At 52.7% G+C, this 243,793-nt stretch overlaps 13 protein-coding genes and 1 long non-coding RNA gene across 34 annotated transcripts; 8 read left to right on the top strand and 6 right to left on the bottom strand.

Moving 5' to 3' along the window:
- Positions 1 to 280: 280 nt before the first annotated feature.
- On the bottom strand, positions 281 to 24,802 carry HAUS8 (HAUS augmin like complex subunit 8). The gene is made up of 11 exons (XM_047776685.1): positions 24,561 to 24,802; positions 19,208 to 19,272; positions 15,201 to 15,256; positions 9,215 to 9,296; positions 7,164 to 7,256; positions 5,817 to 5,911; positions 5,137 to 5,202; positions 4,878 to 5,036; positions 3,466 to 3,610; positions 2,320 to 2,461; positions 281 to 715 (listed from the first exon to the last, which is right to left on the bottom strand). The coding sequence occupies exons 1-11, from the start codon at positions 24,587 to 24,589 to the stop codon at positions 523 to 525; spliced, it is 1,125 nt and encodes a 374-aa protein (XP_047632641.1). The 5' UTR covers positions 24,590 to 24,802; the 3' UTR covers positions 281 to 522.
- An 82-nt stretch (positions 24,803 to 24,884) lies between these two features.
- MYO9B (myosin IXB) lies at positions 24,885 to 136,615 on the top strand. Of its 10 annotated transcripts, none has more exons than XM_047776674.1 (42): positions 24,885 to 25,014; positions 45,297 to 46,204; positions 80,171 to 80,265; positions 89,141 to 89,203; positions 89,707 to 89,806; positions 90,071 to 90,171; positions 94,951 to 95,080; positions 96,838 to 96,927; positions 98,574 to 98,690; positions 99,744 to 99,878; positions 102,188 to 102,309; positions 105,118 to 105,259; positions 105,747 to 105,951; positions 107,402 to 107,480; positions 108,760 to 108,849; positions 110,172 to 110,285; positions 112,193 to 112,232; positions 113,304 to 113,426; positions 114,853 to 114,933; positions 115,999 to 116,109; positions 117,543 to 117,665; positions 120,020 to 120,169; positions 120,254 to 120,420; positions 121,132 to 122,019; positions 122,631 to 122,703; positions 123,419 to 123,540; positions 125,064 to 125,197; positions 125,466 to 125,656; positions 127,843 to 127,941; positions 128,057 to 128,230; positions 128,339 to 128,380; positions 128,612 to 128,723; positions 129,874 to 129,947; positions 130,310 to 130,502; positions 130,634 to 130,762; positions 131,008 to 131,113; positions 131,348 to 131,479; positions 132,951 to 133,074; positions 133,568 to 133,615; positions 133,961 to 134,103; positions 134,945 to 135,072; positions 135,193 to 136,615. In XM_047776674.1, the coding sequence occupies exons 2-42, from the start codon at positions 45,353 to 45,355 to the stop codon at positions 135,606 to 135,608; spliced, it is 6,558 nt and encodes a 2,185-aa protein (XP_047632630.1). In that variant the 5' UTR covers positions 24,885 to 25,014; positions 45,297 to 45,352; the 3' UTR covers positions 135,609 to 136,615. The 10 variants fall into 10 exon arrangements, with proteins under 10 accessions (XP_047632630.1, XP_047632631.1, XP_047632629.1 ...); XM_047776675.1 differs by having other exon boundaries at positions 107,399 to 107,480; positions 128,342 to 128,380; XM_047776673.1 differs by having other exon boundaries at positions 107,399 to 107,480.
- LOC125125523 (uncharacterized) lies at positions 112,154 to 115,192 on the bottom strand. Its single transcript, XR_007134427.1, has 2 exons — positions 114,767 to 115,192; positions 112,154 to 112,373 (listed from the first exon to the last, which is right to left on the bottom strand). It is a non-coding gene; the product is annotated as an uncharacterized LOC125125523 (long non-coding RNA).
- Positions 136,616 to 136,740: 125 nt separating the features above from the next.
- Positions 136,741 to 141,808, top strand: USE1 (unconventional SNARE in the ER 1). Its single transcript, XM_047776684.1, has 8 exons — positions 136,741 to 138,330; positions 138,639 to 138,688; positions 138,829 to 138,907; positions 138,994 to 139,146; positions 140,261 to 140,273; positions 140,693 to 140,720; positions 141,194 to 141,368; positions 141,609 to 141,808. Exons 1-8 carry the CDS (start codon positions 138,190 to 138,192, stop codon positions 141,789 to 141,791), a joined length of 822 nt encoding a protein of 273 aa, XP_047632640.1. The 5' UTR covers positions 136,741 to 138,189; the 3' UTR covers positions 141,792 to 141,808.
- Positions 141,809 to 147,428: 5,620 nt separating this feature from the next.
- OCEL1 (occludin/ELL domain containing 1) lies at positions 147,429 to 150,238 on the top strand. Of its 4 annotated transcripts, none has more exons than XM_047776671.1 (6): positions 147,429 to 147,549; positions 147,922 to 148,098; positions 148,228 to 148,415; positions 149,166 to 149,331; positions 149,561 to 149,614; positions 149,707 to 150,238. In XM_047776671.1, exons 1-6 carry the CDS (start codon positions 147,481 to 147,483, stop codon positions 149,782 to 149,784), a joined length of 732 nt encoding a protein of 243 aa, XP_047632627.1. In that variant the 5' UTR covers positions 147,429 to 147,480; the 3' UTR covers positions 149,785 to 150,238. The 4 variants fall into 4 exon arrangements, with proteins under 4 accessions (XP_047632627.1, XP_047632625.1, XP_047632626.1 ...); XM_047776669.1 differs by having other exon boundaries at positions 147,430 to 147,549; positions 149,837 to 150,238; XM_047776670.1 differs by lacking the exon at positions 147,429 to 147,549 and having other exon boundaries at positions 147,805 to 148,098.
- A 4,011-nt stretch (positions 150,239 to 154,249) lies between these two features.
- On the bottom strand, positions 154,250 to 166,075 carry NR2F6 (nuclear receptor subfamily 2 group F member 6). Its single transcript, XM_047776667.1, has 4 exons — positions 165,098 to 166,075; positions 161,388 to 161,482; positions 156,458 to 157,042; positions 154,250 to 154,997 (listed from the first exon to the last, which is right to left on the bottom strand). The coding sequence occupies exons 1-4, from the start codon at positions 165,382 to 165,384 to the stop codon at positions 154,723 to 154,725; spliced, it is 1,242 nt and encodes a 413-aa protein (XP_047632623.1). The 5' UTR covers positions 165,385 to 166,075; the 3' UTR covers positions 154,250 to 154,722.
- Positions 166,076 to 169,879: 3,804 nt separating this feature from the next.
- USHBP1 (USH1 protein network component harmonin binding protein 1) lies at positions 169,880 to 181,447 on the bottom strand. The gene is made up of 12 exons (XM_047776665.1): positions 180,926 to 181,447; positions 180,683 to 180,831; positions 180,014 to 180,452; positions 176,536 to 176,661; positions 176,069 to 176,190; positions 175,759 to 175,899; positions 175,010 to 175,183; positions 174,178 to 174,421; positions 172,013 to 172,231; positions 170,730 to 170,836; positions 170,402 to 170,524; positions 169,880 to 170,145 (listed from the first exon to the last, which is right to left on the bottom strand). The coding sequence occupies exons 1-12, from the start codon at positions 181,085 to 181,087 to the stop codon at positions 169,956 to 169,958; spliced, it is 2,196 nt and encodes a 731-aa protein (XP_047632621.1). The 5' UTR covers positions 181,088 to 181,447; the 3' UTR covers positions 169,880 to 169,955.
- Positions 181,448 to 185,387: 3,940 nt separating this feature from the next.
- Positions 185,388 to 194,541, top strand: BABAM1 (BRISC and BRCA1 A complex member 1). 2 transcript variants are annotated; one of them, XM_047776663.1, is made up of 9 exons: positions 185,388 to 185,529; positions 186,408 to 186,752; positions 188,548 to 188,606; positions 189,224 to 189,344; positions 189,427 to 189,505; positions 190,632 to 190,656; positions 192,635 to 192,764; positions 193,215 to 193,301; positions 194,056 to 194,541. In XM_047776663.1, the coding sequence occupies exons 2-9, from the start codon at positions 186,459 to 186,461 to the stop codon at positions 194,257 to 194,259; spliced, it is 999 nt and encodes a 332-aa protein (XP_047632619.1). In that variant the 5' UTR covers positions 185,388 to 185,529; positions 186,408 to 186,458; the 3' UTR covers positions 194,260 to 194,541. The 2 variants fall into 2 exon arrangements, with proteins under 2 accessions (XP_047632619.1, XP_047632620.1); XM_047776664.1 differs by having other exon boundaries at positions 185,450 to 185,529; positions 186,446 to 186,752.
- A 1,389-nt stretch (positions 194,542 to 195,930) lies between these two features.
- Positions 195,931 to 200,947, top strand: ANKLE1 (ankyrin repeat and LEM domain containing 1). Of its 2 annotated transcripts, none has more exons than XM_047776662.1 (9): positions 195,931 to 196,148; positions 196,472 to 196,624; positions 197,047 to 197,152; positions 197,257 to 197,395; positions 197,795 to 198,526; positions 198,669 to 198,846; positions 199,690 to 199,849; positions 199,963 to 200,092; positions 200,338 to 200,947. In XM_047776662.1, exons 2-9 carry the CDS (start codon positions 196,539 to 196,541, stop codon positions 200,556 to 200,558), a joined length of 1,752 nt encoding a protein of 583 aa, XP_047632618.1. In that variant the 5' UTR covers positions 195,931 to 196,148; positions 196,472 to 196,538; the 3' UTR covers positions 200,559 to 200,947. The 2 variants fall into 2 exon arrangements, with proteins under 2 accessions (XP_047632618.1, XP_047632617.1); XM_047776661.1 differs by lacking the exon at positions 195,931 to 196,148 and adding an exon at positions 196,169 to 196,394.
- Positions 200,948 to 203,726: 2,779 nt separating this feature from the next.
- On the bottom strand, positions 203,727 to 211,679 carry ABHD8 (abhydrolase domain containing 8). Its single transcript, XM_047776660.1, has 5 exons — positions 211,469 to 211,679; positions 209,590 to 210,337; positions 206,720 to 206,890; positions 206,367 to 206,583; positions 203,727 to 204,429 (listed from the first exon to the last, which is right to left on the bottom strand). The coding sequence occupies exons 2-5, from the start codon at positions 210,327 to 210,329 to the stop codon at positions 204,259 to 204,261; spliced, it is 1,299 nt and encodes a 432-aa protein (XP_047632616.1). The 5' UTR covers positions 210,330 to 210,337; positions 211,469 to 211,679; the 3' UTR covers positions 203,727 to 204,258.
- Positions 211,680 to 213,428: 1,749 nt separating this feature from the next.
- Positions 213,429 to 214,471, top strand: MRPL34 (mitochondrial ribosomal protein L34). Its single transcript, XM_047776659.1, has 2 exons — positions 213,429 to 213,635; positions 213,819 to 214,471. The coding sequence occupies exons 1-2, from the start codon at positions 213,562 to 213,564 to the stop codon at positions 214,030 to 214,032; spliced, it is 288 nt and encodes a 95-aa protein (XP_047632615.1). The 5' UTR covers positions 213,429 to 213,561; the 3' UTR covers positions 214,033 to 214,471.
- Positions 214,472 to 215,413: 942 nt separating this feature from the next.
- Positions 215,414 to 223,116, top strand: DDA1 (DET1 and DDB1 associated 1). The gene is made up of 5 exons (XM_047776657.1): positions 215,414 to 215,533; positions 220,074 to 220,154; positions 220,324 to 220,375; positions 221,207 to 221,268; positions 222,451 to 223,116. The coding sequence occupies exons 1-5, from the start codon at positions 215,531 to 215,533 to the stop codon at positions 222,559 to 222,561; spliced, it is 309 nt and encodes a 102-aa protein (XP_047632613.1). The 5' UTR covers positions 215,414 to 215,530; the 3' UTR covers positions 222,562 to 223,116.
- Positions 223,117 to 225,099: 1,983 nt separating this feature from the next.
- On the bottom strand, positions 225,100 to 234,778 carry ANO8 (anoctamin 8). 5 transcript variants are annotated; one of them, XM_047776652.1, is made up of 18 exons: positions 234,470 to 234,778; positions 233,590 to 233,700; positions 233,345 to 233,477; positions 233,024 to 233,162; positions 232,847 to 232,943; positions 232,093 to 232,209; positions 231,888 to 232,015; positions 231,628 to 231,789; positions 231,146 to 231,298; positions 230,912 to 231,038; positions 230,732 to 230,787; positions 230,554 to 230,628; positions 228,992 to 229,804; positions 228,557 to 228,748; positions 228,324 to 228,455; positions 228,133 to 228,243; positions 226,635 to 227,301; positions 225,100 to 225,804 (listed from the first exon to the last, which is right to left on the bottom strand). In XM_047776652.1, exons 1-18 carry the CDS (start codon positions 234,573 to 234,575, stop codon positions 225,419 to 225,421), a joined length of 3,705 nt encoding a protein of 1,234 aa, XP_047632608.1. In that variant the 5' UTR covers positions 234,576 to 234,778; the 3' UTR covers positions 225,100 to 225,418. The 5 variants fall into 5 exon arrangements, with proteins under 5 accessions (XP_047632608.1, XP_047632609.1, XP_047632611.1 ...); XM_047776653.1 differs by having other exon boundaries at positions 234,524 to 234,778; XM_047776655.1 differs by lacking the exon at positions 233,345 to 233,477 and having other exon boundaries at positions 234,524 to 234,653.
- Positions 234,779 to 236,001: 1,223 nt separating this feature from the next.
- On the top strand, positions 236,002 to 240,016 carry GTPBP3 (GTP binding protein 3, mitochondrial). 3 transcript variants are annotated; one of them, XM_047776650.1, is made up of 9 exons: positions 236,002 to 236,790; positions 237,130 to 237,383; positions 237,494 to 237,580; positions 237,674 to 237,876; positions 238,028 to 238,100; positions 238,193 to 238,336; positions 238,488 to 238,653; positions 238,947 to 239,162; positions 239,335 to 240,016. In XM_047776650.1, exons 1-9 carry the CDS (start codon positions 236,738 to 236,740, stop codon positions 239,558 to 239,560), a joined length of 1,422 nt encoding a protein of 473 aa, XP_047632606.1. In that variant the 5' UTR covers positions 236,002 to 236,737; the 3' UTR covers positions 239,561 to 240,016. The 3 variants fall into 3 exon arrangements, with proteins under 3 accessions (XP_047632606.1, XP_047632605.1, XP_047632607.1); XM_047776649.1 differs by having other exon boundaries at positions 238,884 to 239,162; XM_047776651.1 differs by lacking the exon at positions 237,674 to 237,876 and having other exon boundaries at positions 237,494 to 237,555; positions 238,884 to 239,162.
- The last annotated feature ends 3,777 nt before the right edge of the window (positions 240,017 to 243,793 follow it).

Raw genomic sequence — 243,793 nt, 5'->3', positions numbered from 1 at the left:
TGTGCGGTTGAAAATCGGCAGAGACCTTATAGTCAGCCCTCAGAATGTACAGTTCCGAATTATGGATTCAACCAACCTCGGATTATGTAAGGCTCTAGTATTTACTATCAAAAAACATCCACGTATAAGTGGACCCACAGTTCAAACCCACGGTGTTCAAGGGACGGTTGTTCTTATCACGTCTTGGAGGTTCCAAGGCTCAGTACCAACTGTTCGGAATAAGAGGGGACAACATGCGCCTACTCCTGCCCCTCATGCAGAAAAAACTGCAAAACAGGTGCAACTGCAGAATAGTTTTATTTGTTAAATTACCAAGGTTCAACTGCAAAACTGTTTTGTTAAATAGCAAATGAGATTATCATACAAAAACAGCTATACAACTAGACTAAGTACATAAAGTGCTTAAGTTTCCAGAATATTACACGTGGGTCACTGCAGGTTCCCCACCCCCACCCCCAACAGGAGGCACAGCATGGGCTCCCCCCCCGCCCATTCCCAGGGGGACATGGCTTGCAGGTGGATTCACAGCTCATCGTGGCCCGGGAGGAGTAGGCTCCCAGGCTCACCTCGAGTTTCCCCACCGGTGGCCTCTTCGGGATTGAAATACCACTGGCTGGAGGCCTTGGAGCCCTGGGCCTCTTCCCAGACCTCCTGGTTGATTAAGGCTGCTTCTTTACTCGCCTGGGCGGAGAGTTCCAGAACCTGGGCAAAGCTCCTGTGCAAAGAAGAGGATGATGACAGATTTTTTTACCCTCCATCCCTGGGCACCTGGCATAGCCCAAGCCCCATCACAGCTGCCACGTGATGGAGGCAGGTTCAGGGTGACCTTCCCTGGACTCGTGGGGAAGCAGCAGTGGTGGATAAGCTTTGTCTGAACAGAAGTCAACGAAGGAAACCCTGACAGCAGGACAGGGAAGGTGTGAAAGAAAAGAATCCTTTACTCAACAAATATTTACGACGTATCAACACCTCTCTCCAGGAACTATCCCAGGAGTGGGAGACAGAACCATGAACGGGGAGTGGCCTGGTGCTCATACAACATAAAGGAAGGTAGAAAATCAGCACAAAACAACACTTTTCCCCATCTGCACCTGTGACCCTGGCCACCTAGCAGCCTTTGGTGTGTCCTGATTTCATCCCGGGGCACAGAGAAATGGAGATGCCATTACACTTGTGTCCATCACGAGGACTTTTCCAACCTTTCAGGCCCTTCAGGAAGGACATTTGGCCTCATAAGAGAGAAGAGAACTAGGAGTTCCCGTTGTGGCTTAGTGGGTTAAGAAGCCGACTAGTATCCATAAGGACGCAGGTTCAATCCCTGGCCTCACTCGGTGGGTTAAGGATCCAGCATTGCTGTGAGCTGTGGTGTAGGTCAAAGACTTGGCTTGGAGCCTGCGTTGCTGTAGCTGTGGCATAGGCCAGTGTCTACAGCTCTAACTGGACCCCTAGCCTGGGAACCTCCATATGCCACTAGTGTGGCTCTAAAAAGACAAAAAACAAACAAACAAACAAAAACCCACCAAAAAACCAAAAAAAGCAAAGGAGAAGAAAACTAAATTCTTTTTTGGAAGATGTGGAGGAACGCCCCATGGTTAGAAATGTCCTGGATGAGGGAGAAGGGGGCAGGGTGGCTTTGGGGGGCCAGCCTTGGGCTACATGGACCTGGGCATAGGTTACACAGGGTGCCTGTCATGAAAGCCATCAAGAGGCATTATTACAATCTGAGGCTTTTCTATATTATTTACACATCAATAAGAAGTTCTAAGACCTCCTAGAGCCCCAACCCTGAAAAATATTGAGAGCATGAATAGACCAATCCAAGGGCCCCTGGTCTGTGTTACTCTGAGGAACTGATACACCTCTTTCTATTTTCTCACCAGGGTTCTGGTTGGTTGAAGGCATCCTGCCCATTCCCCTCCCCCTGCCTTGCTGGACCTGATACCCTCGGCCTCTGATAAACACTGGAGCTGCCCACCCTCTGGAAGGCAGCACACCCTCCACAGTGTAGCTGCCAATAGCTCATCTCTGCCCAACAGTTGCAGGAAAGAAGACTATCTTTTTCTTTTCTTTTTTTTTTCTTTTAAGGGCCACACTCGTGGCATATGGAAGTTCCCAAGCTAGGGGTCAAAATAGAGCCACAGCAACCACAGATCTGAGCCACACCTGTGATCTACACCACAGCTCATGGCAACATCGGATCCTTAACCCACTGAGTGAGGCCAGGGATTGAACCTTACTCCTCAAGGATACTAGTCGGGTTCTTAACCTGCTGAGCCACAGAGGGAACTCTTCTTTTTCTTACAATATTTTCTGCAGTACCTTCGGAGCTCCAGATCCTTCATCTGGGTCACTTCCTTGAGTTCGCTCAGCAGGTCCAAAGCCTTCACGTTTTCCTCTGAGCTGCCGATGCCAAGTTCTCCCAGCAGATGGCGCGTGGTCATCAATTCTGGCTGCAATTCATCTGGAGGGGAAAAGGGGTGTCAGCCATGGTTTCAAGGCACCCCAAACAACAGATGCATAAGCTTGGTGGCCAACTAGATTTTTCTTTTTTAAAAAAAAATTTTTTATGAACACACCCACAGCATATGGAGCCAGGGATGGAATCCAAGCTGCAGCCACAACCTGCACCGCAGTTCCAGCAACATCAAATCCTTTTAACCCACTGTGCCGGGTCGGGGATCAAAAACGCGTCTCTGCAGGAACCACAGCCACTATAGTTGGATTCTTAACATTCGTGCACTGGTATCGCCTCTGTGCCCCCTTGCCTGAGATCACTGGGGCATGAGACAGTGGCTCAGGCATGTTTGCGTACAGTCGGTCACAGGAACACAACTGGAATGCCATGTTAGTGTCCTCGACAGAAACAAATCTATGAGTTCCTACTGTGGCTCAGTGGAAACGAACCTGATCAGTATCTGTGAGGATGCGGGTTCGATCCCTGGCTTCGATCAGTGGATTAAGGATCCCGTGTTGCTATAAGCTGTGGTGTAGGTTACAGATATAGTTTGGATCCCTCATTGCTATGGCTGTGGCATAGGCTGGTACCTGCAGCTCTGATTCGAGCCCTAGCCTGGGAACTTCCATATACTACAGGTGTGGTCCCAAAAAGAAAAAAAAAGTGAAGAAGGCAGGACAGATGGCCCTGTCAACCCCCATACCTCCCAGGCACCAAAGCACTTCTGTAGACCTGCCCAAGGAACCCCCCCAGGATGCTTTCCAGCAGGAGAAGTCACGGGCAGGTCCTGCAGACCTGGGTTCTAATCCCAACACAGTCCTTACTCAGGGCACCACCCTGGACAAACTGCAGCCATGCCAGCCCCCCAGGTCCTCGGCCATTTGATGGGGGACACGCCATCTGAGAGGAGGCCTGTGACATGACACCAAGGGATAAAGGTGCCCAGCACACAGGAGACACCAGCACACAGTCGGCGGTTTGCCCCACCCCTTGCCCAGCCCATTTCCTACCCAAGAGCCGCTGCCCGTCTCCATCTTTCAGGTGGATCGATCTCACAGGCAGTTCGTGCCTCGTAGTGTCCAGGGCGGTGGCAAACGTCTTGTACTGCTCCTTGAAGCGGCTGGCCACGGCCTCAAAGGGGCTGAGCATCTCGATCTGCAGGAGGGGCGGGGAAGGGGCCTGTGAGGCAGAGACCCTGCACTCACCTCCCAGGAAGCTTAATGGGCAGCATGGGTGAGGTTCAGATGCAGTCTGCCACATGTCCTAGGGAATCTTCCCAGAAGCTTCAAAGGTGCAGCTCAGGAGCAAGTTTGCCCAGGCCTCCTCATCAGGAACGTGTGTCAGCGTTCCAGTACATTCCAGGGCCGGGCCCTCAACTGGGATCACAGTGGACCGGGGAAAGTCAGAGAACTGAGCTGACATGCCTGCCCTCCACCATGGCCATGCCCGGCCACCGACTTTTCCCTTGTACATGGTGCCTGGGGGGTATAACAAATCACTGATTTATTTAATTGCCTTTTCTTTCCCTTCTACTGTGAGTTCCATGACGACAGGGACCCGACTCTCAGCTCGGGGCCTGGCCACGGGGTGAGCTCACATGCATGTGCTGCATGTTAAGGGCTGAATTGTGTCCTCACAAATCCCTCCGTTGACATCCCAACCCCCAGTGCCTCAGAATGTGATCTGATCTGGAGATTTTGCAGAGACTGTATCCAGTTAAGGTGGGATTATTAAGGTGGGCCCTGATCAGTATGACTGGTGTGCTTACAAAAGGGGGAAATGTGGAGACAGGGGCCCGTGGGGAGAGGGCCTGGTGAAGAGATGGAGGAGAAAACGGCCATCTACAGGCCAAAGGGAGGGACCGGGATACCACAGCCTCCTGGCCCTGGGAAGGAACCAACCTGGCCCACACCTTGACCTCAGACTTAGAGCCTCCAGAACTGAGAGAAAATACATGTTAATTGTTTAAGCCACTGCCCAGCCTGGGGTCCTTCGTTACAGCGGCCCCAGGACTCACACCTACCAGATGAGGAGCCCTATTCCCTGATTGGCCCTTTCTAGATTCCCGGGGTTCACTGTGACCTTCCCTGGACACCCCTATCCCAGCACTGACCACACCAGCACCGAGTCTCCCACCAGCTCCCCGGTCCACCTGGGCAGGCCCAGAGAGCGTCTCTGTGTCACTGGGCACAAGGCCTGGGTGCCTGAAGAATTTGGGTCTGTGTGTACTGAAAGGACACACATCCTCTGGGAAACTGTCCCACGGTAACGCTCATGGTATCAGAAGCCAGGCACGGGGTTAGCGCAGGTGAAGAGGGACACCCACCATCCACATAAGGGCTCCCTCCAAACTGCACCCCTTCCGCCCTGGTGGATGGATGCTGCCAGGACACGTGGCTCAGAGGCCATGGTCACCCCTGACCTGTGCGTCTAGGACATCCGTCAGCTCCCGCTTCCTCTGACAGAGGAGAAGTTTGCGCTTCAGCTCATGGGTCTTTTTCTGTAGCTTCTCCTTCTCTTTGCACATTAGTAATAGATTCTTCTCTGCCTTTTCTTCGAATGCTGCAAGACCATTCTCCATCTAGGAAGCAAAAAACAAAAGCTCAGGCCAGAGGGGACTGAGCGGCCGAGAGTGGCTGCCCTTCCACCTGCAACAGGCATGAAAGAGGCTCTGCCCTCACCTTCAAGGCCAGTAGACTCAGGAGCAGTGTCTGGGATTCCACCATTTCCATCGCTTGGGAAAGATCCTTAAGGAGAAGAAAAAGATACTCCTGGTTCCCCATGAACTGGTATAAATCCAGCTCTCTCCCCCGGGGAGGGGCAGAACCCTAACCCACAGGTACTTTCTTTAAATCTGTCATTCAGCAATTCTTGACTGTGCATCAATACGTTCATTGTTTCTATTTTTTCATTTAGTCTTTTGGGACCTCTGAAAAGGATGAGGATGGTTTGGTCTCTTCCTGGTGGCTGGGCAGTCAAGCACCAGCTGGTGGCACCCACCAACTGGATACCTCACCAGAACCAGGACTTGGGATCCCACCTGTTGAGCCACAGCCCAGCTGTCCTCCCTACCAGGGACAGGGCTTGGCCTAGAGCTTCCTTTGCCAAGGCACCAGCAAACAAGGCCCCAATCTCATTTTTCACATGATCCTGCATTTCTATCTCCTCCTGTACGTGTACTTGGGGAAGCTGAAGCTCTGAGAATCCCCTTAGAACATGTGCTGTTTTTATTCTAAAAGGCATGGCTGGCTTGTCCGCTCTTGGAGCTCCAGGTCCTCGAGAGGTACCTGGTTCGGGACAGGAGTTAGATCACAGTTAGCCGGCCTGCTATAGTGGCTTCCCTCTCATTTCAGACACTTACTGGGCTCTTTTTCTTCAAGGCAGAAAATGATGAAGACTCAGTTTTCTGTAACATCGTTTTTTCTAATTGTGGAGTCTTTCGAACCATACTTTTGTCTAAGATCAAAAAAAGCATTTCATCTATAAGTTGAAAAGATACATGCACCCCAATGTTCACTGCAGCACTATGTACAACAGCTAAGACATGGAAGCAACCTAAGTGTCCATCATCAAAGGAATGGATAAAGAAGATATGGTACACATACACAATGGAATATTATTCAGCCATAAAAAAGAATGAAATGCCATTTGCTGCAACATGGATGGACCTAGAGATTACCACGCTAAGTGAAATAAAGCAGCCAGTGAAAGACAAATATCATATGACGTTGCTTTTATGTGGAATCTAAAAAGAAAAGGATACAAAACAGAAATAGAATCACAGACATAGGAAATAAACTTACTTGTGATAGAACATGATGGAAGATAATATGAGAAAAAGAATGTGTATACATGTACGGCTAGGTCACTGCTGTACAGCAGAAATTGACAGAACATTGTAAATCGACTATCCTCTAATAAAAAACATTTTTAATAAAATAAAATGTAAATATAACCATACAAAGAAAAAAAGAAAAGAAAAAGAAAATAAATTTATGGTTACCAAAGGGGAAAGGGGCAGGGCGGGATAAATTAGGAATTTGGGATTAACGAATACACACTACTATATATAAAACAGATAACCATCAAGGACCTACTGTATAGCATAGGGAACTATATTCAATATTTTGTAATAGCCTATATAGAAAAAGAATCTAAAAAAGAATATATACATATATTCACATGATCCTACATTTCTCTCTCTTCCTGTACTTGGGGAAACTGAAGCTCTGCAAATCCTCTTAGAACGTGTGCAGTTTTTATACATACATACACATATATCTATGCAAATATATATATAAAAAACTGAATCACTTTGCTGTACACCTGAAACTAACACAAGATTGTAAATCAACTATAATTCAATTTAAAAAGAAAGAAAAGAGGCGTTCCCATCGTGGCGCAGCGGAAATGAACCCGACTAGGAACTATGAGGTCATGGCCTCGCTCAGTGGGTTGAGGATCTGGCGTTGTTGTGAGCTGTGGTATAGATCACAGACGTGTGGCTTGGATCTGATGTTGTTGTGGCTGTGGCGTAGGCCAGCAGCTGTAGCTCCAATTGGACCCCTAGACTGGGAACCTCCATATGCTGCAAGTGTGGCCCTAAAAAAGCAAGCATTTTTAAGGTGAGGAGAGCCTATCTCAGGAGACTTTAAAAATGCATTGCAACCCCCAGCTGGGGAAAAGATGGGTACAGCAAATGACTTACCATTAATGGCCGAGAGATCCAGGTCAGGCGGGGCAGTGCCGTGCCCTTCCAGCAAGGTGGACTGCAGGTCACCCTTGCCAATTCCACTGCTATCTGTGGGCCCAATGAGAACCCTGGAAGTCATCACAGTAGCAAGATGCTCTATACCTAAGCAAGTGACTTTCCTATACAGCACCACTTGTTCCCCAAAACTCAGTTTCTTATGAGGGGGCGGTACAGAAGGTTGAAAAACCTCTGGAAATTCCTAGTCAACAACCTGACTATATGTTAAAATAGAACGAGAAAAGAGAGGTATTCTTTAGAACGGAAAGGTACAAATAAGCTTTTTTGCTTAAACAAAAGATCTTAAATCTTTAAATAAAAAATGCTGTGTACAAATGAACTTATTTACAAAACAGAAATAGACCCACAGACATAGAAAACACACATATAATTACCAAAGGGGGAAGGGATAAACTGGGAATTTGTGATTAACAGATACACACTACTATATATAAAATAGATAACCAACAAGGGCCTACTTTAAAACACAGGGACCTATACTCAATATTTTGTAATAACCTATAAAAGAATCTGAAAAAGGGATATATATGTGTGTGTGCATAACTAACTCACTGTGCTATATATTGAAACTAACACAATGTTTGGTATTCCCATCATGGCTCAGGAGAAACAAATCTGACTAGCATCCATGAGGACGCAGATTCGATTCCTGGCCTCGTTCAGTGGGTCAAGGATCCAGCATTGCCATGGACTGCAGTGTAGTTTGCACATGCGGATCGGATCCTACGTTGCTATGGCTGTGACGAAGGCCAGTAGCTACAGCTCCAATCCGACCCCTTGTCTGGGAACCTCCATATGCCATGGATGCTCCCTAAAGACCAAAAAAAAAAGGAAAAAAAACAAAAAAAGAAAGAAAAGGAAACTAACATAACATTGTAACTCAACTATACTTCAATAAAATAAAATAGGGAGTTCCCTTGTGACATGGTGAGTTAAGGAATCGGCACTGTCACTGCAGCAGCTCAGGTTGCTGCTATAGTTCAACTTTGATCCCTGGCCCAGGAATTTTTGCATGCTGTGGATGCAGCCAAAAATAATAATAAAAAAAAGTTTTAAATAAAAATGAAAAAATGAAAAGATGTTGTGTTTCAGGATATAAGAACCTGTTAAGATGTGATATACTCGTTCTGCCCTCTGCTCTTTCCCTCTTTCTCCTGTAGCTTCTGGACTGTTCATCTTCCCTGAGAGCTCCCTTCATCTTTTAGCCTCTATTTAAAAATGTGAAATTATGGCTTATACCATCTAAAATGGGCACCTGGTGTACTGCATGCTTCAATTAAGCCAAGGTTCCAGAAGGCTGTGGAACAAGCAAAGGTATGTAAAATACACTGTCATGTTAGCAAGTCAACAAAAAACTATTTAATGAACAACTATACAGTTGAAGTAGTAAATATGTGGAAACGAAAAGGGTGAAGTCACAAAAGTGTAGGTTATGGTACCCATTTGTGTTAGCATTTTTAGTTTTTGGCTGCACCTGCAGCACATGGAAGTTTCCCGGCCAGGGATTGAATCTGAGCTGAAGCTGTGACTTACAGAGCTGTAGCAGTACCAGATCCTTAACCCACTGTGCCAGGCCAGGGATGGAACCTGAGCCTCAGTGTCAACCCCAGCCATTGCAGAGATAATGCTGGACCCTTAACCTGTTGTGCCACAGTGGGAACTCCTATGCTAGCATTTTAAAAAAATTCTAGATAGATAAACAAAAATCTATCAAGAGTGGTTGCCTCCTAGATGAGAAGTGGTAACTTGAGATGGGAGATGGTGACTTTTCTTGTATTTGCACTGGTCAAACGTTTTGTCATTTGCACATATGGCATTTAAAGTAATTTCTGGAGTTCCCTCAAAAAAAAGTAATTTCCTATGACACCATACAATGGAACGCAGACTCCTTCTAAATGATCACAGCTGAGTTTAAATTATGGTTTCTTAATGCTCGTCACTTCCTAAGCCTCAGAGCTGTTTCACAGCCTCCCTCCATCTTTATGCACCTTTGCTCTTCTGGAGGAGGTTGGGTTTTCTTCCACCTTCAGGCATCTTCCCACTGTTCTTTAACGTATCTGCTGCAGGAGCCTGTCAGGAGAAAACAGGACATTCAGGGGACAAGACACCTCCCCTTCATGAGAAGGGGTTCTCTGCAATCTTAGAGTTCTGCATGTGCTCTTACTTTGAGGCAAAGAACAGACTTAAAGCATTCTGATATTTAATTGCATGTATACAGGACAAACTAATTTTGTCAAAAAGGATACTCTCACATGCACGGAACACAGGAAATCACCAAAATGTTGGCTGGTGATGATGTGAGAAATGGCAGGTTACAGATGACTGACTTTCTGTATACCTTTTAGCACTGGCCAGTTTTATAGAGAGAACATATTAATTTGGTCATCAGAAAAAACAAAGCTTTTGTACAGGTATTAACATTCAAAACATACAAAAAAGCAAGCAATGCATGGAGCTAGCAAGCTGTTATAATATAATAATATAAAAGCAAAAAAAAAAAAACTGTTGAAGAGTGAGAACGTTTCCATGTACAGACACCACGCCTATTCAACCTCCCACTGGAGGTGTGAGAATAAGAAATAAAAGACAAATGGGTTGCAAAAGAAGAAATAAAACTCTCTTCTACAGAGACAATTCTTCACATAGAGAAATCCCAAAACATACTAAAAAACACTACTAAAACTATTAAGTTTAGAAAGGTTGCAGGATATAGGGTCAATATAAAAAGATATTTCTAGCAATGAACAACTTCCAAATTAAAATTAAAGGACAGGAGTTCCTGTCGTGGAGCAGTGTTTAACGAATCCAACTAGGAACCATGAGGTTGTGGGTTCGATCCCTGGCCTTGCTCAGTGGGTTAAGGATCCGACATTGCCGTGAGCTGTGGTGTAGGTTGCAGACACGGCTTGGATTCCGCGTTGCTGTGGCTCTGGCGTAGGCCGGTGGCTACAGCTCTGATTCGACCCCTAGCCTGGGAACCTCCATATGCCGAGGAAGCGGCCCAAGAAATGGCAGAAAAAAGACACACAAAAAAAAAAAAAAAAAAAAATTAAAGGACAGTACAAAGGAAAAGTTCTCAGCAAAGAAAAAAATTTTTATAACTATGTGGTGATGGATGTTAACTCTATTTATTGTGATCGTTTTGCAATATACACAAATATCAAATCATCATATTGTATACCTAAAACTAACACGTTATATGTGAATTTCTTAATTTAAAAAAAATTTCGGGAGTTCCCATCATGGAGCAGAGGAAATGAATCTGACTAGGAACCATGAGGTTGGGGGCTCAATCCCTGGCCTTGCTCAGTGGGTTAAGGATCTGGCATTGCCGTGAGCTGTGGTGTAGGTTGCAGAAGCAGCTCGTATCTGGCATTGCTGTGGCACAGGTGAGCAGCTGTAGCTCTGATTCGACCCCTAGCCTGGGAACCTCTATATGCCGCAGGTGTGGCCCTAAAAAGCAAAAAAAAAAAAAAAAAAAAATTCATCACAAAAAGGAAGAAAGGAAACAGAAAGAGAAGATCTTGTAAAACAGCACAAAAAAAACACCAAATACTTAAGTGTAACCCTAACCAAACGTGAGGAAGGTCTGTCGTACAGCTGGAAATTACAAAACACTGCTGAAAAAAATCTGAGAAGAGCAAATAAATGGAGAGGTGTACCATGTTCACGGATTGAAAGATTTGGTGTTTTTATGATGTTTTTCTCCCCTAAACTGATGCACAGATTCGATACAATTCAAATCCCAGAAGTTTTGGTGGGAAATAGCAAGCTAATTCTAAAACTTATATAAAAAGGCAAAGGAACTAGAAGAGTCAGTTGGAAAAAAATAGAGTGGGATAATTCACACTACCCAATTTTAAGACTTAATACAAAGCTACAGTAATCTGGGCAATGTGGAAATGGCCTAACGATAAACATGTAGAGCAATGGAAAAGAACAGAGTCCATAAATGATATGTACATACAGTCAATTGCTTTGCAACAAAGGTAATGAGACAATACAATAGGGAAAGGAGAGTTGCCGTGAGCTTCAGTACACTGATCACGTATGCAGCTCGGATCTGGTGTTGCTGCAGCTGTGGCACAGGCTAGTAGCTGCAGCTCCGATTCAACCCTTAGCCTGGGAACTTCCATTCGCCACAGGTGTGGCCTAAAAACAAACAAAAACAAAACAAAACAACAAATGGTGTTGGAACAAGAAGACATCCATATACTTAAAACTGATTTCATCATCACACTAGATACAAAGATTAATTCAAAATGTATCACAGACCTAAATATAAAACCTAAAACTATAAAACTCAGGAGAAAATCTTTATGATCTTCAGTTAGGCAAAGTTATTTGTTTTTTTTTTTTTTTTGCTTTTTAGGGCCACCCCGACTCCTAGTTCCCAAGCTAGGGGTCAAATCAGAGCTACAGCTGCTGGCCTACACTGCAGTCACAGCAACATGAGATCTGAGCCAAGTGTGCAACCTACACCACAGCTCACAGCAACACTGGATCCTTAGCCCACTGAATGAGGCCAGGGATTGAACCCACATCCTCATGGATACTAGTTGGGTTTGTAACCCACTGAGCCACAATGGGAACTCCAAAGGTTTCTTAGATAAGACAACAAAAGCACATTCTATAAAAGCAGAATAAACTGGACCTCATCAAAATCAAGAAATTCTGTTCTTCACAAGATACTTAAGAGAATGAAAAGCCAAGCCACACACTGGGAGAAAATATTTGCAGATCACCAGAAAGGGTTGGTATCTAGGATATAGAAAGAACTCTCAGAGTTCATACTGTGGCACAGTGGGTTAAGAATCCGACTGCAGTGGCTTGAGTTGTTGTGGAAGTGCAGGTTCAATCCCAAACCTGGCACAGTGGGTTAAAGGATCCAGTGTTGCTGCAGCTCAAATTCAATCCCTGGTCTGGAAACTTGCATATGCTGCAGGCGCAGCCATAAAATGTAAAAAATAAAGAGAAAAAGAGGTCTCAAAACTCAATAATCAGATTGTTATGATCATTATACAACTACAGATGTGATAAATTCATTTGAGTAATAAAAAAAGATCTGTACCTTGGTATAAGCTTAAATATAACTTAATATTTCCAGATTGGAAGGAGAGAATGAAAAAAAAAAAACTTAATAATGAGAAAACAACCCAATTTTTTTAAATGGGCAAAAGATCTGAAAGGACAGCTCTCCAAAGGTATTGGAATGGCCAATAAGCACATGAAAAGATGATCGATATCATTAGCTGTTATGGAAGAGCAAGTTAAAATCACCATGAGCAGTTCCCGTCATGGCTCAGTGGAAACAAATCTAACTAGCACCCATGAGGATGCAGGATCAATCCCTGGCCTTGCTCGGTGGGTTAAGGATCCTCGTTGCCGTGAGCTGTGGTGTAGGTCACAGATTCGGCTCAGATCCCACGTTGCTGTGGCTTTGGCGTAGGCCGGTGGCTACAGCTCTGATTGCCCCTAGCCTGGGAACCTCCATATGCTGCAGGGTGCAGCCCTAAAAAGACAAAAAACATATATACATACATAAATAAATTAAATAAATAAAACAAATCACCATGAGATACCACTTTACACCCACTAGAATGATGTCGATCTTAAAGTACTGACTCTCCACTGGAGAGGGGGGCAGTTTCTTACAAAGTCAAACATACATTTACTTCCAATTCCCCTCCTGGGAGAAACAAAAACATATCCACATGGAATCCAGAAGGAATATTTAAGGTGGCTTCATTCCAAATTACCAAAACCAGGAAACAAACCAAATGTCCTTTGTCAGGGAATGGCTGAGCACAGCGTGGTTCATCCATGCTGTGTAATATTCTTCAGCCATTAGAAGGAATCAGCACTAACTGTAACAGGCAAGGGCAGGGAGAGAACTTTATGTGAAAGCAACCAGACTGCAAGAGGCTACATCCTGTGCGCCATCTTTTCAATGACCTTCTGGAAAGGCAAAGCCACAGGGACAGAAAGCAGATCTTGGATGCCTGGGGTGGGAAGGGGCTGGTTCCTTTGGAGCACAAGAGGATTTGGGCAGAGGGAGGTGGTGGTGACAGACTGTTCTCTTTCTTGTGGCGGGTCTGGGGCTAGATGTGTTTGTCAAAACTCACAGAACTGTATGCCGAAAAGAATGATGCTTCTTCTATGTAAATTACACCTTAATTTAAAACATGAAAAAAAAAAAAAAAAGAAGAAAAGAAAACAGAAGGTCTTACAGAGCTAAAATCCTGGAGTTCCCGTTGTGGCTCAACTGTTTAAGAAACCAACATAGTCTCCTTGAGAATTCAGGTTCAATCCCTGGATTAAGGATCCAATGCTGTCCTGACCCTCAGCTGCAGCTGTGGTGTAGCCCTCAGCTGCAGCTCCCATTCAACCCCTGGTCCAGGAACTTCCATATGCTGTAGGTGTGGCTGTAAAAAAGGAAAAAGAAAAAGATCTGAAATCCTATGTAGCATGCAGACACATGGGGGTCGTATAAGCAAGTTTGCCAGGCAACATTCAAATTATGAAGTACAGCAGCAGTGAAAGCACTGACCCTAATCACTAGGCCACCAGGAAACTCCAAGAACCATTGTTTTAATGCAAAAGCTTTTGGAGACTCAAAGGGTTTTAAGAGAGGCTCATAGCAATGTCGGATCTTTAACCCACTGAACAAGGCCAGGGATCGAACCCACAACCTCACGGTTCCTAATCGGATTCGTTTCCACTGCACCACAATGGGAACTCCTAATGACTGTTTTCATTAAACACCACACAGAGCAGCCTCTCAAGTAGTTCAGTGTTTCCTGCTATCACTGTCAATAGTTTCATTATTTTCATGGTGTGGCTAGAGGGTAGGTCACTAAATTCTTCCTCTAGGAGTTTCCTGGTAGCCTAGCAGTTAAGGATCTGGCATGGTCACTGCTGTGGCTTGAGACACTGCTATGGCATGGGTTCAATCCCTGGCCCCAGAACTTCCCCATGCCACAGGCACGGCCAAAACAAACAAACAAACACCTCCTTCTCTAATACTGCATGACTCAGGCATGTAGCTTTTCTTCCCCCGTAGTCTTTCTCTAAAAACCTACAGATATTTTTAAAATACCAGCCAAGGAGTTCCCATCATGGCTCAGTGGTTAACTAATCCGACTAGGAACCATGAGGTTGTGGGTTCGATCCCTGGCCTTGCTCGATGGGTTAAGGATCCAGCATTGCCGTGATCTGTGCTGTGGGTCACAGAAGCAGCTCAGATGCTGCAGTGCTGTGGGTCACAGAAGCAGCTCAGATGCTGCACTGCTGTGGCTCTGGCATAGGTGGGCGACTGCAGCTCCGATTAGACCCCTAGCCTGGGAACCTCCATATGCCATGGGTGCAGCCATAGATAAGGCAAAAAGACAAAAAAACAAAACAAAACAAAAAAAACAGCCAAGGTGCAGCGGAAATGAATCTGACTAGTATGTATGAGGATGCAGGTCAGAACCCTGGCTTCACTCAGTGGGTCAGGAATCCAGCGTTGCCATGAGCTGTGGTGCAGTTCACAGATATAGCTCGAATCTGGCATGGCTGTGGCTGTGGTGTAGGCCAGGGGCTGCAGCTCCAATTATACCCCTAGCCTGGGAACTTCCATATGCTGTGGGTACATCCCTAAAAAGCAAAAAAATAAAGTAAAATACCAGCCAAGGCCAGGGAACTGTGTGCCAGGCATTAGACAGAATTGCTTCAGGACAGGATTGAGATGGAATTATCTGATTGAAAGACAGGAATAAGTTTATGATTCACCAGTGATCAAGGCTTTGCAAAAAAGGGATTCTCAAAGTAATCACCCACGACAGAGATCCATGCTTTGGCATAAAGGGAATGATAGTCTCAAAGGCAGTGTTTCCAAAATGCTTCCTTCAAGACCAAGTTGTACCTGCCTCAGAATTTCGAGTTTGTTGGAACTCTGTCCCAAACTGTTTCAAATGTACACTGTAGTGTTACCTTTTTGGTGGCTTCCTTCTCATATTGCAAGTACCGGGACTCCACCACTCTTCCACCTGTGGGGGATACACTGTGGTTTATAACAAAACTACAACATGGGAGCATGAGGACCCACCATGCACCCAGGATTCCCAGCCGCCCACCAGAGAGCTGGGTGCTATCAGTCCTCCCTGCTTATCCTCAAGCAAGTATGAGATACCTACTGTATGCAAGAACATTATAGGAGCCCCGACTGTAAGCAAGAACATATATGGTATACCTACCGAATGCAAGAACATTTATGGCACAACTACTGTATGCAAGAACACTTATGGGACACCTGCTATATACAAGCCCTTGGGCTAGAAGCAGAAACAGATCCACAGGAGCTAGTATCAAGGAAGATCAGAAATATGTGCCAAACGTCAAAGCAGAAAGTGGGCTCGGCACAGGGCAGGGAAAGAAAGAACAATCTTCCAGAGATGGCTACCTGCTTGCCTCCTTCTCCCTCCCCAAATCACTCCCTATGGTCGTGACCCCAACCAATCGTCTCCCACCCAAGTCCATCTATGACCCACTCATGGAACTGCCTTTTACGGTCCCCACCCCCTTCGCCCACTTAGGACTGCTCCCCTGAGACACGTCTGACACAGTGCTTTTCTAGGACACAGCTGTGTCCCTGCCGACAGTCCAGCCCCAGGTCCCCTTCTAAGCCTGCCCCTGGGACACTGAAGGCAGATGGAGGAAACACACGTGTTCCTCTGATCTCCAAGGGCTCTAGCGGCAGCCCCAGTGACTACTCACAGTGCTCTGCTCTGCTCCTCCACCCCCTCTCCTAAACCCTCCCACCAGCCTTCCACTGGACCCATCCCTCGGGTCAGCAGGTCAGGTGGGGACCTGTTTCCTATTTCACTGGTAAGACAAAGACCCTCCCACCTGGAGATCAAGCTGCCTCCCAAGCTCAGGGCCATATCCCGGGCTCCCCTACATGGAGAGACCTCTGTGCTTTGGCATAAAGCAAAGCACCCCCTCACTCAGGGTGCTAGTGCCCAGCCCTCACCCCATTAGGAAACTGTCCTGGCAACCCCTCTTCCCCCACCCTACCCTGCACCTTCCCACTTCCTCTCTCCAATGGTCACACTGTTCATTCTCCCCTGACCCAGCTCCTCTCCCTCCACCCCCGCTCACCCGTTCCCCACTTCTCTGTTCCTTTTCACAATGCTACCTCCTCTTCCTCTTCTACCTCCTTCCCTCGAATCCCCCCACTCCCCAGCCTGGCTCTCACAGTCACCACAGCACCAAAGAACCTCCTTTCAGCCAGACCACTGAGATCTCCCTGCTCCAAAGCCCACCGGCCCATTCTCAGTCCCCGTCCTGAGCCAGCAGCGGTACTGGGCACCACGCTCACTGCACTTCCTCCTTGAAACACTATGTCCTCCAGGCTGGCTGCTCCTCTGGTGGCTGCGACAGGCTGTCCTGTGGGTCTATTAGCTGGTGAAGGTTGGATGCCTCCAGGCACCTTGCAGGTCTTGCCTCACCTGTTCCTCCAGCCAGCGGGCACACATCACCCCTGCCTGCCTTCACAGCTCTGCGCCACCTAGCCCCTCCCTCGGACCAGAAGCTAACCCCCATCGTGCTGTTTTATCCGCAGCAACTGTTACTGCCCAACACACCCTGTGTCTCTTTGTGTCTCCTTTCACCTGTGTCCTGGATGACAAGCTTCCCGGGGGCAAGGACTCTAGTCCTTTTTGCTCATTGCTGTGTTCCACCACCACGCAGGGAGCAGGTGCTCAGCAAGCAGTCAAATGCATGATTCCGCACTTATCCTAGATGTCCCCAGAGCTCAGGTGTCTCCCATTTCACCAGGAAGAGTGACATGGTCAGTGTCACCCTGCTTGACAATTTGGTTGAGACTGTGATTTCAACTGTCTTATCTTTTATTTATTTATTTATTTTTCTCTTTTTAGGGTAGCACCAAAGACATATGGAAGTTCCCAGGCTAGGGGGTAGAATTGGAGCTACAGCTGTCAGCCTACACCACAGCCACAGCAACACCAGATCCTTAACCCACTGAGTGAGGCCAGGGATCAAACTCGCATCCTCGGAGTTCCCATTGTGGTGCAGTGGTTAACGTATCCGACTAGGAACCACATGGTTGCGAGTTCGATCCCTGGCCTTGCTCAGTGGGTTGAGGACCTGGCATTGCCATGAGCTGTGGTATAGGTTGCAGACATGGCTTGGATCCTGCGTTGCTGTGGCTCTGGTGTAGGCCGGTGGCTACGGCTCCGATTCAACCCCTAGCCTGGGAACCTCCATATGCCCTGTGGGAGCAGCCCTAGAAAAAGGCAAAGAGACCAAAAAAAACAAAAAACAAAAAACAAAAACCCCGCATCCTCATGAATACTAGTCGGGTTCTTAACCCATTGAGCCACAATGGGCACTCCACAACTTCATTATCTTCACGCCTTCATTATCTTCCTTTGGACAGAGGTGGCAACTGCAAGCTTGAGCGGAAAGCAACTGCGAGCCTGAGCCATGGTTAACAGGGCACCTGGAGCTGGATGCGGAGCTGGTGGTGGTCCCAGGCATGCCCCAGGTAGGGAAGCACTATATCTGCATGGCGAGTGGGCTCAGACTGTCAAGAAGGAGGCCTCTAAAAGTGGAAGCAAGACACCCCATTTCCAAGCAAAGGAGACCACCTGCCTTAAATGTAGTATCATCAAGAGTTTGCTTCATCTAGGACAGATCTGAGGCTCTGAGTTCCTTGCACAGTTGAAAAGCAGTTTTAAGGAGTTCGGGGCATGGCTCGGTGGTTAACAAACCTGACCCACAATCCATGAGGATGCAGATTTGATCCCTGGCCTCGCTAGTGGGTTAAGGATCCGGCGTTGCCGTGAGCTGTGGGGTAGGCCTCACACTCCACTTGGATCCCACGTTGCTGTGGCTGTGGCATAGGCCGGTGGCTATAGCTCCGATTCGACCCCTAGCCTGGGAACCTCCACATGCTGTGGATGTGGCCCTAAAAAAAAAAAAAAAAAGCTGTTTTGAGTTTCCGAAAAAAAACCAGAATGCACCTGTTTGTTTTAAACAGTGGTGGAGTTCCCACGGAAGCAATGTTATGGTGACGGATATAATTTGTGTCCAAGAACTGCACCATGTGTAAACATAAGAGATGTTACAGATCAGATCATCCAGCAATGCTGTAGGTAGAAACCTCCAGTCCTTTGGAACTAGAATTCTGGAAGTTCTCTTGAGACCTACACTGGCCCACAGCATAAGAAAATACTTCATCCTAACAGAGGCTTGAGCTCCAACGTGGGAGATCCCTGAGTCTACCACTCAAACTGGGCGCTGCTAAGAGTTGAGGGGGGCACTGCTGACAGTGACCCCAGTCCTTTGGATGGACATCAGACGTGTGGGCAAGCCCTAGTCTGGAAACCTCCATATGCCACAAGTGTGGCCAAGGGACTGACAGGATTAGCGAGAAGAAACAGACTTTGATGCTTTTTGGTTTTGTTTTTTTCTTTTTTGGCAGCCCTGCAGCATGTGGAGTTCTCACATCAAGGATCAGATCCAAGCCACAGTTGTGACCTATGCCCACAGCTGCGGCAACACCAGGTCCTTTACTGTATTGTGCCAGTCAGGGATCGAACCTACATCCTGGCACTGCAGATGCCACTGATCCTGTTGCGCCACAGCAGGGACCCAGACTTTGATATTTGATGATGAATTAGGATCACACTCTCCTCACCCATACTTCTGAGTGACAAGTTCTGGGCACAACCTGCCACCTCCAAGGCCAGAGGGCCCATGGCCCTAGATGACCCCCACTGGGTCCTGCCGCACCCCTGGCTACAGGGCTGGGTGACCAGACTCCGGATCCCCAAAGGTGTGACTACACAGAAGTAAAGCCCCAGCTCCCCTGGTCTCACCTGTTTGTTCTTCCTTGAAAGCACTTATTGGGGAGAAAAAAAAAAAAATCACTTTTTATTTCAGTGGCTCAAGAGACAGACTGCAATTCTCCTCACCTTGTGTTCTTCTCCCTCTCGTCTTAGCACCACTAGGAGTACTGGGACCCCCTGAGGAAGGCTTCCTAAAAGACAGAGACGGGGGTCTTGTTAATGCAGTTTGGATAAGATGCTCAAGGAAGCCAGCCAGGAGCCCGGGCTTCCTCGGGACAGCCCAGCCCCAGCCCCCACCCCCAACACCTGAGCCACAAGAGCGAGTATTTTTGCAGAGCCTCAAGACCCCATCCTAGAGTTCCCATTGTTGCTCAGTGGGTTAAGAACCCAACTAGTATTCATGAGGATGCAGGTTCAATCTCTGGCTTCATTCAGCATTGCTGCAAGCTGTGTTGTAGGTTACAGGTGCAGCTCGGATATGGTATTGTTGTGGCGTAGGCAGGCAGCTGCTGCTATGATTCAACCCCTAGTCTGGGAACCTCCATATGCCACAGGTGTGGCCATAAAAAGCAAAATAAAATAAAAAATCAATCTCATTAATTCACCAGGCATGCATGTGCCTACTGTGTGCCACTGGGGATACGCGGTGAACAAGCAACAAAGCTCCTTCCAGGAGAGGGATGGCCAGCATTTTCCTATCAGGCAAGTGAGAAGACAGGTAAAGGGATGGGGGTGGGAGGTTGGAAGGTGAGTGACAAACCATCATTTGCTCAGGGACACAAGGACGGACGTTCCCAGACAAGGATCAACAGGACCAAGGGCACCGGGACAGAGGAGAATGATGTGGAGACTGGAAATGATCAGCCCTGTGGCTCAGCTGGAGAAGAATGACAGAGGATGCGGGATGGGGGAGGAGAGAACGCTGAGCCTGGCTGACAAGATTTCTGAATTCTCAGCTTAAGGGCTCAGACTATTCCCAGAGCCCAGGGTGTAGTGATCTCTTCCTGTAAAGGGCCAGACAGCAAATATTTTCATCTCTATGAGCCACAGGCTGGCATTTGCAACTACTCAACGTTGCCATCCCAGCATGAAACAGCCTCGGACGATACACAAAGGAACAGGCATGGTTATGTTCTAATAAAACTTGGTTGACATGTGACATTGGAATTTCATGCAATTTTCAAGAGTCAAAATGTCATTCTCATTATGAACCCCCCTAAACTGCTGGTAGAAATGTACATTAATACAGCCATTACGAAGAACAGAATGGAGGGTCCCTAAAAAAACTAAAAATAGAACTACCATATGATCCTGCAATCCCACTCCTGGGCATATATCCAGAGAAAACTATAATTGGAAAAGAGACATGCACCCCAGTGTTTGCTGCGGCACTAGTCACAACAGCCAAGATAATGGAAGGAACCTAAATGTTCATCAACAGAGGAATGGATAAAAATGTGGGCTATATATTCAATGGAATATTACTTGGCCATAAAAAGAATGAAATAATGCTTTTTGCAGCATGGTTAAACCAGATTATCCTACTAGGTGAAATAAGCCAGAGAAAGACAAGTATCATAGGATATCATTTATATGTGGAATCTAAAAAAAAAAAAGATACAAATGAATTTACATACAAACAGAAAAAATCTTACAAGACAAAGCAAACCTGTGGTTATCAAAGGGGAGAGGGGTGGGGAGGGATATATTAGGAGTTTGGGATTAACATATACACACTATTATATATAAAGCAGATAACTAACAAGGGCCTATTGTATGGCACAGGGAACTATACTTAATGTTTTGTAATAACCTATAAGGGAAAAAAATCTGAAAAAGAAAAAAATTTATATATATATATGTATAACTGAATAGTTTGCTGTACACCTGAAATGAACACAATATTATAAATCAACCATACTTCAATTTTATTTTTTTTATTTATTTTTTTTTCATACTTCAGTTTTTAAAAATTATTCTTTTGATTTTTCTTTTTAGCCTCACCCACAGCATGCAGGAGTTCCTAGGCCAGGGATAGAACCCACACCACAGCTGTAACCAGAGCCACAGCAGTGATGACACTGGATCTTTAATCCACTGAGCCACAAGGGAACTCCCTTTTGATTTTTTTTTTTTTTGGTCTTTTTAAGGCTGTACTCACAGCATACAGATGTTCCCGGACAAAGGGTCAAATTGGACCTGAAGCTGGTGGCCACAGCCACAGCATACCAGATCCAAGATGTGTCTGCGACCTACACTCAGCTCATGGCAATGCCAGATCTTAACCCACTGAACAAGGCCAGGGATCTAACCCGCGTCCTCATGGGTACTAGCCGGGTTAGTTACCACTGAGCCACAACGGGAACTCCCCCTTTTGATTTTTTTTTAATAACCATTTAAAAATGTGCAAACCACTCTTAGCTCACTAAGCCATGCAAAAAAGGGGGCATTCTGGCTGTAGCCTGTGGAGAACCACTACATATAGCAGGAGATGGACACTGTCAGAGAACGACCACCAGCAGCCGGGAGGAAGAGAGGCTCTGAGGTTGCAGAAGGACAGGGACCACATCTGCTCCTCACTGTTCCCTAGCACCTGTGGGTTCACTGCTCGAGCTGCCATCACAAAATTTGAGACTGGGTGGCTTAAACAACAGACCTTCATTTCTCATGGTTCCGGTGGCTAGAAGCCTAAGATGAAGGTGCAGGCAAGGTGGGCAGCCACTTTCTTACTGTCTTTGTGTGCAAGTGGAGAGAGCCGGCGTGCAAGCTGTCTACAGTTTCTTCTCTTTTTTGTCTTTTTAGGGCCATACCTGCAGCATATGAAAGTTCCTAGGCTAGGGGTTGAACTGCAGCTGCAGCTGCTGGCCCCACAGCCATAGCAATGCTGAGCCACATCCCAGAGCTATGCCACAGCTCAGGGCAATGCCAGATCTTTAAGCCACTGAGCGAGGCCAGGGATCGAACCCACATCTTCATGGATATTAGTCAGGTTCTTAACCTGCTGAGCCAAAAGGGGGACCCCCTACAGTCTTTTCTTATGACACCAGTCCTACTAGATTAGGGCCCCATCTTTATGACCACACTTAACCTTAACTTCCTTAGAGGTGACATCTATAAATACAGTCAGGGGGTGAGGGCTTCAACATAAGAATCTGAGAAGGGGGTGAGGGATGATACAAACATTCAGCCCCTGGAGTTCCCGTTGTGGCTCAGTGGTTAACGAACCCCACTAGCATCTATGAGGATGAGGGTTGGGTCCCTGGTCCTGCTCAGTGGGTTAAGGATCCGGCATTGCTGTGAGCTGTGTGTGGTGTAGGTTGCAGACTCGGCTCGGATCCAAAGTTGCTGTGGCTGTGGCATAGGCCGGCAGCTAGAGCTCCGATTGGACCCCTAGCCTGGGAACCTCCATTTGCCATGGGTGTGGCCCTGAAAAGACAAAAAAATAAATAAATAAACCCAAAAAACAAACAAAAAAAAAATTCAGCCCTTAACAGCCTGGGAGGCAGGAGGCACTTGATAAATATCTGTCAGACAAATCACTCAGGGGTGCTCACTGGAGGGCAATTCTGACTCCTGGGAGACATTTGGAAACCTGTGAAGACATCTGCGATTGTCACAACAGAGGGAGCAGCTATCAGCCTAGTGGGTGGAGACCAGGGATGCTGCTCAACACCCTATAATGCATAGGGCGCCCCCATCCCAGAGATGACCTTGCCCCATATGACAGCACTTGAGGTTGCGGATCTGCTGTCATGGAGAATGAGTGATGGGGCGCAGGGGACAGAAGTCTGCTGCAAAACTCCTGTCAAGAAATAATGAACCCTGAATATTATTCAGCCCTAAGAAGGAATGAAGTGCTGATATATGCTGAAAAAGATGAATCTCAAAAATGTTACCCTGGGTCAAAGAAGCCAAGCACATAAGGCTTGTATGATTCCCCTGATGTGAAATGTCCAAAAGAGGCAAATCCATAGAGACAGAAACACAGATTGGTGGTTCTAAAATGTTCTAAAATTAGGTTGTTGGGAGTTTCCATTGTGGCGCAGTGGAAACGAATCCGACTAGGAACCATGAGATGGAGGGTTTGGGCCTTGCTCAGTGGGTTAAGGATCTGGTGTTGCTGTGGCTGTGGTGTAGGCTGGCAGCTACAGCTCTGATTCAACCCCTAGCCTGGGAACCTCCATATGCCACAGGCGGGGCCCTAAAAAGACAAAAAAATGAAAATAAAAAAAGAACAAAGCCCGATGTGATAGGGGACTGGGTTCCATGAAGTTAAGAATCACTGACTAATTAGTTGGCAGGTATGGGAGAGCTGGGTCCAGTTTGGGCAAGTGGATGCCAGGCAGGAGCCTGGATGCTGTAAATCCTGCTGATGTTACACGACAGGCTCCACTGGTGACAGCAGTGGTGGTCCCCGTGCTCAGCTCACTGCAGCCTCCTTCTGTGTAGTAGGCTCTGGGGACACCAAAGTGAGACCCAGGCCATGGTGGGGGATGCCTCCAGGCACAGCAGAGAGAAGCAACTTTAACAAATGCTGGCTGGGTGCCACCTGCTCTGCTCCTTCCTTGGAATCCTCCCAACCCTAAAAATACCTAACTGTTGACCTGCTTTATCTTCATTTTCCAGACAAGGACTATAGGTTTATACAGGTCATATAAACTTTGTGCCTGTTTTCTCAGGCTTTGCCTCCTTGAAATATTCTTGCTTTCAATCGATGCAAGAATTAGGGCGATTTTGCTTCTAGCATCCAGCTGGTCTAGGGGCTAGGATTCCTGGTTTTCACCCAGGCTGCCCAAGTTCAATTCCTGAGCAGTTAAGATCTAACTTCAAGTCATTAGTCACTCCTGTCTCTCCGAGATCAGGTGGAGGAAACAAAAGTGATTTCACATGGCCTACTCAATTTTAATTCACACAGGCACAAAAAACATTGTGGAATGAACAAATAAACACAGCCCTGGAATCATGCCTGGCACCAGGGAAATGTTACCTAACCCTAACCCTTGCTCTTGCTGTGTGGGCCTGAGCAAATGACCTTCCCTCCCTAAAACTCCATCATCTCCTTTGTCCACTGCAAAATGATAACTGCAATAACAAAGGACCACTTTTAGGGTCCAGTCACTGTTTTAAACGCTTTGAAGCCACCCACTAAGCCTACAAGGTTGAGCGGTAGCGTCATCAGCCCGCGGAGGAAAGCGAGGCAAAGAAGTTTAAGCCACTCGCCAGAGATGACCCAGGATCTAGCAGGCTTGACCAGGGACTTGAACTCAACCTCTGGTCCTGAGCCCACGCTGCAGGGCATGCGCATGGGCTGCATCCCACCTCCCAGAACCTACGCATCCTCCATAGTTCTCGGACGGGTCAGATCCGGACTCCCCCCGAGGACCCTCGCTCCCCAACTCTGCTGCCCTTCTGTCCCTAGCGCTCGACCATGGCCCTCCACTGGCACCCACAAATCCAGACGCGCGGCATCTCAACTCACCCGGCGCCACGCCCCGAGGTATCCGCCATTTTCCCGCCTTCAACTCAAAGGCCTGCTCTTCAAGTCCGCGCCCGCGCCCCCGCCCCCACCTCGACCAGGCCACATTGAGACGCCTCAGGAGGGGTTGCCGCGGGCCGTGACGACTGTGGCTGTAAGCAGAGCGGGCGACTCCTCCGCGCGCGCCTCTCTGCCTTCCCCTCACACTTGGTTTCGCCCACCAGTGGCAGGGGGCGGTGGCAGGGGCCGGGTCGGAAGTGATGGGCGTGGTTTATGGGTCCCCGCCCCCTAGCGCGCTGGCGTCACGCCCCCCGGACCCCGCCCCTCCGGAACCCGGAAGCGGGAGCGCGCGGGGGAGCCGCGGGCGCGGCGGGGCGGAGCGGCCCGAGGAGCAGCGGGCTGGCTGCCGGGCTGGGACCCGGCCCGGGACCGGCGGCGCGCGGCGGCCGAGGCCCAGGTGAGTGCCGGGCGGCTGCGGGTTGAGTGTTCGATCTTGAAGCTCTCATCGGCGGGCTGCCTTGTGGAGGGACGGATCTGAGGGTTACTGGGGGGGCGCGAAGGCAGGGGTCTAGGGGGCGGGAACGAGCGTGGGTGTCGCAGAGGGTTTGCAGGAGACGGAGTGGGAATGGGAGGATGAAGGAAAGTTGATGTGATGGGCCTGGTGAAGGAGTTTTTGGGCGGGTGTGGAGGCAGATCTTGTGGCTTTGAGCAGCTTCTCTGTGGAGGACGTGGCTTAAGTGGTAGTTGGAGGGTCGCAGGAAATGGGGCTGGGAGGGGGAGAGGCAAAGAGGCGGGGTTGAGAGGCCCAAGCTGGGGGTTGAGAGGAGCGAGGCCGCTGGGGGAACAGTCGGGGTGCGATTGGGGGGGAAGGGGTGCAGGGCGGCCTGGGGGCGTCTTCCTGCGGTTGAAGAGGTAGAGGAATAGTGCCTGAGGGAGGGCAGTGCCTAGGACTCAGTGGTTGCTCAATAAACGCGAGGGGTTCTGAACCCAGTGGTACGGTGGCTGGCCGAATTGGTAAGAGGAGAAATGGGGGAGGGGAGGAGAGGCAGAAGCGGGGGTAGAAGTCAAGGCAAGAAAGAGCTGAGGTCCGGTCCAGGGAGCGCCTGGGGAGGAGGGGAGGAAGGAAAAGACTAAAGGAAATGAAAGGACTAAAGTGGCCCGGTTCCGATGTTGGGGTGCAGCCCATGGAGATTCGAGGGCCTTCCTGTCCCCCTCTTGATTCATCTTATTCCTGACTTTGCCCCCAACTGCTGGGTGAGCCAGGCTAGTCCCAGCGCCTTCTGGGTGGTATTCAGGACTTGAAAACCCAACACTCTCCTCCTAAGACAGGGCTGGCCAGAGCCCGAGGGTTCTAGAAAGCAAGGAAGGTGCTATTGGGCCCGCTATGGGACCGGAACTGGGTTTCAGCGGGGAGGGGGGTGGGTGTGCACAGAACCCGCATGTGCTAAGCTGTCACCACCTCCTCCGAGTTGCATCCTTGGACTTAAATGGGTAAAACGACATACAGGAAATCTGTCCCCCAGCGGCTCTGAGCTTGCTCAGCCTGGGAGAGGCACAGCAGCCAGCAGGCGCCCTATAGGCCAGAGGTCTTTAAGGGAAAGCCTCTCCTGTACCTCTTTGTCTGAGGTGGGAGCTGGTGGGAAGATTGTGCCTTACACTTGGTGGGTACCCGCTCCTTTCTTCCTGAGGTATATTCTGGTCTTGGAGTCTCCAGACTCTTTAGGCATCCAGGAGCAGTGGGAGGTGACATGGGCAGCCAGAAAGTTGTGTCCGATATGCCTGGGTCTGGTGGGGGCCTTGCACTAAATAGTTTTGATCAGCATTAATTTCCTAACCCTGTGAATCCTTGTCTGGGATCTGCAAGAAGGGCCAAGGAGCCTGGGTTTTTAACACATTCGGGACATGAATCTGGATAGCTTCAGATTCTGAATGTAAAGAGGGCCACAGAAAGATAACCACCCCTTTCACTTCCAGAATGTTCTGGCCCTTATGGAACCTTCCATAAGCGAGGCTCCCAGCCTCACTTGGCCAGAACCCATGATTAGAGCCCCAGCCGTGCCTCCTGCAGGTTTTGAGTATGGGCTTGCCTTGGCCAGGACTCTCCCCCGCTCCCCCCTCCCCTCCCCAAACCAGACCAGAATCTTCTGGTTCCACAGCCCTGTAGTCGTTTCCTCCTTGCACCAGGAGCATAGCCAGGCAGGCTCTCATGGAGGGTCCTGTGTTGGCGGTCCTAACTTTGGTCAAGTCTCTTTGTTTCTTGCAAAACAAACAGATTGGCCTAATCATTGTTTCTCAACTCTGAAACCCAACCTCGGCATCTCCAGCACACAGCCCCCTCTAATTTTATACAGTCCCCAACAGGGGAATCCCCACTGCAGTGATTTCCCCCTTTTGTTCAGCTTTCCATCCTACAGTTTATATCTGAAAACAGTTATCTTACTGCTCCTTTATCTTCCATATAGAAAATCAGCAGTGCCAAAATGTGCTTTTACACATCATACCTGTTTCCAAAGTTTCCGCTATGTCCTTCTGATTGGAAATCCCTGGGTAAGATCCTCTCTCAGGTCCAGGCCTGTGACTCAGAGAAGCAGGTGGGGACTTGGGATTCTCCCCTTTCTGTTTCACTGAGGGACCCATTTTCATTCCTCAAAGGGGCTTGTTAACTTAATGCTTCCCTTTCCTTATTTCTCTGAAGTCATGTGTCTCGGGTGGGCCTGGAGTTCTGTTAAGTGAGGGATGATTGTGCCAAGCTCTGCGGGCTGGGTCCCAGGGACAGAGATGAGCCCTTGTACCTAGAGGAGGGACATTCTAGTGGGCCACTCCCCCACAGGAATAATGGAGTTCAGAGTAGTTGGTTATTGCACCAACAGGTGACAAGAAGTTGTGGGAACAGAATCAGGAACAACCAGTGCAAGCCTTGGGGCATGGGGGATTCTGACAACTTTCCTTAGAAGGAGTGGCTGGCCCCAAGCCAAGTCTTGAAGGATATGGAGATGTTAAGCCAAGCCCAAAGAGGGAGCCACGTAAGCACATCCCTGCACAGCTCTTTTATTGAGCATCTTCTGCGATAGACGCTTTTATACCCAACTCTTTTATTTTGCCAACCAGCAGACAGCAAGGGGATCCTGGTCCCTGTTTGTTCAATATGGAAACTGAGGTTCAGCCAGGTAATGACATCAGAGATGGCTCCTCATGCTTTCTAGAAACATGAAGGATCATTAATGACTTCAAACTCTAGAGAAGATTGCTAGAGCAGTAGTTTCTCAACTACAGCACTGCTAATATCTGGCACTGGGTCATACTTTACTGTGGGGGCTGCCCTGTACACTATGGGATGTTGAGCAGCATCCCTGGCCCTCACACACGAGATGCCAGTGGTACACACTCACCTCACTTTGTGATAACCAGAAGTGTCTCTAGATGTGGCTGTGTGTCCCCTGGGGGACAGGAACCACTGCTCCGTAGTAAAATCTGATTCCTGCCCCAGACCCACCATTGCGTCAGTGGGTCTTTAGTATTTGTTGGGTTCCTGGTGAATTGCTGCCAAGGGCAGGCGTGGGGAAAAGAGGCCAGCAATTGAATTCTGCCATCTGTGAGGTTCTGAATCTAGAGTCCTGATTAAAAAAAAAGAAAAAAAAAAGGATGCACCATGAGGAATGGATCAGGGTGTGGGGGAAGTTAGGCAGTGCGCCCCAAGAATGTTCAGCAGAGGAGGAACAGGAGGTGAGCTGGGGCCGGCCTCACTCTCTGGCACAGCAGATGCTATTGTCTTTCTCTTCTTTGTCTTCCAACTGACCTGGATTTCTGTAGGAACCGTCCTTGTCTTAGAACAAATTGTTGCTTTTTGTCCAAGATTAGAAGTATTACGTTTTCTTCTCAAAGAGGTAGCTCCAGATCACTGTGGCTCTTGAGTCCCCATTATCTTCTCCCCATTTTCTCTCTTTGGCTCCAGATGTCGGTCCATCCTCAAGCACAGACGGCCTAACTTTTGCTCTTTGCCTAGTCCCCTCTGCTTGATCCCCAACCATGACTTTGCCACTTTCACTCCAGGGGAGCAAACGACACATTCTGGGGCTGGCCGACCCCTTCCTGGATGCTGCCCTCCCCCTGAGTCCCCATCCACCAGCCTTTTGTGCACCCAGCATCCCAGCCAACTGTGCCAGGCAGCCCCTGCTCGGCCTCCCTACCGAGCAAGACAGGCCCTTCTCTCTGCCCTCATCCCGGAGACGGAGGAACAGAACAAAGGGCTCTGTCTGAGCACTGCCGGGGCCCCCAACGAGTGAGCCTACTGCTGGCTGCGGGGCAGAGCCCATCACTTCGCCTCTTGTCTTTCTCCATTTGAGCCCAGAAAGGGCCTTGGAGATTAGGCACGTCTCAGAAACATAGCCGATGAGTTTGGGTTCTACTCATTTCCTCGTTGAGACTCTTGAGCCCAAGCCCGATGATAAATAAAGTAGTGATTCAAGGGTTCAGCCTGTGGCTTAGTCGGAGCAGTGAATATTAGTCGGAGCAGTGAATAAGCCGTCCTGGTCTGACTCATTCGTTTACATCCCAGCTCTGCCCTGTTTCTCCGAATTGTGTGTGCTCGAGGGAAGCCAGCTCCAAGCGTTTCATGACTGTCACTGCCAGGCGTGTGAGTTCCCTGGGGCCACCGTGGCAAAGTAGCCCACAGGCTGGGTGGCTTAAGCAACAGAAATATATTGTCTCCTGGATCCCAGCCTTGGGGGGGGGGGGGCAAAGTCCAAATCAAGGTGTGGGCAGAATCGGATCCTTCCAAGGTCCACGAGGGTAGCATGCATTCAGGCCTCCCTCCTTGGCTTGTTGTCGGCGGCTTCTCCCTGAGTCTTCACCTCATCTCGCTTCTGTGCAGGTCCGTGTCCAGTTGACCCCCTTGGATCAGGACCCACCCTAATGACCTCATTTTAACTGAGCCACATCTTTGAAGGCCCTGTCTCCAAATACGGTCACATTCTGAGATCCTGGGTAGTAGGACTTCAGTTGGGTGGGGGTGGGGGTGGGGACCACCACTCAGGCCATAACACTGGGTAAGAGACAGCTTTCATTTTTATTTCATAAGGGAATTGGGGATAAATAATTGTGCCAGTAGAGAATAAGCCCGTTTTGTTTTGTCTCATTCGTTTAAATAAACATCTTAGGGGAGATGCGCAGGTTTGGCCACATCAACTTTGGAAGTGCCCTCTTAGGGAATTTCCTAGATCTTGAACATGTCCTTATACGTGGGGTGACTATAGAGAGGCAAGAACAAGACTCGGGGCGGGGGGGGGCGGGGAGCAGATCTTGGGGGACTTGACAAGGAGTGTATTTAGAGCCAGGCCTGGAAGGCAGTGTATACCCGCCTGGGGCCAGCCAAGGTTTATAATTGAGGCATACAAGGGGTCCCTTTCCTCGGTATTGCCTGGGTCAGGAGGAGGTGGTCCAAAAACAACTCCTTTCATGGAACAAAGTGACTTCGTGACCAGCTGCTGCCACAGGTGATCAGACAAAAAGAAGTTTCTGAAAGAGCTGAAAGTCATTCTGAAAAAAGTGTTAACAAAGCCAGGTACAGATTTGGCTCTCAGGGATACTGAGGAAGTGGCAGCAGCCCTCGTCTCTCTGCCCAGAGCACAGACACCCAGCCAGCAGTCATGCCCACGGAAGTCAGATTACCAGCACGGTGAGGCCTGCGAGGTGCCCAAGGCCAGGAGAGCTTCTCATGGGAGCCTGGGTCTGGCTTGAGCTGGCTGATGGAGGAGGACAGAGAGAGCTTGAGAGCACTGACGAGGTGGTCTCCCCCAGGACCTCTGCCACTACTTCCTCTCAAATGAAATCGGGACAGCATTAGCATCAGGACCACCCCCAGGGCTTTGGGGGTATCTTCCGGCTCATCTCAGAGCCTCTCCATCCCATTCTAGGGCAGAGAGAACCTGGGATGCTGAGGGGAGACTTTGAGATTTTGATTCTCAGGGACACACCCGGGGTTTTCATTTCCTGGAGAGTGTGCCAGGGTCTGAGGCCACTACTCAGGAAGATCCCTGGGGTCCTCAGCTGACCCATGGAAATGCTGTTATTGGAATGGGTGCCACAGAGAAAGTGTAAGAGCCTAGCCCAGCCTGTAGACCCTTAGAGAACTGGTCCCTTTCCTCCTGGCGGTCCCTGGATGAAGATGGAGAAGCTGAGGGACAGGTGTCTAGAGTGGATAAAGTGGCCTGACCAGGTGGTTCTAGGCCTCAGCAGCTGGTGCAGTCACCTCACAGGACCAGCTCCTCTCTTACTCCTTTGTAAATATTGTATAGTCAGGTGAACATGGGCTCAGAATCATGCTAACACCTTGTGTGCCTGTGAGCCCTTGGGGAGACCCTAAAGTATGCAAACATCGTTTTTCTTACTGATTTAAAGAATGATTTCTCAGCCTTGGCATTGGTAGCGTCTGGAGCTGGATCATGCTCTGTGGTGGGGGCCTTCCTACCCATTGGAAGCTGAGCAGCATTCCAGGCTTCCACCCCCCAGATTCCAGTAGCAGCCATCTCCCCAGTTACGACAGCCAAAAACATCTCCAGACACTGCCAGGTAGCCCCTGGGTGAAGAGTCGAGTCCAGTCCCCTGTGATAGTCCCCAGAGCCCTACCTGGGGTCCACGAGAATCTGAGTTGCCTTTAAAAGCAATGTAGGAGTTCCTTTTGTGGTTCAGCAAGTTAAGAACCCAACATAGTATCCGTGAAGATGTGGGTTCAATCCCTGGCCTTGCTCAGTGAGTTAAGGATCCAGCATTGCCACAGCTGCAGCGTAGGTTGCAGATGCAGCTCAGATCCAGAGTTGCCATGGCTGTGGTGTAGGCCAACAGCTGCAGCTCCGACTTGACTCCTGACCCAGGAACTTCCATATGCCTCGGGTGTGGCCATAAAAAGAAAAGAAATAATTGAAAGCAATGTAATGTTCCCTTATACTCTGGGAGCTACCTGGCCTTGTCTCAAGCCAGGGCTTTTGTGTGTTGTCACCGCGGCTCTGCCTGTATTAGGTTCTCAAGGTAGCTTTCCACTGGAGCATGATGGAAAGGTGAGTTGTATGATTGGAGTGAGGGCTCCCAAAGGGTTCTCTGCCCATCCACACCTATTTCCCAGGCAGCCTTCCATGTCTTTATAAGCCTTGCTGGTCGACCAGAAAGAACCTGGAGCCCAGCCCCACAAAGGGCTTTGTAGGTCTGCCTTCCCCTTGTAATCAGAACCCTTGTGTCCCATGGGTCTGACCCAAGCCACCATCATTCCCCCTGATACCCACACTTGCAGAAGCCGATGACTGCCTCCCTCCCCCAACCCCAGTCTGCCTGGCACTCTAGGCCTGGCTGATCCCTTCCTGATGTCACTCACGTCTGGATACTCCCTGCCTCCAACCAGCCAGACTTGCTCCCCATCAGACTTGCATGAAAATCCAGACTCCTTCCCACGTTCGCAAGGCCCTGCGGGATCTGACCTTCCTGACCTCGGCCCCTCCCCCTCCAGCCTCGGCCCTGCTGGCCACACTAGTCCCCTTGTTCTGAGGCCAGCCCTGGCTGCCCCTGCCCTTGGCACTCACCGCCCTCGCTTGGGCTGCCATCGCCAAGTGCAGCGCATCCGCCCCCTTTTCACTGCACAGGCCTCAGCAACTCATTCCTCTGAGCGCTTCTCTGCCTCCTGGTTAGTCCAAAATGACCACCCGCTCTGGTCAGTTTCTTCCCTATGGCAGCACCACTGACATCCGGGGCCAGATCATTCTCTGTCATGGGGACTGTCCTGCGCCTTGTAGGGTATTGAGCAGCATCCCTGGCCTCCGCCCACCAGATGCCAGAAGTACCTCCCCTCCCCACAGTGGTGACAACCAAAAATGTCTCCAGCCATTGCCAAGTGTCCCCAGGGGGGGCAGGCAGAATGACCTCCAGGGTTGAAAGCTGCTGCTCTGACGCACTGCAGCACTCTTGCTATTGGAAATGCCCCATCACTGGTGGGTTGATTTGTCAAGTTCCCTGAAAGCCAGACACCACCAGGGTCTCACTCTCGCTTTTGCCGGCTGCCAGCCCCCGGGGTGGAAGTGGAGAAGCATTAGTTGACTGTATGGATGTTGAAAGAAGACAGCCTTGTTGGAGATGTCACCGCAGACCCCAGAGAGAAGCTCAGCTCAGGGAGATGGATTGGTCCTGGCTGCCCCAGCATATCCTTGTCAAAGGGCCTTTCCCCAGGGCTTAGACTGGTTGGGCCAGACTGGAAGGCCTAGGGGGACAAATTAAGGAAGAAAAGGACAGTCTTGAGAAGGAGTTTGGGAGGGGCTTCTCCAGGGATATTTAAATAAAGAAGAAAAGAAGTGGTGGCCCTCCCCGAAGGTGGCTTCACTGGGAGCACCCAGTATGTTCTGCATCAGACACCTGGACTCGTGTTCTGGGGCTGCTGTAAACTGGTACCAGAAACTGAGTGGCTTAAGCAGTAGCAATTGACTCCCTCGCAGTTCCCCAATGGCTCAGGAAATTAAGGGTCCGGCGTCATTGCTGTGGCTCTGGCTACTGCTGTGGCACAGGTTCAGTCCCTGGCCCCAGAACCAATGCATGCTGAGAGCGTGGCCAAAATGAAAAAAGAAAAGGAAAAAAAATTAGTTCCTTTGCAGTTCTGGAGGCCAGAAGTCCAAACCCTAGGCATCAGCAGTGCCGTGACTCTCTCTAAAGGCTCCAGGGGTGAAGGGGTCTTTCCTTGTCTCTCCTAGCTTCTGAGGGCCCCCAGGAGTTCCCTAAGTTTTCCTCCAGCCCTGAGCTGCTGAGGCTTCTTTCGTAGCCGTTTCTCAGTGTGCTCCTCTTTCCCGTAACTTAGCGTGATGGTTTCTTCTTTTAAAAAACTCCCAACGGGAGTTCCTGTTGTGGCTCAGTGGTTAACGAATCCGCTAGGAACCGTGAGGTTTCAGATTCGATCCCTGGCCTCGCTCAGTGGGTTAAGGATCTGGTGTTGCCGTGAGCTGTGGTATAGGTCGAAAACATGGCTCAGATCTGACATTGCTGTGAGCTGTGGTTGCAGAGTCAGCTCGGATCCCTCATTGCTGTGGCTCTGGTGTAGGCCGGTGGCTACAGCTCTGGTTAGACCCCTAGCCTGGGAACCTCTATATGCCGTGAGTGCTGCCCTAGAAAAGACAAAAAGAAAGAAAAAAAGCCTCCCAACAGCATCATGCGTGGAAGGGTGGAAATGCACTGACTCCTAAATGGTGTTTCCTAACTAATTTCTGCTGCAACGCCAGCCTTCTCCTTTTAGCTTGAGGATGATTTCATCCGATAAACATGTGGCTTCAAATTATGGCCTTATATAAACGAAGCAGCTATGCTACACTTTCTGGAGGCCCCCGGCCGCCTTATTTTCCGATCAATTCCGAATTGTTCCCTAAGCTAATAGGCAGAACCTGGCTTTTTCGTGCTGGAGGTCTTGGCCAGGCCTTGGGAGTGGCTTATTCACTTTTATCCACTCGCCCCCAGCACTGAATTTTTGGTGGCCTCCCCCTCTTCCCCACACCTTCTTTCTCTGAGAGCAAGAGAGAAAGGCCCTGAATCAAGGTTCATGTCTCAGAGGGCGGCAAGGATACCAGTGTGGTGTTTGCAAAAAGTCTTTTAATTTTTCACTGTTCAGATTTTTCATTGGGAATTCTTTTCATTGTGCACAGAAGATTGGCTGTTAGTAACATGGAGTAAATTCACAGTGATGTGCAACCACCACCTCTGTCTAGTTCTGAAACATTTCCAGTACCCCAGAAGGAGACCCTGTGTCCATAAGCTATCACTCCCTACCCCCTCACCCAGCTCCTGCAGCCACTCATCTGCTTTTTGTCTCTGTGGATTTGCCTGCCTCCGGACCTTTTATATCAATGGGATCATACTTCATGTATGGCTTCTGTAACTCAGCATGATGTTTTGGAGGTTTGTCCACATTGTAGCATGTGTCAGGGCCTCACACTTTTTTATGACTGAGTAATATTCCACCATGTAGATGGATCACATGTTATTTATCTACTCATCCTTTTTTTTTTTTTTTTTTTGTATAGCCACACCTGTGGCACATGGAAGTTCCTGGGCCAGGGGTAGAATCAGAGCTGCAGCTGCCAGCCTACACCACAGCTACAGCAATGCCAGATCCGAGCTGCATCTGCAGCATACGCCACAGCTTGCAGCAAGGGGGGCGATCCTAACCCACTGAGCAAGGCCAGGGACTGAACCCGTATCCTCATAGGTACTAGTTGGGTTCTTAACCTCTGAGCCACAGTGGGAACTCCTATCTACTTATCCCTTGATGAGCGTTTTGTTTCCACCATTTTGGCCCTTTCATTCAGGAATTTTATAGTCTGCCAGTTTGATTTCCGTTTAGTGACAAGGGCATAGTTCTCCTGTGAACTCTGGGTAGACAGATTCTCTTGGTTTAGGGATGGGTTTTGCTTCCTGTTCACAGTGTGCGTGCTTCCCTGAGCATTAGTCAGAAGGCAGAACAGGCATTTAACTTCAGGGCATTTGGAGAGGCGGCTTGGCTCCAGCACAGACACGCAGGTTTTCAGTACCTGCTGCCGCCAAGACAGGGCTACAGCCAGCAATTGCCGTTTTGCAGAGCTGTTCCCCCCCGCCCCACCGCCCCATCACCCCACCCTGGGGACCCAGGGCCCCGGTTCCTCAGCCCCAGACCTGCTTCCCTTCATTCCAGGCCTAGTTTGGGGATTCTTGGGGTGCAGGTTTCACATCCACTTGTGGCAGGGACCTTAAGCCACAGCGTGACTGACTTCCAGGCCTCAGGTTCTGTTAGGATTCTGTGAGAAAGGCGTGCTTGGAAAGCCAGAGAAAACAGCTGAGCCCCTCCAAAAGAAATGTCACTCTTTAAGGTCATCCCTTAAGCTGTGGTAATCACAGCAGCATGGCACCGCATAGGTGTCAGCAGCGAAGAGGCAGACCCGTGTGTGTGTGTGTGTGTGTGTGTGTGTGTGTGTGTGTGTGTGTGTGTGTGTGTGTGTGTGTGTGTGATGTAATGGATGATTTTTAACAAAGGAGGCTCCCTGGTCTGGGCAGAGATGGAGACTTTAATAAGAAACATTATGAGGAGTTCCCATTGTGGCTCAGTAGGTTAAGAACTGGACTAATGTCTGAGGATGTGGGTTCGATCCCAGGCCTCGCTCAGTGGGCTAAGGATCTGACATTCCCTCCAGCTGCAGTGTAGGTAACAGCTGCAGCTCAGATCCACGTTGCTGCAGCTGCAGTGTAGGCCAGCAGCTGCAGCTCCAATTTGACCCCTAGCCTAGGAACTTCCATATGTCACTGTGAAGCCATAAAAAGCAAAAAAATAAAAAACATGGAGTTCCCGCTATTGGGCAGCAGTTAATGAACCCAACTCAGATCCATGAGGATGCAGGTTCAATCCCTGGCCACACCCAGTAGGTCAAGGATCTGGCGTTGCCATGAGCTATGGTGTAGGACACAGACATGGCTAGGATCCTGCGTTGCTGTGGCTGTGGTGTAGGCGGGCAGCTGTAGCTCAGATTCAACCCCTAGCCTGGGAACTTCCATATGCCAAGAGTGCAGCCCTAAAAAGCAAAAATAAATAAATAAATAATTTTTAAAAACTACAAACACAGGAGTGTCCGTTGTGGCTCAGCAGGTTAAGAACCCAACATAGTGTCTGTGAGGATGCAGGTTTGATTCCAGGCCTCGCTTAGGGTGTTAAGGACCCAATGTTGCCTCAAGCTATGGCGTAGGTGGAAGATGCGGCTCGGATCTGGTGTTGGTGTGGCTGTGGCACAGGCTGGCAGCTGCAGCTCTTATTCAACCTATAGGCCACAGGTGTAGCGGTTGACAAAAAATTACAAACAAAAAACCATTAAAACAATTGATTCACTCTTTGGAGACCATCTGGATCATCTTCTCTGTTTTTTGGCTGCACTTGCGGCCTGTGGAAGTTCCCTGCGAAGGACTGAACCCACAACAGCCATAGCCTGAGCCACAGCTGTGACAATCCTGGATCCTTAACCCACTAAGCCACTAGGAAACTCCTAGATCCTCCTTTCACTTTCCACACTGTACTGGGTCGACAAGTGTCCCTTGAAGTTCATGTCTGCTCAGAACTTTAGAGTGTGACCTTGATTGGAAGTAAGGTCTTTGCAGATGTGATTAAAGGTCTCAAAGCGACTTCATCCTGAATCCAATAACTGGTGTCTTTATATGAGGAAGAGAGGACACAGAGACAGTGAACGCTACCGTGTGCTGTTGGGAAATGAAATCAGAGGGGTGTACATCTACGAGCCAAGGAGCAGTGAGGGTCCCCCGAAGCTGGAGAGGCACGGGACCCTGTCTCCCTCCGAGCCTCCGAAGGGAGCCATCCTCACCCCCACCTTGAGTTTGCATTCATCCCGAAACCCGAGACAGTGTATTTCTCTTGTTTTAAGCCACCTGGTTTGTGGTACTTTGTTAGAGCAGCCCTAGCAAACTCTTACCCCCCCCCCCCGCCCCTGCCAGTATAACTTCCAGATGGATAAAGGCTTAAATGTAAGAAGTCCAGGGAGGGAGAGGAATGCAGAGGTGATTCCATGTTCATCAGATCTGGGAGAGGAGTGGGCGGCAGACATCATGAAATGACCCACAGATCCAGCTGCTGGGGAATACAGTATTTGTATCCAAAAACACCATACTTAGAAGTAAACTGGGGAGTTCCCCTTGTGGAGCTGTGGAAACAATCCGACTAAGAACCATGCGGGTTTGATCCCTGCCCTCGCTCAGTGGGTTAAGGATCCAGTGTTGCCGTGAGCTGTGGAATAGGTCACAGATGCGGCTCACATCCCATGTTTATGTGGCTCTGGCGTAGGCTGGCGGCTACAGCTCCAGTTCTACCCCTAGCCTGGGAACCTTTATATGCCGCGGGTGTGACCCTAAAAGGACAAAAGACAAAAGACAAAAAAAAGTAAAAATTTAAAAAAAAGGTAAACTGGTTTGAATTAGGTTCATCAAACGATGCCAAGAGCATCCTATACAAAGAGCTCCTCCAAAACAATAAATTAGGTAGGCATGGTTCAGTGGGGCGGTGGGGGAATGCAACCAACATGAACAACTTCCAGAAACAGAAAAATGGTTACTGAATCCACTTAATTCTCAAAAAAAACTCAGCCTGACCGTCAGAGGATTAAAAGTGACAAAGTGCTCTTTCAGGCCCACTGATGGCCATGGATTGAGAAAACAGTTAACTCTTAGCGCCAGCGAGGATGCTTGGAGGTGGCACCTCTCAGGCTGCTCCAGGCAGGATCTCTCCCTTGGGTGGACCTCTCTGGAAGTCATTTTTGCAGAACAGGTCGGGGGCCTTTGTAGTAAGGATGTAGAGGGGATCGGGTCAGCCCCAGGGCTTAGGTTAAAATGGTGCCACCAGAGTTTCCACTGTGGTGCAATGGAATCAGCGGCGTCTTGGGAGTGCTCAGATGCTGGTTCAGTCCCTGGCCCGCCACAGTGGCTTAAGGATCTGGCGTTGCCACAGCTGCAGCTTAGGTCAAGACTACTGCTCAGATCTGACCCCTGGCCCACAGCTCCATGTACTGCGAGGCAGCCAAAAATGGAAAAAAAAGAAAACAGTGCCTCCCCGTAGAATGAGGCAACTCTGAGTCTAAGAGGGTACATCTGTATTGGGAGCAGAACTGCCTTTGGTGGGGGGCTTCGAGGGGCGTACCAACCTGAGGGTGAGGACAAGGGACAAGGATGGCACCAGAAGGAGGCAGCAGGGTGGGGCCAGTTCCCGTCTGAGTTGCAGGGGCAGTGTCTCTTGGAGATGAAGCCCAAGCTGAAGGAACCAGACTTCCCACTGAGAGTTGGGGGCTTTGGGCAACTTCTTTGCGACTGGGCTGGAGGGACCCTGCGAGGTCTGGCCTGCGAGCCTGGGCCTGGCTGGGTGGGAGCAGCCAGAATGCGTCTGAGAACCGCTTCCTGCAGCAGCAGATCTACCAAAGCGGGGCTGTGCTGTATGGGGCTTGAGGGCCAGGGGCTTGGGGCTGGTCACGGGGGTGCCCCTGGGGGCTCTGTGCTGGGACACCCACATCTAGACCGATGCTTCCAGGTACTCTCCTGCAGTGACCCAGAGGATGGAGGCGGGGGGCCCTTGGGGGCCCTCCTGACCTCCCGATGAGAAGAGAAGGCTGTTCCGGGGACAGCAGACAGGATGTGGTCAGTGGGAGGAGCAAGGGACAAACACCCTGGGTGTTGAGGGGTGGAGGTGGGGTGAGCGTCCATGAACATGAACTTGGCCCCTGAGGGGGCACAACAGAATGGATGTTGGTTCTAGGTGCAAAGCCTGGGGATCAGGGCAGGAGAGGGTCCCCTACACAGTGGCAGGTCCGGATGACCCCAGGGTCCCAGGGCTGCAGAGTAAGTAAGCAGGACCTAGAGAGGCCGCTGACCAGCAGGTCTGACTGGCAGGAGTCTGATGGCACCTTTGGGGTGGGTAACAGTGGTTTCTGTGGCATGGGAGTGGGGGTGTGGGCCGAGGGGCATGTGGGAGCAGGAAGGGCTGGCTCCAGGCTACAGGGAAGCAGGGAAGGACCTCTACCCTAGGCTGGAGAAGGATTTGCAGGTGTCTCTGGTTTTAAGACACATGAGCTGTTTTAATAGGAGGGTCCTCCCGCTGGGAAGCTGAGAAAGGGAGCTGCTCTGGGAGGAAAGTGTAGGCTCCCTGCAGAGCTGGCCCAGGAGAGGCTGGCTGGGTGGGGAGGTCCAGGATGGAGGAGTTTCCAGGTACAGGTGTGGTGGGCCTGAGTGGGCTACGATGGCTGGGGGGGCAACTGCTATAGGGCAGGTCAGCTGGTCCCTGTGGGGACTCCTGCAAGGGCCTTTGGCTGGTATCTGCCCTGCTCCGCGCCTTCTCTTTGGCTAACCACCCCCTCTACAGCCCCAGTGGTCAGGGTGGTCAGCAGACGCCTTGAGCAAGCCTTATCTACTTCCTCCTGGCCTGGGGGTGGGGTGTGCCTTGACTGGACCTGTGACTGCCCCCATGGCCCCCAGTCTCTGAGCATGGGGTCTCCTGCTACCCCCACCAAGGAACCCAGAGCTGTCAAAGTCCCCTCTGTGGCCGTGCAAGTGCCTCTTGATCAGCTGGCCCTGGAGGATGTTGGAGGGCACAGAGCCTCAGCCTATCTAAGCGTCAGCAAGACCTTCCTCAAAGCAGGTGACAGAGGCCCTGGGAGCAGGAGCAAGGTCATAGGATTGAATCCTGATGGCCTCTCAGCTCGGTGTCTGCTGGGAGAATGCAGGCACATCCATGGGGTCTTTCGGCCACCTACCTCCAGGCAGCTTCAGTGTGAGACCAACTAAAGCCCCCAGTCCTTGAGCTGGATTGCGCCCCCAAAAGTTGTGGTGCATGTTAGCTGTGTCGTATGTGACACAGAGGGATGGGCTCTGCATGAAGCCCTGGGTCTGTATAAGTGCGTGTATGCACATGTCTGTGCTGTGTATATTTGTATGAACATGAAGTCCGTGTGCGTGTGTCCCTGTGTGTATGTGCGGGAGCATGCACGTGTGTGAGTGTGGGTGTGTTCATATGAGACTCATCGTTTCCTGTAGGGCTGTCAGGTGTGTGGCACCACCTGGCACCTCTGAGCATAGACACACATGCTCACAGATTCCCAGCTGTCTCCCTGCGGTGGCGCCTGTGAAACTTGGTGATCGGGCTTGAGGATTGGACATTTTGAAAAGAAAACAAGAAGTTTTATAAAATTGCACATACTTTCGTAATCCACGTACTTTTTTGGCAGGAGAGCTGCACCTGGGGCATGTGGAAGTTCCCAGGCTAGGCGTCAAATCGGAGCTACAGCTGCCGGCCCACACCACAGCCACAGCAACATGAGATCCAAGCCACGTCTGCAACCTACACCACAGCTCACGGCAATTCCAGATCCTTAACCCACTGAGCAAGGCCAGGGATCAAACCCACATCCTCATGGATCCTAGTCGGGTTCATTAACCACTGAGCCATGAAGGGAACTTCTAATCCACAAACTTTTTTAAAAATGGCTTTATTGGGTGTAACTGGTACACTATAAAGGACACTTATTTGAAGTGTGTGGTTGGATGAGTTGTGACACATGCCAACACCCACGAACCGACGCAGGAGATCCCATTGTGGCTCTGCAATAACAAACCCAGCTAGTATCCATGAGGACACAGGTTTGATCCCTGGCCTCGCTCAGTGGGTTAAGGATCCAGTGTTGCTATGAGCTGTGGCATGGGTCAAAGACTCCACTTGGATCCTGCATTGCTGTGGCTGTGGTGTAGGTCGGCAGCTACAGTTCTGATTTGTCCCCTAGCCTGGGAACCTCCACCTGCCACAGGTGCGGCCTTGAAAAGCAAAAAAAAAAAAAAAAAAAAAAAAAAAAAAAAAGATAGCATATCACCCGAAAATTCTCCCCAGCTCCTTTGTCCTCCCTCCCACCCTGTTCCCTTCACCTAAACAGCCAAGGATCAGCTTTCTGTCTATAGATTCATTTGAATTTTGTTTGTTTATCTATTCTTTATATATTTTCTATCTGCTAATCCCAAACCCCCAATCCATCCCTCTCCACCACCCTCTCCCCCCTTTGCAACCACAGGTTTGTTCTCCTTGTCCCTGCATCTCTTTGTTTTGTAGATAGGTTCATTTGTGTCATATTTTAGATTCCACATGTGTGTGATATCATATGAATTTTCTAGAAAGGTACATGCAGGAGTTCCCATCGTGGCTCAGTGGTTAATGAATCCAACTAGGAACCATGAAGTTGTGGGTTCGATCCCTGGCCTTGCTCAGTGGGTTAAGGATCTGGCCTTGCTGTGAGCTGTGGTGTAGGTTGCAGATGTGGCTCGGATCCTGCGTTGCTGTGGCTCTGGCGTAGGCCAATGGCAACAGCTCCGATTTGACCCCTAGCCTGGGAACCTCCATATGCCACGGGAACAGCCCGAGAAATGGCAGAAAGACAAAAAAAAATTTAAAAAAAGAAATGGGGGAGTTCCCATCATGGCGCAGTGGTTAACGAATCCGACTAGGAACCATGAGGTTGCGGGTTTGGTCCCTGCCCTTGCTCAGTGGGTTAACGATCCGGCGTTGCCATGAGCTGTGGTGTAGGTTGCAGACGCGGCTCGGATCCCACGTTGCTGTGGCTCTGGCATAGGCTGGTGGCTACAGCTCCGATTCGACCCCTAGCCTGGGAACCTCCATATGGAGTGGCCCAAGAAATAGCAAAAAAACAAAAAAAAAAAAAAAGAAAGAAATGTACATGCAGCTGACCCTTGAACAACCTGGGGGGTTAAAGATACCAACCCTCATATACACATCAAAAATCCCATGCGCAGCTTTACAGTCAGCCCTCCTTATCTATGGCTCTTCATCCTGGGATTCAGCCAACCATAGATCATGTCGTACTATAATACATATTAGGGAAAGAAATCCAAGTATATGCGGATTCATTGAGTTCAAACCCACTTCGTTCAAGGGTAAGCTCTCTGTGGAATCATATGATATGTATGTGTTTTATTAAATTTTTTTATTGAGGTGAAATTTGTATATCATTAAATTAAGCATCTAAAGTGATAGTTCAGTGGCCTTTAGAGCATGCATGATGTTGGCAATCATCACCTCTCTTTAGCCCTAGAACATTTCCATCACCCCAAAAGGAAACCATGTGTCCATTAGCAGTCACTCCCCATCACCCAACCTCTTCACACACACACACTCCTAGCCCCTGGCCACCACTAGTCTACTTTCTATTTCTATGGATTTGCCTGTTCTGAACATTTTGTATCAGTGGGTTCATACAACATGTGACCTTTGCTATCTGGCTTCTTTCATTCAGCTTAATGTTTTCAGGGTTCATCCACACTGTAGCATAAATCAGGGCTTCCTGTTTTTTATGGCTGAGTAATATTCCATTGTATGGATGGACCACACTCTGTTCATCTATTCATGAAATTTGTCTTTTTTCTACCTTCTTGGCAAATGTGAGTAGAGTTGCTATTGAACCTGTGTGTACAAATATCTGTTTGAATCCCTGTCCTTAAGTCTTTTGAGTCCATGCTGAGGAGTGGAATTGCTGGGTCTTTTTCGTCTTCCATCTTTCACTCAGCACACAGATTCTGAGGTTGTTCCATGTTATTCCATACTGTTGTGAGGATCCAAGGCTGGTCCCTTCTCCCAACTGAGTAGTGTTCCATTGTGTGGCCAGTTTGCTCAACCGTTCAGTTCATGTTTCTGGTCTGGGGCTTTTACAAACAATGCCACCAAGAACATTCGTTTACAGTCTCCGTATGAACATCTGCTTCATTTCTCTTAAGTAATTCCTAGGAGTGGAACTTCTGGGTCACATGCTAGGCATATAATTAACTTTTTAAAGAAACTGCTCAAGTGTTTCCAGAGCAGATGAGCCCCATTGTTTATAATACAGTTTTTCTGCAGGATATTGTAGCTTTTGGAATAAGGACACTTAACAATGTTTACATTGACTTATCTGCTAATTCTCTGTGGATGAACTGATCCCAAGGAGATGCTCAGAGTTGGACACGAAGATGTGTGTTCAAAAACTCAGAAGTCGTGTTCCAAAGTGTATTTCGTGACACAGAGGAATGTTTGCATGTACCAACATATTGCATTAAGAGCAATTCAGGTTTTATGAAAACATGTGACATCTGGAGTCCGTTGTGGTTAGCGGGTTAAGAACCCAGCATGGTGTCCATGAGATGCAGCTTCAACCCCTAACCCCTCAGTGGGTTAAGGATCTGGCGTTGCCACAAGCTGCCGTGTAGGTCGCAGACGTGGCTCAGATCTGGCATTGCTGTGTCCATGGTGTAGGCTGACAGCTGCAGCTCCAGTTCAACCCCTGGGAACTTCCATATGCTGAAGGAGCAGCCATAAAAAGAAAAAAAAAAAAAGGAATAATCAAACAAATAATATATATGTAATTTATTTATATATATAAAACATCTATTAATCTAAAAGGAAATATACCAAAGTTACTTAATAATTTAGGGGAAAGTTTAAAAAATTAATACTCATTTCCCCCAACCTTCCTACCTGTTGTCACTACCTACCTACCTGTTTATAGCAGCTTTGTAATGTCTGATCTTGTTCAACCCCACCCATCCCCTGCCCGCCCGCGCCCCCCCAACATGTTGCGGGACTCAGTTTCCCAGAGGCCAGATCATCTCAGCCTCATGCTGAGTCGTGCTTCTATCCAGAGCAGAGGTCGGTATGCCATTTCTATAAGGACTGGAAAATAAGTATGTTCACCTTTCCAGGACATAAGGTTACTGCCTCTGTCACGACTGTCCAGTTATGCTGATGTAACAAAGACAGCCGTGGACAGTATGTATGTGGACGGGCACTGCTTTGTTGCAGTGAAACTTTTTACAAAAGCAGGTGGTGGACCTAACCACACTCCTCTCCCTCCTTTTGCCTTCCTGTCGAACAAACTCCTCTTCATCCTTCAGAACCCCTCTTAGATGTTGCCACTCCCCTAAAGCCTTCTCCAGCTCTCAGGGACAGTAGCTTCTCACGCTCATGATTGATATTTTCTCACATTTGTTTGCATATCAGCTTCTCTCTCTGGGCTTTGAGCCAAGGTCTGGTTCATCTTTGTATCTTTAGCCACACTTGGGTGGCACACAGTGCATTTCTGTCTCTTGTTTCAAGACACAGAATGAGCTATTGCCAACTCATTGGCAATATTTGCTGCCTTTTCTCTCTTTCCCAAAATGACTTCAGGAGCAAATGCATTTTTTTTTCCCCCTCAAATACATTTTCTCTGCTGGAGTCCTTTTAGGTTTACAGAAAAACTGCAGGGACCAAACAGGGAGTCCCCCCATACCCTTCACCCATATTCCCCGAATGTGAACATCTTACATTATCAGGGCGCATTTGTTCAACCAAGAAATTGACACCGAGGCACTGCTCTCAACCAACCACCTGACGTTATTCAGATGTCACCAGGTCTTTCATATGTGTCCTCTCTCTGGTCCGGGACCCCCTGTAGAAAATCCTTTTGCATTAAGTTGTCACATCTCCCCAGTCTCCTCCACCTGGGATGGACTCTCGGTCTTTCCTTGTCGCTCATGACCTTCATGGTCTTGGGGAGGCCTGGTCGGGAGTCCCACAGGATGCCCCAGATCTGGGTCTGTCTGACGTTCTTATTGTGATTAAAATGAGGTTGTGGGTTCTAGAAGCAAGTGCACTCTGAGCAGTTCTTGAGTGAGTTTTGGAGGTTGTCTCTGACTTTGTTCTTCTTGGTGGAGGTCCCTGAGTTTGGGGGCAGGCTCGGACCTGCTCATTCCAACACACCCCTCACTGCCCCTTGTATATCTGAGGGACATAACCAAGGTCCATGGGGCCGAGTGTTTGTCCACCTGGGAGCTGCCAGGGGAGGTTTTGTCAGAGAGGAGAAGCCAGGCAGGGCTGAGCTGAGAGATAGTCATGGCCATTGGACTTGAGAGTTGAGAGGCTGACTCTGGGTGGGGAGGGATAGGGCCTGGGCTGGAACAAACTCCAAGAGAAGGGTTTGATCTTGTGGGGAGGGGCCCCTATATCACTCTGCAAGAGCCACAGACCTTAGGTCAGGGCTTAAGGACAGACAAGGCTCTTCTGCCCTTCTGGCTCTTTGCAAGAGCCCATCGATTCAGGCTGTGTGTCTGAGGCTGTCTGTCCAGTGGTGGGTGTCCGTGTCCCCCCACCTAGCCCTACCCTCTATCCCTCTAACCGTGCCACCCCCTCCCTTCCAGCTCCAGGACGTGCGCCCCGAGCCCGGGAGGCATGCTGAGGCCAGGCCGCCGGCAGGATGAGTGTGAACGAGGCGGGCAGCTCCAGCCGCCGGGGGCAGGCGGCCTACCACCTGCACATCTACCCGCGGCTGGCCACCAGCGAGAGCCAGGCCCCGTGCCAGGCCTCATGCCGCGTGACGGCCACCAAGGACAGCACCACGTCCGACGTCATCCAGGACGCCATTGCCAGTCTGCAGCTGGATGGCAGCAAGCGCTACGTGCTAGTGGAGGTCAAGGAGACAGGCGGGGAGGAGTGGGTGCTGGATGCCAACGACTCGCCTGTGCACCGCGTGCTGCTATGGCCACGGCGGGCACAGGACGAGCACCCCCAGGAGGACGGCTACTACTTCCTGCTGCAGGAGCGCGACGTGGATGGGACCATCAAGTATGTGCACATGCAGCTGGTGTCCCAGGCCACGGCCGCCCGGCGCCTGGTGGAACGTGGCCTTCTGCCCCGGCCACAGGCGGACTTTGACGACCTGTGCAACCTCCCCGAGCTGACAGAGGAGAACCTCCTGAAGAACCTCAAGCATCGTTTCCTGCAGCAGAAGATCTACACATATGCCGGGAGCATCCTCGTGGCCGTCAACCCCTTCAAGTTCCTCCCCATCTACAACCCCAAGTACGTAAAGATGTACGAGAACCAGCAGCTGGGCAAGCTGGAGCCGCACGTGTTCGCACTGGCCGACGTCGCCTACTATGCCATGCTCCGGAAGCATGTCAACCAGTGCATCGTCATCTCGGGCGAGAGCGGCTCGGGCAAGACCCAGAGCACCAACTTCCTGATCCACTGCCTCACCGCCCTGAGCCAGAAGGGCTACGCCAGCGGCGTTGAGAGGACCATCCTCGGTGCTGGTCCCGTGCTGGAGGTGAGCAGGGCCGGTTGGTGGGAGGAGAATGAACGCATGGGTTTGATTACTGTTCAGCCACGGGGAGGTGATGGCCTTTGGCCATAAAGAAGACAGTTATGTAAAGTCACAGCAGGTGAAAGATCCAAGGTTGTCGTTGCAGAGGCTCGGGCCTCTGCTGTGGTGCAGCTTCAGTCCCTGGCCTGGGAACTTCCACACGCCAAGAGTGCAGCCAAAAAAAGAAGACAGTTGTATGCAGTGTTCCCTAGCAACAGGAGGCTCAGCGTGCCGTGAAGGGCCTTGCAGGGAGGCACCAGGTCTTGTCAAGAAGCAGCGGGAGCCAGGGGAAGGTGTGGGCAGGAATCTGTCTTGGTTTTCATGGGAAAGGTCTGGTGAGGCAGGGTAAATGGATTTAGGATTGGCTAGTTGGATAATTTCAGAATTTGGGGGCATAGGGGCTCCCTTGATTGTCTGGTACTTGGCCCTGGGGTGATCAGGGCGGAGAGAGAGTGGCCCTAAGTACGAGAATGTAATAACAAAGGGAGGGGGTATAGCCTCTGTAATGGTTGGTTTGTATTTGGAAGGTGTGCTGATAGGAGCACATGCAGCTGGTGTCCCAGGCCACAGGATTGAAGCTGCTCTGTCTAGGAATTAGCCAGCCCTGGCAGGGGCAGCGCCTGCTGGGTCAGCCAGGCCCCAGATGTCAAAGCATCAGAATATAGAAAATAACAAGCCTTGATTAAAGTACTCTTGAACTCTGGAGGGGCACCAGTGTGCAGTTGGACTCTGGCGTGTCCAAACTGAATAGCTCGTGGTGGGGTGTTTCTGGTGGGGCAGGGCTGGGGCAGCAGCAGAGATGGGGGGCAGTGCGCTGTGGGATTGAAGGAAGCCAGCAAAGTGTAGTGCAGGCCTGGGGGCTGGGGGTAGTCTAGAGGAGGGGCCACCTGACAGCACAAGGGGAGGAAATGCCCCAGCCTCCTGCTCCCTCTCCCATGTCCCCTTTGGCCAGATCCCACAGGAGTCATGGATGTGTCACTGTGGGTGAGCCTTCTGGACATGGAGGCAGTAGAAGTGACCGCAGTGGCCCTCACTCTCAGAGTCTTAGAACAAGATGCATCAGAACATAGCTTAACCATTGTCACCTGGTAAGGGCTGGGGCCACATATTCCCCAGGGGTCTGCACCTCTGGGTTTGGCCAGAGCTTGCTTGCTTTCTGTTTTTAATAAGATTCAACAATGATTAGATTTTAAATAAGTAACTTAATCTTAACTTGTTAAGCTTTATTAAATATAAAGACAAATAATTCGGTTTCTTAGAGAGCAGCTTTAGGCTTCATAGAAATACTCAGCAGATGTAAAAAGAATGTGTGTGTGTGTGTGTGTGTGTGTGTGTGTGTGTAACTGAATCACTGTGCTGTACACCTGAAATTGATATAACATTGTAAATCAATTATACTTCAATTAAAAAACAAATATTGGGAGTTCTCCTTGTCACTCAGTGGGTTAAGAACCCATCTAGTCTCTGTGAGGTTGTGGGTTCCATCCCTGGCCTCGCTCAGTGGGTTAAGGATCCAGCATTGCCATGAACTGTGGTATAGGTTGCAGATGCAGCTCAGATCCCACATGGCTATGGCTGTGGCGTAGGCCAGCGGCTGCAGCTCCGATTCAATGCCAAGCCTGGGAACTTCCATATGCCACACGCGGGTGCAGCCCTAAAGAGACCAAAAAAAAAAAAAATACTGAGCAGATAGTACAAAAAGTTCCCATATTCTCCCTCCACCCTCCTCCCCGCAGTTTCCTGCATCATTAACGTATGGTATTAGTCTGGTGTATTTGTTAACGATGGATGAGCCAATATTGACACATTATTATTAATTAAATTCCAAGGTTTGCATTAGGGTTTACTGCTGAGTGCTGCGGGTTTGGACGAACGCGCAATGTCACGTATTCCCCATGAGTATCATACAGAATAGGTCCGCTGCGCTCAAAATCCCCCAAGCTCTGCCTCTTCATCCCTCCCTCCCTCCAGCGGCTGGAAACCACCAATCCTTTTACTGTCTCCATAGTTTTCCCTTTTCCAGAACACCGGATAGCTGGAATCATCCCATCTGTCGCCTTTTCAGACCAGCTTCTTTCACATAGTAACATGCACTGAAGGTTCCTCCATGTCTTTTCTCAGCAATGTCTTCATGTTGCTGAGTAATACCCCCTGGGTGTGCTGCAGTCTCTCCATCTGCAGAACCCCAGACCCTCTATCTGAGGAATGGGGAGCAGGGTTCAGACCCATTCCCCCCCACCCCACCCCACCCTCGCCTTGGAGGGTTGACCTTCGGCTTCTTAGCATTTTATCCACCATGAGGGCCTAATGCAGTGGCCTCAGAGGGCTGCTGTGTAAATTCACTGAATCCCACCTAGGTTGCTCTGCCTGCTGAATACATTTCAGTTCCTCTTCCTCTCTGATGATATCTTGAGATCATCAGCAAGAAGTTAGCTGGGGAGTTCCCATTCATGGCTCAGCAGTTAACAAAGCTAACTAGGATCCATGAGAATGAAGGTTCGATCCTTGGCCTCACGCAGGGGATCCTGCGTTGTGGCTGTGGCGTAGGTTGGCAGCTACAGCTCTTATTCGACTCCTAGCCTGGGAACCTCCATATGTGGCAGGTACGGCCCTAAAAAAAAAAAAACCATGTTAGCTGGGGCTGTACAGCATGGCCCCATGCCAACACACATGGCCTGTTTTTGCCCTCTCCTATACATGTAACGTAAAGATTCATTGTTCTTTTTTGCACAAACATTTTAAAAACTACTGAGTGATCTGGCCACACAGCAGATGTTTTTCCCTTTGACACAGTGTCCCCTGTGTTGGTTTCTTCCTCTGATGTACTTGTGCATTCATTCTGCAAATATTCCACATTCAGGCAACGTTCTAGGCACTGGGCTCTGCCATGGCCAAAATCGACACAAAGGCCCGCCCACAGGGAGCTGCCGCCCAGGGACAAGGAGGCAGACAGAGAGACAAACAGCTGGCCTTGCATGCGCGCTTAGAGCCGATAAGGAAAGTGAGCAGGCCTGAGAAAGAAGGGGTGAGAGGGCAGGCAGCTCGAAGGTGATGCTGAGCCAGGCCTGGAAGGGGGTGGGGTGAGCGACTCAGGGTCTGGGAGAAAGACTCGGCCAGTACAGAGGCCGGAAGGCTAGACTGTGCTTGGTGTGTTGGAGGAAAGTCAGAGGCCCTGGAGCACACAGGAAGGGGCCATAGTGGGCTGAGCAAGGGGCAGGGCACTGTGTTGGACATTCAGCCTAAGATAAAACGGTGCAGGCTGTCAATAACTTTAGAAATCGGGAACATGGGAGTTCTCTGGCAGCCTAGCAGTTAAGGACTCGGTATTGTCGCTGCTGCAGCTCAGGTTATTACTGTGGCTTGGGTTCGATCTCTGGCCCAGGAACTTCCACATGCTGCAGGTGCAGCCAAAAAAAGAAAAAAAGAAAAGAAATTGGGGAGGCGAACAAGAGGGCAGACCCAGCGTTTATGGACAGGGGTGTTTTGCCAAGTGGGCCATTCACCCCTCACAGAAGCAGGCAGGCAGGGCGCATGTGCCCACACTTGAAGAGGGCACCGAGCCCCAAGGCCTTAAAGCAGCAGAGTGAGGAGGCAGGATTGGCACCATGGCACTCCTTCCTTTTCTAGCTGCAGACCACCAAGAGCACCCAGATGAGGTTCCTGGGGCTGCCGTAACAAAGCACCACAGACTGGGTGGCATCAAAGAGAGGGACCTACTCCCTCTCACAGTTCTGGAGCCCTGGAGTCTGAAATCCAGGTGTTGGCCGGACCATGGTCCCTCTGAAGGCCCTAGGAGGCTTCCTGGCCTCTTCCTGCCTCTGGGGGCTCCATGCGGTCCTGGGCTTGTGGTTACATCACTCCCATCCCCATCTCTGTCATCACCTTGCCTTCTCTTCTTATAAAGACACTAGTCTTTGGGTTTGGGGCCCGCCCGAATCCAGGATGACCTCATCCTAGCTAATTACGTCAGCAAAGACCTATTTCCTAATAAGGCCACGTTCACGAGTTTCAGCATCAGGCACAGGCCTCCGGGGGACACAAGTCCGCCCACAGCAGCCCCCACTGAGTGACAGCTGGCGGTATCTGGTACCTTCTTCCCCAAGGGCTGCCACCGGTGATCCTGGGGGCCTGTCATTCCTCCTCCCTGGTAGTTGCCCCAGAGGGATTCTGGCGCATTCTGCAAGGGCTGTTAGTCACCCCCATGGCAGGGTGTCTGCACCCAGTGAGTCAGATGCCTCTGACCTCACCCGGCTGCCTCCTCGCGCCTCAAGTGTGAGCCGGCAAGGCCGAATTTCCCCAGGGGTTAGGAGCTGCTGGAGGGCGGTGCCCATGCCAGCTTCCAAAACAGGCTTGAGCCAAATCCACCTCATGGCTGTGAATGTGCTTCCTGAGGCGACCATTTGGAGAGGGAGAAGGTTGTTTTAGCTTAGAGCCGGGCCTGGCAGCCAGAGTACTGCTGACGTCTGGGGCAGGTCATTCTCTGTGTTGTGAGGGCCGTCCTGTGCACCACGGGGTGTTGAGAAGCACTCTGGCCTCCACCCACCTGATGCCAGTAGCGTCCCCTCCCTCCAAGCGGTAACAACCAAAAAATGTCCCCAGACATCACCAAGTGTCCCCTGGGAGCAGAATCTACCCCCTGGGTGAGAACAGCTGCCTTAGACAGTTTGTGATCCCACAAGACCCAGTCACCATTTCCTTTAGTGCCGACTGTTTAGAAACTGTCCACTTTCTAACACCAAGAATAATTCGTTCTTATGCTCTTGGGCCAACGGGGTATCAGCCCTTGGGTGCCACAGTTTTCATTTGTCATCGTTCTGAGGCCTCAGAAAAAGCTCTGCTCATTTTAAAGATGAGGAAACAGAGCCCCAGGAGGTGAGCTGATGTGATGTGCAAATGTCCTGGGGCTGCCATCACAGCTATAAATTGGGCAGACAGAAGGGAAGGATCTTAAGGTGAGATCATCTTGACAGTGGGCAGGGGGGGGTGGGGGGGCTTTAAACAACAGGAGTTGTTTCTCTCATAGTTCTGGGGGCCAGAAGTCTGAAATCAAGGTGTGGGCAGAGTTAGCTCCTTCTGGAGGCTCCAAGGGAGCATCTGTTACATGCCTCTCTCCTGGCTTCCGGTGGCTGCCAGCAACCTTTGGCTTCCTTAGTGTGTGGCCACATCACTCCAGGCTCTGCCTTCATCTCCATATGGCCTTCCCCGTCCGTCTCTGTATCTCAGATCTCCTTTCTTTAATGAGAACACTGTCAAGATGATCTCACCTTAAGATCCTTCCCTTCTGTCTGCAAAGACCCTATTTCTAAAGAAGATCCCGTTCATAGGTTCCAGGTGGTCAGGACTTGGACAAGTCATTTTGAGGGACCCAAGTCAACCCAGTACAGTCTGGGTAGCCACAGCCTGGTTAGAACCCGGCCTGAGCCTGAGTTCACGGCACCCCTCTGCATCTCCGTGAAAGATTTCCTTTCTCAGCTCAGCTGGGGCCGCAGAAAGCCAATCGGGACTTTTTCTCAGCTCCCCAAAAGAAGAAGTTGAGTTGTTTTGAGGTTTGGGTGTCGCCGGGTGCCCCCCCACAGGCGTGGGTTGCAAACTTGCTGTGCAATTCTGACCAGAAAACAGGAAGGGGGCACTGTGGAAAGCCGGTTCCAATCAGCTGATCTGCCCGCCCACTGCAGTTAACTATTACCGGGTTCACACGATGTCGCTTGGCTGCGCTGCATGCAGCCTGCCCTCGGAACCTCCCCCAGAAACACGACATTTGCACAAGACCAGCTTAGCTCAGAAATACTGAGGGTGCAGAAGGCAGACTCCCCAGGGCCATGCAGTCTGGCGTCCACTGCCCATGCCTGGCGCCCTCTGAGAACCTGGCACCTCTGTGATCAGAGCCCCCACCCACATCAGCCACTGGGCTGCCCGACAAAGCACACCCAGGACATCCCCTCACCCTCGGCATCAGGGCCAGGGTGGGGGCTCTTAGGCTTGGGTTCTCTTTGTCCTTCCTAAACTGGAACAAACCCCACTGATGTTCACCAAGGCGTCCACGGTTTTAATTTCGAAAGCAGAAATGAAATAAGGATCCTCGCTAGCTGGGCCATTTTCCCAAGCGGCCAGAGGCTGGGATTTCAGCGCGGCCCTGTAGCCATGGTGGCCTGGCCCATGTAGAGAGAGAGCCTGAAAGATGGAGACGCCTGAAAGTGCTGGGCGCACGGACAGGAGGCCTGTGGCTGGGACCACGAGGGTCCTGGAGCTCTCTACTGTCCCTGACCCACCTCTGGGGGCCCCAAAGGAGCCTGTCCTGAGACTAGGATCTGTGTCAACCCCGGTCCTGAGCACCAGCCCTTCCTTAGCACCCCACAGACCCAGTCTTAGCTCAGACTCCCCCAGCCCCCCTCCACCCATTGGGCCACTGAGTCTGTTCCCGCTACCCCTGCCCCCACCCTGTCAGCACCAGCCGGCCTGCCCAGACAGGTCACCCTGAACCAGCATGCCATCATCCACCTTGACCTTAACCCACAGGGACACCTACCCAGACCATGTCCTTTCTTCCCACAGGGCAGGGACGGGCCAGCCTCTCCCCAGCATTGGGAACACACAGGCAAAGCCACTCAGCTGAAGTGACAGAAGGTTCCAGAGCCAGGGATGTGTCTCTGCAGTTCCGTTTAAGAGCTTTATTGAGATATAAATCACCCATTTCAAATGAACAATTCAGTATTTTTTAGCAGATTCACAATGTTGTGCAACCTTTACCTCTATCTAGTACCAGAACATTTTCATCACCCGCAAAGGAAACCCTATGAGCAGTCACTCCCCATCTCCCCTCCCCCAGCCCCTGGCAACCACTCATCTGCCTTCCATCTGTGTAGATTTTCCACTTCAGGCCATAGCGTGGGATCATACAAATTGTCACCTTTTGTGTCTGGTGACATACTCAGCTTTTTCCCAGGTTCATCCACACTATAACCTGTGTTGGTGCTTCATTCCTTTTCATGGCTGAGTAACATTCTCCTGTATGGATAAGACCTTGTTTTGGGGATTCCCGCTATGGCTTAGGGGTCAAGAACCCAACTGGTTGGCATCCATGAGGATGCAGTTCGATCCCTGGCCACACTCGGTGGGTTAAGGATCCTGTGTTGCTGTGGCTGTGGTGTGGGCTGGTGGCTGCAGCTCCGATTCAACCCCTAGCCTGGGAACTGCTGTATGCTACAGGTGTGGCCCTAAAGGGAGAAAAAAAACAAAAACAAACAAGAAGGCCCCGTTTTGTTTATCTTTCACCAGTTTTCTCAGACTTTCATTCCTTTGTATGGCTGAGTCAGCAGTTGAGTTTTCTCCTCAGGCCAGCCTCTGCCGTTCCCGCATCAGTACCCCCTTTGCCTCCATCAGTAGCAGGTGGGTGGAAGGTGCCAGGCAGTTGCGAAAGTGATCCCACTGGAGACTCTCGGGGTTGACTGAGCCAAGCCCTGGCCAGCAGCCTGCTCCAGGTGTATGGAGCACTCCCTGGCACACCATGGGCTGGGCAGGAGGCAGGCAGACGCACCTAGGTCCGTCTGTCTGTGTCACCCATCTGCATGTGCCTCCCACACCTGCTAAGACGCTGGTGGCCAGAAGGCGGCTCGCACTCGGGAGCAGAAGGAAGGGAGCTGTGGGAAGTAAACATGTGGGACAGGCCACCCGGGACCTTGAAAAGCAGGCCAGCTCCCCAGCCAGAGCCCAGGTATCAGATTGGAGCAGACAGAGTCAGAAGGGAGGAGGAGGTGGGGTCGGAGATGGCTGCACAGGGCTGCGGGGAGCTGCTTCCTGGGCCGCCAGTGAGGACTGTGGTCTAGGGTGCTCTGTCCAAGGGAGAACTGAGTGCCAGCAGCACAAAGATCCCCTTGACCCTAGTGCCTGTCAGGCCTTAGAGGTCCTCTAGTCACACAGGGGCAGGTGGCAAGCTGGGGCGCCTCCCAGCCCTGCTCGTTGGCTGTAGGAGGAGGTGAGTTTGCCAGGAGGAGGGAATTTTGAGAAAGGGGCATGTGGCCACGGACAGGCCTCTGGGGGCCATTTTCAGGGCATGGGCCACAGCAGCAAGGAGGCTCAGGATCAGGACGGAAAGAAAAAAGTCACTTGGGTCACCGCACCCCCACCACCCCCACCCTGCCAGCCAGCAGAGGAGGCCAGGGCATTCACAGCTCCCAGGAGAATGGGCCTCGTTAGGGTGACAGGGAAGGATGGAGGAGAGGGTGCCGAAGAGCCTGGAGGCTGAGCTACTGAGAGCCTGTGAGGGAGGCCCCACCCAGGCAGCTGCAGGGATCGAGGAATAGAATATCTGGTGGCTTCTCCAGGATGTTTGGGGAAGTAGTTGGGGGCCCTGGTTTGGCAGAGCAGCCCCAGGGAGGCCGGAACCCAGGGTGGGGGGCGGACAGCAGCAGGGCAGAGGACAGAGGGTGAATAGGCCTCGGTGTAGGGTCAGCTTCCAGTCTCACAGACAGAAAAGCGTGGGGAACCAAGGCTGTGCTTCCGAATTGCTGATATCTAGGGCCGGGTCCTTCTCTGGGGTGGGGCGTCCTGTGTGCTGTAGGAGCTTGAGCATCGTCCCTGGCCTCCACCCGCTTGATGCCAGTCGCACCCTGTCCCCCAGTCAGGTCAGTCAGAAATGTCCCCAGACCTCAGCAAGTGTCCCCTGAGGGGCAGAATCACCCCAGTTGAGAATTTTTAGGCCTACTTTGAGCAAAGAATGATTGAGCGTAAATGCTGTCTTATGCCTAACTAGCTTCAGATTTTTTGAGGGTAACATCTTACTGCCGTAGTTACATGTCAGCCCAACTGTGTATTCAGTTTTGTCTCATCGTTTCAACAAGGAGGGGTGGCTGGCAGGCAAAGATGCAGTTTCTGGCTGGCAATATGACCTGTTCCCGGGAATCGGTGATTGGTGGTGTTTCCCACCCTTCGGCCAGAGCCACAGCCAGGACAACGATCACTGTCCACCCACCACCAGAAATCTCATGTCTTTCTCACCAACAACAAAGCATACTCAGAGGCAGGAGTCAGGTTTTCCATCTAAGTTTGGTCTTCCAGGTGCACTTTAAGCAAAGACTTAAGATGTTATTTTTAAAAGTGCTCATCAATGCAAAAAAAAAAAAATGCAGTCACTCATTCCGTCACCCCCAGAAATGAGAGGTAACACGATCCCTGCAGGATTTCCTGCAGGCAAACGTCGTGAAAGCGCTTGGGCAGATTTCTGATGCAGTTAGTGCTCATTCCTAGGCACTGGAATTTGGTCACCCCTCCACCCCTGTCCTCTTGGGGGTGACTTGGCTGAACCTCATGCCAGGTGTTAACTGTGGTTCAACTCTTCTCTTTTAAGTGTCTCCCCAACAGGAAGCAAACCACGGCTGCCGTGGTGGTTTTTGCTGCCTGGGAACGTGCATGATTATCTGCCCCACTTGGGCAAAGTTGTGACGTGTTTTATTAGTTTTGGGTTTCACCTCAGTGCTTTTCTTTGCTTTTTTTCATATAATGCTTCATTTTTGTAGTGTCTCTTCCCTTATTTGAGGTATAATTTCCTCTTGTATGTACCAGGGATTGGCAAACTCCAGTCCACTGGCTAAATCTGCAGGTGCTTGTTTTCTGCACATAAAGTTTTATTGGCACATAGCTATACCTGCTAATTTGCATAGCGTCAGTGACATCTTTCGAGGCAGAGTGGGGCACTTGTGACAGAGGCACTGCATGGCCTGAAGAGCCAAAAATAGTGAACACCTGGCCCTTTAGAAGAAAGGTTTGCCTACTCCCTGTCTAGAACGTTCTAGAACATTCCTGTTACTTTCTCTATGCACATTTCTGGCTTCTGCTTGGCTCTCCCTTCCCAAAAGGAGAAAACCAGGTTCCCACCCGGGTTCCAGGTGAATCCTACCACCAACTCACATCTTTCTGCATTGGCCTGTGCCATATATACTCATATATTTATAAACATATATCTACCCACAGGGGAGTCTTAAAGCTGTCTCAGGGTGGGAGGAGGTGGGGGTCCAAAAAGAAGGTCTTGGATCCATATGTCCAAGAAGTTCATCTCCCAGCTCTGACACTCCCATTCACGTGCTCTGTGTCCCACGGGAGGCTGGGAGCGCCTGTGCAGCCAGGGTGTTTGAGCTCTGGCGGAGGGCGGTCAGCCTGTGTGGGGCCCCGACCGATCCTGAATTTCACAGAGGGCCGTTGGAGGGTTTCCAGTCACACCCTGGGCCCTGAGGCCACCTGCAAACTGCCTGCTCAGCAACATGGTCTGCCAGAGCCACAGTAGGACAAGGACACTGAGCAAGACCCCAGTGCCTCCTGGACCCTCCATGAGCTGCCAGGAGAGGCAGCATGAGCTCACCGGGGCTGATGGGCCAGGCCAGAGTGCACACTCGGGCACAGCACCCCTGGAAGAGGCTAGCGCTGCGGTGCCAGATGTGCACCCAGAAGGAAGCGCTGGAGGGTTCCCCTCACAGCAGGGGGTTAATTCAGCCAGAGAGATGAGTATTAAAGACAAGCTGCCCACCTCCCAGGGTTGGGGTGGCTGTGTGCCCAGCTCTGGTGCTTCGTACAAGCTGTCCGTTGGTATTCTCAGCTCACCACAAGGATGTCGAGAGTTGCGGAAAATGGCAGGAGCTGCTGCAAGGAGCCCCCTAGATCAGAAGGAGGGAATGGAGGCAGAGTGACAGACAGCCCAGACACTGCCCAGCTGAGAAGTAGGTCATACCTGAGCAGGAGGCGGGTACAGAAGGAGGAGAGGTAGTTTTGGGGAGTGTGGGGAGGATTGGGCATCCTATAGCCATGTGTGCTTAGGTCTTTTTATTTTAAATGGCCACACCCATGGTATATGGAAGCTCCCAGGCCAGGGATCAAATCCAAGCCATGGCTACAACCAGTGCCACAGCTGCAGCAACTCCTGATCCTTTAACCCACTGTACCAGGCCAGGGATGGAACACGCACCTTGCCTCTGCAGCAACCCACGCCGCTGCAGTCAGGTTCTTAACCCACTGACCCACAGCGGGAACTCCTATGCTTAAGCCTTTGATCAAGGGGCCCTGGGAAGCATTAGGCAGAGGACACAGCCACCTGGAAGGCGTGACCCTCTGGCACTCTCTGCCCCTCTGTGCCCAACAGACCTGTGAGGCTGCCTTTCTGGCCTGCTGCCTAAAAATGTGGAGCCCTGACACACTGCAGTAATCTAAGGCTATTTTAGGCCAAAGTGGAAGTTATATTTTTGGGAACACTGTGTCTAGGAGAAGAGTGAAATTATGGGTGTATTTTAAGCACCCAAAAAAGCCTCCTTGGAATTTGCAGAAAGAGTTGATTAAAAGGCAAAGCTTGGCTCAGGCCTGGGACACCCCTGCCATGGCCGCCGCCCTTTCCAAATTTTCTGGTTATTTGGCTGCACCACGGCTGGGTAGGAGTTAGGGGTGTCCATCTGTCTATCAGCTACATCTGTCTCGCTGTTAGGGGCAGGGCTATGGCCAGGTGTCTGGCAGCCAGTTTGTTTCCTAGCAATCACCCAGGATGGAGTGGCTTCAGGGCCCTGTCCCCAGCAGCCCAGGGGGGCCACCCTCTGAAGTTTCCTCCTGTGTCCTTCAGTTACTGGCCACAGCCAGCTTCCAAGGTCAGGCCCAGTGAGACCCGGTACCTGAGGCCCTTGGAAGTGACCTGTCTTTTGGAAAGGCCAGAAGGTCAAGCCCAAGGCTCTTGGTCAGCTGCCTCGTCACAGACCAGCCCTGTGACTCACCCTACCCCCCACCCCCACCTCCTCCTGGGTGGAGGGGAAAATGGCATCCCCAGAGGTGGTTAGGCACCTTGGCCCAAAGCCAGGCCTCCATGGTGCGGGCTCTTAGGAAATGCTAGATGGCATCATCACCTTTTTTTTTTTTTTTTTAACTTTTTAGGGCCACACCCATGGCATATGGAAGTTCCCAGCCTTGGGGTTGAACCGGAGCTACAGCTGCAGCAATGCAGGATCCAAGCTTTTCTTCAACCTATACCACAGCTCATGGTAATACCTGATCCTTAACCCACTGAGCAAGGCCAGGGATTGAACCCATGTCCTCATGGATACTAGTTGGATTCGTTTCCACTGCCCACAATGGGAACTCCTAATCATCCCTTTAAGAGAGAGTAAATCATGGCAGCCAGTGAGAATTTACCCAGTTCCACTTAGCCCGTCCTGAGAGCCCAGTGATGTCCAGGGTGACTGATTTTTTAACCGAGTCTAAGGCTGGCTTCTCACCCAGGGTTGAGTCTGCCCCAGGGGACATTTGGCAATATCTGGAGATGTTTTCTGGTTGGCCCGGAATGCTGTTCAGTATCCTACCATGCAAGAACAGCCCTTCTGCAAAGAATGCTTGCGGCCCAAAGGACGAGAAACCCACTTTCAGGGCCTTCAGGATGTGCATTTGAAAGTTAAGCCTAGGGCTCCTGGAGTTCCCGCTGTGGCACAGTGGGCTAAGAATCAGACTGTAGCTGCTCAAGTTGCTGCAGAGGCACGCATTCATTCTCTGGCCCAGCATAGCGGACTAAGGATCTGACATTGCTGCAGCTGTGGCACAGGTTTGCAGCTGCAGCTCAGATATGGTCCCTGGCTTAGGAACTTCCATATGCCCTGCGTATTGCCACCCCCCCACCCCACCCCCCGCAAAAAAAAAGAGAGAGAAAAGAAAATCAAGCCCGGGGCTCTGGACAGGGACTGCAGGGAGCCTTACGGATCCAGGAGCCACTGCCTAGATAGCGCTGGGCTTGTTGGAGGTGTGAATGTTGGTGAGATTGTTGGGTGGGGGGAGAAAATGACAAGGACGTGCAGCCCCCAAGGGATTTCTCCACTTCTGCCAAAGTGCCTGGACCAGTTCTTTCCCCTGGGCAGGTGACTGACCCCCTCCCCTTGGAATTTACCACCTCCCAGTCTTTGGTCCTCCATGCCCAGCTCAGCTGTGCGTGTGCTGTGTGACCTACAGTAAGTTGACCTCTCTGCTCTACCTCCTAATCTCTCCTGCCCCAGGGCCTTCACACATGCTGCACCCTCCTGCACCAACATCTAGCTAAGTCCACTCTGAGGCCTCCTAGGAAAAACAGAAGAGAACTCCAAAAGGTCACGAGGCCAGCAGAGCCCTAGCACGGAGCCAGCACAGTGTGGCTCCCCACCCCACAGCCTGAGGCTCTGAGAGACCATTTGGTGTTCAGGACCCATTTGTTTCCTGCCAGAGCTAGTCTAGCTCAGCAGCCCCAGATTTCAGCTGTGGAAGAGCAGGGAGTGAGCGAGCACTGGGTCATTCCCGGTCACAGTGATGCTGACATTGGGGGGACCCCTCATGGGGGTCCTGGGGCAGCCTTCTGTCCCACTAAGAAGATAGGAGATGAGGAGTTCCCGTCGTGGCTCAGTGGTTAACGAACCTGACTAGTATCCATCAGGACGCAGGTTTGATCCCTGGCCTCATTCAGTGAGTTAAGGATCCAGCATTGCCATGAGCTATGGTATAGGTTCCAGACACAGCTTGGATCCCGTGTTGCTGTGGCTGTGGCATAGGATGGCAGCTGTAGCTCCGATTTGACCCCTAGCCTGGGAGCTTCCATATGCCGGGAGTGCAGCCTTAAAAGACAACAACAAAAAAAAGAGAGAGAGAGAGAGAAGAAGAAGATGGGAGACGCTGGGGAGGGGCCCCTACAAGAGAATTGAAGGCTGGAGCAGGCCTGTGATGGAAGGTTGAAGGGAGGAGCACATCCACCTGAAAAAGAGGTGACTGGAAGCCCTTTACCCCTGGGGGTATTGAAGGACCTTTGGATCCAGTGGTCCTCCTGGACTCAAGTCAGCACTAGCCATGGCTTCCCAAGAACCAAGGAAGACAGAGTGACCCACCAAGGCAGGCCTGGCTGTTGCTCCTACTGCCCTTTTTCAAAGCACAGTGAATACAATGGAGGTTACTCAGCCATAAAAAGGAATGAAGCCCTGGTGTTCCTGCTGTGGCGCGACAGGATCAACAGCATCTCTGGAGCACTGGGGCACAGGTTCAATCCCCGTCCCAACACAGTGGGTTAGGGAGCCAGTGTTGCTGCACCTGTAGTGTGGGTCGCAACTGCGGCTCAGATCAGATTCCCTGGCCCAGGAACTCCATGTGCCATGGGGCAGCAAAAAAAGAGGAAAAAAAAAAAAAGGAATGAAGCCCTGGCACATGGTACAGTATGGATAAACCTCGAAAACATCATGCTGGGAGTTCCCTGGTGGCTCAGTGGGTTAAGGATGCAGCATTGTCACTGTGGTGGCTTGGGTCACTGCTGTGGAACGGGTTTTCTCCCTGGCCCAGGAACTTTTACGTGCCATAGGCATGGCAAAAACAAAAACAAAAAACATCACTCTGGGTAAAAGAAGCCAGACACAAAAGGCCACGCATTTATGATCCTATCTACATAAAGTGTCCAGAACAGGCAAATCCAAGGAGACAGACAACAGATTAGTGGTTGCCGGTGGCGGGATTGATTGGAGTGGGCATTGGTGAGGAATGACTGCTCGTGGAGACAAGCTTTCCCTCTGGGGTGATGAAATGTTCTGGAACTTGATAGAGGTGACAGTTGCACAACATAGTGAACATGCCAAATGCCACTGAAATCGTACATCAAAATGGTGAGTTTGATGTTGTATGAATTTTATCACAATTAAAATGGAAATGCAGGAGTTCCCGTTGTGGCTCAATGGGTTAAGAACCTGTCACAGTGTCCATGAGGATGTGGGTTTGATCCTGGCTTCCCTCAGTGGGGCAAGGATCCAGTGTTGCCACAAGCTGCAGCATAGGTCACAGAGGCAGCTTGGGTGTGGTGTGGCTGTGGCATAGGCCTCAGCTGCAGCTCTGATTCAACCCCTTAGCCTGGAACTTCCGTATGCTGCAGGTGTGACCTTACAAAGGAAATTCAGGGAGTCCCCATCATGACTCAGTGGTTAATGAATCCAACTAGGAACCATGAGATTGCGGGTTCGATCCCTGGCCTTGCTCAGTGGGTTACTGTGGCTGTGGTGTAGGCCGGCGGCTACAGCTCCAATTAGACCCCTAGCCTGGGAAGCTCCCTATGCCGGGGGAGCGGCCCTAGAAATGCCAAAAAGACAAAAAAAAAAAGTAAATGAAATGCAGAACCAGCTTTACACATCTGGAATGCTCCCAATCAGGTCCCACCAAATCCACCTCTCAGATTCCTTCCAGCCAGGTCTGGCCTCTGATGGCCCCAGATGCACCTGAGCTTCATCCCCTGGGGCCCCACCTAAGCCCCTGCTTCAGCAGCAGCACTTGAGACTGGCTCAAGGTCAGACCCGAGCCCCATCCCTAAGGTGGCATCTCTCAGACAAGTGTGGAAAGCAGCCCCCAAATGTTTTATCCAACCACTTAATATTGAACATCACCATTTCCACTCACAGAAGTTCACGTGGAACATTCAATGTGCTAATTAGTGAAACTCCACCAAAGCTGAGTGATGATAAAACTGGCCCGAGGGGGGGTGTAGTGGCCGCTCCTGTGGAATGTATCCTGGATTAGCCGTTAAAGCTTAAGCCCTAGGAGTGACTGTTGTGGCTCTTAGATCAAGAACCTGACTAGTATCCAGGAGATTGTGGGTTCAATCCCAGGCCTCACTCGGTGGGTTAAAGATCTAGCATAGGCCGGCAGCTGCAGCTCCAATTCAACCCCCTAGCCTGAGAACTTCCATATGCCACAGGTGCAGCCATAAAAAGAAAAAAAAGTAAATAAGAATTTTTTTTTAAATTAAGCTTAAGGGAGTTCCTGTCATGGCGCAGTGGTTAACGAATCCAACCAGGAACCATGAGGTTGCAGGTTCGATCCCTGGCCTTGCTCAGTGGGTTAAGGATTCCGCATTGCCGTGAGCTGTGGTGTAGGCTGCAGATGCGGCTCGGATCCCGCGTTGCTGTGGCTCTGGCATAGGCCGATGGCTACAGCTCTGATTAGACCCCTAGCCTGGGAACCTCCATGTGCCGCGGGAAGCGGCCCTAGAAAAGGCAAAAAGACCAAAAAAAAAAAAAAAGAAGAAAAAAAAAATTAAGCTTAAGCCCTGACCTAGTAGTTTACGCCAGAGATCTGCAAACTTTCTGTAAAGGGCAACGGTAGCTCTTCTGCATTTTAGGGCCACTTGCTCTCTGTCGCAACTACTTAGCTTGCAACTACCCACTCTGCTACACACTCCAAGTATAGGCGGCCACAGGCAATACGTAAACGAATGGGTGGGGTTGATGACAATGAAACTTCATTTACAAAAAACAGGCAGAGGGAGAGAAGCATCAGACAGACCCAGATTGAAGAACATTCTGCAGTAAACTCAACCAGCCCTCCTTAAAACTGTCAAGGTCAGAGTTTCCATCGTGGCTCAGCAGAAACGAATTAACTGGTATCCACGAGAACGCCGTTTCAATCCCTGGTCTCACTCAGTGGGTTAAGGAGCCGGGGTTGCCGTGAGCTGTGGTGTAGGTCACAGACACGGACTCCAATCCTGCGTTGCTGTGGCTGAGGTGTAGGCCGGCAGCTGTAGCTCTGATTAGACCCCTAGCCTGGGAACCTCCAAAAAAAAAAAAAAAAACACTGTCAATGTCTCCGAAGCAAGGAAAATCTGAGAAACTTGGACTTGGTGTGGAGGCATCCAGGAGATGTGAGACTGAATGTTAACGTGGGATCCTGAGACAGAAGGGGGACTTTAGTGGGAAAATGAGGACATCCAAATGAAATGGGAACTTAGTTCATAATATCACTCAATATTGGTTCATTAGTTGTGACAAATGTGCCAGCACAGTATTAATAGTAGGGGAAACTGAGTGTGAAGTACATGGGAATTCTCTATGATATTTTTAGAACTTTCCTGTAAATCTAGAACTATTCTAAAGGGAGTTCCCATTGTGGCTCAGTGGTAGCAAACCTGGCTAGTATCCATGAGGACTCAGGTTTGATTCCTGGCCTTGCTCAGTAGGTTAAGGATCCAGAGTTGCTATGAGCTGTGGTGTGGGCCAACAGCTACAGCTCCTTTTCGACCCCTAGCCTGTGAACTTTCACATGCCAAGGCCCTAAAAATAGCAAAAAAAAAAAAATTCTAAAAAGGTTATTAAAGAAAAAAAGAGGAGTTCCCATTGTAATTCACTGGGTTAAGGACCTGGCATTGTCTCCATGAAGATATGGGTTCGATCCCTGATCTCAATGAGTGGGTTAAGGATCTGGCATTGCCTCAAGCTGCAGCATAGGTTGCAGACGCGGCTCAGGTCCCATTGTTGCTGTGGCTGTGGCATAGGTTGCAGCTGCAGCTCCAAGTTAACCCCTAGCCCAGGAACTTTCATATGCTGCGGGTGCAGTCATATAAAGAAAAAAAAGAAACCAAGCCAGATGTTGCTGATGGGGTATAATCTGTGGACCCCAAGCTCCCCTTCTTAGACAGGCTTCCACCACCTCCACCGACATGTACAAAACAAATCTCAGGTAAGGTCCTGGCCAACTGAACTTTGACCTCACGCACCTCCACCCTCTCCCACTTCCCCATTTCGGTCAGCTGCGCCATCACCAGTGATCTTTGGTGCTTTCCTCTGTCGCGTGCATGCTCACTGTCACCATATCCTGTTGTCTCTTCCTCTGAAATGTTTCCCACCACTGCCTGGGCACTGGCCACAGTGGCCCCGCTGGTGTGTGCAGGTGACAGCATCCGGCAGCTGGATTGATGTCCAGAGGAGTGGCTTCCCAGCAGAGCCTCCATCAGGACAAAGCACAATCCCTTGCCAGGACTAAAGCCAAGTCACTGAACTCAGTTTCCCAAATAATTCCTTGCCTCTCAGGGTTATGAGGAATGAGAGCTGGGAGGTGGCTCTCGAAAATGATTTTTCTAGGAGTTCCTTTTGTGGCTCAGCGGGTAACGAACCCAACTAGTATCCATGAGGATGCAGGTTCCATCCCTGGCCTCACTCAGTGGGTTGAGGATCTGGTGTCGCCGTGAGCTATGGCAAAGGTTGGTGGCTCAGATCCCGCCTTGCTGTGGCTGTGGTGTAGGCCAGCGGCTACAGCTCCGATTAGACCCCTAGCCTGGGAACCTCCATATGCCGCAGGAGCGGCCCTAGAAAAGGGAAAAAAAAAAGATTGCTTGTCTCTTGGGACTAAGGGTTAAAAAAACAGTCATTAAACTAAGTGTACGAGCACGAAGCTCTTTGCTCTGTCCCACTCTTAACAATGAAGACCCCATACTCCAGATGTTCACAGAAGAAGGAGGGGTGTAAGCCAATGTCCTCTTGCTCTGTTTCTCCCTAGAGATACTTCATTGTTATAGTAAACCATAGAGCAGTAGTTTTCACCCTTCCAGGAATCAGAATACCCTCAGGCTCTGGTTTAAGAATTTAGGCTCCTTTGCCTTTCCAGAAATTCCACAGGTCTGGGATGGGGCCCAAGACTATATTTTTAACAAGCCCATACAGCCCATACTTGGCTTCTCAATCTTTTCTCTCCCTCAGCCCAACCTGCAGAGCAGTAAGGTATTGGTGACTCATATGAGAGGGTGGGGGGAATCTTGGCAATTCTGATTCTCCTTCCACACTGTTATAAGCTCAGGAGCCCCAGGATGACAGGTTTGTTCACCCCAGGTATGAAGGGTGGACCCAAGGGGAGCCTGGGACCCCAAGGGGCAGTCCCCTCCGTGAGGGTGAGGAGAGACCTGCACCTGCAGGGAGGGTAGAGGGACACTCTGGAGACCACAGAGCGCTCTGGGAGCTCACCTTTCCTGGTAAGTGCAAATGCTTAGTTTTGATGCACAGAAAGTGTCCTGTGTCCTTGCTGCCCTTGTCATCAGCAACATGCACTTTGGAAATTGCGTTAGGAAGCAAACATGATCCCAAGATGAAACCTGTAGTGAGCCACCCACTTGCAGGACAAGCCCCCCACCCACACTCCTCGCTCAGCCCAGCCTAAGTATGGCTCCTTCCAGTTCACCAGGCCTGATGGGTCCTCTTTCCCAGATCCATCCCCATATGCAAATGCAAAACAAATCAGTTGCAAAGTGAGGTTGAAAAATCTTGCAAAAAGTGCCAGATTTAGGAAGTCATCAAAAGTGACCTAGAGGATTGCTCTGATCTTTAGTCACTCAGCCACACCCACAAACAGCAGATGGGGAAGAGAGCTAATGATGGAAGTCTGAGCTTCAGGAGGTAGTCAGTCCATAGTGCTGCTAAATTTAAATGGGTCACTGGAGTTCCTACTCTGGCTCAGTGGGTTAAGAACTGACTAGTGGGAGTTCCTGTTGTGGCACAATGGAAACAAATCCGACTACCCATGAGGATGCGGGTTTGATCCCCGCCCTCACTCAGTGTGTTGGGAATCTGGCATTGCCGTGAGCTGTGGTGAAGGTTGCAGATGCAGCTCGGATCCTGTGTTGCTATGGCCATGGTGTAGGCCAGCAGCTGTAGCTCTTATTCAACCCCTAGGCTGGGAACTATGCCATAGGTGCAGCCCTAAAAAGCAAAAAGAAAAAAAAGAATCTGACTAGTATCTATGAGGATGCAAGTTTGATCCCTGGCCTCGCTCAGTGGGTTAAAGGATCTGGCATTGCCACAAGTTGCAGCATAGGTCACAGATGCAGCTGGGATGTGGAGTTGCTGTGGCCTAGGCCAGCAGCTGCAGCCCTCATTCAACCCCTAGCCTGGGAACTTCCATATGCTACAGTGTGGCCCTAAAAAGCAAAGTAAATGAATAAATAAATAGGTGCACCCTGTCTAAAGGAAGAGAATTTCCAGCTTGACTCACAAAGCAAAGCTCAACTCCATGCTCTATGAACAAGACACACCTAAACCAAAGTGGTTCAGGAAGCTAAAAATAAAGGGACCAGGGACAGATGTAGCAGGCAGATAGAATAGAACATAGCTGCAATTCCTGTATGTAAAAGCTACAGCTCAGACCTCTGAACATTACATGTGATGGAGAGTCATCATAATGCCAAAATCCTCAATTGACCCTCATAATAATTGTCAATAACTGTGTACCACACAACACAGCCCCTGCATTTATGACGCAGAAATTTTAAAAGATACTGGGAGAAATAGATAGAAACCAGAATAAGAATGGTTGAGTGGGCAGCAAATATGGATGTAAGATGCCCAACTCATGCATTTAGGCAGATCTTATGATATTGCAAACCCTTCACTCCAATATGGGAATAAATCTTAAGTATTCATGAACTGTTCACCAAACTGACTTCTATATCAGGTCACAGAGAAAGCATCTAGGACTTCTAAAAGTAGAAATATTACAATCAGCTCTCTTAGTACAGTAAAACTAGAATCAGTATTACTAGATCATAATATTGAAATATTATAATGAAAGCTCCTAATGCAATAAAACTTTTTTTTTTGTCTTTTTTGTCTTTTTAGGGCTGCACCCATGGCATATGGGGGTTCCCAGGCTAGGGGTCTAACTGGAGCTACTACTGCTGGTCTACACCACAACTGCAGCAACTCGATCCAAGCCGTGTCTTCAACCTACACCACAGCTCATGGCAACACTGGATCCTTAACCCACTGAGCAAGGCCAAGGATTGAACCTGAGTCCTCATGGATGCTAGTCAGATTGATTTCCACCGAGCCATGACAAGAACTCCAATGCAATAAAACTTTAATGCAATAAAAGCAGAAATATTATAGTCAGGGCTCTTAAAGCAATAAAACTAGCATTTATGCTCTTAATGCATAAAACTAATGCAATAAAATATTCTCTGAAAGGCCCTTCCATATGGGAATTTTTTAAAAGAAAAAGTAGCCTTCTGTTAACTCTTGGATGAAAGGGATCTATAAACCAAAATTACAGATTTTCTAAAAATCAGTGACCAGGAGTTCTCCATCGTGGCTCAGCAGTTAATGAATCCGACTAGGAACCATGAGGTTGTGGGGTCTATCCCTGGCCTTGCTTAAGGATCTGGCGTTGCCATGAGCTGTGGTGTAGGTTGCAGACGCAGCTCGGATCCCGCGTTGCTGTGGCTCTGGCATAGGCTGGCAGCTACAGCTCTGATTCAACTCCTAGCCTGGAACATCCATATGCTGTGGAAGCAGCCCAAGGAATGGCAAAAAGACAAAAAAATAAAAAATAAAAATCAGTGACCAGAAACAGTGATTCTCTATATTTTCAGAATCCATTGGATATATTTAAAGCAGTAATGAGGGGACAATTCATAGCCATAAACACTTTATGTCCATAAATAGGAATGTAAGTGATTTCCCAACTCAAAAACCTGAGAACAAAAAAAAAAAAAAAAAAATTTAAGGAGTTCCTGTCATGGCTCAGTGGTTAACAAATCCGACTAGGAACCATGAGGTTGAGGGTTCGATCCGTGGCCTTGCTCAGTGGGTTAAGGATCCGGCGTTGCCGTGAGCTGTGGTGTAGTTGCAGATGCAGCTTGGATCTGGCGTTGCTGTGGCTGTGGTGTAGGCGGGTGGCTATAGCGCCAATTAGACCCCCTAGCCTGGCAACATCCATATGCCGAGGGAGCGGCCCTAGAAAAGACCAAACAAAAACAAAAAACCTGAGAAAAAGAACTGACCCCAGAGAGAATGATTTGGATGTCAAATGGATAAGATGAGCCCTCAGGGATCTTGATGAATTTCTCAACTTTTTTTTTTTTTTTTTGGTCTTTTTAGCTATTTCTAAATAGGGCCGCTCCTGCGGCATATGGAGGTTCCCAGGCTAGGGGTCAAATCGGAGCTGTAGCCACCGGCCTACGCCAGAGCCACAGCAACGCGGGATCTGAGCCGCGTCTGCAACCTACACCACAGCTCACAGCAACGCCAGATCCTTAACCCACTGAGCAAGGCCAGGGATAGACCCCACAACCTCATGGTTCCTAGTTGGATTCGTTAACCACTGCGCCACGACGGGAACTCCTTCTCAACTATTTTTAGTATAGGAAGAACTAAGCAATACCCTTGCCTATCAAAGCTTAATCTGTTCTTAAAATCTTTCTGTGATCTAGCACATGGTTTCATTTATAACCTAAACCAAAATTCAGTGAGATAGGAGTTACAAGAACTTGTTTCATATTTCGTTTCTTTTTTTTTTTTTTGCTTTTTTAGGGCCGCACCCACAGCATATAGAGGTTCCCAAGCCAGGGGTCGAATCAGAGCTACAGCTGCCAGCCTACACCACAACCACAGCAACTCGGGATCCAAGCCTCGTCTTTGACCTACACCGCAGCTCATGGCAACACCAGATCCTTAACCCACTGCACAAGACCAGGGATCAAACCTGCAACCTCGTGGTTCCTAGTCAGATTCATTTCCACTGCACCATGATGGAATTCCCTCTTTTTTCTTTTTTTTTTCTAAGATTCTATCACCCCACGTCCCCACTATCCCCTCCAAGGCAGTTTGCTGTAAAACTTCAGCCCTTGTTAGGAATCTGTCCATTTCAAAGGGCTTCTTCCTGGCCCCAGAAGCCTTTGCTATATTTTCAGCGTTTCTCTCCACATCTGTGACTGACAATCAGTGCCCTTCCAGATAAGAGTCACAGATCCTGTTGAACCGAGATCATGGAGTTGGAATGAGAGTCATTGTCCATCAGCACTCGGCTCTCTATACATCCCCGCCTGCCATCCATCCATCCACCCATCCATCCAGCAGCTGGATGGAGAGAGCCTGCTGGGTGTCCCAAGCCCCATGGGCAACAGGAAGAGAAAAGAATCCAAGCTGAGGCTGGATTCAGCCAAGTCCTGAAAAGCCTCCACTTCTTCATCTGTGAGTTGGGAAGCCATGAGGTTGGGGTTGATTCCTCCACTTCCTGCCCCACACCCTCAGGCCCAGTGAGCCTGCACCTGTAACTAAATGGCCTGGCAGGGGGTCAGGGATCCCATCTCCTGCCCCAGAGTCACTGTCATTATCTCCACCCCCTTCTCATCCTCATCCTTGTCCTCAACCTTCCTGGATGCAGCACCTTCTTCCAACCTCACTGCTCCTTCCGGCTGTTCCCTGCACATCAGCTCTGTGGAAATTGCATCAGCCAGGCTTCTCCCTTCCCCACCTCCCACCGCCTCTGCTCCGAACTCCCAGGAAGCAGGCTTCTCTGTCTCTCCAACCATTCCCTCCAGGCCTGTGACTCTGCTGGCTTATTTTTCCTCCATGCTTCCTGGTACTGCTTCTCGCATCCCTGCTGCATCTTGGAGGGAGACCAGTCAACCCAGGTGACAGTCACCCCCTCTCATGCTCACGCATCACATTTCTGAATGTCAGAGCCTTCTCCTGGACCCTGTAGGGAGGAGGGGACATTTAACTAAGAGCCCCTAGAACAGTGGCTGGCACACCTTTCCCGTAAAGGGCCTAAGGGTCAGTATTTTCAGTTCTGCTGGGCCAGCCTCCATCACCACAATTCAACTCTGCCATGGTCTGAAAGCAGACATAGACCATTCATAAACAGACATGGCTATGTGCCAACAGAACTTTATTCCTGGACGCTGAAAGTTGAATTTTGGGAGTTCCTGTCATGGCTCAGTAGAAACAAAGCTGACTAGTATCCATGAGGATGCAGGTTCAATCCCTGGCCTCTCTCAGTGGGTTAGGGATCCGGTGTTGCCATGAGCTGTGCTGTAGGTCAAAGACATGGCTCAGATCCCATGTTGCTGTGGCTGTGGTGTAGACCGGTGGCTAGAGCTCTGAATCGACCCCCAGCTTGGGAAACTCCATATGCTGCCATTAAAAAAAAAAGAAAGAAAGAAAGTTGGATTTCGTATCATTATCATGTGTCATGAAATATTCTTTTTTTTTTTCTTTTTTTTTAAGGTCCGTACCAGCAGCATTTGGGAATCCAGGGCCAGGGATTGACTCCGAGCCATAGCTGCAGCAACGCCAGATCCTTTAACCCACTGTGCTGGGCCAGAGATTGAACTTGTGCCTCCGCAGCACCTGAGCCTCTGCAGTCTGATTCTTAACCCACTGTGCCACAGTGGCAACTCCTGATTATTTTTTCAAGTGTTCAAAAATGTGACCACTGGAGTTCCCTGTTGGCCTAGCAGTTAAGGACCCAGCATTGTCATTGCTGTGGTGCTCGTTCAATCCCTGGCCCAGGAACTTCTGCATGCCATGGGTGCAGCAAAAACAAAACCAAAACATGCGATGACCCTTCTTACCTCAAAGACCACACATAAACAGGTGGCTGGCTGCAATTTGCTGACCCCAGCAGAGGTCAAAATCTAAGCCCCAACCCCTGTCCCACCTCGGGCATCAAGTAGGTGCCCTCCCCATGGCCACGTCCTTTAGTGTACAGATCTCCCATGGCCACTTCATGCTGGACCAGCAGAGTTGATTCGTTGCAGTGGAGCCCAAAATATTTATTTGCTGGCCTTTCGCAGAACAAGTGAACCCCTGGTTCACACAGTCTCATTTCGTCCTGAAACAACCCGAGAAGGCAGGGGGTTGCCCCCTCATTTTACAGGAGCGGAACTTGAAACTCAAGCAGCCAACAAATGTGTCCTTCTTGGCACAGCCCCCCCTCCACCTAAGGCCATGAGGACCCACTGGAATCCCCTGCCGATGCAGGGCACCTCCAGAAATAGCCCTCCACCCCCACACACACCCAGGGGTTGTTTTCTTGGCATTTCCACCCAGGAAAGTCCCAGCCTGAGTGTATGCCCTGGGGCTGTTTGCACAGCAGACACAGAAGAGCCAACCTTCCTGGGCTCCTCGCCCTGCGGGTCTGACAGTCACCTGTGTCCCCAGTTGGACATGATCCGAGCATAACCTGAGTGCTGTTGCATTTAGAAAGGTACGCCTGGAACTTGGAGAGCACTTGGGGAAAATAAATAAATAACTTGGGTTCCCAGAAGTGGAGACGTCGGGTGTCACTTTCTCCACCCCCACCCATGGCTGGAACCAGGGGACTCCTGCAGGCTGGCGGTTGGAGGCAGCCTCTTTCAGCCCCATCTTTAGGCTTGATGGTGGCCTCATATTTGCTGGTGTTCTTTTACCCATCACTTCCTCTCTTGGCAATACCAGTCACTCTATCTTGGTGGCTTGGCCTTGAGACACAAGAGATTCGGAAGTTTTATACGGCGTGGCTTGTGGTCCTGTACAGGGAACAGAGGCTCTGCCCAGACATGATATGGCAGGGGGAGGGGCTGCATCAAGGTCATGAGAGGCAGGCAGTGGGCAGCCCACCCTGCCTGGGCAGGTTGGGGAGACTTGCAGATATGGTCATCTCTAAGCCAGAGCCAAGGTGGATGAGTGGAGCATCCTGGTTGGAGCCCCACCAGGGACGGGGGGTGTCTCAGGCCAGAATGGTGTCAAGCACACAGCAGCCGACCAATAAATTGTTGTCAAGGGAATGAATGAAATTATATGTATATACTACTCAGCCATACAAAAGAGCAAAATAATACCATTTGCAGCAACATGGATGGAACTAGAGACTAGAAGTCAGTCAGAGAGAGAAAGACAAATACTATGTGATATCACTTATATCTGGAATCTAATATATTGCACAAATGAACCTATAAGAACAGACTTGTAGTTGCCAAGGGGAAGGGAGAGGGATTGGGATGGATTGGGAGTTTGGGGTTAGTAGATGCAAACCATTGCATTTGGAGTGGATAAGCAATGAGATCCTGCTGTATAGCACAGGGAACTATATCTAATCACTTGTGATGGAACATGGAGAATAATGTGAGAAAAAGAGTGTGTGTGTATATCTGTACAGCAGAACATTGTAAATCAACAATACTAAAAAAAAAAAAAAAAAATTCTTTTAGAAAATAAATCACATGTGCAAAAGCACCATCAACACTTGGGAAGGGAGGTCCCTGTGGCTAGACCAGGAAGACAGAGAAGGGCAACCCCACAACCAAGACGAAGTTTCCCCTGTAAGCGACTTAGCGACCAAGGACAGCTGCAGTGTTACCTGGGGGCAGTGGAATTATCCCAGTTCAGGCGACCTCCGCCTGGCCAGAAGGACCACCGCCCTCTAAGCTGAGGCTGGGGGTCTTTTCTCCCAGGGAACCCCGACTCCGGGCTCACCTGTCAACACAGGAGACGGGCAAGCTTGCTTGCCTTGGTGAGCTCACTCCACGGGGTTTTGGGTTTTGCCATCTGAAAACAAAACACTATTTGCCTAACTCAATCTGTCTCTAGATTGTCCAATTTCTGTGTGGGATGCGCAAAAGCCCAGGTGTGAATTCAGGGCTCCGGAATCTGCCTGCCTAGCTGCCAGGCCCCTGGGTGAAATGCTTCTGGCCAGGGTGGGCACACACCCAGAAAGTCCCAGGCCCGTTTGCCTGGCTCTCAGTGCTGAGAACCAGTCTGGACCAGAGACTGAGGGATGACAGGCAAGGTGTGGGCTAGAAGCAGGGCTTTCAACCCAGGGTCATGTCAACCACCTGCTTTTAGACCTTGAGGAGGTCAGCTGACCTCTCTGCACCTGTTCTCTCATCTGAAATGGGGAAGACAGGTCTGTCCCTTAGATGAATTTGAGCAAAAGAAAGAGTCACAAGGGAGTTCCCATTGTGGCTCAGCAGGTTAAGGACTTGATGAGGATTCAGGTTTGATCCTTGGCCTCGATTAGTGGGTTAAGGATCCAGCATTGCTGCAAGCTGTGGTGTAGGTCACAGATGCAGCTTGGATCTGGTGTTGCTGTGGCTGTGGCGTAGGCCACAGCTGCAGCTCTGATTCCACCCCTATCCTGAGAACTTCCATATGCCACAGGTATAACTGTAAAAAGAAAAAAAAAAAGAGTCACAAGCCTGCAGCCTGGCACGGGGCTGGCACACACCACAGGTCATTCTTTGATGTTATATCACCTTTCCTCCTAAAATAATTACGGTGCATCCAACAGAGAAAAGAGCCATCCTGTTAGATAGAAAATACACCTTTTAACTACTTCTGACTAAGTAGGCTGCTCAACCAAGAATGACTTTGATTTAAAAAACCATTTTCAAGGATTTCCCATTGTGACTCAGCGGGTTAAGAACCCAACAGTGTCCATAAGTATGTGGGTTCGATCCCTGGCCTTGCTAAATGGGTTAGGGATCTGGCGTTGCTGCAAGCTGTGGTGTAGATTGCAGACATGGCTTGAATCCCAAGTTGCTGTGGCTGTGGTGTAGGCCCACAGCCACAGCTCTGATTCGATCCCTACCTAGCCTGAGAACTTCCATATGCTGCAGCTGTGGCCCTAAAAATAAAAGGAAAAAAAAAATCTTTTGCAGGGAGTTCCCTGTTGGCTCAGCAGGTTAAAGACCTGGTGTTGGAGTTCCCATCGTGGCACAAAGGAAACAAATACAACTAGGAACCATGAGGTTGAGGGTTCAATCCCTGGCCTGGCTCAGTGGGTTAAGGACCCGGCATTGCCATGAGCTGTGGTGTAGATCGCAGATGTGGCTCGGATCTGGCGTTGCTGTGGCTGTGGCGAAGGCCGGTGGCTACAGCTCCGATTCGACCCCTAGCCTGGGAACCTCCATATACTGCGGGTGTGGCCCTAAAAAGACAAACAAACAAAAAAGACCTGGTGTTGTCACTCCTGTGTCACAGGTTCAGTCTCTGGTCAGGGAACTTTTGCAGGCCACAGGTGTGGCCAAGAAAATTTTAAAAGGTAAAAGAAAGAACTTTTTGTGTGTGTGTCTTTTTAGGGCTGCACCTGCGACATATGGAAGTTCCCAGGCTAGGGGTAGAATCGGAGCTGTTACAGCAACGCCAGATCCAAGCCACATCTGCAACCTAAGACACAGCTGATGGCAATGCCAGATTGCTGACCCACTGAGCAATGCCAGGGATCGAACCTGCATCTTCATGGGTAATAGTCAGATTTGTTTCCGCTGAGTCAGGACGGTAACTCCAGAAAAAACTTTTTTCAGTCTCCCAAAAGAAGAACCTCAAAGGCAGGGGCAATTGGAAGAGAGCCAGACATCCCTCAGTGCTCTTGGCATCTTTGGCAGAGTGGGGGAGCCACCTGGGGGTATCAGAAGAGGAAAGTGCTTCTTCTTTGTTCATTTTACCTAGAAACCATAACTGGGGGCGGAGGTGAATTATAGGGTCATCTCTTTATGGTTTTTTCCTTTTGCTGGGTAAACTTGTAGTGTGGCTCTGTATCTTTTTTTCCAAAGCATGTAACTTGTGTTAGAAACATGTCTTTTATATCAAAAAAAAAAAAAAAAAAAGGCAGGAGGAACATTTCTGAGCAAGCCAGAGGCCCTTCCCAAATAGCGCTTTGCCAGGGCTGTGGCTTTTCTGTGTGTGATGAGAAGACAGCACGAGCACGTGGCCTCCCCGCCCCAGTGCCAGATCACATCACACCGCTGCTGGCACCAGTGTCCCACTTCCTCCTCTCCCATCCATCCTCAGCCCCACATGACCCACCAGCCACACCAGCCACCCTGGAGCTTGGAGGCCACACACACCCCTGGCTACACAATAGCTCTCCTCGCTTCGCTTCAAGCGCCAGGCCAGCATTTCCTTTCCTCTGACGGACAGACGTATAATAGCACCAACCGGATATTTTTAGATCAGCTTTGAAAAGTCTCAGTGTGTGGAGACCGCATACCAGACGCATGAGGTCACTGGGCCCCCGCGCTGGTAATCGCAGAACCAGAGAGCTGGTGGGCTCTCACATCCCAAAGACATTCCCTCTTGTCCCCAGGATCCCAGGCCTGGCTATTGCTTTAGAAATCGCCACAGCGGCTTGTCCTGAATTCGGAAGGAACTGCTATGGTTCTTCCGGATGTGAACATGCATTTCTGGGGTGTCTCCACGGCAGGCCTGGAACCCCAGGCACTTCAAGGACTGAGCACTGGCCCCTGGAGAGAGCCCGCATTGGGTGGGACGTCCCTTCGCCATCTGTTTGTAGTTAGGACAGCCAGGACGTCACATGCTCGTTTGTGGGTGCTCCTTTTATCACAGAGCAGTCCTGCCCTCGGCTCAGCCATCACCCTGCAGGATCTGGAAGGAAAGGAGGAGACAGATCTGCTGTCTGCTTTTCCCAGTGCAGCAGCTCAAGAGCCAGAAGCTAGCTTCACCCCAGAAGCTAAAACTAGCAAAAGTAGGAGATTAAACCTGAAAGGAGTTCCCGTTGTGGCTCAGTGGGTTAAGGATCTAGTGTTGCCTCATGCTGCAGCGTAGGTTGCAGATATGGCTGGGATCTGGCCTTGCTGTGGCTGTGGTGTAGGCCTCAGCTGCAGCTCCGATTCAGCCCCTAGCCCAGGAACTTCCATATGCCACAGGTACGGCCATAAAAAGAAAAAGGAAACCTGGAAAGACAGTTTTCTTCCCCCAGTGTACCCCTCAGTGCCTGCAACTCACATGGGGGCCCTCATTATAGGAGGGGGCCTGAGACCACCCAACCCTGCAAATCCCTCTTACCCCTGTCTGTACATTAGCAGAGCTTCTCAACCCTGGCAATTTGGCTATCACTGGGGACATTTGGGGTTGTCAGAGATGCCACTGGCATCTGGTGTGTTGAGGCCAGGGATGCTGCTCAAAACCCTGCAGTGCCAAGAACGGCCCCTCCCCAGAGATTGATCCGACCCCAAGTGGCAGCTGTGCTGAGGCCGGGAACCCTGCACCAGGTTCCCCAGACACTTGGGAGAACAGGGCAGACCGAGGCCCAGCCCCCAGCAGCTGGCCAGTATCTCAGTCACACCAGGTCCTGGTGAAGATGAAGGAGTGTGGGCTCAAGTCTGGGTTCTGTCTCCATAAGGCCATGTGGAGACACCGCACCCCGCTCCCCCCCCCCCCGGAATGTACGCCCTTTTGCAGTTGGGCCGGGTTGCCTCTCCGAGGCCTCCTCTTCTTGGCAATTTGGTAATTCGTTCAGATTTTACAGTGAGGCCCATTTCTGGCATTTGGAGCCTCAGGGGCAGCAGAGCAGGAAGTCACTCATCCTATGACCTGATCAGCAGGGAGCATGAGCAACGCGTGGGCCCAAGCAGGGCCACTGCCCTGATCTTGAGCCCTTGCTAAGTGGAGCCATTTTCTGAAAGTATCCCAGGCCTGCCAGCAGGCCCTTTGTTCATGGGGCTTTGATGGGGCTTCTGCCTTCAAGAGGTCACACCAGAAGCTCTGATCAGTGATCTACCCACACCCGTCCCCCCTGCTGAATAAGGGCTTCAAGAAAACCCCGGCTCCTCTAATCTCTCTCGTCCTGACTCCCCTGAGAGCCTGGCCACCTCTCTCCACCCAGCCCTTGTCCCCCACCCCAACAGACCCACAGACACACACACACACATCCCGCAGCAGACCTTGGCAATGGCCTTCCCACCTCCTCCCAGCTGCAGCCTCCTTCCTCCCAGCCCTCCCTGTATGGCTCAGCCTCCTCAAACAAGCACATCAAAACAACACAGCCTAGAGTTCCCGTTGTGGCTCAGTGGGTTACGAACCCAACTAGCATCCATCAGGATGCAGGTTCAATCCCTGGCCTCATTCAGTGGGTTAAGTATCTGGCGTTGCCACAAGCTGTGGATAGGTTGCAAACATGGCTCAGATCCAGCGTTGCTGTGGCATAGACCAGCAACTACTTCTCCAATTCAACCCCTAGCCTGGCAACTAGCATATGCCATAGGTGTAGCCCTGAAAAGCAAAACAAATAAGCAAACAAACAAAACATGAGCCTGACACCCTTTTCGATGCTGCTAGGCTTCCCTTTCCACGTGTGACTTTTCACCCTGCCATGCCATCTCTGCCTGTCCCCTCATTGCCCAGCCTCACCACTGGCCTGCTACTCCCCAACACAGGGAACCCCACTCCCTGGGCACCTTTCCAACCCTAAGTTCCCCCAAGGCACCACTGCACGTTCTCCCTGTCTGGGTACCACATGGGAATCGGGGAATCCCAGGAACTGGGAAGCAGGCAGAGGGTGTTCCCTGTCATAATCTGGATGGTGACCCCAGGGGGGACCCCATCAAGCCATAGGCTCTGCGCACTACATGGACATTCCTCTGGGTATTGGGAATGAAACCCTACTTCACACCACAACATGGACAAACCCCAAAAACATCATGTCGAGTGAAAGAAGCCAGACATGAAAGGCTGCCTAGTGTGTGCCTCCACTTCTGTGAGACGTCTAGGGCAGGCAAATCCACAGAGACAGAAAGCAGAAGAGTGGTTGCCAGGGGCTGGGGAGTGGCTGCTCATGGGGCTGGGGCTTCCTTTGGGGGGATGGAGATGTTCCGGCACTGGATAGAGGTGATGGTTGCACAGCGTTGTGAATGCACTCAATGCCACTGAGTTGTTCATTTTAAAATGCTTGGGTTTAAAGTTCCCATCGTGGCTCAGCAGTAACGAACCCAGCTGATATCCGTGAGGATGCGGGTTCCATCCCTGGCCTCACTCAGTGGGTTAAGGAATCCGGTGTTGCCGTGAGCTGTGGTGTAGGTTGAAGATGCAGCTCAGACCCCCCTGTTGCTGTGGCTGTGGTGTAGGCTGGCAGGTGCAGCTCCGAGTCAACCCCTAGCCTGGGAACTTCCATATGTCTCGGGCGCAGCCCTAAGAAGACAAGATAAAATAAAATGCTTGGTTTTATGTTATGCCCATATTAGTCCAATTTTTTAAAATCTGGCTGTGAACCAACTTGTCATCCCATGGAATTGTAAGACCCTTTCCAGGATGGGACCTGTCCCCAGGCTGGTGCCTGGCCTGGAGCCTGGAGCCCGTGTCAACCAAAGGGCCTTGCAAACTCTTGGCAAGTAAATACTGTGGATACTAAATACTTTCAGCTTTACGGGCCAGACAGGCTCTGTCACAGCCACCCTGCCGTCACAGCACAAAAGCCATCATGGCCGATCAGTAAATGAACAGGCCTGGCTGTGTGCCAATACACTTCATTTACGGACACTGAAACGTGAATAGAATTTTCACATGTCAGGAAATATTACTTTTCTTGGGGTTGTTTTCTTGTAAAAAACCATTTACAAATGTGAAAACCACTCTGGGCTCACGGGCAGTAGAAAAACATGTAGTGGACTGGATCTGGCCCACAGGCTGGGGTTTGCTCCATGAAAACAGTTATTACTGAAAAACAGTTCCTACAATTGACATTGCTAACGTCCAAGACTTAAAACTCGAGCCCCTCCCACAACCCACATACAAAGATAAAGAATCAGTCCACGATTGTTCATTAGGTTGGCAGCAGAGGGACAGAAGGAAATATAAAGCGAGGTATATCTGCAGATGTGCTCCTATTTATATTTTGATGGAAACCATTAATGTGTGTACGTTTCTTTTGGCTGTGCTATAAGAATACATTGTTAAGTAATTCAGTACAGCATTACCTCCTTCCTAATACCTTAATAGTTTAGATTCCATAATGAATCCTCAAAGAAGCATTATACTTTGTATACTCTGTGGCTTTTTGTTGTTTGGTTCGGTTTTTTTATGGCCACACCCACCACATATGGATATTCCTGGGCCAGGGATTGAAGCCAAGCTGCAACTGCAACCTACACAGCAGCTGTGGCAACACCAGATCCTTTAACCCACTGCACCAGGCAGGGATTGAACCTGTGCCTCTGAAGCAACCTGAGCCACTGCAGTGAGATTCTTTTTCTTTTTCTTTTTTTTTTTGTCTTTTTGCCATTTCTAGGGCTGCTTCTGCGGCATATGGAGGTTCCCAGGCTAGGGATCTAATCGGAGCTGTAGCCACCGGCCTACACCAGAGCCGCAACAACTCGGGATCCGAGCCGCATCTGCAACCTACACCACAGCTCACGGCAACGCCGGATCCCCAACCCACTGAGCAAGGCCAGGGATCCAACCTGCAACCTCATAGTTCCTAGTTGGATTCGTTAACCACTGAGCCATGACGGGAACTCCTGCAGTGAGATTCTTAACCCACTTTGCCACATCAGGAACTCCAGGAATGTAGGGGTTTTTGGGGGGTTTTTGTTTTGTTTGTTTTTTTTTTTTTTTTTTTGCTTTTTAAGGCTGCACCCGTGGCATGTGGAAGTTCCCAGTCTAGGGCTCTAATCAGAGCTGTAGCTGCCAGCCTACGCCACAGCCACAGCAACGTCAGATCCGAGCCACATCTGGGACCTACACACCACAGCTCGCGGCAACACCGGATCCTTAACTCACTGAGCGAGGCCAGGGATTGAACCCACAACCTCATGGTTCCTAGTCAGATTCGTTTCCGCTGAGCCATAACAGGAACTCCCAAGAATGTAATATTTTAATCATAACTCTGCCAGTATCTTTATCTGGGGACCCGCTGCTATTTTTGTCTTTTATGAAATTTTTGTCACCAAAAAAGGCAGGATTACATTTTTTCCCTTCCCTATTGAGTTTGTATAGTTATTCTTAGTTATCAAAATAAATTACTCATATTGCTTTGAGACTTTGAAATGGTAAATATTCATGATGCATGAAAAAGCATGACAGGTAACTGTATGATCTTAATTACATAAAAATGGATACTTCATTGTGTAGATACACAAACGAGACCTATAAACTGCTTGTGATTTTCGATAACTTTTTTTTTGCTTCCTATTTGCTTGTGTTTTTTGGTTTCCTATTATACATGTTAGCTTGGAAAGCTTAGAAATGAATGTTGCTTCAGAGTTCCCGTGGTGGCTCAGCAGTAACGAACCCAGCTAGTATCCATGAGGATACATGTTCGATCCCTGGCCTTGCTCAGTGGGTTAAGGATCCAGCATTGCTACACCTGTGGCATAAGTCCCAGCTCCAGCTCAGATTCAGTCCCCTGGCCCGGGAACTTCCAAATGCCACAAGTGCAGCTGAAAAAGAAACAAACAAAAAAAAAAGCTTAAAAAAAAAAAGTAAGTACATTGGATGCGCTACCTACCTTTGTATTTTCTGGGTCTCACCTAGAGTCACTTGAGTGGACTTCCAGGCAAGCCAGGGTCCCCAATACCCAGAGGGATCCCCACCCCCACCCCAAAGCTCCAGGCTAAGGCCTCTAGAAATTCCATCCCCACAATCTGAAAACCTACTTTTGTTTTCCTCACAGGCCTTCGGAAATGCTAAAACAGCCCACAACAACAATTCTAGCCGATTTGGGAAATTCATCCAGGTCAACTATCTGGAGAGTGGCATCGTAAGAGGGTGAGTTGTCAGCCGCCCACCCTGCACACTCCGCCCTCAGTCTAGGGTTCTGAACTTCCCTGCAGCGTGGAGCCAGGACTGAGCCAGCAGGGAGCTGGGTGCTGAAACCATGGCCTTGCAGGCACTAGTGAATTGTACAGGGAAGCAAGTGTACTTTTCAGCCATTGATGTGAAAGTGTGAGGTGGGAAGAGTCACTGGGAAAGGGGCAGCACCTTGGAAATCAACCCTACCTACCCAAGGCATCCCTTGGGGCACTGACCGTAGGCCCAGGGACCCACGGAGTAAGTACAGTGAGCATGGCATCATGGTCCTGACATGGTGGGGTTTGCAAAGGGCAGGCAAGGGTACACCAACCTATTTCCTGGTCTTGATGTTTCTAATTCAGTGGGTCTAGGGATGCCACAAGGAGAGTTGATGTAGACTCTGGCATTTGACAGAAGTGCCCCTTTAGTCAAAAGGAGATATGATGCCAGGTAGCAAAGTGAGGAAGTTGTCTGGGGAAGTACTAAAATGAGGTGTTGTGTGGAAAGGAGGGAGGATAGATACATTGATGGATGGATGGATTTGTGGGTGGGTAAGTGAATTCATTCATGGATGGATGGATGGATAGATGGTTGGGTAGATTCATGAATGGGTGGATGGATGGATTCATGGATGGGTGGAAGGATGGATTCATGGATAGGTGGATGAATGGGTAGATTCATGAATAAGTGGATGGAATCATTGGTACATAGGTAGATTCATGAGTGGATAGATTGGTACGTTGATGGATTCAGATGGATAGATGGATGAGTGGGTGGGTATATGGGTAGGTGGTAACTAGATTGTGAAGTGGCTGCTGGTGGAAGTTAAAACAGATCAGCATTTTGTGCCAGAAATGTGAGTTCCTTAGGTGGGGTCACAGTCACATCAACTAAATGTGTAGCATTGAAATTGTGTTCATTTTAACTCTGTGCAGCGGTCCTGCTTATGAAAATATCTGGCAGCTTTATACAGTTAATTAATGTTAAAAGGAATTAGCTATTTTATCATAGTATTTAAGTTGAAATGTCATTTCAGAATTCAGTTCAGTAGGGGTTTTTTTAATGTATATTCTGGGTAGTTTCAGTTCGTTTTAAAATATGTAATTGTGATTTAGTACCGCAGTGCTGAGGAATTTTTTTTTTTTTTTTTTTTGTCATTTTGCTATTTCTTTGGGCCGCTCCCGAGGCATATGGAGGTTCCCAGGTTAGGGATCTAATCGGAGCTGTAGCCACTGGCCTACGCCAGAGCCACAGCAACGCGGGATCCAAGCCACATCTGCAACCTACACCATAGCTCACGGCAACGCCGGATCGTTAACCCACTGAGCAAGGGCAGGGACCGAACCCGCAACCTCATGGTTCCTAGTCAGATTCGTTAACCACTGCGCCACGACGGGAACTCCAGGAAATTTTTTTTAAAGGCTGCACTCGCAGCATATGGAAGTTCCCAGGCTGGGGGTCAAATCGAAGCTACAACTGCTCGCCTATGCCACAGCCACAGCAACACCCGATCCTTAACCCACTGAGCGAGGCCGGGGATTGAACCTGCATCCTCATGGATACTAGTCAGGTTCATAACCAATGATCCACAATGGGAACTACGGAAATTTTTTAATATGCAAAGATCTTATGAGCCGATAAAACTATTTCAAAGTGGGGGGAAAAAGTATTTCAGCACAGTCCATTGCCTGGTACTAGAAGGCACCCCTCGCCCTCTGCATCCTGGTGTGAGGGTCTGCAGTGACAGTGGGATTTGCAGAGGCTCCAGGTGATGCTCTGAGCAGCAGGATAAGAAGCCTTAAATGTTATATGTAGGAAGACCTGAGCAATAGGCCCCTGGAGGCCAAGAGAAGGCATTTGATGTTTCAGGAAAGGAGAGGTCCTCTAAGGGGATTGATTTCAAAATCCACCTAAACTTAGAGTTCCTGCTGTAGCTCAGCAGGTTAAGAACCCGACGGGTATCCATCAGGATACCAGTTCGATCCCTGGCCTGACTCAGTGACCTAGGGATCTGGCATTGCCATGAGCTGTGGTGTAGGTCCCGGACACAGCTTGGATCCCGTGTTGCTGTGGCTGTGGCATAGGCCTCCAGCTGCAGCTCCAATTCAGCCTCTAGCCTGGGAACTTCCATATGCTGCAAGTGCAGCACCCCAAAAAAAACAGGTCCACCTAAACCTGCCTGATGATCCTTTCAGTTGATGGTGTATATTTAAGACAAGAACAACAATGTTGTTTTCCCAAATCCTGCTGCCGCTGGCTTCTTACCCCCACCACACCTCCCCACCCCTCACCCCCCGCTGCCCAGACTGCAACAGCAGTCTGGCCCTCGATAAATGCCGCCTCTGCTCTGGCCTCTTAGCCCTCAGGGATACTTGGAAGCAGGCGGTTCTTCTCATGGCCTGAACCCCTCCAGGAATCATTGAGGGGTCTCTCCCCAAATACTGCTGGGCCCAGCTTGGCATATGCATGGGCGGAGCCACCCACCTGTTCCCACTTATCCTGCAAGTCTCAACCTTTCCTCCACATAGACCCTCACTCCTTATTTTATTTTATATATATATATGTATATATATATTATATATATTATATATATGTATATATATTAATATATATATGTGTATATATATATATTTTTTGCTTTTACTTTTTTTAGGGCCACACCCATGGCATATGGAAGTTCCCAGGCTAGGGGTCAAATCGGAGCTGTATCCGCTGGCCTACACCAGAGCCACAGCAACACCAGATCCAAGCCGCGTCTACAATCTATACCACAGCTCACGGCAGTGCCGGGTCCTCAACCCACTGAGCAAGGCCAGGGATCGAACCCACAACCTCCTGGTTGCTAGTCAGATTCGTTTCTGCTGCATCATGACGGGAACTCCATTATTATATCATTTTTTTGTTTTTGTTTTTTGCTTTTTAGGGCCACAAGTGCAGTATATGGAAGTTCCCAAGCTAGGGGTCGAATTGGAGCTGCAGCTGCCGGTCTACACCATAGTCACGGTAACACAGGATCCAAGCCGCATCTGCAACCTGCACCACAGCTCACAGCAGTGTCGGATCCTTAATCCACTGACCGAGGCCAGGGATGGACCCCACATCCTCATGGATTCTAGTCGAGTTTGTTACTGCTGGGCCACAATGGAAATTCTCCTCACTCCTTATTTTAAATTTATTTTAAATAGGGGTCGATATTTTGCCACATTGCAGAGGCTTGTGGGAGACGCCCAAAGTTATCTTACTGGGCAGACGACACAGAAACAGTTTCTGTAGTTTCAGGAGCTCCCTTAAGGGGAAGCAGAGACTCTGAGAGGCTGCCTCACATTTTCCCGAGTCCCGGGGCTGGCTCTTCGGTCCCCAGGCTGGATGCCAGAGCCGTCGCTGCCAGTGGGCACCACTCCCTAACTCCTCCACACAGCTCCCTCCTTTCTCTGGACTCTTTTTTGTGTTCTATGGCTTTTGAAACAATGTACCCCAAACTCAAAATAATAAGAGTTTATTCTCTCACGGTCCTGAAGGCCAGAATCCAAGTGTGTGGGCAGGGCTGGGCTCCGCCTCCAAGTAGGTCTTGGGGAGGATCCCTCCTGGGCTCTTCCAGCTTCTGGGGGCCCCAGGCATCCTTGGCTTGTGGCTGCATCACCCCAGTCTCTGCCTCTATCTTCACAGGGCCTTGTTCCCTGTGTCTCTCTGTGATCTTTTCTTCTGTCTTTTAGGACTCTTGGATTTTTTTTTTTTTTTTTTTGTGGCAGGGGGTGCTGCACCTGCAGCATATGGAAGTTCCCAAGTTAAGGGGCGAATTGGAGCTGCAGCTGAGGCCTGCGCCACGGGCACAGTAATGCCAGATCCAAGCCACGTCTGGGACCTATACCGCAGCTTGCAGCAGCACCAGACCCTTAACCCACTGAGAGAGGCCAGGGATTGAACCCACATCATCAGCAAGCTGGCAGGTTCTTAGCTGGCTGAGCCACAACAGGAACTCCCTTGTCCTTGGATTTAGGGCCCATTCAGACCATGGAGGAAGATCTCATCCCCAGATCCTTCACAATGAAGATCTGTTAAGATCTTCATTCACCATCACAGCCACACATTCCAGGTAGACTTATCTTCTGGGGTTTACCCTTCGACCCAGCACACCAGTGTGGCTGGCCCTCAGCTAGGTGGCCAGCCTGCCCTACCTGCCTCAGTTCCTGTCAGGCTCAGGGCTACTGGCCCTGGGGGACTGGATCTCGTAGGCCAGCTTCTAAGAGTCCTATCTGTGGCCTCAGATTCAGGAAAGGAAGTCCTGCCTCAGCCCTTGACCATGGCCTGCCCACACTCTGAGGAGGGTGGTGCACTTCCCGTCCAGCCGTGAGGAGCAGGCCCAGACCCAGTTCTGCTTTTGGGCCAGTGACACTTCTCAATGCCACTTCCCACCAAGGCCAAGGGTCAGGGGCAGTCCAAGCCTTCCCTCAGTTCCCCAATTTGCAAGACAACTTCCTGTGGGCTCAGAGGCTCAGGCTACCTCCCTCCTGTGGAGTCCCAGGCAGCATGTGGCCTTTCCCAATTTTTTTTATTTTTTCCTTTTTACGGCTGCACCTACAGCATATGGAAATTCCCAGGCTAGGGGTTCAATCAGATCTGCAGGGGCCAGCCACAGCCACAGCAAAGCTGGATCCGAGCCACATCTGTGACCTATGCCACAGCTTGAGGCAACACTAGATCCTTAACCCACTGAGTGTGGTTAGGGATCAAACCCACATCCTCATGGATACTGGTTGGGTTCTTAAACCTCTGAGCTACAACGGGAACTCCTCTCCCAATTTTTAGTACCTCATTCACCAATAGGAGTCACAGTGCCTGTCCCAGGGGCAGTTGGGGGGGAGGTTAAATCCAGGGCATTAAATCCCTGCAAAATAGTGCCTAGAAACTCACAGAATTCAAGGGAAGGGTTCTCCTGTTTGTTTGTTTTTAGGCAAGAAATAGATTTATTAAGATAGGACACTTGAGAGAAATGCAAGCAGGGAGGCACAGAAGCTCTGCCTCAAGGAAAGGTCGTGTCTCCATTATCACTGAGAGTGTGGTTGCAGGGGTGCCTTGTCCCTGCCCCAGCACCCACACAGCCTCATCTCCCCAACAGCCACACACCCAGGTCCATCTGGGGACTCAATCAACCTCAGATCATATAGGACTGCAGTATTTACTATTGAAAAAAATCCATAGGGAGTTCCCGTCGTGGCGCAGTGGCTAACTAATACGACTAGGAACCATGAGGTTGCAGGTTCCATCCCTGGCCTTGCTCAGTGGGTTAAGGATCCGGTGTTGCCGTGAGCTGTGGTGTAGGTCACAGACACGGCTCGGATCCCCCATCGCTGTGGCTGTGGCTCTGGCTCTGGCTAGGCCAGTGGCTACAGCTCCAATTCGACCCCTATCCTGGGAATCTCCATATGCTGCGGGAGTGGCCCTAGAAAAGGCAAAAAGACAAAAAAAAAAAGAAAAAGAAAAAAATCCATGTATGTCGGGTTAGTAGACGCAGACTATTACATTTAGAATGGATGGGCAATGAGGGCCTCTTGTACAGAACAGGGAACTGTGTCCAGTCTCTTGGGATACAACATGATGGTGGATGATATGAGAAAAAGAATGTGTGTATATGTATGACTCTGTCATTTAGCTGTACAACAGAAATTGGCACAACATTGTAAATCAACTATAATTTTTAAAAATACCAAAAAAAGAAATCCATGTATAAATGCACCCACAATTCAAACCCATGTTATTCAGGGTCAACTCTATATATTAAATAAGTCTTTTTTTTTTTTCAATTGTAGCAAATCCAAACTGATCTTTTTTTCTTTTTTTTTTTTTTTTGTCTTTTTGCCTTTTTGCCTTTTTGCCTTTTCTAGGGCTGCTTCTGTGGCATATGGAGGTTCCCAGGCTAGGGGTCTAATCAGAGCTGTAGCCGTCGGCCTTCGCCAGAGCCACAGCAACATGGGATCTGAGCCGCGTCTGCAACCTACACCACAGCTCATGGCAACGCTGGATCCTTAACCCACTGAGAGAAGCCAGGGATCAAACCCCCAAACCTCATCATTTCTAGTCAGATTCGTTAACCACTGCGCCACGACGGGAACTCCAATCCAAACGAATCTCGATCAGTGGCTTCTTGGGAGTGGGTGGCAGGGAGGAATGACAGAGGGCCCAAGGAGACTTTTTGGGATGACCGATGTGTTCACTGTCTTGGTCATGGTGGTAGACCCACAGATGTTTGCAGTTCATCCATCACATACTTTGTCATGAATCAGTCATACATAATAAAGCTGTTTGGGAATTCTCATTGTGGCTTAGTGATCATTCACCTGACTAGTATCCATGAGGACGTGGGTTCGATCTCTGTCCTCAATCAGTGAGTTAAAGGATCTGGCATTGCCATGAGCTGTGGTGTAGGTCACAGACACAGCTCGAGTGCCCCGTTGCTGTGGCTGTGGTGTAGGTCAGTGGCTACAGCCCGGATTCAACCCCTAGCCTGGGAACTTCTATATGCCACAGGTGCAGTCCTAAAAAGACAGGGAAAAAAAAAAAAGCTCTTTGGGGGCAGGGAGGTTGTTTTTATTTATTTTCATTGTTTTTTTAATTAAAGTATAGTTGACTTACGATGTTGTGCTAATTTCTATTGTATAGCAAAATGGCTTATACACATATATATGTCCGTGTGTGTGTGTATATGTCCGTGTGTGTGTGTGTCTATATGTCTATATATATATGTGTGTGTGTGTTGTGTTTTGCCCCAGGAGATGAGCTTAGGTTCCTTATGTATACAATAAGACTGTTGTTTATCCATTCTAAATGTAATAGTTTATATCTACTAAACCCAAACTCCCACCCCCTTGGCAACCACAGGTCTGTTCTTGTCCATGGGTCTATTTCTGTTTTGTAGACAGGTTCATTTGTGCCATATTTTAGATTCCACATATAAGTGATATCATATGGTGTTTGTCTTTCTCTTTCTGACTTCATTTATTTTGAGAATCTCTAGCTGTACCATGTTGCTGCAAATGGCATTATTTTGTTCTTTTTTATGGCTGAGTAATATTCCATTATATATCTGTACCACATCTTCTTAATCCATTCATTTGTTGGTGGACATTTAGGTTGTTTCTGTGTCTTGGCCATTGTGAATAGTGCTGCAATGAACATAGGGGTGCATGTATCTTTTTGAATTATAGTTTTGTCCAGATATATGCCCAGGAGAGGAATTGCTGGATCATATGACGGTTCTATTTTTAGTTATCTGAGGAACCTCCACATTGTGTTTATAGAGGCTGTACTAACTTACATTCCCATCAGCAGTATAGAAGGGTTCCCTTTTCTCCATACCCTCTCAAGCACTTGAGATGTGTTGACTTGCTACTGATGGCCAGTATAACCAGGGTGACATGGTACCTCACTGTAGATTTGATTTGCATTTCTCTGATAATTAGTGATGTTGAGCATCTTTTCATGTGACTACTGGACATCTGTATGTCTTCTTTGGACAAATATCTGTTTAAGTCTTCTGCTCATTTTTCAACTGGGCTGTTTTTTGCTGTTGTTGAGTTGTATGAGCTGTTTGTGTACTTTGGAGTTTAAGTCCTTGTCTGTTGCCTCATTTGCAAACATTTTGTCACATTCCAGAGGTTGTCTTTTGGGTTTTTTTATGGTTTCCTTTATAATAAAGCTGTTATTGAAAATGATGTAGATTATGTAAGGACCCAGTCAAAACTCACCCCATTGCACTCTTCTCAGTATATATAGTTGATCATATATCAGTAATCAATAAAGCTGTTTAAAGAATAGAAAAGTCAATCCATTATCTTATATTTAGATTTTCAGTTGGAGAAACATTTCATTCCTGGGGAGATGGTAGGAGTGGGGACCTCCCAGTATTATTCATGAGCACGTGCAAACAATCACTTCATTTCCTGCCACCTGGGAGGCATTCTGGGTGATGCCAGGGCAGGCTTCCATACAGCTGTCAGCCCAAATCTGGTCTAAGGAGCAGAAGTGGCCAGCCCAGCTTCCTTATTTTTATAAATGGTAATAGTAGGGGCCAACTACATTTATGGTGATTGGATTTACTCTAACGAGTGAGATGGGGAGTCCATCTTGGGGTTCAGCAGTAACGACTACTATCCATGAGGATGAAGGTTCAATCCTGGCATGCTCAGTAGGTTAAGGATCCAGTGTCGCCGTGAGTTGTGGTGTAGGTTGCAGATGCCACTCAGATCCTGCATTGCTGTGGCTGTGGCTGTGGCTGTGGCTGGCAGCTACAGATCTGATTCAACCCCTAGCCTTGGAACTTCCATAAGCCACATGTGCAGCCTTAAAAAAAATTTAAAAAAAAAGAGAGAGAAAGTGAGACGGTATTTCCAACACTTAGGTTGCTTAGATTGCTTATTTATAACACTTAAGGTAATTACTTTAACTTGCAATATCACTGTATTTACCTTGCATCCAAGAATGTTAATCTACAGTTGGCTTTAACATGCTAACAAATCCCTCTGTTTCTTCAAGGGAACTATTTTATTATTTTATTTTATTTCGTCTTTTTAGGGCCACACCCGCAGCATATAGAGGATTCCATGCTAGGGGTCTAATCAGAGCTACAGCCACCGGCCTATGCCATAGCCACAGCAACGCAGGATCCGAGCCATGTCTGTGACCTACACCACAGCTCACAGCAACACCGGATCCTTAACCCACTGAGCGAGGCCAGGGATCGAACCCGCAACCTCATGGTTCCCAGTCAGACTTGTTTCCGCTGCGCCACAATGGGAACTCCAGGAACAATTTTAAAATATGGCACTTCCTTCTTCTTTTTCCCTCTTCATGACAGAGCTGTTGTTGAAAAGTACCTGCTTGAAAAGTCTCGCCTGGTCTCTCAAGAGAAGGATGAGAGGTAGGAGTATGTTTCCTCCGTGATCTGTCTTGTCGTCTGCCTTTCTTCCCTACAAAGGAGCAAACCAAATGTTCTGAGGTCAGAAAACCCTGTGGGAGGCCACGGCCAATCCAGGAGCATGAGCTTTGCCACCTCTCCTGCTTATTTTTGTGCCTCCCTCGGGCTTCTACCTGGAGTCAGTGCTCACATGTCTGCCAGAAAGAGGTTAGATCAGCAGCATCTCTGATCCACAGCAAGACATACGAGTGAGACAGACACCCACCCCCTGAGGAATCTAGACACTGAAGAAGTTTATGGTTTGGTTTTCTGGGTTGTTGGGGGTTTTTCCGTTTTTCGTTTTTTCTAAGACATAATAAGAATCGACTTATTGTCTCAAATATGTATGTAGTTGAGGTGCTTTTTCCTCCCTGGTGTGGCCTCCAAAGCAATATTCGTGGTGGTTTGAAGAGTAGCTGTGGCTCGGCCTCCAAAAACAACTTCTTCCTCCTAATTTTGACCTACAGGAACTACCACGTGTTTTATTATTTGTTACTTGGCGTCAACGAGGAGGAGCGTCAGGAATTTCAGCTCAAGCAGCCTGAAGATTATTTCTACCTCAACCAGGTAAACAGCCCCAAGCCCCAGCCACAAACGCAGCCTCTGTTCCCCACCAGCTGTTTACGCGCTGCCAGGAGGTCAGAGGCCGTCCGCCTTGGCCCTCTCCAGCCCCCAAACCGGCACCAAGGAGGCCCAGAGGGGGCGGCATAAAGGAGCCCATTCATTCCCCGGGTCCTGGGCCCCGCCCCATCGGCTCCAGCCAAAATCATCCTCGCATGCCACCCTCACCAACCCAGAAGTACCCAGAGCCCCGCCGACTTTGTTTTTCAGCATAACTTGAAGATTGAAGATGGGGAGGACCTGAAGCACGACTTTGAAAGACTCAAGCAGGCCATGGAGATGGTGGGCTTCCTCCCTGCCACCAAGAAGCAGTAAGTGGATGGGCCCAGGTGCCCTTTCCATCTTCCACCCAGGCACCCCCAGGTTTACCAGGCACTCTGAGATCTGACCCACACCCTCGAAGGAGCCTCACTAAGGAGAGTAGCCCAGTGACAGTGAACACATGGAAGGGGACTCTGGTCATTAGCCACTAGCAGATGCCAATTAAAACCACAGGGCATTGGCGTTCCCATTGTGGCTCAGCGGTAACAAACCCGACTAGTATCTGTGAGGATGCAGGTTTGATCCCTGGCCTCGATTAGTGGGTTAAGGATCCGTTGTTGCTGTGGCTGCAGTGTAGGCCGGCATCTGCAGCTCCGATTCAACCCCTAGCCTGGGAACTTCCATATGCAGCAGGTGCAGCCCTAAAAAGCCCAAAAAAAAAAAAAAAAACCCACAGGGCTGAGAGTTCCCTTGTGGCACAGTGGGTTAAGGATTCGGCATCACTGCAGCAGCTTGGGTTGTTACTGTGGCACAGGTTTAGTCCCTGGCCTGGGAACTTCCACATGCCACAGACATGGACAAAATGAAAGAAAGGAAGAAAGAAAAAGAAAAATCTCTGGAAAAGTCAGTTAATACATTAAAAAAAATTTTTTTTAAACCCACAGGGCTTTTCAAAGGTCATTTATCGTTTAAATAATCTGTTTTTTTTTTTTTTTGGTCTTTTTAGCTATTTCTTGGGCTGCTCCCGCGGCATATGGAGGTTTCCAGGCTAGGAGTTGAATCGGAGCTGCAGCCACCGGCCTACGCCAGAGCCACAGCAACGTGGGATCAGAGCCGCATCTGCAACCTACACCACAGCTCACGGCAATGCCGGATCGTTAACCCACTGAGCAAGGGCAGGGATCGAACCCGCAACCTCATGGTTCCTAGTCAGATTCGTTAACCACTGCGCCATGACGGGAACTCCTCGTTTAAATAATCTTAATCCCCATATTAACAAATTAACTAACAGATGCTGTTTATTGGCAGAAAAACTACACTATCTCAATAGATGCAGAAAAAAATCCAATAAAATTAAATTTACTCATATGTATTTATATATATAAAAAAAAAAAGCCCACAGGGATATACTTCACATTACAGAGTTGTCCACTTTAAGAACAGTCAGGGGAGTTCCTGCTTTGGCACAGTGGGTTAAGGATCCAGTGTCATCTCTGTGGCAGCACAGGTTCAATCCCCAGCCCAGCAGAGCAGGTTAAGGATCTGGTGTGGTATAGGTCACAGCTACAGCTCAGATTTGATCCCTGGCCCTTCCATACGCCTCCGGTACACCCAGGGAGAAAAAAACAAAACAGTCAGAACCAGAGTTCCCTGGTGGTTCAGCAGGTGAAGGATATGGCATTGTCACTGCTGTGGCTCAGGTCACTGCATGGTACAGGTGCAATCCCAGGCCCCAGAACTTCTGCATGCTGCAGGTAGAACCAAAAAAAAAAAAAATGGTCAAGAAGGAAAATTTTATTTTTTCTTTGGCCACACCCATAGCATGCAGAAATTCCCAGGCCAGGGATCAAACCTACACCACAGCCATGACCAAGCCACAGCAGTCTCAATGCCAGATCCTTAACCCACTAGACCACCAGGGAGCTCCAAGAAGGCAAATTTTATATGATGTTATTATATTGTACCACAATTAAAAACGGTTTGGCGTTCCCATCGTGGCGCAGCAGAAACAAATCCAACTAGGAACCGTGAGCTTGCAGATTCGATCTCTGGCCTCACTCCGTGGGTTAAGGATCCAGTGTTGTCATGAGCTGTGGTGTACACCGGCAGCTGTAGCTCCAATTAGACCCCTACCCTGGGAACCACCATATGCCACAGGTCCAGCCCTAAAAAGACAAAAAACAAACAAACAAAAGCGGTTTCCCTGGAGTTCCTGCTGTGGCGCAATGGGACCAGTGGCATCTTTGGAGCTTTGGGATGCAGGTTCAATCCCCGGCCCAGTACAATGGGTTAAGGATCTGGGGTTGCCGCAGCTACAATTTAGGTCACAACTGCAGCTCGGATCTGATCCCTGACCTGGGAATTCCATTTGCCTTGAGGCAGCCAAAAAAGGGAAGAAAAAGGTTTAACCTCTTCAAAACCTCATGGAGTATTTTCCACACCTGCCCGGGCAACCAAGATACCCAGAAGGAAAGCTTCTGCCCAGTGTGCCACTAGGAGAGCACAAATGGGGCCAGCCGCTGTGGAAAAACTTTTGACAGTTTCCACTACGGATGTGTGTACACAACCAAACGCATACATTTGCTCACCCAAAAACACCCACATGAATGCACATAGCCTCATTTACAATAGCCACCAAACCCAGAAACCCTCCCAAATGCCTGCCAACCAGAGATTAAATAAATAAACACATTGCAATATATCCCCTCTGGAGAGGGGCAGATAATAAATATTTTCAGCTTCCTGGGCCAGGCAGCCTGTCTTGCATGTTCTTTGCATTCTGTTTTGTTTCTTAACGACCCTTTAAAAGCTTAAGAACCATTCTGGAGTTCCCACTGTGGCACTGTAGGTTAAGAACCTGACTGCAGCGGCTCAGGTCTCTGTGGAGGTACAGGTTCAATTCCCAATCTGGCACAGTAAGTTAAAGGATCCAGCATTGCTGAAGCTGCTGCAGCTCGGATACAATCCCTGGCCCAAAAACTTCCATATACCCTGCCCATTTAAAAAAAAAAAATCTAGGAGTTCCTGTCATGGCTCAGTGGTTAACAAATCCGACTAGGAACCATGAGGTTGTGGGTTTGATCCCTGGCCTTGCTCAGTGGGTGAAGGATCCAGCATTGCCGTGAGCTATGGTGTAGGTTGCAGACGTGGCTCGGATCCCACGTTGCTGTGGCTCTGGTGTAGGCCAGCAGCTACAGCTCCGATTAGACCCCTAGCCTGGGAACCTCCATATGCTGTGGGTGCGACCTTAGAAAAGTCAAAAAGACAAAAAAAAAATCTTAAGGACCACATTCTTAGATTAGGGCCTATACAAAATGGGCCTTGGTCTCCCAGACTACCCCCCGCCCCACCACAGCAGTGTTTCTCATTGGGGACCTGATTCTGCTCCCAGGGGATGCTTGGCATTGTTTGGAGACATTTTTGAGTGTTTCACTATAAGTGTGGGGGATGCCAGGTGGGTGGAGGCCACGTGCCAGCAATGCCAAGGCTGAGAAGTGACAGCATTAAGAATGAACAATGCAGGAGTTCCTGTTGTGGCCAAGCAGAAATGAATCCGACTAGGAACCATGAGGTTGCAGGTTCAATCCCTGGCCGTAGTGGGTTAAAGATCCAGCGTTGCAGTGAGCTGTGGTGTAGGTTGCAGTCACAGCTCAGATCTGGTATCGCTATGGCTGTGACATAGGCCGGCATCTGTAGCTCTGATTAGACCCCTAGCCTGGGAACCTCCATATGCCATGGATGAGGCCCTAAAAACACAAAAGACAAAAAAAAAAAACAGTGCAGAGTTCCTTTGTGTTTCACCGGGTTAAGAACCCAACGCTGTCTCCATGAGGATGTGGGTTTAATCCATGGCCTTGCTCAGTGGGTTAAGGATCTGGCATTGCCACAGACTGCAGCATAGGTCACAGATCTGGCTCAGATCCGGTGTTGCTATGGCTGTGATGTAGGCCTCGGCTCTGATTCAATCCCTGACCCGGGAACTTCCATATGCTGAAGGTGTGGCCATTGAAAAAAAGAGAGAGAAAGAAATAAACAATGCTGGAGTTCCTTGGCCTAGTAGTTAAGGATCTGGCATTGTCACTGCTATGGTCACTGTGTGTCATGGGTTCAATCCCTGGCCCAGGAACCTCCACGTTCCATGGGCTATATGTGAGTACCTGTGATTTCGTTGACATCAAATTCGTAGATGGTGTTAGATGTCAGGACAGCAGTTCCTCCGTGGGGGCTTCCAGGGTCTGCAGTGTTCTATTCCTTGGTCTGAGTGCTAGTTACAAGTAGCTATACATTGTGAGATACTTCATCAAAATTCGGGCTTAGGGAATGGTGAACTTTATTTTGTATGCATGTTATGCCTCCATAAAAAAAAAAAAAAATTAGGAGTTCCCATCATGGTTCAGCAGTTAACGAACCTGACTAGGATCCATGAGGACTCAGGTTCAATCCCTGGCCTTGCTCAGTGGGTTAAAGATCCAGCATTGCTGTGAGCTGTGGTGTAGGTCATAGACACGGCTCGGATCCCGAGTTGCTACGATTGTGGCGTAGGCTGGTGGCTACAGCTCCAATTGGACCACTAGCCTGCGAACCTCCATATGCCACAGGTACAGCCCTAAAAAGAAAAACAAACAAACAAAAAATGAGTTCCTTACATGACTCAGTGGTTAACGAACCCGACTAGGATCCATGAGGATGTGGGTTCAATTCCTGGCCTCGCTCAGTGGGTTAAGGAACCAGCGTTGCCATGAGCTGTGGTGTAGGTCTCAGACATGGCTCAGATCTTGCTGTTTCTGTGGCCTAAGCTATCGGCTGTAGCTCCGATTCGACCCCTAGCCTGGGAACTTCCATGTGTTGCGGATGCAGCCCTAGAAAGCAAAAAACAAATTAAAAAATTAGTAAGCACCCCCACTTCCCACTACCACCAAAAAAATAGAAATCTGTGCCTCCAAAATTCCATTCCACTGAGTGTCCCCAATGAAGGATTCAGCACTTTTCAGGCTTCCTGCGGTTTGACTGGAATTACTGGTTTTATGAATTCAACCAAGTTCACTGGAAGCTTCTGATGTCTTACCGTTGGGGAAGCTGCCCCAACCCAGGCTCCTTTTCTCCCCCAGGATTTTTTCCATCCTCTCAGCCATTCTGTACCTGGGCAATGTCACTTACAAGAAGAGAGCCACGGGCCGAGACGAAGGCCTGGAGGTTGGGCCCCCCGAGGTCCTGGACACGCTGTCACAGCTCCTGAAGGTACTGCCCCCTCTTCTCAGCCACAGTGACCCCCAAGGCCCAGAACTTCCTGCACTGGCTGCGCTTCTGTAAACTGGAGCCTGTCTGCCTGCTTCCTCCCCTGCGCCATCACTGCCATGCCCCTTCTGCATTTCTTTCCTTTTTTCTCTTTTTTTTTTTTTTTAACTCAGGTATAATTGACATATGACATTATTGTAGTTTCAGCTACCCAGCAAGGCTTCAGTGTTTGAATATGTTGCAAAATCACCACCAGGAGAGGTCCACTTAACATCTGCCACCCTAAACTTAGCTACAGAATTTTTTGTTTCTCTTGTGATGAGAACTTTTCAGATCTCCTCTTTTAGCAACTTTGTTATGCAAGTTGTACCCTGCCTCCCCATGACTTATTTTATAACTGGAAGTTTATGCCTTTTGACCACCATCACATGCTTCATGCACCCTCCAGCACCAGCAACCACCAGCCTGTTCTCTGTATCTGTGAGCTTGGGGCTTTGGGGAGGTTGTTTTTCATTTTTTCAGATCCCACGTAGAAGTGAGATCGTACAGCATTTGTCTTTCTCTGTCTGATTTACCTCACTTAGCATAATGCCTTCAAGGTCCATCCGTTCCTCATTTCTTGTTTTAAATTTTTTATTGAAATATAATTGATTCACCATGGTGTGTTAGTTTCAGATGTACAGCAAAGTGATTCAGCTGGACGTGTACATATATATATTCTTTTTTTAGATTCTTTCCCATTAATGGTTATTACAAGACGATGAGCATAGTTCCTGGTCCTTGTTAGTTATCTACTTTCTGTATAGCAGTGTATTTTTTAATCCCAAACTCCTAATTTATTCCTCCCCCTGCTTTTTCCCCTTTGGTAACCGTAAGGGGTTTTTTTGTTTTTGTTTTGGGGGGATTTTTGTAGGTGATTTTTTTTTTTTTAATTAAAGCATAGTTGATTGGAGTTCCCATTGTGGCTCAGCGGAAACAAATCTGACTAGTATCCATGAGGACGCAGGTTTGATCCCCAGCCTTGCTCAGCAGGTTAAGGATCGGCGTTGCCCTGAGCTGTGGTGGAAGTCACAGATACGGCTTGGATCTGGCGTTGCTGTGGCTGTGGTGTAGGCCGGCAGCTACAGCTCTAATTCATCCCCTAGCCAGGGAACCTCCATATACCACGGGTGTGGCCCTAAAAAGACACACATACACAAAGTATAGTTGATTTAAAACGTGCCTGTAAGTTTGTTTTTGACCACTCTTGGCCGTCAATCAAGCCTGTGGGTGTGATAATTCTGAGACACACCGAGTATAGCTCACACCGTGGGTTGGCAGCCCTGAGGGTGGGCTTTGGGCTCACTTCCTGGCCCAGCTGCTGGCGTCCCACCTTCCTCAGGCCTTGCCTCAGTGATACAAGGATCCAGTCAATGAGCTACCCAGCTCCTCTCCTTTCTGGTTTTTTGTTTTTGTTTTTAACTCATTTGTTTATTTATTTTTCAGTTGAAGTATAGTTGGTTTACAGTTTACAGTTGTATTAGTTTCTAGTATAGCACAGTGATTCAGATATATGTATGTCTGTCTGTGTGTGCGTGTGTTCTTTTTCAGATTCTTTTCCATTATAGGTTATTACAAGATATTGAATGTAATTCCCTGTGCTATATAGTAGGACCTTGTTGTTTATCTCTTTTATGTATAGTAGTGTGTCTCTGTTATTGCCAAGCTCTTACTTTATTCCTCTCCCCACCCCCTTCTCTTCCTCCTTGACCTTGAAACAGGTGAAGCGAGAAATCTTGGTGGAAGTTCTGACCAAAAGAAAAACGGTGACCTCTAATGACAAACTCATCCTTCCCTATAGTCTCAGTGAGGTGAGCACTGCCCCAGCCTCTCGTAGGGTGCTGGGTCCAAAAATATGAATACAGAGGGCAGCATGGGGAGGTGTCACAAAATATGAGTTGCAGGGCCATCTTTGGAACCATGCAGCACAGGTGGTCTTTTTCCTCCCCCTAAAGTGGCAGAGGAGAACCCTGGTGGAACCTCTGGTTCTTCTGTGAGCTCAGGAGCACCACAAACCAACCCAACTCATACAGCTCAAGGGCCAGAGCTGGGGCCATGTGTGTTGGTCCCTGTGTGTCCAGCTACTCAGTAGTCACAGTGGTTCTCACCAGCAGAGAATAGCCACCTGAGGTGGCCCGCTTACTTCTGTCAATAAAATTTAATTGGCACTTGGCCACACCCACGCATTTACATACGGCTCACTTGTTGCAGCGGCAGAGCTGGTCTGAAAAGCTGATACCATTCACTGGCCCTTTCCCAAGAAAGCTTGCTGACCCAGGGCTCAAGTGTGACCTTTACAACCACTGTGTTGGTCCCTAAATCTTGATAAGGTGCCTCTCTCTGGCCTTTGCCCCAGCCTCGATGTTTTTTTTTGTGACGTGTTTTTCTTGTGTTTTTACACCTCAAGAGCAATGTGACTTGCAGCTTGGAGAGCAGCAGGAAAGTACCTAGCCACGGGGGTAGGGGGGATTTTCAGCTGATGGTGGAAGCTTCTGAGGCATCTAAAATGGGCACCCCAGACAGTCTGAGTCCCCATGGGCAAAGGCACCCGGCCACGTTGCATGAATGTCACTGTAGGTCGCCTGAGATGGCAGCACGACTGCCCTCCAGAGGTGCCAAGCTGAGCAGAAACAGGTAGATATGGGGCTGTGTCCTTTAAGGCCCCATTGCCACAAAACCAGAAGGGCTTGTCCTAGATCTTAATAGCAGGTAAGGAAGTCTTGTCACAATTTAGACCTAAGGACATACAAAGAAGGAATTTCTTTGGGGGGGGGGGTCCCCTGCGGCTCAATGGATTAAGAACCCACATAGTGCCCATGTGGATATGGGTTCGATTCCTGGTCTTGCTCACTGGTTAAGGATCCACAAGCTACAGGGTAGGTCTCAGATACAGCTTGGATCCAGTGTTGACGTGGCTGTGGCTGTGGCCTGCAGCTGCAGCTCTGACTTGACCCCTAGTCTGGGAACTTCCGTATGCTGCGCCTATCGCCATAAAAAAAATTAAAAAGGGGGAAAAAGAAATTGCTTGTATATAAACGAGACCCTAACAAGCCTTCTTTTTTTTAATTATAAAAGCCATTACTGCTTTTAGCACCCAGTGGCCTCCCCATGGTGCTTCCAGAACCAGAAGGGGCATGACTTTAAACCAGTTCAGCCTCCTAGTTCTCCGGTGACGCCCTCCCTGAGCCTGCGTGCCCACCTCAGCAGTCCCCAGGGTGTTCCGAGGAGCAAGCCAGCACATGAGAAAGACTTGGCCAAACCCTCAGGCCTTCGGGTCAGGGCTTCACACTTCATACTTGGGTGTGCAAGGGCGTCCACGCTAACAGGATGGTGTGCAAAGTGAGAAGGGGGTGTGTCAGATGAGTTGGGTGTTTCAGGTCACCACCTCAGTCTCCCAGTGTGTGCAGACCTCAGGAGCCCAGCTTGCCAAGATATGACACCCTCTCTGTGCCCACAGGCCATCACTGCCCGTGACTCCATGGCTAAGTCCCTGTACAGTGCCCTCTTTGATTGGATCGTGCTGCGGATCAACCACGCCCTCCTCAACAAGAAGGACATGGAAGAGTCTGTCTCGGTGAGGGCCACACATCCTTAGCAGGCGACCCATGACATTGGCCGCAATCAGCATTGGATGAGAGGCCCGTTCCTCCCAGGCAGACCCAGGGAGCAAATGGGATGTGATTCTCAGGGCCTAGCACAGAATGAAAACATAGGGCTCCTTGTTTAATGTTACAAGTTCTAAAGCAGCAGCAACAGCAGGAGTTCTGGTTGTGGTTCAGTGGTAACGAACCCGACTAGCATTCATGAGGACTAGGGTTTGATCCCTGGCCTCATTCAGTGGGTTAAGGATCCAGCGTTGCCATGAGCTGCAGCATAGTTTGCAGATGAAGCTTGGATCTGTCGTGACTGTGGCTGTGGTGTAGGCTGGGTCCAATTTGACCCCCTAGCCTCAGAACTTCCTTATGCCACAGGTGTGGCCCTAAAAAAAAAAAAAGAAAGGAAAATTAGAAAGAAAAAAAAAAGAAGTTCCGTTTATGGCTCAGTGAGTTAAGAACCTGACTAGTATCCATGAGGATGCAAGTTCGATCCATGGCCTTGCTCAGTAGGTTAAGGATCCAGCGTTGCCATGAGCTGTGGTGTAGGTCACAGACAGGCTCAGAGCCTGCGATGCTGTGTCTGTGGTGTAGGCCAGCAGCTGTAGCTCCAATTCGACCCCTAGCCTGGGAACTTCCATGTGCCTCAAATGCAGCCCTAAAAAGGAAAAAAAAAAAAAGAGGAGTTCCCGTTGTGGCACAGTGGTTAACGAATCCGACTAGGAACCATGAGGTTGCAGGTTCGATCCCTGGCCTTGCTCCATGGGTTAAGGATCCGGCGTTGCCATGAGCTGTGGTGTAGGTTGCAGACGCGGCTTGGATCCAGCATTGCTGTGGCTGTGGTGGAGGCCGGTGGCTACAGCTCTGGTTAGACCTCTAGCCTGGGAACCTCCATGTGCCGTGGGAGCGGCCCTAGAAAAGGCAAAAAAAGACACACACACAAAAAAAGACAGCAGAGCAGGCCCCCACCACCAGCCAGGTTGCTCCCGAGGGAGAACCCACCCGTAATGACCGTTCTCTCCATCTCCCTCCAGTGCCTGTCTATCGGGGTCCTTGACATCTTTGGGTTTGAGGACTTTGAGAGGAACAGTTTTGAACAGTTCTGCATCAACTATGCAAACGAGCAGCTCCAGTACTACTTCAACCAGCACATCTTCAAACTGGAGCAGGTAAGGAAATTCCATCTTATTGGCCTGTCTGGCCCGGGGCAGGGAACAGAATGAGCCAGAAGTGGGATCTCCCTTGGCCTGGTTTGTCAGCACACCCGCCCCAGAATTTTTTTCTCTGCGAAAAAGGGAGAGACCGGGAACATTCCCACCCAGCCCAGGATGAGGCAAACATCAGGGATGTTTGGGGCCACAGGTCAATGTTGTCTCTCTGCTGAAACGCAAAAGTCTTTTCAGTGGGAGAAAAACTGAGTTGCCTTGTAAGGATTGGCTTTGGTCAACAATAATGACAACCTGTCTTAGATGTCTTTTCACTTCGAAATGGCCAGCCATCTTTACCCAAGTGGCATCTGCCCAATGATTGATTCTGATGGAAAAGGAAAGCTTTGGGTTTATATAGATGTTTAGCTAATTTGACTGTTACATCTTTTGGCTGAAACTCACATTTCTCACTTGAAACATAGCTGGTCAGAATAGAGTTGTGAGGGGAGAGTGAAACCCCCAGTGACTAGCAAAGGTGTAGTGCAAGGTTGGTAGGGGCCAGCGGGTGGGGGGATGTGAGATGCCTTACATTACTTGCTGGTAATTTTATATATCCATTATATGTTGGCATGACCATGCACCTTGGATATGTTGTTATATGTAAGTGTAGTGTCAAATTTAACTTCACTTTTTTTTTTTTTTGCTTTTTAGAGCTACACCAGCAGCATATGGAAGTTCCCAGGCTAGGGGTCGAATCAGAGCTGCAGCGGCCAGCCTATGCCAGAGCCACAGCATCACAGGCTCTGAGCCTTGTCTGTGACCTACAGCACAGCTCATGGCAATGCCAGATCCTTAACCCACTGAGCGGGGCCAGGGATCGAACCCAAGACCTCATGACTCCTAGTCAGATTCGTTTCTGCTGCACCACATTGAGAACTCCTTAACTTCACTTATTTTGGTCTTTCTTTTTTGGCCATGCCCTTGGCATTCAGAATCTCCCAGGGATTGAACCTTCACCATAGCAGTGACAATGCCAAATTCTTTTTTTGTTGTTTTGTTTGTTTGTTTGTTTGTTTAGGGCCATACTCGCGGCACATGGAGGTACCCAGAGTAGGCGTTGAATCAGAGCTGTAGCCGCTGGCCTATGCCACAGCCACAGCAACGCCATATCCGAGCCTCGTCTGCGACCTACACCACAGCTCAGATCCTTTAATTCACTGAGCGAGGTCAGGGATCAAACCTGTATCTTCATGGATCCTAGTCACATTCATTTCTGCTGTGCCACAATGGGAACTCCCCAAATTCTTAACCACTGGGCCACCAGGGGAACTCCCACTTCTTTCTTTTTACTTTTTTTTTTTTTTTTAGGGCCGCACCCATAGCATATAGAGGTTCCCAGGCTAGGGGTCAAATCAGAGCTATAGCTGCCAGCCCACACCACAGCCACAGCAACACCAGATCTGAGCCGCGTCTGCATCTTACAGCACAGCTCACGGCAATGCCAGATCCTTAACCCACTGAGCGAGGCCAGGGATCGAACCCGCAACCTCATGGTTCCCAGTCGGATTCGTTTCCACTGCATTACGACGGGAACTCCGTCTTTTTACATTTTTAAATGTGACTGTTAGAAAATTGGAAGTGACACAGGTCACTCACGTTATGTGACTATTGGACGTTGTAGTTCCAGAGCTGGGCCAATGTTATTAGCACACGGCCACGCCCATGTGTGTACATGTCATCTGGGGCTGTGTTCATGCTACAACTGTACTGCCAAGTCATCATGCAGACACCATCTTTCTCCTAAAGCTTAACATACTTACCATCTGGCCCTTTATAAACAAAGTTTGCTGACCCCTGGATAATAATAAGTGTAATTTTTTTTCTTCCTTCTTTTTTTTGCTTATGGCTCCACCAGTGAGCTTCCCTCTGACCTTTTCTTTTCTTTTTGGCCGCATCTGTGGCACATGGAAGTTCCTGGGCCAGAGATCAAACCAAGCCACAGCAGTGACAGTGCTGAATCATTAACCACTAGGCCACCAGGGAACTCCCCTCTGCCCTATTTTAAGTGTGATTTTAAGCACTTTGCTGTGATAGATGTGTGAGAATGTGCATTCCTGTTTCCTATTGCTGATTGTTTATTTATCTAATCATTGTATATCTCTTTTGACATATTCCTATTGATATGTTAATACAGCATTCTATGTTATTTGCGCAGTTATATATTTGTATGTGCATGCATAAATATAAAATGTTTATATACAGCATGTGCAGTGGAAAAGTTAACATGTCCATGAAATGATGAACTTAGCAGATACCCCTCAATCCTGCAGGAGGAGTACCAGAGCGAAGGGATCTCATGGCATAACATCGACTACACAGACAACGTTGGCTGCATCCATCTGATCAGCAAGAAGCCCACTGGCCTCTTCTATCTGCTGGACGAAGAGAGCAAGTGAGTGTCCACAGCCCCGTGCATCCTCGGACCCAGGAACTCGGTTCCATTCTGCAACCCCAGAACATTACCCTGAATCCACACCACCCCAAGAACTTCCAAGTTGCCCAGACTCATGTGGCCACAGATCCAATCTCATGTTTGCAAAATGCAATGCCATTCACCACAGAAATATCAACACTCTCCATAGCTATGAACTTGGAAACACACCCTCCCAGGAGTTCACGGGAAAGGATCATGGGCCTGAAGCTAGAAGCTGGGCACAGGGCTGATACGTCCTTGCAAAGGGCAGGGCATGCAGTCGGGGGCCCAGACATAAGACTCTCCACCAAGGGAGTTCCCACTGTGGCGCAGCGGAAACAAATATGACTAGTATCCATGAGGACTCAGGTTCGATCCCTGGCCTCACTCAATGGGTCAAGGATCTGGTGTTGCCGTGAGCTGTGGTGTAGGTTACAGACAAGGCTTAGATCCCTAGTGGCTGTGGTGTAGGCCAGCAGCTGTAGCTCCAGTTCGACCTCTAGCCTGGAAATTTCCATATACCACAGGTGTGGCCCTAAAAAAAAGCAAAAAAAAAAAAGGACTCTCCACTGAGCCTGCTGCCGCTTGTCCCCAGGACACGACGAAGGCTGAAGAGGGTATCCTATTTATTTATTTATTTATTTGCCCACGTTTGCAGCATGTGAAAGTTCCCGAGCCAGGGATCGAACCCACACCACAACAGCAACCCAAGGCACAGCTATGACAACACCAGATGTATAACTCACTTTGCCACAAGGGAACTCCTGGGGGGAGTATGTTCAAAGTGCTTCATGCTCGGTCACACAGTCAGCATTCCTGAATACAGTCACTAAAATTCACTTAGTGAATTTGTTTCTCCTGGCTGCTGTAGTAAATCACCACAAACCAGACAGCCTACAACAACAGAAACTTATTCTCTCACAGTTCTGGAGACCCAAAGTCCAAAGTGTAATGTCAAGGCTGAAATCAGGGTGTGAGCAAGGCCACCCTCCCTCTAAAGGCTCAATGGGGAGTTCCCATTGTGGCTCAGCAGTTAATGAACCTGACTGGCATCCATGAGGATGCAGCTTAGTTCCCTGGCCTGGCTCAGTGGGTTAAGGATCCGGTGTTGCCATGAGCTGTGGTGTAGGTCGCAGGCACGGCTTGGATCCCTTGTTGCTGTGGCTGTAGCATAAGCTGGCAGCTGCAACTCCGGTTGGACCCCTAGCCTGGGACCCTCCATGTGCCACAGGTGTGACCCTAAAAGGAGAGAAAGACAAAAAAATAAAATAAAATAAAGGCTCTATGGGAGGAGACTTCCTGGCCTCTTCCCGCTTCTTGGGGCTCCAGGCATCCTTGGCTGTGACCGCATCACTCCGGTCTCTGTCTCTGTAGTCACGTCACCGTCTCTGCTTCTGTCACATCTCCTCTTATAAAGACTCCAGTCCTGTTGGATTAGTACCCGCCCTAATGACCTCATCGTAACTTGATTACATCTACAAGGACCCACTTCTGTAGTAGAGTCACATTCACAGGCTCCTGAGGTCGGGACATGGACATGTCTTTTTTTCAACAACTCTATCAGGTCCCTTGTTTGCTGCTGAAGTCCCCTCAGGCCCGGGGTGAATCGGGCTCACCTCCTGCCTCAGACCAAACCCTGTCCAGGATGGGACAAACACATCCTTCTCAGACAGGATCGGGATGGGAGAGAGAATGTTCAGATAAGGGAAGGGGCAGGGCGCTGGGAGGGGCTGAATCATCACTCCCACAGCTGGATCTGGGAGGCATGTGGGGCAGGGCCATTTGTCTTTGTTTAAAATCTTGCTATTTCAGGAGTTCCCATTGTGGCACTGTGGAAATGAATCCAACTAGGAACCATGAGGTTGCGGGTTGAATCCCAGGCCTCACTCAGTGGGTTAAGGATCCAGCATTGCCGTGAGCTGTGGTGTAGGTCGCAGACACAACTTGAATCTGGCATTGCTGTGGCTCTGACATAGGCCAATGGCTACAGCTCTGATTAGCCTGGGAACCTCCATATGCCGCAAGAGCAAAAAAAAAGCAAAAAAGCAAAAAAAAAAGTCTTGCTACTTCAGTTCATCGTGATTTTTTTTTTTTTTTGGCATTGAATTAGATTTTCTAAAATGGTGTGTGAAAATGTTATTTCCACGACTAACTGAACAGGTCTCCCACTCTCCATACCCTACCACTAGCAATGGTGTGGCTCGTAGCTACAGAATCTGCTCCCTACCCCACCTCCCATTAAGCCTCAGAGCCCGGCATTGGGGATTTGGAAGCACATTTTGCTGCCTGTGTTTGTGGTGAGGCTGGACATAGGCAGGGCATGCCAGGCCAGCTGTGGCATTTCCTTCCTGGGAGGCCGAAATAGTCAGGTACAATGGGTCCTTTATTCTGCCCTTACCCACCTCCCCACTTCAGCCCTGTCTCCCAGCCCCTCCCTCTAATAGAGGCAAGACCCACGCTAAGACACAGCGTCCAGGTACAGATGAATCTGAGACCAGAAGTCACCTTATGCTGGGATTATTTTAGGAACTGCCCATGGCAGGCCCAGGTCCCAGTCTTGCCTGGGCCGAACATTCATGTGGGCCACCAGGGCCCGGCTGCTCTGTCTGTTCCAAGTTCACTCTGCAGCCCTAAGTGCATCACTCCACCCTCAACCTTTTCAAACCAGGCAGCAGGTTCCCAGCCCTCAACCAAGTGCTCAGCTCCCAGCAGCCCGAGCTCCCTGGAATGGAGAATGGGTGACCAGCCAGTGTTCCTGCAGCTAAAGGTCTCACATCCTCTTCCCAGCTTTCCCCACGCCACAAGCCAGACCCTGCTGGCCAAGTTCAAACAGCAGCACGAGGACAACAGGTACTTCCTCGGCACCCCCGTCATGGAGCCGGCCTTCATCATTCAGCACTTTGCAGGGAAAGTGAAATATCAGATCAAGGTATGCAGGTGTCAGTCACCATCAGTCAAGTCGCTCTGTGCCTGGGAGGTGGGGAGTGGGATGGCATGGGTATCCTGGAGGCCCCTTCCCTCTGGCATTTGCTCGGTCCCTCTTTTTCTTTGTTTGTTTTTTTTTTTTTCTTCTTCTTCTTAGTGCTGCACGTGCAGCATGTGAAAGTTCCTGGGCTAGGGTTCAAATTGGAGCTGCAGGTACCATCCTTTGCCACAGCATGGCATTGCAACATCCGAGCCGCGTCTGCAGACTACACCACAGGTCACAGCCGATCCCTCTTTTCAATTGATTTTGCCAGGCGAGGTTCCAGGGCACTCAGACCCAGTGTCAAAACCTCCAGGCTCTACTGTCTAGGGCCCCTCAGACAGGAACCCCCTCTTGGTTGTTGAGATGAGCCCCGCCCCACTGCCAGCCCTTGCTGTGCTGGCCCCCAGAGACCACTGGCAAGGGACCACCCACCTTCATCCCACCCCAGGACTTCCGGGAGAAGAACATGGACTACATGCGGCCGGACATCGTGGCCCTCCTGCGGGGCAGCGACAGCTCCTACGTGCGGGAGCTCATCGGCATGGACCCCGTGGCTGTGTTCCGCTGGGCGGTGCTCCGGGCCGCCATCCAGGCCATGGCCGTGCTCCGGGAGGCTGGGCGCCTGCGGGCCGAGAGGGCCGAGAAGGCTGCAGGTAGGAGTCCCTGTGGCACTGTCATGAGAGGAGGACACTCATAGGCCATTGTGAAGTAGAAAATTTCATGGCATTTAGCACATTTCCAGTGTTGCCCAATCAGCACCTCTGTATAGCTACCAAGCTCTTTTTTTCCTCCTCTTTTCCATTATAGTTTATTACGAGATAATTGAATATAGTTCCCTGAAGTATATAGTAGCATGTTGTTGTTTATCTATTCTATATATAATTTTTTATTCTTTTCTTTTTTTTTTTTTTTTTTTTTTGGCCACATCAAGGCACGTAGAAGTTCCTGGGCCAGGGATTGAACCTGCGCCACAGCAGTAACCTAAGCTGCTGCAGTTTTAATGCCAAATCTTTAACCCACTGTGCCCTGAGAGAACTCCTGTGTATAATATTTTGTACCTGCTAACCCCAAACTCCTCTTTTATCTCCTCCTACCTTCCCCTTTGGTAACCATAAATTTGTTTTCTGTCTGTGAATTTGTTTAGTAAATAAGTTCATTTGTACTATTTTTTTAAATTCTACATATATGATATATATCTGTCTGTCTTACTTCACTTAATATGATCATCTGTAGGTCCATCATGTTGCTGCAAATGGGCATTGTGTCATTCTTTTTATGGCTGCATAATATTCCATTGGATATATGTACTACATCTTCTTTATCCATTCATCTGTTGGTAGATATTTAGGTTGCTTCCATGTCCTGGCTATCATAAATTAGTTTCCAGACTCTTTTATCATCCCAAATGGCAATTTGGAAGCAGGATGTATAATTTATCTTCTTCATCCTCACAAGGCAAGAAAATGTCACCATTTCTCTAAAAAGGACAATTCTGAGGCCCGGAAGGGCTGAGTGACTCTCCCAGGGTCACCCGGCTCCAGATACCATCATGGCATTCCTTTTTAGGAAGGGTGTCGATTATAAGGAGGACCAAAAGGATAAAGCCTTTATGAGAAGTAGGAAATAAATGGTGCTATTTTAAGGGGAATGGAACATTTCATGGTTCCCTGCTCTGCCCAAATTTGAGTGTCAGGCCATTTTGCCTTTTTTTTTTTTTTTTTTTGGTCTTTTTGCTATTTCTTTGGGCCGCTCCCGAGGCATATGGAGGTTCCCAGGCTAGGGGTCTAATCGGAGCTGTAGCCACCGGCCTATGCCAGAGCCACAGCAACTCAGGATCCGAGCCGCGTCTGCAACCTACACCACAGCTCACAGCAACGCCGGATCCTTAACCCACGGAGCAAGGGCAGGGACCGAACCCGAAACCTCATGGTTCCTAGTCGGATTCGTTAACCACTGCGCCACGACGGGAACTCCCATTTTGCCTTTCTTAAAGCGGGTTCAAGTCAGGATCACAGCTTTTCCTCCATGGAAAAGCTACAAAGCCCTTCAGGTCCCAGGCAACACCTCCCACCCCATACTGCATCCTCTCTGTGTCCCCAGCAGGTCTGAGCAGCTCTGGTGCCCGAAGTCACCCAGGAGAGCTGCAGAGAGGAGCCAACACCCCATCGGAAAAGCTGTACCGGTAAGCAAGACCCCGATTTGTCCCAACTGAAGCTGGAAGACAGGCGGCATTGTTTAAAACTGTGCCCGAAACCTGACACTATGAACCCAGGTCAGGGTTTAAGGAACCCAGCAGCCACTCAAACCAGAAGACCCAGAAGTAATGGCATCTGGTGGCCGCATTTCTGCATACAGAAATGCATCAGCTGCTTTAGGGCAGCTCAGTTTACAAAGGATCCTTTTCATAGCCGGTCATGACCATTGGTGGGTGGGGCCAGAGGGCTGCTGGTCTCACAGAGCAACAAGCTTGATTTAAGAGCACTTCCTCCCTTAATCTGACCCAGGGCATCCCAAAGGCAGATCCGCTAAGTTACTTCTCTCTCAGTCAGAAACACAGATGCATCATTGCATATGAGACGACATGGAGGGTTTGCAGCCACCTAGCAATGACCAAGGGTCCTCTGTGTACCCTAGTTGGTACTGAGTGTCAAGGTGCGGGAACATGTGCTTCCAGGAAGGCGGAATGGAAAAGGCCGCACTGCAGAGACATCTGAGGCCATGCCAAAGCCAGAGGAGGGACGCTTCTGGCAGCCGGAGAGAGCCAGGCAGGCTACATTGAAAATGGACCAGTTGGGTCGGACAAACCAGGCAGGGTGCAGCCATGAGGGCAGCATGTGCAAAGGCCCTGGGTTAGCTGAGTCCCCACATTCTTTCTCCAAACTCACAAATTCCCAAGGAGCATGTCACTGAATTTTCAAACGTGTAAAAGTCCTTTTATTTTTGAGCACTTTGTAATAAAATCTCCTTCAAAAGCTTAAAAGCACACATGTGGAGGTAGAGCTAGCCCCTAGGTAAGTGACCCTATATCATTTGTCTGAAAGCAGTGTGTCGTTTTTCTGCTTTTCCAAAATGTGCATTTTTTTTTTTGTCTCTCTCTCTTTTTTTTTTTCCAGGGCTGCACTCACAGTATATGGAAGTTCTCAGGCTAGAGATTGAATTGGAGCTGTAGATACCAGCCTACACCACAGCTCACGGCAACATCTGATCCTTAACCTACGGAGTAAGGCCAGGGATTGAACCTGCATCCTCATAGATGCTAGTCAGATTCGTTTCTGTTGAGCCACAATGGGAACTCTCAAAAGGTGCATTTTTTAATCAGCTTTTTCACCCAAAAGGGAAAAAAAAAACTTCCCCCTGTTTGAAAGTGAGCCCTGACCCACTCAGTCTCCCAGGGCCTGGCCCCCTGGGCTTCGAGTCCTGCCCCAAGAGCACATTTAGTTTATACAGATTCTCCCTTTCAGCTGCTCAATGCTAGATTTCTCATTTGACGGCTCTGAGGAGTTCGATATTAACGCTTTTGAGGACATCATTGCTTTCTATGAAAGCAAGAAGTAAGTAGAAGCAAGGGCCTTCAAACCCAAGACCAGGGAGGCACGCCACAAGGAGCTGTCATCCCATGATGCTCAGCGCAGCGTCCAGAGCCAGAAGAGAGGGGGTCGGCAAGCTGGGGGTGGGGGTGGGGGGGCGCACTCTTGCCAGATTTGGCCGGGTCACGGGGGGGTGGGGGCCAAAGCCATGGGCCTCAACGTTGTCCCGCACTCCGGCTGCTGCACTGACCACTCAGGGTATGGAGGTGAAATGTGACCCCCTGTGTCATCTTTGCCCTGTGCCTCCCTGGAGGGTGAGCGAGCAGAGGTAAGTAGGGCCACCCGGGCCCAGGGCATGGTGCATGGAACACGGAAAGGGGGCTGCCGCTCGGGCTCTTCCCAGGCCAACTTCCCGGAGCTTAAACATGTATTTAAAAATAACTGGAATGAGGAATTTTTTTTAAAAAGAAGAGCGAAAAACTCCCCCACTCATCCAGCAGTCATTGCTACCTCATTTCCAGAAGTTCTCTCCCCAAGACATTTGTCATCTAGACACTTTTCACAGATGTCCATTTTCAGAGCATTCAGTCATTCAGTTTTTGTCTGTAAGCCGTTCTCATTCTCACACCAAAATCGTATGCTCAAGCCCTGAACCCACAGCAATTGAACAAAACAAAGCTATTAAGTTTGAGTTCTAGGGCTTCTCACCCTCAGCACTCTGTCTGGTCACTCTGTGGTGGGAGTGCCCAGGGAATTGAGCAGAATCCCTGGCTTCCAGCCATGAAGATGCCAAGTAGTGCCCGCCCTGCCAGTCAGGACAACCAAGCCTGGAGGTGGGGAGCAGCCTCGCCCCAGTTGATAACCCCTGTGTGAATTCCAGTTCCTTCCTCCTAAGGCATTTCTTGAAGCCCATAAGGAGGCAGACATGTGGCCACAGAACCATCAAGAGAAACTAATCTGCTGCTTCCTACAGAGGCAGCCGCCCCCCGCCCCGCCCCCAGTCTTCTGTTTTCAGTGGCCCCTTGATGCTTCTTACAGATGCCAAAAAGCTCTTGAACATGAGACCTTTTCCAACCATCTGAGACACCATGCTGCAAACTCCATTCAGCCCTAAGTGGCCCCAGCCCCCCACCCCCCAGAAGAGGAGGGAGCCTCCTCAGAGTGGGCAGCCGGCTCCTGGCCTAACCCCCCTTCCTGGTGTGGCAGCATGCAGGCTCCCCCAGCTGCATGTTTTGGTTCCAGTGGCCTGGGGATGGTCCCGACCGTGCCAGGGATCCCGAGGTGGCGGGCCCCGCTGCTCTAACTCAGTCTTCTCTCTGTCACTGCACCCCTTCCCCCACCCCCAGCGATTTGCATGACCAAATCATCAAGACCATCAAAGGATTGCCCTGGCAGGGTGAGGACCCCCGTAGGCTTCTCCAGTCCCTCAGTCGGCTCCAGAAACCCCGCACCTTCATCCCGTGAGTCCCCCCACCCCTGAGGCTGCGGGCACGCCCCCCCCCCCACAAGTGCAACGACCGCCTCCGCGCTCCAGACCCCTAGCCCCCAGTCCCGCATGGGTTTCCCGTAACGCTGAATCAGCCGCTCTAAATGCTGCACTGTCTTGTGGTTCCATTCTCACACCAGCCATCGCTAAGTGGTCCTGATACTCCCACCCCAGTGTCTGCACTGTGAGCCAATCCTTGCCAGCTCCCCAGTGCCCAGCACATCTTCACAGGAACACTCTACCACAAAGCATCTGATTTTCAGCCCCTAAACATGCAGAGCAAGGCTTGCATCCCCTCCCCCCACCACCTTTGCCACCGCTAGCTTATAAAGCAGCCGTCAGAAGCAGGATGTGCGATTTTGTGGACCCCAGGCGTCCCATGACCCTGTTTTGTGGGCGTGATGTGATAGAAAGGGCCAGAAGACACCCAGACGGGGTTTGGATATCCCACGAATGAACTGTGTAGCCTGAGAGCTCTGAGCATTTGACCTCTGTCTGCAAAGCCACATACCGAGCAGGCAGCAGCCTCAACCAGTGGGCACCGGCAACCACACAGGGACCCAGGCCAGCTGGGAACAAAGCCTGTGCCTGCAGTGGAGCCCATTTACAGTCATTTTTATTATGCCTTGCCTTATTCTACGGGGATTAAGATTAAACCTGACACACAAAGAACCTCATGGCTGAACATCTTGGAGATCAGTGGGGCACCATTTCTTCAGTGAGTCTTAAAAACTGTCCAGGCTATGATTTTTTTTTTTTTTTTTAGCCTCCTTGCGGCATAAGGAGTTTTGGGCCAGGGATCAGAGCTGCAGTTGCAACTTATGCTGGATACTTTAATCCACTGTGCCTGGCCAGGGATTGAACGTGTATCCTGGCACTGCAGAGACACCATTGATCCCATTGTGCCACAGCAGGAACGTCAGGCTGCAACTTTTTTAAAAATCTCATCTCATCTGCAAGATTCCATAAAGTCTCTGAGAATGTGGGGGTCATCCCTCCTCCCTTGGCCAAAAGATCAGCTTTTTTTGGGTTTACTATTCTTTATTTTATTGGCGTATAGTTGATTTACAATGTTACGTCAGCTTTTTTTTTGTCTTTTTTTGCCTTTTCTAGGGCCGCTCCTGTGGCATATGGAGGTTCCCAGACTAGGGGTCAAATTGGAGCTGTAGAGCTGCAGGCCTACACCAGAGCCACAGCAACGTGGGATCTGAGCCGCATCTGCAACCTACACCACAGCTCACGGCAACACCGGATCCTTAACCCACTGAGCAAGGCCAGGGACCAAACCTGCAATCTCATGGTTCCTAGTCAGATTCGTTAACCACTGAACCACGACGGGAACTCCAGCTTTTGTTTTTAACATTCTGCCAGGCCCCATCTCAGTTCTTTGAGAGGCAGATCCCTGCTCTGCCACCAGGGTGTTCAGAAGGGTCTCTGCCAGCCTGCTTGGCCTTTACCGTCCTGTAGCAAATAGAGCTGGGATGCTGGGTAGGCGTCAGAGCCTCAGGGGATCCCTCGAAGCCCCATTTGGGGCAGTCCACTGTCATTGTGTGAGATCTGTTAGCTCCCCCATAGCCTGCCCTGTGCAGACACACGCCCCACAATGGAGACGACCAACCCCCAGTCCAGTTGCTCCTGCCACCTCAGGAGCAGCCACCAGCCCTGAGGCCAGCATGCACAGTCAGCATAGCGACCCCCACGTGTGCAGGGGAAGCCACCAGGTCCTTGGCGAGGCGGCGGCCTCGTTGCACTTGTGCCTCTGGACTCTGCGCTCTCTCTGTTCTCACTCCATCTAACCCGCAAGGCGTGGCTTGCTGAACTAACCCAGATCCGGACACCGCGTTCCTTCTGTTCACAAAACCATTTTTAATATTTTGACAGGAAAAGTAAAGGTATCAAACAAAAGCAGATCATTCCAAAGGTAAACACGCGCGACACCGTCTCACATCGCCTTGCGAGCGCCTGGCTCAAGTCATTTTTCTGGAAAACCCGGGGTGGGGGGCGTGTTTCTAATTTCTCTGGCTTCTTTGGTTCCTTCCTCTTCCCGCTAGCTCCTCCCTCTCTAAAAAAAAAAGTGTCTCCTGTTGAAATGATTTTGGAGATGTCTTTGTTTGGTTTTTCTAGAAGCAGGGGCCTATGATGGGGATCTCTGCATAAGTGGTGTATTGGGGGGGGCTCCCAGGAGAAACCTGAGTGGGGTGGAAGAAGCAGGACTGAGCAAGGAGGTGGGCTCAACCGGATTCCCCAGGGGGCCCAGGAGTGTTAACACTACCACAGAGCGGGTCTTGTCAAGAGGTGAGGAGACCCTTCTGTCACACCCCCACATCGGGGATCTTTAGCTTTGAGCCACCTCCAGAGGGCAGGATGGGATTTCGCACCTCCTGGGCACCCAGGGAGAGGAGGCCCCTCAGCCAGGGTGGTCCTGTCAGGAAGGGGCAGCTGTGCATCGCTGGCAGCCAAGACCCTAACAGCTGGACTTGGGTCAAGTGCACTCAGACGCTCTGTCTAGTCTCCACGTACAGCGTGTAGACAGTTTGTGACGTTAATAAGAGGGTGACCCTCAGTCTGGCCAACAGATGGGAAAGCGCCAGCTCCCCTGTCAGTGTTAGTAAGGGTTGATGCACACAGGGGGACCAGCCAGATGAGCGCATGCGGAAACGGGATGTGGGCCACTCCTTGAGCTGTGTGGCGGGGGGCGGGGGGCAGCACGCCATAGCTCGGGCTTCTGGGCGCTTGGGCCATATGAGGCTGTCGTCAGCCTTCCCAGAGGTGGCGCCATCCCCAGGACTCAGCTCAGGCTCAGCCCCACGGTCACCTCTGCCACCCGCCAGGCCCACCTATCCCCACCTCTCTCTGACAGCAGGGCCCTGAGACTGAGCCTAAGAGCTATCACCCCGGGGGGCATTGTCCTGGCTCCGGGGATGTCCACAATGCCTCCCGGTGCCCACTGGGGCTTTGGGAGGGCAGGCTGGACCCTGTGTATCTATCATAGAACCTGCTGGACTCCAAATCCCTGAAGCTCATCATCAGTATGACCCTGCATGACCGCACCACCAAGTCCCTGCTGCACCTGCACAAGAAGAAGAAGCCACCCAGCATCAGCGCCCAGTTCCAAGTAGGTGGCCCAACAGGGCAGGAGGCAGCACTAAACTCAGCCTGACACTCAGGTGGCAAGGCCAGAACAAACCCATCCCAAGCAGCTTATCATTATCCTGGGGGTTCCTGACCATTAGCACCCCTTGACATTTGGAGTTGGGTCATTCTCCATGGTGGGGGCCAGCCTGTGCATATGGGGTATTGAACAGCATCGCTGGCCTCTGCCCATCAGACACCGGTAGCACTCTCCAGTCTGACAACCAGAAAGTCTCCAGATAATGCCAGATGCCCCCAGGAGAACAGACTCGCACTTGATTGAGAACCACCAAGTTAAAAGAATGAAGAGTCAGCATGTGTGTTAATGTGACCACTGAACTGTGACCTTAGGTCGTGTTCCCTTTTTTCCTGACTGCCAGGAAGCTCAGGGACACTTTTTTTTCTTTTTTTTTTTTAAACTGGAATCCAATGGCTGGTGACCCTCAGCATTAGCTTTTTTGTTCCTTCCCACTTTCCTCAATCTGAGTCTTCTGTTTCCCCTTTTCCCCTTCAGCTGTTTTTTGGCTTTGGGGTTTTATGGGTTTGTTTGTTTGTTTGTTGTCTTTTTACGGCCGCACCTGTGGCATATGGAGGGTCCCAGGCTAGGGGTCTAGCTACAGCTGCCTGGCCTATGCCACAGCCACAGCCACAGCAATGCCACATCTGAGCTGTGGCTGCGACCCACACCACAGCTCATGGCAATACAGGATCCTTAACCCACTGAGCAAGGCCAGGGATCAAACCCACAACCTCATGGTTCCTAGTCAGATTCGTTTCCGCGGCGCCACAATGGGAACTCCTGGGTTTTATTCTTTTTACGGCCATACCCGTGGCACATGGAAGTTCCCAGACTAGCGAGCAGCAGCTGCCGGTCTACACCACAGCCACAGCAATGCCAGATCCAAGCCACATCTGCAACCTACCCTACAGTTTGTGGCAATGCTGGATCCCTAACCCACTGAGCAAGGCCAGGAATCGAACCCACATCCTCACGAATACTATGTCCAGTTCTTAATCCGCTGAGACACAATGGAAACTCTTGGTTTTTTTGTAATTACCTTGTGTAGGAACTCCCACAAATCCTTTTTGGAAATAGGCCAGAGACCTCCATGTTCTCTTATGAGGCAGACATGTGTTTTAAATCCCTAGAAAGAGTTTATCCAGTTCTACCACCTCCCCCCCAGCTTTTCACCTGAGACAGAAACAAGAGCCGAGGAACTCTGGGAAGATGGTGGTTCTCAGCCCCCAGGAACCCCACATCTCCCTTGGGGGCTCCCCTCCGGGTAGCACAGCCTCTGGTCGCAACATCCCACTGCAACCTACCATGTCCACATCAGCACAGATGCTCCCACTGATGCAGGCGGATGACCTAGGAGCCCCAACTCAGTACCTTCCCCCTCTCTTCGCAGACATCCCTTAATAAGCTCCTGGAGGCGCTGGGCAAGGCAGAGCCCTTCTTCATCCGCTGCATCCGCTCCAACGCCGAGAAGGTGAGAGGCTCCCGTGTCTGGCGGTTCACCGGGGGGGGTGGGGGGTGTTTCTGGGTATCTCACTTTTGGGGGTGGCTTCCAAGAGAGTCCTCAAGGAAGCAAGTGTTCACACAGGTTTCAGGAGCTGTAAACTGCTGTAGCTGGCTGGGGGTAGAGGGGGGTCCACAGGAGGCAGCAAGGGCAGCTGGTGAGCAGCCAAAAATAGGGATGTCAGAGTTCCCATCGCGGTGCAGTGGAAACAGATCCGACTGGGAACCATGAGGTTGCAGGTTCAATCCTTGGCCTCGCTCAGTGGGTTGAGGATCTGGCATTGCCGTGAGCTGGAGTGTAGGATACAGACGTGACCCAGATCCCACATTGCTGTGGCTGTGGTGTAGGCCGGCAGCTATAGATTCAATTCGACCCCTAGCCTGGGAACCTCCATATGCCGCGGGTATGGCCCTGAAAAAAGCAAAAAAAAAAAGGGATGCCCAGCTTCCCCTTCCTCCTCCTGGCTTTCACCCAGCTGCTCCCCATCCTCCTCCCCTGCCTGTCTTCCCCTCAGCCCTCAGATCTCTGCCCAGGGTCCCCTCTCCTGTGACACTTTCCACAGGGGCCCAGCAGTATGTTCTCTCTGCTGAATTCCCAGTGCTTAGCCTGATACATGGCACAGAATGTGAGTTCACAGTTTTGGGTCAAGGCCTTTAAGAAATAAGTCTTTGCAGCAAATTCTCTTAAGTTAGACAGTATAAAATAGCATCTGTCTCCTGGCACCAGGGAATAGAGCAGATCAGACACCAAGTTTTCTAGAAGAGATGAATGCCTTAGGCATCGCTGCTGAGGGGCCCCATCTTTTTATTCTAAAAAGAATGTCTGGAGCAAGAAGAGAAAACACAAATCCTCCAGGTGCCCAGGGCTGCTATGCCGGGGACATTTCACAGACCAGCCCAAGCCTGCACGTGTGTCTTACCTGCATTTATATCTGGAGTCCTGAGAGGTGGCAGTCACTGGGACTCGGCATCTCCTTCCAGGGCTCCCATCTAGCCACCTGCAGGCATCTGCCCTGATCACTTGATCCCGTTTCAGAAAGAGCTGTGTTTCGATGATGACCTGGTACTGCAGCAGCTGCGCTACACAGGCATGCTGGAGACCGTGCGGATCCGGAGGTCGGGCTACAGTGCCAAGTACACGTTCCAGGTAGGATGCACTCATGCACACACATGGCTGCCTTGAATGCCTCTAGAGCATGAGCCCAGCAGGTTACTTTCTGCCAGGGCTCCTCCACCCTGGCACTGTTAGGATTTCTACCAAGCCATTCTTTCTCATGAGTGGGGGGCATAGTTCCTCAAAAGAGGTGCATTAAACCAAACATGGGAACTGCACAAGCAGATCCCTGTGCAGCTTGGCCCTTTGTTGAGCATCTTCTGTAATAGACACTTTTACACCCAATTCTTTTATTCTGCCAACCAGCAGCAATGGGGACCCTGGTTCCTATTTTCCTAATATGGAAATTACGGCCCAAGAAGGTGATGACCTCAGAGATGGCTCCTTGGGCTTTCTAGAAACACCGAGGATCACTAGTAGCCTCAAATTGGTGACTACAGCAGTTTCTCAACCATGTCACCATTGATCCTTGGGCCAGGTCATTCTCTGTGGTGGAGGCCACCCTGTGCACCATAGGGTCTTGAGCAGCATCCCTGGCCTTCACCCACTAGATGCCAGGAACACTATTTCCCTGCGTTCTGACAACCCGAGATGTCTCCACGTATCATCAAACATCCCCCAGGGGTTAGCACCTCTGGCCCATGCCAAAAGTTGACACCAGCTATGTGGTGCTCGAGTAAACACTGGGCCTGAACCCAGAGGTGGTGGCACCTGGTCCCCATTCAGGCTTTACCCATATGGCCTCAGGGACATAGCTTGTTGTGGCAGGCCTCCCTTTTTTCATGCACAGAATGAGAATATCATCTTTCCAATCCTGCGAAAATAGGAAAGGCAAACCAAAAAGGGAGAAAATGCTGATGTTTCACTAATACTTGGCTCTTAAAATTGGGGATAATTATTTACTTAAAAACAGTGTGTAGGAGTTCCCTTGTGGCATAGCAGGTTAAGGATCCAGCATTGTCACTGTAGCTGCCCAAGTTGCTGCTGTGGGAACTCCCACATGCCATGAGCGAGGCCAAAAAGAGGCATACGAAGAGTTCCCTGGTGGTTCAGCAGGCTAAAGATCTGGCATCACTCCTGTGCCACAGGTTTGATCCCTGGCCTGGGAACTTGCACATACTGAGGGCACAGCTAAAAAAGGGTGTACCTCCAGCTATGGTTCAGCCCTCTACTGAGCCATAGACTGTGAGCACCCCAAGGCAGCTCCATCTCCTGGCTGCCCCTCAACCATGCCAGCACCCAGCAAGCCCTCGTCGGTCACTCGTAAATGATCCAATGCTCTGTGTCTATGATAGTCTTTCTTACACTTCAGACTGTTTTGGAAAGTCAAAGATTTATCAGTACCATTCACATCAAACCAAGTTTTGGCTTTGGATACTCGGCTTGACCAGGGAATTCCTGGAGCCCTGTCTCCTTGTCAGGAGCAAAAATACTCAGATATTCCTTTCTTGGCCATCATCACGCAGGATTTCACAGAGCAGTTCCAAGTGCTGCTGCCCAAGAATGCCCAGCCCTGCAGGGAGGTCATCTCTGCCCTGCTGGAGAAGATGGACATAGACAAGAGGAGCTACCAGATCGGGAAGACCAAGGTCAGCATCTGCACCCCTTAGGGTGGCTACAAACTTGTACCACATCTTCCACCACACACAGGGTCCTCCCACGGCCCAAGCCACTCACTGAAACATCAGGGTTTCTGCTGAGGAAGTGCATTTCTTAGGGCCCAGCCTGTTTGTTCCTGGAAGGCAAGGAGCACACCTAAGGTGTGGAGGCTCAGGCATCAAGCCTGTTTCTTGTTTTCTCACACTTAGGCTAGGAACCCTCACACCATAGCACAGGGTATTCAGGGGCCAGTCAGTAACTGCCGTAATATCTGGCAGCTCCCCAGCGGGGCTGCACCAGATGTGAAAAATCCCCTCACAGCTCCCCAAGTTAATCACAAAGTTACCATGTGACCCAGCAATTCCGCTCCTAGGTATCAACCCAACCAAGAACTGAAAACAGGTGTGCAAACAAATTCTTGTACATATAAGTTCATAGGGGTACTAGTCACAATTGCCAAAAGGTAGAAGCAACCCATGTGCCTGTCAATAGATGATGGATAAACAAAATGTGGGCCATTCGCATGATGGAATATTACTCAGCCCTGATCCATACTCATGTGGATGAACCTTGAAAATGTTATGCCAGGCAAAAGAAGCCAGACTCAAGAGTTCCCACTGTGGCACAGTAGGTTAAGAATCTGACTGCAGTGGCTCAGGTCACTGCAGTGGGTTAAAAGATCTGGCAATGCCACAGTGGTGTAGGTCATAGTTGTGGCTTGGATTCAGTTCCTGGCCCAGGAATTTCTTTGCCATCGGTGTGGCCATAAGAGAGAAAGAAAGAAGGGGGGAGGGAAGAGAGAGAGAAAAAGAAAGAAAGCAAGAGAGAGAAAGACATTGTAAATCAATTATAATAAAAAAATTTTTTTACAAAGAAGGACACTAAAGACTAATAGTGTTTGACCTCATTAATATGAAATGTCGGAGCTCCCTTGTAGTGCAGCGTGTTTTTACATTAATTCTGAGACGGACCCATTTGGAATGGTTGGTTTTTATTTTTTGGGTTTTTTTGTCTTTTTAGGGCCACACCAGCAGCATATGGAGGTTCCCAGGTGAGAGGTCTAATCAGAGCTGTTGCTGCTGGCCTATGTCACAGCCACAGCAATGCCAGATCCGAGCCGCGTCTGTGACCTACACTCCAGCTCACGGCAATGCCAGATCCTTAACCCACTGAGCGAGGCCAGGGATTGAACCTGCAACCTCATGGTTCCTAGTTGGATTCATTTCCGCTGCACCACGACAGGAACTCCCAGGAGTGGTTGTTTTTAGCTAACATTTATTGAGCAGTTACTGGCATGGTCACTGCAGCGGCTCAGGAACTTCCACGTGTCACAGGCATGGCCAAAAAAAAGGAAAAAGAGGAGTTTCTGTTGTGGCTCAGCGATAATGAACCCAACTAGTATCCATGAGGTTACGGGTTCAATCCCTGACCTCACTCACTGGGTTAGGGATCTGGCATTGCCATGAGCTGTGGTGTAGGTCGAAGATGCGGCTTCAGATCCCACATTGCTGTGGCTGCAGCTATAACTCCAAATCAACCCCTAGCCTGGGAACTTCCATATGCCTCTGGTGCTACTCTAAAAGATAAAAGAAAAAGAAATGTCCAGAACAGGTAAATCCATGGAGACAGAAAGCAGATTAGGGCTTGCCGGGGGCTGGGGGTCGGCGATTAGGAAGTGACTGCTCACAGACACGGAGTTTCCCTGTGGAGTAATGGAAGTATTTCAGAGCTAGAGAAATGTGATGGTACATTAGATGGATAGTACACTGCACAATACCGTGAATGTACTAAATACCTCTGAATCACTCACTTTAAGTGAGTAATTTTGTTAAGGGGAATTCTATTTCAATGTACTTTAAAAAAAAAAACATTCACTTTGCTGCACAGTAGAAAGTTGACAGAATACTGTAAACCAGTTGTAGTGAAAAAAATAAAAATCATTTAACCAAAAAAACTCCCCTTGGAGTTCCCATCGTGGCACAGTGGTTAACGAATCCGACTAGGAACCATGAGGTTGCGGATTCGATCCCTGGCCTTGCTCAGTGGATTACAGCGTCGCCGTGAGCTGTGGTGTAGATTGCAAACTCGGCTCAGATCCCATGTTGCTGTGGCTCTGGCGTAGGCCGGCAACTACAGCTCCGATTAGACCCCTAGCCTGGGAATCTCCATATGCCGTGGGAGCGGCCCCAGAAAAGGGCAAAAAGACAAAATCAAAAAAATCCCCTTAGTCAGATCAGTCCACGCACCAGCCTGGTCTCACTCCTGAGGTGGGCTGAGCAGACCGTCTTGAGTCTAGGGGTTCAGGGGCCAGGCTAACCCCCCTTCCTGTGCCCACTCCTCCCAGGTTTTCCTAAAGGAGACAGAGAGGCAGGCCCTGCAGGAGACGCTGCACCGGGAGGTCGTGCGGAAGATCCTGTTCCTGCAGAGCTGGTTCCGGATGGTGCTGGAGCGCAGGCACTTCCTGCAGATGAGGCGGGCAGCTGTCACCATCCAGGTAGCAGGTGGCCCCATGCGGCCAGGGCTGGGGGGTGGCTGGGATGACACACGCCCAGCCCCTGAATGCCCCCTCCACTCTCAGGCCTGCTGGCGGTCCTATTGCGTGAGACGGGCCCTGGAGAGGACGCAGGCGGCAGTGTACCTCCAGGCTGTGTGGAGGGGCTACCGGCAGCGGGCAGCCTACCAGCGCCAGAGACTGAGCATCATCCGCCTGCAGAGCCTCTGCCGGGGGCACCTGCAGCGCAAGAGGTGAGCAGAATAGCCCCAAGCCCTCCACACCCCTGCCCAGAACATTCCACTCACCCAAGAGCCATCTGAGATACCATCTGCCTGGTGGAGCTGTCAGGACATCATCCTGGACGCAGGAAGGCTGAGGAGGGGCCGCAGGCCTCTAGCAGTCTGGGCACACAGGCCCCTAGAGAGCTGCTCCAGGGCTGGTAGGTGGCACCTACTGGCAAAACCCCAGGTCACCTTTGGCAGCTCTCAGTCTCTGCCAGGCCGTACCACACCTGCCCACCTGGTGCCATTTGGTGGAGCACCTGGATTCAGAGCCAGAGGGCTCAGGCCATGAGGTCCAACCCTCAGTAGGCTCCCCTCGCCCCACACTCACACACGAAGCCCAGGTGTCCACCAGGCCAGGGACCCCAAAGGATTCAGGGTTTCCTGAACAGATCCCTGTCACAACAGGCCTAATACAGGTCCCCTGAATTAGCCAGGCGGAGGTGGCATGACAGTAAGGGGCCACGCCCTTTATCCCCCTTTCCTGGCTGAGGTTGGTTCTGCCTTTCTAGAAGCATCTTGAGGGCCAGGGTCTCACCGATTGGCAGAAGTGGAGCCTGGCCCCTCCCACCCCACTTGGAGGTGGCACGGGGTTTCCCCCAGGCCCTGGGTGGATTCTGGAGGCAGAGGGCACGTTTGTTCCTGAACCCACAGCCCCACCCCTTACTCTGCTCACACCAGCTTCAGCCGGATGGTGGCAGAGAAGCAGAAGGCTGCAGAGAAGAAAAGGGAAGCCCAGCAGGCTGCCAGGGAAGAACTGGCAGAAGGCGGGCTGGGCCAGGCGGCTGGGCCGGAGCCCACACAGGGCCCAGAACCATCCAAGGACAGCAAGCATTTAGCGCTGGAGCCTGAAGTGGAGCCCAGCGACGGGCCCCTAGGGGAGAGCGTCCAAGTGGAGAAGGAGGTCCCGAGCCCGGAGAAGGCTCTCCCACCACAGAAAAACGCAGTGGAAAGTCACGAGAAAGTGCCCAGCAGCCGGGAGAAGCGAGAGTCACGGCGTCAGAGGGGACTGGAGCACGTGAATCTCCAGAACAAACACATCCAGTCCTGTAAAGAAGAGCACATCCCCAGAGAACCTTCGGGAAGGGCCATCCCAGAGCCTGAGGAGAGCTTTCTGGAAGACAAAAAGAAGAGCAGAGAAGATGAAATCCCTTCAGATTCAAGGACTGAGCCCGAGACAGCGCCTCCTAAAATGCAGCCTGAGGTGCCCCTACAGTCCTTGCTGGGCAGCCAGGCCTCAGGGGAAACCCAGGGTGGCCACGCAGAACGACCCACCAGCCTAGCTCTGGACAGCAAGGTCCAAGTCCCAGCCCCCAGTGCCTCCCCAGAGACCCCCAAGGACAAGAGCAAGCCGGGGGTCAGCCCCAGGGCACAGGACCGGGCCGAGAGCCCCGGAGGCTCCACCCAGATTCAGCGGTACCGGGACACAGATGCCGAGCGTCTGGCCAGCGCCGTGGAGCTCTGGCGTGGCAAGAAGCTGATGACCGCCAGCCCCAGCACCATGCTGAGCCAGTCCCTGGACCTCAGCGAGCGGCACCGGGCTGTGGGGGCCTCGCTCACGCCCACGGAGTAAGCCCCACACACTCTTTTGTCCAAGGGCTGGGGTCGGGGGGATGCACAGCCCGAGGCTAGAGCGGGACCAGGACAGCATCATGAACCCCAGAAACACGGGAGACTCAGGCATCAGGTGTGTGGGAGCCCCAAGGAAGGAGGATGTGGGGTGCAGGGGGGAGGCCCAAACAAGCCCTGATCACACAGAAGGCCTCCAGCCTGTCGGGAAGCAGCTACTGTGGTTGAGATCCCCCTCCCCAGCCTGCCTGGTCCTCAGTTTCTTCCTCAGTGAGTGAGGGTGTCTGCACACATCCAGGGGTTGAAGGAGCAGCTCTTGACACACTTTGCCTGACCCCTAGTTAGCTAAATATCAGAGATTCTGAATCCCCAGCCCCTTGTCTGGAAGACGAGATGGAGGAAGACGCAGGCCTCTGCTAGGGTGGGCCTTCTCCACCTCAGCGCAGCAGAGCCCTGGGGCCGGGTCATTCTCTAGGGTGGGTGCTGGGCTGGGCACTGTGGGGTTTTGCCCACCGGCTGCCAGGAGCATCTCCCTCCCCTGCCCCAGTCCCCACAACCCAAGTGTCTCCTACCTCGCCTTGTCGGTAAGCCACGTTTCTGTGATCTCACAGGGAGAGGCGCATTTCCTTATCTGCCAGCGATGTCTCCAAGCTCCTCTCATCCCCATCCCAGACCAAGACTCAGGTAAAGCTTCAGGCAGCAGCCCTCACTTCTGAGGGTCCAAGCCCACTTCTGCCCTAGCTGCCCTGGTACCACCAGAGGGAAACAGTGGAGGAGCTCCCATTGTGGCTCAGTGGGTTAAGAACCCGACTAGTATCCATGACGATGCAGGTTTGATCCCTGGCCTCGCTCAGTGGGGTAAGAATCTGGCATTGCCAAAAGCTGTGGTGCAGGTTGCAGATGTGGCTCGGATCTGGTGTTGCTGTGGCTGAGGTGTAGGCCTCAGCTGCAGCTCTGATTCGGCCCCTAGCCTGGGAACTTCTATATGCCATGGGTGCAGCCTGAAAAAGAAAAAGGGAATTCCTATTGTGTGCAGTGGAAACAAATCCGACTAGGAACCATGAGGTTGTGGGTTTGAACCCTGGCCTCGCTCAGTGAGTTAAGGATCTGGCGTTGCCCTGAGCTGCGGTGTAGATCACAGACACGGCTTGGATCTGGCGTTGCTGTGGCTGTGGCATAGGCCAGCAGCTACAGCTCTGATTTGACCCCTAGCCTGGAACCTACATATGTCACAGGTGTGGCCCTATGAAAAAGATAAAAGACAAAAAAAAAAAAAGAAAAGAAAGAAAGAAAAAGAAGGAAATGGTAGATAGAGTGCACCATGGCACCAGGACCCGACCCCCACTTTCCCTCCCGAGAGGCCACCTGCCTTTGCTCACTCAGCCCTACTGCCCTATAGCCTTCTACCGAAACCGTGGACGGGGAGCCCAGCACAAAGAAGCCAGCCATCCAGAAGAAGAAGTCGAGCGAGGCATCCTCCAGCACAGACTCGGGGCTGTCCCCAGGCTCCGCCGACTCTAAGTAGGTGTGGGGTTTGGGGGTGTCCAGATCCTCCATTCCCGGAGCCTAAGCCAATCACACTCATGAAGCTTAGTGGGGGAGGCCTTTGCTTAGCAGTTCCATGAAGAGAAACCCACTCAGAGCCCGTGTTGTGGACCCATCAGGGCGAAGAGATTCCTGATGAAGCCCAGAGCTTGTCTAGGTCACCTCCTCTGGGGCCACAGATAGGCGGTGTCCATTTGGGTGCGTATGGGATCAGAACCAGCTCCCAGCTCCCCTGTCCCCACATCTGGGAATCCCTCCTGGGTCCAGTGATAGAAAAAAATGGACCAAGCTTCGGTCCCCAGACAGCCCCTGCCAAAGTGCACCAGGCAGTTCCCAGAGCAGAGGGGTTGGGGCCATGGGACAGGCCCAATCACAGGATGGGAGCCCGAGGGAGGGTGATGAGGAACGGGCTGTGGTGGGAGGCAGAGAGCCCCTCTCCCAACTGTGGGGAGACCCCCCACACACACCAAAACTAACAATAGCTTCAGACAATAGGAATTTATTCTCTCACTAGAAATGCAAGATCCAGGTGTGAGCAGGGCAATGTCTTTCTCCCTCCTCCTGGATCTCAAGGAGGATCCCTCCTGGCCTCTTCCAGCTTATGGGGGCTCCAGGCATCCTTGGCTTGTAGCCATCCCCCAACCTCAGCCTCCGTCTTCACATGACATTCTTCTCTCCCCTGTGTCTTCTCCTTTTCCATCTCTTAAAAAGACAAGTGGGCAATCACAAGAGTGATTTACAATCTTGAGATCCTTCACTTAGAATCTTAGTTTATTCAGGCTGCTGTAACAAAACACCACAGGCTGAGCTGGAGGCTGGAAAGTCCAGGATCGAGGCAACAGCAGATTCGGTGTCTGGTTCAGAGACGCCTTCTGCTTGCTGGGTCCTCACATGGTAGAAGAGGCCAGGGAGCTCTCTGGGGTCTCATATAAGGGCACTCATCCCATCGTGATGGCCCCACCCTCATGACCTAATCACCTCCCAAACACCCCACCTCCTAACACCATCACACTGGGGGTTAGGCTTCAGCATACAAATTTGGGAAACACAGGCATTTCGTCCTTAGCATTTAGGCACATCTGCAAAGACCTTTTTCCCAAATAAGATCATGCTCTTAGGCCCTGAGGCTTAGCACATGGACATAACTTTTGGGGGAGCCATCATTCACCCTACCACATAGCCAGTATCTGTGGTGCGTGATTTGGCCTTTATTCTTTACTGGGTTTTTCCCCCCTAACCTTGTGCCTATAAAAGCATCTCAGGGGAGAGGGCAGGGGGCACTTTTTTTTAATATGAAAATGGGGTCACGCTATGTCGTCCGCTCAGCATCTCGCTCTTTCACCTGACTCCCCTGTCAGTTCACACAGATGGACTGCATTTTTAGTAGCATCCTGTTCCAACAATAACCAAGAAAAGGGCTATTTCTCTTTACAGCAAGTTGACCCTTTGGCCTCACGTCTGCTTTCATTTCCTGAGGAGCCCTGTACTTTCTCCTGCAGGTCCACATTTAAGAGACTCTTCCTGCATAAAAACAAGGATAAAAAATACACCTTGGAGGGCGCAGAAGAGACGGAGAACACAGTACTCGGGCCTGTGGTGCTGGAAGCCACCACCATGAAGAAGACTCTAGAAGGTTGGTCACCCACAGCCTTAGGGATGGACAGCAGAGCCACCAGGGCCTCTGAGGACCGTCCCCAGATGGGGCCTTAAGTTGTCTATGGGTTGAGCCCTGGTAACAGGGCCTCAGGGCTGGTCCCATCCCTGGAGGCATTTGCTGGCCACGGACCTCGGCGTGCGGCACTGTGGGGCCCTGGCTCTCTGCACTTGTGCCCACACCCTAGGTCCTCCCCAGGAACCTGCCTTCACCAGCCTCTCCTGTCCGCACCCCCCCCCCAACACAGCCCCCTCCGGCAACCAGCACCGCCACAACACCAGTGAGAAGCACACCAAGGAGCCGGGAGGCAAAGGGAAGAAGAACCGAAACCTCAAGATCGGCAAAATCACGGTGTCAGAGAAGTGGCGAGAGTCGGTGTTCCGCAAGATCACCAATGCCAATGAGCTCAAGTACCTGGATGAGTTCCTGCTCAACAAGGTGGGGCCACGGGCACGGTGCTGGGGGCAGGGCTCACACGCACAGCGGGCCCCCGGGCGTCCCCAGAGGGCCGTCACCACCTGGCAGAGTTTTCCAAACCGTCCCACCAAAGCCCATATCAGGCAGGACAGAAAGTCCAGGTCCGCAGTTCATACACACAGAAAGTTCCAGAAACCAGGAGTTCCTGTTGTGGCGCAGTGGAAATGAATCCGACTAGGAACCGTGAGATTGCGGGTTCGATCCCTGGCCTCACTCAGTGGGTTAAGGATCTGGCATTGCCGTGAGCTGTGGTGTAGGTCTCAGACATGGATTGGAGCTGGCATTACTGTGGCTCTGGCATAGGCTGGCAGCTACAGATCCAATTAGAGCTCTCGCCTGGGAACCTCCATATGCCATGGGTAGGGCCTTAGAAGACAAAAAGACAAAAAAAAAAAAAAGAAAGTTTCAGAAACCAGACACTTGTTTCTAAGCCCGGCATCAGCTGATTTTCTACAATTCGCAGCTGGGATTCCCGTGAGACCTCACTCAGTGCAGATACTTAAATTTTGCCACAGAATATGTGTCATCTCACTGGGAGCTACACAGAACGTGTGGAACCACATAACACCCAAAGCATCTGATTCTAGGACACACACACACACACACACTCTTGGCTAGAGTCACCCAGAGCACGCATGCGTGTACACACATGGGTTAGGGGCCTAGCAGCTGCCTTTTATCCTACAGTTCCTGCCCAGAAAGTTTGAGTTCTGCTGTCTTATAGTACCCCTTGGGGGCGGTTGCCCTCTTTCTCACACATGAGAAAAGGGAAACACTAGCATGCAGAATAACCTTCCAGGCAGGGCACCAGACATACCCACATCCCACCAGGCCACCCCTAAGTCCTGTGGCCTTCCCTTGTCATGAACAAAATTTTCTTTTTTAGCCGTACCTGCATGGCATGCAGAAGTTCCCAGGCCAAGGATTGAACCTCAGCCACAGCAGTCACAATGCCAGGTCCTTAACCCACTGAGCCACCAGGGATGTCTGAAATTATGTTATTTAGAACATACTTTTACAAAATGTATTCAGGAGCGCTCTTGGGGCACAGCGAGTTAAAGGATCCAGCTCAAGTTGCTTCTGTGGCTCAGGTTCGATCCGGGAACTTCCACATGCTGCGGATGTGGCCAAAAAAAAAAAAATGCATTTGATTCAAGGCTATGATTGAGCACTTACAGAGGTGAAAAAGGCATGGCCTGCATTCAGGGTGTTCCCAGCCCCAGCTGCGGGCACTCCCACAGCAAATACAGTGACATTTGGGACAGTGGGCCGACAGGGACAATAAAGGGTTAGAACACCCTTCAGAGGGCACAGGAGGAGTTCCCATTGTGGTTCAGTGGGTTAAGAACCCAACTGGTATCCATGACGCTGTGGGTTCAATCCCTGGCCTTGCTCAGTGTGTTCAGGATCTGGAGTTGCCACGGTCACAGACACGGCTCAGAGCCCAAGTTGTGTCTGTGGCATAGGCCAGCAGCTGCAGCTCCGATTTGACCCCTAGCCTGGAAACTTCCAAATGCCACACCTGTGACCCTAAAAAAGGGGGGCGGGGGCGGAGGCTCATGAAATGACCAGGCGCAGGTCATTTGAGGCAGCCCCAGTCCTGGGGCTCAGCCAAGCATTGAGTGCCTATGTGGGGAAGCAGGTAAACCAGTGTTTTTCGGAGCTCCTGCTGTGACACACCAGGATTGGCATCTTGGGAGCAATGGGACTCAGGTTCGATCCCCAGCCCAGCACAGTGGGTTAAGGATGCAGCATTGCCACAGCTTCATCTTAGGTCAAGGCTGCAGCTCGGATCTGATCCCTGGCCAGGGAGCTCCATATGCTTCAGGGCAGTCAAAAATGAAAAGCAAAAACAAAAACGTTTCTCCACCAGGAGTGAGTCTGCTCCCAGGCGACCCTTGGCAACATCTGCAGACATTTTTGGTCCTCATGCTGGGGACTGTTCCCAGCACCTGATGGGTGGAGGGGGGCCAGGGGTGCCGCTCAACACCCACTGTGAGTGATTCCAGAGAGACTGAGGGTCTTTGTCAAGAGGGCCCAGGTATTTTTCTCCAAGCCCAGGGGAGCCTGGGAAGGACTTGGGACAGGGCAGGGCGGTCACTGCCCCGCCCAACATGGGGTCCGTGGATCTCTCCCTCCGTCTCCAGATAAATGACCTGCGTTCCCAGAAGACTCCCATTGAGGGCTTGTTCATCGAAGCCACCGAGAAGTTCAGAAGCAACCTCAAGACCATGTACTCCGTCCCTGTATGTGGAACCCCCAGCCCCAGGGAGGGCCCCGGTGGCAACCCCAACAGACTCCCCCCGGGCACCCCCTCCATCTGTCTGTCCCAAGGGGGGATGACACCTTGCGTCCCCACAGAACGGGAAGATCCACGTTGGCTACAAGGACCTGATGGAGAACTACCAGATCATGGTGAGCAACCTGGCGGCCGAGCATGGCGAGAAGGACCCCAACCTGGTCCTCAACACCTTCCAGTCCCTGCTGGATGAGTTCACCCGCAGGCACACCAAGAACGACTTCGAGCCTCCCAAGGTGGGTGCTGCCGCTCTGGGTGACAAGAGGTCCTGACAGCAGGACGTCACAGGGTGGGGGTGTCCTCAGGGGGGACCACACTGACCTGGCCTTCATGCTCTCTCACAGCAGAGCAAATCTCAGAAGAAGAAGCGGAAGCAGGAACGCGCTGTGAGTATGCGTGTCCACGTGTGCATGGGCATGAGCATGGGTGTGTGTGCACATGCAGGCAGGCAGGCAGGTGAGCATGTGTTTTCCTGCCCAGCCCTACGGGAGGGTCCCTGGTCATGAGTGAGTGGCCCTGGTCCTGCTGGCAGCATCCCCACTGAGCACCCATGGCAACCCTGTCGGGGGGCTGGGGGCGTCCACCTTCTCACCTACACCCCTCCCGCACTGTTCCAGGTCCAGCAGCACAACGGGCATGTGTTCGCCAGCTACCAAGTGAGCATCCCACAGTCGTGCGAGCAGTGCCTCTCCTATATCTGGCTCATGGACAAGGCCCTGCTCTGCAGTGGTGAGTGCCCTTCCCCAACCCCAGTCACCCATTACTCCCTCTGATCTCCCCAGGTCCCCCAACTCCCACCCCACATCCCCTGATCCCCCACCATGTCCCCAACCCCAACCCCTCACTGTGCACCTGGGCCTTCACCCCAGCTGATCTTTCTGGAACACTGCCCTGGTCACACCTCAGCCACCGAAAGTTCCCACTGTCACCCTGGGCCAGAGCCCAGTTCTCAACTGACCCCAAGGCCTCCACCCAACTCTGCAGCCTCCCCTCTACAAGTTCCATCTGGGCAAGTCCCTCTGTGCCCTATTTTCAGGCCTTTGTTCATGTTGCTCCTGCTGCCTAAACTGCTGGCCCTTCCCCCATGTGCCAGGCAAGGCCAGTCAGTCCCCACAGGGACCCTGAGAGACAAGTGCAGTCCAGGACAACCTATCTGGCCCATGGGCTGGCAGCCAGGAGGTGGCCAAGCCCAAGTGGGAACCCAGTCAGTCCCCAGAGGCCCAGGCTGGGTCAGGGAGGCCTCCAGACTTGTTTTCCTACCGGGACCCAGTCAGAGCTGGCTTTTCTTTTCAGGCCAGGGTAGCCTTCTCTCCCCTTGGCCCCCATGTGAGGAGCGGCCACCACCTCACATCTGTCATAAATACCCAGGCAGGGAGTTTCCTTGTGACTCAGCAGGTTAAGGATCCAACGTTGTCACTGCTGTGGTTCTGGTGACAGCTGTGGTGCAGGTCTGATTCCTGGCCCAGATTCTACATGCTGCAGGTGCAGCACAAAAAAAAAAAAGCAAGCAAGCACTTGTCCCATGGCTCAGCAGTAACAAATCCAACTAGTATCCCTGAGGATATGGATTCAATCCCTGGCCTCGCTCAGTGGGTTAAAGGATCTGGCGTTGCCATGAGCTGCACTGTAGGTTGCAGACATGGTTCGGATCTGGTGTTGCTGTGGCTGTGGTGTAGGCCGGCAGCTACAGCTCCAATTCAACCCCTCGCCTGAGAACTTCCATATGCCGTGGGTGCAGCCCTAAAAAGAAAACCAAAAAAAGCAAATATCCAGGTGGTTGTCACTGTCCTAAGACATTGAGACAGGCAGCCGTGGGAACCTGGGGCCCCTGATATGCTATCAGTCACTACCCTCTTCCCCTCCCCCCATGGCCCCCTAGTGTGCAAGATGACCTGCCACAAGAAGTGTGTGCACAAGATTCAGACCTACTGCTCTTACACAAGCGGGAAGCAGGTAAGCCCACCAGGGCCGGGAACTTTTCAGGCCGTTCTGAGAGATGTGGAAGAGAGGGTATGCTGAGTGCAAGGCCAAGGGGTGTCAGGTGAAGCACGGAGCTGGCAGGAGGGGCTGGTCCCGCAGCAGAGCACACCCAGGTTTTGTCAGGCACCCCCCAAGACAAAGGGATCAGCTGCTCTTGAGGGGGCTGTGGCGCTTCCCATGGAGACCCGCTGCCAGAGGTCATCAAGCAACCTCCACAGCCAGATGCCAGATGTTCAAGGGAGGGAGGGATGGAGGCCACAGAAGAGGGCCCAGGGTTGACAGGGAGGACAACCAGCTCAGGTCTCCACCCCCCACCCTGCTCCCCATCATTGCAGATCGAGCCAGGCACTGAGCCCGGCCACTTTGGAGTGTGCGTGGACAGCCTGACCAGCGACAAGGTCTCAGTGCCCATCGTGCTGGAGAAGCTTTTGGAACATGTGGAGATGCACGGCTTGTATACTGAGGGCCTCTACCGCAAGTCAGGTGCGGCCAATCGCACCAGAGAGCTCCGGCAGGCATTGCAGACAGGTGGGTGCTGTGAGGAGGTGAGGGCTGTGGGCAGGTCAGTGTCAAGGGCAGGAGGGTGAAGCATGGGGCTCCAGGCCCAGCCCCCTGCCTTCCCCACACTCACCGCCCCCCCCCCCCGCCCCCGCCCACAGACCCCACAGCAGTCAAACTGGAGAACTTTCCTATCCACGCCATCACCGGGGTGCTCAAACAGTGGCTCCGAGAGCTGCCCGAGCCCCTCATGACCTTTGCCCAGTACGGTGACTTCCTCCGCGCCGTAGGTGAGTCCCACGGTGGCAGCAGGGGAGGAGGGGGGCAGGAGGTAGGTCAGAGCCTTAAGTATTTGCTCTGGCCAGTCAGGGAGGAGGGACCTGCATCACTCCAGCCGAGAAACCAAGGCCCGGGCTGGGGCCCTCTGTGCTTGCCACATACCTGTCCCAGGCTCAACCCAGTGGGAGGCTCCCCGGGGCCCTGGAGCCTGTCAGGGTGGGGCTGGCAGGTAGCTGACACCCCTGGGCCCTCCTAGAGCTGCCAGAGAAGCAAGAGCAGCTGGCCGCCATCTACGCCGTCTTGGAGCACCTGCCAGAAGCCAACCACAACTCCCTGGAACGGCTCATCTTTCACCTGGTCAAGTAAGTGCCTGTCCACCTACCTACCACCAGCTCTCCGTGGGGTGGGGTCCCAGCAGGAGCCTGGCCACAGTCTTCCCCAGGGCCGGCATTCTCTGGTGGCTTCATGCCAGGACATGAGCCCATATTGGGAGGGGGTCCACAAGGGGGCCCCCAGCTGTGCTGGCACCTTCCCCAGGCTCTGGATTCTTGTCTTGGGGCTCCCCAGCCACCTCCTGACTGCCACTTATTGCACAGGGTGGCCCTGCTCGAGGATGTGAACCGCATGTCACCCGGTGCGCTGGCCATCATCTTCGCACCCTGCCTCCTGCGCTGCCCAGACAACTCAGACCCACTGACCAGCATGAAAGACGTCCTCAAGATCACCACGTGAGTACCAGGACCAGCGGGCCTCCACCCCCGCCATGCACTCAGAGAAGCCCCACCAGGGACCCCACATTAAACCGCAGAGCCCATGCCAGAACCCTCCAACGGCCTAGCCTCCGTAGTGTGTAAACACACCTGCAGAGAAAAGTCCCGAAGAATATACCCCGTTCACGATGGCCCCTGGAGGTGCCCTGAGCACTGGAGTCCTGGGTGGGCTTCATTTGATCTCTCTACTCTGTCTTCTTTTCTAACAAACACACATGACTTTTGTCCTAAATGGAAATTCAAACAAAGCCTGGATGTGTGCTGTTTGCTGTGAGCAGCAAGCAGGGTTCTTCCGACAGACAAGGGACAAGGGGCAGCCGAGCCTCACAGCAGCATCATGGGGCTCACACAGTCCCAGACCCGGGGTGGGGGGAGATCTGGCAGCCTCTCTCCTCAAGCAGCAGGAGCGTCACTTGCAAGTTGGAGGGTGGAAAACCAAAAACAGGGGAAAATCCCTCGTTCCTTGCCACAGGGTGAGGGAGACAGCAAAGCCCCATGTTCCCAGTGTCAGAAAGCAATAAGAGCCAGCAGCAAACAGAAGCAGTGATCTCAAGTTTCCTTCTTCCCCTAAACAATCTTCAAAAGTTCTCAAAAGGTTCTTCAAAAGAACTCAAAAGGAGGTTAGCAGACATCCATCACTAAGAGGATATTATCTAGGCTGCACACTCTAAAAATAAGAACCTGTCACCCTAGGCAGTTTCAGGAGGCAAACACAGGAAGGCCTGACCTAGGCCCCCAGGCCACACGCTTTGAGAGTAATGAGCAGCAGCTGCTAGGCGGAGAGGAGGGGAGCCCAGAGTGTCCCTGACACTACCTGGGCTGTGGTATGGTGTTGACAGATATGCTTTCAGCCTCTTTCAGCACATTCCATGGCCTTTTTTTCTTATGTGGTCACGACTGCTTCTCCATCCAGGCCGAGTCCATCCTGTCCCACCACACCCTCCCCGCCCTGGTACTGATCTCTCCAGGCTGAGTCTCCCTGGTATTGGCCACTCAGGCTGGCCCTGACCACTAAGTAGACGTGCCTTGGGTCCCAAGGGACTTCTTGAGCCCTTGGGGCCAGCTGCCTACAGCCCCTGGGATAAATCGCCCAGCCTCCCCACACCTTCTATGCTTCTGTGAGATGGGATTGTCCCCACCCTGCAGAGTGACTGAAGGATCAATTCACTTTAATCCTCGGTACTGTACTTCCTCCTTCAAACAAGGAGGCTTGTTAAGACAGGGATCCAGGCTCAGAGAGGTGGGGTGAGCAGCACAAGGTCACACAGTGAGTGAAGTGGGGCCACAGCCTTGTCCGCGGCCCTGCCTGACCTCTGGGTCTCTGCCTCAGCCACCCTGCCCCAGTCTCTGGCCAGCATCTCCCTAGACGGGGAAGAGGGGCCCTCGCGTTGGCCATCCCCCCAGGATAGCCGAATCGCCTTCTCCACAGGTGCGTGGAGATGCTGATCAAAGAACAGATGAGGAAGTACAAAGTGAAGATGGAGGAGATCAACCAACTGGAGGCTGCGGAGAGCATCGCCTCCCGAAGGCTCTCTCTCCTGAGACAAAACGCTGTGAGCAACGCAGGGCTGCGGCTTGGTTGGGGGCGGAGCCTTGTGGGAGGGGCCGTGAGCGAGGTTTGGGCATAGGGCGTGGTGTCTCTTCTAATGCATACACTTGCAGCCACGTGTGTTGCCGTAGGCAGCCTGACCAGGAGCCTCATGGCAGCATAGTTAGGGGCTGATTCCTCACAGCCAAACGACCCCCGTCCTAGCTCAGTCTCTAAGCCAACTGCTCCTCTCAGCAGCAGGGGATTCTATCACCCACTTGGTGGTGATCCTGGTCATACTCCAGCCACATCCCCTGCAGACTTGGGCCCCGCCCACAGGGAAACGTTCCCACAGCAGAAATGGTCTTGCTTTCGGAGGTGGGTGGGGGAATAAAGGGTTGGCCCAGGCTCCTGTGGGAGGATCCCCTCCTTACCCCCGCAATCAGACATGGTGCATGCCCATGACTAGCACCTGGTCAAGGCCCAGTGTGGTCACCCTCTCTTCATCTCTCCCCCAGCCATGGCCTCTCAAACTGGGGTTTTCGTCTCCCTATGAGGGGGTCCTGGTATGTACACATACGGCCGGTCCTAATCGCATGTCTCCCGGTGCGGTGCATGCTGGGGTTCCCCTCCACCCCTAGGGTCTCTTAGGATAGGCCAACTGTATCCTAACCTTCCAGAAGTGCATGCTGGGGGAGGCCCATTGCCTGCTGACCGCCTGTGCTGAAGATGACTAATCAGCCAAGTGCCGGTCACTCAGTCCCTGCATGATCCCAGGAGAAGCCTTACTAAGCGTAGCCGTCCGCGTCGGAACTAACCTCCCCTGGAGATGCACCGCCCTCTTTCCATCCACAAGCACTGACCCCCACCCACCTAGAGGGGCTGACCACACCTGCCGCTTTTCTTGGCAGATCAAGAATCCCAAGACCCGGATGAAAAGCAGCGGTGGCCTGGAGGAACTGGGGGTGCTGCCAGAGGAAGAAGCAGCTGGTGGTGACGAGGATCGAGAGAAGGAGATCCTAATCGAGCGGATCCAGTCCATCAAGGAGGAGAAGCAAGTGTCTCTCCGACCCCATGCCACCCTTTCAACCCCCATCCACTGGCCCCTCCACTATAGGGGATCTAGCTGTTAGGAGACTGACGGGCTAGGCTTAGTCCTGTGGCCCAGTGCCCATGTCACGAGGTGTTCCTGTCCTAAAATACATCCTAGGGCTCTTTTCTGCTTGACCACAGAAAACAAGAATGGCCCATAGGGAGAGAAGGGACAACAGAGGAGTGATGCCAGAACTTTGTCTTCAAGTTGGCCTTAGATAGGGTGACCCACCAGTTTGCTGTCTCCTCAAGATGGAAGTATGAGGAGTTCTCGCTATGACATAGTGGGTTAATGATCTGATCTAGCTTGTCTCTGTGGAGGAGCTGGTTCAATCCCAGGCCTGGCACAGTGGGTTAAGGATCTGCCATTGCTGCAACTCTGGCATAGGTCATAGGTCAGTTCAGATTCAATCTCTGGCCCAGGAACTTCCATATGCTGGGAGTGTGGCCTGAAAAAAAAAGATGGGAATATGAAAAGAGATGCCCTTAGAAATTATGCCAGGTAGCTTGGGAATAGGCAGGGCACTGCAGGCAGAGGGAACAGCACATACAAAGATCCTGAGGCAGGAGCACCTCACCAGCACAGTACTAGGACAGACGCCTGGCTTCCTGCAGCAACCTGCCCCCTTCCTCACATGAGTCTCACTGGGCCGGGGCATTTGGAGCCTGGTGTGCTTTGGGGGTCAGGTTTGGGGTCCTGGAGGCAGGGAGTCCCATCCAGGACCAAGATGGCCTACTCTTTTCCATGGGGCAGTCTTCCACTGTGGGAACAGCCTTGGACATTGTGACCCCCTCATCCCCAGGGAGGACATCACGTACCGGCTGCCGGAGCTTGACCCTCGGGGCTCCGATGAAGAGAACCTGGACTCGGAGACTTCAGCCAGCACTGAGAGCCTGTTGGAAGAGCGGGCCGGGCGGGGGGCCTCGGAAGGTCAGTATTAAGGTAGCGTCTGCTTTTTTCCTTCCCGTATCCACACCCAGCAGGCCCCAGGGCGAGGGTCCGTCTGATGGCCCTGAAGCTGCAGTAACCCTGCCATCTGTCTCTCAAAAGGGCCCCTCGCGCCTGCTCTCCCCTGCCCCAGCACGCCCGCCCCGAGCCCCCTCCCTGAGGCGGCCGCCCTTCCTCGACGAAGGCCGTTGTCCTTCGCGACGGTCAGAGTGAAGACCCCCCGGCGGACCCCCATCATGCCCACGGCCAACATCAAGCTCCCGCCTGGCCTGCCTGCCTATCTCACTGGCCGGGCACTGGGCACCCAGGAAGCTGCTGCCCCTGTGAGGCGCCGAGAACCGCCTGCCCGCCGCCCGGACCAGGTACACTCTGTGTACATCACGCCTGGCGCTAACCTGCCCTCGCAGGGCCCTCAGGAGACCCTAGACAAGGATGACCGGCCTCCTGGGGCCAAGCGGAGGTACTCGGACCCCCCAACCTACTGCCTTCCCCCTGCCTCGGGCCAGGCCAATGGCTGAGGGCCCACAGCTGCCAGAGTCTGGACATCCAAGGACGGCCTGGTGCCGCGGCCCAAGCGCTGGAGCTCCAGAGCCTGCATTCAGTGGTCTGAGAAGGATCCGGAATGAAAAGCTCCAAGAGCGACGTGAGGTGGGCACTGGCTCCAAGTGAGTCCAGGCAGGGAGAGGCCGGCTGAGACCCGGCCACCCTTGCTGAGCCCCCACGTCGCACAGAGGCGCCCGCCCAGAGCACCAAATCACGGCGGGCAGCCTGGCGTCTCCCAACTTCCCTTTTATATGTTTTTGAGGTCACTGTTTTCTTTGTGCGTGGTTTACATAACTTTAAACTGTAACAGCCTTAACAGAGGACCAAATCGGTTTTTTATATGTGTATGTACAAACTTTTGTATTAACGCCCTGCGTCTCCCTTATAACCTGGACATGAGTCTTCAGAGCAAAGCCCACACAGCCGCCAAGCTTTGGAGGCTCAGACCCAATGCTGAAGCACAGCTCGGGGCAGACCAAGGGCTGGGACCCTGCCTAAGGGATTTGGACACTTGAGGCACACGACTGCCCCAAGTCTATCTCAGATTCGTACGCCAGCCTGGCTGACATGCATTCGAGGGAGCAATGGAACCTTCCATGGTGATCGATTGTTGGCTGGAGCCAGGCAATGGGCGGCCTCCACTCCAGGCACCACAGACCTCACATCCCAGGGAGTCTCGAATGTGGCCATCGCTCCTCTGTTCACTGTGCCTTGGACCCAGGAGGCTGGAGTAGGCCGCCCTTGGCACTGCCCGCCCCCTGTGGCAGGACAAGAGCCCGCAACTCAGGACCAATCATGGGTGGGGAGGGCAAGGCCTAGGGTTGTACGTCCCTGCAAGTCTACGGCGACAGCCTGGGCAGCTGGCATCTCTGGAGCGGGGCTATCTTAGGCTCAGCTCACTCTCCAGATACCTGGACACATGGCCACAGGTCTGGGACAAGAGGCATCCGCAAGCCATGTGAAATTAAAAAAAAGTGCCTGAGAGGTGTCTGCATGCAGTTCCTACTTAGGCCAGCTCCAGGTTGGAAGAGCAGAGGTCAGTAGATGGGAGTCAGCTCTGTGGCCTGTCAAGAGGGGTGCAGGGCAGGGGATTGGGCGCCTCACCTGAAAGGACCTGCCTTGTTCCTCCATCCAACTTTGCTACTGAAATTTCACACATACTCTTCACACAAGGGCGGTGGGCTTTGCTGGAGGTGCTTTTTATTGATCCAGAAAGCTGGGGAAGCAGGCAGCTCCTGGCAGAGCCGCATTCTCCTCACTGAATGTGAGGTGAGCCTGCTGTCCTGGGAGCTGCCTCTTGTCACATCTAGCCTCTCCCCAGGTGGGGCTTACATGTCAGCTGAAAGGGCCATCTGCCCTGGGTTGAAAAGGAGGCGGGGTCAGTCCCTGGGAACCCACTAAAACCAGAAGCAACACCTTCACCACACCACCACCCCCAGCAGAGGAGGTCCCAGTTTGCAACCAGATGGGTAGTTGTGGGAACCAGCTGGCAGGTGGGGCCAGTGGGGTAGGGAAGTTGGAGACCATGACAAACCTGAGTTGAGATGACAATGCCAAAGAGTTAGAGGGCTTGTTCAAGGCCACAAAGCTGGGAAAGGGTAGGGCTGGGATTCAGACCCTGCCCTGTCTGCCTCTAGAGCCTCCTTTTATCAATACCCTGATTTTGGTCTCCTCCATGGTACTTTACAGGATACCAGGCCCACAGGTGATGACCTGAGGGACGGGGAGGTGGTTGAGAGCTGCGTGCTGGGCTTCAGTCCCTGTGAAGCCCCCATCCTCACCCAGTCCACTCCAGGAGGGGGACTCAAACAAGGAGCTTTGGCTTCCTGGGAACTCAGGCGGGGTTCCAACCATGGGGATCTGGGCACTAGGGGTGACCTGACCCCACCTCTCACAACCAGGACTAGCTCATGTCGTTGCCACACTGCCTGTTTCCCAAGGGAGGTCTAGAAAAAGTTAAGAAACTCACTAGGCCATGGTGGGAGGTGGAGTCAGACTCAAGGCTGGGTGAAATCATAGCCGCAAAAGTTCGGATCGGTTCCCAAGTCTTGGATGCTAAAACCCCAGCTCAGGGCCTCTGCCCTGGGAGAATCCAGGGAGCGCTGCCTGTGTGGAAGAGGCCAGTGAAAGAACCCAGGAAGGAGTGAGGAGCGGGAGCGGGGGATTTTGAGCAGGAGAGAAGTAATGAGCACTTCACGGGTTGCATATGGGCCTGGCAGGAAGGACTATCTTTTCGACCCTTCTAGAAGGGTCAAGATGCTCACCAGAGGTAGTTGCCTTGTGGTGCAGTGAGTTAAGGATCCTGCGTTCATTGCAGCGGCCCCGCTGGCTGCTGTGGCGCGGGTTCGATCCCTGGCTCAGGAGCTTCCACATGCCAGCGGGCATGGCACACAAGGATAAGCAAGCAATTCAGCACTGAGTAAATATAAAGGGGATGGCGTCTCAGTTGAAACAAAACATCACTTCGGCCTCCCCAAACAAGAATGGGACACCAAACGAGCAGGGCACTTCCGCCCGGAAGGAGACTAACGGAAGGAACTTCCGCCACCTATTAAGATGGCGCCGGCGGAAGGGGCGGAGTGCCGCTGGGTGGCGATGGCAGCGTCAAGGCTGGAGCTGAACCTGGTGCGGCTCTTGTGCCGCTGCGAGGCGATGGCAGCAGAGAAACGGGACCCGGACGAGTGGCGTTTAGAAAAGGTGAGGGAAGCCCATCTTCCGCTTAGAGCCCGAATCCGGAGGGTGATTCCCGCAGGTAGAGGCCACCGGACCGACTCCCAGGCCCCGCCTGCCAATCTGGCCACACCCCTTCCGGTTGTCTCCGCCACGTCCACCTGCATCTCCTCCGGCTCCTCCCTGGGGCTCAGCCTCCCCTCCTTGACACTTGGCTCCTCCCGTTTTCCAGCCCCGCCCCCATCTTGGTCCCGCTCCTTGTTGGGTCTGACCCCTTTGAGCAGACCCTGGAGGGGTGAGGGAGACTGGGCTGACACCCCCCTTTTTGTCCCCAGTACGTGGGAGCTCTTGAAGACATGCTGCAGGTCCTGAAAGCACAGGCGAGGTGAGTGCAGGTGGCCACAGGTGATTCAAATACTGGGCGAGAACTAGAGTCCAGGATCCCTGGTCTCCAGTCCCTGATAAGACCCTTCCCTGAACTGGGGACAGTGGACAGATTTTCTTTTTCCTCTTCTCGCCCTCCAGCAAACCGGCGTCCGAGGTGATCAATGAATATTCTCGCAAAGTAGATTTTCTGAAGGGGATGCTGCAGGCAGAGAAGCTGGTGAGCAGGGGCACCTCAGCCTCCTCAACCTTCCTCATGCTCACCTGGGACCTGCCCCCTGGTAACCCCTCTTCCCTCTTCTGCAGACCTCCTCCTCAGAGAAGGCACTAGCCAACCAGTTCCTGGCCCCTGGCCGAGTGCCAACTACGGCCAGGGAACGGGTACCAGCCACAAAGACAGTGCACCTACAGTCACGGGCACGGTACACCAGTGAGATGCGGAGTGAGCTGCTAGGCACGGTAGGGCTCCTTGTCTGGTCCCTGGGAAGCTTCAGTTGGGGACAGGAGTTTAGTGCCTGGTGGTAATCAGAACAACAAATACTATCAGGTGTAGGGATCCTAGGGAGCCCAACAGCCTCTGCCCTGGACGATCAGACAAGACTTCCAAACAGAGAGGCATTGTGGCCAGGGCTTTGCTAGATGAGTAAGCATTTGTTACAAGGCAAAAAATGGCACATCTCTGGAGTTGTCAGGTGGTGCAGCAAGTTAAGGATCCGGTGTTGTCACTGCTGAGGGGCAGGTTCAATCCCTAGCCCCAGAACGTTCACACGCTGCAGGTGCAGCCAAAAATAAATGGCACATCTCCAGTTAAGCCCCAGAGTTAGCCCAGAGCAACGTTTAGCTCCTGCCTACCCACAGGGAAATGAGTTTTTTTCCATATGTAAAACAGGATGACAAGGAGTTCCCGCTGTGACGCAGTGAGTTAAGGATCTGACTTCATTGACTGAAGTCACTTTAGATGCACCAGTTCGATCCCTAGCCCAGCCCAGTGGGTTAAAGGATCTGGCCTTTGCTGCTCTGGAGCTCAGATTCAATCCCTGACCCAAGAATTTCCATATGTCACAGGTGTGGCCATTAAAATAAATAAGTAAAATTTATTTTTTTTAATTATTATTTTCTTTTTAGGGCCGCACCTGCAGCATATGGTTCCCAGACTAGGGGTCCAGTCAGAGCTATAGCTGCCGGCCTGCGCCATAGCCACAGCAATGCCAAATCCAAGCCACATCTGCAACCTGCACCACAGCTCACAGCAACGATGTATCCTTACTCCACTGAGCAAGGCCAGGGATCAAACCCTCAACCTCATGGTTCCTAGTCGTATTCGTTTCCACTGTGCCACGACGGGAACTCCATAAATAAATAAAATTTAAAAAGAGGATGGCAAATGTCTCTATAAACACTTTATGCGGATCAACTAACCCTTCAAATATTAGCCGTTGTTACCAGGTGATATGTGAGGAAACTGAGGATGAGATGTCACAGGACTGAGAGTGGGGAGTTTCTCAAAGCAGAAAGGACAGGTCTTGGGACATGAGAAGGTGGGTGACTTGGTGCATCTCCCTTTTTCCCACAGGACTCTACTGAAGGTGAGTCAATGTGAGCAGAACAGGACTCAAGGCCTGGGACAGACATGTATCCTTGCTGCCCCACATCCCTCATGCCTAACCTGGCTTCCACAGCCCAGGGAGAGTGTCCCAGGAACATTAGCGAGTTACTCCTGGAGGGGGTGGCAGGACAGAGGAGGGGCCCCCAGAGGAAACAGAGTTGGACACTCCCAGCCCAAGGGTCCAGAACTGGCTAGAGGGAAGGGCCTGGGGCCTGGGGGAGCCCAAAGGATGAAAATTTCCTGGAAGGGAGCGCTTTGAAGCCTGATAGGGGCCACCTGGGTAGCAGACAAGATGAAAAATGTCACTAGGAGCAGCAGACATCCCAAGCAATGGTCAGGTAGTTGGAAAACAGCAAACCAATTTTCTCCTTCTTCCTGCTTGGCCTCTTTTGTTTCCAGAGCCTGAACTGAATGTGAGGAAGAGAACGTGAGTATCTTCAGCCGCTTGAGCAGCACTGGGGCAGGGGATCTGGACAGTCCTTGGGCCACTGAGGCGCTGCCACAAGCGTCTAAACCAGCAGTCAGGAGTTCCCACTGTGGCACAATAGTATTGTTGGTGTCTCTTCAGCATCAGGGATGAGGGTTCAATCCCTGGCCTGGTGCAGTGGGTTAAGGATCTGGGATTGCCACAGCTGCAGTGTAGGTGGCAGCTCTGGCTCAGATTCAATCCCTGGCCCAGGAACTTTCATATGCCACAGATGTGCCCCGCCCCCAAATTAATTAATCAATTAATTTAACCATTAATCAAAAGCCACCTCTGAGGATGCTCTTCCCAGAAACCAAAGCAAAAAGGGGAAGCAGGGCAGTGGCATAGAACCTCTAGATTCTTTGAGAACATGTCTGTCTCTTCATACCCCCTCCCCATCTCATACCCACCTGTCCCCCCATCTGTATGGTTAGTGGGGCAGCAGGGCCCAGGCCAGAGGATGAGAAGCAGTCAGCAGCCGAGCTAGACCTTGTCCTGCAGCGACACCAGGACCTCCAGGAGAAGTTGGCAGAGGAGATGCTAGGCCTGGCCCGGAGCCTCAAGACCAACACACTGGCTGCCCAGAGTGTCATCAAGAAGGATAACCAGGTATGAGGACTATGGCAACTCTAAAACCTCTACCTTGGGGCGTCAGAGAAGGCTTTCCAGCAGAGGGGCACTATGGTTGGGGCTTGGCTAGCTGAGTAGGAGTTTGGTAGAAGGCAAAAATGGCATTCCCAGCAGAGGAAACAGCACTAGCAAGGGCCAAGAGCTATAGATTTGCTCCAGTGTGGTAGGAAGAGGCCACACTTGGACCCAGTCCTGACATTCTCCCCAACTCACCCGCAGACCCTGTCACACTCACTCAAGATGGCTGACCAGAATCTAGAGAAGCTAAAGACAGAATCTGAGCGGCTGGAGCAGCACACACAGAAGTCAGTCAACTGGCTGCTCTGGGCCATGCTTATTATTGTCTGCTTCATCTTCATCAGCATGATCCTCTTCATCCGTATCATGCCCAAACTCAAATAAAGCCCTGGCCTTGTCCACCTCACCTGTCCTCTCTCTGCCCTCCACCCCTGTCCATGGGTATTCTTTGGGGTGGGCAACAAGATGAGAAGGTCCTTGGAGCCTCTTGAGAGCCACAAAGAGTACATGAGAAGGATTGAGTGCCTGTTGTGGTGCAGCAGAAACACATCCAACTAGTAACCATGAGGTTACAGGTTCGATCCCTGGCCTCACTCAGTGGGTTAAGGATCCAGCATTGCCTTGACCTGTGGTGTAGGTCGCAGACACAGCTTGGATCCTGTGTTGCTGTGGCTCTGGCGTAGGCCAGCAGCTATAGCTCCGATTCGACCTTTAGCCTGGGAACCTCCATATGCCATGGGTACAGCCCTAAAAGGACAAAAGACAAAAAAGACCAAAAAAAAAAAAAAAAGACAAAGCAAGAACTGGGTAGGCATTGGGGTTGGGACCCTGAAAGGGATCATAGAGTATGGGAAATTGCAGGTCTTAGGCTCTTCTCCAGACATTGGGGGCAAAAATCCTACCAGGTGGGGTGACTAAGAGAGCTTGGTGAGGAAGAGTGGACAGAGGCACAAAGGTGTCTGTCCCAGAACCATGGGCAAATGAGCACGGGGGAAATGCGTGGAGTTGCCCACATGGACCACAACCCCCACCACCAGCATGGGTACGAAACCATCAAGAAGAGCTTTTTATTTGTTTATTTATTTGTTTTTGTTTTTTTTAGGACTGCATCCATAGCATAAGAAGGTTCCCAGGCTAGGGGGCAAATCGGAATTACAGCTGCCGGCCTATGCCACAATATGTAGGCAGCAAAGTGGGATCCAAGCCGCGTCTGCAACCTACACCACAGCTAAGGGCAACGCCAGATCCCCAACCCACTGATCGAGGCCAGGGATCAAACCCACATCGTCATGGATTCTAGTCAGATTCATTTCCTCTGCGCCATGAAGGGAACTCCTTGTTTGTTTTAATTATTCTGGTGGTACCTTTGGCCTATGGAAGTTCCCAGCCAAGGATCCAACCCAAGCCGTTGCAGTGACAATGCCAGATCCTTAACCCAATGATCCACAAGAAAACTCCAGGAAGAGCTTTTTAAAACTCTAGTGGCAGCTTTTAAAATATATACATCAAAAGAAGGAGGCTGGAGTTCCCGTCGTGGCGCAGTGGTTAACGAATCCTACTAGGAACCATGAGGTTGTGGGTTCGGTCCCTACCCTTGCTCAGTGGGTTGACGATCCGGCGTTGCCGTGAGCTGTGGTGTAGGTCACAGACGAGGCTCGGATCCCGCGTTGCTGTGGCTCTGGCGTAGGCCGGTGGCTACAGTTCCGATTCGACCCCTAGCCTGGGAACCTCCATATGCCGCGGGATGGGCCCAATAAATAGCAAAAAGACAAAAAAAAAAAAAAAAGAAGGAGGCTCATGCTTGTGACTTAGATGGTTCAATATTAGGAAGCCTGTTAATAGCAACATTAATGTATCAGGAAACAAAATCACAGGGTGCAATGGTACTTGGTACTGTTCACAGCATCCATTATTCAAAGTTTTAATTAAAAATAAGGAATGGGAGTTCCCATTGTGGTGCAGCAGAAACAAATGCGACTAGGCACCACGAGGTTGCGGGTTCGATCCCTGGCCTCGCTCAGTGGGTTAAGGATCCGGTGTTGCCATGAACTGTGGTGTAGTTCGCAGACGTGGCTCGGATCTGGTGTTGCTATGGCTGTGGTGGCAGCAAGAGCTCTGATTAGACCCCTAGCCTGGGAAACTCCATATGCCACGGGTGTGGCCCTAAAAGGACAAAAGACAAAAAAAAAAAGGAACAATGGAGTTCCCATTGTGGTGCAGAGGAAACAATTCTGACTAGTATCCGTGAGGATTCAGGTTCCATCCCTGGCCTCACTGAGTGGGTCAGGGATCTGGTGTTGCCATGAGCTGTGGTGTAGGTCCCAGATGCGGATCAGATCTGGTGCTGCTGTGGCTGTGGTGTAGGCCGGCAGCTACAGCTCCAACTCCACCTCAAGCCTTGGAACTTCCATATGCTAGAAGTGCAGCCCTAAAAAACAAAGCAAAATTTAAAAAAGGAATGTGCATTTCCACTGTGGCAGAGTGGGTTAAGAATCCCACTGCAGGAGTTCCTGTCATGGCTCAGTGGTTAACAAATCCGACTAGGAACCATGAGGTTATGGGTTCGATCCCTGGCCTCGCTCAGTGGGTTAAGGATCTGGCGTTGCCATGAACTGTGGTGTAGTCGCAGACGCAGCTCGGATCTGGCATTGCTGTGGCTCTGGTGTAGGCCGGCGACTGCAGTTCCGATTAGACCCCTAGCCATATGCTGTGGGAGTGGCCCAAGAAAAGGCAAAAAGACAAAGAAACTGAAAGATGAGAAAAGAGGTAAAAGTATTTGTAGATGATACAACTATCTATATAAAAGTCCCAGGCAAGGAGTTCCTGTTGTGGCTCAGCAGTAATAAACCCAACCAGTGTCCACAGGGATTCTGGTTCAATCCCAGCTTCGATCAGTGGGTTAATGATGCAGCATCTCCATGAGCTGTGGTGTAGTTTGCAATGCCGATCAGATCCCACATTGCTATAGCTGTGGTATATGCCAGCAGCTACAGCTCCAATTCCACCTTTAGCCTGGGAACTTCCATATGCTGTAGGTGTGACCCTAAAAAGCAAAATAAAATAAAATTAAAAATAGTCCCAAGCAAACTAAAAAGCTATTTCAGCAGTTCCTGCTGTGGTGCAACAGGATTGGCGGCATCTTTGGAGTGATGGGACATGGCTTAGAAAGCAACTATGGCTCAAATCTTATCCCAGGCCCAGGAACTCCATATGCTAAGATATGGCCAAAAATAAAAATAAATATGGAGTTCCTGTCGTGGCGCGTCGGAAATGAATCTGACTAGGAACCACGAGGTTTCGGGTTTGATCCCTGGGCCTTGCTCAGTGGGTTAAGGATCTGGCGTTGCCAAGAGCTGTGGTGTATGTCACAGATGTGTCTCAGATCTGGCATTGCTGTGGCTGTGGCCGTAGGCTGGCAGCTGTAGCTCCAATTGGACCCCTAGCCTGGGAACTTCCATATGCCATGGGTGCGGCCCTAAAAAGCAAAATAAATGATTAATAAAAATAAATAACGTTATTTCAATAAGAGAATTTAGTAAACTAGTGAGGAACTTAATGAATAGTTTCCTATATGCAAAAAAGAAAAGCTGCAAAATATATCAGAAGATCCCATGATAGTAACAGAAAAGATATGGCAACTCAGCAAGTTAAGAATCTGCCAGGAGTTCCCGTCGTGGCGCAGTGGTTAATGAATCTGACTAGGAACCATGAGGTTGTAGGTTCGATCCCTGGCCTTGCTCAGTGGGTTAAGGATCCAGCGTTGCCGTGAGCTGTGGTGTAGGTTGCAGACACGGCTCGGATCCCGAGTTGCTGTGGCTCTGGTGTAGGCCGGTGGCTGCAGCTCCAATTAGTCCCCTAGCCTGGGAACCTCCATGTGCCGTGGGAGCAGCCCAAGAAATAGCAAAAAGACAAAAAAAAAAAAAAGAGTCTGCCAATGTAGGAGTTCCCGTCATGGCTCAGCGGAAACGAATCTGACTAGGATTCATGAGGACACAGGTTCTATCCCTCGCCTTGCTCAGTGGGTTAAGGATCCACTGTGAGCTGTGGTGTAGGTTACAAACTCGATTTGGATCCCAAGTTGCCGTGGCTGTGGTGTAGGCTATCTGATACAGCTCCAATTCAACCCCTAGCCTGGGAACATCCATGTGCCGTGCGTAAGGACCTAAAAAGACACAAAAAAGAGGAATCTGCCAGTGTGATTTACGTCACTGCTGTGGCACTGTTTTGATCCCTGGCCCAGGAACTTCCGCATGCCTGGGGGCAGGGAGGGACACACTGCCCGTGGGTTTTTTGATTTTTGTTTTATTTTTGTCTTTTTAGGGCCCCACTCTTGGTGTATGGAAGTTCCCAAGCTAAGGATCAAATTGGAGCTGCAGCTGCCGGCCTACACCACAGCCACAGCAATGCCAGATCCCAGCGGCATTTTCGACCTACACAGCAGCTTGTGGCAACCCCGGATCCTTAACCCACTGAGTGAGGCCAGGGATTGAATGTACATCCTCATGGATACTAAGCAGGTTCTAACCCACTGAGTCACAATAGGAACTCCCTGCCTGGTTAAATTAATATATGGAAAGCTCTTAAAAATCAAGAAGGAAAAAAAATTTGCAGGAAATCAACAGGAAAAGAAATTCAAAAGGTTTCTGAATATTTTCACTCATAGATTAGGCAAGATTTAAAACTGAAAATACACTTACAGGAAACTGTGATACCATTTGGTTTGCAAAGATTGTGGGAAAACCAGCTGATTAGAACATCAGTGGCACAGCCTCACTGAAGAGCCACTTGACAATATTTTCTTTCTTTCTTTCTTTCTTTTTTTTGATGGAAGTTACCAGGCTAGGGGTTGAAGCAGAGCTGTAGCTGCTGGACTACACCACACCATAGCAATGCCAGATCCAAGCCACATCTGTGATCTACAGCACAGCTCACGGCAACATCAGATCCTTAACATGCTGAGTAAGGCCAGGGATACAATATCTTTCCAAATTATAATACCCAGGTCCCTTTGCCCAGGCAATTTCACTTCTAGGCATTTATCCTACACAATCTTCCATAATTGGCCAAAGAAATGTGCACTGAAATATTCTTTCTACATATTGTCTGTAGTAGTGAGGAACATTTATTTGTTACTGAATTAAGATATATCCAGAAGGAGACACTATTAACTGCTGCCTCAAGGGATAAAGATGGGTGAGAGTAGTTCCCTTTGTGATTCAGCAATAATGGTCCTGACTAGTATCCATGAGGACGTGGGTTCCATCCGTGGCATTGCTCAGTGGGTTAGGGATCTGGTGTTGCCACAAGCTGTGGTGTAGGTTACAGACAAGGCTTGGACCTGGTGTTGCTGTGGCTGTGGTGTAGGCCAGCAGCTTCAGCTAGGATTCAACCCCTAGGCTGAGAACTGCCATATGCCACGGATGCAGCCCTGAAAAGACAAAAAAAATTAAGATGAGTGAGAAATTCGCTTTGCCCTAAGCATCTTTTCTACTTGAATTTTCTTATCTTTTTTGTCTTTTTAGGTACACACCCTCAGCATATGGAAGTTCCCAGGCTAGAGGTCGAATTGGTAGTTGCAGCTGCTGGCCTACACCACAGCCACAGCAATGCGGGATGGGAGGCGCCTCCTGTACCTAACACCGTAGCTCACGGCGACACCAGATCTTTAACCCCTGAGCATGGCCAGGGAACCCATATTCTCAAGAATACTAGTGGGATTCTTAAGCCACTGAGCCACAATGGGAACTCCCCTATTTGAATTTTCTATACAAGCTTCCAGTGATTATTTAAAGAAATAGTTTTAAAATATAATCACTAAGTAAGTAGATAATTGCAAATTCTCCAAAACCACCAGTTTTTCAGACAAATAAACTGGAGGTCAGAGAGAGGGAGTCTGGCCCCAAATACACAGCAGGCAGTGGTCTCCGTTGGACTTGAACCTGAGTTTCAAGGGTGTGGGTCAACGTCCCCGTTCGGCAGGCCCCGCCCCCTCACCGCCAGCCACACCCTGTACCGCCAGGCCCCGCCCCCGCCCTGCTGATCAACCGAGCCGGTTCAGTCCAGCCGGTAGTTAATGCACAACACGGACTCTAGCGCCTGTTCGGGAGCGGACCCAGACTCGGAGCCCCGGACACTGGGACAGGTGACCAGGGGAGGGAGTAGTTCCTACAGCCTGCAGTCGGGCCGGAGATCCCGAAGGTTTTGTTCCGCGCGAGGTCCTTGGGCTTCGCACACTCCTGCGGGAGAGGTTATGGCAATGGCAGCGCCGGGGTTAATAGAGCCAAATCTGGGCTGGGCGGTGACGTAACGGATCATTTGCATAGCGCTCTTCCGGGTTACGCACTCGGCAGAGGGGGTCTGGGGTTCTCTAGGGGCCAATGGCGTGCGTTTATGCAAATGAGGGCGGAGCTGGAGAACGCGCTAGCGGATGGAGAGTTTGGTGCGCCAAGATCCACCTCCTGTCTGTCCTTGCTATTTCACCGTCCTCCATGCGCGTCCTTTTCCGTGTCCACAGGCCGCGCGTCGACCGCCCCCGCCACGCGGGAGCCACGACTCTCCCCGAAGGACCCACTCACCGGCCGGGGGGCGCCCGAGCGGCGCCGCCCGGAAGCCGATGCCCACTCGGGAGCCCCTCCACACCCGCGGCTCCCGGGGAAACCTGCAGACCCACCCGCCTGGCCCTGGTCCCCCGGTGAGTCTGAATGGGAGGCGAGCCCCCAGGCTGGACCTAGGCATAAGGATTCATTCCCCCCTGTTTAAGGGATCTCAGCTTCCCGATACCCTCATTAACTCCAAATCGTGATTCCTGCGGCGTCTTCAGCGACCGGTGCCTGGAAGCCTCAAACCCAGCGCGCCTCGCCCTCTGTGCCAGCCCCAGCCCGGAGCACACAGAACAAGGCCCAGGAAGATTGTATTTGAGGATGAGCTGCCCCTGGGCACCAAGAAGTCTATTAGAGCCGTCCCCAAGGAACAAATGCCTAGACTCCACCCAGTTCCTGACTATGAGCTGTGAGTGTCTCTGCTGTGGTTCCTGATGCCTGGGAACAGGGAAGGAGTACTGAGGTTGGGGAGGGTGGTTGTTTTTTTTGTTGTTGTTTATTTGTTAGTTCGTTTTCTTTTTTAGGGCTGCACCAGCAGCATATGGAAGATCCCAGGCTAGGGGTCAAATCGGAGCTGCAGCTGCCAGCCTACACCACAGGCACAGCAATGCCAGATCCGAGCCGCATCTGCGACCTATGCAGCAGCTTGCAGCTACTCGGGATCCTTAACCCACTGAGCAAGGTCAGGAATGGAACCCATGTCCTCATGGATAGTAGTGATATTACTTTTTTTTTTTGCTTTTTGGGGACACATGTGTGGCATATGGAAGTTCCCAAGCTAGGGGTGGAATCGAAGCTACAGCTGCTGACCTACATCAGCTACGTGGAATCTGAGCCACCTCAGCAATGCCAGATCCCCAACCCACTGAGCGAGGCCAGGGATCCACCCCTCATCCTCATGGATACTAGTCAGATTCATTTTGCTGTGCCACATCGGGAACTCCCACTAGTCATATTCTTAACCTGCTGAACCTCAATGGGAACTCTGAGGTTTGGGTTTTGCCAAGTAAATAAGAGTTTACCAAATAGTAAAAAGAGAAAAAGTGCGCTTGGGGCAAAGAATCTGACATGGACAAAGAAAAAAAATTACAAAATCGCACCGATTGGAGAAAAGAGAGATTCTTTACACTCACACTTTGACTCCCTTCCCACCCTATAGTAAGTACCCATCAGTGAGCAGTGAGATGGATCGAAGCCGCTATGCTGCAGTGTTCCAGGACCAGTACTCAGAGTTCTTGGAGCTCCAGCAGGAGGTGGGCTCTGCCCGGGCAAAGCTCCAGCAGCTGCAGGCCCTGCTGAACTCACTGCCTCCACCCCGAAGCCAGGTCAGCATCCAGGTGGAAAACCCCACGCTATAGCCCTTCCATGTGGCTCAACCTTGGCCTCCAGAAATCCGTTGGGTTCAGATCTCTGGGCCTCTCCTTCAGGCTGGGTGGCACCACAGCACATGGGCCAAGGTCAGCCCTTGAGGTCCACCTTGTCTGTCTGAGCCTGTTTTCCCGTCCATCCTTGGGTCCCATGCTCCCTGTGCACCCCCTTTTTCTCCCCTTGCAGAAGGAGGCCCATGTTGCTGCCCGTGTCTGGAGGGAATTTAAGAAGAAGCAGATGGTGAGTCATGCCTCCTGAGTCCTAGAGCCTGGCCTTTGCACACGCCTGTGCACACACACACACACACTCTCCCTCTTTCTCTCCCCCATGAGGCTGGGACGCTTGTGCCCTGTTTCAAGGAAAGAGAACTGAGGATCAGAGAGGGAAAGGCAAAGGGTCAAGCAGCTTGAGAGCCACAGGCCAGACTGCCAAAAGGACTTCCCTGGCTCTTGCCCTACTCAGGACCCCAGCTTCCTGGACAAGCAGGCTCGCTGCCACTACCTAAAGGGCAAACTAAGGCACCTGAAGATGCAGATCCAGAAGTTCGATGACCAAGGAGACAGCGAGGGCTCTGTGTACTTCTGAATGTCCTAGCCAAGAGACAGAGAGAAACATGGGGTGGGGCTCGGGGTCCTTCCCTTACTTCTCTGCCCAGCTCCTTGCCTTAGCTCTCGCTGTTGCCCACCCCTGGGGTAAGCCTTCCCTGATTTCAAGTGACTCTGCCTTTACGGCCCAGATCTGATGGCCCGTCCTCCAGGAAGCCCTCCCAGAACCTCCTCTGGGACTCCCAAGGAGACCCCAGATCTCAGCCCGTGAAGCGGGTCCTACCCTCCATCCCAGTGGAATAAACACCTATTAAATACCTACTGTGTACAGCTACATAAAACTCCTGATTTCACTCTTTGCCACCAAAAAAATTGTTTTTCCATTTTCTTTTTCATGGCTACACTTGAAGTCTATAGAAGCATCTGGGCCAGGGATTGAACTCTCTCCTCCTCAGCCAGCCGAGCTGCTGCAGTCTGATTCTTGTTTTTTGGCCGTCCCAAGGCATATGGAGTTCCTAGGCCAGGGATCAGATCCGAGCCGCAGTTGCCACCTAAGCCATAGCTGCAGCAGCAGCAATGCCGGATCCTTAACCCACTGTGCTGGGCCAGGGATGGAACCTGCCTCCCAATGCTCCCAAGACACCAATGATCCCATTTCACAACAGAGGGAACTCTGATTCTTAACCCACTGTACCACAGCAGGAACTCCTTTCTTCCATTTTCTAGAGGCTCCAAAAAAGGGATTTGTCCAGGGTCTCTGGGTGGGCTGTGAACCCTAGTCTGTCCAGGAGGTTCCCTCTCCTCCAAGAGGTCAAGTGGCCTTTGAGTGGGAAGCTGAGGGGCTGACCCCAGCATCACCTCCTCTGCCAGGCTTGGGACAGGGGAGTCCCAGGGCAAGAGTTTCCACAGGTCCATAATGGAAGCAAAAGCAGCCGACAACCCTAGTCTTTCTGGGGCAGCGTCCTGAAAAATTCATGGTGTGATGCTGGGGACTGTGTGAGGGGGGCGAACTCAGGTGTCCTGAAGGAAGCTCAACACTAACCCAGTTAAATGGGTCCCTCTGATTGTCTGCGTCTCCTAAAAAATGCAGGCTGAACTGTGATTGACACCAGCTCTGTGCGAGCATATTTCATGCACCAAATCCTGGGGGAGGGTCCCCTGATATCCACCCTATTCTGGGCCCTGGGTAGGATGGGTGGGGAACATGTAGGACCAGATCCCTGCAGGGCCCTATGATGGTGGCCCAGTAGCTACTCTCTTCAAATTGGAGCTTCAGCTGGGGCCTATGCCACAGCCACAGCAACACCAGATCCCAGCCACATCTTCGACCTATGCCCCAACTTGCTGCAACACCAGATCCTTAACCCACTAAGCGAGGCCAGGGACTGAACCTGCATCCTCACAGATACCAGTCAGGTTCTTAACCTGCTGAGCCACAACAGGACCTCCATTGAGTCTTGGTCTCCCAGCAGAGCCATAAGGATCAGAGACAGGCAGACTGTGGGCAGAAAAGGCAGTGCCAGCACTGGGTCCCAGGTGCCACCCACCTCCCAGAGAGGCCTGAGTCCCAAGATCGATCTTCAAGGAACCTGTGTCCTCAAGGAAGAGGAACAGAGCAATAGCAATAACAGAAGGCTAGATAGCAGAGTCCTAACAACCAGGGAGACTCAAGATGTCTTCCTGCAGAAGAGGCCATATGGCGAAGGTTTTGTAGGAGAAGTAGGAGTTCAGCAGTCAGGCTTGGAGAGGCATCCTAGTCTCTGGCCACCGGGAAGCAGGACAGACACCTTGGTCTTGCTCCATCCGCAGATGTCGTGTGAATCTGAGAAATGAGGCATTGCTGTCCAGCCCAACTGAAGTGGACATAAATTCACTGACACTCAGGACATCTCAGAAGATACCTACCTGGGGCAGAAACCAGCCCAGCCTCCAATGGGAGAGCCCAGTAGCCTTCCATCACATTTCCATCTCAGTCCCCTCCTGGGATGGGTCATACCCAAGAGACCCTCATTCATTTCTCCCCATCCTCCCAGATCTCCAAAACAGATGGACATGGGAGAGACTGAGATGCTAGAGGGGAATATTTTATTTATTTATATTATTTTTTAATTTTCTGTCTTTTTGCCTTTTCTAGGGCCGCTCCTGTGGCATATGGAGGTTCCCAGGCTGGGGGGTCTAATCGGAGCTGTAGCCGCTGGCCTAAACCAGAGCCACAGCAACTCAGGATCCTAGCTGCGTCTGCAACCTACACCACAGCTCACGGCAACACCGGATCCTTAACCCACTGAGCAAGGCCAGGGATCGACCCACAACCTCATGGTTCCTAGTCAGATTCCTTAACCACTGAGTCACCACGGAACTCCTAGATGGGAGTATTTTAGAGGACTGCAACTGCATTAGGCTGAGCACTGGTCCAGCCTGCAGCCAGTTCTCTCACTGTTTTCAGAAGGGCATCTTTTTTTTTTTTTTTTTTCTTTTTAGAGCTGCACTCAAGGCATATGGAAGTTCCCAGACTAGGGGTTGAATTGGAACTGCCAGCACAACTGGCAGCAATAGCCACAGAAATTCAGGATCCAAGCCACATCTGTGACCTACACCACAGCTCATGGCAACACCAGATCCTTAATCCACTGAGTGAGGCCAGAGACTGAACCCGCGTCCTCATGGATACTAATCGGGTTTGTTACTGCTGAGCCACAATGGGAACTCCCCAAAAGGGCATCTTTGATAAAGGCCAAGCTGCTGCAGTGACAACACTGGATCCTTAACACACTGTAAGGGCCAAGAGGTGCCACCCACCTCCACCGTCTGGGCCCTTTCTGCCCACCTTCTAGAGCCACAGTCCCGGCAATAAATTCCATAGGCACCTTTCCCACACAGAGCTGGGCCACAAATTTCTGAGGCCAGAGTGGCAAGCTCCCTGGTGCCCAGCATCATGCTACATCAACTCAGTTTCACATTTAAGTCTGTCCTTAGGGGTCCCCACCTTCCAAATACCAATCTCCAAAACAGTCAAGAGATTTTTGGCTGCAACCATGGCATGTAGAAGTTCCCAGGCCAGGGACTGAATCTGCACCACAGCAGTGACCCAAGCTGCCGCAGTGACAACATTGGACCCTTAACACACCCCCACAGAACTCCAGGAAGTGTTCGTTTGCTTTTTTTTTTTTTTTAATTTACATGTGAGAAGAAATCAAATTTAAACTGGCTCTGGCACAAAAAGGGAAGTTTCGTGGAATTGAAACACTCATGTGTTTCAGGTATGGCTTGATCCAGGGGCTCTAAAGACATCCTGAGAAATTGGTCTTTCTCTTTTGGTTCCGCTTTGCTTTAATGATATCCTCCTAGTCCCAAATCCTGCCATTACTCTCACTGGCCCAGTCTGGGCCACAAGCCCTCCCTAAACTAATCACTGTGGTCAGGGAAATGGAAGGCTTCATCTAGGCTGAGATTATGTGAAAGAACTAGCCCCAAATGTTACTCTCAAGGACACTGGGGCCTGACATCATGATTAAGAGTTGACCAAAGAAATATTGTTGAGAGTTCCCATTGTGGTTCAGCAGTTAAGGAGCCTGACTAATATCCATGAGAACACAGGTTTGATCCCTGGCCTCACTCAGTAAGTTAAGAATCCAGCGTTGCCCTGAGCTGTGGTGTAGGTTGCCGACAGGGCTCAGATCCCATGATGCTTTGGCTGTGGTGTAAGGCTGGCAGCTGTAACTGATTCCACCTCTAGCCCAGGAACTTCCACATGCTACAGGTGCAGCCCTAAAAAGAATAAAGAGAACAATAAAGTGTTTGATCCAGGGCTGTGTGCAATCTATGAGGCTCTCCCTTAGAAGCCAGAGTCTGAATTCAAACCTGCGCCATCTGCTGGGCTCAACTTCTAGACTCACTAGCTGACCTCAGTTTCCCCACAAAACTGTCCAATAAGGGAGTTCCCATCATGGCTCAGTGGAAACGAATCTGACTAGCATCCACGAGGACACATGTTCAATCGCTGGCCTTGCTCAGTGAGTTAAGGATCCGGCATTGTCATGAGCTGTGGTGTAGGTTGCAGACGCGGCTCGGATCCCATGCTGTGGCTGTGGTGTAGGCCAGCAGCTACAGCTCCGATTAGACCCCCCAGCCTGGGAACCTCCAGATGCCGCGGGTGCAGCCCTAAAAAAGCAAAAGCAAACAGACAGACAACAACAACAAAAAAAACCTGTCCAACAAAAACATCAAGTAGGACTGTTGTTAGCTTGTGGCTGTCCGGATGGCTGGGAGTGGGTACCCACCTTAGGGTGCCCTCCATTCCACTCTCCCCTCGCAAAGATAAGGGAGGCAGTACAGGTAGGAAACTTCTTTATTATTGGCCTTGATTCATTCATCATGTAGTGTCCAACGTGGATTACGTGTCCAGAGGATTCACCCGGGACACGCTACCCCTGCCCCACTGCAGCTGCCTCTCCAGTCCAGAGGCCAGGACTTTGTCCATCACACCAGAGAAGCCGACCCCACCACGAGTCCATGCTTAGGACACTGAGAGACAAGGCTGTCCTGGGACTGGACCCTCAGTCCCGCCCCTCGTCTTGACCAGGGGTTCTGGGGAAGACTTGGCTGGAACCTAGACAATCAGTCTCTTTTTGGTTTCATGATCATTTAGAAAACAGAAAAGACAAAACATTTCACAGTCTTTAAAAAATAGGAGTCTGAGGAGGGAAGCTGGGGTCCTCCCCCTCCCCCGGCTTGGGGTGGGGGCGCCCACTGGAAGCCTGAGCATCCGAGCCCCTTAAGGTCTGCAGACCCAGCCCCGTCCAGTCACTGGCCCGAGCCATAGGGCCAGTTGAAGGTACTTCCCGACAGCAGCATGTCTCGGATCAGCGTCTCTATGGGCGTCTTGCCAACGAGGCGCATGAAGAACAGCTGGGAGATGAGGGAGGCGGGGACGGCGCGTAGAGCCGGGAGCCGCAGCAGCAGGCGCCCAAAGCGCTGGGGTTGCGATGGGTATTGGGCGCGCACGTACTCGGTGAGGGCCACCTGCGCCTTCTCCTGCAGGCTCTCCACATGCGCTGGGTCTGAGAGTCCACAGGCATCTGGGGGGGGGGCAAAGGGAAAGGTCAGGAGAGGGGGTGGCAGAACACAGCACCCCAAGGCTGATGGGGGTAGGGTGGGGGCACCACTCAAGGGTATCGGTACAGAAGGGGGACACTTAAGAGTTGGAAAATGGGGACCTAGGGCACATACGGGGTTATCTAAAGCAGTGCTGGTCCTCAAGAGATATTAAGATAGCCTCAACTGAGGAAGATGACACAGGGGCACAGGCAGTGATGTCTACTTGGAGTTCCCACTGTGGAGCAATGGGATCAGCCGCCTCTCGTGAGCACTGGAACAAAGGTTCCATCCCCGGCCAGGAACAGTGGGTTAAGGATCCCACGTTGCCGCAGTTGCAGCTTAGTTTGCAATTATGGCTCGGATCTGATCCCTGGCCTGGTAACACCACAGGGCCGCCAAAAAAGAAAGAAAAAAAAACCTCGAAGGGAAGAGGGGGCTTGGGAGAGGACCTGGAGAGGTAAGCAAAGCCTAGAGGGGATATTCAAGACAGCCCAGAGGGGCCTGGGATGTGAGTGAAGATGACAGTCCCATGAATATAGGGGGCTGAGAAAGTCTCCTGGGGAAATAAGGAGGAGCAAAGCCATATTTATTGGATGAAAGCTACCCCCCGAAGTAGCCTGGGTCTGATTCCCACATCCCTGGCGGCAAGGAAACCCCTCAGGGGACCCCGTTCCAGAGCGCAGAGCTAGCTGCGCCACCACTACCTACAATAAAGCAGGGCTTTCATGCTGGATGGTTACCCAAGACACGGAAGGAATTTGGTCGGCTCCGCCCAAGTCCCACCCCCTCTGGGAGGGGCTCCAAGCCAAACACCCCTACCCAAACCAACTCGGCTGTGGGTTGCCCCTGGAGGCCATCGGGGCAGATTAGGAGCCCTGAGTCAGAGGTCTGGAGGCCCAGAAATCAGGAAGTAGGGGGCCCAGAAGAGCCAGAACCAGGTGCCAGGGCACCCTTGCTTGGCAGCTCTCCATAAATGGTTACAGAAAGAGCGCCCTGATTTGGCAGATGTGGAGCAGAGAATTTAGGGAGAACGGAGATCAGGGAGTGAGGGCCAGGACCAGGTGGGAGACCTCCCTCCCGCGGCCACCACCTGTCATTCTCTTGTCAGTGTCAACTGAGCACGATGGGCACCTTGATGAGGGGGTGAAGGGTGGAGGTCTTCGGGAGCCTGGGAATCAGGGAGAAAGGTTTTTGGGACCTGAGTTACAGGTCAAGGGGATCCGAGCTCCTGGGGAGACCTAGCATCACAGAGTAGGGCCACCAGGGTGCCACATTGTATCACCTCCTCCACTATCCCCCATCAGCGCTCAAGGCGCGTGCTGGGATGCAGGTCTGGATGGCTGTGGGTCAGGGAGTTGGGGGATAAGGGGGCCAGGATCAGGCTCTAGGTCGCCCCTCCCCTTCCCATGGCCTCAGAGGCCCCCATTCCGGCGCGTCTCACCAGGCGTGAAGAGTGCGATGGCCTTGAGGCAGCCGTATTCGGCCGAGTCGACCTGCAGGCGGCCTAGCTTGTCCACCTGCTCCTGGAAGGCCCGCACCTGGTCCATGAAGGCCACAGCGCGCTCAGCGGCCATGGGTGCAGCGTGCAGGCCAGCAGCGGCCAGCAGCGGAGCCGTGTGCAGGGGCAGCGCTGCCTGCGCCGCGTTCAGCACGAAGAGCTCGCTCCAGCTAAGGCGCAACAGCGCCACCTGGTCGGCCACCGGCAGCTCGGGGAAGAAGGGCGCGTGGCGCGCCCACTCCACGGTGCTGAAGAGCAGCCTTGCCGCCAGCTCGCACACGTTGTCGATGCCCAGCACCGCGCCGGCCGCGCCACCCCCGGCGCCGAAAGCGCCCGCTGCGCCCGCGCCGAAGCGCCCGGCCGCCGCGGGATAGGGCTCCGCGCGTAGCAGCTGCGCGATCAGCTCCGACACCGGCTGCCCCGGGAAGAGGTCTCCGCCGGCCGCCGCCAACGCCGAGCCTGGAGGGCTTCCCGAGGAGGCTGCCACCGCGCCGGGCAGCGAATGCGGAATCCGGCCCCGCTGCACCGCTGCGAGGGGGCGATGGGGATAGAGGAAGAGGAAGAAGAGGCGGGGAGGGAGGGAAGATAGGCACCCCAGCAGAAGATGGGGTAGGAACAGGAGAGGGAGGAGGGGAAGAGGGAATGGGGGGGGTCAGGAGATGCCAGAGGGGGAGTGACAAAATGGGACAGGAAGGAGATTGGGGAGCAGAGAGGGAAGAGTGATGTGTGAGGGAGGAGGAGGGAAGGAATGAAGGGGAAAGAGGGTACCAGGAGAGTCATGGGGGGCGGGTAGGGAGGAATAAAGGGAGGAGATAAAGTTATCAGAGGGTCATTCAGCCCCCTCCCCTCCAAGGCCTCCAGCCCAGCTTTTCCCTGGACCCCTCATCCCCCGCCTTGGTCGAATAGCTTGTGGGGAGACAGAGACCAAGGTCCTGCAGGCTCCCTCTGTTCTGGCCAGTGCCCTTGGCCTGAGTCCATGTCCAGTCACCACTAGACTCCTATCTCCTGCAAAGGACTCTGTGGGGAGGGTGGCGGGGGCAGTAGGGGCCTTCTCCTGTGGGAATGGGACCACTGGGTGAGGGCTGATTTAATTCACACCTGGCCCCCTCCTACCGGCCTGTGCTCCACCTGTCAGTCATGTCCTCATCAGTGAATCATAAGGGGTCCAAGAACTGAGAATGGGTCTAGGTTTGGGGCTTTTTCTTTTTTTTTTTTTTTTTGGCCTCACCCCACAGCATATGGAGTTGAGATCCGAGCCACAGTTGTGACCCACACAACACCAGATCCTTTAACCTACCCTGCTGGGCCTATAATCAAACCTGTCTCCTGGTGCTGTAGAGACACCGCCAATCCCATTGTGACATAGGGAACGCCAAGAATGGGTCTAGGGAGCAGCACCTTCCTAGGACTTGTGGCCAGTGGTCAGCCCACCCCTAAAACAAGTGATCAATAAGGGCTAGGCAGAGTTCCCACTGAGACCCAATGGAATCGGCAGCAGTTCCTGCAGTGCCCTTCATTCACAGGATGAATCAGGCCCCACACAGGGGTTAAAGGATGTGGAGCCGCTGCAGCTACAGTTGTAGGTCCCAACTGTGGCTTGGATCTCCCTAGCCCAGGAACTCCATATGCCCCAGGGCAGCCAAAAAAGAACAAAATCAGAAGAAAAAAAAAAAAATCAAGGCTGGGCATTGACCTCTCCTATGGAGATGGGATTTTGATGGGATTTTGCTCTATCTCCCAGCCCCACTCTCCAGGTCATGGCTCTCAAGATCTGGTCTCATCTGTCTGGGTCTCTGCAGTGACCTCAGTGCTAGGAGTGAAGTTCTGGCCAGTGATAGGTACTCAATAAACATTAGATGCCAGAGTTCCCTTCGTGGCTCAATGGTTAACGAACCCGACTAGGATCCATGAGGATGTGGATTCAATCCATGGCCTTGCTCAGTGGGTTGAGGATCCGGCGTTGCCATGAGCTGTGGTGTAGGTCGAAGACTCAGCTCAGATCCAGCATTGCTGTGGCTGTGATGTAGGCCATCAGCTGTAGCTCCATTTCAGCCCCTAGCCTAGGAACCTCCATATGCTGCAGGTGTGGCCCTAAAAAGCAAAAAACAACAACAAAAACAAACAAAAAACCCATTAGATGCCATCAGTAGCCTTGCAGCCTTGCCTATGAAGGGGTTCCTTGCTGGCCTTGGCCAGTGTCCCCAGTGATCAGATAGTTAAGAAGAGGGAACCTGAGGCACAAAGGGGGGGTGGCAGTATGCCAGCCTGGCCTGTGCCACAGTGGGCGGGGTGGAGGGGCCGACTGGGCTGGATGCCAGGCAGAGGCTAATTAATGAGTTTTAATGAGTGGCATGCCCTGTCTCAACACCTCCATGAACTCCTAGTCAACCCACCACAGAGCAGAGGGGGAGGGGGACGTGAGTGGGAGCCAGGGGCTAGCAGGGCTGATCAGGGAAGTAAGAGCTTGGGTTCAAGCCTTGCTCCATGTGATTTCAAAGTCTTAGGATCATCTGTCAAGTGGGTGTAGCCAGATAAGGCCTGAGAATGAATCCAGTCAACCCCTGGCCCACTTGGTTCTAGACCCCACCCCAAACATTCCTCCATTACCCAGCCAGGTTTCCACCTCAGGGCCTTTGCACTTGCTGTTCCCAGTTCCTGAGAGCCCCTTCTTCCCCAGCTCTTCCTCCTTGCTCAGCCTAGACTCTGTAGGTTCAAATCCCAACCACAGTTCTACTGCTCTCCATACTGTTTCCCCATCTATAAAATGCAGTTGATAATAATAGTTACTAAATAATAATATATAATTACTAAATTAAATGTGGATGTATCAAACTTGCCAGCACAGCACGTGGCACATAGTAAGGGCTAAATGGATAGCAATTCAAACCAAGTAACATTTATTAAGCACCTTCTTAATGTTTTGGGATCTAGTCTAGGCACTGGAGATATGTCAGAAAACTAGACAGACAAAAAGTCTCTGACCTTGAGGAGCAGCCATTCTGATGCAGGAGCAAGTAAATTATTGAGCAAGACAGATGGCTCGAAATAAAAAGGGCATGGTGAAGGGTAATCAGGAGGGCTTCTATAAGGAGGTGTTGTCTGTGCAAATCTTTTATTTTTTTGTCTTTTTAGGGCCGCACCCACGGCATATGGAGGTTCCCAGGCTAGGGGTCTAATGGGAGCTTCAGCTGCCAGCTTACACCACAGCCACAGCAACGCCGGATCCGAGCTGCACCTGCGACCTACACCACAGCTCACGGCAATACTGGATCCTCAACCTACAGGAAGCCAGGGATCAAATCCATGTCCTCTGGATGCTAGTCGGGTTCCTTAACCGCTGAGCCACAACAGGAACTCCCCATCTGAGCAAATCTTAAAGGAGGTAAGACAGGAAGCCATGCAGGTATCTGGTGGAAGAGTGTTCCAGGCAGTGGGAACAGCCTATGTAAAGGCCCTGAGATAGGGCTGTGCTTTGGGGTATGAGCTGAGATGATTATTTCTACCCCAAGACTGTAAAGATCTGAAACCCTGATTTGAAATACATCAGGGGAGTTCCTGTCGTGACGCAGCAGAAACGAATCCAAGTAGGAACCATGAGGTTGCGGGTTTGATCCCTGGCCTTGCTCAGTGGGTTAAGGATCTGGTGTTGCCATGAGCTGTGGTGTAGGTTGCAGACGCGGCTCGGATCCCGCGTTGCTGTGGCTCTGGTGTAGGCCGGCGGCTACAGCTCTGATTAGACCCCCTAGCCTGGGAACCTCCACATGCCTCCAGTGTAGCCATTAAAAAAAAAAAAAAAAAAAAGAAATACATCTGGAATTTTTTAGGTCAAATGAACAAGTGGAGGGAAAAATCCAGCTGGGGGGGTCAGTCACCCCCAAACTTAAAAGGACGGAAGGGAGGAGTTCCCTGGTGGCCTAGCCAGCTAAGGATCAGTGGCATTGTCACTGCTGCTGTGGTGTAGGCTCATCCTTGCCCTGGGAACTTACCTGAATGCTACTGGTGAGACCCCCCACCCCCAGCCAAAAAAAAAAAGAACCAAAGGGAGTGATCAGATTCTGGGCAGCTGCTGCCACCTTCTTCCACAGAGGCCCAGCAGAGAAGAAACCAACTTAAGAGCAAGAGACTTGGTTGAGATGCTAGGAAGAACTGCCGGCCCGGCTCATGAGACTCCAGGGAAAGTCATGAAGCTCAGCATGGTAGCCATCAGTCAATGGGCCAGGTTCTGCTACAGAGCCCAGGGAGGGCTGTGTGTGGAAGTGTCTGGGTTCCACTTGAATTCTAAAAGCGTTTGGTGGAGCTCTAGACTCAGCTGCCCTGCACATACCCGCCCAAGTCTCCAGGGCAGGAACAAGGGGCTGGGCCTCCTTCTGGCTCCCAGTGCCCCAGGTCAGGGAGAAGGGTAAGCTGCCCTTTGCCTTAATTGGGTGAGTTCCTGCCTTGGGCAAACACAAGGCAGGAGGTGGAGGGTGAAGGGAAAGCAAATCAAATAAAAAAATATATCCTTGTTTAGAAAGTAGTGGCCAGGCTAGAGGGCAGGGGGGCTCACCAGGGTGTCAGGGCCAGGGAACCTGCCTCAGAGGCCAAAGGGGTCTGGGGAGAATCTGGGGTGAGGTAGGGGGAGAACAACTCTAACACGGGCTGGACTCAAGGGAGTCCCTTGCATCCCAAGCTCCACTGCAGCCACCAGGCAGCCATGGATAATTGGATTCCTCCAGCCCAGGGCCAGACCCAGGCTCACAGGATCTCGGGATCGGTGCTAATGAGGTTAGCAGGCGCCAAACCCCGCCCCCTGCTGCTCCCAGACCCTGGGAGAGGGAGCAAAGGGCAGGCCGTTTGTTCACCCCCTGCCTGCCCCACCCCAGCGGGTACTCACCCTCCTTCCTCATGCCCACCCGGAAGCACTTCTTGAGGCGGCAGTATTGGCACTGGTTCCGGTGATGCTGGTCAATCTGGCAGTCACGGTTGGATCTGTGGGCATGCAGAGGTCACCACGGGGGTTACTGTGACACCCATATCCTGCCCTCAGAATAACCTTGTGAGCCACCTTGGAAGCTGTACCTGAGAACCACCAGTGCTCTCCCCAACCAGGGCTGGGTAGACGGCCCCAAAAGGGCACAGGGGCTAAGCCTACAGGTCTGCCAAGAAGAAAAGAACTATTTGGGTCAGTGGTGAAAGGTAAAAAACAGTCTGTGGCAAAGGGGATTCGCACACACCAGGGAAGGTACGTTAGAACTGGGTTTTGAAGGGTGAGTAGAAGTTCCCCAGATGAATGGAGAGGCAATTCCAGGGAGAGAGTGCAACAAGAACAGAATGTCGGCAATGCCAAAATATGGAGGCCTCAGTGCGTTCATTTTATTTGGTCACTGTCAGGCCAAGGGGCAGGGCCTTTGTCTCAAGGAGATGCTAGAGAAGAAACACAGTCAGAGAGCAGGGCCTTGACAACTGACTAAGAGAGGGGCCAGTCTTTTATGGGGTCACAGCACTGTGGGGCCCCAGCATTACTGCCCTGCACAAAGCCACCACTGATGAACAAATAAATAAATGAATGAATAAACTCTTGCACATTCCTTTCAAGATCCCAAACCCCTCCTCTGGACAGAATTTCCAACTCCTAACTGATCCCACGAAGCTTCCTCTGGGTGGCCCTCAGGGATTATTGTTGTCTCTTCCAGGGATGGAATAGGTGGCCCTGCCCTGTGAGGCAATGAGCTCCCCGTCCAAGGTCAATCCCAAGCAGAAAGGTTCAGGCCCTGGTTCTTCAAATGCCCCCAGCACTTTTTCCTGCCCCTGCCCCTGTGCTCCCTCCATCTCTCCCTCCACCCTGGGGTTGGGGCATTTTGAGGCCCAGGACTGGGGCAGACACCTTGGAGTCCCAGCAGGGCATCAAAAGGGTACCCAGAGACAGTCACAAAGTACAATACATACTGAATGAAGTTAAAATCAAATACATCCCAGCTGCAGACACCCAGCCCCAACTCTTGGGCTGCGACTTTTCTGTGGAGTCTTGGATTCCTCGTTTGGACATGGGAGGCCAGAGGCCAGTTTCTTATGGGACGTGCTCATTCTGGAGAAATTCGGGGCTTTGGGGGAGGGCATCAAGATCCAGGCCCCAGCTGCAAGTCCCAGTGGCAGGTCTAGTTGCACTGAGGCTCTGGAGCGCCTTCGTCCTGCAGCACCAGCCTCTGAGACCAGGCCTCTGCCCCCTACCCAGCCCGAGCCCCCAGGAAGAGGCCCTGCTAGGGCAAAGGGAGCTCAGGCAGAACCAGAACAAAGCCCAGCAGGCAGGCTGTGGGAGGGTCCTGGGCAGCCGGGTGGAAACTGCGAGGCTTCAGGCAGGCAAGCAGGGGCCCAGCTCAGGGCCCCCTGACCTCAGGGGAGATGCTGAAACTTTTGCCTCAACTTTTCCAGTTGTTAAGTCTGGACAGATCTTCTGTCCCTTCGGATGGGGAAACAGTTAAGTTCTACCTGTTATCCCACCTAAAGAACACATGCTTTGCCCAACCCCAAAGCCCAATTCAGTCTTCTCCCTGGGCTTCTGGCTTCCAGTCCAAGCTGATCATAGCTCTCCCATGCTCACACACCCTCCAGGGCTCCCCACTGCCCTCAGTCCAGCATTTCAGGCCCACTCAGCTGTAACTTCCCCCACGCCTGGGTGGTCTCATCTTACATCACTGCTCCCCAAACCTGCCACTGAGCTGAGTGTTCGCTGGAGCCATGCTCTCTGCAGGAGTGCCCTTCCACTTGCCAAACCCCTCATGCTTCAAGGCCCACGTCCTGTGGCCTTCCTGTGACCCGCAGAGTCCCCTGCTCCCCCCACTGGGATCCCAGACCATCCCCCCCTCTGGCCCAACCCAGACCCCACAGACTGGGAACATCTGTGTCTCATTGTGTCTCCTCCAAACTGGAAGAAGGCTGGGCTTGAAGCTGGGATCTCTCTAGTGGGCCTGCATCAAACCACCCAGGCCAGGCCCTGAAGGGACTTTGCTGAATCAATAAGGAGCTCAGAGAGGAGCAGTGACTTCACCAGGTCACACAGCACAGGCCTTCTGAAGAACCTGCCAGCCCCCAACAATGCCCCCTCTCCCCCACCTTAAGGCTCCCTGCCTCCAGTGTAAGGGAACCGCTGGGACCCCAAAACTACATGAGCCCCTCCCCTGCCCTCCCTAAAGACCCGGCCAGAGAGCAGACTGTTATATTCCAGGAGCAAGAATGAGGCCAAAGTCTGGTGGCCCAGTTACTTCTGGAGGAGGGAGTAAGCCAGCTCCCCCCACGACACACACAGCCACCCCAGGCAGGCCTTGATACCGGACCAGATGCCAAATTCCTGTTTCAGGTGCCTGGGGCCCCACCCAGTGGCCCTGCCAACAAGCCCTCCATCAGCAGCTCTCCCCGGAGACACCCTGACCCAAACTCTCCTGCCCCTCTTCCCAGCCCCACAGTCCCCGGTGCTAGGCCCCAAGCGGGGCAGGGTCTCTTCCCGGCTGATCCAGGACAGCCACCAAGGCCTTCCTGGGCCTCAGTTTCCCCTATCTAGAAAATGGGACTCTCAATACTGGCACCAGAGCCCAAGCAGGTTCCTGGAGGACACAGAGTAAAGGCTTAAAAATGGAGCCAAAGAAGGCTGACCAAAGAGTGGTAGGAAAGGGGGTCCTGGGCTGGACACCCAATGCCAACAGCTTCTCCCCCAGACCTAGTGCCCATTATCAACCAGAGAAGCTAGCAAGGCCACGCCCTGTCAGTGGGGGCTCCAACTGAGGATAGCCCAGGGCTCCTAGGTTTCCCAGGGGAGGAAACATTCACCCCCCACCCTGTCTCAGAGCCCACCAAAGTTTCAGGGATTTTCCAGGAGCCCAGGTCTGCACCCATTTCTGGCTGGGGGGTAGGGCAGCCAAAATGTGGTCAAATCCAGCCGTCCTCCCTGACCTAGAGCAGCAGCTTCCAGTGACCCAAGGCCCAGGGTGAGCTCTGGGGGTAGGCGGGGGGTGTTCCCCCCTGATGGGCAGGTCCGACCCCAGAGCAGGGGCCCCCGTGCAAAGGAAGCTGCTCTGTGCCACCCCGGTTTCACTACAGCCGCCACCTCAGTGGCCAGGGCGACTTTGGAAGTGATATTTGACCCCAAGGGCGCGCCGTATCGATCCGCGCGGATGCAGACAATGGCCCCTCGAAGCTGCCAGCTCCACAGTCCAAGTTCCACGTTCGATTCCCGCGGGGTCCCCCGCGCACCGAGATTCCCAAGGGAAGGGATGCCCTGCAGTTGGGGGCCCACTCCTGACAGCACCCCAACCCTCCCCGCACGGAGCTGGCCCTTCTCAGGAAAAAAAGAAGGGAGGGAGGAGGAGCAAGTAACTGGGGCGGAAGCCACAAGGGACCACCTGATGGGGGGACCTGCAATGAAACAGCGCCGACTGTATACACAACCCCAGGAATGCAATGAAGAGGGGGAGAGGGAGCTGTGCCCCTATCTCAGAGGGGGAGTGGAGGCCCAGGGAAGGTCAGTGCCAGGCCCAAGGTGACCGAGCAGGTCAGAGGCCCGGCCCAGGCCGGGCCGGGTGCCCAGCGGCTGTGCGCTGATAGGGGGCTCACCGGCAGGTGTAGCTGAGGTTGCGGCGGATGCTCCGCTTGAAGAAGCTCTTGCAGCCCTCACAGGTGAAGACGCCGTAGTGCTTGCCGCTCGACTTGTCCCCGCACACCACGCAGTCCACCTGCAGCCCCGGCCGCTCCTCGTCGCCCGGTTCAGCGTCGCTGGCAGCCCCGGGGGGTGAGGCCGAGTCTTCCTCCGCCGCGCGCGGGTAGCCGCCCGCCTTGTCCACGCCGTTCGTGTCGCCGCCGCCGCCGCCGGGGCCGCCCCAGCCGCCGGTCACCATGGCCATAGCCCCAGGGCAGCGGGGCCGGGGCGCCCCCTCCGCGCTCCTCCTTCGGGGCACCCCTTTCGGCCCGGGAGACCCTACCCGGTGCGCATCCGGCCCCGGCGCGCGGGGGGCACCCGACTGCACCCCCCAAAAAAGTTTTGCAGTAACTTCCTGCGGCCGGTCCGCGCGCCCGGGCGGAACTGGTCGGGCCGGTTCCAGGCCAACTTTCCCACGCGTGCGCGGGGCCGGGCCTGGGGCCGGGGGGGCAACTAGAGGTGCGGGCCGGGGGCGCCGGGGACTCGCGCCCCGGCGCCCTGGGGCCCCGGCGGGGGAGCACGGGCCATGGCCCGGCCCAGGCTGCGCAGGGGGCGCCCTCTGGCCTGGCTGCCGCTCGGCCGAGGGCTGCGGCCAACTTAGCGGGCTGCCATCCGAGCGCGGGAGGCCAGGGGGAAAGTTTGGCCGCAAGTTGCTCGGCCGCCCGCGGCGGGGGGGAGGGGCGGCGGGCACGCGCCGGGGCCGGTCACCGCGCCCCCTGAGGCCGTCGGGCCCCCCGGCGGCCGCTCCGGGCCTGCAGGGCCGCGGGCCGGCGCTTCCTGAGCTGCCGCCCCCGCTACGGCCGCGCCCGCCCGGCCTGGGCCTGCGCCTGGGCCCGAGCCTCGCTCTCGCCGCCGCCGCCGACCCCGCGCGCCGGCCTCGCGCTGCGGCCGGTTTGACACACAACGTTCCATTCGCGGGGCGGGCGGGGGGCGGGGGCGGGGGCAGGGGCGCGCGCCGCGGGCTGGGGGCGGGCGCTCGTTGCCCCGGCGACGACCGCCCTTATAAGGACATGGGTGGCCGTGCGCGGCGCCCGGCGCCCGGGCCGGCGGGAGGGGTGAGGGCGGAGCGCGGGGCCGCTCGGCCTGACCCTCCCCCTCCCCCTCCCACCCCATCCCACCCCCGCCCTCGCCCCGCTCTAGCCTTAACCCCTGCCGGGCCGCGGCGGGAACCTGGGCCACTGCTGCCCTCTGCCCTTCCGCAGCCTCGACAAGATGTCTCTCTAAGGCCCTCCCCTCCACCTCCGGCCTTGGACGTTGCGTCGCTCTACCGCCCTCGAGGCGCCCCTCGGCACCACCCCCCGGCCTTCCCGGCAGAAGCAATAATGGGGGGCCAGTTGCACGCGGGGGGCACGCCCCTGCGCAACACACACACACACACACACACACACACACCCCGGGCATTTCTTTGCACAGTTGCATGATGGATTGTGTTTGCTTCCTCTTCCAGAAAGTCGCTGCGTCCGACCCCCACCCCACCCTTTCTCTGCTTGGGCTAACACCTGGTGCTCGGAATCTCCGGGGGGAAGGGATGTTGTGGTCTGCAGCCGGCGGGGGCATGAGGTCAGGGGCCCCCTTACCAGAATTTAAGGCCTCTGGGGGCAGGGCGCCACCCGCCCAGCGAGGCTGGAAGCAACAGGAATGCCCACCACCCCTGCCGGGGGGCCTGCCCCTTTTCCCCTTTAATTTCCTTTTCTTTCTGTGCTTCACCGAAAGGGCCTGGGCCAGGCAGCCGGCTGGACTACAGATGTCTCTTCCAGGCTCTCCAGAGCCTCCCAGCTGCCATTCTGCCTCCACATCACCCACCAAGACCCTGGGCTGTTGTGGCCAGCATTTATTAAGCACACTTTGTATGCCCCCTTGCTGTCCTGGGCAAGGAAGCCTGAGCCTCTGTTTCTGGGCCTGTTAACGTTTAACTGGCTGGAAAAGCCCTTCCTGCAGTGACCTTTCACCTTGGAGTCCTGCAGGTCCAGGCACCCAGCCTTATCTATTGCCCTGCCCTGGATTGAGCTGGACACCAGGACACGTGGCTGGGCCTCTGACGGCTGCTGGCAGGATAGCTGTGCCCTCTACCTCCATGGACTCCTAATCCCTCTCCTTTCAGGAAGGGTCTTTGGAAAAAGGCATTCCCCTCTCCAGATGACATCTGGGGATACACACTCCATGGCCAGGGCAGGAGATACTTGGAGATCATACAGCACTAACCAGGACACCAAGGTTCTGGAGATGCCAGTCAGTACAATGGCCAAGCCCTGGGCCTCTGGACCTCCCTAGGGAGTCTGGCTGGGTGTGTGTGGTGGGGGAGGTTTTAGCAAGTACAGAAAGCAAGAAGGACTAGGATTAGACATGAGCAAGGACTTTCCATGGGTCTGACTAGAGTGGAATTCTCTGCAGGGTAAGGTGCTCTAGGAGAGAGGGACCAGGATGGTTAGAGAGGACCCTTTGGTTCTGGAGCTGCCTGGGAATCTGGGTGCACTGGTTGGGTATTTGGGGTGAGGACAGGAGTCCTAGGCCCCTGGTCTGAACTTTCCAGGATCTTTGATGGGGCTGGGGGTTGATCTCAAAGAAGAGATAAGAGAGGGAGACTTGGAAGAGAAGGCTCAAAGAAAGGAGTCAGAGGGGGGCTAGAGAAGGGAGGGGGCAGGGAACTGGGACTTGAAGGACACAAGTCTGGGGAAGGGGGAGGGCTAGTGAGTGGCGGTGTGGGGCCAGGTTGGAGTCTGGGGGAAGTTCTCTGGTACATCCCAGAACCTCGGGTGGGTTCAACGTCTTGGCGGCCGCACCGTCCCCTCCCAATAGCTCTGCCGCCCCCACACCCCCTGGGGCCCTCCTGGGGGGGGGGGGTTGAGGTCCAGCCCCGCCCCCCTGACCCCTGCCCGCGGCCCCGCGGTGACATTTGACCTTGCAGCGGCCGCGGACTGGGGACAAAGAGGCCTGGGCCCATCTGCCACGGGGGCACCCGTGGGAACCGCAAGACCCAGCTGCCGGCGGCCTGGGAACCTGCCTCCGCCCCCCAACCGTGACCTCAGCTCCCGCCCCCACCTCCGGCGCGAACTCCGTCCCCATTTTCCAACAGGTGACCTTGTCTTCTCTTGGAACTCCCCCTCCACGGGCAACCTGGTGGGACTCGGCGCTAAGGTCATTTATGGATTCTTGTGGAGAGAGAGGGACAAGAAGGGCTAAAGTTAGCCCCTCTACCCCACCACAGGCGACCTTGCCCGCCTGAGTTTTCCTGCTTTCTGCAAAGCCAGCCTCGATCCAGAGAACGGGAGCAGGGTTCGAAGGTCACCAGTCCCAGCGCCTGTCCGAGGCGTCTGTGGGTCAGGAGGACGAGGCTGAGTCCCAGCGGCAGACTAGCGCCGACCTCAAGCCAGCCTTGCCCGCCGCTGAGAGAGGCAGCAGCGCCGCGCACACACCTGCATAGGTGCTGCCTGAAAATCCCACAACCACCACCACCACCACCACGAGGCTGGGAATGAAAATCTTCCTAATCTCTGACTTGGGTTTCAGCTACCGCCCAGGAGGGGACAGCTGGCCCCTAGTCCCAGGCGACTGGATCGAGCCCAGCCCCCACTCCCTAACCCTGCCAGTATCCGGGTGGAAGGGCAAAGAGGTGTGGCCTATTCAAATGACATGCTAATAACTTGCCTGCTATTAGTCTGACACTAACACCTACCACAGCTCCCATCTCCGGCAGGTGAAAGTTGCAACTTAGCCTGGCCAGGGGCGGTCCAGAGCCCCCAGGGCAGTGTGCCTAGTTGTCCAGCATTAGCACCACTCTGAATTTCCTCATCAACAGCTGGGATTAAAAAAAAAAAAAAAAAAAAAAAAAAGGGCGTTCCCTTCGTGGTGCAGTGGTTAACGAATCCGACTAGGAACCATGAGGTTGCGGGTTCGGTCCCTGCCCTTGCTCAGTGGGTTGATGATCCGGCGTTGCCATGAGCTGTGGTGTGGGTTGCAGATGCCGCTCAGATCCAACGTTGCTGTGGCTCTGGCATAGGCTGGTGGCTACAGCTCTGATTAGACCCCTAGCCTGGGAACCTCCATATGCCACGGGAGTGGCTCAAGAAATGGCAAAAAGACAAAAAAAAAAAAAAAAAAAACCAGCTGGGATATACAAACCTCCTGATTTCCCACTTGCAGTTTTTTTCTTTTTTTTTTTCTTTTTCTAGGTTCGCCATCAGAAGCCCTTTACCTTAGCTCCACGTTCTTTGCATGCAAGTTCCAAAGCCACCTCTGATGCCTCCTCCCCCCTACCTCCTCTCAGGGAGCAATGCTCTTCCTGCTGATGTTCCACACCCTGAACCATTCAGGACTCAGTCTTCCTTCTGGGTGATGGGAACCTTCCTCTGTGCCAGGCCAAACCCAGCATCTCCCTAGAAGAGGATGGGCAGAGGAAGGTGTGCTTGGCCCCCGTGGGCTCCTCCCTGGGCTCCTGGGGACAGATGAGGGCTGGAATTTCAGCTCTGGCTATGTAATTTCAGTGAACCCTGAATCCCCCTAGCCAGCCCTGGGGGAGAGCCCAAGTTGCTTCTGGCATACCCAGCTGCCATGTCATATGCACAGGCCATACTGTGTGAGGCCAAAGATACTGGGTTTTTCTCAAATGCCCAGCCAACCACCTCTGTCAGGCCCCAGACCCAGTTACATCAGCCCACATCACGCCAAATACGCCTCAACATGCAAAGTCATGCCCCATGACATAATATCACTCCGGGACAGTTTATAGCATGACCTGCCACAACTATTTGGCATGTCCAGGCACGGACAGAGCAAGGCTTACAGAAAGGTCTCCCCTGGCCGGGGAGGGTGACAGGGACGTCTGGCCCTCCCCAGGGCTCTTGCTGTGGCTTCTAGTGCTGCCAGCTCCTCTGCCTGTCGGGCCTCCATTAGTGCCACCTGCTGCTCCAGCTTCCGCCGTTGTTCTTCCTGCTTCCGGTGGGCACCCCGGAAGGCCAGGACCAGGACACTGGAGGGGGTAGGGAGGTGAGCCAGGAAATATCCCTCCATTCTGCCCAAGACAGAGGCTATGTATTCCCAGCCCGAGGTGGGTGCTCTTTGAGATTGGATCTTCCTGGAGTCCCAGCATCCCTCAGCAGGTGCTGACACACATCTGGCACCCAAGGAGGTGTGGAATGGTTTGAACCTGCCACCCACCTTACAGAGGGAGAGCTGAGGCCCAGGGAGAACCAGGGATGCTTCTGAGGTCACACAGGGGGACCTACCTGTGAGCTTGGCATAAATCACTATTCAGCTCAGTACTCTGAGCCCGTCTGGCTCGCCCCTTCTGAGCCACCTCTTCCAGCTCTTCCCACAGGGTCTGCAGCTGCTCCCTCAGGCCCAGAGCCCTGGTACAGGGGTGGAGAGAGAGGGGTTCATAGCCACGGCCAATGTCTTCTCCTCCTCCCACCCATGTGCCCAAGATGTTTCCATGTGAACTCAGCTGTACACAGGTGTACATCCAGCCACAGGTGTACACACAACAGTTCCATGAGTACTTACATACCCACCCCCCAGTCTGCATATCCCCCAGTCCAGGACCCAGGCACAGACCTGGTAAGTGACGCTGACAGTTCCTGGGCCAGCTCCTCCGGGTCCTGCACTTTGCCCATCTGGCCTCCATCAATACCCCTGCTGCCACTGGGGACAGCAGGCAGGCTCTGTGGGAGGTAGAAGGGAGGGTAGCGACATTAGCATAGCCTGAGTGTGGGCTCAGCCCAAGCTGGACACTGGAATCGCCCAGAATGTTGTGGCCACGTGGCCACAGCCCCCGCCTTCACAGAGCCCCCACTCTGGTTAGGTACCTCCATAAGTGTACAGGTACTCCCTAACAAGGGAAAAAAATTACAAGGGATCTCCTTTTTAGGCAATCCAGGAGAACTTCCTGGAGGAGGTGATGTCTGAGTTCAGACCTGTAGGAGGTTGAGAATTTAATTAGATAAGGAGGGAAGTGACTGGTGTTCCTGGCAGGGTCACAGCATTTCTAAAGGCTTGGAGGTAGGAGAGATGATTCAAAGGAAGGTTCCAGAAGCCACTAAGGCTTTAAGCAGAGAACAGGCATGATTAGACAGTAAGGGGCAAAAAGGAAAGCCTCAGGGAGGAAGCTGGAGCCAAAACTTAGGAAGAAAGGGGCCGTTGGAATGGAGAAGGGGAAGTATGAATAAGACTGGGGGTGGGAAGGAGGAGGCACAGGTTTGAGTGGAAGATACTAAATCCCTTGGGGCTTATTGGGCTCAATAAATACTGTCAAAGAAAGAAACCCCAAAGTAGAAGTGGGAATTTTGAAATGTAGCTTAACCATTAGCTCTTTTTGTGTGTGAAGAAATGGAAACTGAGAGGTCCCCGTCATGGCTCAGCGATAATGAAACCAACTAGTATCCATGAGGACACGGGTTCGATCCCTGGTCTTGCTCAGTGGGTTAAGAATCCAGGGTTTCCATGAGCTCTGGTGTAGGTCACAGATGCAGCTCAGATCCTGTGCTGTGGCTGTGGCGTAGGCCGGCAGCTGCAGCTCCAATTCTACCTCTAGCCTGGGAACTTCCATATGCTGCCTGTGCAGCCCTAAAAAGCAAAAAAAGAAAAGAAATAGAAACTGAGACTGAAAGGGGGCTATGATTCTTTTTTTTTTTTTTTGTCTGCACCCACAGCATTCGGAAGTTCCCAGGCCAGGGATTGAACCCACACCACAGCAGTGACCTGAGCCACAGAGGGGATAACACTGGCTCCTTAACCTGCTGAGAAACCAGGGAACTCCCCAAAGGGGGCAATGATTAACTGGAACCACACAGTCACTAGTATACAACTATTCCTACCAGGTCCAGGCACAGCCAACTCACCTGGGACCACTCCTCCTCTCCGCTGGTCGCGCCTCCACTGCTGTCTTCATCGCTGCTGTTGGCCTCACCTGTCTGGAGCTGTGCCCGCTCCCAGCGCAGCTGCTCCAGCAGGAGTACATGGGCTGGGACCTGTGCTCGGAGGGCAGCCTCTCGCAGCTCCAGAGCCCGCTTCTCCCGACGCACCAGCTGTAGTCGCAGCGTCAGGTCAGCCAGGGTCTCCTGACAGACCAGGGAAAGGGGAGAGAATTTTCACCTCTAGGGCCAACTGCTGGGGAAACTGAACTCCAGGGGGCACCCACTGAGGGCTGGTCAGGCAAGAACACAAACCGTCCCTGTGATCTTGTCTTTTTTCTTTTCTTTTCTTTTCTTTTTTGTCTTTTTGCTATCTCTTTGGGCTGCTCCCGCGGCATATGGAGGTTCCCAGGCTAGGGGTCGAATCGGAGCTGTAGCTGCCAGCCTACGCCAGAGCCACAGCAACGCGGGATCCAAGCTGCGTCTGCAACCTACACCACAGCTCACGGCAATGCCGGATCGTTAACCCCCTGAGCAAGGGCAGGGACCGAACCCACAACCTCATGGTTCCTAGTCGGATTCGTTAACCACTGCGCCACGACGGGAACTCCTTCTTTTCTTTTTTTAAGGGCCGTACCTGTGGCATATGGAAGCTCCCAGGCTAGGGGTCCAATTAGAGCTGCAGCTGCTGGCTTAGATCACAGCCACAGCAACTGGGGATCTGAGCCACATCTGTGAACTACACTGCAGCTCACAGCAATGCGGGATCCCTAACCCACTGAGCCAGGCCAAGGATCGAACCCGCATCCTCATGGATATTAGGTTCGTTACCGCTGAGCCATGAAGGGAACTCTCCCTGTGATCTTGCATGATGGGAAATATCATCTTCCCATTAAAAACAACAGCTTGTGGAGTTCCTGTCGTGGCGCAGTGGTTAACGAATCCGACTAGGAACCATGAGGTTGCGGGTTTGGTCCCTGCCCTTGCTCAGTGGGTTAACGATCCGGCATTGCCGTGAGCTGTGGTGTAGGTTGCAGACGCGGCTCGGATCCCGCGTTGCTGTGGCTCTGGCATAGGCCGGTGGCTACAGCTCCGATTCAACCCCTAGTCTGGGAACCTCCATATGCCGCGGGAGCGGCCCAAGAAATAGCAACAACAACAACAACAACAAAAGACAAAAGACAAAAAACAAAAACAAAAACCAACAGCTTGTGAAGCTCCTGTTGTGGCTCAGTGGTTAATGAATCCGACTAGGAACCATGAGGTTGCAGGTTCCATCCACGCCCCTGCTCAGTGGGTTAAGGATCCGGTGTTGCCATGAGCTGTGGTGTAGGTCACAGATGCAGCTTGGATCCCACATTGCTGTGGCTCTGGTGTAGGCTGGCGGCTACAGCTCCGATTGGACCCCTGGCCTGGGAATCTCCATTTGCCATGGGTTCAGCTCTAAAAAGACAAAAAGACAAAAACAAACGAACAAACAAAAAAACACAACAGCTTGTAGGGAGTTCCCTTTGTGGCGAAGCAGAAATGAATCTGACTAGTATCCATGAGGACGCAGTTTGATCCCTGGCCTCGATCAGTAGGTTAGGGATCTGGCGTTGCCATGAGCTGTGGCGTGGGTGGCAGATGAGGCTCAGATCTGCCATTGCTGTGGCTGTGGCATAAGCCGGCAGCTGCAGTTCCCATCCTACCCCCAGCCTGGGAACTTCCATATGCTGTGGGTGCAGCCTTAAAAAGCAAACGCACAAACAAAAAACAGCTTGTAGAAATGCCAGTTCATAGAGAGCAAGTATCCTAAACAAGGTCAAGTAGCAGCTCAGTGGAAGTGTCCGGAGTTTCTCCAAATTCAAAACCTCAGCTCTTTCATGCCAGGCTACAAACCTCAGATTATGGCCCCTGCCTCTTTCTTTTCCATAGGAAGGGCATTTTGGAAAGCTAGATTTGGAATCTTATGAGAAACTGAAAGCCAGAGGACAAATTCCTATTCATCCCTCAAAACCCCAGCTCCAAATCTCCTCCCTCCAGGAAGCTAGTCCCCAGCCCAGCAAAACGCTCCCTTTCTACTGGGTCCCCCAATCACATTTCTCTCTGATTCAGCAAAGAGTTTGGTTCCACCAGGAAAGACTGATACAGTGACCACAGCCCTTGTGTACCCGTGTGGCTGCCAGTTCCTGCTGGATCTGCGTCTTCTCTAGCCGGGGCAGCGATGGGCCAGGCTGTGTCCCCAGAATGGCCTGCACCATGGCTTCAGCATGGGGCACAGTGGGTGCCGAGGTAGGGCCAGGTTCTGGAGGAATCTTCAGAAGAGTACGGCGTTCCTGGAGACGCTGAACATAGCCCTGGAGCTGGGTAGCCACCTCCTGCAGTGTGGGCTTATCCACACTGTTGCCCTCGCGGCTACAGGAAACAGAAGAGGGGCCTATGTCAGCACTGGTGGGCTCCATTGTCTTCCATCCTATTGACTGTGATGGGTCCTTCCTATGCCATCTGTGGTGGGCATGGTCAAACCAATATGGTGGGTACCACACTGTAAACCTCAATGGTCAAAATCATCTATCAGTGATGAATGATGGATGAACACTATCATGCCAATGGGTACAGTCACTCATGCCATCGTGGTAGATGCCATCATGTCAACCCAATGGGCACCATCACACAACTTGCCGACCCTGCTAGGCAGCATCATGCCAACTCCAGTGGATACCAACATCAAGCCAACCCCACTAAGTACCATCATGCCAGTTCTAATCCATGGGCACCATCATCCATCATCATCATGCCAACTCTGATGCATCCTATACCAACCCCAGTGGGTGTCACCATCATCCCAACTTTGTTGAGTAGCAACCAGCCAACACCAGTCAGGTTTCATGCCAACCATAAGAGCCATGGAACTTCCCAGTGTGGGACTGATTCTGGGAGCCCAGTTCTCCAATCAGAACCTCACTCATTGGCTCACCCAGTACCCAGGGTTCCCTTGGGTACCTTGGATGTGGAGCCTGAAGTGTCCCTCCATCCATGGCAGCCTTCTCTTGCATCAGCAGCCTCTGAGCTTCCTTTTCAGCTGCCTCCAAGTCACTCGTGAGGGCTTTCTCTCCTGCTCTGGAATCTGCCTCCCGGAGAGTGAGCAGGGCTCCATACGCCTCCTCACAGTGTTCACTGTGGGATATGAGCTCTAAGCACTCCAGGACACCCATCTTGCTGTGTCGGTGACATCCCCACTTGCTCTGGGACCCCCTCACTTCTCCTCCCCTCCCCCGCACCTGGGAGTTCATAAACTCCTCCAGCCCTCTTGGACTAAAATCGCCTGAAGTTAATTTCCCTGGTAAGGGAAAGGTACTTTTCTTTTCTTTTCTTTTTTTTTTTTTTTTTTTTTGTCTTTTTGCCATCTCTCGGGCCGCTCCCGTGGCACATGGAGGTTCCCAGGCCAGGGATCCAACCGGAGCTGCAGCTGCCAGCCTACACCAGAGCCACAGCAACGCGGGATCCAAGCTGCGTCTGCAAACTACACCACAGCTCACGGCAACGCCGGATCGTTAACCCACTGAGCAAGGGCAGGGACCGAACCCGCAACCTCATGGTTCCCAGTCGGATTCGTTAACCACTGCGCCACGATGGGAACTCCGAAAAGCACTTTTCTTTGAGGGCCCTGCCTCTCTCTAGGGACGAGGGCCATCCTCTGAGGATGTCCATTTCCTTCCCAGTCAGTGACATCATGGGTGGGGTGCACTGACCTATACTGCAAGGCTAGATGCAGCGCAGTGGCCTCAGCCTCCAGCTGGCCCAGCTGCATGCTGAGGCCCTCACACCGGCCCTTGTACTCCTGGAGCACAGCCGACAGCAGACGGTTGAAGCATTTGAGCTTTTCAATGTTCCTGCCTCCCGAAGTGGAAAAGAAGGAAAGTGAGATGCCTTGAAGGACAGTTAGGACCTGATTGACTTCCACCCTCCCTCCCCCTCCACTCCAGCTCCAGACTCCTGGAGACTCCTCTTCCAGCTGGGAGGCACCAGTGCCCTTACGAGCTCAGCATTTGCGGCTCTTACCCTCGCAGCTGCTGCATCTGGGCTTCCACGATGTGCATCTCAGGGGCAAGCGGTTCAAGCATCTGGGTGCTGGAATCACTCTGGAGGCGCCGAAGCAGGGGATGAGCTGGGGAGAAAGGATCCTGCCAGAAGGCAGAAGGAGATGAATTAAAAAAAAAAAAATACACTCCTGTGTGAATCAATCTCTCTCTCTTTTTTTTTTGGAGGTGCCAACAGCATATGGAAGTTTCCATGCCAGAGATCCAACCAGTGCCACAGCGCTGACAACACCAGATCCTTAACCCACTGCACCACCAGGGAACTCCAGAAGGTGGCTGGATTCACCCAGATTGTCACCAAGAGCCCAGCATCATGGCTTTAGGGCTTTTCCAACCTCACAAGCTATTGGATCCATGACCAGGAACTGAGTCCCACTGGCCTAAACCCTAAGCATCTTAAGATCATGGTTTTCAGCTTCCCACACTCACCTGAGTGTCCCAGGTCTCCCTGTCAGCCCCAGAGCTGCTCGAACCACTTCTAGAGCCACCTGCTTGGTCACCAGAGGGCGATGAGAAGGGCTCCAGCCTCAGCAGGGAATCCTGCAGCTCCTGGACCTGTATGGGAAAGGGGGGTATCAGGCCTGGGGGCTCTAGCATTCTTACCTAAGATCTGTTCCTAGGGCAGTGGCAAGAGCTCTGGCTGGAAGGCAGGACCCCAGATACTCATCCTACCAAATCCCTCACTATACAACCTTGGGCAACTCACTCAGCCACTTAAGACTTCCCTTTTTTTAGATATACAGATAGCCAACAGGTATGTGAAGAGATGCTTAATATTGCTAAGCCTCAGGGAAATGCAAATCAAAACCACCATGTGGGGAGTTCCTGTCATGGTTCAGGGATAACGAACCCAACTAATATCCATGAGGATGTGGGTTTGATTCCTGGCCTCACTCAGGGGATTAAGGGTACAGCATTGCCGTGAGCTGTGGTGTAGGTCACATACACAGCTTGGATCCCGTGTTGCTGCGGCTGTGGTGTAGGGAGTTCCCGTCGTGGCGCAGTGGTTAACGAATCCGACTAGGAACCATGAGGTTGCGGGTTCGGTCCCTGCCCTTGCTCAGTGGGTTAACGATCCGGCGTTGCCCTGAGCTGTGGTGTAGGTTGCAGACGCGGCTCGGATCCCGCGTTGCTGTGGCTCTGGCGTAGGCAGGTGGCTGCAGCTCCGATTGGACCCCTAGCCTGGGAATCTCCATATGCCACGGGAGCGGCCCAAGAAATGGCGACAACAACAACAACAACAAAAAAGACAAACAAATGAACAAACAAAAAAACACAATGAGGAGTTTCTACTGTGTCACAACTATGGCGACCTCTTGGGAGCACTGGGACACAGGTTTGATTACCAGCCTGGCACAGTGGGTTAAGGATCTGGCATTGCTGAAGCTGTAGCTTAGGTCACAACTGCAGCTTGGATCTGATTGCTGGCCTGGGAACTCCATATGCCATAGAGCACCCAAAAAAGAAAAGAAAGGGAGTTCCTGTTGTAGCTCAGCAGAAATAAGTCTGACTAGTATCCATGAGGATGCAGGTTGGATCCCTGGCTTTGCTCAGTTACTTAAGGATCCAGTGTGTCCATGAACTGTGGTGTAGTTTGCAGATGTGGCTGTGGCGTAGGCCAGTGGCTACACCTCCAATTTGACCCCAGCCTGGGAACCTCCATATGCCTCGGGTGCAGCCCTAAAAAGGCAAAAAAAAAAAAAGATAAACACTATATGATCTCACTTATATGTGGAGTCTAAAGAAGGAGTTTCTGCTATGGTGCAAAGGGATTGATGGCATCTCCTGCAGCATGAGGACATACATTTGATCCCCAGCCCATGTGGGTTAAAGGATTTGTCATTGCTGCAAGTGTGTCATAGGTCTCAACTGCATCTCGGATTTGATCCCTGGCCCAGAAGCTCCATATGCCGCAGGCCAGCCAAAAAATAAAAGGAATAAAATAAAATAAATGAAATGAAATAATAAAATAAAATAAAGCAAAATTGGAGTTCCCTGATGGCTCAGTGAGTTAAGGATCTGGCATTGCCACTGCGTGGCTCTGGTTATTACTGTGGCAAGGGTTTGATCCCTGGCCTGGGAAAGGAACTTCTGCATGCTGCAGGTGTGGCCAATAATAATAGTAATAATAATAATAAATTAAAATTTTTAAAAAATTAAAAAATTGGAGTTCCTGTCATGGCTCAGTGATTAATGAATCTGACGAGGAACCATGAGGTTTCAGGTTGAATCCCTGGCCTCTCTTATTGGGTTAAGGATCTGGCGTTGCCGTGAGCTGTGATGTAGGTCACAGACAGGGTTCAAATCCCAAGTTGTTGTGTAGGCTGGCAGCTACAGCTCTGATTAGACCCCTAGCCTGGGAACCTCCATATGCCACGGGTGCAGCCCTAGAAAAAAAAGTTTAAAAATTGAACATGCAGATACAGAGAACAGATTGATATTTGCCAGAGGCAGGGGGTAGGGGGTAGGCAAACATTTTTAAAAAATATATTTTTCTTTTCCATCTGGGAAATGGGCCCCACTCTGTAGGGAAATGGGCCCCACTCCTTCCACTGGTACCTGCAACCCCTAGTCTCACCACCTGGGTCCCTCCCACCCTGACATCTGCTGAGTTCTGAACTCAGATGTAGGACTGTTCCTTTTTTTTTTTTTTTTTGTCTTTTTGCCATTTCTTGGGCCGTTCCCACGGCATATGGAGGTTCCCAGGCTAAGGACCAAATCGAAGCTGTAGCCACCGGCCTACGCCACAGCAACGCCAGATCCAAGCCGCGTCCTTAACCCACTGAAAGAGGCCAGGGATCGAACCCGCAACCTCATGGTTCCTAGTCGGATTTGTTAACCACTGAGCCACGATGGGAACTCCTAGAGCTGTTCCTTTAATGGCCCCATGTGGGTGGCTCACCGCATCTAGAGCTAATCAGAGACCACAACTCGGGTTTCCCTCCCACCAAAACTGCCCCTCTGGTAGACTCCCCATGCCTCCACTGCAGTCTCCCAAACCCCCAACCCAGAACTCATTCTCAAGCCCTCTCTAGCTTTCACACCCACGCTTGCCAACTCCACCTTCAACATTATCTAGAACCTGCCCTCTTCTAGGCACCTGCACAACTTCCATTGATACACCTCTGGACCAGTGTCTCTCCCCTTATCTCCAAGATTCCACCCTCTCCCTCCACCAGCGGTTCCTCCCACAGCCGCCAGAGGGCGCCTGCGTGAGGTCTCAACCCTCCCTCCATAATCCTCTGTGGTTCTCACCTACTGCAGAGCAAAAAAAAAGCTCAAATCCTCCCTGTGACCCACAGGCCCTGAAGGATCTGCCCCCATCACCTTCATACCCTGTATCCTCCCACTCAGCCCCACACCGGTCTCCTCACTGTTCCTTGAACACATCAACCACACTTCAACCTCAGGGCCTTTGCATATGCTGTTCCCTTTGCCTGGAATGCTCTTCCCAACACTAGCATGGCTCCTCCCTTGCCTCCTTGTGTGTGTGTGTGTGTATGTGTGTGTTTCTAGAGGTCAAATCGGAGTTACAGTGCCAGCCTACTTCACAGCCACAGCCACTGCAAGATCTGAGTCTCGTCTGCAACCTACACCACAGCTCACAGCAACCCCGGATCCCCAACCCACTGAACCAGCATCCTCATGGATACTAGTTGGATTCGTTTCCACTGCACCACAACAGGAACTCCCTTCCTTGTGGTCTTTATTCAAGTGTCACCTCCTCAGTGGGCCTCCCTGATCACTTTACCTAAGATTGCAAGCAACCTTTGTCTGTTTGTGGTTCAGCAGCCAAGCCTCCATAAAAGCCTTACAAATACACAAATGATTGAACTTGATCATGTCCTGTGCCAAGCCGCCTCCTCCCTCACACAGGGAGCCCTGGGAGGCAGGCTGCCCCACTCACCTCTCTCTGCAGCCTCTCCTTCTCAGCCTGGAAGGCCTTCAGGGAGGACTGGGTGCGGATCAGCTCGTCCTCGCGGCTGCCCAGGGCCAAACGCAGCCAGGTGTTCCTTTCAGCCAATCGGGCTGCCTCCCGCTGGCAGCTCCCAGCCCCCTCCTGCTCCAAGCCTGGCATCGGTCCCCCCTCGCTTCTGTCCTTTGCCTCCATTGGCCAAGCACAGCTTGGCGGCCTGTGGCGCCAGGCAGCAGCAGCCACTTCCAGAGAGCTCAGAGCATGCTGTAGAGTCTGAAACACATCGGGGGCTCCAGGTTCAGAGGGGCTGGTCTCCCTTTCCTGTGGGGCTGCCTCTGAGGCATGACGAGCTTCCTCTGCAGGCTCATGGGGCCTCTCTGGAGCTAGAGCTGGCCCCACGTGAGAGTCCCCATCAACTTCTTTGTCAGGCCTGTGAAGAGGTGAGAGATGGAAAGTTCTAGAAATGGGGTCATCTGGGGTGGCTAACACACAGAGGCTTTGTAACAAGGCTGTGACTGCATTGCACAGGGCCTTGAAAGTCAGGCTGAGGGCAGTGGGAGCCATGACATGCGTGTGAGTAGGGGAGGGACATAAACAGATCTATGGGTGGGAAAGATGTGCCCAGCCTGGAGTAGGGGTCACAGGACAAACAGGCCTTACCTGCTCTCCAGGCTCTTTGCTTTGGCCTCCACCTCATGGCCCAGCAGCTCCGGCTTACAGCTATCCTGAGATGGCACAGGGCCCATCTGAGAGCTCCCACTGGCTGCCTCGGCCTCCTCTGAACTCTCTGCCACAGGGTCCAGCTCACCCTGCAAATGATCCCTAGGGCTGAGCTCTGAGCCAGGCAGGTCTGGGTCCTGAGGTCCCACAGAGATGGGTGTGGCAGGGACAGGGGACACTTACGGGCAAAGCATGCCTCCCTCGCCGGCTTCGGGGCCGCGTGGCCCTGGCACTCATTCTAATCCAGAAATCAGTGTCTTCTGAGTCTTCCTCACCCCCTAAAATCACAACCTGATCCCAACTCAAAGTGAATGCCAGCCTCAATTTCTTCTGTGTAATGGACATCGATTTCACTTCTCTGGAAGGATCTTGAGTTATCAATGATGGTTTGGCACTTTTAAATGCCTCCCTTGACGGGAAGCTCACTACCTCTCAAGGTTGCCCTGACCTCCCCTTTCTCCTCTGCCTCTCTTATTTTTCACTGCGTCTTTGTTCCCCTCCCTCCCCTATCTGGGCTTATGGCAAGGACTTCAATGGTCCCCTCTCCCTGCCAGGGCTCTCCTGAACCGGAAGTTCCAATCCTGGGGTTTGGTCCCCTCAGCCTGCTCTACTTCTCTATTACTCTGGGGGCACTTTGGTCAGAGGACCAAGTCCCTGGACACTCTTGGGGTAACTCTGGCTACTGCCTGCTCAGACTTGGGCTGGCCAAGGCCGGCCTGGGAGGGGCCGGAAAACAGGAAACCCCCTCCCAGGGCCATGTGACTTGTTATTGTGCAGTTTCCTCCTGAAGGACAGAGGCTTCCTCCAGCCCCAGCAGGAGGACACATGTCTAGCTCCCAGGATGTCAGTCCCTCCTTGTCTCACTAAGCCCATGGCTCCTCCATCTCTGACTCTTGGATTTAATTTCCAGAAGCCAGGATGTTCCCCTGAGCTGATGCTCTTCATCTTGCTCCCCTGCAAACTTCTTTTCTCTGCCTGTCAGGGTCAGAATTCTTTTTTTTTTTTTCTGTCATTTCTTGGGCCGCTCCCACGGCATAGGGAGGTTCCCAGGCTAGCGGTCAAATCGGAGCTGCAGCCACCAGCCTATGTCAGAGCCACAGCAACGAGGGATCCGAGCCTTGTCTGCAACCTATACCACAGCTCACGGCAATGCCAGATCCTTAACCCACCGAGCAAGGCCAGGGATCAAACCCGCAACCTCATGGTTCCTAGTTGGATTCGTTAACCCTTGAGCCACGACGGGAACTCCAGGGTCAAAATTTTTGTTCCACTTCAGTCACAGACCTGGGATTGGTAACCTTGAGCAAGTAATGATCCCCTCTGAGCCTCAATTTCCTTATCTTCCTACAGTGTCATAGGAGTTTTTGGTTTTTGTTTTTTTTTCCCAATATGAACAACTTTTTCTCGGAGTTTGATTTAAAATGTTATATTAGTTTCAAGTGTACAGCAAAGTGACTGTTATATATGTGTATATATACTATATATTCTTTTAAAGTTATTTTGAGGTTCTTTCCATTATACATTATTATAAGATATTGAATACAGTTCCCTATGCTATACAGTAGGTCCTTCTTGTTTATTTTATATACAGTAGTGTGTCTGTTAATTCCTCTCCCTACCTTTCCCCTTTGGTAACTGTAAGTTTGCTTTCTATGTCTGTGAGTCTATTTCTGTTTTGTAAATAAGTTCATTTGCATCTTTTTTTTAGATTCCACATGAAATGATATCACGTGATATTTGTCTTTGTCTGTCTGACTGACTTTTTTTTTTTTGGCTATTCTTGTGGCATATAGAAGTTCCTGAGCCAGGGATTGAACTTGCATTATAGCAGCAACCCAAGCAGCTTGCAGTGACAACACCCAATCCTTAACCTGCTGTGCCACAAGAGACCACCTTGCTTTGTGTGTGTGTGTGTGTGTGTGTGTGTGTGTGTGTGTGTGTGTGTATTTCACTTAGTATGATCATCTCTGGGTCCATCCATGTTGCTGCAAATGACATTATTTCATTCTTTTATGGCTGAGTAGTATTCCATTGTGTGTGTGGGGGTGTGTGTATGTGTGTGTACTGGTATATATACATTCACCAGTGTTATAAGAGTTTTTTCCTTTTTCCCTTTTTTCTTTCTTTTTTTCTTTTTTGGCCGCCCTGCAGCATATGGAGTTCCTGAGCCAGGGATTATATCCGAGCCCCAGTTTCGACCTATACAGCAGCTATGGCAATGCCAAATCCATTGTGCCAGCCGTGGATCAAACCTGCCTCCTGGTATTGCAGAGATGTTGCTGATCCTGTTGCACTACAGAGAGAAGTCCTCACTTGAGTTTTGTTTGTTTGTTTATTTGTTTGTCTTTTTGCCATTTCTTGGCCCACTCCCGCGGCATATGGAGGTTCCCAGGCTAGGGGTCCAATCGGAGCTGTAGCCACCGGCCTTTGCCAGAGCCACAGCAACTCAGGATGCGAGCCGCTTCTGCGACCTACACCACAGCTCACGGCAATGCCAGATCCTTAACCCACTGAGCAAGGCCAGGGATCAAACCCGAAATCTCATGGTTCCTAGTCAGATTCGTTAAACACTGAGCCATGACGGGAACTGCCTCATGAACAATTTGCACATGGTCAGGCACCATCAGGGAAATGAATGATCAGACACCCTCCTTGTTTCCTCCTGCCTCTTTATCCATCCCATCTCTGCTTCCTCTGCCAGCTGCTATTTCTCCTCTATAAATGTTGGATTCCTCAGAGCCCAGCTGGACCCTATATCCTGCTCATTTTTCCTGCATGTACCTCTAAAGGCCACCTCCTTATCTCGTCTCCATCCACAATCACAGCCCAAGCCTCTCCTCCCCAATCTGGATGCCAGCCAGCTCCCTCCCTGGGCTTCCCGGCTACCCCTCCACTCCCTTCCCCACCCAGACTCCAGAGACAGAGATACCACTGTTCACTTCCCCTGCTCATACACCCTCCACGGCTCCCCATTGCCCTTGGGAAACATTTCAAGCTCTTCAGCCTGGCATTCAAGGTCTTTAAAAACAATATGCTTTCTGCTAGCACCAGTATGTACTCCATGCTGCAGCCACAATGACCTCCTCTGTGAAGAGCTGAAGCTTCTCAATTCTCTCACACTCTGGAGACATTGGTCGTGCCATAACTGCTACCTGAATCACCCCTTCCTTCCTTCTGCCCTTGGCTTAAACTGTGCAGAGCCTAGGGCAGCATGAATGTTCCTGAATCTCCCACCGACAGACCCTAGGAGGCTGAGTCTTCCTGCTTCTGTGTCCCCAGAGACACAAGGAGAGAAGTTGAAATTCTCTGATATTAGGGGTATGTACCCAGGGACAATGAAATTCTCTCTCTAACCCTCTGCTCTGGCCATATTAACCTGTGAGAGGCTCCAGCCCTCCAAGGCTCCTCAAAGTCTCCAGATCTTTGCCCAGGCAGTTCTTTCTGCCGAGAATGACCTCCCTCTTGTTTTTTTTCCAACAAATTCTCCATTTTCAAAGCAGTGATAGCCCCTCTGGGCTACCACTGAATCAGAGCCTGGCTGATTTGGGTAGGCTTTTACAAATAAAGAAACTGAGGCTCAGCTTTAAAGTGGTTATGGTGGAGTTCCTGTGTGGCTCAGCGGTAACAAACCCCAGTGGTATTCAAGAGGGTGCGGGTTCGATTTATGGACTCGCTCAGTGGTTAAGGATTTGGCATTGCGATGAGCTGTGGTGTAGGTTGCAGATGCGGCTCAGATGCCAAGTTGCTGTGGCTGTGGTTAGGCTGGCAGCTGCAGCTCGCATTAGACCCGCAGCCTGGGAACTTCCATATGCTGTAGGTGCTGCTCTAAAAAGCAAAATAAAATAAAATAGTTATGGGGCTGAAGAGTGAATTGCGCATGAAGAAGGAAGGGTAGTTTGAAATAGTTCTGGCTTAGTGTTGTTGGTTTTTTTTTTTTTTTTGGTCTTTTTGCCATTTCTTGAGCCGCTCCCGCGGCATATGGAGGGGTCGAATCGGAGCTGTAGCTGCCAGCCTACGCCAGAGCCACGGCAACGCGGGATCCGAGCCGCGTCTGCAACCTACACCATAGCTCAGGGCAACGCCGGATCGTTAACCCACTGAGCAAGGGCAGGGATCGAACCTGCAACCTCATGGTTCCTAGTCAGATTCGTTAACCACTGTGCCACGAGGGGAACTCCTGGCTTAGTGTTTTTTAATTTCTGCAGATGTATGTAAAATAAGGAGAATTAAATAATTGGGCGGGGCCTTGGGATCTAGACCACGCCTACCTCCGCGGCAAAAAAAAATCCCTCACTGAGGTACGGTCAACTCCATCAATCACCAACCAGCCCCGCCCCTTCTGAACTCTGCCCAACTCAGTCCCACTCCATTTAATTACGCTGCCAGCTCGGACTCCTCCATTTTTCGAACCCAATCCCACTAAAAGTCCCACTCCCCTCTGCCTCCTTCCAGACTATCAGGGTAGAAGCATTGACCAGCACAGTGGGAATCAGTAAGAAACATGAAAAGTTCCTCCTCATCTCTCTTTAGCCAATCACTTTCCAGATCCCTCTCCACTAGGCTCCACTCCAGTTTATCGCAATCCAAACCCCACCGCCTAGCACAGTTCCAGCCTATCAGCATCCAAGACTCTCCGGCTTCATCCCATTCACATCTCCGCGCGGCTTGAGGCCTGATGAACTACATTTCCCAGGAGGTGTGGCGGCCGCGCCATACCACTTCCGGCTGCTAAAGATGGCGGCTTCCTAGCGAGTCGACAGCCGGGTTGGAAGGAGGTTCAGGCTACGGTGAGAAGTTGGGTGGTGAATGCATGCGGGATTCGTCTCCAGAGGCCTAAAGTCCCTAGCCGCAAAAGCTTAGCCCCTCGCCTGCCTTGAGGCTTCCGCCTTCCGTTCTGGTTTCTCCTGCAGTCTAGCCTTCATCCCTCTTGCTGCAGCTAAGCTTTGTTTTCCTTAGAGATTGTGGGGGCTGCAAGGCGCTCAGAGATCATCCCCAGCAGCCCGCACCCATTGCGCAGTTAGGCAGACCGCTCCACTGGCCTCCTGTTTTTCCTCAGAGGAAATTGTAGCACACAGATCTGTTCCCCTCCCTAGGCAGGCAGCGCCCAGTAGGGAGAACCCTAGAAGTTATTATTCCTTTCTTCACCAGGACATTTTCAGTTTCAAGTAACAAAAAACCCAACTCAATCTGGCTTAAGCAAGAAAAGGAATTTAGTTATGGATGGATCTAGGTGCTCAGAAGTCTATTGGTTGTTTACTGGGTGAGCATCTCTTCAGGCTCTCTTTCCCATCTTAGAAGCTTCTACCAGCTCTCTACTTGTAACCTCCCATCTCTGCAACTCTGATGAGTTCCCCTTTTCTAACAGCACTTTTGCAAGTTTCAGAGCGACCCCTCACTGGCCTACATTGGGTCATATCCCCATCTCTGAGCCATTCACAGTGGTCAGGTGTGCTCACTGGACAAAATGGGGAGGGGTTGGGTTAGCCCTACAGGAAAAAATAGGAGACTGTTACCTTGAGTCAGAGTGGATGCTGCACTAAGTGTAAAAGGTATCCATCCTATAGATGGGGAAACTAAGACCCTGGGAGGAGTGACTCTTATTGTCAGTAGGCAACTCATGCCTTGTTCTCCTGCCCAGTAACTAAATGCTTTTAAAACCCCTCAGGGAAGAATCCTGGCTTCTCCCATCCCTACTCCATCTAGCCACTCAGGAGCCATGGAGGTGGTGGAGCCCAGCAGTCCCACTGAGGAGGAGGAGGAGGAGGAAGAGGAAGAGGAGCAGTCTGCTGAGCCCAGGCCCCGCACTCGCTCCAACCCTGAGGGGGCTGAGGACCGGGCACTGGGGGCCCAGGCCAGTGTGGGCAGCCGCAGTGAGGGTGAAGGTGAAGCATCCAGTGCTGATGATGGGACCCTCAACCCCCCAGGAGCCGGCCCCAAGCCCTGGCAGGTGCCTCCACCAGCCCCAGAGGTCCAGGTACGGACACCAAGGGTCAACTGTCCAGAGAAAGTGGTAAGTGAGGGGCTTGGCTTGTGGCTTTGGGGTGTTAGGGAACCTTGAGTTAAATGTTGTCTTTCTGGATTCACTCTAGAACACAGTCCCTTTGTATTAGTTTCCTAAGGTTCCTACAACAAGTTATCACACACTGGGGGAGCTTAAAGCAACAGAAATTTATTGTCTCACAGTTCTGGAGGCCAGAAGTCTGAAATCAAGGTGTCACATCCCCTCTGGAGGCTCTAGGGGAGGACCCTTCCTTGCCTCTTCCAGCTGCTGGTGGCTCTAATTGTTCCTTGGCTTGTGGTTGCATCATTGCAATCTGTCTTCACACAGCCTTCCCGTCTGTGTCTCTGAGTCTTCTCCTTTGTTATAAGGACATGTGTTGTTAGATCAGAATGAGTTTTTTTTTTGGCCTCATCCATGGCATATGGGAGTTCCTGGACCAGAGATTGAATCTGAGTGGCAGGTGTGACCTACACTGCAGCTGGGGCAACGCTGGATCCTTAAACCCACTGCGCCAGGCTGGGGATCTAACCAATGCCTCCATAGCAACCTGAGCTGCTGCAGTTGGATTCTTAACCACTGCAGCACATGGAAGTTCCCAGGCTAGGGTCAAATTGGAGCTGCAACTGCTGGCCTATGCCACAACCATGGCAACACCAGATCTGAGCTGTGTCTGTGACCTGTGCCACAGCTTGTGGCAATGCCAGAGCCCCAACTCACCGAGCGAGACCAGGGCTCAAACCTCCATCCTCCTGGACACCATGTCAGGTTCTTAACACCCTGAGCCACAATGGGAACTCCAGAATGATTTAAAAAAATTTTTTTTTTATTATACTTGATTTACAATGTTCTGTCAACTTCTGCTGTACAACAAAATGACCAGGTTATACATATATATACATATACATATATATGTGTGTGTGTATATTCTTTTTCTCACATTAACCTCCATCATGTTCCATCACAAGTGATTAGATGTAGTTCCCTGTGCTACATAGCAGGATCTCATTGCTTATCCACTCCAAATGCAATAGTTTGCGTCTGCTAGCCCCAAACTCCCAGTCCAGCCCACTCCCTCCCCCCCGCCCTTGGCGACCACAAGTCTGTTCTCTATATCCATGAGTTTGTTTCTTTTCTGTAGGTAGGCTCATTCATGCCATATATTAGATTCTAGATATAAGTGGTATAATGTGATATCTGTCTTTGTCTTTCTGACTTCACTTAGTATGAGCAGAATGATTTTTTTAAAATCGAAGTGTAGTTGATGTACAGTATTGTGTTAGGTTCAGGTGTATAACAAAGTGATTCAGTCAGATTTTTTTTTCAGATTCTTTTCCATTACAGGTTATTGCAAGATATTGAGTATAGTTCCCTGTGCTGTACAGTAGGTCCTAATTGGTTATCGCTTTTACATATAGTAGTGTATATATGTTAACCCCAAAACTCCTAATTTATCCCTGCCCCCCAGACCAGAAAGATCATACTTCAAGATCTTTACCTGAATTGCATCGGCAAAGACCCTCATTCCAAATAAATTCACGTCCTGAGGTTCTGGGTGGACATATCTTTTGGAGGGACACAAATTACCCACTATTCCCTTGTTTCCTTGTTTCCGTGTTAAATGTTCTCTGGTTGCTTTATTCACTCATCAACCTGGACTCCTAGTCCAGTGCTCTTTTCTCTGAGCTGCCTGCTTCCAAAGTGGATGTCATCAAACAGCCTTTTCAGCTGGGGCTGCTTGGAGAGGCCCAGCAGAATGACGTGGGTGCCAGTTGCCAGCCCTCATCTCCCTCCAACTTTGTTGCAGATCATCTGCCTGGACCTGTCGGAGGAAATGTCATTGCCAAAGCTGGAGTCATTCAATGGGTGAGAGGGATATCGGGGCGAGGGTGGGGTGCTTAAATGTACAGCCATGGCTGGGAGGGGCCAGGCCCAAAAAACCCGGGGCTGTCTTTCTGAGACTCACACCCATGTGGCCTGGTCTAGGGCCTGGCTTTATTGGAGAGTAAGCAAAGCTAACTGGTAAGGATACAGCTGCAGCCCATTGGAGCTCTGTTCCATGCACTGGAGAGCTGTCACGCACTTTCCATGTCAGAGCAATGACTGGGAAATTCCAAGAAGCAGAGTGACTTGCCCAGGGTCTCACAGCAAATGGACAGAGCCTGGCTTGATCCCAAAGCCCTTGCCCTGAGTAGCTGGGTCAGGCAACAGGGTCTGGATGGGGCCTGTAGAGCCCTGGGAGATGCTGGGAATGAGCCCACTTTCCCCTCCATGGCCTTCCTGAAGACACATGGCTGAGCAGAGGTGGGATGATTCCCAAGGAGCAGACATGAGACCCTGGCTGGTCAGAGGGACCCATTAGGAGAGGGCAAGAGCTGGAGAGGGTCAGCCGGGCTGGCCTTGTGGCTGGGCTCTGCCACCTGCCCTGTTGCATGACCTGGGCCTTAACCCCTGTCCCTCTGTCACTCTCTGGCCCTCCCCAGCTCCAAAACCAATGCCCTCAACGTCTCCCAGAAAATGATTGAAATGTTTGTGCGGACAAAACACAAGATCGACAAGAGCCATGAATTCGCATTGGTCGTGGTGAATGACGACACCGCCTGGGTGAGGCTGGGCATGGGGCCAGGTGCCCTGGGGTCTCCTGGGGCTGCGGGAGGACCTCACTGAGTCCCGTCCTTCCCTGCAGCTGTCCGGCCTGACCTCTGACCCCCGTGAACTCTGCAGCTGCCTCTATGACCTGGAGACGGCCTCCTGCTCCACCTTCAGTATCCTTTCCATGCGGGGGTCCCTGGGGAGCAGCCTGGCTGGGACCAGCTCGGTCCAGATCCCAGCTCTGCCACATCGGGCATGGGCCAGCCATCCCCTCTGAGCCTCAGTTTCTTCATCTGTAAAATGGGAGCCATCCCTAGGGTGGCTGTGAAGGCAGAGTTTGTATACAGAAGCACAAACAGCTGATACAGACTCGATATCAAAAGTGCACCCACATGAGGAGCACTTCAAAGGCCAAGTGCACCATCAGTGCTCAGTATGTGGCCATTTGAGACAGAAAAGTCACAGTCATTGCTACAGCCCCTTTGACCTGGGCACGGCACATTTTATTTTTTTTTTGCTTTTTAGGGCTACATTTGTGGCATATGGAAATTCCCAGGCTAGGGGTTGAATCAGAGCTCCAGTCTCCAGCCCACACCATAGCTCATGGCAACACTGGATTTCCAACCCACTGAGTGAGGCCAGGAATTGAACCCCCATCCTCATAGATACTAGTTGGATTCATTTCCGCTGTGCCACGGTGGAAACTCCTAGCACATTTTATGTTAAATTGAACATTCAAGGCTGGAATTCCATCGTGGCTCAGCAGGTTAAGAACTGGACTAGTATCTATGAGGATGTGGCCTTAACTCAGTAGGTTAAGGATCCAGCATTGCCCTGGCTATTGAATTGGCAGCTTCAATTCAACCCCTAGTCTGGGAACTTCCATATGCCATGGATGTGGCCCTTAAAAGGAAAAACAAAAAAGCATTCAAGGCTCACTGCAGCCCACAATTTAGATATAGTATGAATCCTGTGAGTTACAGAGAGGGAGGAGGGACACAGGGAAGCCCATGGCTCTTTGATTGTGAGGAGACTAGCCCCAGCCCTGAGGGAGAGGGGGGCCTTTGAATCACTAAAGGCCTTCAGGGCATCTCATGCCAGCCCCCTAGCTCATGATCTATGCTGAGGGAAAACATGCTCAGTGGTAAAGCGACTGGGACAAGAGGACCATAGCGTGTCTCCTGGCAACAGGTTCAGAAGCACCTGCGCTCTCTTGGCATGAGGAGGAGGGAAGCCACCCGCCCCTGTCCACCTGTGTGCTGCTTTGCCATTGAGTCTTCTCCTTAGCATTCCTCCCAGATCTGGAAGGTCTCTTCAGCCTCATGTAAGTCCCCCGTGGGGACATTGTTGTTCACCTTTGAAGAGAAGAAATGGGCCAGAAATAGACCTTTAGGGAGGCCTGAAATCTTCCTTTCTCACTCTCTGTCCCTGGAACAATTGCTCACTTACCTGTCTGGAAGGATTTTTGCAAAAGAGGCTCTTCCTGGTATCAGGGCCTCTGTGTTATTCTGTGACAGCCCAGTGGTCCTCCACTGCTTTGTTTAACTTGGGGGTAGCCAACTTTTTCTTTAAAGGGCCAGATAGTAAATATTTTTGTCTTGGTGCATCACCCGGTCTCTGTTGAGGCAGCTAGACTGCTATTGAAATCAGAAAGCAGCCTTAGACCATAGGTATGCAGGTGGGTGGGGCTGTGTGCCAGTAAAACTTTATTTACAGGCACAGATTTGAAATTCACATCATTTCTACATAATGTAAAATATTATTATTATTATTATTATTTTGCTTTTTAGGGCCGTGCCCGCAGCGAATGGAAGTTCCCAGGCTAGGGGTTGAATTGGAGCTGTAGCTGCTGGCCTCTGCAACAACCACGGCAACGCCAGATCCTTAACCCACTGAGCGAGGCCAGGGATGGAACTTGCATTTCATGGATACTAGTTGGATTTGATGCTGCTGAGCCACAATGGGAACTCCCTTTATTTTTCCTTTTTTTTTTTTTTTTTTTTGGCACCAAGGGCATGTGGAAGTTCCCAGGTCACCAGGTCAGGGATCATACCTGCACCATAGCAGCAATCTAGGCTGCTGGAGTGATGACACCAGCTCCTTAACCTGCTGTACCACAGGGGAGTTCCCCAAATATTCTCCTTTTGATTTTCTTCTTTCCAAACTGTTTACAAATGAAAAAAAACAAAAAACAAAAAAACTATTCTTAGTTTGTGGGCCCAAGTATTCCAAGCCTTGTTTTTGTCATCCCCCTGATGGTGGCCACAGAGCTTGTTTTGCCTTTTCCACCATGACTGACCTGGTACAACCGTCTCAGCAAATTTTGCAAGTGAATCTATGAGATAAATTCCCAGTGGAGGACACTCTGGAACACTGTGGTGTGTGTTTTTAATTTCACTAGACTTTGCCAAAGCACTTTCCCAGGAAATTGACCCTGTTTACCTCTGCCAGCACTGGGGTTGATCATATTGCTAAAAGTTCTTCTTTTCTGATAAGTGGGAGGCGGCCACATCTTTTGCTGTGCTTTTCTTTTCATTTCATTTATTTTCATGCCATTCCGTATTCCCTCAGCAATTTGTCCTTTTGTCCCATTTAACTATTTTTCTAGGGGGATGTTGGCTTTTTTCTTGTTGATCAGATTTGCTTTTTGCATATTAAGGACATTAGCCCACTGTCTGCCTCTGCCTTGTACCCTCTGCTCAATGTGAGAACCAGCTCTGGGTGAGTGGGAATCTGTTCCCTGCTTGAGAGTCTCCTGGCTTGGTAGGGCAGGTCCAACTCAACACAGTGACTGGGGACACTCATGGTGCTGAGGGTGGACTGTCAGGCTCTCGCTTTGGGGCCAGCAGTGGCTCTGATGGAGCAAGAGAGATCAGGCAAAAAGGCAAAGCTGGGAAGGCTCAGAGGCAACTGGGAAGGGTCAGGTGACACTTCACATACCCAGTGAGGAGCTGGGTTCTCCATGGGTGACAAGAGGGGGTGAGCTAGGAGTTCCTGTTGTGGCTCAGCGGTAATGAACCCAGCTAGTATCCATGAGGATGTGGGTTCAATACCTGGCCTCTCTCAGTGGGTTAAGGATCCTGCATTGCCACAAGCTGTGGTGTAGGTCGCAGACTCGACTTGGATCTGGCATGGCTGTGGCTGTGGTGTAGACTGTGGTGTAGCTCCAATTTGATCCCTACCCTGGGAACTTCCAAATGCCACAGGTGGCCCTAAAAAGCAAAAATAAAAAATAAAAAAGAGGGGTGGGCCACCAGGGCATGCTCTGATTTGTCCCTCTCCCCAATCCCCCTGCTGTGCAGCCAGCAGAAGACGGAGCTGCCAGTCACAGAGAACGTGCAGACGATTCCACCACCATACGTGGTCCGCACCATCCTCGTCTATAGCCGTCCACCCTGCCAGCCCCAGTTCTCTCTGACGGAGCCCATGAAGGTGAGTGAGGCCTGGGAGAGGGATGCCTTGCCTACAGCAAGATGGTTAGGCAGGAGTTCCCGTTGTGGCGCAGTGGAATCCGACTAGGAACCATGATGTTTTGGGTTCGATTCCTGGCCTTGCTCAGTGAGTTAGGGATCCGGCATTGCCGTGAGCTGCGGTGTAGGTTGCAGATGCAGCTCAGAGCCTGCATTGCTATGGCTGTGTCATAGGCCAGCAGCTGTAGTTCCTATTCAGCCCCTAGCCTGGGAATCTCCATATGCCTTGGGGATGGCCCTAAACAGCAAAAAGAAAAAGAAAAGATGGTTAGACACTAGGAGAGACTTCCTGACTACAGGAGCTGGGGTGCCTAGAGTCACATTCCTAGAGCCTAAGGCAGAAGCTGGGGAATTATGGTCATGAGAGAATGGGGTGACTGGAGTCCCAAAAGCTGGCTTTCTTCCCCTGCAGAAAATGTTCCAGTGCCCGTATTTCTTCTTCGATGTTGTCTACATCCACAATGGCGCTGAAGAGAAGGAGGAGGAGATGAGCTGGAAGGTGAGAAGTTGCTCTGTGTGTGGGTGGCAGATGGAGGTGTCTATGGCGTGTCTCAGAACCCACTTGCCCTGGTTGGGGGGTGGGGATGTGGATACACCTCCATTTTGCAGCCCTGGCCTTGCCTGATCATGGCCATTCAACAACCATTTTCGACATGTCTGCAGCGAGCCAGTGGGGCTGTTGGGACAGTGGCCCAGGAGTACATGGGTCCCTGTCCACCTCATCCCCCAGCATCCCCTGCTTCTCTCTTCCTGCCTTTGCTTTCTCTGTGCCCTCTGCCTGGAGCACCCTCCCCTCCCTGCCTCGCCAGGCTCAGCTGGGCCTTGACATCCCAGCCCTGAACTCATTGTAGCATCTTAAGTTGGCCACTGGTCTCTCTGAGCCTCCGTTTACCCAACTGTGAGCAGGGGGTGTTGGGGGTCTGGAGCCCAGCTCCTGCTTACACTTCACTATCCAAACCAGAAGTCCCTACACTGCCTTCCCTGCTCCTCCAGGCAGATCACCATGAGGGCTGGGGGTCATCGTATCTGACTGGGTCTCTCCAGACCAGGGGCATCAGCACTGGGACCTCTTGGGGTCCCTAGCACTGGGTGGGTGGCCAAGAATGTTTGCTGAATGTGGGAATGTTTTCTTCTCGGCAAACTCTTGTTTACCCTTCAGAACCTCTCCCTGAGGCCCCTCCTGGGAGGTCCTCAGGACAGGGAGGGGGCTGTTAGGGGAACTTCTATCTGAACAGCCCTTCCTTGGCCCACAGGACATGTTTGCCTTCATGGGCAGCCTGGATACCAAGGGTACCAGCTATAAGTATGAGGTGGCACTGGCTGGGCCAGCCCTTGAGCTGCACAACTGTATGGCCAAACTGCTGGCTCACCCACTGCAGCGGCCCTGCCAAAGCCATGCCTCCTACAGCCTGCTGGAGGAAGACGATGAAGCTACTGAAGTTGAGGCCACTGTTTGAACCATCCCCGTACAGCCAACCATCTTGTACAATGAAGCCCTGGCCTAGGACTCTGGTTCTTAAACTAGGCTATGGATGACCGCCAGATGGGGTTTCCAAGAGGTACCCAAGGCACCTGGGGAGCCCTGAAGGATACCCAGATTTCCAGGAAACATCCCAGGGACTCTAGGCACCCCTTCCTCATGTTTCTCAGCCCACATCCCACCCCCAGTTCTTCAGTTGTAATTTTTATTGTTCCCTCTGTGAGTTTTGACATCAAAATAAAAATCTCAGAATCTCTAACCCAGGTCCACAACAATCAATTTGTGTTAACTGGAATCTTTTTGGTTGCAAGTGATAGAAAACCCACCCACTGAACAGAAAGGAGAATGGCTTGGTTCTTGTGGATAAGAAACCAAGGTGCAGGGAGTTCCTGTTGTGGCTCAGCAGGTTAAGAACTTGACATAGTGTCTATGAGGATGCAGGTTGGATTGACTCAGATTGGCCTCACTCAGTGGGTTAAGGATCCGGTGTTGCCACAAGCTTTGGCGTAGGTCACAAATGTGATTTGGAGCTGGTGTTGCTGTGGCTGTGGTGCAGGCCTCAGCTGTAGCTCCAGTTCAGCCCCTAGCCCAGGAACTTCCATGTGCCGAAGGTGCAGCCGTAAAAAGAAAAAAAAACTTTTTTTTAATTAAAAAAACAAACAAGCAAAAGGAGTTCCCATCATGGTGCAGCGGAAACGAATCCAACTAGGAACCATGACGTTTTGGGTTTGATCCCTGCCCTTGTGCAGTGGGTTAAGGATCTGGTGTTGCTGTAAGTTGTGGTGTAGGTCGCAGATGAGGCTCAGATGCCGTGTTGCTGTGGCTGTGGTGTGCGCAGGCAGCTGTAGCTCTGATTCAACCCTTAGCCTGGGAATCTCTGTATGCCACAGGTGCAACCCTAAAGAGAAAAAAGAAAAGAAAAAAGAAAAAGAAACCACAGTGCAGCCTCAGGATTGGCTATATCCAGATGTTCTGATGTTGCCATTTTAGAGAGGGCTGAAATACCCTGCATAGTTGGTATTCAGCGTGCCCTCCTTTCCTCCCAACCCATGGAAAGGGGTGAGATGGCTGTGACCACTCTCCGAATCCCAACCTAGGTGAACTGAGGGCTCTCCCAGCACCCCAGTATGACCGGCCCTGCATAGGTTACAATGGGCCAGGTATGTGCCAGGGTTGAGGGATACTCTGTTTGCTAGGCCTTGCTTGATCAAACTTCTCTGGGAAGAGAGGTTTACAGTTCCATAAGGAAATAGTGTGGGTGCTCCCCAGAATAAGGAAGATAGGAGACAGATCCTATCTCTCCACCCCTCAGCTCTCTTCCTAGATAATGAACAACTGTGAAAAAAGTTTACCAGCCAGGTTTTCTTAGTTCCATATATAAAACAAAATCAACTTTATCGAGAAATGGCATTTCCTGCCATAAGCATTTATTGGCACCTGTGTGCCAGTCCCTCCGTTCAACTTCCACACCAGCCTGAAAGCAATTATTCTCCCATTCTTCATATGAGGGAACTAAAGTCCTAAGATAGACCTAGTGCTCCCAAGTAAAGAACTTCAGACTCCACAGGACTGAAAACCGGCGACCCATTGCTTCTGCAGGCAGGAGGTATTAATTAAAGCCTTACATACTCTCAGTATGGAGGCAGTGTGCGCTAGCGGAGGCCACCTAGGTAGAGGGTTCCGGAAGACATAACGTCCTGTGGGCAACACGGGTCCCGGAGATCGTAGCTCCACCCTCTCCAACAGGGCGCGTACGTGTTTACATCGTTTTGAGAGATAATGTCACACACGGCGACCTCCACCCTCCCAGGCCCTTATCAGCGGCCCCAAGACCTGCCTGGGCATCACTCGGTGTCGCGAGCTCGGGTAAGTACTAAAGCCCCCGAACTCGATGTGGACAATGTGGCGCCGCTCAGCCCGGCTGGGGACCCTGCACTGCGCCGGGGCGCTGGCAACCGAGCCGAGGGGCGGAGCGGCGCGTGCGCACAAGGGCGCCGCGCGAAATTGGAACTCAGCAGGCCGGGCTGTCAGCCTGGGAGACCGCCAGGGCATGGGCGCCGCGACTGGCCTGGCGCTGCGGCTTCGGGAGGCGTTGCGGGAGGAGGAGTTGCGGTGAGGGCGGGGCCCAGGGTGGGTGGGCCGGGGGTGGGGGGCGCGTGTCGCTGTCCACTCTGACCCTCCCTCTGTAGGACCGTGGAGGAGCTGCTGCGCCGCGGTGCGGACCCCAACCTGGTCCTCGAGGATGGCGCGGCCGCTATGCACCTGGCGGCCAGAGCACAGCACCCGCGGGGTCTGTGTTGCCTCGAGGCCCTGCTGCGCCGAGGCGGGGACCCCAATGCTCGGTGAGGCAGAGCCTGGGCTCGGGGCGGATCTTCCGCGAAGGGGAGGGGTCTCTGAGTCCTAGGGCGAGATCTGAGAGTTCTGGAGAGAATGTCCCTCAGTCCAAGAATGGGGACTTGATGCCCGGGGCGGAGCTTGGGAGACCTGGGAGGGATCTTGAGAGTCCAAGGGCAGAGGCCAGGATACCACACCCAGGGTGGGCTAGGAGGTTGCGCCGGGGCCAAAGTGGGGATCAAAGGTTCCAATCTGGTGGTAGAAACACTAGAGGCAGAGATCAGAGGTTTGGGTCCCCGCCCGAGGATCCAGGATCTAGGTTCCTAGGATAGTGTCTAGGAGATGGGGGGCTGAGAGCCAAGGCTCTGGGACCTGGGAGGGGAGATCGAGTTCCCGCCTCCACTGACCCCTTCTTCCACTCTTGCCCCAGATCAGCCGAGGCGCTAACGCCGCTGCACGTGGCCGCTGCCTGGGGCTGTCGCCGTGGTCTGGAGCTGCTGCTGAGCCAGGGAGCGGACCCCACACTGCGGGACCTGGTGAGGGCCCCTGAGCTGGTTGTAGCAGGGCTTATCCCAAGTGAGCGAGGGAGGAAGGGAGGGAAGAGAACCTTGGGCGCCTCCTGCTGACCGTGCCGCTGCAGGACGGACTCCGGCCTGTGGACCTGGCCAAGCAGCAGGGGCATCAGAACTGTGTGCGCCTCCTGCGGGAGCTGGAGACCCAGATCAGGACCCCGACCAGGACACAGGCAGACACCCAGGGGCCAGAACCTGAGCCTGGAGGTGAGTGGGACCTGCGTGGCTGGGGGTGCTTAGCCTCTCATCTAGCTTTGTGTCTGTGTGTCCGCATGTCCACTCTCCCAACCGTTTATGTTTCACATGCGAGGTCTCTGGTCTCAGCCTCTGGCTCCTCTCTCTTCCTTTCAGTTGTAGTGGCCTCTTTCTGTCTGATCTAACTTCCACCTTTGTCTCTCACTTCCTCCTCTTCCTCTCCTCTTTCTCTCTCTCTCTCTCTTTTTTTTTTTTTTTGGCTGCTCATGCAGCATAAGAAATTTCTGGGGCCAGGGATTGAACAGCAGCACCACCGCTGTAACTAGAGCCCCAGCAGTGACCATGCTGGATCCTTAACCCACTGAACCATCGAGCAACTCCTCTGACACACACCCTTATCCCCTGCTCTAGGCCCAGGACCTTGGGGAAAGGGACTGGATGCCAGCACCTTTGGACCTCCCAATGTGACACTGGACTCCACAGCACTGGGCAGAGGTGGTGGCAAGGACATGAGCCTGCAGGCTGGCCCTCGACCCAGCAGCTTCCTTGACCACCCTGACACAGATCGCAGCTTGGAGTCCCCCATAGGGCACCGGGACTGCAGCTCAGTTGCCTCCTTCATCACCGCAGTTGAGGCCTCTGAAGCTGAGGACCCAGCCCCCAACACCTCCTCCTCAGCTGGTGTCCAACGCTCCCAGAGGGTGCCAAGATCTTTGGGTACCCCACAGCTGGCATATCGAGCCCTCATGGAGCGCAAGGAAGAAGAACTAAATGCCCATCTACAGGCTCTGACTCTGACCTTGCCAGATGCCTCCCCCCCTCCCAAGTTCTTCCCAGACAGGAGCCCAGTCCCTAATTCCCCTTTGGAACCAATGTCTGGACTCTCCGACTTACAGTTCCAAAAAGATGACCAGTTGTCCCTCGAAAGTGATGATGTGGCTGCCCTATGGCTGACAGAGGATGAGGCAAGCTCTACAGGAGGCAAGGACTCTGTCCCCTCTTGCCGGTGCCCACCAGACCCCACCATATCTGACCTGGAGCTGCTGCGAGGGCTCTGGGCACTTGGCGAGAGCCCCGGCCCCATCACATCCTTCACCAGACCATTCTACCTCCGGCAGCTGAAACAAGCCCAGGCTGCTCCTGGTTAGTCTCTTCCAAGTGTCCAGAGTCCAAGGTGCCTCCAGGAGTCCTGGGAGGCCCCTGGCACTCAGTATAACCTACTTCTCCCTTTGTCTCTTGGAGCCACCCTTTCCTTTGTCTCTCTTGACCCAGTTTTCCCTCCCAGGCCCAGAATTTTCAGGGCACAGCCCAGAGCTGGCTGAAGCCCTGTGGACGGGCCGTTTCCCAGATGCCCAGGCAGATGAGGACGCACTTGCCCAGCAGTTTGAGCGGCCAGATCCCACCAAAAGGTGGCGGGAGGGGGTTGCGAAGTCCAGCTTCACATATCTGCTGCTGGATCCCAGGTAACTGGAGCCAGAATGACCCAGAAGTAGGAAGTGGAAAATTCTGGGATTGATTCTTATATGCTGAGTGTCCTTAGGAAGGGAACTGGCCCTCTCTGGTCATTAGCTTCTTTATTTAAAAAAAGCAGTTGTTGGAGTTCTCGTCATGGCTCAGTGGTTAAGAATCCAACTAGGAACCATGAGGTTGGGGGTTGGATCCCTGGCCTCGATCAGTGGGTTAAGGATCCGGCATTGCCGTGAGCTGTGGTGTAGGTCACAGATGCAGCTCATATCTGGCGTTGCTGTGGCTCTGGTGTAGGCCAGTGGCTACAGCTCCGATTAGACCCCTAGCCTGGGAACCTCCACATGCCGCAAGTGGGGCCCTAGAAAATACAGAAAGACAAAAAAATAAAAAAAATTTTAAAAAGCAGTTGGTGCCCATTCAAGCTCTGAGTTTCCTTGGGGAAGAGCCACCCCCTGCCTTTTATAAAACAAGCGTCACTGGACATGTGTTCAATTTGCTCTGTGACTTTATTTTATTTTTGTCTTTTTAGGGCTGTACCTGCAGCAGCATATGGAGGTTCCCAGGCTAGGGGTCATATCTGGAGCTGCAGCCGCTGGCCTGCGCCACGGCCATAGCAACACCACATCCGAGCTGCATCTGTGACCTATACCACAGCTCATAGCAATGTTGGATCCTTGACCCACTGAACGAGGCCAGGGATCGAACCTGCGTCCTCATGGATACTAGTCAGATTCGTTTCCACTGAGCCATGATGGGAACTCCCTGAACTGTGATTTTAGAAACTGTCTCTGGGGCAACTCTTGTCACTTTTCCCTCTCTGAGACACCTGCTTCATCCAGGGAGACTCAAGACCTGCCAGCCCGAGCCTTCTCACTCACCATGGCTGAATGCCTTCGGATTTTTGTTCATGCCATCTTCTACGTGGGCAAAGGAACACGGGCCCGGCCAGATGTCCACCTCTGGAAGGCCCTTAGCCACCGAGGGCAGCTAGGAAAACAGGTGTGAGGATAAGGTCCAGGGTCATGACAGGCAGTCCATTTGTGGGCACGTAGGAGAAGGAAGGAATTGGTGGGCAGACCTCTGACTCAGCCCTGCACAACCCTCACTCCCAGGCCTGCCCTAAAGTGCGCCGCATCTTGGACATTTGGGCCAGTGGTCGTGGCATTGTCTCCCTGCAGTGCTTCCAGCATGTGGTTGCCGTGGAGGCTTACACTCGAGAAGCATGTCTTGTGGATGCTTTAGGTAGGTGCCTGGTTTGTGGGGTGGGAGAGTATATGAAGGGTACTTGATCTGCTGATTCCCTCACCCCTAACCTCTCAGGGTTATTCATTCATTCAGTGAGCACCAACTGTGTACTGACATGTGCACATATTTTGTTCCATTGACTTCTCCCTGCTCAAGGGCAATGCCTACTGGGTTCACTGGCATATACTTCTGCCACTGGTTCCTGGAGGCTACCTTTTTGACCTCACCCTCAATCTCCTCAGGGATCCGGACCCTGACCAACCAGAAGCAAGGACACTACTACGGAGTAGTGGCTGACTGGCCACCCACCCGGCGCCGCCGCTTGGGGGTGCATCTGCTGCACCGTGCCCTCCTTGTCTTCCTGGCTGAGGGTGAGCGAGAGCTACGGCCCCAGGACATCCAGGCCCGTGGCCGAGCACTGGGGAATTGGCCATCCAGCCTTGGTAGAGATCAGGGTGTCTGAATGTTCCAGCTACCCTGTACTGAGAGCAGCCCATCTCCTGCTGCAGAAGAGATGTCCAGAACACCAGGCCAGATGTCCCCCGGAACAGAGGAAAGATTTTATTACATATTGGAACTGCTGGAGAGGTAGTGACCTCCCTGTCATGGGATGAGAATAAGGGTATGTGGGGGGAGAAACATACATTTGGAACATTCTGGTGCTTTGAAACATGCCAGTGCTTTGGCAGTTTGATTCTATCTGGGCTTATCTCCCAGACACAGGGGACCCAGAATGTAGGCTGGCCTGAGGGCTTCCCCAGCCACCCAGCTCAAGAAGGGACTCTGCCCAGCTCAAGAGTCAGGCTTGGAGTTCCTGTTGTGGCACAGAGGGTTAAGACCACAGCATAGTGTCTGTGAGGATGCAGGTTTGATCCCCAGCCTCACTCAGTGGGTTAAGGATCCAGCGTTGCTGCAAGTTGTGGCATAGGTCACAGATGTGGCTCAGATCTGGTGTTTCCACAGCTGTGGCTTAGGCTGGCAGTGCAGCTCCAGTTCGACCCCTGGCCCAAGAACTTCTGAATGCCTCAGGTGCGGCATTAAAAACAGCAGCACAACCAAAAAAAGGCAGGTTTTGCTGCTTCCCAGCTGTGTGGAACCTCGGACCAGTAATTTCTCTGAGGCTTAGAGTCCTCAGTTGTACCCAATGGGGAAAGTAGGAGGTTCCACCTTAGGAGGTCACTGAGGGAATCAGAGTACACCAAGTCATGGGGTAAAGTGTTTGGCTCATGCCCTACAGCCCAGGTGGAAAGTCACTAGGGGTATGGCGCCAGAATGTTGTTGAGGGACCGACTGTGCATGGTGAGGGGTGGGCAGAGCTGGGGAGGTGGTCATGGTGTGGTGTGAGACACCAGCCCTCCTTGGGATGACTGTGTGGAGCTTCCTGGCATTGCTTCTCTGAACCAGTTTTTTTGTTTTGTTTTGTTTTTCGCTATAAAATGGGCTCACTAACTCCGACTTCATGCAGAGAGCTTCAGTAAATGTTAAGCTGCTATCTGGTGAGATGTTGGCGGAATCATTCAGAGCCGTCCCGTGGGTTTATGGGCTTGGTGAGATCTACTGCCTCATTGGGTTCACCACCTGCCAGTCATCAGGGCTCAGCGAATTAGGTCCTGTAGGGGGCGGGCCATAGCTGCACCTGACTCCTTGATTCCACAGCTAAGCCCTGGCTACTCTGGCTATTACGGTAATTGGGGTCCCTGCCGCTGGAGTGGGCTTGGGTGCTACCATTTTTTCTGGGGGGGGGAGGCTTTTTTCCCTTTCTAGGGCTGCTCTCGCAGCATATGGAAGTTCCCAGGCACTAGGGGTCTAATCAGAGCTGTAGCTGCCGGCCTACACCACAGCCGCAGCAACGCGGGAGCCGAGCCACGTCTGCAACCTACACCACAGATCACGGCAACACCAGATCCTTAACCCACTGAGCAAGGCCAGGGATCGAACCCACAACCTCATGGTTCCTAGTTGGATTCGTTAACCACTGAGCCACGACGGGAACTCCGGGTGCTACCATTTGAACTGAACTGAAGAAGCCTCTCTCAGAGCTTCCCTTTCCTCATGTGTAAGACGGAGGACACTGGGTAGTTGCTCCATAAATCAATAGCAATTAAAACAGCATGCTGGAGTTCCCTTCATGGAGGAGCAGAAAAGAATCTGACTAGGAACCATGAGGTTGAGGGTTTGATCCCTGGCCTCACTCAGTGGGTTAGGGATCTGGTGCTGCCGTGAGCTGTGGTGTAGGTCGCAGTTGTGGCTCGGATCCTGCCTGGCTGTGGCTATGGCATAGGCCAGCAGCTGTAACACCTATTTGACCCCTAGCCTGGGAACCTTCATATGCAACAGGTGCAGCCCTAAAAAGCAAAAACAAAAACCAAAAAACCCCAAAAGACAGCATGCCATCTCCCAGGAATACACAAACAGAAGGAATACAGAGACACCCCTCCACACACACACCAAAAAAAAGCCCAGAAGAAAGTGGATTTGTCTAACACAGAGTTTTCCAATCTCGGCCCTACTGACTTTTAAGGCCAAGATACTCCCTGCAGTGGGAACTATCCTGTGCATTGTGGGGTGCTGGATGACATTCCTGGGCTCCACCCACTAGATGCCTGGAGCACCTCGCCCCCGCCCCAGTTGTGGCAAGTCTCCAGACTTTGACAACTAACAACAGTGCCCCTGTAAGAACCCCTGGTTTAAACTAAAGGTAGGAGGATTTGGGGAGTTCTCACTGTGGCTCAGTGGGTTAAGAACCCTGACATAGTGTCTGTAAGGGTTTGGTTCAATCCCTGGCCTCACACAGTAGATTAAGGATCCGGCTTTGCCGAAAGCTTCTGTGTAGGTCTCAGGAGTGGCTCGGATCTGGCATTGCTGAGGCTGTGGTGTAGGCAGGCTGGCAGCTATAGCTCTGATTTGACCCCTAACCTGGGAACCTCCATATGTCGAGGGTTCAGCCCTAAAAAGACAAAAAAAAAAAAAAAAAGAACGGTAGATGCACAAACCAGTGGGGAAAGGACCAAAAGTGCAGCAACTGAGGGGACATATCTCTCCTCCCACCACGTGCACAAGCCTCAGGTGAACCTAGATATACATATGTTAGAATAAAATATAGAAGAACAAGAGCTCGACAAGAGCTCGGCAATGGAGCAGGGAAGTCCTGCCAGGCCTGAAAAGGAAGATTCAAAAAAAAAAAAAAAATCTTTTTTTTCTTTTTGTCTTTTTGCCATTTCTTGGGCCGCTCCCACCACATATGGAGGTTCCCAGGCTAGGGGTCGAATCAGAGCTGCATCTGCTGGCCCACACTACAACCACAGCCATGCCAGATCTGAGCGGCGTCTGTGACCTACACCACAGGTCACGGCAACGCCAGATCCCTAACCTACTGAGTGAGGCCAGGTATTGAAACTGTATCCTCATGGATGCTAGTTAGGTTCATTTCCACTGAGACACAATGGGAAGGCCAGCCTCTGCGTTTTCAGGAGGAAGGGGTAAACTGGAAGTAAGCCTAGATAGCTGATGTCCTCAGGTCCCTGTGGGCCAGCCCTGAGGGGAAGGCCCTCGTGTCAGTTCAGTCTGCATATGGGGAAACCGAGGCTCAGGGATGCCCCGCCCTATGGTCACCCAACACAGGCCTGGAGACTCAGATTGTCACTTCTTTTTATTGAGTTACAAGTTGAGATGTGCAGGTTCGGTGGCGCCAGCCCCCTCCCAAACCCTCCCCCCTTGGGAAACAATAGCTCCCAGCGCCGAGGAATGGGGGCGTTAAGGGGTCTTGGGCATTGGGGGAGGGTCCCTGTGGGGCTCATGGGTCCCAGGATCAAGCACGGCTGACACGGAAGACAGAGAGCGGGGGTGGGGGCCTACTTCGGCCCTGGGGTTGTGGGGGAGGGGGTTTCTGTACAAGGTCATCCTCTGCAGGGGTCCTGGCTATGGCCCGGAAACAGCGATGGGCCCTGCAGGACTAGCAGAGAGCAGTGTGTCCACCACCTGGCTCCCACGAATGCCACGTCCTGCCCAGCCGGCCTGGGGGCATCTCCGTAACCTGACCCTGCCTACTGGAGTGAATGGCACCCCAGGCGGTCTGCGCTGCAGACCTGATGCCGGCTCTGGCCTCCTTCTCCTGCTCCTCGGCTCACTAAGGCTCACTAAGCGATACCCAGCCAGCTCAGCTGCTACTTCTTTTCCTCCAGGGGCGCGGGCAGGGGCTCAGGCAGGGCCTTGGGCGAGGGCTCCGGCTCCCAGAGCAGGAATTCGTGGAGGAGTGTGTTGACTGTCTCTGGACACTCCAGCATCACCATGTGGCTGCCTTCGTCTATGAGCTTCAGGAAGGCCAGGAGCAGGATCTGCCGAGAACATAGGCTCAGAGTGGGCAGAGGAAGGATGGAAGAGCCGGGGTTGGGGGATGGGTATGTGGCTGCTCTGGGACTCCCTATGCATGGTCTGCAGCATTAGGAAGTCCCTCTTGCAATCTACCCTATATTCCTCCACTTCCACCCAAAGGGGGTGCTGGAAGACGGCCTGTCACCCTGCTGGAGCCCAACTCGATATTCATTTATTCCACATTTATTAAGGGCCTACAGTATATCCAGAGGATTTATCAACTAATGATATTTTGGGGGCATCATTCTCTGGGACAGGGGCTGTTAGGACACTGAGCAGCATCCCTGGCCTCAATCCACTGGATGCCAGTAGTAATGTCCCACTCCCCCACCACAGTGACACAATTTAAAATCTCTCCAGACACTGCAAAATGTCTCTAGGGTGCAAAGTCACCTCAGTGAGAAACCACTGAGACAGATGCCCAGGGTCTCTCATGCTAAAGTACGGTTTCTCAGTCTCCACACTATAGACACTTGGAGCTGGATCATTTTCTGTGATGAGGCAGTCCAGTTTATTGCAGGGTGGTGGGCGGCTCCCCCCCAATCAGATGCCTCCACCCACAAGATGCCAGTAGCACCTCCCTTCCCCATTCGACAATCAAAAGTCTGCAGACAGGAGTTCCTGTCGTGGCACAGCGGAAATGAATCCGCCTAGGAACTATAAGGTTGCAGGTTCGATCCCTGGCCTCGCTCAGTGGGTTAAGGATCTGGCATCGACGTGGCTCTGGCATAGGCCAGCAGCAACAGCTCCGATTAGACCCCTAGCCTGGGAACCTCCATATGCTGCAGGTGTGGCCCTAAAAAGACAAAAGACAAGAAGAAGAAAAAAAAAAAATTCTGCAGATATTTCGAAGTGTCCCCTAGGGGGCAGAATCATCCCTGGTTAAAAACTGCTGGCCCATAGATTTCCTGCTGTGGCTCAGCGGTAACAAACCAGACTGGTATCCTCAGTGCGTTAAGGATCCCTCATTGCTGTGAGCTGTAGTATAGGTCACAGATGTGCTTCAGATCTGACATTGCTGTGGCTGTGGTGTAGGCTGGCAGCTGCAGCTGCAGCTCAGATTCGACCCCTAGCCTGGGAACTTCCATATGCTGCACCTGCTGCCCTAAAAAGACAAGACAAACAAGCAATTGCTGGCCCGGAGCTGTTCTAAGCACCAAGGATACTGAGACCCTTTCTGGGAAATCTGATTTGAAGATCCCCAGCTCACCCTCACAAACTCAAATTGTCAAGAGTGCGTTTTAAAAAAAATTATTTGTTTTTAACTTTTCAGGGGGCATGACATTTGGGGGGCATCATTCTCTGGGATAGGGGATGTGGAAGTTCCCAGGCTAGGGGCTGAATTGGAGCTGCCACTGCCAGGCCTACACCATAGGCACAGCAACCAGCTCAAAGCTGCATCTTCGACCTATGCTGCAGCTTGCAGTAATGCTGGATCCTTAAACCACTGAGCAAGACCAGGGTCTGAACCTGCATCCTCATGGGTACTAGCTGGGTTCTTAACCCACCAAGCCATAATAAATAGGAACTCCCAAGAGTGCCTTTTTATGTGCAGTGGGGACAGCACATAATCTTACCACCTGTCCATAGCAGCCCCGCTTTCTGGATTCCACCTTTGAGTCTTTTTTTCCTCTCTCTTTTTTTTGGGGGGGGGGGGGATTATGGCCATGTCTTGCAAAAGTTCCCAGGTGAGGGACTGAACCCTCGCCATAGCAGTAATCACAGCCACAGCAGTGACAACATTGGTTCTTTAACCTGCTGAGCCACCAGGGAACTCCCACTGCCTCTGAATGCTGATCTAAGCTCTGATCTCTCTGGGGCTGGAGCACAAGGCAGAGTCCCCCTGGGCCACGCAAGGGGAGTCTGGGGGTGTGTGGTGGTCAGGGTGCCATGCCCCTACCTCGGCCATGCGCTGGTCTTCCTCCACCGGCACAAATTTGTCATGCATGCCATGGACGAGCAGGACGGGCACAGTGAGCTCGGCGTGGTAGACCTCGTCGCCCTCAGGCCAGTACTGGCCACTCATCATGGCCCGAAGCACAAAGGAAGACACGTTGAACGCGTTACCCTCCTTCAGCAGCTGCTTTTCTTTGGCCCCTTGGCGAGCAAAGCCGGCCCTGGGGGTGAGGAGGCACCGCTGGAGCCCTCATGCCAGCTCAGCCACCAGTGGCACCCCCCATGCCAGCCCCCACCAAACAGCCTTCCCTCCTACCCGACTTGGGGAGATGCCGGGGCCCGGCCAGGGTCACTCACTTGAGGAAGCTCCAAGCCAGGCAGGGTGACAGGCAGTGCAGGACACACGTGGGCATGTTGAAGATGGAGCAGAAGCTGGGCTCCAGTGCTGTGGGGCCCCCACCGTTGATCATGATCACTTTGTGCACCAGGTCTGGGTACTCGTGCGCCAGGAACGTGCAGAAGGAGACGCTGTCCCGTGAGTGGGTGGTGGGGAGGGTTGAAGGGCATTGGTCAGCAGGACACAAGCAGTGAGGGGATTCATGCCCTCCCCTCACCCAGAGGCAAGTCACTGAAGGCCAAGATTCTTCCCCTGAGGTCCAGGGGCACCCAGATGGGGGGTGAGGGATGGGCAGGTCATCTCAAGTGCCCTGAAACTGTGAGATTGTGTGTGTGTGTGTGTGTGTGTGTGTTGAGGGTGGATTTTTTTTTTTTTTTTTTTTTTAGAGAAAGGATCCAAATCCAAAACTTTTAGCAGTTTCTCAAAGCTCAAAGTCATCATAACCCCCACAGGAGTAAGGACTACTAATCACCAAGTGTTAGGAAAGGTATCTGATTAAATAAACCCTTTGGCTTCTCATAGGTCACTGCTTGCAGCGTATCCCTTCCCTTTAAGGATCTTCTCTCTATGGCCTCTGGGTGTGGCATATCTGCCTGCCTTACACAAAGTGCAAGGATGCAGGTACGGCTCCTTGTTCCCCCTAAAACAGGATCTATTTGGCAAACTATGGCCTGTAGGCTAGCTGTTTGTTTTTGTAAACAAAGTTTTGTACATAAAGATTTATGGGAACAAAGCCATGCCCATTTGTTTACAATTATGGCTGCTTTCCTGCTACAATAGTAGATTTTGAAGTTCCCATGGAGACCAACCATAACCTACAAACCTAAAATATTTACTATTTGGCCCTTTAAGAAAAATTTTGCCAGGGGTTCCCGCTGTGGTGCAGGGGGTTAAGAATCTGACTGCAGCAGCCTGGGTTACTGTGGAGGCACAGCTTTGATCCCCAGCTGGTTCAGTAAGTTAAAGGATCCAGCATTGCCGCAGCTGTGGTGTAGGTTGCAGCTGTGGCTCGGATTCAATCACTGGCACAGGAAATTCCATATGCCGCAGATGTGGCCATAAATTAAAAAGAAAAAAGAAAAAGTTTGCCAGGAGTTCCCTTGGATAGTGGTTAGGATTCAGTGTTTTCACCACCATGGCTCAGGTTCAATTCCTGGTCTGAGAACTGAGTTTCCACATCAAACCACTGCATGCTGGGGCCAAAAAAAAAAAGTTCGCCAACCCTTGCTGAAAAGAGGGACAGAATACAAACAGGAGTCAGGTGGACTTGACTGTGCTTGCGACTCATTGTGTGCCCTTTGGCAAATTACTTAACCTCTCTGATCTTCCATCACCACATTTGTGACATTGTAACTGTGCTGACCTCATAACATCATTATGGGGTCACAGGGATTTCCACAGATGGATGCTCATTTAATTTGAGCAATCATTTAGCATACACGTCCATTTTGGGGATGTTTTAATAAAACCAAATAGGAGGAGTTCCCATCATGGCGCAGTGGTTAACGAATCCGACTAGGAACCACGAGGTTGCGGATTCGGTCCCTGCCCTTGCTCAGTGGGTTAACGATCCGGTGTTGCCGTGAGCTGTGGTGTAGGTTGCAGACGCGGCTCAGATCCCCGCGTTGCTGTGGCTCTGGCGTAGGCTGGTGGCTACAGCTCTGATTCGACCCCTAGCCTGGGAACCTCCATATGCCGTGGGAGCGGCCCAAAGAAATAGCAAAAAGACAAAAAAACAAACAAACAAACAAAAAAAAAATAGGAGCTATGCTACTTCCTAGTCTGGCTTCCTTTCTTTGGAAAACTTATTAACATTTCTTTTTCTTGTCTAATTGCATGGGCTACAACTGCTAAAACAGTGTTTCTCAACCTGGCTGGCTGATCAGACCCTGCCTTTCCTCCTGGGTAAAGGACAGAATGGTACCCCTTGGCAGTGATCAGGCACCCAGACCTAGGCCCTTCCACGGAGTAGGCTCTCGTTGAAATATTAGATAGTATTATTTATCATCCATTTAAGGGAGAGTGAATAACAGCAACTTATGCTCTTGTAAACAAAATTTATGGGATTCTAATTAGTTCTTCCTGGATTCCCCTTTCAGCTCTATATAACTACATGGCATTGCTACTAATTAGTTCTTCCTTGGAGCCCTTGGGGTCTCCAGAGAAACCAATTTTTGAACTTAGTCAAAGACAGTGGTTCTCAGCCAGGGGTGATTCTGTCCACCAGAGGAACTTTGGTAACGTCTGAAGACATTTTTTTGTGGGGTTAGGGGAGTCTTTTTAGGGCCGCACCCACAGCATATGGAAGTTCCCAGGCTAGGGGTCAAATCCGAGCTTCTCCTGCCGGCCTACGCCACAGCCATAGCAACATGGGATCCAAGCTGCATCTGTGACCTACACCCCTCACAGCAACACCAGATCCTTAACACGCTGGGCGAGGCCAGGGATTGAACCCACATCTTCAGGGATACTAGTTGGGATTCGTTACTGCTGAGCCACAATGGGAACTCCTAAAGGCATTTTTTGATTGTCACTATCATCACTAGATCATTGTGTTAGTGGCATTTAATGGGTAGAGGTCAGGAATGCTGCTAAACATGAAAACTCCTCATTGAAAAGAATTACCTGACCCAAAATGTCAGTAGTGTGGGGCTAGAGACACTTGCTTGAAAACAATGTGAAGCAATACCACTGGTGGTAGGAATCTCTGTTTTGTTGCAGATGTTAATGGGATTTTGCAAGACGGGAAATCAGCATTTTGTGAGTGGGTGTCCAGTTCCTGCCAGCCCACACCCCTCACCCTCACCCCCCCCCCCCAGTATTGGCTCACCCATAGGAATGCCCAATGAGCACATTTCGCTTCTTGGCATAGCGCTTGAAGATGGCACGCATGTCCTCTGCCAGCGCATAGAAAGTGTAGGCGGCGGCCACTTGGGGTGCTGAGCTGGCCCCATGACCGGCCAGGTCGGGCGCTACTACCTCGTAGCCCAGGCGCACAAAGAAGTCCAGCTGTTCCTTCCAAATAGCCAGGGACCCACCGACGCCGTGGATGAAAAAGAGCACCACGTCGGCCTGGGCGCCCTTGCAGCTGGTGATGCGCTTCTCACAGTCAATGTGGATGGTCCGCTTGGGGCGTCGAGCTCGCCTCCGTCGCCCACCACTGCCACTCCCAGCACTGCCTGTGCCCGAGCGGCCATCGCTACCGGCTGGGTCCGCCAGCTCTACCTCTAGGGCGGCTGGTGGCTCCCCAGAGCCGTTCTGCCCATGCAGGAGGTCAGCTCGTGGTGCCCGGCCCAGGTTCTCCACCAGCAACCGCCCATTGCGGTACACGGTGATTCTGCGCTGGCAGCGGACCAAGCCGGTTTGGTCCCCCTGGGCAGTGTCCGACAGTGGTGGAGATGGGGTGGGGGCTGGAGCGGGTCCAGCATGCTTCACCCGCAGCACTCGGCCAGGTTTGACTTCCACAAAGGTGTAGCCATCGCTGGACTCCACACTCTCCAGTGGCCCCACTGCATTGGGTGGCGCGCCTAGCAGGCAGCAGAAGATCCCATCGGTCACCCCGGTCAGCATGGTGTTTCCTGTGAGTTGGGGGGTGACAGCCAGGTCAGAGGCCGTCTAAACAGGGGGACTTCCACTCCCATAGCACCCAATTCCCACACCTGGGTCAGGTGAGTTTCACTGGGAGGCCTCTGTCAAGCACTGAGACAGTGGTGGGCCACCCTCCTGGGCCAGCCTGGTCTGTCCTAGAGAGAAGGCTGTGGCTAGGGCTAACACCAAGAGGCATCCGTAGGGAAGGTGGTGGAGTGGGGGCGGGGGGGGGGCTTCCCTGGAGGAAAGGGCACTGTGGCAAATGTGGCCCATTCCTGGGGACACTTCAGCTATGCCTTCTTAAATCCTTTCATTCATTCGTCCATTCATTCATTCATGCACTCTTTCATTGACTGAATTTCACTAAACCAGCATATCCTGAGGGCTCCAAAGGCATCTAAAAAGGTGCAGACCCCAATAAGCCCCCATCCCAGGCCTCTAAACATGGCTTCTGAAAGGTACGGCCCTGAGCTCCAGAAGGCCCAACTCCCCAAGACCACAGTGCATTGGGTCTGTTTCACAGACAGACAAGTTGAGGCCCAGACACTCTGCTGCTGCTCTGTCCCCACTGGTCAATACCCTGGCTTCTGGGGAATCTGACACACAGCCCCCGGTGGTGGAAATGAGGATGAAGAAGGTAAAGCCCTGGCGGGGGCCTCCAGGCCACCATCCTGCTCCTCAGGCCACCCCCCCCACCCGTGTCCATGGCAACTGCAGGCTGTTACATAACTCGAGGGGGATACCCGCGAAGCGCACCCCCATTGTTTAGGCCCTGGAGATGGGATGAACCCCTCCCCATCCCCATCCTGCGCTCCGCGAGGATAATGAAAGCTGAACGCCCGGCCCATACTTGCTGATGAGGGGGGACCAGGCCGCACCCCCTACCTCCGGCAGGGTTCCAACGCGGGATTGCGGAGGGGGGCGCAAATGCGCCACTCCAGCCCCCTTCACAGAGCCGGGCCCCCGCCTCCCCGGTGCCCGTCAGCACTGTGGCGGAGTCGAAGCCACCGGGTCTCCGCGGCTTCCTAAGAGCCCGAGGGCAGGTTTTGTGGACGCCCCCCTCCGTCGTGAAAGACCCAGGGGCCTCGATGTCCCCTTCCCGGGGCCCGCTCCTTGCTCACCTCATCGAGGGCCCTGGGGCCCGGGGCAGGGCAGAGGTGTCGCGGGCGGAGAAGCCAGCGTCTGCTTGCGGGCGCCGTTTACATGGTTGCGCGGGGTTGGCCCAGGCGCATCTACACGGGCGGGCACGGGCCCGGGGCGGTCAGCGCGGGGACATCCCGCTGCTGCTGAATAGCCGGCCCTTTAAGTGTCTCCCTTGAAGGGGCGGTACCGCGCGCCGACTGACTGGCGCCTCGGCCAGTCGCAGCTGCGGAAAGACCTGGCCTAGTTAGACTACCAATCAGAGGCGGAAGCTCCGGGGTGAGGGCGGGCAATTGGGGTAACGGTCCCGCCTCCCACCAGGGCTTTTGGAGGTGGAGGGAGGGATTAGGCCCGGTCCAGAACCGAGAAGGGGTCTCAATCTGAGATCCTGACAGGCGGCAGTCGAAGCCCCCTGCACTGCAAATAGGATCTCCTTGGCCGGCTTCTGCCTCCAAGCTGCCCTTCAAACGGAGCCCCCATACCCCTCTCCCTGTGCTATAACCTTTCCAATATACAATGTTCCAGATCCTTGCAATTTCAGTCGGGGAAACCGAGGTGCATAAAGGGCACAAGGTTACAAGGCAAGATGAGGGGCAGAGATGGGACTTGGAATCACGGCTTTGTGATTCCAACTCCTGCAAATTGTTATTCGTTAAATCATTAAACAGATGTCTTGGAGCTTTGGGTAAATAGGGAATTGGAATTTCACAGATAGGCCAACTGGTGGCCAATTTAACTGGGAGCTGTGGTCCCAGCTGGAGTCAGAGAGCCCATGGTCCAGCCTCTGCCTTTTGCTGATATGTGACCTTGGGCAAACCCCTTTCCTGAGACTCCACTTATTTCTCTATGAAATTAATTCCCTCATAAATTTGCTATGCAGGTAAATCACTCAGCAGGGAAAGTGCTGGATACATTATTGGTGTTATTATTGTACTGGTGTAGTATTGCAGAGGTTTGCAAAATGGTGGTTCAGGTAGGATGGGCTTCAGAGGACAAGGGGTTAAGCATCCCTTGCCCACTCCTATTCCCTGGAATTTGCTGCCAGAGTTGGATTAGGTCCAGCCACCCACTCTTGCCCACTCAGGGTGCTCCTGGGAGACTACAGTTTATTCATCCAGAAAAAAAACCTCCCCTCCCCCTCTCCAAGCGGGGAGGATGCTGGGGTGCCTGCAAGTCTGGCTCTTGAGGACCCCCTCAGCTTCAGGGAGAGTCTGGGGAGAACTGGGGTTGGGGGCAGTGTTGAGCCAGAGGGAGGGGCAAGTCTGGAGAAAGGGGAGTATCTGAGGAGGATTTTTAAAAGATGAATAGGAGAGCACCAGCCAGAGAAGGGTGTAGCTGAAATTTAGGATGTGTGTGTATGTCTGTCGAGAGGAGAGTGGGCTTCAAATGTCTGGCAGAGGAGCTGGATATTTTCCCGGGGACTATGGGGAGCCATAGATGGTATGTGAGAAGGGAAAGGGTTCATATATGAATACTAGAAATTTTCTCCTAAGGTCTGAATGGGGGTAAGACCAAGGGCAAGCTTGCAACCCTTGGGTTTTACAGATTGAGAAACTGAATAACCACCCAAGGACATACGGCCAACTTGAACTCAGACCGCCTGGGCTCACAGCCAAGAGGCAGAGACTTGGCTGGGGCTAAAGGAAAGCTGCCAGCCAGCTGTGTGCCATCTGCCTGGCTCCCGCTGGGGGTGGGAAATTCAACCAGCCGTTTCCTGAGGCTGCCACCAGCTGCGCCGCCGTCACCCAAGTGCACCCTCCTCGGTCTGCAGGAAAAGAAACTACAACTCCTAGCAGACCCGGGGACTTAATGCTCTGTACGCAAGCGTCTGCTGAGGAGGCGCCGTTCTCCTGCCACCTGCTGGTCCATCTGAAAAATTACATTCGCCTGTGTGCAAGGACGCTCACGCCTAAGGTGTGGGCGCGCAGACGTAGAACTACAATTCCGGGAGGCCCCCGCGGCAAGGAAGGCTCCGCTGTAGGAAAAACTACAACTCCCAGAAGTCCTCGTTCGCAGCTGCGGAACCTACGGGTTTCGGAATAGCTGCCACTGGACGGCGTGCCGGCGGCTGGACATGGCTTTCTTGGCTAGATCCGCGGGTCGCCTCTTGGACCCCGTCAGTAGGTCAGCGGCGCTAGTAGGTGGCAGGTGAGTCCTCAGTGGGTCCCCTTCCCAAGTCTGGGAGTAAGAGCGGAGTCGAGGGGCTGACCCCAGCTACTTACCAACGACATGACCTTCCTTCCAATGCCTTGCGAACTCGAGGTTGAGCGCCACGCAGCAGTCACACAGCAACCTTTTCTGACCTTTCTCGCTTTTTCTCTGACCGGACAGGTGGCTCCAGCCCCAGGCCTGGCTGGGGTTCCCGGATACATGGGGACTCCCCGCCATGCAGCAGACCCGGGGCAAGGCGCGCGGGAACGAGTATCAGCCGAGTAACATCAAACGCAAGCACAAGCATGGTTGGGTCCGGCGCTTGAGGACGCCAACCGGGGTCCAAGTCATTCTTCGTCGCATGCACAAGGGCCGAAAATCATTGAGCCATTGAGAAGGGAGACGCTGCCGCCTGGACCCCTCATTAAATCATTTCCCTCGCTTAGCCTGTGGCTGTTTTTGTGGAGAGCTGGAGAGCAGGACGACTGGGATTCGGGCGGACATGAATATCCCTCACATTGGCCCAGGGGAAGAAATCTGGTATTAGACTGGAAGAAGGAGTGGAAGTCAGACCTTGCCCGGTGCTTTTTTACGCTTTTGAATTAGGAAGAATTTCGAACTTAACGCAACAGTCCAGTGACCAATTACCCACAACCCATCCTGCCCCCTCCTGAGATGCAAATCTCAGGCGTCAGATTATTCTGTAAATATTTCAGAAGGCACCTCTTCAAGATAAGGGCTCTTTAATACATATTCACAAAACTTTTCACAGCTGAAAAAAAAATTAGCAGTTCTTTTAGTCATTGAAAGTCTAATAAATGTTCACATTTTCACTTGTGTTGTAAAATGTCGTGATTCCCACGGTTCTAGGAAGGCTTGTGGAGAGTTGGGAGGGATATGAACCCAACCACCTGCCCCTTGGGGATGGGCTATGTGACTTTGAGCAAGACCTTAACTCTCTGGCTTCTACAAAATCAGGTGCTCGTTTCTCCCTTGCTGTGTTGTTGCTGGAGTAATAATACTAACTTCCCCTTAGTAACCTGAGGAGTACTTCCTCAATAAATCCTTGTTCTGTCCAGGCTGTCAGGCTGGTGAGGAGTTGGGAGGTAGATTCGTACGCAGGCAGTTTGGACATAGTGGAGTCAGGGCTGGTAAGAGGGTGGTGAGGGCTATGGGGCCATGAGGAAGCACCCGACTTGGCATTGGGAAGAACACAGGGAAGGCTTCCAGGAAGAGATGGCAGGGTGTGGGAGGGCCCGAAGGAAGGAGGGACTAGAGAGGGGTCAGCATAAAAGGTGGATGAATTTGGCTGGAGGGGCCCAGGATATGGGGCCGAGGAGGTGGGACTGAACCCTTGGGGTAATGAGGAGTCACGGGAAGTGTTCGAAGAAGAGTCTGGGTTGTCAGTTCAAAGATAATTCAAGCAGCTAGTGTGGGAATAGCTTAGATATGCTGAAACCTAAGATTGGGACCCTGGGGAGGAGGCTGAGAGTGTTATGGTGGGTCCCCACCTCCGGGACCTCCAGGTGCCGCAGACTACAAATTCCAAGAGGCTTTGGGGGCAGCCTCCGCCCACTTCCGGAGTTCGCTGCCCATCTCTTGCAGTTCCCGGGCGGGGTTTTGCTCTCTCAACCGAACTTGACCACGAAGGGAGGAGGCGTGAGGTCCAATGGGCGCGTAACTTAGCTAGATCAGGCCAATGGGAGCGCGCAAAGACCTTATAGCCTAGAGGCGGGGCTATAGGGCGGACCAATGACGGAAGGGCGGCCGCACCATCAGTGTGGGCTGTGCGGTGGCTGGAAGTTACTGTGCGGCGGCGGCTAAGAAGGCGGCTGTGGTGGCGGCGGCGGCAGCAGAGACGGTGGCTGAGGAGGCGACGGAGGAAGCAGAAGATGGTGAGGGTGGCTGCCGGGGCCGTACTCCCCCCTTCTCTTGACAAAATGGCGCCGCGGGCCCACCCACCTCCAGTAATCCCCCTGGCCCCTCACCGCCCTGCCTGGCCCCCTCTAGCCCGGCCCGCCCCTCCCTTTGACCCGTGCCCTTCGACCCCTAGACCCCTGCTGCGAGCTTCCTGCTGACCTCGCCCTGGCTCCATCTCCGACCCCTGACCCACCTAAGATTTCAGGCCCTGACAAGTCATTCATTTCCGGGTCGCGGTCCCCCCGGAAATAGCCTAGGGGTGGGTATGGGGTCCCCCAAGACCCCCATTTCAGGTCCCGTTCTCCGCGCGGTAGGCCTGGGCTTTTCCAGTTTGAGAGGGCTTAGGAGGCCGGCCTGAGCGTCGGGGCGGGGAAGGGACTTGATGCCTTGACATGCGGGGCTTTGTCGCCAAAGGAAGTGCGACATCGCAAACTGCCCCAGTCCCCCGACCCCACCTCCAGATTTCTGCCCTGACCAGCTCTAAGAGGGAGTAACTTCGTCTCTCCAATCACCAGGCCCTACCTCTGTTAAATGGGGGTAGCAATAGTTCAGACCTCATACGATTGCGATAATTTAGGGAACTGACGTCTTAAAGGGCTTGGGATGGTGAACGCTCAACAGATGAGCTGGGTTACTCAGGGATGTTGACATCCCCTCTCAGCTGTCTCCTCATCTTGAAGTTGGGTTAATGCCAGCTCGTGGTTGGGAGGTTAAAATCCCCCCTGGGCCGCTCACTCATCCTGGGATTTGGGTCTGATGGTTCTTTGGGGTTTCCTGTCTCCACCTGTGAAGTGTGACACAGCCTCAGAGTTGGGTTGAAGCCCCCTCCGTTCCCCACACTACTTGGCATCTTCAGGGCTGACAGGGGTAATGAAAGCTTTTGTCAGGGCAAGTCAAATCCCATTGGTCCTGGACTCAGGGTCCCAGCCCACAAGCCATAGTCCTTGGGGTATGGTGGGGGATGGGCAAAAGAAGACTTCTTGTCCCAAAGGGTATAGGAAACTGATAAGTGCATTCCTAGCACGTGGATCCCCAAGCCTGGGTGTTGTCCTTGATTCCTTGCTGCAGCCTCATTGCCCACGCCCAGACCATAGAGGGTTTTGTTGGCTCTGCCTCCAGAATGAATTCTAATTTTGTCTTTGGCTCCCCACCCTGGTCCAGGCACCTCTACCTCTCACCTGAACACCTGCTGCAGCCTCCTCCCTGGTCTCCTTCTCTCCATCCAGCCCCACTGGCAGTCCAGAACCAGAGGGAGTTTTTAAAGATGTCAGTCAGATTATACCACTTTCTAGCTTACAAAACACTCCAGGGGTTTCCTGTTGTAACCCCAATGAAACCCCAGCTCCCCCTCAGTCTCCAAGGTCCCTGCCCATCTCTGTGACCTCATCTTTTTACCCCCCACCCCCTTGAGCTTCAGCCACAGTGGCCTTGCTTTCACATTTTCATGCTCCAAGTCCCTGCCATCCCAGGGCCTTTGCAGTCATTACTTTTTCTGCCTGGAATGCTCCTTCTCCTGTGAACATCTCAGAATCCCCCATGTCTCTCCTCTCTCTGTACACCATTTCTTTTCCTCGTCTTGCTTTGGTTGGGTCACTGGCAGGCTGCCTACACAGGGACTGGCACACAGATAATCAGTGAGTGTTTGCTGAGGCAGTGGATGATAGCTTCTGGACCCAACTGTAGCTAGGATTTGTCTGGCTGAGTGAGGATTTCTCCCCGTTTCCAAGGCCTTATTTTCCTGCTTAGCTGACAGGAAGTACTGGCCATACCCTGTCTTCATTCATTTATTCAGCACAGATTGATGCTAACAGCTGCCCTCAAGGGAGCTCTGTGCAGAGCCCTCACCCTGTGTTGTCTTACTGAGACACAGAACAACCCTGGAAGGGGTCCCTGTTGTGACCCTCGGTTCACAGCAGGGGTGGCCAGGCTGAGAAGTCACTTGTTCCAAGTCACACAGCCAGGGAAGGTCCCATCCAGAATTGAGTGCAGGCCTGGGGCTCCCGCATCTCTCACCACTCTGCCTCCAGGCCCCATGTGAGCCCTGTCAGGGGCCCAGGGTTGAGCCAGCCTCACCCCGCCCTCTGCCTCAGGGAGGCAGATATGTAAACAGATGATTTCTTTGGGGTATGAATGTGGCTCTAGCAGAGGCTCCGAAGGTGTCGGGAGAGGGAAGGGGCTGGGGGTGTTTTGAGCTGGCTGGAGAGTTGGTGGGTGTTTTCCACGTGGAAAAAAGTGGGGCATTCCTGGAGGGTGGCACAGGCTGAGGAGTTGTATGGCAGGAGACCAGCGTGTGCCAAGCTGAGCCCGGGCTACGGAGGACTTCGGGTTGGGGCAGGGACCCCTCCTCTCCCTTCAGGTCTCAGGCTTGCATCTGGGCAGCACTCCCTATCCCTCAGACCAGCCAGCCTTCCCCACCCCCACCCCTGCTGTCATGGGCCTCACATGGCACCTTGTGGTGCCCTGTCCTCAGGCCACTGTGCATTCACTGCACAGCTCTTTGATCCACAGCCATGTCCCCAAACACTGGCTGCTTCCTGGGGCCGGGAATGGGTCTGCTGTGGCTTTCCACAATGCCCTGGTCCCTGGTGTGGGGCCTACCACATAGCTGGATCCTGAGAAAACCTTGCTGGATGGCTGAAGCTGGCCCCATAGTCTGGGGCTAAGCTGAGGCTGGGATCCTGGGACAGGGGAGGCAGGTTTGAGGGGCTCTGAACTGGCTCCAGGGCAGCAGGTCACCTGGATGTGAGGACCACCTCCTGGGTAGGAGCAAGGGGGCCCAACCATGTTCTGGCTGCCCTAGTCAGCCCATCCTGCTGAGGTCTTGCTGGGGCCCAGCAGAGGCGGGATTAGGCCCCACGGAGGTGAGGACTCCTGTTCCCACCTGCCCCAGAGGGTGATGAGGGATCACCTGAACAGTGGCTTCTGCGAGGACGCTGCCTGGTGGAGGGTTCCTGCAACCTGCAGGGGAGCCCTCGGCATTCCAGCAGGGAGACGAGGCGTCACATGACAGGAGCTTGGCCTCTGAGGTTGGGCAAATGGGGGTGGACTCAGCTTCCTTGTCTTCTCTTTGGGTCTGGGGAATCTCGAACGAATGTTACATGACCTTGCTTCCTTACTTTCCTTGTTTGTGTGGGGGGGTGACTCCAGCTAGGGAAGACCTTGGTCCACATGGGAAGCCCCTCCCAAGCTGTACCACTCCAGTCCTGATCTGCTGGGAAGTCCCTCCCTGCCCCCAGCTCTCAGTCTTCACCCCTCCTTGAGCACCCTGAGCCTCTTGTTGCCTCAGGAAACTGAGGCAGACATAGCTCCCATTGGCCTTTATTCACCCCATCTTGTAGCAGAGACCCACACCCTACCCAGACTCAGGGTTTTCCCCTTCCAGAACCCCCACCCTTCCTTGCCCAGCTGGTGCCTTGATGTCAGAGAAAAAGGACTTTCCGGAGCTTCCCGTGTTGTGGCACAGCGGGAAACGAATCTTACTAGTATCCATGAGGATGCATGTTCAGTCCTTGTCCTGGCTCAGCAGGTTAAGGATCTGGCATTGCCGTGAGCTGTGGTGTAAGTTGCAGACACAGCTGGGATCCTGCAAGGCTGTGGCTGTGGTTTTGGCCGGCAGCTACAGCTCTGATTTGACCCCTAGCCTGGGAACTTATATATGCCCTAAAAAGCAAACAAGAAACGGACTTTCTAAGAGTCTGGGCTGTGAATGAATTCTCTCCCTGGCTCCCTGGCATCTTGTGGGCCTGAAACCTCTGGTGCCCAAGCCCATGCCCCAGGCAGCAGGGGGCAGGGAGGAGCCAGCCTTCAGGTGTCTGACCCTCCCCCCTTCACAAGGCAAGCATCTCCTCTCACAGGGCAGCCTCGGGATGTGGAGACCCTGGTTCACGTGGTGTTTGATGGAAGCTCACCCGGGTTTAAAAAGCTGGCACTGACACTGAAACTTAGATTTCTAAGTTTCCTCTGGCCTCAGAAGCTTGATGAACCCCGATCTCTGGGTCCTCTGTCCTGGCAGCCCCTGTGTCCCAACTGTCCTTTCCCCTTCACCCAGGCTCCCGTCCCCCATTTATTGTTACCTGGGCCCTCGGGGTTTCTTCGGGTGCGCTCCTCTCTCTCCATCTCTATACAAGGTGCATAAATGAAGGTGCGACCCAGAGTTTAATGTCAACAAGCACAGAGTCTGCAGTCAGATGGGCCTGGGTCCAGCTCCCTACCCTGCTGCTTACTCCTGACTTGAAGCAAGTGGCCTAACTGAGCCTCAGTTTCCCCACTTCTTGCCTGGTTACAGGGCTGTTGTGAGGGCCCTGTGGGAGACCCCGGGGTCACTTACTTTGTTCTGGTCATAAGAGTGGACACATCAGGTGGGCAGCTCAAGGGTGCGTTCTGGAGAACCTGAGTGACAGAACAGAAGGAGGAAAACTGGATATTACCTGGTGGCCCGTCCCCCCACAGCTGCTCTGGGATGGGGGGCCGAGGTTGCTGCCTGGTTTCTCATTTACCGTCTTCCCTGTCTTCTAGGCAGATTTTTTGAAAGGACTGCCTGTCTACAACAAAAGCAATTTTAGTCGCTTTCATGCCGACTCTGTGTGCAAAGCCTCGGTGAGTGTGAGGGCCATGAGCTGCCCCCCACCCCCCGGGGGAGGGGCCAGGAGGGATGTGTACCCCCCACCTCTTTTGTTTTGCATTGGAGAGTGGGTGCTGAGTGAGGGGTGAGGGGACCCTGGGTCCGTCTGCTCTCCTAACCCACGCCTTCCCAACCCTCCCACAGAACCGACGTCCCTCAGTCTACCTGCCCACTCGGGAATACCCGTCTGAACAGAGTAAGTGGTCTCTGTCATTCTCCCTCGTCCCGGCTGCTGAGGGGAAGGACCAGAGGGTGGTGTGGGAGGTGACCTGTGGGAAGCTGGGCGGCTCCCAGCCCTAGGGAGCAGCAGGAAGCCTAGCTTTCCCTGTGACCCTGCTGATCTCCATGCTGGCATCCAGAGCCAACCCCGCAGGCTCCTGAGTTGGTCCTCATCTGCTGCTCACTGGCCCTCTCCTCTCCACCTCCCATCCACTTAGGTGTCCCCTGCTGGCTCCATGTCAGATTTAGCCTCACCCTGTGGGGTGGGGGATCCAGCCCAGCCCAGGGTGAGCAGCTTGGGGAGGGGACATCTAGGTAGACGAGCCTATAGCAAAAGGCCCCGAGGCCAGCAGAGCAAGGACCTCAAGGTTGTTTATCATGGTCATGGTGTTTTATTTTAAATCCACCTGGACCCTGCTGGGTGTGTTCTTTGGTCACTAGGGCACAGCTATGTGTATCTGTGCTCCTGCTCTGCCTGGGGAAACACCCACGTGAGCTGGCATGCCGGGGCTCGTTCCCCGCCCGAGGGTGGAATCCGTGCTCTTGCTCGACTTAGAACTTGGCCTCTCCCTGGGAAGCAGGGACCCCCTTGGGGCAGCCAGCTCAGGCCCCTGCTATGGCCTTTGCTCGAGAGGGAGAATACTTGGCTTCCTGAAATCTCCTGCTGGATTTGGGGTGGTGACTTAAGTCCCAGAAAGGCCACCTAGGGCAGGAATGGCCCAGAAGCCAGGAAGGGGTAAGCTGGTCCTGGGAGGGCAGCTGGCTCCCCCAACCTCTTCCTGCAACTTTGTCTGTCTTTCCTCCTCAGTCATTGTGACAGAGAAAACAAACATTCTTTTGCGCTACCTACATCAGCAATGGGACAAAAAGGTGAGGGGCTTTGGGTGCTGGGACTTGGGGAAGGAACATGGTGCCCAGCAGGGGGGCTCTGAGAAGGGGAAGGACTCAAGTGACTAGGAGACCTAGAGTGTTTGAGTCGGGCCTTGAGGGCGGAATAGGAGTTCACTGGGTGATCCAGGAGAAGGAAGAATGTTCTAGAGGAATGAATGGCTGTGCAGAGGCCACAGGGCTCTGGTGCTCGGGGACGGGCAGGGGTTTGGTAAGCTATAAGGAGGCCCGGCTCCTCACAGCTTGTGGGGAGCATGGCCCTGGTGGCAAATAGACTTCAGTGTTGTTACTTGGAATCTTTGTTCAATGGTGAAAGGTACATACGATTAAAACTCCAGGCACTACTGGGAGGTGTAGCTGCAGCGAAAAGTCACGGTCCTCATCCTCCCTTTCTTTTCTTTCTTTCTTTTTATCCCCCTTGTTTGGCCTCCCCCTGGCATATGGAGTTCCTAGGCCAGGCATCAGATTGGAGCCACAGTTGCGACCTAAGCCACGGCTGTGGCAATGCCTGATCGTCTACCCACTGTGCCAGGCCTGGGATCAAACCTGCGTCCCAGGGCTCCCAAGATGCTGCTGATGCCATTGCACCATAGAGGGAACTCCAAGAGGCCACTGTTCTTACAGGATATTTTTTTCTTTTTCTTTCTTGAAAATCTGCACGTGTCGTTTTGCCGTGTGGTCAGGTTGTTTTTCCCCTAATTTCCCCTAATGTGGAGTGTTGGATCTGCTCTGAGCCAGGTTGAAGGGGATCCCATGACGAAGTGCTGCTCAGAAAACCCCAACTCCTTGGCCCTCCCTCTCCCTCCCCAGCCTCACAGGCCTTGAGTCCCACCAGTGGGGAAAGCAGATTTTTCCAAAGCAGCGCACTTCCTTCTTTGGCAATGCGGGGGCTTCCCCAGGTGGCTCTGCCCTCCAGGAGGGTGGATGGCTTCTCTGAGTGTCTGAGAAATTGGCTGTGTGTGGGTCACTGAGGGTGCTTGTGACTCTTTGAAGTGCCCATCACAGGCCGGTGTTCCCCGGGGACTGAGGCACGGTGGGGCAGGTCCAAGGGTCTGTCCAGCCAGGCCCTGGGTCAGCTGCCCCTCTCCAGGGCCAGCACCAGATCTCAGGAGCTCCCTCCCCTCCTTGGAGACTCACAGCCCATCTCCTTGCCCTGCTCCCCAGAATGCCGCCAAGAAGAGAGACCAGGAGCAAGTGGACCTCGAGGGCGAGAGCTCGGCGCCCCCCCGCAAGGTCGCACGGACCGACAGCCCAGACATGCATGAGGACACTTAAGACTCACGCTCCCCCACAGGCGCCTCTTGTCTTGTCTGCTCCTCGCCTGCCCGCCTTGTGTAAGCGTCCCTCCACCCCTCCGCCGGCCCGCCCACGCCCCACCATCCACACCACTTCCAACCTCATAGGAGCCGATGTATTTATTTTCCTTGAGTTTTTATTTATGCTGTAAAATGTACCAAGCGATGGTTAAAGGGGACGTCAGACCCAGTAGTGTGATGTTGATAGATGCTTTTTAAAAAACAACGTTGTTATTCTCTTTCCCCCCTCCAGTTCCCCCTCCTCCTGCCCCCTCTGCGAGGGTCTAGAGCTGGGGCCCTGCTGCGGCCGGGCGGCAGGTGTGGAGGCCTTCCTCCCGACCCCCACCTGCCATTCTGGGCCTTAAAAACTTTGCCTTGTCTCGAGTTCCACCGGGACCTACTCTGTGCCCAGACCTTGCTCTGAGCATGCGTAAGGGGGAGAAGTCAGCCCTTCTGGATCTTTCTCTTAAGTCATTTTATCATGGACTAGTGCGTGCTCCGTGTCCACCCCAATAAAAGGATCTTTCCTACCTGACCTCGAGTCTTTGCTCGGTGTGCCTCAGCCCCAGAGGACGGAGCCACTGAAAGTCTTCCCGTCATCAACAAGACAAGCTGAGAGAGGCCCCCAGACACGGGGGCCCCAGGACCAGCTGGATTCTCTCAGGGCCCTGCCACGGCTATCTCACTCAGAGCCAAGACCTGCCTGGACCTGGCCCTCTGCCTCACCCGCCAAGGTGTCCCCAGGACCAGGACACCCTGGAGAGACAGACAGTCCATGCTGCCAAGGATGGAGCTGTGGTGGACCCCACGCCCAGGACCCTGGCGAGCAGGGCGACATGCCCATCAGCCACCATGGAGACAACCCAGGTGGCCTGGCCTCACACCCTGGCTCAGAGAGGAGACACACGGAGCGCCTCGGATCACCCAGCCCCAGTGCTGTTGGTCGGCAGGTTCCGCGACCACTCACGGGCACCAGCTGGGCTGGGTCTGGGCCTGAGCCTGGGGACGTAGGGGGCATTTGGGCTCCAGGAAGAAGGTGTGAGGCCCTGACCACTCCATTGGGTACAGGACCAGCAGGGTTGCCCCTTCTTCCCCCACCAGCACTGAGCGGGAGCCAGGGTGTTGAAGCTGATTGCTGGGGTGTTGGGGGTAGTGAGGGATTGGGCCGTGGAGCTAGGGAGGCAGCAGGCTGCAGAGGAGTGCCTGCCTGCCCCAGATGATCACTGTGGAGGGCTCAGCCTGAGGCAGACTGCTTGGGCCTCTGTTGCCCAGTGCCTCCTGAGTGCAAGTTTCCAGGGACAGTCGCCCAGCTTTGCTGTGGGGCCCAGCTCTGGGGGCGTCTACAGCAGTGTTCAGTTCTTGTGGTCACAAGGCAGTTGCTAAGGAAATGCAAGCTTGACCGTGGTCATGCCGAGGTGGGCTAGGTCCCTGGAGGTTCTCAGACCAGCCTGGAATCCCCATTCCGGGGGGGTCGGCCTAACCCTGGGCAGGTGCCTGGTGTGGCCATTTGTGGTGGGCTGAGTCGATGGCAGGACTTCTGCTTCAAAGGCCATGGGACAGGGTGGGAGCAGGCTGCAGCCTGTCCTTCCCCAAGGCTAGCCTATGCCTCCCTGGCCCCAGGTACCCCTTTGAAGAACTGGGTTCTGTGTCCGGCCAGGGCTATCCATGGTGTGGGTGGGGGTCCATGGTCTCCCTGTGGTCTGCCGAGCACAGGCCCCTGAGCTGGCCTCCTGCCTTTGGGGCTCCCCTTACTCACTCTGCTCCTGAAAACACCAAACTCTGCCTTCCCATACCTCTGTGCCTTCGCACAGGCTGCTCTCCTGCCTCCAGTGAACCCTGATTTCTCTTTGCCAGCCCCTCAGAGCGCCCCTTTCTCACACTGGCTCCCCCAGCCCTGGGGCAGGGCCTGTCAGGCACCTGAGCCTTAGGATGTGGACACGCCTGAGGGTGGGAGAGGCCACGTCCATCCTTGATGACACAGTAAAGAGTTCCAGTGACTCCGGTTGGACAGCCATCCCACAGTGGGGCATCCTGGCCCTTTTATGATGCCAGCCCCAAATATGCCACCCCTCTCAATATTGAGACTTGGCACCAGGTGCCTTCTGATTTCCACACCCCAAGTTTTCTCCTCACTGCCCCTGACTCCTCAGATGGCAGCCTGAGAGGCAGGTGTGCCAGAAGGGGCGCCCCTGCAGGTCAGAGGCCCAAACTGCTGAATCCTAGCAGCACTTTGAGATTTCTTCCTTTGTCTAGGAGGCTGAGGATGGGGCCTGAGGCTCTGCAGCTCCTCCCAGGGGCCCCTGGGCCTGGAGTTGGTCCCCAAATCTGGGCCGGCTTAGAGACAGGGCAGTCTGGAGTTTTCCATCTGTGGCCTGGAGACCCAGTTCTTAGGAGGAATTCCCCAAGGGTCACAAAACAGGAGGGGAACCCACCCTGGCCTGCCAGACCCCCAAAGAGCTGGCACAAATCTCAAATCATTGGGTTCCTTGAGTTCCCTTTCCACGGCTCCGTCCTTGGGCACTGTTGAAATATACTTTTTATTGCATCTCTGCCGTTTTACAAAAATATGACAAAATAAATTAAAAACAAATAAATAATCACCTATTCTGTGTGTGTTTTCTGTTGGTTTTTTGGGGTTTCCTTTCGCTTTCCCCCATCCTGGTCGAAAGGAAAACGGCAGATAGAGGGGCTCCAGTCCCCTGGCCCTGCCCCAGGAAGGGGCAGCCAACACTGGGGTACACTGGCCCGACCCAGGCGATTTCTGGGTGGCGGCCGCAACCCCCACCCCGTCCAGGATTGATATTGCATATGAAAACAGGAAGGCAGGGCGGGCGGAGCTAATGCCAGCCGCTGGGCCAGCACACCGTCTGGGGACTGGGGCTGGGGCTGGGGCTGGGGCTGGGCGAGGGCGCCGGGGGCTCCGAGGTGGGAGGCAGCGGCGGCGGCGGGAGGCTGTAGAAGCTGGCGTCCCCCGGCAGGGGCTGGGGGGCGGGCGGGGGCCCGGCAAGGGCGCAGGGCGGGCACTCGGCGGCGGCAGCGGCGGCGGCAGGGGCCTGGCGGGGGGCGGCGCCCTCGCCCCCGCAGCCCCACGGCCCGTCCCACTGCCAGCAGCCGGTGGGTGGTGTCGGGGGCCGGGGCAGCGGTGTTGGCGGCGGCGGCGGCGCAGGGCTCCGGCTGAGGCGGGTGCGGAGGGCGGGGGCGCCCACGGGGGCCAGCGCTGTCCCTGCGGAGGCGAGAGGGGCCGTTCCGGGGAGATGCCGCCCCTGCCGCTGGACCCCGCTGGGGACCCTGCCCGCGCTCCCTCCCGGGCTTTCAGGCACATGGAGGGCCTTATTGCTTCTGATCAGTGACAAGGGGTGGGCTTCTTCGGATGCGTCCCCCGCCTCTGGGCACTGGGCCCCTCCCCCTCACAGAGAGGACAGTCTGAGGAAGTCCCTCTGACTGCTGGCCTATGTCCCTGGTGCTACAGCTGCCACCTCTGGGGCTCCCTGGGATAGGCTGCTGGACCTGGGGCTGAGATGAGGTGGGAGAGGCCGCGGTGAGGCTTGTGGCTCTGCTGCAACCCTGAACTCCCTGTGGGTGGGCAGCCCCAGCCCCACCTCCAAGAAAGGCCTGCTCGAACAGCTGGGCTGCAGAATGGGGACTTGCATAGAGGCCTGGGGGGGGTCCAGTCCCCCCAGAGTGAGCTGGGTGTGGGGTCTCAGGGGGCAGGAGAGGCTGGGCCAGGTAGTGAAGGGAACTTCCTCATCTCTCCTGGCACCGGAGCACGGCAGGCTGGCGCCCTGGGAGGGGCACTGGGACAGGGGGCTTTGGCATCCCTCCCTGGGGGTGAGGAGGGTCAGGCACAGGGCTCCAGGCTCTCTGGGGTCCTGGAGAGACTGAGTTGGCTTTGACCAAGAGGCTCCAGGTACCAACCACATCCCCAGGTGCCCAACTGGGGCCGGAGACTGGGCCTCCTCTGTCCCCCTCAGCCCCTCTCCCCAGGCCTGGACACCCCACCCCTACTCCCAAAGCCCAGCCCAGAGTCCCCACCCCCGAGTTAAAGCTTGTGACCTGAGCCTTCCTCTTCGGGCCGGGGTGTGTCCGGCTCCTCAGCTGAGGCCTCGTCCACCAGCCCACTCCGCTGGGCCCGGCCACCGCCACTGCTGGGAGTCCCGTCCTGCCGGGCCTGCCCGCCCGCCCCGTTGGACCCGGCCTCAGCTCGGGCACCACCGAAGGGGAAGAGCTTGCCGGCATGGAAGGCCTTGGGTGGCGAGTGGCTACGTTCGGGGTCCCGCCGGGTCTCGGGTGACTTGAGGAATTTGAAGCTGAGGAAGGCTGGCAGGCGGGTATCACTGCCTGTGGGCGACTGGGCAGGGGGTGGCCGGGTGGTAAGGCTGGTCCCCGTGCCAGCCAACGAGGACGTGGCCCCGGAGGACAGGAACTTGCCCTGCAGCGGGATGATCTGCTTTAGCTTCATGACGTTGTTAGGTGCCAGCAGGGACCCTGGGCGCTTGGGCCGCTCTGGCCCATGGCCACCTGCCCCACTGCCCTTGGCCTTGGCTGAGGCCTTCTCAGGGGCGGTAGGGTCCAGCCCAGAGCCCTCAGCCCGAGCCTCCTCCCGGCCACTGGCGTCTCGCTCCTTCCGGGCGTGATGCTCCGCATGGCGCTGGCGCTCCTCCTCCTCCCGCCTCCGCCGCTGCTGCTGCTGGTAGCGGTGCTGGGCTTGGCGCTCGTGTCTCTGCGGGCAGAACGGAGCCTTTATAGGGACTGGGAAGAGGAGGGGGAGTGTGAGCACCAGCCCAGGTGCTCTTTGCAAAAGTGGGGAGGGATCTACACACTTAATGGGCACCAAATGCATCCCTGGACCCACACCGGTGCTTTCTGAGAATTGAGAAAAGAATGAACATTTACTGGCCACCAACTCTGTCCCTGGTCACATGCCAGACACTGTCTTAGGAATTGGGAGAGTGTAAACAAAAAAATGGACCTCAGCGTTTCCCTTCTTTCTGGAGAACTGGTGAGAGACAGCTTTGACTGGGGCAGACCAGAGACTTTACTGGCCCAAACAGTGGCCAGTAGTCACACGTGGCATTATCAATGCCAATTTAAATAACTGAAATAAAATAAGATAAAAATTCTGTTTCTCAGTGCACCAGCTAGTTTCAAGGTCTCGTTGGCCATCTGCAGTGAGGGGTGACATGGGCAGCGCAGATCTAGAATATTTCCATCACCATGCAGAGCTCCACCCATTGGCGCCAATGAGCTCCTTGGCCTGCTTGGCAGCTTTCTGAGGAATGCAGCAGAGGCTGGGCTTCTAGGAAGCATCAGCCATGTGCCTGGCCCCAAAAGGGGCAATGCCGGGCAAAGTGGCGGATGACAGTACATGCATGCCAGCCTGGGGCTGGATGTCACCAAGATTCCGGAAGGGACTGGACCCCTTTGGAGCGCTACTTAATCACACCAGGCTCTGCACATTTGCCTTCCTGCTAAGGTCTTGACTGCCAGCCAGGCAAGGCAGAGAAGCCCCATGGAACAGAGGAGTAAAGCGAGCTGGGGCTGACCCACATACCTTGAAGGCTTCTCGACGCTGGTACTCCAGCTTGGCCATCTCCTCGGCCACCCAGCCTGGGATGTCGGGGATGGCCACGTGGATGAGGTACTTGAGGAGCAGAGCGAAGTGCTAAGGTGACAGAGGAAGAGGCTGCAGGCGCGGGGATGCCCATCCACCGCCTGGCTCCCCCTCCCGGCCACCAGCCCCACCTCGAGCACCACCACGGACACGATGGCCGCCTCGGGGCTGAGCCAGGGGAAGAGGCGCTGCAGCTGCCCACACTGGCCAATTAGGTAGCAGTTGACCACGATTGCCAGGACACCCATGACTTCCATCACCTTCTGCAGGGGGACACTGGGACTCAGGTGGGGTCTGGCCACCCTCCCCAGCCCCTGCTCCTCCTCGCTGCACCTTAGCTCGGAGCCCTCGGCCCTCCTCCCACCTGCCACTGGCCAATGCTCTCCACCCGCTGCCCAAAGGGCCGCTGCAGCCCCGTGCACAGCTTGAGGGCGTCGCTGCGGATCTCGATGAGGTTGTTGACCAGGGCACAGAGGGCAGCCAGGGGGAAGGCAGACGAGAAGAGCACGACGTAGCCGAACTGCACGAACATCTCCTGGTAGTCCTGGAACGTGTCCTGTGGGCAGGCGCCTGGGTGTAGCCTAGGGCTCTCCTCTTCCCTCAGACCAGGATCCCTCTTCCCCAGACCAACTTTCCTCTCATCAAGCCTGCCTCCCTCAGATTATCCTGCATGGACCCGGAGCTTCCCCCTCTGGCAGGTTCCCGACCACATCGAGGGTCCCATTCTTCCGTCCTTTCACCCTCACCCTCCTCCACCCTCAGACTGTGCACTGTGCCCCTCTAAAGATGCCCTCCGCACCTCGTATTTCTTCATACAGCTCTCGAGCTCGGCCTGGGTGAGCTGGGGCGAGTGTTCTTCCTCAGGTGGGTCGATCCAAGATGACCGGTTCTGCCGCCGCTGCCTCCGGGCTGAGTCACCCGAGCCCTGCTCTGGGTCCGGGCCCCCATCAGGCCCCTGGTCCCGGCCCTCACCTCCGGCCCGGCGGAGCAGGACAGTCGGGGGCTCACGCTCAGGGCTGCTCGGAACCCCCTCAGCCTCGTCATCCTCCTCAGCCAGCGTGAACACACCAGGTTCCAGCCCCTTCTCCACCATGGTGGGGCTCCCCTCCTCCAGGAGGGCCTCTGGGCTTGGGCCAGGCCGCCGCCGCCCAGCCCCCCGCTCAGCAAAGCTGACTTTTTTTAGCCGGAGCCCACAGTCCAGAAGGCTGCCCTCCTCGCCTTCCTCTTCGTCCTCCTCCTCTTCATCCTCCTCCTCCTCCTCATCTTCCTCCTCCTCCTTGCCCCCCAGGGGCCCATCCCCCACCTCCCCACCTTCTCCCGCTGGCCGCCGCTCCACTGTGGCCTCCTCCTCCTCCTCAGGCGCCCCACAGCCCCCGCTGAGACACCTGCGACCTCCCCCGCTGCTGCCGCCACCACCACCCTCTTCAGCCTGGGTTTCGAGGCGGCGGGGTGCAGGGCGCCGGAGGCTCAGCAGGCCCAGCAGGGCACGGGCCAGCTCCCAGGCGGCCCGCAGGCCAAGCTCGCCACGGCCCAGCCGCCGGTACAGATGTGGCTGCAGGACCTCGCGAACATTCTGGAGGAATTGGCGGGTGATCAGCAGAGTGGCCAGCATCTGGGGACAGGAAGTGGGCAGAGAGAGGCCACGTGGGGGGAGGGAGGGGCCCTGGGCACCAGGACAAGCGGCGGGAACTGGGCACCCACACTCCTGGAGCATGCTTCCAGAAACATCCTGAACCCAATTTGGACATCCCTGGATATGGAGGCAGCCCCAAACTGCAGTCAGTCTAGCCAATCTCCTGGGCCAGCAATACGTGTTTTCAGGCCTCCCTGCTTGCAGCACCGGCCAAGAGCTGAGCTGGTGCCCAGGGCCCCTGCTACCTGCACCCCATCAGCAGAGCCCTGTCCCCTCAGAGCATGCACCCTCGGCTTGGCATGAGGCCCCCAGCACAGCCACACTGCCCACCCTGGCGAGGCCCTGAGGGCTTGCCACCTGCCCATACTTTGGCCCGGGCCATAAGCAGGAGGCCCCGGAGGGAGAGGAGGAGCAGATGGAACCGCAGGGCCACGAGCGGGACCAGCACCGCCCAAAGCTGCCGCTCGAGGCTCTGGGACAAGGACAGGACGATCAGGAGCTGTGGAGGGACCGACGGACAGGTGGACGGACAGATGGGGTGGGGGGGCGACAGGCAGAGAGAACACACAGACAGACAGAGAGGAGAGAAGGATGGAGGAGGGGGGAGGGGCTGGAGAGCCCATGGACCCCAAGAGCCAGGTCTGGCCCCCCTTGCTGGCTGCCATAGTGGGAAGCAGGGGGCGGGGGGGGGGGGGGGGCGCCGACACTGCCTCAGGCCAGGGTCTCACCTCTTTCAGGCGCTCCATGTCCTTGAGGTAGAAGCCAATGTAGAAGAGGCTCAGGTATGAGTTGACGAATTGGAACTGTGGGAAGCAGGTAGGTGGGTGGTCACCCTGCCACCTCTGATCCCAGGAGCCCACATGTGCTCTCCACAGAACCCCTGCCTGCCTGCTGGCCACCACTCACCAGGACGACCTTGATGATGAGGTGCTTCTCATAGGCACTCTCCAGCCGATAGTTCTCTGGGGGCCAAGGAGGCAAATGAGGGGGTAAGCCCAGATCCCCATGGGCAGCAGGGACCCCACAGGGCAGTGGGGCCCTGCCTCATGGGGGGTAGGCAATGGGACCTCCCCTCCCAGGGCGTACCCATGTCGTTGAGCCAGATAGCCAGCTTCTTGTAGCCCTCGGCACTTGCGCTGACCAGCAGGGCCAGCATGACTTTGGGCAGGAAGCGGGCAAGACGTGGCAGCCCCTTCACGCTCAACACTAGCTCCTGCAGGGGCAGAGGGTGGGTGTCACAGGTCACCCCAGCAACTTGGCTCAGCTCTGGGAACACCTGGACAGGTGGAGGCCAAGGCCAGGGCTGGGGCCGGAGGTCACCTGTAGCTGGAAGCAGCCGAGCATGAGCAGGAACACGCAGGCCAGGCAGGTGAGGCACAAGGGGAGACTCACAAGCAGCTGGAAGAGCAGCCGCTTCCAGGGCGGGTAGTAGAACTCCTCGGCCCGAGTCACGGGGCTGATGCGTCGCACGCCCTGGCAGAGGGTGGGGGGCCGGGCCCAACATGAGATCAGAGGGGCTGCCTCTGCCCTGTGCCCTTCCCAACTCGGTGTCTCTCTGTCATGCTTTGCTATCTCCATGCCCCCACCTAGTGCACCCTTCCCACTCCCTCAAATCTAATTGCCCACCCCTCACCCTCAGGGCATGCAGAGCCCTCCCCCCACCTAGCACATCCTCTTGGAGCTGCAGCCCTATTTCATCCTTCCCTTTGTTCCTGCAGTGCCCCCACCCCCTGCCCATTGTACTTTCTCTCTTTTTTACCCCATTCTTGAAGTCCTTGGACTCAGACCCCATACCAACTGACCCTGAACTGGGGTCGTGGCTCCTCCACGGCTTCCCCAGGTGAGTCCAGCGTCCCCCACTTGTAGGCCAGCTCCGCCCCCCTCCGTTTCCACTCCTCCAAGAACAGTGTTGACCACACCACATTGAAGAGGGCAAAGACCACGCAGGATACATCCCGGCTTGTCTGGGGGTGGCAGAGGAGGGCTGACATGTTGGCTGGCCCAGCCCAGGAAGGAGGGATGTCTTGGGCGTCCCAGCCCCTGTCCAGTCCACACCCGGCACCTGGTCAGCCTCCGTGAAAGTGTACAGGACAGAGCCAAAGACGGCCGGGTACACCATCGCCGATGTGTAGAAACCCAGCCAGGCGAAGTACATGGCAATCTTCACGCCAAAGTAGTCGCAGATCTCATCTGCCAGAGACAAGAGGGTCCCAGTCAGCCCTGCCTGCCTCCTGAGACCCCCGCCCACCCCTTGGCCCGGGCCACACCTAGAGGCTGGTTTTCACACACAGCCTGTACCCATGACTTCATGAGGCGGTTCAGGATGCGCTGCTCATGGACTGGGAACACCTGCTGGATGATCCCGCGGGCTGCCAGTTCAGGGACTGTTGGGGGACAAAAGTGGATGACCCTACCTTTCTGCCAGTGCTGAGCTTGGTCATCCCCTCTTGGCTGAAACCCGTCACAGCTTTTTGCCTGCTCTTAAGCTTGCAGAGGCTTTTCCCAGGAGAGGAGTTCTGGATGGAAGTTTCTTCTTCAAAATTTGGGAGGTGCAGGGGCAGGTGGGGAGGTACAGGAAAACTGGGAGGGTGGGGGTACCAGTGGAAACTATGACTTAAAATAGAGCTATTTAGTCTCAGCTCATTGCTCCAAACATCTGAGGAATGGTGCAAAGCTGGCATTAGAAGGTGAACCTGAAGCAGCTGATTTTCTGGAGGGGAAACTGAGGTCTGCGGTTGCACCACACAATACGTGGAGTGCTGTCCATGGTCCTGCCCCAACCTGCTAACCCAGAAAAGGGTTTCCCCTGGACCTGCCTCGGAGGCGACAAGCTCCACCCCTTTGCTGAGGCCACACCCTTCCAATTCATTGATCTATCTCCAGGCCCCACCCAACTCCTCGGTAGCCCCTGATTGGTTGCACTCAGGCCCCGCCTTCCTACCCCTCCTACTTTGAGAGCTGTCCTCTAAGAGCCCCCGCCAACTCCCCACATGAGTAGAGTGTTGGCCCCGCCCCACTCACTGATTGGCTGGTCCTCCAGAAAGCGCACATTGTGCAGTGCCTCGCCCTGCTTGGCACGTAGGTTCTGCAGCCAGAAGCGGATGATGCTCTGGCGCTCCTGCAGGGGACAGGGCGTGAGCACAGGGAGCAGCCGGCCACGGGCTAGGAATGTGCGCTGGGGGCCAGAGCCGGCCGCACCTGGGAGGTGAAGAAGCGCAGCTCACTCTCCACATTCTCGTAGATGAAGTCCTCCTCGCAGGAGAAGCCGCGGGTGCCCCCGCCAAACTCAGCCTTCACTGCTTTGCGCAGACCCAGCTCGTCGGCCCCTCTGAGTAGGCTGCGGGAAGGGCAGGGGAGGTGGGATCACGGGAAGACCCTGGCTCACCATCCTGGAACTAGGGATGGTGTACCTGATGGCCGTCTGGGACAAATGCAGGGTGGCTGGACCTCGCAGTTGGCACTTGTAAGGGCGGGGAGCTGAGTAGCAGGGTCAGCGAGAGGCCAGGGACAGGGACTCGCCTCTCATATGTGGCGGTGACGAAGAAGGCATAGGCACGCGTGTGGCGGTGGTGGCGGACTTGCACGATGAGCTCGGGGATGCCCACACGGATGTGGTTCAGCAGCCACAGCAGCGTGTGGTCATCGGTCGTGTCTGCCAAGGGTACAGGGACAGATGGGTCTTGCCACGAGTGGTCCAAGACCTCCTACAGACTCCCATTTAGGGAAGCTTAGCTCAGGGGCCTTGGGCTACTGGGCAGAAGTACCTGGGAAGGTCATCAACACATCGCAGTTCTCTGTAGGCACTGTCTTCATCCATGCCTTGTGGGACACCAGGTACCGACCCACCTGCAGGAGCCGCTTCCCAAAAAGCTTATCTGGGGAGCAGGCAGGGCAGGATGGGTTCAGCCCACTCCTGGATCAGGACCCTGGCCTCCAGTCTCCGCCCCTCCAGCCCTGGCACCTGATCACACACTCGCCAGGGCTCCTGGGCACTCAGCCTGGCATTCAAGGCCCTGTGAGCTCTGGCCTTGGCTTGTTTCCTTCCCTCCACGTCCTTGCACCAGCCAGGTCCTTCTCCAGGAATGCCCTTCCCCCAGGTCCTTCCTTACAAATCTTACTCATTCTAGAGGCCCAGCTCCGCCTCCAAAACCACAATCGCTGGGCGCTCACTAGCAGCTCTGAGCGCCTCACCACATTATGTCATAGCTTCCTCATAGCAGGGTGCGGTTCTTACCCCCATTTCACAGGTGAGGAAACTGAGGCAGAGAGCATTTAAGTCAGGCGCTCAAGGTCACACAGTCGAAACGGGATTTGAACCCAGGACTATGTGATTCTGTATCCTCTATGGAGAGGGCCTCCCAAGCGCATCACTGCCGGGCCGCGATCCCGTAGCCCAAGGGGTGACTAGGCTCAGCCCAGGGACGGGGCTCTAGGAGGGGCGTGTCCGTGTCTCTGCTCTGGGACCCCTTAACCGCTGCACGGTCACAGCCGCGCCCGCCGGGCCGCAGCCGCAGTGCCGGAGGAACGGGCCCCTCGACTGGACTCCAGGCCCGGGACCGCTGAGTCCAATCCCGCTCCCCGTACAGCCGCCGTGAACATCCCAGGCTCCTGCAACCCTGTCAGATTCAGGCACTGCACACATACCCAGAACTCCAGACGCCGGGGCTGCAGGCTCGCCCTCCGGCGGAGGCCTCTTACCACGTTCGCCCTCCAGGGACGTGCCCCCGGCGCCGGAGGCGGATTCGGCCATGGCGAGGGCAGGGCAGGTCAGGTGCTGCGGGTGGCCCAGGCGCCGGGGGCCCGCGGGCTCATGGGGCCGGTGCAGCAGCTGAACGCGCTGGAGGTGGAGACAAAGGCCGCGCCCGCCCGCGCCGGCCGCCGTCCCCGCGTGCCCGAGATTGTTTCTCGTCCCCGCCCGCGCCGAACCTCGATTCTCCTGGGCCCAGCGCACGTCGTTCTCTGGTTCTCGACTCCGCCCGTGTTGTTTTCTGAGTTTCGTTCTCGCCCGCCCACCTCGCTCTCTGGTGCTCGTCCCCGCCCGCACCGAACGCGAATTCTCCTCCTGGTCCCCGCCCGCCCCGGACCTGGATCCTCCGCCTCCTAGCCTTAGTTTCCACATCTGTTTGGAATCCGAGGTGGACGTGGGAGGGGGCGGACCTAGTCGGGGGAAATTCCTGGTAGCAGAAATTTCAACCACCGCAGCAGGGATGAGAATAAATATATCAGAGCCTGCCTTAGGGCCTTAGCACATGCTGTTCAGCTACCTAGGACTCTCTTCACACCCTTTGTCCAGTTAACTCCAACACCTTTAAAGATGTAACGTCCTCAGAGAGGATCTGATTGTGTTACCAAATTTAGCAAATAAAAATACAGTCCTTCTGGAGTTCTCAACGTGGCGCCGGGGAAACGAATCCGACTAGGAACCATGAGGTGTCAGGTTCGATCCCTGGCCTCGCTCAGTGGGTTAAGGATCCGGCGCTGAGGTGAGCTGTGATGTAGGTCGCAGAGGTGGCTTCGATCTGGCGTTGCTGTGGGTGTGGCATAGCCTGGCAGCTGTAACTCCGATTCGACACCTAGCCCAGGAATCTCCATATGCCGCGGGTGCGGCCCTAAAAAGCAACAACAACAATAATAATATTACAGTCCTCCTAGTTAAATGTGAATTTCGGATAAATGAATAAATTTTCAGTATGTCCCAAGTATTGCATGGGACATAGTTACACTAAAACGTTACTCATTGTTTATCTGAAATTCACATTTAACTGAGTGCCCTGTATTTTGCCTGTAACTTGGACCTCCCGACCACCCTGAATGGCCTCCTCCATTAGACTGAAAAGCCAGCGCGCGCAGAGTCCCAGGCAAATTCTCAGTTCTCACGCAGTAGGCACTTGATGTATACTTTGGACAGACAGAACTCGGAGACGGCGAATGTCATCGTTTGCCCTTCTTTACAAATGAAAAAATTGAGCAGAGCGAGGCATGGGGTCTTTAGACCTGTATCCTGTTCGTCTTCCCAAAGTATATGAGCGCCGCCCTCCCGCTCCGTCCTAGAACCAGAGAATTAGTCGTGCGAAAGCGTCCTGCTGAGATCCCACCCGTCCGGTGCCTGGAATTCCACCTTCTGCGCTTTATTCCATCAGCCGCCGCTGTCCTGGGTTAACCTGAAAGTAATCTCTGAGACTCCCCTCTGGCTTTTGGGGAGCCATAGACCAACCGAACACTCAACTCTGCAGGAGCAGACCTGGGCCAGAGTAGCCCAGAGGGGCGAGAGGACTGTGCTGGGGGTTCTAGGGAAGCTTCCTGGCAGAGGGGACCTTGGAGCTAGGCACTGAGGCTGAGCTTGTCAGAGGAAGAAGGGTATACGAGGCCATGGAGACAGCGGGAGGAAATCTAGGGAGGGGTGAGAACTGTAGAGTTCCGAGAAAACTAGAAATCTTCCCAGAAGTATGGACAAGATTTTCCTAGGGTCAGTGCATAGGTTCCCCGGAATTCTCTCCCGGTCACTGAGATGCTCTTGCTTCGCCTAAGGCTATGTAGTGGCCAAACGGGACTCAAATCCTTTCCTCTCCGTAATTCCCACCGCCCTAAGTCAAGCCCTGTTCTTACCCCCACCCTCTTTTCCGGTATCTCAGATCCCCGCTGCTCTAGGATCCCAAAAATTCTGTCTAGTGTTGCAGGGGGAACACCATTTAGCTGCACCCGGAGTGCTAGCACCCTGTCCTTTCCTGGAATCAGCCAATAGAAGCTAAGATCTTCAGTGGGTGGGCGGTACGTCTTCTAAGGGGCCCAATGGTAACCGAGAATTGTTGAGCCCTTTACGGATCACGCCGCGAGGTGGGCGGGGCCTCCTGCCCTGACTAGCAAGCTATACCCGGCTGGGCGCTGCCAAGGCTGGTCGCTGATTGTGAATCAATGTGGCGGGTGCTGTGGACCCTGGTAGCCCGGGCGGCACGTGGGCCTCTCAGGTGGGGCTTCTCACTTGGGGGAGGGGGTGTGACGTCGTAGGGCGCTGCTTGGGGCCCAGATCCTCTCCCTAGGATCTGGAGGTCCAGTTGCCTTTGGCAGAGCCGTATTTTTGGTCTTCTTCCAAGGCTCTGTCCATCCCCCTGCCGCAGAGCCCACATGTGGATCAACTTCTCTCAGACATCTCTATCCAGTCATCTTACGGCCTCAAACCTTCCAATCTTTTCATCCCCCCGGCCGCAGAACTTACACTTTGGGCATCTCCTAACCATCTAGCCTTCGATCCACCTGCCACTCTGGCGGCAGAGTTTCTCAGAACACTGACTCTCCTCCTCTTCCAGTTCCAGGCCGTGCACGCGCCAGAGCAGTGGCGCCCCGGCCCTGGGTCCCGGGTCCACTATCTTCGCACTGAGCTCTGGCCAAGGCCGCTGCGGCATCGCTGTCATTAGAACCAGCGGCCCAGCCAGCGGGCACGCCCTCCGGAGCCTTACGGCGCCCCGGGACTTACCCCCGGCCCGCAAAGCCTGCCTGCGCCTGCTCAGCGACCCCTGCTCTGGGGAGCCTTTGGACCGCGCGCTGGTGCTTTGGTTTCCAGGTGAGGGACTTCAGATCTGCAACCTCATATAGCTTCTATGACCCAACTTCCTCCTTCCGGACTTTTACCCAGGTGGTATCCTCCTGACACCTATCTCCTCACCATACTAGGTCCCCAGAGTTTCACCGGTGAGGATTGCGCGGAGTTCCATGTGCATGGAGGCCCAGCTGTGGTGAGTGGCGTCCTGCAGGCCCTGGGTGAGTCTGCAGCCTTGGGTTTAAGGTGTGGCTATATACCAGTGGGCCTGGATAGGAACCAAAAGGGGCTTAGGACCCTGAACCTTCCCGCAGGCAGTGTGCCAGGGCTGCGGCCAGCAGAGGCAGGCGAGTTCACCAGGAGGGCATTCGCCCATGGGAAGCTGAGCCTGACTGAGGTAGAGGGGCTGGCAGATCTGATCCATGCAGAAACTGAGGCGCAGCGGCGGCAGGCCTTGAGGCAGCTGGACGGGGAGCTGGGCCACCTCTGCCAAGGCTGGGCAGAGACCCTCACTAGGGCAAGTACACCATTTGCTCATCACTTGCCTGTCTAACCTGCATGAGAGCTTCCTGTGAGCCCACAATCAGGCACCTTGGGCCGGGCCAGACCTGGGCACACTGAGGGGTGGGTTCCTGGGTGATCACACTACCCAAACTCCCCTCTTTCAGGCTCTGGCCCATGTGGAGGCCTATATTGATTTTGGTGAGGATGACAACCTAGAGGAGGGCGTCCTGGATCAAGGTGGGTCTGCCTGGGGGTGGGAGGTGGGGACATCTGGCATCTCAGCCCTTAGAGACCCCCTTACTCTCCCTCCTGCTTTCTTCCATCCACAGCTGACAGTGAAGTGCGGGAGCTAGAGGTGGCATTGGGCACACACCTTCGAGATGCCAGGCGTGGACAGAGGCTTCGCTCAGGGGCGCACGTAGTGGTTGCTGGACCTCCTAATGCCGGCAAGAGCAGCCTGGTGAACCTGCTCAGTGCGTGGGCAGGGGGGCGGGGCCCGGGGCAGGGGGTATACTAGGAGCTGGGGTACTGAGCTTTTAGGGGTGAGCAAGGGGCCAGGGAGGTGGAACACCAACCAGCTCCAGCCCTGCCCCCACCTCTGACCCTACCCCACCCCACCCCCAGGCCAGAAGCCTGTGTCCATCGTGTCCCCTGAGCCGGGGACCACCCGAGACGTGCTGGAGACTCCCGTGGACCTGGCCGGGTTCCCTGCGCTGCTGAGTGACACGGCGGGGTTGCGGGAGGGCGTGGGGCCTGTGGAGCAGGAGGGCGTACGACGCGCCCAAAAAAGGTGGGCAGTCAGGGTGGTGGGAAGGGGAAACAGGGCCCTCCCTCTGCTGTTTCAACCCCTTGTCTTTATTTTTCATTTTTCCTCAATGAGGAAAGGCCACTAGACCCCAAGTGGAGAGTCTGCTATTTGGGGAGGGCAGGTTTGTAACGTTCTGCCTCTGTCCCTGTCCCCACCCAGTGCTCGTAATGGCTCAACTCTGGGGTCCAAGCTCCATTCTCTCACTCCCCCAGGCTGGAGCAGGCTGACCTCATTCTGGCCGTGCTGGATGCTTCTGACCTGACCTCTTCGTCTAGCTGTAACTTCCTGGACACTGTTGTCATCCCCACGGTTGCTGGGAGCCCCCATGGGAGCAGCCAGCGCCTCCTGCTGGTGCTGAATAAGTCGGACCTGCTGCCTTCTGGGGCCCCAGACCTCCATCCTGACCTGCCCCCCTACCTGCTACTATCCTGTCTGACCGGCGAGGGGCTGGATGGCCTCCTGGAAGCGCTGAGGAAGGAGCTGGCTACATTGTGAGCACCCTTTGCACTCCACAGCCTCCCTCTCTCCAAGTTCAAGTTCAGGGGCTAAGCCACTGGCTCTGGGCAGGAACCTGCCCTATAGGCTCAGTTTCTATATCTAGCAAATCATATGAGCACCCTTCCTTCGAATGTTGAGAGAGACTCCATCCTTTGTCCCTTCCAGGTGCGGGGATCCATCCACAGGCCCACCACTTCTCACACGGGCGAGGCACCAGCATCACCTTCAGGGCTGCCTGGATGCCCTTGGTCACTACAAGCAAGCAAAAGACCTAGCGCTGGCAGCTGAGGCACTCCGGGTGGCCCGAGGGCACCTGGCCCGCCTCACCGGTCGAGGTGGTACCGAGGAGATCCTGGACATCATCTTCCGGGACTTCTGTGTGGGCAAGTGAGAGGACAGCCGGAGCTCAGGCCCAGGCTGGATGGACACCCAGAAGTCTTGATATAGCTGGGAACAGCTTAGGCCAAGTGGGAGTCTCTTCTCCTCGGGGAAGAATTTGACCCCAAATGGTGAAGCCTCTGTTGCTGGTGGTGCTCAAGCTGCAGCTGACCAGGTTCTCTAGTGGGGCCTTGCTGGGAGTTCAGGCCCTGGAGTAGGACTGAATGCAGGAGGTACCTGATGCTGGGAGAGTATGGGTGAGCTGGAGGTTGGAGGGTCTCAGGAGTCTTTGTTTCATAGTTTTTAATTTATTTTGCAAATACCAAAGGAATGTTTAAAAAAAAAAAAACAGCTCAGAAATGTTTAACCACCCCCTCCCCTGGGGTCAGGGCTTAACTTATATCCTTTCGGAACTTTCTCTGCCTGTTTTCATACCTGCGGATGCATATAAAACATGTTTTGTCTTGTATTTTGTACACAAATCAGTGTTTATTGCTCTGCAAACTGTGATTCCTTTTGTGTTGCTAATCTTGAAACGTTGCTGCTTTTATCTTAAAAGTGACTTGCAAAGGAATTCCCATTGTGGCTCAGCCAGTTAAGAACATAGTGTCCATGAGGATATGGGTTCGATTCCTGGCTTCGCTCAGTGGGTTAAGGATCCGGCGTTGCCATGAGCTGTGGTGTAGGTCACAGACGCTGCTCAGATCTGGTGTTGCTGTGACTGTGGCATAGGACAGCAGGTGTAGCTCCGATTAGACCCCTAGCCTGGGACCCTGCATATGCTGTGGGTGCGGCCCTAAAAAAAAAGGAAAAAAAAAAGGAAAGAAAAAAAAATGACTTGCAATGAGTTTCTGTCGTGTCCTAGTGGTTAACGACTAGTATCCATGAAGATGCGAGTTTGATTCCTGGCCTCGCTCAGTGGGTTAAGGATCCGGCGTTGCTGTGAGCTGTGGTGTAGGTGGAAGATGCGGCTCAGATACCCAGTTGCTGTGGCTGTGGCACAGGCTGGCAGCTGCAGCTCCGATTCAGCCCCTTGCCTGAGAGCCTCTGTATGCCATGGGTGCAGCCCTAAAAAAGACAAAAGACCAAAAAAAAAAAAAAAAAAAAGCCTTGCAAAATCCCTAGCCTTACGTCCTCTCCAAGCTTATTCATTCAGTGATTCATTCACTCAGCAGATGTTTGTCAAGCACTTACTATGTGTTAGAGTTGTTTGATTGGATCTTTGTAACAGCAGTGGGTATTTTGTTAGTTTTACAGATGGGGAAACAGGCTCAGAGAAGAGGTTAGTTGCCAGAGGTCTCCAGCTTTGGGATGGCACAGAGGTTGGCTTGACTGCAATTTGAGTTCATTGTGAGCTTCCTGTGCAACAGGGTGCTGGGAACCAGAGGGGAGCAAGCAGGCATCACTCCCGCCCTTGCTGAAGAGACACAGCAGCTGTGCAAGCTTACAATGAAGAGATGTGGGAGTTCGAGTTGTGGCTCAGCAGAAATGAATCTGACTAGTATCTGTGAGGATGTGGGTTTGATCCCTGACCTCACTCAGTTGGTTAAGGATCCGGCATTGCCATGAGTTGTGTAGGTTGTAGACGCAGCTCAGATCTGCGTTGCTGTGGCTGTGGCGTAGGCCAGTTGCTATAGCTCTGATTCAACCCCTAGCCTGGAAATTTCCATATTCTGCAACTGCAGCCCTAAAAAGCAAACACACATACAAACCAGTGGAGAGACCTGACCTGGTCAGGACTTGAGAACAGACTGCGCCACAGAGACACCTTTGTCTGACACCTAACTGGTGATGAGTTCTCTTGTGGCACAGCGAGTTAAGGATCCAGCATTGTCACTGAAGCAGTTTGGGTCTCTGCTGTGGCACGGGTTCGATCCCTGGCTGGGGAACATCCCCATGGCCATGCTGAGGGTATGGCCAAAAAAATTTAAAAAGTGAGAAGAAGGAAACCAGATGGAAGAGGCTGGCAAGACGTTCCCAGGCAGAGGGCAAAGAATGTGAGGGAGCATCCTGGTGAGTTTGAGGGACAGAGAGGTGGCTAGTTTGGCTGGAGCCGGGTGAGTGAGGGCTAGAGAGGAGAGGGATGAGGTTGGGTGGGGAGAAGGGAGAAGGGCCTAATAGGTTTTTGATTCCAGGACCTCGAGGTGGTAGTGAACAACCAGCAGAGGGCGATTTGCTCTAGCAAATAAAATGCCTACCGATCCTCCAGCGAAGCTCGGGAGGAGTTCCGGTATGGTGCCCGGGATCCAGTCTTCCACACCCACTTGGTGGCCTAGCAGTGGTTAACTCCACTTGCCACAGGCGGAAATGGAGTCTCAAATAGGGTCAAGATCTTTTCTAGCATCAGAAAAAAAAAAATCTCTACCTCCAGTAGTTGAAGATACAAGCTCTCCGGTTCCAGGGGACGCATGAGCAGAGGCTGGGAGGTGTCTGGGGCCATCACCCAGTGAAAGGAAACCTCCGACGCTCTTTCTTCAGGACGTCATTGCAATATGTCGCTATCTGTTGATTTGTTTGCTTGTTCGCCAGCTGGAGTCCCCTTACTGACTGGCGGGAGGGGAGCTTCTGGAGGGAAAATCACTCCTGTGGGCTGAGTCCCCAATGTTGCTATTACATCCATTTTGCAGAAAGTCAAAAAGAAGCAGCAATAATGTGGGTCTAGAAGGGGTGGGTGCCCAGAGGCCCCCCCATGGGGGGAGGGTCTGGAGGGTTTCCAGAGGGGTGAGTGGGATCTGAGTGAAGAGAGAGACTGAAGCTCTTGGAGAAGGATGCTTGGCCCCGCCCACCTATCCCGGGCCCTGGCACACAGCTAGACCGAGGTCCTTGGCTCCAGTCCCTTTTTTCCAAGAAAAGAGAGGTGGTTTGTGGGAAACAGTCATGGAGGTTATTTTTAGAGGTCACAGGAAATCCCTAAAGAGTCAAAACCTCACTCAGAGACTGGACCACAGGGTCAGGGAGGTCTGTCAATTGCTCCCTGGCTGGTACTCAGCTCCCACCTGCACCACCACCCCCACCTCGAAGGGGAGGGCACCGGCCTGGGGGAAGTCAGAGCTATAGCGTCAGGGCTGGAATGAGAGAAGGCAGGGGCTGGCACGGTACCCAGAGGGAACAAGAACTATGTCTAGGGCATCTAGGAGGGCTGCCTGGAGGAGAGATCTCTAAGGCCAGGCCTTGGGGGAAGACATTGCAGGCAAGAAAAAGTCAGTCTAGTCTCAGGGCACAGCACAATTGAGTCAGTGAGTCTTTGGGGAGGTGCCTGTTGGTGTTAAGGATTCGACATTGTCCCTGCTGTGGCTGGGGTTGCTGTTATGGCTCAGGTTTGATCCCTGGCCCTGGAACTTCTGCATGCTATGGCCGTGGCCAAAAAAAAAAAATAAGTGAGTCTTTAGTGAAAGAATCAAATGTCCAGGACAGGGAGTCCTGGTTGTGGCTCAGTGGGTTACGAACCCAACTGGTATCCATGAGGTTTCAGGTTCGATCCTTGGCCTCACTCAGTGGGTTAAGGATCTGGCATTGCTGTGGCTGTGGTGCAGACCGGGAGCTGCAGCTCCAATTCGACCCCTAGCCTGGGAACTTTCATATGCTGTGAGTGTGGCCCTAAAAAGACAAAAAACAAAAAAGTGTCTAGGACAGCTGGAGGCAAAAGTGGCACTGTGCATGGGGAAGGAGGGCACAAGAGAGTTGAGGTGCTGGGCCCTGTTCCCAGGGTAACGAGGAGACAGAGAGGGTGTGCAAGCAGGAGAGGCACATGGTCAGATCCCATGATGAAAAGATCCCTCTGGACCAGCACAGAGGCTATACTGGAGGCAGAGGCTGAGGTCCAGGTAGTTGAAGGACTGAGCTGGAAACAGGAATGGGGGCTGGTTAGAAGGGTGATATGCTAGGAGATCCTGCTGTGGCATCTCGGGAGCACTGGGACGCAGGTTGGATCCCTGGCCTGGCGCAATGGGATAAGGATTGGTTGTTGCTGCAGCTGTGGCTTAGGTCACAACGGCAGCTCAGATCTGATCCCTGGCCCAGGAACTCCAGATGCCATGAGGCAGCCAAAGGAGAAAAAGAAGAAGAAAAAAAGAAAAAGAAAAAGAAGAAGGGTGATATCCTAGGATGCTCTGAATGGGAGAGACCAAGAGTCAGAGACCCAAGGGTCCACAGAGTTTTGGATGATTTTTTTTTCTGGTTCTTTTTTGGCCACCCCTGCAGCATAGGGAATTTCCCAGGCCAGGGACTGAATTTGAGTCACTGCTGC

This window comes from Phacochoerus africanus, chromosome 4 (assembly GCF_016906955.1).
Source record: "Phacochoerus africanus isolate WHEZ1 chromosome 4, ROS_Pafr_v1, whole genome shotgun sequence".
NCBI lineage: Eukaryota > Metazoa > Chordata > Mammalia > Artiodactyla > Suidae > Phacochoerus > Phacochoerus africanus.
This window is presented reverse-complemented; position numbering and strand designations above follow the sequence as displayed.

Coding starts and splice junctions, on each gene's coding strand:
- HAUS8 (XM_047776685.1), bottom strand. CDS start 24,589: ATGGCGGATACCTCGGGGCGTGGCGCCGG. Junction 5,037..5,136: donor TGAGTCTACTGGCCTTGAAG/GTGAGGGCAGAG, acceptor TTTGCTTCCTAG/ATGGAGAATGGTCTTGCAGC. Junction 2,462..3,465: donor AGACGGGCAGCGGCTCTTGG/GTAGGAAATGGG, acceptor TTTCCCCTCCAG/ATGAATTGCAGCCAGAATTG.
- MYO9B (XM_047776673.1), top strand. CDS start 45,353: ATGAGTGTGAACGAGGCGGGCAGCTCCAGCCGCCGGGGGCAGGCGGCC. Junction 113,427..114,852: donor GCATCAGCGCCCAGTTCCAA/GTAGGTGGCCCA, acceptor CTCTCTTCGCAG/ACATCCCTTAATAAGCTCCT. Junction 133,075..133,567: donor CTCTCCTGAGACAAAACGCT/GTGAGCAACGCA, acceptor TCTCTCCCCCAG/CCATGGCCTCTCAAACTGGG.
- USE1 (XM_047776684.1), top strand. CDS start 138,190: ATGGCGCCGGCGGAAGGGGCGGAGTGCCGCTGGGTGGCGATGGCAGCG. Junction 138,331..138,638: donor ACGAGTGGCGTTTAGAAAAG/GTGAGGGAAGCC, acceptor TTTTGTCCCCAG/TACGTGGGAGCTCTTGAAGA. Junction 141,369..141,608: donor TCATCAAGAAGGATAACCAG/GTATGAGGACTA, acceptor ACTCACCCGCAG/ACCCTGTCACACTCACTCAA.
- OCEL1 (XM_047776668.1), top strand. CDS start 147,835: ATGGAGAGTTTGGTGCGCCAAGATCCACCTCCTGTCTGTCCTTGCTAT. Junction 148,099..148,227: donor CGCCTGGCCCTGGTCCCCCG/GTGAGTCTGAAT, acceptor CGGCGTCTTCAG/CGACCGGTGCCTGGAAGCCT. Junction 149,615..149,836: donor AATTTAAGAAGAAGCAGATG/GTGAGTCATGCC, acceptor TGCCCTACTCAG/GACCCCAGCTTCCTGGACAA.
- NR2F6 (XM_047776667.1), bottom strand. CDS start 165,384: ATGGCCATGGTGACCGGCGGCTGGGGCGGCCCCGGCGGCGGCGGCGGC. Junction 157,043..161,387: donor GGTGGGCATGAGGAAGGAGG/GTGAGTACCCGC, acceptor GCCCCCTCGCAG/CGGTGCAGCGGGGCCGGATT. Junction 154,998..156,457: donor CATCGCACTCTTCACGCCTG/GTGAGACGCGCC, acceptor CCCCCCCCCCAG/ATGCCTGTGGACTCTCAGAC.
- USHBP1 (XM_047776665.1), bottom strand. CDS start 181,087: ATGTCCATTACACAGAAGAAATTGAGGCTGGCATTCACTTTGAGTTGG. Junction 175,900..176,068: donor CAGATGCAGCAGCTGCGAGG/GTAAGAGCCGCA, acceptor TTCGGGAGGCAG/GAACATTGAAAAGCTCAAAT. Junction 174,422..175,009: donor CTTCAGGCTCCACATCCAAG/GTACCCAAGGGA, acceptor TGTTTCCTGTAG/CCGCGAGGGCAACAGTGTGG.
- BABAM1 (XM_047776663.1), top strand. CDS start 186,459: ATGGAGGTGGTGGAGCCCAGCAGTCCCACTGAGGAGGAGGAGGAGGAG. Junction 189,506..190,631: donor GGCCTCCTGCTCCACCTTCA/GTATCCTTTCCA, acceptor CATTCCTCCCAG/ATCTGGAAGGTCTCTTCAGC. Junction 193,302..194,055: donor AGGAGGAGATGAGCTGGAAG/GTGAGAAGTTGC, acceptor CTTGGCCCACAG/GACATGTTTGCCTTCATGGG.
- ANKLE1 (XM_047776661.1), top strand. CDS start 196,174: ATGTGGACAATGTGGCGCCGCTCAGCCCGGCTGGGGACCCTGCACTGC. Junction 197,153..197,256: donor ACCCCACACTGCGGGACCTG/GTGAGGGCCCCT, acceptor GTGCCGCTGCAG/GACGGACTCCGGCCTGTGGA. Junction 198,527..198,668: donor ACAAGCCCAGGCTGCTCCTG/GTTAGTCTCTTC, acceptor TTTCCCTCCCAG/GCCCAGAATTTTCAGGGCAC.
- ABHD8 (XM_047776660.1), bottom strand. CDS start 210,329: ATGCTGACCGGGGTGACCGATGGGATCTTCTGCTGCCTGCTAGGCGCG. Junction 206,584..206,719: donor CTGGCTTGGAGCTTCCTCAA/GTGAGTGACCCT, acceptor CCTCACCCCCAG/GGCCGGCTTTGCTCGCCAAG. Junction 204,430..206,366: donor AAGACCAGCGCATGGCCGAG/GTAGGGGCATGG, acceptor TGTTCTCGGCAG/ATCCTGCTCCTGGCCTTCCT.
- MRPL34 (XM_047776659.1), top strand. CDS start 213,562: ATGGCTTTCTTGGCTAGATCCGCGGGTCGCCTCTTGGACCCCGTCAGT. Junction 213,636..213,818: donor GCGGCGCTAGTAGGTGGCAG/GTGAGTCCTCAG, acceptor CTGACCGGACAG/GTGGCTCCAGCCCCAGGCCT.
- DDA1 (XM_047776657.1), top strand. Junction 220,155..220,323: donor ACTCTGTGTGCAAAGCCTCG/GTGAGTGTGAGG, acceptor ACCCTCCCACAG/AACCGACGTCCCTCAGTCTA. Junction 220,376..221,206: donor GGAATACCCGTCTGAACAGA/GTAAGTGGTCTC, acceptor TTTCCTCCTCAG/TCATTGTGACAGAGAAAACA.
- ANO8 (XM_047776652.1), bottom strand. CDS start 234,575: ATGGCCGAATCCGCCTCCGGCGCCGGGGGCACGTCCCTGGAGGGCGAA. Junction 229,805..230,553: donor ACATGGAGCGCCTGAAAGAG/GTGAGACCCTGG, acceptor TCCTGTCCCCAG/ATGCTGGCCACTCTGCTGAT. Junction 228,749..228,991: donor GCTGTATGAAGAAATACGAG/GTGCGGAGGGCA, acceptor GCCTGCCCACAG/GACACGTTCCAGGACTACCA.
- GTPBP3 (XM_047776649.1), top strand. CDS start 236,738: ATGTGGCGGGTGCTGTGGACCCTGGTAGCCCGGGCGGCACGTGGGCCT. Junction 236,791..237,129: donor GCGGCACGTGGGCCTCTCAG/GTGGGGCTTCTC, acceptor CTCCTCTTCCAG/TTCCAGGCCGTGCACGCGCC. Junction 237,384..237,493: donor GCTGGTGCTTTGGTTTCCAG/GTGAGGGACTTC, acceptor TCACCATACTAG/GTCCCCAGAGTTTCACCGGT.